General features: G+C 43.4%; 2 protein-coding genes across 4 annotated transcripts; one reads left to right on the forward strand and one right to left on the reverse strand.

The window, feature by feature from the left end:
• The first annotated feature begins 52,849 nt into the window (after positions 1–52,849).
• LOC110529268 (neuronal acetylcholine receptor subunit alpha-4) lies at positions 52,850–112,166 on the forward strand. Its single transcript, XM_036984590.1, has 10 exons — positions 52,850–53,767; positions 66,330–66,481; positions 78,736–78,780; positions 89,008–89,117; positions 96,542–96,743; positions 98,740–98,962; positions 105,703–106,071; positions 107,928–107,961; positions 108,262–108,331; positions 108,844–112,166. Exons 1-10 carry the CDS (start codon positions 53,692–53,694, stop codon positions 108,967–108,969), a joined length of 1,407 nt encoding a protein of 468 aa, XP_036840485.1. The 5' UTR covers positions 52,850–53,691; the 3' UTR covers positions 108,970–112,166.
• A 510-nt stretch (positions 112,167–112,676) lies between these two features.
• On the reverse strand, positions 112,677–190,828 carry LOC110529162 (protein-tyrosine kinase 2-beta). Of its 3 annotated transcripts, none has more exons than XM_036984587.1 (28): positions 190,701–190,828; positions 172,463–172,702; positions 168,520–168,698; positions 167,016–167,103; positions 164,278–164,357; positions 163,919–163,981; positions 159,846–159,900; positions 159,450–159,590; positions 158,766–158,840; positions 156,474–156,575; positions 155,539–155,656; positions 155,344–155,383; positions 152,767–152,804; positions 152,534–152,575; positions 149,545–149,642; positions 149,241–149,322; positions 146,167–146,267; positions 145,155–145,270; positions 144,909–145,009; positions 141,308–141,397; positions 140,322–140,526; positions 133,133–133,241; positions 132,782–132,964; positions 129,904–130,053; positions 122,717–122,741; positions 114,218–114,540; positions 114,038–114,118; positions 112,677–113,588 (listed from the first exon to the last, which is right to left on the reverse strand). In XM_036984587.1, the coding sequence occupies exons 2-28, from the start codon at positions 172,658–172,660 to the stop codon at positions 113,367–113,369; spliced, it is 3,105 nt and encodes a 1,034-aa protein (XP_036840482.1). In that variant the 5' UTR covers positions 172,661–172,702; positions 190,701–190,828; the 3' UTR covers positions 112,677–113,366. The 3 variants fall into 3 exon arrangements, with proteins under 3 accessions (XP_036840482.1, XP_036840483.1, XP_036840484.1); XM_036984588.1 differs by lacking the exon at positions 190,701–190,828 and adding an exon at positions 177,454–177,588; XM_036984589.1 differs by lacking the exons at positions 112,677–113,588; positions 114,038–114,118; positions 114,218–114,540 and adding exons at positions 119,271–120,240; positions 120,574–120,654; positions 120,754–121,058.
• Between the last annotated feature and the right edge of the window lie 51,672 nt (positions 190,829–242,500).

Raw genomic sequence — 242,500 nt, forward strand, 5'->3', positions numbered from 1 at the left:
AACAGCTCCTGTGTTCTACTTCATGTATGCTAATAGTAGTTTGCCATTCAGCCATCTTCCCATTAAAAATATGCTTGAAATGTTGAGGTTTTGGCTAGTGTGTTTTCAGTAACTCTCAGGAAGGATATGTAAAGTTATTATTGGAATAACAGTCACGTCTGAACTACAGTCCAATTCTATTGAGAGACACCACAGAACACAAACATTCCAAACTCTCCCTATTCCCTTTTCCATTCCGAACTATCCAGATTCTCTGTCCTATATCAAACTGTCAGGATTCTCTGTTCTATATCAAACTATCCAGATTCTCTGTTCTATATCAAATTATCCAGATTCTCTGTTCTATATCAAACTGTCAGGATTCTCTGTTCTATATCAAACTATCCAGATTCTCTGTTCTATATCAAATTATCCAGATTCTCTGTTCTATATCAAACTGTCAGGATTCTCTGTTCTATATCAAACTATCCAGATTCTCTGTACCTTATCAAATTATCCAGATTCTCTGTTCTATATCAAACTGTCAGGATTCTCTGTTCTATATCAAACTGTCAGGATTCTCTGTTCTATATCAAATTATCCAGATTCTCTGTTCTACATCAAACTGTCTGGATTCTCTGTTCTATATCAAACTGTCTGGATTCTCTGTTCTATATCAAACTGTCAGGATTCTCTGTTCTATATCAAACTATCCAGATTCTCTGTTCTATATCAAACTATCCGGATTCTCTGTTCTATATCAAACTGTCAGGATTCTCTGTTCTATATCAAACTGTCAGGATTCTCTGTTCTATATCAAACTGTCAGGATTCTCTGTTCTATATCAAACTGTCAGGATTCTCTGTTCTATATCAAACTGTCAGGATTCTCTGTTCTATATCAAATTGTCAGGATTCTGTTCTATATCAAATTATCCAGATTCTCTGTTCTATATCAAACTGTCAGGATTCTCTGTTCTATATCAAATTATCCAGATTCTCTGTCCTATATCAAACTGTCAGGATTCTCTGTTCTATATCAAACTGTCAGGATTCTCTGTTCTATATCAAACTGTCAGGATTCTCTGTTCTATATCAAACTATCCAGATTCTCTGTTCTATATCAAACTGTCAGGATTCTCTGTTCTATATCAAACTGTCAGGATTCTCTGTTCTATATCAAACTGTCTGGATTCTCTGTCCTATATCAAACTGTCAGGATTCTCTGTTCTATATCAAACTGTCAGGATTCTCTGTTCTATGTCAAACTGTCAGGATTCTCTGTTCTATATCAAACTGTCAGGATTCTCTGTTCCAATTCAGTGTTGCAGTGCTTATGCGTCTCTCAATGTAACATCTCTCCAGACAGCTACTCCTAATCTCTAGGAAACATCTCTATTGTCAATCAACCCAACGTTTGACACCTTCCTGCTGTCTGAGTGTCAGCTCAGCAATCATTCCGATATAGAGAGCTGAAAACATTCTGTCACACCCTCCTCTGTGTCCTTATGGAGCCATTACATCTTTCACTCCTTCGTCTCCATTTCTCCACTCCTCTTGTCACCTCTCTCCATCAGCTAAATCTGTCCTGATTTATTTATCGGACTAACAGTTAGTTGTTTTCAGTCATGAAAATGTAACACATTCAAGAACGTTGCTGTTGCTAGTTCCTTTACTTTTTGAACAATTTTTTGAACCTAGTTTAAAAAAAGCTAACGAGAATATGGTTCGACTGAGTCCATTGTACTTTGTTATCCTGCAAAGGGCCCTTCACCTGATATACGTATAGATTTATAGCAGTCAACGTATGTTCGAAACGCTACTTCAAGGACATTGGTACATTTCACACATGAGAGTGAACAATGGCCGTGTGTTTTGATGAGAATGATTTAAACTGAAATACATATCATAACACTGTCACTATGATTTATTACTGATTTTGACCTTTTCTTCTAGAAAAACAAACATTGATTTATGCCCATGTATGACCTGTGACCCTTGTTCTTTTACAAATAAAAAAAAAGGCACAAAAAAAGACTACATGCTTAAAACATCATAACACTGTCCATTAGACTGTATGGTGTCTTAAGCAAGGAAAGACAAAGAAAGACAGAAAGAAAGACAGAAAGACAGAAAGACAGAAAGACAGAAAGACAGAAAGACAGAAAGACAGAAAGAAAGAACGAAAGAACGAAAGAAAGAAAGAAAGAAATAACAAAAGAAAGAAAGAATGAAAGAAAGAAAGAGGGAGGGCGGGAGGTGTGAGTGAGAGTGTGATGTGATGCTGTACTGACAGGCAGCGGTGAGAACTCACAGACTTAATTAAAGTAATTTAAAATGTGGTGTCAGGCTGAAACAGGGTAATGGCGTAATGTATTGGCGACCATGTTGCCAATACATCCTTATTGATTTCTGCTGCTGAGCGAGTAAAAAGTATTCTCCCCTTCACTTACTGTGATGAGGATGAATTATGGAACTGCACAAAGCCTAGTACTGGGAGCCAAATCAAATCCTGCTGTAGACTGAATCCCAGTCTCCAGCTTGAGAAACCAATGCCTTAACCAATTGACCAAGAGGACATTTCTGAGGGGTTCTGAGGGGTTCTGAGGGGTTCTGAGGGGTTCTGAGGGGTTCTGTGGGGTTCTGAGGGGTTCTGAGGGGTTCTGAGGGGTTCTGTGGGGTTCTGAGGGGTTCTGAGGGGTTCTGTGGGGTTCTGTGGGGTTCTGTGGGGTTCTAAGCGGCACATTCTAGTGAATCTATTCATATGAGTTACACTAACAGAAACTTGGACACAAGCTACTATGGAGCATTCTTACTGAACTCTCCAATTCAGTCATTCACGCCTCAGTCGATGAGGCTGTTCTCAAAGACCGTCATCTCACTGTCTAAATGACAAAAAACAACCAGACTTTCAACGTGAACCCTGTCTCCATGATGGCAAGCAGCAGAATGACTGTAATTGCATCAGCTATACTGTACAATATCCACCCTTCAGAAACATACGTCACAAAACAATCTCTCCATTATCGTGGAGAGTTTTGGTTTCAGCTAGGCCGTATCTCACCACAGGGTTTCATCTAGGTCGTATCTCACCAATGGGTTTCAGCTAGGTCGTATCTCGCCACAGGGTTTCCGCTAGGTCGTATCTGACCACAGGGTTTCATCTAGGTCGTATCTCACCACGGTGTTTCCGCTAGGTCGTATCTCACCACAGGGTTTCATCTAGGTTGTATCTGACCACGGGGTTTCAGCTAGGTCGTATCTGACCACAGGGTTTCCGCTAGGTCGTATCTCACCACAGAGTTTCAGCTAGGTCGTATCTGACCACAGAGTTTCAGCTAGGTCGTATCTCGTTAAAAAGTGACATGTATTTTACATCAACATTTGTCACAAAGTGCCTTACAGAAACCAAACCTAAAACCCTAAAGAGCAAGCAATGCAGATATAGGAGTGACTGAGTGAGAGAGTGAACACATATATATGAGAAAGCCTGTCCCTTTAAGAGTGAATGATGAAATCACAGCTAGCTTGGGCCTGCAGTGTTCAATTCATTACCAAGTTCAGCTCACAATCTGCTGCTGTGTACATGTATTATTCTCTAACTATTTCACCACTTTATCAGTGTGTGTGAGTGCCAAACTGTAAGTACACCATTAGTTTCTCCAGGTTTACTGACACTGTTGTCAGTAGTTAATATCATATTTTTTTTCTGTCATTATTACAGCATTTGTGTATATCTCAATTTTTTTAATGTTAGCTCTGTTCGCTATATTGTCATTTTTTAGCTCTCTAGTCTTGTTGCAGCTAACTACCTGTATTTTCGTTTCAGTCCTTGTATTATTATAACAGATGAGAGCTGTATCTTGTTTTGTTATTGCTAAATCAATATGTGCCTTCCTAGAATTTATGTTTATTATTTCCAGACCACTACGTGTATAGATCACAGCTGCGTGACATGGCACAGAAATGTAAACCGTTGTTAATCTACAGTCAACACTAAAGAATCCTAAACTGAGAAATTGTCTCTCGCACTCTCTCTCTAATAATGTAGGAGTACAATATCCTTATCTCCGGCCTACTCAAACTAGTTTAATAATCTTCAACGTGGTCCTTCGGAGCCGGGATTGAGTAACCACCTAAAGACAACAACAACAACACATATGGATGCACCTGACCCATCCGTGCGGCCCCCGTAATCACAGAGAGAGACATCTCTCAGCGTGCCTGACCGATTATGCAGTTACAATATCTGCCTAACCAAGAACATCGCTCAGCCACAACACAGTATCATATCAGAGAGGAATGTGCTCAGTTTCAGATGTAGTACACACTCAGTGAGCCCTTTATATCCCGGGAGAGAAGAGGAGGAAGAGGATGAAGAGGATGAGGAGGAAGAGGAGGAAGCCGTTGGAGCTTGATGAGCCACCCCGTCAGTTTTAGGAAGATCATTGTGTGGATGGATGATCATGGATGATGGATGATCATGGATGATCAACACGTTTGACACCCAAGCCAGAGAGACGCTCAATGGTAACAGGAGTGAGCCAGTGAAGCAATAACTAGACAGTTGACCTGGCGGCGGGAAAGTTGCCATTGTATTTCTGAATGACATTACCGACAGGTAGCATATAACGTGAAAACAGTTGTGGTCTTGGAACGGAATTTTGAAGTACATCGAAATTTACCATCGATTTGTCGGAGGACAAACAATCGACAGAGACTAACTGATATCTTTCCCGACAGATCAGACCTAAACCAGGCAAGAACTTGTCTATTTATTGTATTTATTTATTTTATTTTATTTATTTTGCTCCTTTGCACCCCATTATTTTTATCTCTACATTGCACATTCTTCCACTGCAAATCTACCATTCCAGTGTTTTACTTGCTATATTGTATTTACTTTGCCACCATGGACTTTTTTTTCCCTTTACCTCCCTTATCTCACCTCATTTGCTCACATCGTACATAGACTTGTTTATACTGTATTATTGACTGTATGTTTGTTTTACTCCATGTGTAACTGTTGTTGTATGTGTTGAACTGCTTTGCTTTATCTTGGCCAGGTCGCAATTGTAAATGAGAACTTGTTCTCAACTTGCCTACCTGGTTAAACAATGGTGAAATAAAGTTGAAATAAAAAATAATTAAAATAAAGTTGACGGTTTCCGATCTCTCCAAAACACGGTGATGTCAAAAGGTTAGGTTAAGGAGCATGAGGACATGAGAGGACATGTGGAGAGCCTTGGTCTGGTCCCATTAAAAGGACATTTACCATTAGACACGGTTAAATGGGACACACTGAGCTGACTACACTGACTACGCTGGTGGCAGAGTCCAGCTGGCTGGCTAACAGCCTGCCGCCTGGCATGCACGCCATCTCATTGAAGTTAGAGGAGTTCGAGCCTTGTCTATGTTGATAGCTAAAATGAAAGAGGACAATTATCTACTGTTCTATCTTATGGGAGAGGCAGAAAAACCGTTTTCACCCAGTGATTGAGTTAGGCAAGTCTGCTGTAGTGCTCATCACCCCCATTAACTGGGAGAGGGCCAGAGATGTTGAAGTTATTTTCCGCTTGGTGACCTCTTGACTGTTTCGTCCTAACATCGTTGGTGCCGACGTGGATAACAATATCTCTATACTCTCTACACTCACCAGTTTTAGCCTTAGCACCAAAACTAAGACGTTGTTATAAATACAGAGTTTATTTAGACCTTTTATTAAAAGTAAAAAGCAACCTCTAAACAAATCATCAAATTTCCTATTTCCATAATTGGCATCTCTCTCTCTCTCTCTCTCTCTCTCTCTCTCTCTCTCTCTCTCTCTCTCTCTCTCTCTCTCTCTCTCTCTCTCTCTCTCTCTCTCTCTCTCTCTCTCTCTCTCTCTCTCTCTCTCTCTCTCTCTCTCTCTCTCTCTCTCTCTCTCTCTCTCTCTCTCTCTCTCTCTCTCTCTCTCTCTCTCTCTCTCTCTCTCTCTCTCTCTCTCTCTCTCTCTCTCTCTCTCTCTCTCTCTCTCTCTCTCTCTCTCTCTCTCTCTCTCTCTCTCTCTCTCTCTCTCTCTCTCTCTCTCTCTCTCTCTCTCTCTCTCTCTCTCTCTCTCTCTCAAAATCAAGTCTTTAGTGCACTCATACATTATATACACAAAAGTATGTGGACACCCTTTCAAATGAGTGGATTTGGCTATTTTCAGCCACACCGTTGCTGACAGGTGTAGAAAATCGAGGCCACAGCCATGCAATCTCCATAGTAACACATGGAGTAAACAAACATACAGTCAATAATAATACAGTAGAAAAACAAGTCAATATATGTGAGCAAATGAGGTGAGATAAGGGAGGTAAGGCAAGGCAATAAATAGGCCATGGTGGCGAAGTAATTACAATATAGCAATTAAACACTGGAATGGTAGATGTGCAGTAGATTAATGTGCAAAGTAGAAATAATAGGGTGCAAAGGAGCAAGATAAATACATAAATAAATACAGTAGGGGATGAGGTAGTTGGATGGGCTATTTACAGATGGGCTATGTACAGGTACAGTGATCTGTGAGCTGCTCTGACAGCTGGTGCTTAAAGCTAGTGAGGGAGATAAGTGTCACCAGTTTCAATGGTTTTTATAGTGCTTCCCAGTTATTGGCAGCAGAGAACTGGAAGGAAAGGCGGCCAAAGGAGGAATTGGCTTTGGGGGTGACCAGTGAGATATACCTGCTGGAGCGCGTGCTACAGGTGGGTGCTGCTATGGTGACCAGCGAGCTGAGATAAGGCGGGGCTTTACCTAGCAGGGACTTGTATATGACCTGGAGCCAATGGGTTTGGCGATGAGTATGACGCAAGGGCCAGTCAACAAGAGTGTACAGGTCGCAGTGGTGGGTAGTGTATGGGGCTTTGGTGACAAAACGGATTGCACTGTGATAGACTGCATCCAATTTTTTGAGTAGAGTGTTGGAGGCTATTTTGTAAATGACATCGGCGAAGATCGGTAGGATGGTCAGTATTACGAGGGTATGTTTAAGGGCATGAGGGAAGGATGCTTTGTTGAGAAATAGGAAGCCAATTCTAGATTTCATTTTGGATTGGAGATGTTTGATGTGAGTCTGGAAGGAGAGTTTGCTGTCTAACCAGATACCTAGGTATTATGTAGTTGTCCACATATTCTAGGTCAGAACCATCCAGAGTAGTGATGCTGGACGGGCGGGCAGGTACGGGCAACGATCAGTTGAAGAGCATGCATTTAGTTTTACTTGCATTTAAGAGAATTTGGAGGCCACGTAAGGAGAGTTGTATGGCATTAAAGCTTGTCTGGTGGGTAGTCAACACAGTGTCCAAAGAAGGGCCAGAAGTATACAGAATGGTGTCGTCTGTGTAGAGGTGGATCAGAGACTCACCAGCAGCAAGAGTGACATCATTGATGTATACAGAGAAGAGAGTCGGTCCAAGAATTTAACCCAAGAATTGAGACAGACCCTCCGATTTGACACACTGAACTCTATCGCAGAAGTAATTGGTGAACCAGGGGAGGCAATCGTTTGAGAAACCAAGGCTGTTGAGTCTGCCGATAAGGATGTGGTGATTGACAGAGTAGAAAGACTTGGCCAGGTGGATGAATACGGCTGTACAGTATTGTCTCTTACTGATGGTGGTTATGATATCGTTTAGTACCTTGAGCGTGACTGGGGTGCACCCATGACCAGCTCTGAAACCAGATTCCATAGCGGAGAAGGTACGATGAGATTCGAAATGGTCTGTAATCTGTTTGTTAACTAGGCTTTCGAAGACCTTAGAAAGGCAGGGTAGGATAGATATAGCAGTGTGTAGCAGTTTGGGTCAAAGGTGTCCCCCCCTTTGAAGAGGGGGATGACCGTGGCAGCTTTCCAATCTTTGGGAATCTCAGACGACACGAAAGAGAGGTTGAACAGGCTAGTAAAAGGGGTTGCAACAATTTCTGCAGATAATTTTAGAAAGAAAGGGTCCAGATTGTCTAGCACGGCTGATTTGTATGGGTCCAGATTGTGCAGCTCTTTCAGAACATCAGCTAACTGGATTTGGGAGAAGGAGAAATGGGGAAGCTTGGGCGAGATGCTGTGGGGGGTGCAGGGCTGTTGAACGGGGTAGGGGTAGCCAGGTGGAAAGCATGGCCAGCCGTAGAAAAATACTTATTGAAATTGTTAATTATAGTGGATTAATCGGTGGTGACAGTTTCCTATCCTCTGTGCAGTGGGCAACTGGGAGGAGGTGCTCTTATTCTCCATGGACTTTACAGTGCCCCAGAACTTTTTTAAGTTTGTGTTAGAGGAAGCAAATTTCTGCTTTTGCCTGTGCATATCACGGGACTGTTCAATGCTAATGCAGAACGGATGTTTTTGTGCTGGTCAGGTCTGGCGAGAACCAAGGGCTATCTGGTTCTAAATTTTCCGAATGGGACATACTTATTGGCACTTTAAAAAAAAAGTATAACCAGACATCCTCTACTGACGGGATGAGGTCAGGATACCCAGGCCAGGTCGATTAGAAAGGCCTGCTCGCTGAAGTGTTTAGCGAGCGTTTGACAGTGATGAGGGAAGGTCGTTTGACCGCATACCCATGCAGTCAATATTTTATTTTATTTTTTTATTTAACCAGGCAAGTCATTTAAGAACAAATTCTTATTTTCAATGACGGCCTAGGAACAGTGGGTTAACTGTCTGTTCAGATTTGTACCTTGTCAGCTCGGGGGTTTGAACTCGCAACCTTCCGGTTACTAGTCCAACGCTCTAACCACTAGGCCACCCTGCCGCCCCAATGAGGCAGTGATCGCTAAGATCTTGGTTGAACACAGCAGAGGTGTCTTTGGAGGGCAAGTTGCTTAGGATGATATCTATGAGGGTGCCAGTGTTTACGGCTTTGGGGTTGTACCTGGTAGGTTCATTGATAATTTGTGTGAGATTGAGGGCATCAAGCTTAGATCGTAGGATGCCCGGTGTGTTAAGCATGTTCCAGTTTAGGTCACCTAGTCGCATGAGCTCTGAAGATGGGGGGCAATCAGTTCACATATGGTGTCCAGAGCACAGCAAGCGGCAACGGTAAGATACTTGTTTCTAGAAAGGTGGATTTTTAACAGTAGAAGTTCAAATTGTTTTGGTACAGACCTGGATAGTAAGACAGAACTCTGCAGGCTCTCTCTCTCAGTTCCATCTTCTCTGAAAATGTTGTAGTTAGGGATGGAGATTTCAGGGTTTTTGGTGGTTTTTCTAAGCCAGGATTAGTAAGCGATACTATACACATTAAAAAGTGAAAATACTGTTATCATAAAGATACAACGCCAAGCTAGAAGTATCAGAACACTTAGAAAGGTAGTTCTAACCTTAAATATGACTGGGAGAAGTGTCAAGAATAAGAAAGCAATATATTCCATAGTACACTAGAACACAGCAAAGCATGAACAGTCCAATTGAGCAAAATGTCCACTAGATGACAGCAAATGGACCTATCACGACCCTACAGGAAGATCACGATCACGATTCACTAGCTCAATCTGTCCAACAATGTCACCAACTCACCAATCTTCTAAATCATACGTGTGGTACAAGGTTCTTTCTCTGATCCTTTTATTTGATAGAGACGATGTCTGTTTATACTGCAAGAGCTCTGATAGGTTGGAGTACGTCCTCCAGAAGTTGTCATAATTACTGTGTAAGTCTATTGAAGTGGGTGAGAACCAAGAGCCTCCTAGGTTTTGTATTGAAGTTAATGAACCCAGAGGAGGACGGAAGCTACCTGTCCTCCATCTACACCATGGTGCTACACTGCAGAGTGTTGTTCAGGCTACTGTAGACCTTCATTGCAAAACAGTGTTTTTTAATCAGTTACATGGTGATGGGATTATATTTAGTATAGTTTTATCTTATCTAAAAACTGTTCAAAATGTTACAATATTTTATGTTTCTTAAATTCACTGAGTAGGATTGTCCTCCCCTTCTTCCTCTGAGGAGCACAGATATTACACTAACACATTAAATAAACACTCCATAGAATCTCTATAGAATTGCTGGACTTGCAAGGTTTTTGCTTGAGGAAAATATTGTAGAATGGGAGCTGCCCCCCAGATCACCTGCCCCTCAGATCACCTGCCCCTCCAGCCCCCCAGATCCCCTGCGCCCCATATCACCTGCCCCCCAGATCTCCCTCCAGCCCCCCAGATCCAGCACATCCAGCCCCCCCAGAACCCCTGCCCTCCAGATCACCTGCCCCTCCAGCCCCCCAGATCCCCTACCCCCCAGAGACCCTGCCCTCCAGATACCCAGCCCCTGCCCCCCGGGTCTCCCTCCAGATCCCATGCCCCCCAGCCCCCTCATTGTGCTCATCATGCTGTTCCCCAGCCTCTTATTCCATCTATCCCATCCATGTCCACAGAGTACATAGTACAGAGTACAGCTTTGGCCTGGCCACCCGACTTCTTGTGACTCCCAAAACAGCATGAGGGAGCGTAATCATCACCTGGAACTAATTAGCATAACGCAACAGACAAATATCCCTAGAAAATATTCCTATTCATGAAAATCACAAATTAAATATATTGAGACACAGCTTAGCCTTTTGTTAATCACCCTGTCATCTCAGATTTTCAAAATATACTTTACAGCCAAAGCTAGACAAGCATTTATGTAAGTTTATCGATAGCGTATCATAGCATTATGCCCTGCTAGCAGCAGGAAAACTTGTCACGAAAATCAGAAAAGCAATCAAATTAAAATTGTTTACCTTTGATGAACTTCGAACGTTTTCACTCACGAGACTCCCAGGTAGATAGCCAAAGTTCATTTTTTCCCCAAATATTATTTTTGTAGGCGAAATAGCTCCGTTTGTTCTTCACATTTGGCTGAGATATCGCCCGGAAATTGCGGTCACGACAACGCCCGAAAAATATTCCAAATTAGCTCCATAATAATCGACAGAAACATGGCAAACATTGTTTAGAATCAATCCTCAAGGTGTTTTTCTAATATCTATTCGATAATATATCCGTCTGGACAATTGGTTTTTCAGTAGGACCGATTGGAGTAATGGCTATCTGTAACGGTTTTCTTTCGGTGAATGAGAGTCAGACCAAAATGCGGTGTGGCTATTGCGATCCGTGTTTAATGAAACAAAGTAAACACGAATCAAATACAAAACAATAAACGTAACACGAAAACCAAAACAGCCTAATACTGGTGCAAAGTAACACAGAGACAACACAGAGACACAAGGACAATCACCCACAAACACACAGTGAAACCCAGGCTACCTAAATATGGTTCCCAATCAGAGACAATGACTAACACCTGCCTCTGATTGAGAACCACATTAAGGCCAGACATAGAAATAGACAAACAAGACATCCAACATAGAATGCCAACCCAGCTCACGTCCTGACCAACACTAAAACAAGGAAAACACACACGAACGATGGTCTGAACGTGACACTACCTCTGTATTTTACGGGAGAGTCACCCTGGGAGCCATCATGTGACCACTTACGCAATGTAGCCGCCTACGGCTATTCTTCAACATAAATGCCGTAAAACTACGTCACAATGCTGTAGACACCTTGGGGAATACGTAGAAAGCGTAAGCTCGTTGATAGGAAATTCACAGCTCAATTTGGGGCACTTCCGGGATTGGATTTTTCTCAGGCTTTCGCCTGCAACATCAGTTCTGTTATACTCACAGACAACTCACAGACTTTACAGTTTTGGAAACGTTAGAGTGTTTTCTATCCAAAGCTGTCAATTATATGCATATTCTAGCATCTTGTCTTGACAAAATATCCCGTCTAAAACGGGAACGTTTTTTTTCCAAAAATTAAAATACTGCCCCTAGAGTCGCAACAGGTTTTAATGCTTCTGTATACTCTGTCTCTATCTCTCTCTCTCTCTCTCTCTCTCTCTCTGTCTCTGTCTCTCTCTATATGTCTCTCTCTCTCTCTGTCTCTCTCTCTCTCTCTCTCTCTGTCTCTGTCTCTGTCTCTGTCTCTGTCTCTCTCTCTCTCTCTGTCTCTCTCTCTCTCTGTCTCTCTGTCTCTGTCTCTCTCTTTATCTCTCTCTGTGTATTAGGTACAGGGTCTGCCCCCATCTCCATGTCATATTCCAGGTTAACCATAATGGCATTATGTTTCATCCCCCCCACCCCTGCCTTCACGTGGTCATATTTTGTGCTTTAACAGCTCATCTCCTTCTGAAAATTGAGCTCCGATTTCAAAGTAGCTCCTTTGAAAGATTTCACAGTACATTAGAGCGAGAGAGAGAGAGAGAGAGCGAGAAAGAGTGAGAGAAAGAGTGAGAGAGAGACACTGTATCCTATCCCATCAGCTTGTTTTTCTATCCAGGCCCAGTAATATGAGCGAACAGACAGAGGCAGCATTGTCCTGGACTGAGGCCTTGACGACATCATCATTCCATCTACCCCCCCCCCCCCCGCCCCCCAGTATATATGTCTTGCTCATCAGACAAAACATACAATTCTCTGCCAGTCCAAGGGTAACAATCCAAGGGTAACAATCCAAGGGTAACAATCCAAGGGTAACAGAGTGATTGACTTGCACAAAGAAAGGACTTGCACAAAAGAAAGCAACGGGAGCAAAAGTCCTTGTAGCATAGAATCTCTTTTTATGTTGTGGAGAAGTTGTTGTGGAGAAGTTGCGTTTTTCATTGCTGTTGCAGTTTGCAGTTTGAAGTTTAATCCTTGACATTATATAGTTATATCTATGGCGGAGCAGGAAGGAATCACTCCTTTAGGGTTGTTTTGGCTCTATACTCCTGCACTTTAGATTTAAAATGATACTATGACTATCAGGTGGAAGTGTAGACTGTCAGAATTAAATTGAGGGTGTTTTCATCCATATCGGGTGAACCATTTAAAAATTACATCACTTTTTGTACATATTCTCCCCCTTTTTAGAGACCAGAAGTATTGGGAGAAATTCACTTATACAGTGTTTTAATGTAGTAAAAAGTTACATATTTGTTCCCATATTCCTACCACGCAATGACTACATCAAGCTTGTGACTCTACACACTTGTTTTGGTTGTGTTTCAGAATATTTTTGTTCCCAATAGGAATGTATGTTAAATTATGTGTGGTGTCATTTTGGAGTCACTTTTATTGTACATTAAGAATAGAACATGTTTCTAAACACTACTATATGAATGTGGATGCTACACATGATTACGGATAATCCTGACTGAATCGTGAATAATGATGAGTGAGAAAATTACAGAAGCACAGATATCATACCCTAAGACATGCTAACCTCTCACCATTACCCTAACAGAGTTTAGCATTTTATATCATACCATCAGGACATGCTAACCTCTCACCATTACAATAAGAGAGGAGGTTAGCATTTTATATCATACCCCCAAGACATGCTAACCTCTCACCATTACAATAAGAGAGGAGGTTAGCATTTTATATCATACCCCCAAGACATGCTAACCTCTCACCACTACTCTAACAGAGGTCAGCATTTTATATCATACCCCCAAGACATGCTAACCTCTCACCATTACAATAACAGGGGTTAGCATTTTATATCATACCCCCAAGACATGCTAACCTCTCACCATTACAATAACAGGGGTTAGCATTTTATATCATACCCCCAAGACATGCTAACCTCTCACCATTACAATAACAGGGGTTAGCATTTTATATCATACCCCCAAGACATGCTAACCTCTCACCATTACAATAACAGGGGAGGTTAGCATGTTATATCATACCACCAAGACATGCTAACCTCTCACCATTACAATAACAGGGAGGTTAGCATTTCATATCATACCCCCAAGACATGCTAACCTCTCACCATTACATTAACAAGGGGGGGTAGCATTTCATATCATACCCCCAAGACATGCTAACCTCTCACCATTACATTAACAGGGGGGGGGGGGGGGGTTAGCATTTTATATAATACCCCCAAGACATGCTAACCTCTCACCACTACTCTAACAGAGGTTAGCATTTTCAGGGGGGGGGGGGGGGCTATGATATTTCTACGTCTCTAACTTTATCACTCTCAACGTAACCTCACAAAATGATTTGTATAAAACAGCTCTAGATCCAGCTATTTGTAAGCAGTTCAAAGAGCTTCCTTGACTTAATTATTATTATTGTTTAAATCTATAGTGTTTTATTTGCAACAAATAATCATTATGCTCACACACAGACATTTGGGGCAGTACCCCTTCCGTTGTTCAGTGTGTAGGTCGGTTCTCAACCCTGTGAATGCACACAGTCACTCTGTAAACCCTCCATGTCTCGGCTCCAGAAGCTCCAGGCATGACATCACTCACTCGAGGATTCATCCCGCTCTCTACAAGAATTGACAGTGGAATTTGCTACCGTTTCTCCCATCATATTTTGTATATTAGTGAGTGACTGTCGTGCTTAGATGTCCTGTCATTGGTGCTTTCTGTTACATTTCATCATCTAAGACGGCAGAGTCCCAAGTGGCTGCCTTTTCCCATGAATGGTGCATTACTTTTGACCAGACAAGACATTTACCTGAGGAACATTCCATTTTACAAGAGAACATGCAGGGCATGTAATTGCATTTTCTTTCATGGCTGAAACTCATAAACATGTATTTATGTGAAATCCCTAAAAAAAAATTAAAAGGCGTAGGTCATTTTATAGATGACCTAAAGCTCAGACCTAGATCATGTTTCACAGGAGGAGGATGAATCCCCATGACAACATGTACTCTGTTTACATAGGAAGCATTTATTGATGAATCCCCATGACAACATGTACTCTGTTTATATATAGTTGAGAGACTCTAAAATCAGGATTTATAACCCTCCTTGTACTGTAGGACTATAAACTCTGCAACATTAAAAACCCAATTGCATGTTTCTCCCGTGAATTTCTAGATAATTCCATACGCTTTTATTCCAGATGTCACATGAGAGCAAAAAAAGATGAAGAGAGAAATAAAACAAAGAAATTTAACCTTGAGCTCTAGTCAGTTCACTATAGGACCCTGACAAGACGGCTGAGATGAAGGTGATGAGAGGAGGGAGGCTCCTAAAGAAAGACAGGAAACAATGAGAGCCAGCGAGGGAGACCGAATGAGGAAGGGGCACGAGAGGGTACTCCGCAGCCAAATGACCAATCCAATCTCACTGATTTATTGTGTGTGTGTCTGTGTGTGTGTGTGTGTGTGTGTGTGTTTGATGCTTGATGCTTGGGCTTCAGTGTCAGGTGCAATGCAGTGGGACGGTATGAGCCACACTGACAGTGAACACTACAGATTCTATGAGCCACACTGACAGTGAACAATACAGGTTCTATGAGCCACACTGATAATCAACACTACAGGTTCTATGAGCCACACTTGTAATCAACACTACAGGTTCTATGAGCCACACTGACAGTGAACAATACAGGTTCTATGAGCCACACTGATAATCAACACTACAGGTTCTATGAGAAACCAGGGATGATAACAGTGGCCGACAATCTATATCTTTGCACCAAGTCATTTCTGAGGTGTTTTATGGTGTTTGGACTGTGTTGATCTGGTGCTGGTAACCACTACCCAATACAAAGGTATATGCTTCAAACAGTTTTTGCTGAAAGCTGTTGTCGTTGATTCAGATTTTTTTTTTCTCCGTTGTTGCTGCAGTGGTCCACTCTCCTCCTGTCCCAAAGTCAACGGGTTAGACCAGGGGAAGTCAGCATCCTCAAAGTCACGGGCTATGTTCCAAATGACACCCTATTCCCTACATAGTGCATTATGGGCCCTTGTCAAAAGTAGTATACTATATAGGGGACCGTTTGGGACAGTAATGCAGGGCTAGACCAGGGGAAGTCAGCATCGTCTCAGCTTGCTGCTCTGAGGTCAACCAAGGCCAGACAGAGGTAGAATACAAAAAGCTCAGTGTGGGTCATAGAGCCTGTACGGTTAATTGCCAGACAGAGGTACAGTACTGTAACAAGAGAGGAGACGAGGAGTCAGTCTGCCAACACAGGACTACTGTTGTGATTCATGGTCATAATTGAACTGCTGATTCACCCTGGGGTGTTCCACACCCAAACAATTATAGGGACCACCAGCGAAGGGATATACTTAAAATGCTGCAGACTCAATCAGAAGTTGCCTTCAAAAAGGCACGTTGCTGACAAAGAGCTACAAAGAGCGGAGGTGGCTGAATCCTGGCCCAGGCAGAGGTGGCTGAATCCTGGCCCAGGCAGAGGTGGATGAATCCTGGCCCAGGCGGAGGTGGCTGAATCCTGGCCCAGGCGGAGGTGGCTGAATCCTGGCCCAGGCGGAGGTAGCTGAACTGGCCTGAATCCTGGCCCAGGTGGAGGTGGCTGAACTGGCCTGAATCCTGGCCCAGGCAGAGGTGGCTGAACTGGCCTGAATCCTGGCCCAGGTGGAGGTGGCTGAACTGGCCTGAATCTTGGCCCAGGCGGAGGTGGCTGAATCCTGGCCTAGGCAGAGGTGGCTGAACTGGCCTGAATCCTGGCCCAGGTGGAGGTGGCTGAACTGGCCTGAATCCTGGCCCAGGCGGAGGTGGCTGAACTGGCCTGAATCCTGGCCCAGGCGGAGGTGGCTGAACTGGCCTGAATCCTGGCCCAGGCGGAGGTGGCTGAATCCTGGGCCAGGCGGAGGTGGCTGAACTGGACTGAATCCTGGCCCAGGCGTAGGTGGCTGAACTGGCCTGAATCCTGGCCCAGGCGGAGGTGGCTGAACTGCCCTGAATCCTGGCCCAGGCGGAGGTGGCTGAATCCTGGCCCAGGCGGAGGTGGCTGAACTGGCCTGAATCCCCGCCCAGGCGGAAGTGGCTGGACTGGCCTGAATCCTGGCCCAGGCGGAGGTGGCTGAACTGGCCTGAATCCTGGCCCAGGCGGAGGTGGCTGAACTGGCCTGAATCCTGGCCCAGGTGGAGGTGGCTGAACTGGCCTGAATCCTGGCCCAGGCGGAGGTGGCTGAACTGGCCTGGGCACAACAACAGAATGTTGGGTGTAACATTACCCTGGCAGCTTCTGATTAAGTTGAACAGCTCCATCACTGCTGATGTGATGAGATAGAAAAACTTTTCGGAATGGCCACATTTACACTGATGCAAAGACTACATTTATTAGTTTGGGGAATGGGAAAACAATGCTGAAACTCAGAACCTAATTTGCAGGGTTTCCTGCATTCTGCTTAGCTGGAACTTGGCACATTGGGAAAATACGCATTATGTACGCACTCATGGCACCATATCACTGAGAAGCACAGCCCCATGCAACAATAAAATCATGATATCACTGAGGGCCCCATGTAACAATACAATCATGATTTCACTGAGAGGCAGAGCCCCATGCAACAATACAATCATGATATCACTGAGGGCACCATACAACAATACAATTATGATATCCCTGAGAGCCCCATGCAACAATACAATCATGATATAACTGAGAAGCAGAGCCCCATGCAACAATACAATCATGATATCACTGAGAGCCCCATGCAACAATACAATCATGATATCACTGAGAACCCCATACAACAGTACAATCATGATATCACTGAGAAGCAGAGCCCCATACAACAATACAATCATGATATCCCTGAGAGCCCCATACAACAATACAATCATGATATCACTGAGAAGCAGAGCCCCATGCAACAATACAATCATGATATCACTGAGAGCCCCATGCAACAATACAATCATGATATCACTGAGAAGCAGAGCCCCATACAACAATACAATCATGATATCACTGAGAGCCCCATACAACAATACAATCATGATATCCCTGAGAGCCCCATGCAACAATACAATCATGATATCACTGAGAAGCAGAGCCCCATACAACAATACAATCATGATATCACTGAGAGCCCCATACAACAATACAATCATGATATCCCTGAGAGCCCCATACAACAATACAATCATGATATCACTGAGAAGCAGAGCCCCATACAACAATACAATCATGATATCACTGAGAAGCAGAGCCCCATACAACAATACAATCATGATATCACTGAGAAGCAGAGCCCAATGCAACAATAAAATCATGATATCACTGAGAAGCAGAGCCCCATGCAACAATACAATCATGATATCACTGAGGGCACCATACAACAATACAATTATGATATCCCTGAGAGCCCCATGCAACAATACAATCATGATATAACTGAGAAGCAGAGCCCCATGCAACAATACAATCATGATATCACTGAGAGCCCCATGCAACAATACAATCATGATATCAATGAGAACCCCATATAACAGTACAATCATGATATCACTGAGAAGCAGAGCCCCATACAACAATACAATCATGATATCCCTGAGAGCCCCATACAACAATACAATCATGATATCTGTAACGGCGTTCTTCGTTTGTAGAGAGAGAGGGCCGAAATGCAGCGTGGTGATTACTCATGTTCTTTAATCAATAATAGACGATACATGAAATAACTAAATGAATATGAAAACAACAAACGGAACGTGAAACCTAATACAGCCTATCTGGTGAACACTACACAAAGACAGGAACAATCACCCACCAACACACAGTGAAACCCAGGCTACCTAAATATGGTTCCCAATCAGAGACAATGACGAACACCTGCCTCTGATTGAGAACCATATCAGGCCGAACATAGAACTAGACCAAAACATAGAAAAACAAACATAGACTACCCACCCAACTCACGCCCTGACCATACTAAATAAATACAAAAACAACGGAAATAGAGGTCAGAACGTGACAGTACCCCCCCCCAAAGGTGCGGACTCCGGCCGCAAAACCTTGACCTATAGGGGAGGGTCTGGGTGGGCGTCTGTCCGCGGTGGCGGCTCTGGCGCGGGACGCGGACCCCACTTCGCCATTGTCCTAGTCCGCCTTATTGTCTGCCTCCGTGGCTTACTCACCCTGACCACCCCTCTCAATGACCCCACTGGACAGAGGGGCTGCTTGGGACAGAGGGGCAGCTGCTCGGGACAGAGGGGCAGCTGCTCGGGACAGAGGGGCAGCTGCCCGGGACAGAGGGACGGCAGCTGCTCGGGACAGAGGGACGGCAGCTCGGGACAGAGGGGCGGCAGCAGCTTGGGACAGAGGGGCGACAGCTGCTCTGGACAGAGGGGCAGCTGCTCGGGCGGCCCCTGGCTGACTGACGGCACTGGCGGCCCCTGGCTTACTGGCGGCACTGGCGGCCCCTGGCTTACTGGCGGCCCCTGGCTGACTGGCGGCCCCTGGCTTACTGGCGGCACTGGCGGCCCCTGGCTGACTGGCGGCACTGGCGGCCCCTGGCTGACTGGCGGCACTGGCGGCCCCTGGCTGACTGGCGGCACTGGCGGCCCCTGGCTGACTGGCGGCACTGGCGGCCCCTGGCTGACTGGCGGCACTGGCGGCCCCTGGCTGACTGGCGGCACTGGCGGCCCCTGGCTGACTGGCGGCACTGGCGGCCCCTGGCTGACGGGCGGCACTGGCGGCTCCTGGCAGACGGGCGGCACTGGCGGCGCTGGGCAGACGGGCGGCGTTGGCGGCGCTGGGCAGACGGGCGGCGTTGGCGGCGCTGGGCAGACGGGCGGCGTTGGCGGCGCTGGGCAGACGGGCGGCGTTGGCGGCGCTGGGCAGACGGGCGGCGTTGGCGGCGCTGGGCAGACGGGCGGCGTTGGCGGCGCTGGGCAGACGGGAAGCTCAGCTGGCGCTGGGCAGACGGGAAGCTCCGGCAACGCTGGAGAAAAGGAAGGCCCTGGTAGCGCCGGAGAGGCGGGAGACTCCGGCAGCGGCGCCGGACAGGCGGGAGGCTCCGGCAGCGGCGCCGGATTGGCGGGAGGCTCCGGCAGCGGCGCCGGACAGGCGGGAGGCTCCGGCAGCGGCGCCGGACAGGCGGGAGGCTCCGGCAGCGGCGCCGGACAGGCGGGAGGCTCCGGCAGCGGCGCCGGACAGGCGGGAGGCTCCGGCAGAGGCGCCGGACAGGCGGGAGGCTCCGGCAGAGGCGCCGGACAGGCGGGAGGCTCCTGCAGAGGCGCCGGACAGGCGGGAGGCTCCGGCAGATGCGCCGGACAGGCGGGAGGCTCCGGCAGCGGCGCCGGACAGGCGGGAGGCTCCGGCAGAGGCGCCGGACAGGCGGGAGGCTCCGGCAGAGGCGCCGGACAGGCGGGAGGCTCCGGCAGCGCTGGAGAGGAGGAAGGCTCTGGTAGCGCCGGAGAGGCGGGAGACTCCGGCAGCGCTGGAGAGGAGGAAGGCTCTGGACGGATGGGCCGGAGAGACAGCCTGGTACGGGGAGCTGCCACCGGAGGGCTGGGGTGTGGAGGTGGTGACGGATAGACCGGGCCGTGCAGGCGCACTGGAGCTCTTGAGCACCGAGCCTGCCCAACCTTACCCGGTTGAATGGTCCCGGTCGCCCTGCCAGTGCGGCGAGGTGGAATAGCCCGCACTGGGCTATGCAGGCGAACCGGGGACACCGTGCGCAAGGCTGGTGCCATGTAAGCCGGCCCAAGGAGACGCACTGGAGACCAGATGCGTAGAGCCGGCTTCATGGCACTTGGCTCGATGCCCACTCTAGCCCGGCCGATACGCGGAGCTGGAATGTACCGCACCGGGCTGTGCACCCGCACTGGGGACACCGTGCGCTCCACAGCATAACACGGTGCCTGCCCGGTCTCTCTAGCCCCCCGGTAACCACAGGGAGTTTGCGCAGGTCTCCTACCTGGCCTAGCCATACTCCCTGTTAGCCCCCCCCCAAGAAATTTTTGGGGCTGACTCCCGGGCTTCCATCCACGACGCCGCGCTGCCTCCTCATACCAGCGCCTCTCCGCTTTCGCCGCCTCCCGTTCTTCCTTGGGGCGGCGATATTCTCCTGGCTGAGCCCAAGGTCCTTTACCGTCTAATTCGTCCTCCCAACTAGTATACTCCATGCCATTGCTGTCCATAACGTCCTCCCTTCGCTGCTGCCTGTTAACACGCTGCTCGGTCCGGGTGTGGTGGGTGATTCTGTAACGGCGTTCTTCGTTTGTAGAGAGAGAGGGCCGAAATGCAGCGTGGTGATTACTCATGTTCTTTAATCAATAATAGACGATACATGAAATAACTAAATGAATATGAAAACAACAAACGGAACGTGAAACCTAATACAGCCTATCTGGTGAACACTACACAAAGACAGGAACAATCACCCACCAACACACAGTGAAACCCAGGCTACCTAAATATGGTTCCCAATCAGAGACAATGACGAACACCTGCCTCTGATTGAGAACCATATCAGGCCGAACATAGAACTAGACCAAAACATAGAAAAACAAACATAGACTACCCACCCAACTCACGCCCTGACCATACTAAATAAATACAAAAACAACGGAAATAGAGGTCAGAACGTGACAATATCACTGAGAGCCCCATACAACAATACAATCATGATATCACTGAGAAGCAGAGCCCCATACAGCAATACAATCATGATATCACTGAGAAGCAGAGCCCAATGCAACAATAAAATCATGATATCACTGAGAAGCAGAGCCCCATACAACAATACAATCATGATATCACTGAGAGCCCCATGCAACAATACAATCATGATATCACTGAGAGCCCCATGCAACAATACAATCATGATATCACTGAGAGCCCCATACAACAATACAATCATGATATCACTGAGAAGCAGAGCCCCATGCAACAATACAATCATGATATCACTGAGAGCCCCATGCAACAATACAATCATGATATCACTGAGAGCCCCGTGCAACAATACAATCATGATATCACCGAGGGCCCCATACAACAATACAATCATGATATCACTGAAAGCCCCATGCAACAATACAATCATGATATCACTGAGAGCCCCATGCAACAATACAATCATGATATCACTGAGAGCCCCGTGGAACAATACAATCATGATATCACTGAGAAGCAGAGCCCCATGCAACAATACAATCATGATATCACTGAGAAGCAGAGCCCCATGCAACAATACAATCATGATATCACTGAGAAGCAGAGCCCCGTGCAACAATACAATCATGACATCACTGAGGGCCCCATACAACAATACAATCATGATATCACTGAGAAGCAGAGCCCCATGCAACAATTCAATCATGAGATCACTGAGAGGAAGGAAGGAAGGAAAGAAGGAATACATAAATAAAGGAAGGAATTAAGGAAGGAAGGAATCACACACTCTATGCCACTGAATTAAGAACATAAAAATGCTGTCTATCAGACAATTAGGGGCATACCTGCTGAGTAATATGGCCGTGGTGGTTCTATTCTATAAAGACTAGATCGGTGGTGGTTCTATTCTATAAAGACTAGATCGGTGGTGGTTCTATTCTATGAAGACTAGATCGGTGGTGGTTCTATTCTGTAAAGACTAGATCAGTGGTGGTTCTATTCTATAAAGACTAGATTAGTGGTGGTTCTATTCTATAAAGACTAGATCGGTGGTGGTTCTATTCTATGAAGACTAGATCGGTGGTGGTTCTATTCTATGAAGACTAGATCGGTGGTGGTTCTATTCTATGAAGACTAGATCAGTGGTGGTTCTATTCTATGAAGACTAGATCGGTGGTGGTTCTATTCCATAAAGACTAGATCAGTGGTGGTTCTATTCTATAAAGACTAGATTGGGGGTGGTTCTATTCTGTAAAGACTAGATCAGTGGTGGTTTTATTCCATAAAGACTAGATTGGGGGTGGTTATATTCTGTAAAGACTAGATCATTGGTGGTTCTATTCCATAAAGACTAGATTGGGAGTGGTTCTATTCTGTAAAGACTAGATCATTGGTGGTGTAGACAGTATAAAGAACTGCTCTGTCACAGTGTGTTAAATCCTGCTCTCTTCATCTCGTCACAGGACCAAAACATTCCATGGGCATCACACGTGCCATCACCCCCATATTTAAAGTCAATGGAATGTTCCACATTCAATTCGGGACCATAAGCCACAGGTCTTTGTGTGTGTGGTTGTAAGTGGCGTGAATATCATTTGATTAAAGCTGACTGTTGAGGGCATCAAGGACATGCTTCTGCTTCCAGAACTCAGTACCATCCTGAGTGGATTCTGAATCTTTGATCTAAATTCCATTAGAGCCGGGTGCCTTAAGAAATATAACACAAAGGATATTTTACCATTCCTCACCGTTGGATTCCTTCCTGATACTACATCAAACCGGCTTGACATCCCCGACCCCGACCAGGGCTATTCTCTCCATGTCAACTACTCTCATCAACTGACACAGTCCAGTACTGATTAAAGACTGTCGTTTGTCAGAGGGCAGCTGAAGGCTTGGTTCTTACTTACCGTGGTCTGCCACCCATGACCTCTAGACTGCCCCAGATGGATTGGGACACAAGAGGGAAACCGCCTGAAGCCTGCTGTCTGTAACTACAGATGCTTTTAGATGCTGGGGAAGACATTTCCTCCTGTCAAACCATTTTTTTCCCACTTGAGTGTTGTTGTGGTTTTTTATATTTAATTGACGAGGACTGTACTGGACTTACGGTACCTGCTTTTTCAGCATCAAAATATAAAAATAAAAAAAAATTCTCATTCACCATCAATCTATTCTTCACACCCTGGGATCAAATCACATTCAAATTGAACACTTTGAATGTTAATCTTGAAGCAAATCTTCAAATCTTCATCTTGAAGCATGGACATATTCAGAACATTGTGATTGGCTACGTACTGTAATCTACTCTGCACAGCACATGCTCCTTACAACAATGTCTGTAACGTTCTCCTACAGGGAGGAACAAATGGGATCAAAGGTCATAATCAGGATAACAAAGGGTTTGTAAAGTTCTTCACCAAACACCTACTGTATGGAAGATAGATTAATATGTATAACTCATATAGTAAGGTACAGACTTAAATGCTGTTAACACAGTCTGTCTTAGTAATACAAGCCACTGAAGCTGTGGCCTGTTCACCCCGCTACCTGTTCACCCCGCTACACCGTACAGCTGCTTCAAAGCTGGGAGCCGAGAGACTGAGAAACAGCCTCCTATCTGCAGGCCATCAGACTGTTAAATGAGCGAGAGAGAGAGAGAGAGAGAGAGAGAGAGAGAGAGAGAGAGAGAGAGAGAGAGAGAGAGAGAGAGAGAGAGAGAGAGAGAGAGAGAGAGAGAGAGAGAGAGAGAGAGAGAGAGAGAGAGAGAGAGAGAGAGAGAGAGAGAGAGAGAGAGAGAGAGAGAGAGAGAGAGAGAGAGAGAGAGAGAGAGAGAGAGAGAGAGAGAGAGAGAGAGAGAGAGAGAGAGACCAAATTCATGAGAAGTTGAATGGATTAGAAAAAGCTATAAATGACAATCAAAATCCACTGGACTCCCCAATTACTGACCAGGAGCTCTATAAGAAACTAAACTATTACTGACCAGGAGCTCTATAAGACACTAAACTATTACTGACCAGGAGCTCTATAAGAAACTAAACTATTACTGACCAGGAGCTCTATAAGAAACTAAACTATTACTGACCAGGAGCTCTGTAAGAAACTAAACTATTACTGACCAGGAGCTCTATAAGAAACTAAACTATTACTGACCAGGAGCTCTATAAGAAACTAAACTATTACTGACCAGGAGCTCTATAAGACACTAAACTATTACTGACCAGGAGCTCTATAAGAAACTAAACTATTACTGACCAGGAGCTCTATAAGACACTAAACTATTACTGACCAGGAGCTCTATAAGAAACTAAACTACTACTGACCAGGAGCTCTATAAGACACTAAACTATTACTGACCAGGAGCTCTATAAGAAACTAAACTATTACTGACCAGGAGCTCTATAAGAAACTAAACTATTACTGACCAGGAGCTCTATAAGACACTAAACTATTACTGACCAGGAGCTCTATAAGAAACTAAACTATTACTGACCAGGAGCTCTATAAGACACTAAACTATTACTGACCAGGAGCTCTATAAGACACTAAACTATTACTGACCAGGAGCTCTATAAGAAACTAAACTATTACTGACCAGGAGCTCTATAAGACACTAAACTATTACTGACCAGGAGCTCTATAAGAAACAAAACTATTATTGACCAGGAGCTATATAAGAAACTAAACTATTACTGACCAGGAGCTCTATAAGAAACTAAACTATTACTGACCAGGAGCTCTATAAGAAACTAAAGTATTACTGACCAGGAGCTCTATAAGACACTAAACTATTACTGACCAGGAGCTCTATAAGAAACTAAACTATTACTGACCAGGAGCTCTATAAGAAACTAAACTATTACTGACCAGGAGCTCTATAAGAAACTAAACTATTACTGACCAGGAGCTCTATAAGAAACTAAACTATTACTGACCAGGAGCTCTATAAGAAACTAAACTATTACTGACCAGGAGCTCTATAAGAAACTAAACAATTACTGACCAGGAGCTCTATAAGAAACTAAACTATTACTGACCAGCAGCTCTATAAGAAACTAAACTATTACTGACCAGGAGCTCTATAAGAAACTAAACTATTACTGACCAGGAGCTCTATAAGAAACTAATCTATTACTGACCAGGAGCTCTATAAGAAACTAAACTATTACTGACCAGGAGCTCTATAAGAAACTAAACTATTACTGACCAGGAGCTCTATAAGAAACTAAACTATTACTGACCAGAAGCTCTATAAGAAACTAAACTATTACTGACCAGGAGCTCTATAAGACACTAAACAATTACTGACCAGGAGCTATATAAGAAACTAAACTATTACTGACCAGGAGCTCTATAAGAAACTAAACAATTACTGACCAGGAGCTCTATAAGAAACTAAACTATTACTGACCAGGAGCTCTATAAGAAACTAAACTATTACTGACCAGGAGCTCTATAAGAAACTAAACTATTACTGACCAGAAGCTCTATAAGAAACTAAACTATTACTGACCAGGAGCTCTATAAGACACTAAACAATTACTGACCAGGAGCTATATAAGAAACTAAACTATTACTGACCAGGAGCTCTATAAGAAACTAAACAATTACTGACCAGGAGCTCTATAAGAAACTAAACTATTACTGACCAGGAGCTCTATAAGAAACTAAACTATTACTGACCAGGAGCTCTATAAGAAACTAAACTATTACTGACCAGGAGCTCTATAAGACACTAAACTATTACTGACCAGGAGCTCTATAAGACACTAAACTATTACTGACCAGAAGCTCTATAAGAAACTAAACTATTACTGACAAGGAGCTCTATAAGAAACTAAACTATTACTGACCAGGAGCTCTATAAGAAACTAAACTATTACTGACCAGGAGCTCTATAAGAAACTTAACTATTACTGACCAGGAGCTCTATAAGAAACTAAACTATTACTGACCAAGAGCTCTATAAGACACTAAACTATTACTGACCAGGAGCTCTATAACAAACTTCAGGCTCTCAAATTTAAAAAGGCATGCGGACCTGATGGCATCCTAAATGAGATGCTCAAAGTCAATAGTGCAAAATTTAAATTGGCAATATTAAAACTGTTTAATTTGATCCTATGTGTAGCATATATTCTGGCAATACGTGTAGCATTAAAATTGTCAAGAAAATAACATAATTCTTAAACCAGGGGCGGGGCCTTCGCCAGGGTTGCAATCTGAGCCCTGGACTCTACAATATTTACATCAATGAATTGGCCACTATTCTAGAAAAATCCTCAGCCTCTGGTGTTCTTCTCCACAATTCAGAGGTTAAATGCCTACTCCTCGCAGATGACCTATGCCTGCTGTCACCCACAGCACATGGCCTACAGCAGACCCTGGACCTGCTAGAGCAGTACTGCCAGACCTGGGCCCTGGCAGTAAACCCCAAAACGACTAAAATAATGATTTTCCAGAGAAGACCCAGATCTCAGGGAATTAGACCAAAGATCTCAATTGGTACGAAATATATAGAGTACTGCACACACTACAATTACTGAGGTTAAATATATAGAGTACTGTACACACTATAATTACTTAGGTTTAAAAATAAGCTCAACTGGAATCCTTAATGAGGCAGTGAATGAACTGAGAGAGAAAGCATGCAGGGCATTCTTCACCATTTAAAAGCAAATTCAAATTGAAATACCTGTTAAAATTTGGCTAAAACTAATTTAATGTGTAATTGAACCAATTGCACTTTATGGCAGCGAGGTGTGGGGTCCACTTGCAAAACAAGATTTCACCCAATGGGTCAAACACCCCATTGAAACCCTGCATGCAGAGTTCTGTAAAATATTACCCAAATTTTTAAACCCTTATTCAAGGTTTCAAAGACCTCTCTGATGAGGATAGGCTACCCGTCCTGTTGGGGGAGGACGCAGAGAGCTGTGGGTTGGCAGCGCACTACATTGCTGCCTGCCATAAGTTGAGGGACGTTGTCTGACAGACCAATCAACCTGCACATGTACTCTACTGTATGCTTATTGTTATTGTTGAATGTATGGTTATTTTGACCCTTGGTTATTGTTGTTACTGTTGTCCCGTTGACAATTTTGATTCTCATTATTTTCATATTGTAAATATCCAAAGTAAGCTTTGGCAACATGTACATTGTTACGTCAAGCCAATAAATTGAATTGAATTGAATAGAGAAGAGCTCTACTTTGTGAATGTGAGTTGCGGCCCAGACTGGGTTCTATTAGGCCTTACTGGGAGGAATGGAGGGTGTGATGGGTAAAGAAGTGAGAGAATGTAAGAATGAAAGAACTCATCTATTACAGTGAAGATGCAGGGTAGAGAGAACCACGGCCCAGACTGGGTTCTATTAGGCCTTACTGGGAGGAATGGAGGGTGTGATGGGTAAAGAAGTGAGAGAATGTAAGATGCAGGGTAGAGAGAACCACAGCCCAAACTTGTGACAGTGGCAGAATACAGAAACATGTGCTTTAACCGAAAACCTGGCAGGTACACACAAACTGTGAGGGGACATTTTGTGTGTGTGTGTGTGTGTGTGTGTGTGTGTGTGTTTGTGTGTGTGTGTGTGTGTGTGTGTGTGTGTGTGTTTGTGTGTGTGTGTGTGTGTGTGTGTGTGTGTGTGTGTGTGTGTGTGTGTGTGTGTGTGTGTGTGTGTGTGTGTGTGTGCATTGAGAGTGCCCGTCCTGCTTTGTTAGATCCACTTAGGATACAATGGATTCGGAAATTATTCAGAAGCCTTCCCTTTTCCACCATTTTGGTGTTTCAGCCTTTATTTAAAAATGATTTAAATACATGTTTGTCCTCATCAATCAAAAACATTATGTTTTTTTTGCGTGTGTGTGTGCAAATTTATTACAAATAAAAAACAGAAAATACCTTATTTACATAAGTATTCAGACCCTTTGCTATGAGATTCGAAATTTAGCTCAGTTGGATCCTGTTTCCATTGATGTTTCTACAACTTGATTGGAGTCCACCTGTAGTAAATTCAATTGATTGGACATGATTTGGAAATAGCAGACACCTGTCTATATAAGGTCCCACAGTTGACAGTGCATGTCAGAGCAAACACCAAGCCATTAGGTTGAAGGAATTGTTCGTAGAGCTCTGGGACAGGATTGTGTCGAGGCACAGATCTGCGGAAGTGTACCAAAGAATTCTGCAGCATTGAAGGTACCCAAGAACACAGTCGCCTCCATCATTCTTAAATGGAAGAAGTTTGGAACCATAAAGACTCTTCCTAAAGCTGACCACCCTGTCAAACTGAGAAAACAGGGAAGAAGGTCCTTGTTCAGGAAGAACCCGATGGTCACTCTGACAGAGCTCCAAAGTTGCACTGGAAAACCATCTCTGCAACATTCCACCAATCAGGCCTTTATGGTAGAGTGGCCAGACGGAAGCCACTCTTCAGGAAAAGGCACATGACAGCCCACTTGGAGTTTTCCAAAAGGCACCTAATAGACTCTCAGGTCATGAGAAACAAGATTCTCTGGTCTGATGAAACCAAGATGGAACTCTTTGGCCAGAATTCCAAGCGTCACGTCTGGAGAAAACCTGGCACCATCCCTACGGTGAAGCATGGTGGTGGCAGCATCAGATGTTTTTCAGTGGCAAGGACGGGGAGACTTGTCAGGATCGAGGAAAAGATGAACGGAACAAAGTACAGAGAGATCCTTGGTGAAAACCTGCTCCAGAGCGCGCAGGACCTCAGTCGAGGGCGAAGGTTCACCTTCCAACAGGACAACAACCCTAAGCACACAGCCAAGAAAATGCAGGAGTGGCTTTGGGACAAGTCTCTGAATGTCCTTGAGTGGCCCAGCCAGAGCCCAGACTTGAACCCGATCGAACATCTCTAGAGAGACCTGAAAATAGCTGTGCAGTGACGCTTCCAAACTGAGAGGATTGAGAGGATCTTCAGAGAAGTATGTGAGAAGTATGTGAGAAGTATGTGAGAAGCAAACAGGTGTATCAAACTTGTACCCCAAAATACTCAAGGATGTAATCGCTGCCAAAGGTGCTGAGCAAGGGTCTTAATACTTACATTACCGTTGTCCAATTAAATAACATCAAATTGATCAGAAATACAGTGTAGACATTGTTAATGTTGTAAATGACTATTGTAGCTGGAAACGGCTGATTTTTAAATGGAATATCAACATAGACGTACAGAGGCTCATTATCAGCAACCATCACTCCTGTGTTCCAATGGCACGTTGTGTTAGCTAATTCAAGTTGATCATTTTCAAAGGCTAATTGATCATTAGAAAAGCCTTTTGCAATTATGTTAGCACAGCTGAAAACTGTTGTCCTGATTAAAGAAGCAATAAAACTGGCCTTCTTTAGACTAGTTGAGTATCTGGAGCATCAGCATTTGTGCGTTCGATTACAGGCTCAAAATTGCCAGAAACATAGACCTTTCATAACTCGCCAGTCTATTCTTCTTCTGAGAAATGAAGGCTATTCCATGTGAGAAATTTCCAAGAAACTGAAGATCTCGTACAGCGCTTTGTACTACTCCCTTCACAGAACAGTGGGAGGCCCCGGTGCACAACTGGGCAAGAGGACAAATACATTAGAGTGCCTAGTTTGATAAACAGACGCCTCACAAGTCATCAACTGGCAGTTTCATTACATAGTATCTGCAAAACACAAGTCTCAACGTCAAGAGTGAAGAGGCAACTAGGCGATGCTGGCCTTCTAGGCCAGCGCAATGCTGTGAAATGTAGAGACCAGAGAGAGAGCAACACTATGAAATGTAGAGACCTGGGAGAGAGAGAGTAACACTAGGAAATGTAGAGACCAGGGAGAGAGAGCAAAACTAGGAAATGTAGAGACCAGAGATACTAAAAGTAGGACATCTACAGACCAGAGAGAGAGAGAGAGAGAGAGAGAGCAACACTAGGAAATCTAGAGACAAGGCAGAGAGAGAAAGAGCAACATTAGTAAATCTAGAGACCAGAGAGAGAGAGAGATCAACACTAGGAAATCTAGAGACCAGAGAGAGAGAGCAACACAAGGAAGTCTAGAGACCAGAGAGAGAGAGCAACACTAGGAAATCTAGAGGCCAGAGAGAGAGAGCAACACTAGGAAATCTAGAGACCAGAGAGAGAGCAACACTAGGAAATCTAGAGACCAGAGAGATCAACACTAGGAAATCTTGAGACCAGAGAGAGCAACACTGTTAAATGTAGAGACCAAAGAGAGAGCAACACTATGGTATCTAGAGACCAGAGAGTGAGAGCAACACTAGGAAAACTAGAGACCAGAGAGAGGGAGCAACACTAGGAAATATAGAGACCAGATAGAGAGGACAACACTCGGGCATCTACAGACGAGAGAGAGAGAGAGCAACACTTTGAAATCTAGAGGCCAGAGAGAGCGATCAACACTAGAATATCTAGAGACCAGAGAGAGAGCAACATTGGGAAATCTAGAGAGCAGAGAGAATGAGAGCTAACATTGGGAAATCTAGAGAGCAGAGAGAGAGAGCAATGCTAGGAAATGTAGAGACCAGAGAGAGGGAGAGAGAGCAACACTAGGAAATGTAGAGACCAGAGAGAGAGAGCAACACTAGGAAATCTAGAGCAGAGTTAGAGATCAACACTAGGAAATCCAGAGACCAGATAGAGAGAGCAACCCTAGAAAATCTAGAGCAGAGTTAGAGATCAACACTAGGAAATCTAGAGACCAGAGAGCAGCTATGACCAGAGAGCAGCTATGACCAGAGAGCAGCTATGACCAGAGAGCAGCTATGACTAGAGAGCAGCTATGACAAGAGAGCAGCTATGACAGGAGAGCAGCTATGACCAGAGAGCAGCTATGACCAGAGAGCAGCTATGACACGAGATTAGCTATGACCAGAGAGCAGCTATGACCAGAGAGCACTTATGACCAGAGAGCAGCTATGACAGGAGAGCAGCTATGACCAGAGAGCAGCTATGACAGCAGAGCAGCTATGACAGGAGAGCAGCTATGACCAGAGAGCAGCTATGACAGGAGATTAGCTATGACCAGAGAGCAGCTATGACAGGAGAGCAGCTATGACAGGAGAGCAGCTATGACAGGAGAGCAGCTATGACAGGAGAGCAGCTATGACCAGAGAGCAGCTATGACAGGAGAGCAGCTATGACAGGAGAGCAGCTATGACCAGAGAGCAGCTATGACCAGAGAGCAGCTATGACAGGAGAGCAGCTATGACCAGAGAGCAGCTACGACAGGAGAGCAGTTATGACCAGAGAGCAGCTATGACAGGAGAGCAGCTATGACAGGAGAGCAGCTATGGCCAGAGAGCAGCTATGACCAGAGAGCAGCTGTGACCAGAGAGCAGCTATGACCAGAGAGCAGCTATGACAGGAGAGCAGCTATGACCAGAGAGCAGCTATGACCAGAGAGGAGCTATGACAGGAGAGCAGCTATGACAGGAGAGCAGCTATGACAGGAGAGCAGCTATGACCAGAGAGCAGCTATGACAGGAGAGCAGCTATGACAGGAGAGCAGCTATGACCAGAGAGCAGCTATGACAGGAGAGCAGCTATGACAGGAGAGCAGCTATGACCAGAGAGCAGCTAGGACCAGAGAGCAGCTATGACCAGAGAGCAGCTATGACAGGAGAGCAGCTATGACCAGAGAGCAGCTATGACCAGAGAGCAGCTATGACAGGAGAGCAGCTATGACCAGAGAGCAGCTATGACCAGAGAGCAGCTATGACAGGAGAGCAGCTATGACAGGAGAGCAGCTATGACAGGAGAGCAGCTATGACCAGAGAGCAGCTATGACAGGAGAGCAGCTATGACCAGAGAGCAGCTATGACAGGAGAGCAGCTATGACAGGAGAGCAGCTATGACCAGAGAGCAGCTATGACAGGAGAGCAGCTATGACAGGAGAGCAGCTATGACCAGAGATCAGCTATGACAGGAGAGCAGCTATGACAGGAGAGCAGCTATGACAGGAGAGCAACGCACTCTATGAAAGGCATCCAATTTTAAATTGTATTGAGGCTGTGTGTGTGAAGGTGGTGTGTGGTCAACACATTTAGGATGTGTCACAAATGGCATCATATTCTCTGTATAGTGCACTGCTTTGGATTAGATACCTGTCGGCCATGCTTGAAATATTGCACTATAAAGGGAATAGAGTGCCATTTGGGATTCAGATTTACAAGCCCCCTTTCCATTAAGGATGTGGTTTCATTTGTTGTTTTTGTCTTCAGTCATATTCCATATCAATCTAATTTAATCAACTCGCATTCTGTTCCACAGCAGGCCCATACATCTATGTTGAGAGGAAAACCTTTTAACAAACAGATGGACAGAACAGTCTGACTGAAGAGTCAACATCATCAAACAGATGGATAGAACAGTCTAACTAAAGAGTCAACCTCATCAAACAGATGGATAGAACAGTCTGACTGAAGAGTCAACATCATCAAACAGATGGATAGAACAGTCTAACTAAAGAGTCAACCTCATCAAACAGATGGACAGAACAGTCTGACTGAAGAGTCAACCTCATCAAACAGATGGACAGAACAGTCCAACTGAGGAGTCAACCTCATCAAACAGATGGATAGAACAGTCTGACTAAAGAGTCAACCTCATCAAACAGATGGATAGAACAGTCTGACTGAAGAGTCAACCTCATCAAACAGATGGACAGAACAGTCTGACTGAAGAGTCAACCTCATCAAACAGATGGACAGAACAGTCTGACTGAAGAGTGAACCTCATCAAACAGATGGACAGAACAGTCTGACTGAAGAGTCAACCTCATCAAACAGATGGACAGAACAGTCTGACTGAAGAGTCAACCTCATCAAACAGATGGACAGAACAGTCTGACTGAAGAGTCAACCTCATCAAACAGATGGACAGAACAGTCTGACTGAAGAGTCAACCTCATCAAACAGATGGACAGAACAGTCTGACTGAAGAGTCAACCTCATCAAACAGATGGACAGAACAGTCCGACTGGAGAGTCAACCTCATCAAACAGATGGACAGAACAGTCCGACTGGAGAGTCAACCTCATCAAACAGATGGACAGAACAGTCCGACTGAAGAGTCAACCTCATCAAACAGATGGACAGAACAGCCTGACTGAAGAGTCAACCTCATCAAACAGATGGACAGAACAGTCCGACTGGAGAGTCAACCTCATCAAACAGATGGACAGAACAGTCCGACTGAAGAGTCAACCTCATCAAACAGATGGACAGAACAGTCTGACTGAAGAGTCAACCTCATCAAACAGATGGACAGAACAGTCTGACTGAAGAGTCAACCTCATCAAACAGATGGACAGAACAGTCCGACTGGAGAGTCAACCTCATCAAACAGATGGACAGAACAGTCCGACTGGAGAGTCAACCTCATCAAACAGATGGACAGAACAGTCCGACTGAAGAGTCAACCTCATCAAACAGATGGACAGAACAGTCCGACTGAAGAGTCAACCTCATCAAACAGATGGACAGAACAGTCCGGCTGAAGAGTCAACCTCATCAAACAGATGGACAGAACAGTCCGACTGAAGAGTCAACCTCATCAAACAGATGGACAGAACAGTCCGACTGAAGAGTCAACCTCATCAAACAGATGGACAGAACAGTCCGACTGAAGAGTCAACCTCATCAAACAGATGGACAGAACAGTCTGACTGAAGAGTCAACCTCATCAAACAGATGGACAGAACAGTCTGACTGAAGAGTCAACCTCATCAAACAGATGGACAGAACAGTCTGACTGAAGAGTCAACCTCATCAAACAGATGGACAGAACAGTCTGACTGAAGAGTCAACCTCATCAAACAGATGGACAGAACAGTCTGACTGAAGAGTCAACCTCATCAAACAGATGGACAGAACAGTCTGACTGAAGAGTCAATCTCATCAAACAGATGGACAGAACAGTCTGACTGAAGAGTCAATCTCATCAAACAGATGGACAGAACAGTCTGACTGAAGAGTCAATCTCATCAAACAGATGGACAGAACAGTCCAACTGGAGAGTCAACCTCATCAAACAGATGGACAGAGCAGTCTGACTGAAGAGTCAACCTCATCAAACAGATAGACAGAACAGTCTGACTGAAGAGTCAACCTCATCAAACAGATGGACAGAACAGTATGACTGAAGAGTCAACCTCATCAAACAGATGGACAGAACAGTCCAACTGGAGAGTCAACCTCATCAAACAGATGGACAGAACAGTCTGACTGAAGAGTCAACCTCATCAAACAGATGGACAGAACAGTCTGACTGAAGAGTCAACCTCATCAAACAGATGGACAGAACAGTCTGACTGAAGAGTCAACCTCATCAAACAGATGGACAGAACAGTCTGACTGAAGAGTCAACCTCATCAAACAGATGGACAGAACAGTCTGACTGAAGAGTCAACCTCATCAAACAGATGGACAGAACAGTCTGACTGAAGAGTCAACCTCATCAAACAGATGGACAGAACAGTCTGACTGAAGAGTCAACCTCATCAAACAGATGGACAGAACAGTCTGACTGAAGAGTCAACCTCATCAAACAGATGGACAGAACAGTCCGACTGGAGAGTCAACCTCATCAAACAGATGGACAGAACAGTCCGACTGGAGAGTCAACCTCATCAAACAGATGGACAGAACAGTCCGACTGAAGAGTCAACCTCATCAAACAGATGGACAGAACAGCCTGACTGAAGAGTCAACCTCATCAAACAGATGGACAGAACAGTCTGACTGAAGAGTCAACCTCATCAAACAGATGGACAGAACAGTCTGACTGAAGAGTCAACCTCATCAAACAGATGGACAGAACAGTCTGACTGAAGAGTCAACCTCATCAAACAGATGGACAGAACAGTCCGACTGGAGAGTCAACCTCATCAAACAGATGGACAGAACAGTCCGACTGGAGAGTCAACCTCATCAAACAGATGGACAGAACAGTCCGACTGAAGAGTCAACCTCATCAAACAGATGGACAGAACAGTCCGACTGAAGAGTCAACCTCATCAATCAGATGGACAGAACAGTCCGGCTGAAGAGTCAACCTCATCAAACAGATGGACAGAACAGTCCGACTGAAGAGTCAACCTCATCAAACAGATGGACAGAACAGTCCGACTGAAGAGTCAACCTCATCAAACAGATGGACAGAACAGTCCGACTGAAGAGTCAACCTCATCAAACAGATGGACAGAACAGTCTGACTGAAGAGTCAACCTCATCAAACAGATGGACAGAACAGTCTGACTGAAGAGTCAACCTCATCAAACAGATGGACAGAACAGTCTGACTGAAGAGTCAACCTCATCAAACAGATGGACAGAACAGTCTGACTGAAGAGTCAACCTCATCAAACAGATGGACAGAACAGTCTGACTGAAGAGTCAACCTCATCAAACAGATGGACAGAACAGTCTGACTGAAGAGTCAATCTCATCAAACAGATGGACAGAACAGTCTGACTGAAGAGTCAATCTCATCAAACAGATGGACAGAACAGTCTGACTGAAGAGTCAATCTCATCAAACAGATGGACAGAACAGTCCAACTGGAGAGTCAACCTCATCAAACAGATGGACAGAGCAGTCTGACTGAAGAGTCAACCTCATCAAACAGATAGACAGAACAGTCTGACTGAAGAGTCAACCTCATCAAACAGATGGACAGAACAGTATGACTGAAGAGTCAACCTCATCAAACAGATGGACAGAACAGTCCAACTGGAGAGTCAACCTCATCAAACAGATGGACAGAACAGTCTGACTGAAGAGTCAACCTCATCAAACAGATGGACAGAACAGTCTGACTGAAGAGTCAACCTCATCAAACAGATGGACAGAACAGTCTGACTGAAGAGTCAACCTCATCAAACAGATGGACAGAACAGTCTGACTGAAGAGTCAATCTCATCAAACAGATGGACAGAACAGTCTGACTGAAGAGTCAATCTCATCAAACAGATGGACAGAACAGTCTGACTGAAGAGTCAATCTCATCAAACAGATGGACAGAACAGTCCAACTGGAGAGTCAACCTCATCAAACAGATGGACAGAGCAGTCTGACTGAAGAGTCAATCTCATCAAACAGATGGACAGAACAGTCTGACTGAAGAGTCAACCTCATCAAACAGATGGACAGAACAGTTTGACTGAAGAGTCAATCTCATCAAACAGTTTTCTGATGAAAACACATTCCTGAAAAGCTGCTGGTAGCCTAGCGGTTAAGAGCATTGAGCCAGTAACCGAAAGGTTGCTGGTTCGAATCCCTCAGCCTACTCTGTTCGAAGTGCCCTTGAGCAAGGCACTTAACCCTAATTGTTCCTGTAAGTCTCTCTGGATCAGAGAGCCTGTAAATGGTTGATGTATACACATAAACCTCATACATTATGTTACTAACGGCAAAATAATTACTTCACAAAGTGTGTCTAAATAATATATCAAGTATTGTACTGCTGTACTCAACACCGAGAACCGTAAGATGGCTTTGTTATATGCTTTTTTTTTAAATCGTTAAACTTCTGAATAAACTTTTAATCTTTTAATCTGATAGGTCTGTTAGTACAGCCTAATCTAATGACTTATTTAGTTTAGTTTTCGTTGAAAGTTGAAATGTTGACACAGTCGAGTCTGGGAGTCAAGCTCGGACTCTGATAACTTATAAGTTCCCCTGACTACATCCCAAATTGCACCCTATTCCCTATATATATATATATATATAGCTTTGGTCCAAAGGAGTTCACTATGTAATGAATAGGCTACGATTTGGGACTCATCCCTGTCCGAAAAGACTCCAGGAAGTTAATAAAGGAGCTAATTAGTTACGTAATTTCATCACAGCTTTGTATTATAGCCAACTTGCTCATATTACTCCAGATATATTTAATTATCTTATACACACAGCTAACAGAGGGGATGGTAAATTACATTGTGCCTGATAGGTAGAGACACTGTGTGTGTCCCAAATGTTTAGTCAGACATGAAAAGAAGAATGTAACCGATAAGGACCAACACACTACTACGTCCCAAATGACACAGTATTCACCCATTAATATGGTCTAAAGTAGTGCACTATGTAGGGAAAAGTGCCATTTGGGATGCAGAACTGAATAACATCTCTTCTACGCATCTGCATGTACACTATGGTATAGATACACTATGGTATAGATACACTATGGTATAGATACACTATGGAATAGATACACTATGGTATTGATACACTATGGTATAGACGCAATATGGTATAGACACACTATAGTATAGATACACTATGGTATAGTTACACTATGGTATTGATACACTATGGTATAGTTACACTATGGTATTGATACACTATGGTATAGACACACTATGGTATAGACACACTATGTCGATTAGGTCTGGCTCGTAGTCTGTTTTCCAATTTATCCCAAAGGTGTTCGATGAGGTTGAGGCCTGTCAAGTTCTTCCACACCAGTCTTGATAAACCATTTCCGTATGGACCTTGGAAACATAGAATCGTCTATAATGTCATTGTATGCTGTATCGTTATTTCCCTTCACTGGAACTAAGTGGCCCGAACCATGATAAACAGCTCCAGACCATTATTATAAACCTCCACCAAACTTTACAGTTGGCACTATGCATTGGGGCAGGTAGCGTTCGCCTGCCGTCTGCCAAACCCAGATTTATCCGACGGATTCATCACTCCAGAGAACGTGTTTCCCCCGCTCCAGAGTCCAATGGCGGCGAGTTTTACACCACTCCAGCCGACGCTTGGCATTGCACCTGGTGATCTTAGGCTGCTCGGCCATAAAAACCCATTTCATTAACTCCCGACGAATACTTCTTGACGTTGCTTCCAGAGGCAAGTTGGAACCGAAGACAGACGTTTTTTAAGTGCTACGTGCTTTAGCACTCGGCGTCCCGTTCTGTAAGCTTCTGTGGCCTACCACTTTGCGGCTGAGCCGATTTTTGCTCCTAGATGTTTCAACTTCACAATAACAGCACTTACAGTTGACCGGGGCAGCTCCAGTAAGGCAGAAATTTGACAAACTGAGGTGTTGGAAAGGTGGCATCCTATGACCGCGCCACGTTGAAAGTTACTGAGCTCTTCAGTAAGATAGTTCTACTGTCAATGTTTGTCTATGGAGATTGCATGGCTGTGTGCTCAATTTTATACACCTGTCAGCAACGGGTGTGGCTCATTTAAATTGATGTCCACATATTTTTGTAAATACAGTGCATTCGGAAAGAATTCAGACTTATTTACTTTTTCAAAATGTTGTTTCATTACAGCCTTATTCTAAAATTGATTAAATTGTTTTTTTCCCTCATCAATCTACACACAAAACCCCATAAAAACGGTTTTATTTTTATTTTAGCAAATTCGATGCAGTCAAAAACAAGATTTTCCTGTGTTTTATAAATATCATGATATATATTTCCACACTATGAGGTAAGCAGGGCCGGATCCAGGCATAATCAACATATGCAGTCACTTAAGGTCCCCGGCTGCTAGGGGGCCCCTGGCCCCAACATTAAAAATAAAAAAAATTGGGGGGGGGGGGACTCACTCGGGTTCTCAATTTAGTGTTAAGTGTAAGAATAGTAGAATACACCAGGTTCAATTTCGAAAATTTCAAAATGGCAGCTGAAATGTTTTGCTCCCCAAGCAAATCTTGCTTAGTCCCCTAAAACGCATGAGATTTTGTGAAAATGATGATAGTGCCCTTTTAGTTTGAGAGCTGTTTGAGCTGTGTTGGTGGGATGGAGCTTTGCCCTTTCCATGGTGACATCACCAAGTCGTAAATTAGTTAATAAACCAATAGGAGAGAGAGATCCCAACCTCTTTGCCAATAACATCAAGTTTTCAGTTGTCCTCTCCCGACTCAGACCACTCCCAGATAGTCCTAGCAAAATGGCTCTTTGCTAAGAATCTGTTTTTTGTTTGTTTATTTTTGAACATTTTAATTGAAAACAATCACAGTAAGGTCCTTTAATTGTTCGTGAGAAATTATTTGATATTGAGATAAAAATAAATTTACAAAATAAATAAACATCTGCATTGGACATTTGAAAGTTTATTTCTAGGATTCTCCCTTTTTGTTCAGAGGAAGCTACTCTGAAGACTTGAAGAGTTGTGTACTGTATGTGTGTTTGCATGCTGGATGATGTCATAGAGTAGACCTTTTTTAACAGCTTTTCAAGTGAGCCACCAACTGTAAGGGTTGATTCTGCAGGAGTGATAGAGTGATTGTCAGGTTTGTTAGCGTTTCATTGATTTACTGGCAAGCAGACAGCTGGCAATGGACTGATAGTCAGTGCACGAGTCCAAAGCGGCACAGTAGCCCAATGGGTTCTGGTCTAAAGTAGTGCACTACATAGGGAATCGGGTGCCATTTGGGATGCTTGCAGTGATTCAGACAATCAACTCCACACACCCAGAAGCCAACTCCACACACCTTCACACCCGCGTGCACACGGACACACACACGGACACACACACACACACACACACACACACACGCACACACGCACACACACACACACACACACACACACACACGCACACACACACACACACACACACACACACACACACACACACACACACACACACACACACACACACACACACACACACACACACACACACACACACACAGACACACACAGACTCTCTCTTCTGCTTTTTCCAGACCATACAGGCATCCCTGCCAAAAGCCTTCCTTACTAACCAGACAAACAGAGCTTTATAATGATAAAATAATGAACGGGTAATGATTCATTGAGACTCACTTGACAGAACCATGTGATCATCAGAATGGTATGTTCAATTAGCAGATAGATGAAGGTCTGAGACTGAAACGTAAAGTATCCGTACAAATATTGGAAACATCAATATTACTGGTGCTGAGACTCAAATCTGCACATTCACTGTAGAGCCTAGTTAGGTCACTAACACTGACCCTAGAGCAGGGATGGGCAACTCCAGCCCTCGGCGGCCTGAATGGTGTAACATGTTTGCCTCAACCCCAATCAAAATGTTTACATTTATTTACCTGGGGAAGTCAGTTAATAAATACAGATGTAAGTACACGGTAGAAACCATGTTAGTTAGACAAGAGTCAATACATCTCAATAACTACAGATCTGTCACACCCTGATCTGTTTCACCTGTCCTTGTGATTGTATTTACCAGTGTATTTATCTCTGTGTTTCCTGTCTCTCTGTGCCAGTGTATTTATCCCTGTGTTTCCTGTCTCTCTGTACCAGTGTATTTATCCCTGTGTTTCCTGTCTCTCTGTACCAGTGTATTTATCCCTGTGTTTCCTGTCTCTCTGTACCAGTGTATTTATCCCTGTGTTTCCTGTCTCTCTGTACCAGTGTATTTATCCCTGTGTTTCCTGTCTCTCTGTACCAGTGTATTTATCCCTGTGTTTCCTGTCTCTCTGTACCAGTGTATTTATCCCTGTGTTTCCTGTCTTTCTGTGCCAGTGTATTTATCCCTGTGTTTCCTGTCTCTCTGTACCAGTGTATTTATCTCTGTGTTTCCTGTCTCTCTGTACCAGTGTATTTATCCCTGTGTTTCCTGTCTCTCTGTACCAGTGTATTTATCCCTGTGTTTCCTGTCTCTCTGTACCAGTGTATGTATCCCTGTGTTTCCTGTCTCTCTGTACCAGTGTATTTATCTCTGTGTTTCCTGTCTCTCTGTACCAGTGTATTTATCTCTGTGTTTCCTGTCTCTCTGTACCAGTGTATTTATCCCTGTGTTTCCTGTCTCTCTGTACCAGTGTATTTATCTCTGTGTTTCCTGTCTCTCTGTACCAGTGTATTTACCTCTGTGTTTCCTGTCTCTCTGTACCAGTGTATTTATCCCTGTGTTTCCTGTCTCTCTGTACCAGTGTATTTATCTCTGTGTTTCCTGTCTCTCTGTACCAGTGTATTTATCTCTGTGTTTCCTGTCTCTCTGTACCAGTGTATTTATCCCTGTGTTTCCTGTCTCTCTGTGCCAGTTTGTCTTGTATGTTTCTCCAAGTCAACCAGAGTTTTTCCCGTTCTCCTGCTTTTTGCTATTCTCCTTTTTCTAGTCCTAGGTTTGACCCTTGCCTGTTTTCTGGACTCTGTATCCGCCTGCCTGACCATTCTGCCTGCCCCTGACCTCAAGCCTGCCTGCCCATTCTGCCTGCCCCTGACCTCAAGCCTGCCTGCCACTCTGTACCCGCCTGCCTGCCCATTCTGCCTGTCCCTGACCTCAAGCCTGCCTGCCCATTCTGCCTGCCCCTGACCTCAAGCCTGCCTGCCCATTCTGCCTGCCCTGACCTCAAGCCTGCCTGCCGATTCTGCCTGCCCCTGACCTCAAGCCTGCCTGCCACTCTGTACCTCCTGGACTCTGAACTGGTTTTGACCTTTTTGCCTGTCCACGACCATTCTCTTGCCTCCTCCTTTTTGATGAATAAACATTGTAAGACTCCAACCATCTGCCTCCTGTGTGTCTGCATCTGGGTCTCGCCTTGTGTCATGATAAGATGTAAGTACATGGGAGAAATCATGTTAGCTAGACATTAGTCAAACCATTTCTATAAATACAGAGGTAAATGGTGAGATAAACCAATCAGTTTTCTCTAATCAATTGATGTATTGATCAATCAGTCCATTTAAAAAGAAACTAATACACATCCACACACAAGAGCAGGCGTAGCGTAACAAGACCAAGGGTAAAACCCTCTTGAAGTCTACCCATCTTTACCATGTCATTTCGTGAGAATATACAAACAGCCATGTAGCCAGACAGAAACAGAGACATCCACATACTGTATTAGTGTGATCTAATCAACGGGAAAGACAGGAACCTCTACCGGCTCATTGATTAGTTTATACAGAGCTCTGTTAACAGTCACCTTAGCAACAACTGTTTTTCCTGGTACATTAATCGTTACCTTAGTGACTGACTCTCTGTTGTTGCCAGACGTCCACAACCCTACTGTGTCCTCAAACAGAACCAAGACGTGGCCTGGATCTGGGGCTTATTTACCATAAAAACCCTAATCAAGACGTCTCTGGGTTTTAATTACCGTAATAACCTAATAACCCCGGTGTGTCATTATTAGAACCGTGAGGTGGCATGTCTCTGCCTTATTATCTCCCGCCTCCTCTCTATTGCACTTTCTCCTTCCTTCCCCCTCCATCCGTCCTTCTCTCTTCCTCCCCTCTCTCCCTGCTAACCCAGTTTGTCTAGTCTCATTTTCTCCTGGTCAGAATCAAAGAGAAGTCCCCTGGTCTTACCTCCTCTGCTCCATTCCTACCTCCTTCTCTCCCTCCCTTCTCCCCCTTTCCGCTGACAGTGTCTATTTCTCTTGTCTCCATGCATGACAGAATTAAAGAGGAGTCCCTGGCGTGCCAGGGCCTCCTCCAGGACCTCCTCCAGGACCTCCTCCAGGGCCTCCCCCAGGGCCTCCTCCAGGACCTCCTCCAGGGCCTCCCCCAGGGCCTCCTCCAGGACCTCCTCCAGGACCTCCCCCAGGGCCTCCTCCAGGGCCTCCTCCAGGGCCTCCTCCTGGACCTTTCCTTGGCCTCCTCCAGGGCCTCCCCCAGGACCTCCTCCAGGACCTCCTCCAGGGCGTCCTCCAGGGCCTCCTCCAGAAAGCAGCAGACATTGCTGTGAGGTTGGATATTTCGTCTCAGAGCCTCCAACTCCAAAGATTCAAAACTTTATACATCTCTTGAGAGACTCTTGAAATAGCCTGTTCCATTGCTAATAAAGATAGCCTGGTCCCAGATCTGTTTGTGCTGGCTCGCCAACTCCTGATCATAGAAGTTGGCAGCACTAACAGCTCTGTGACCAGGCAACTAAAGCCGTGGTTCAATCAGATCAAGCGTTAACCGGCGATAGCCGACACCCACATAGCTGATGTCTTGACGTTGTCGGAGGTGTAACTAACTGCGTTGGAGCTGTCAAATCGGTGAGCAGTTGCTCTTGTGAAATTTGTCACCAATCCCACTCGAGTTAGAAGTTCAGAAAGATAAAGTGTAGCCTATGTAGAAATACTGACGCTAAAAACCTTGAAAATCATTCAACCAAATAATGCCTAATCGAGGTGTAGATTACATCTCACTTTCCAGTGTACAAACGTGTAAACAAGGCTGCATGGGATTGCTCTTAATGCGACTCCATGTAGCCAGTGGCAATGTCCGCTTTACGAATAAATTCCAGGAGCTGCTTGCGGATTTGACAGGTCTAACGCATTCCACCTCTGATACTGCCAAAATAACCACGATGTAGGGGTTGTTGGCTAGCGGGGATCTGATTGAATCTAGCCCTTAAGGAGACCTTCACCCTCCTTCCTCTCTCCCTCTGCCCTGCAGAAGCTGAAAAAGAGCAGATTTTAGTGTTCGGTCCAGCCACTAATGCCACCTTCAACATCCCCTGTCTCTCAACAAAACATACATATCTCCTGTCTGGAATTGGAGATCAGCAGGATTCTACTGCTCCGTGTGCTATAAGAACTGTGTCACGTTCTGACCTTTATTTCCTTTGTTTTGTCTTTATTTAGTATGGTCAGGGCGTGAGTTGGGGTGGGCAGTCTATGTGTGTTTTTCTATGTTGGGGTTTTGAGTTCAGCCTAGTATGGTTCTCAATCAGTGGCAGGTGTCGTTAGTTGTCTCTGATTGAGAATCATACTTAGGTAGCCTGGGTTTCACTTTTGAGTGGTGGGTGTTTGTTGCCACACGGTACTGTTTCGGTGTCGTTCATGTTCACGTTTATTGTTTTGTATTTTCATAGTGTTAAGTTTATATCTTAAAATAAATGTTATGGACACTTACCACGCTGCGCATTGGTCCTCCGATCCTTCTCACTACTCCTCCCCAGAAGAGGAGGAAGAAGACCGTTACAGACTGTACTAAACAGAAAACTCAACACTAATGTTCTTTCTGTTCCGTGTACTATAAGGACTGTACTAAACAGAAACCTTGACAGGAATTTTCTTTCTGTTCCGTGTACAATAAGGACTGTACTAAACAGAAAACTCAACACTAATTGTCTTTCTGTTCCGTGTACTACAGTGCCTTGCGAAAGTATTCGGCCCCCTTGAACTTTGCGACCTTTTGCCACATTTCAGGCTTCAAACATAAAGATATAAAACTGTATTTTTTTTTGTGAAGAATCAACAACAAGTGGGACACAATCATGAAGTGGAACGACATTTATTGGATATTTCAAACTTTTTTAACAAATCAAAAACTGAAAAATTGGGCGTGCAAAATTATTCAGCCCCCTTAAGTTAATACTTTGTAGCGCCACCTTTTGCTGCGATTACAGCTGTAAGTTGCTTGGGGTATGTCTCTATCAGTTTTGCACATCGAGAGACTGAACATTTTTCCCATTCCTCCTTGCAAAACAGCTCGAGCTCAGTGAGGTTGGATGGAGAGCATTTGTGAACAGCAGTTTTCAGTTCTTTCCACAGATTCTCGATTGGATTCAGGTCTGGACTTTGACTTGGCCATTCTAACACCTGGATATGTTTATTTTTGAACCATTCCATTGTAGATTTTGCTTTATGTTTTGGATCATTGTCTTGTTGGAAGACAAATCTCCGTCCCAGTCTCAGGTCTTTTGCAGACTCCATCAGGTTTTCTTCCAGAATGGTCCTGTATTTTGCTCCATCCATCTTCCCATCAATTTTAACCATCTTCCCTGTCCCTGCTGAAGAAAAGCAGGCCCAAACCATGATGCTGCAACCACCATGTTTGACAGTGGGGATGGTGTGTTCAGGGTGATGAGCTATGTTGCTTTTACGCCAAACATAACGTTTCGCATTGTTGCCAAAAAGTTCAATTTTTGGTTTCATCTGACCAGAGCACCTTCTTCCACATGTTTGGTGTGTCTCCCAGGTGGCTTGTGGCAAACTTTAAACGACACTTTTTATGGATATCTTTAAGAAATGGCTTTCTTCTTGCCACTCTTCCATAAATGCCAGATTTGTGCAATATACGACTGATTGTTGTCCTATGGACAGAGTCTCCCACCTCAGCTGTAGATCTCTGCAGTTCATCCAGAGTGATCATGGGCCTCTTGGCTGCATCTCTGATCAGTCTTCTCCTTGTATGAGCTGAAAGTTTAGAGGGATGGCCAGGTCTTGGTAGATTTGCAGTGGTCTGATACTCCTTCCATTTCAATATTATCGCTTGCACAGTGCTTCTTGGGATGTTTAAAGCTTGGGAAATCTTTTTGTATCCAAATCCGGCTTTAACCTTCTTCACAACAGTATCTCGGACCTGCCTGGTGTGTTCCTTGTTCTTCATGATGCTCTCTGTGCTTTTAACGGACCTCTGAGACTATCACAGTGCAGGTGCATTTATACAGAGACTTGATTACACACAGGTGGATTGTATTTATCATCATTAGTCATTTAGGTCAACATTGGATCATTCAGAGATCCTCACTGAACTTCTGGAGAGAGTTTGCTGCACTGAAAGTAAAGGGGCTGAATAATTTTGCACGCCCAATTTTTCAGTTTTTGATTTGTTAAAGTTTGAAATATCCAATAAATGTTGTTCCACTTGATGATGATTGTGTCCCACTTGTTGTTGATTCTTCACAAAAAAATACAGTATTATATCTTTATGTTTGAAGCCTGAAATGTGGCAAAAGGTCGCAAAGTTCAAGGGGGCCGAATACTTTCGCAAGGCACTGTATAAGGACTGTACTAAACAGAAACCTCGACAGGAATGTTCTTTCTGCTCTGTGTACTATAAGTGAACAGTGAGTGGGCTGACAGAGCTATGGAATAATTGGTACAGAATTTATCCAGATTTTTTTTTTGAACCACAGATTTTTTTCATGGTCAGTCACTGTACTGTGCTGTATTAGCTATCGTGTGACTAAACGTTATCATAGCCAAACGCATAATCATTTCATTTTTTACAACAATGTCAAAAATAGATTTGTTAGAAGTGCCTTGCAGTGTATAATTAATTATGTGATAATAAGTACTGTATTTCAAACCAGATTTTCCACCCAGTTTGCGATTATTCTTGGAACAAGTTTGATTTGTGTAACTGACACAAAATGTTTACGTCTCATGATTGTGATGCGTTAGCCAATTAGGCAAGGAGGATAACTCTGTGCCCGTCACAAATGGCACCCAATTCTCTACATAGTGCACCACTTTTGACCAAAGCCTTATGGTTACTGGTCAACAGTTGTGCACTATTAAAGGAATAGGGTGCTATTTGTGACACAAGCTCTGTTTCTGTCATAGTTGTTGGCAGCTCTGGCTAGCCAGAGTAATATGGTATGTCTGCAGTGGCAGGTTTATCATGGAAATCTTGGTGGGGCAAACTCACTATTTTATTTTTTGATTCATGCCAGCAAATCCACTAAACAATAATGGTGACAAACAGTGCCCACAAACTGTTAGGGCCTACATAAAACTGTCCCAACAGCAGAGCTTTCTTTTCAGCACCATGGAGTGAATCCTTACCACTGCTACACCTGGCTATCAGCAGAGCCTTGTCTGGCAGCGAAACAGTTCATTCAGCCTCATTTACTGCCTTTAAAAAAAACATAGCTGATATGGCTGACTTGCTTGAACAAATGCGGTTTCTACTGACAATTGAGATGTACAAACTATGGCATAAGGGGATGACAAGTGGATAAGAGGCAATCTGTCATTTTGATTAAGACATTAATGAGCAAGCTAGGACGGACGTCGTCAATATAACTATTTGTTCAGCACTTTTGAAATGTACAGCGACATCATTCAGAACGTGGGCCATTCTTACCGTGTTCTTCCTGGACACCAAGTCAGAACCATAGGATAAATAAAGGGGGCATATAGGCAGACAATGAAAGCTCCTACAATATTTAATGATGACATTTCTCTAAAACAGGCTATAGGCTACATGTGCACCACCAAGTCGGAATAGTAGGCTAAGTTATGAGGGGGAAAGGGACTAAATGACTACGGTGAGGTACATGGGCTACTAACAGCTTACTACGCAAAATACACTTAGTATTACTTTCTAAGCTACAGTATCTCACAGGCATTTTACATCATTTCTGCGGCAGCATACAATACAATTTTTGGACTCACCTTTTTGTACTATGATCACTTGAACAGGAAGGTGGCAGCGCGTTGCTTCCTTCTTGTGGGCAATGTCATGAAAACATCACTGCTCTAGAGGAGATCTGCATGGAGGAATGGGCCAAAATACCAGCAACAGTGTGTGAAGACTTACAGAAAACATTTGACCTCTGTCATTGCCAACAAAGGGTATGTAACAAAGTATTGAGATAAACTTTTGTTATTGACCAAATACTTATTTTCCACCATAATTTGCAAATAAATTCATAAAAAATCCTAAAATGTGATTTTCTGTTTTTTTTTCTCATTTTGTCTGTCATAGTTGAAGTGTACCTATGATGAAAATTACAGGCCTCTCTCATCTTTTTAAGTGGGAGAACTTGCACAATTGGCGGCTGACTAAATACTTTTTTGCCCCACTGTATCCCAAACAGGCAACATCTGCACCGAGCTAAAGGCTAGAGCTGCCGATTTCAAGGAGCTGGGCACTAATCCAGACATTTATAAGAAATCCCACAATGCCCTCAGACAAATTATCAAACAGGCAAAACGTCACTGCAGGACTAAGATTGAAACCTACTACACCGGATCTGACAGTCGTCGGATGTGGCAGGGCTTGAAAATGATTACGGACTACAAAGGGAAACCCAGACGTGAGCTGCCCAGTGATGCGAGCCTACCAGACGAGCTGAATTCCTTTATGCAAGCTTTGAGGCAAGCAACGCTGAAGCATGCTTGAGAGCACCAGCAGTTCTGGACGACTGTGTGATCACAGTCTCCATAGCTGATGTGAGCAAGACATTTAAATAGGTCAACATTCACAAAGCTGCGGGACCAGATGGATTACCAGGAAGTGTACTCAAAGCTTGCACGGACCAACTGGCAAGTGTCTTCACTGACATTTTCAACCTCTCCCTGACCGAGTCTGTAATACCTTCATGTTTCAAACAGACCACCATAGTCCCTGTTTCCAAGAAAGTGAAGGTAACCTGCCTAAATGATAACCGCCCCTTAGCACTCACGTCGGTAGCCATGAAGTGCTTTGAAAGGCTGGTCATGGCTCACATCAACACCATCATGCCGGAAACCCTAGAACCCTTCATATTCGCATACCACCCAAACAGATCCACAGGTGACACAATCTCAATCGCACTCTACACTGCCCTTTCCCACTTGGAAACAAAAGGGACACCGATGTGAAAATGCTTTTCATTGACTACAGCTCAGCGTTCAACACCATAGTGCCCACAAAGCTCATCACTAAGCTAAAGACCCTGGGACTAAATACTTCCCTCTGCAAATAGATCCTGGACTTTCTGACAGGCCGCCCCCCAGCTGGTAAGGGTAGGCAACAACATATCCACCACACTGATCCTCAACACTGGGGCCCCCCATGGGTGTTGCGTAGTCCCCTCCTGCGGTATGGTGCCAGGACAACAACTTCTCCCTCAATGTGAGCAAGACAAAGGATCTTATTGTGGACTACAGGAAAAGGAGGGCCGAACAGGCCCCCATTAACATCGACGGGCTGAAGAGTACAGGGGAGGAGGCCCTGGAGCAAGACAAAGGATCTTATCATGGACTACAGGAAAAGGAGGGCCGAATAGGCCCCCATTAACATCGACGGGCTGAAGAGTACAGGGGAGGAGGCCCTGGAGCAAGACAAAGGATCTTATCGTGGACTAGAGGAAAAGGAGGGCCGAACAGGCCCCCATAAACATCGACGGGCTGAAGAGTACAGGGGAGGAGGCCCTGGAGCAAGACAAAGGATCTCATCGTGGACTACAGGAAAAGGAGGGCCGAACAGGCGGGCTGAAGTGCAGCTGGTCGAGAGTTTCAAGTTCCGTGGTGTCCACATCAAGGTCCAAACACACCAAGACAGTTGTGAAGTTCCACTGGGATAATGTTGTGTATGGTTCCACTGGGATAATGTTGTGTATGGTTCCTGGGGGTAATGTTGTCTATGGTTCCACTGGGATAATGTTGTGTATGGTTCCCGGGGGTAATGTTGTCTATGGTTCCACTGGGATAATATTGTGTATGGTTCCCGGGGGTAATGCTGTCTATGGTTCCACTGGGATAATGCTGTGTATGGTTCCCGGGGGTAATGTTGTCTATGGTTCCACTGGGATAATATTGTGTATGGTTCCAGGGGGTAATGTGGTCTATGGTTCCGCTGGGGTAATGTGGTCTATGGTTCCACTGGGATAATGTTGTGTATGGTTCCACTGGGATAATGTTGTGTATGGTTCCAGGGGGTAATGTTGTCTGTGGTTCCACTGGGATAATGTTGTCTATGGTTCCACTGGGATAATGTTGTGTATGGTTCCAGGGGGGTAATGTCGTCTGTGGTTCCACTGGGATAATGTTTTGTATTTTTTACGTACGTCGTCGTAATGAGACCAAAGCGCAGCGTGGAAAGTGTACATCTTCTTCATTTAAAATGAAGACCAAAAAACAACAAAAAGGGCTATACAGCTACTGTGCAAAAACAAGATCCCACAAACTCAGGTGGAAAACAGGCTGCCTAAGTATGATTCCCAATCAGAGACAACGATAGACAGCTGCCTCTGACTGGGAACCATACCCGGCCAACAAAGAAATAGAAAACTAGAATGCCCACCCAAATCACACTCTGACCTAACCAAATAGAGAAATAAACAGGCTCTCTAAGTCCAGGGCGTGACAGCATGGTTCCACTGGGATAATGTTGTGTATGGTTCTAGGGGGATAATGTTGTGTATGGTTCCAGGGGGATAATGTTGTGTATGGTTCCATGGGGATAATGCTGTGTAATGTTGTGAGTTAAGAAAACATTATCGCAACATTATCCCAGTGGTTCCACTGGGACAATGTTGTGTATGGTTCCACTGGGATAATGTTGTGTATGGTTCCACTGGGATAATGTTGTGTATGGTTCCACTGGGATAATGTCTTTGTAACGATTGTCTTCAGGTGAAAGAGAGGAGAACCACAGTGCAGCATGATGAAAATACACATTTAAATGGGAATACTTAAACACTGAACAAAAAACAACAAACCGAAGAAAGGAACGAAGACGAAACAGTCCCGTAACGTGAACACTAAACACTGGAACACTGGAACAATCACCCACAAAATACCCACAGAATATGGCTGCCTAAATATGGTTCCCAATCAGAGACAACTATAGCTGCCTCTAATTGAGAACCAATCTAGGCAACCATAGACATACAAAAACACCTAGATAGGATACACCCCCATGAACATACAAAGCCCCTAGACAAGCATAAAACACATACACCACCCATGTCACACCCTGACTTAACCAAAATAACAAAGAAAACAAAGAATACTAAGGTCAGAGAGTGACAGTTATGGGAGAATGTTGTGTATGGTTCCAGGGGGTAATGTTGTCTATGGTTCCACTGGGATAATGTTGTCTATGGTTCCACTGGGATAATGTTGTCTATGGTTCCACTGGGATAATGTTGTGTATGGTTCCAGGGGATGATGTTGTGTATGGTTCCATGGAATAATGTTGTGTATGGTTCCACTGGGATGATGTTGTGTATGGTTCCAGGAGATGATGTTGTTTATGGTTCCAGGGGATAATGTGGTGTATGGTTCCTTTGGGATAATGTTGTGTATGGTTCCAGGGGATGATGTTGTGTATGGTTCCATGGAATAATGTTGTGTATGGTTCCACTGGGATGATGTTGTGTATGGTTCCAGGGGATAATGTTGTGTATGGTTCCAGGGGATAATGTTGTATATATTTCCAGGTGATGATGTTGTGTATGGTTCCAGGGGATAATGTTGTGTATTGTTCCAGGGGATAATGCTGTGTATTGTTCCAGGGGATAATGTCGTGTATGGTTCCAGGGGATGATGTTGTGTATGGTCCCAGGGGATAATGCTGTGTATTGTTCCAGGGGATAATGCTGGGTATTGTTCCAGAGGATAATGTTGTATATGGTTCCAGGGGATAATATTACGTATGGTTCCAGGGGATAATGCTGTGTATTGTTCCAGAGGATAATGTTGTATATGGTTCCAGGGGATAATGTTGTGTATGGTTCCACTGGGATAATGTTGCATATGGTTCCACTGGGATAATGTTGTGTATGGTTCCAGGGGAGAATGTTGTGTATGGTTCCAGGGGATAATGTTGTATATATTTCCAGGTGATGATGTTGTGTATGGTTCCAGGGGATAATGTTGTATATATTTCCAGGTGATAATGTTGTGTACTGTTCCAGGGGATAATGCTGTACATATTTCCAGGTGATGATGATGTTGTGTATGATTCCAGGGGCTGATGTTGTGTATGTTTCCGGTGGATGATGTTGTGTATGGTTCCAGGGGATGATGTTGTGTATTGTTCCAGGGGATAATGCTGTAAGAGAGTGATGGGACTTTGTATGGTTACAGTCGGAATGTGGTAAAGGAAACACAGAATTGTGACATGCAGGGGAGGCCAGTGTGTTTGTTACATTGACTCCATCCCTTCAATAGTTTAAAGGGACGACATGAGAATTAATCTCCTTCCTGTCCTGTTGAAGGGGTTAGAAACACACAGAGCCCTGTGGCTCTGGTCAAAAGTGATACACTATATAGGGAATAGCTCTGGTACACAGCTCTGGTCTGAGGTCAGTCACAGCAGTGATTTATCTAGGGAGGGGGAATTCTGAAATTATATATTAGTAATTCTGAAATTATATATTAGTAATTATGAAATTATAAAGTTCTAGTGTATCCATTAAGTATGTGTCTATACATTTGTTATATTTGTTTTGTTTAATCCAGCTGTGAAAATAAAGTATCTAAGACGATATGCACAATATATTCTATTTATTCACTTGCTCTGCCCTCTAGATGTCTCTTGCAGTAACAACTAACTCATAGCCATATGCACTTTTCTCAGCTGTGAGTCCACCCCTATACTATCAATCAACTAACTTATCCACTACATGTCAGCCCTTTTAAAGTTATTAGGTCTAGACGGGAGTAGACACAGTCAATCCGTGTTTTCCTCCCAGAGGAGCTCGTAGTTTGTCAAGGTCTAGACTTTACAATATATCATCACAACTGCCTGGCTCACCATGTACAACAACCTAATTGACTTCCATTTAAAATGTAGACAGTTGGGCGAAATTCTGCAATGAGATTTTAATTGCCTCCGGTTTAACACTATTTACTTGTTCTTTGATTGTAAGCACCTGTTTTATAAAAACACCATGGTGAGGCTTTATGGAGACAGTCGCGTTATAGTCCCTTCCCCCTTACCATATGATATACTAAGTCAGGGAAGGAGAGAGAGAGAGAGAGGGGAAAAGAGAGAGATGGTCGGGGGGTTAGACGCAGTCAGTCGGTGCCTCACATTTCCTCCCAGTAGAGTTCATGGTGAAACAGAAGAAAAAATCGCTTTAACTGGAAATGACAATGGAATTGAACTTCTGCATATGTACACTGTCATATCGACGTGAAAATGGGAAGTCCAAATATTTCGCTCTACTTAGAAATGTGTTTAAGTTTAAAAGCCGTGCGTAACTGTTTCCTGGATAATTGTCTCCTTCCATGAGTAAATCAAGCGAGCGTCGTGGTGAGAATATGAGCTATTGGTCTACTATCAAAGCATTATTTTTGTTAACCTCATGCCACGTAAAACCTTTAATAATATCGGGGAAAAAAAAGTCTCCAGTTATCTTAAATAAACTTTATAAAATAGGTGTTCATTTAACGAAGCGCCTCTTGTATTTCAGCACCATGAGAAGGACAGCGCTTCTTTTTTTCTTATTTACCTCCTAGCGCATTTGGATACAGCTGCTACACAGAACACGGCGGTGAGGACAGAGACATATCATTTCGGAAACTACAGCCTTAAAAGTGATTTAATCAAGTTTAATATATGTTCGTCTCTAAAAGGGTACAGCACAGCAGGTGAAGTAAACGTCACTCTCTCCCCGCCCATGAAGCGCCTGTATGAGATATCTGAAGTGAAGCAGGGCTTCCACTCGGGAAGATGACACAGGAGGAGAGGATCATCTCAAGAATTGACACGGAAGCCGATTTCTCACCACGTCCCCATAGTTTCAAGATTACCTTTCTGGAGAGGATATAATCAAATAAGAACATCAATGTTTTTTTTCCCCCCCGAGAAGAGCAGATCATTTTTTAGATTTTTTAAAGTAGAAAGAAGCTAGAAGCTTTGGCGAGAAGTAGAAAAGATAATTCACCAGGGTGAAATATGGAACGTGGATTATTCAACCACCTGTTCTCAGCGAGGACCGCTATGCTCTGTTGTTTCTTCTTATGTAAGTCAAGTAAGTTCGTTTTTATTATGTATTATTTTTGGCTAAGACTTACCTTCTGACGGTATGATAAGGTGAGTCTGAATACAATTTAAGAGAAACGGAGAATTCATGTCGTCGCTGTTCTTTACTTGAACCAAAGGTGTGAAATCATTGCTTGTACCCAAGCCTATAGCCTGATATTGCAGGCATGCCATTGTAAATGTATCCGTTTATTTATCAATCAATTCATTGTCAATATGACCGTTTATTGATGTTACCAAATTGCCTACCTACCACAACCGGTGCTCTCTCTCAGGGCAGTTGATGTATTCTTAAACCACTCGAACTATTTTGGATTTTCACACCTCTTCCATAATTTCCTGCTGTTTGGAATCTAAACTGACTCGGGCTCTTGTACTTCCAGTAGCCTCATTAAATGCCATTAGCACCACATTTCACACGTTTTTTCCCTCATTCATTCAATTGTTTTTATTTATATCGTTAAAGCTTTTACGGGCTACAGTTTAACACCTCCACATTACTCTACATGTGGCAGATAGGCTGCTGTGTCTTGTGACCTTCAAAGTGGAGGAGAAGAAAAGCTGTCAGCTGAATTCTTTCAAGAGCAACACCAAGGTGAGAATGCTGTTCATTGATTACAGCTCGGCATTCAACACCATAGTGGCCTGATCACCAACAATGATGAGACAGCCTATAGGGAGAAGGTCAGTGACCTAGAAGTGTGGTGCCATGACAACAGCCTCTCCCTCAACGTCAGCGAGACAAAGGAGCTGATTGTGGACTACAGGAAACGGATGGCCGAGCACACCCCCATTGATATTGACAGGGCTGCAGTGGAGCAGGTTGAGAGCTTCAAGTTCCTGTGTCCACACCACTAAGGAATTATCATGGTCCACACTCACCAACACAGTCGTGAAGAGGGCACGACAACGCCTCTTCTCCCTCAGAAGGCTGAAAAGATTTGCCCTCAGAGCTTTAAACGTTCTGCAGCTGACCGCAAGGCAATACAGAGGATAGTGCGTATGGCCTAGTACGTCACTGATAAATAGTTAGTCCTGGTAGCTATTTGTCTAACTATTTAACTATCTGCATGGAGTGTTTTTGACTCATCACATATGCTGCTGCTACTGTTTATTATCTATCATGTTGCCTAGTCACTTTACACCTGCCGTTAGGTTATACAGGGCCTTCAGAAACTATTCATACCCCTTGACTTATTCCACATTGTGTTACAGCCTGAATTCAAAATTGATGAAAACCATCTACACACAATACCCCATAATGACATCACAATACCCCATAATGACATCACAATACCCCATAATGACATCACAATACCCCATAATGACAAACTTAAAACATGTTTTTGAGAAATGTTTGCTAATTTATTTTGAATGAAATGAGAAAATGGCAAGTATCTCATTTGCATAAATATTCAACTTCCTGAGTCAATTCATGTTAGTATCACCTTAGGCAGATATTACAGCTGTGAGTCTTTCTGGGTAAGTCTCTAAGAGCTGTGAGTCTTTCTGGGTAAGTCTCGAAGAGCTGTGAGTCTTTCTGGGTAAGTCTCTAAGAGCTGTGAGTCTTTCTGGGTAAGTCTCTAAGAGCTGTGAGTCTTTCTGGGTAAGTCTCTGAGAGCTGTGAGTCTTTCTGGGTCAGTCTCTAAGAGCTGTGAGTCTTTCAGGGTCAGTCTCTAAGAGCTGTGAGTCTTTCTGGGTAAGTCTCTAAGAGCTGTGAGTCTTTCTGGGTCAGTCTCTAAGAGCTGTGAGTCTTTCTGGGTAAGTCTCTGAGAGCTATGAGTCTTTCTGGGTCAGTCTCTAAGAGCTGTGAGTCTTTCTGGGTAAGTCTCTAAGAGCTGTGAGTCTTTCTGGGTAAGTCTCTAAGAGCTGTGAGTCTTTCTGGGTAAGTCTCTGAGAGCTGTGAGTCTTTCTGGGTCAGTCTCTAAGAGCTGTGAGTCTTTCTGGGTCAGTCTCTAAGAGCTGTGAGTCTTTCTGGGTAAGTCTCTAAGAGCTGTGAGTCTTTCTGGGTCAGTCTCTAAGAGCTGTGAGTCTTTCTGGGTAAGTCTCTGAGAGCTATGAGTCTTTCTGGGTCAGTCTCTAAGAGCTGTGAGTCTTTCTGGGTAAGTCTCTAAGAGCTGTGAGTCTTTCTGGGTAAGTCTCTAAGAGCTGTAAGTCTTTCTGGGTAAGTCTCTAAGAGCTGCAAGTCTTTCTGGGTAAGTCTCTAAGAGCTGTGAGTCTTTCTGGGTCAGTCTCTAAGAGCTTTGCACTCCTGGATTGTACAATATTTGGCAATTATTAGATTTTTTTATTATTCAAGCTCTGTTAAATTGGTTGTTGATCATTGCTACAAACAGCCATTTTCATGTCTTGCCATAGATTTTCAAGCTGATGTAAATCAACACAGTAACTTGGCCACTCAGGAACATTCAATGTCATCTTGGTAGTCAACTTCAGTGTAGATTTGGCCTTGTGTTTTAGGTCATTGTCCTGCTGAAAGGTGAATCCCAGTGTCTGGTGGAAAGAAGACTGAACCAGGTTTTCATTTAGGATTTTGACAGTGCTTAGCTCTATTCCGTTTCAGTTTATCCTTAAAAGCTCCCTAGTCCTTGCTGATGACAAGCATACCTATAACATGATGGAGAGTTGTACAATGTGTTGTGTTGGATTTCCCCCAAAACATAATGCTCTCTATTCAGGAAAAACAGTTAATTTCTTTGCCACATGTTTTGCAGTTCTACTTTAGTTCCTTATTGCAAACAGGATGCATGTTTTGGAATATTAAAAAAATGTATATTTACAGGCTTCCTTCTTTTCACTCTGTCAATAAGGTTAGTATTGTGGAGTAACTACAATGTTGACGATCCATCCTCAGTTTTTTCTTATCACAGCCATTAAACTCTGTAACTGTTTTGGCCTTTATGGTGAATTCCCTGCGCTGTTACACCTTCCTCTCCAGCGACTGAAGAAGGACGCCTGTATGTTTGTAGTCACTGGGTGTATTGATACACCATCCCAAAGTGTAATTAATAACTTCATCATGTTCAAAGGGATATTCAATGTCTGTTTTTTTTTTGCCATCTATTAATAGGTAGATGGGTATTGGAGGCATTGGGAAAACCTCCCTTATCTTTGTGGTTGAATCTGCGTTTGATATTCACAGCTCGTCGGAGGGACCTTACAGATAATTGTAATGTGTTGGGGTACAGAGATGAGGTAGTCATTCAAAATATCATGTTAAACACTATTATTACACACAGACAGAGTCCATGCAACTTATTATGTGAAATTGTTAGTTTGCTACAACAAAAGGGGTTGAATACATATTGAAAACATAATTCCACTTGTACATTATGTGGTAATAGGTGTAGGCCAGTTAATCCATTTTAAATTCAAGCTGTAACACAACAAAATGTGGAAAAAGTCAAGGGGTGTGAATACTGTCTGAAGGCCCTGCATCTACCTCAATTACCTCGTGCTGCTGCACATCGACTCAGTACTGGCCGCAACCGGCCGCAACCGGGAGGCCTATGGGGTAGTGCACAATTGACCCAGCGTCGTCCGAGTTATGGGAAGGTTTGCCCGGCAGGGATGTTCTTGTCCCATCACGCACTAGCGACTCCTGTGGCAAGCTGGGCGCAATGCACGCTGACACGGTCGCCAGGTGAACGGTGTTTCCTCCGACTCATTGGTGCAGCTGGCTTCCGGGTTGGATGGGCATTGTGTCAAAAAGCAGTGCGGCTTGGCTGGGTTGTGTTTCGGGGGACCCACGGCTCTCGACCTTTGCCTCTCCCGAGTCCATACTGGAGTTGCAGCAACGAGACAAGACTGTAACTACCAATTGGATTCCCCCGAGAACTGGGGAGAAAAAAGGGTAAAAAAAAACGCGTTATAAAATTAAAAGAAAGCATTTCACTGTTAGTCTACACCTGTTGTTTTACGAAGCATGTGACAACTAAAATGTGATTACATTTGAAGAGCATATTTGGCCGGAAAAGTTGCTGACTCGTTCAGGCAGGGAGGCACTCTGGGATACTTTCTGAAACATCACACATGAACTGTCTGGCCCCTAGGCAGTAAACACCTTGAACTGTCCGGCCCCTGGTACTACACACCTTGAACTGTCCTGCCCCTGGTACTACAGACCTTGAACTGTCCGGCCCCTGATGCTACACACCTTGAACTCTCCAGGCCCTGATGCCACACACCTTGAACTCTCCAGGCCCTGATGCTACACACCTTGAACTCTCCGGGCCCTGATGCTACACAACTTGAACTCTCCGGGCCCTGATGCTACACAACTTGAACTGTCCGGGCCCTGATGCTACACAACTTGAACTGTCCGGGCCCTGATGCTACACACCTTGAACTGTCTGGGCCCTGATGCTACACAACTTGAACTGTCCGGGCCCTGATGCTACACACCTTGAACTGTCCGGGCCCTGATGCTACACAACTTGAACTCCCCGGGCCCTGATGCTACACAACTTGAACTGTCCGGGCCCTGGTACTACACAACTTACCAAGCTATTTGGGCAGTGTCCAAGATCCCAAAAGATCCAAGCCTGAGGAGGAATGGAGGTGTCATCTCTTCTCCTCTCTGGTCTCCATTGACAGGTGGCACTTTGATCTCCAGCGCTCGAGGGCTTTTTGTCAACCCCGTGCATCTTGTCTCCGCTAGTCTCTGCCTCGTGCTGGTCCTACTCCAGACCGGACGGACAAACGCGCAATCACAGCGGAGCTTCAAGTGTGCACGTAATTAAAGTGTGATGTGATGCAATGTGATTCACCAGAATCAGACCATTACTACTGCTACTACACCTTCATTATAGTAGACCAGGGATCATCGACTATCACTTCCAGTACTCCATAATAGTAGACCAGGGATCATCAACTATCACTTCCAGTACTCCATAATAGTAGACCAGGGATCATCAACTATAACTTCCAGTACTCCCTATTAGTAGACCAGGGATCATCAACTATAACTTCCAGTACTCCCTATTAGTAGACCAGGGATCATCAACTATAACTTCCAGTACTCCCTAATAGTAGACCAGGGATCGTCAACTATCACTTCCAGTACTCCATTATAGTAGACCAGGGATCGTCAACTATCACTTCCAGTACTCCATTATAGTAGACCAGGGATCGTCAACTATCACTTCCAGTACTCCATTATAGTAGACCAGGGATCGTCAACTAAGACTGCTGAACAGTTAATCAAGTGGTTACCCTGACAATTAACATTGACCCCCTTTTAATTACTTATGTATCTTGTTTTGCACTGACTCTTTATGCACACTGACTGGACTCTACCCACACACTGACTGACTGGACTCTACCCACACACTGACTGGACTCTACCCACACACTGACTGGACTCTACCCACACACTGACTGACTAGACTCTACCCACATACTGACTGGACTCTACCCACACTGACTGGACTCTACCCACACACTGACTGGACTCTACCCACCCACACTGACTGGACTCTACCCACACACTGACTGGACTCTACCCACCCACACTGACTGGACTCTACCCACACTGACTGGACTCTACCCACACACTGACTGGACTCTACCCACACTGACTGGACTCTACCCACACTGACTGGACTCTACCCACACTGACTGGACTCTACCCACACTGACTGGACTCTACCCACACACTGACTGGACTCTACCAACACACACTGACTGGACTCTACCCACACACTGACTGGACTCTACCCACCCACACTGACTGGACTCTACCCACACTGACTGGACTCTACCCACACACTGACTGGACTCTACCCACACTGACTGGACTCTACCCACACTGACTGGACTCTACCCACACTGACTGGACTCTACCCACACTGACTGGACTCTACCCACACACTGACTGGACTCTACCCACACACTGACTGGACTCTACCCACACTGACTGGACTCTACTCACACTGACTGGACTCTACCCACACACTGACTGGACTCTACCAACACACACTGACTGGACTCTACCCACACACTGACTGGACTCTACCCACACTGACTGGACTCTACCCACACTGACTGGACTCTACCCACACACTGACTGGACTCTACCCACACTGACTGGACTCTACCCACACACTGACTGGACTCTACCAACACACACTGACTGGACTCTACCCACACACTGACTGGACTCTACCCACACACTGACCGGACTCTACCCACACACTGACTGTACTCTACACACACACTGACTGGACTCTACCCACACTGACTGGACTCTACCCACACTGACTGGACTCTACCCACACTGACTGGACTCTACCCACACTGACTGGACTCTACCCACACACTGACTGGACTCTACCCACACACTGACTGGACTCTACCCACACACTGACTGGACTCTACCCACACTGACTGGACTCTACCCACACACTGACTGTACTCTACCCACCCACACTGACTGGACTCTACCCACACACTGACTGGACTCTACCCACACACTGACTGGACTCTACCCACACTGACTGGACTCTACCCACACTGACTGGACTCTACCCACACACTGACTGGACTCTACCCACACACTGACCGGACTCTACCCACACACTGGCTGTAATCGCTGCCAAAGGTGCTTCAACAAAGTACTGAGTAAAGGGTCTGAAAACTTACAGTATGTCAATGTCATTTCAGTTTTTTAGTTTTATAAATTTGCTAAAATTTTAAAAAAAATAATAGTGTTTTTGCTTTGCCATTATGGGGTATTGTGTGTAGATTGATGATGAAAAAAATGTTTTAATCAATTTCAGAATAAGGCTGTAATGTAACAAAATGGGTACACCTTGGATATTGATCTCAGTCCTGGTACTCCTTGGATATTGACCCAGTACTGGTACTCCTTGGGTATTGACTCAGTACTGGTACTCCTTGGATATTGACTCAGTACTGGTACTCCTTGTATATTGACTCAATACTGGTACTCCTTGTCTATTGACTCAGTCCTGGTACTCCTTGGATATTGACCCAGTACTGGTACTCCTTGGGTATTGACTCAGTACTGGTACTCCTTGGATATTGACTCAGTACTGGTACTCCTTGGGTATTGACCCAGTACTGGTACTCCTTGGATATTGACTCAGTCCTGGTACTCCTTGTATATTGACTCAGTCCTAGTACTCCTTGGATATTGACTCAATACTGGTACTCCTTGTCTATTGTCTCAGTCCTGGTACTCCTTGTATATTGACTCAGTCCTGGTACTCCTTGGATATTGACTCAGTACTGGTACTCCTTGGATATTGACCCAGTATTGGTACTCCTTGTATATTGACTCAGTCCTGGTACTCCTTGGATATTGACTCAGTACTGGTACTCCTTGGATATTGACTCAGTCATGGTACTCCTTGGATATTGACTCAGTCCTGGTACTCCTTGTGTATTGACTCAGTACTGGTACTTCTTGTCCTTTGACTGAGTCCTGGTACTCCTTGGATATTGACTCAATACTGGTACTCCTTGTATATTGACTCAATACTGGTACTCCTTGGGTATTGACTCAGTACTGGTACTCCTTGGATATTGACCCAGTACTGGTACTCCTTGGGTATTGACTCAGTACTGGTACTCCTTGGGTATTGACCCAGTACTGGTACTCCTTGGATATTGACTCAGTCCTGGTACTCCTTGTATATTGACTCAGTCCTGGTACTCCTTGGATATTGACTCAATACTGGTACTCCTTGTCTATTGTCTCAGTCCTGGTACTCCTTGTATATTGACTCAGTCCTGGTACTCCTTGGATATTGACTCAGTACTGGTACTCCTTGGATATTGACTCAGTCATGGTACTCCTTGGATATTGACTCAGTCCTGGTACTCCTTGGATATTGACTCAGTACTGGTACTTCTTGTCCTTTGACTGAGTCCTGGTACTCCTTGGATATTGACTCAGTCCTGGTACTCCTTGTATATTGACTCAATACTGGTACTCCTTGTATATTGACTCAGTACTGGTACTCCTTGTCCTTTGACTCAGTCCTGGTACTCCTTGTATATTGACTCAATACTGGTACTCCTTGGATTTTGAATCAATACTGGTACTCCTTGGGTATTGACTCAGTCCTGGTACTCCTTGGGTATTGACTCAGTCCTGGTACTCCTTGGATATTGACTCAGTCCTGGTAATCCTTGGGTATTGACCCAGTACTGGTACTCCTTGGATATTGAACTCAGTCCTGGTACTCCTTGGATATTGACTCAGTCCTGGTACTCCTTGGATATTGACTCAGTCCTGGTACTCCTTGGATATTGAACTCAGTACTGGTACTCCTTGTATATTGACTCAGTACTGGTACTCCTTGTATATTGAACTCAGTCCTGGTACTCCTTGGATATTGACCCAGTCCTGGTACTCCTTGGGTATTGACTCAGTCCTGGTACTCCTTGGATATTGAACTCAGTCCTGGTACTCCTTGGATATTGACTCAGTACTGGTACTCCTTGGACATTGACTCAGTACTGGTACTCCTTGGATATTGACTCAGTACTGGTACTCCTTGGATATTGACTCAGTACTGGTACTCCTTGTATATAGCCTTGTTATTGTGTTTATTGTGTTGCTATTTCATTTGTCTTAGTTTTTAATGCTGAACTGTCGGGAATGTGCTTGTAAGTAACCATTTCACTGTTCAGTCTACAACTGTTGTATTTGGTGCATGTGACCAATAACATTTGATTTGATTTAATATTGAGTTAACCCCCCACACACACACACTTTTTGTGCTCAGAACAGCCTCAGTTCGTCGGGACATGGACTCTACAAAGCACTCCACAGGGATGCTGACCCCTTAATGACTCCAATGATTGTGGACCATTCTGGATGAGCACAGGAAACTGTTTGCGCATGAAAAACCCAGCAGCATTGCAGTTCTTGACACAAACCGGTACACCTGGCACCTACTACCATACCCTGTTAAAAGGCACTTAAAACTTTTGTCTTGCCCATTCACCCTCTGAATGGCGCACCTACACACTCCATGTCTCAGTTTTCTCAAAGCTTAAAAATCCTTCTTTAACCCGTCTCCTCCCCTCCATCTACACTGATTGAAGTGGATTTAACGCCAAGGTGACATCGATAAGGGATCATAGCTTTCGTCCTAAAATGTATATATTTCTTGATTCCATTATTTTTCTTTTAGATGCGTGTGTGTGTGTGTTGTTAATTGTTAGATACTACTGCACTGTTGGAGCTAGGAAGACAAGCATTTAGTTAGATACTACTGCGCTGTTGGAGCTAGGAAGACAAGCATTTAGTTAGATACTACTGCACTGTTGGAGCTAGGAACACAAGCATTTAGTTAGATACTACTGCACTGTTGGAGCTAGGAAGACAAGCATTTAGTTAGATACTACTGCACTGTTGGAGCTAGGAACACAAGCATTTAGTTAGATACTACTGCACTGTTGGAGCTAGGAACACAAGCATTTAGTTAGATACTACTGCACTGTTGGAGCTAGGAAGACAAGCATTTAGTTAGATACTACTGCACTGTTGGAGCTAGGAACACAAGCATTTAGTTAGATACTACTGCACTGTTGGAGCTAGGAACACAAGCATTTAGTTAGATACTACTGCACTGTTGGAGCTAGGAACACAAGCATTTAGTTAGATACCACTGCACTGTTGGAGCTAGGAAGACAAGCATTTAGTTAGATACTACTGCACTGTTGGAGCTAGGAACACAAGCATTTAGTTAGATACTACTGCACTGTTGGAGCTAGGAAGACAAGCATTTCTCTACATGATTTGAAGGGGATCATATCTTTCACCTGGATTCACCTAGTCGGTCTATGTCATGGAAGGAGCAGGTGTTCTTAATGTTTTGTCCACTCAGTGTATGTCTAGCTCAGCTCGGGGGTGTCACTCAGTAAACTCAGTCAGGTGTTATGCCATAAGGCCATGTCAGTTCAGGAAGATATTTGTTCATATTCACTGAATTCACATTGAGTTGAATAGAGAACATTAAATGGTTTATGTTTTAGAGTCTGTGTCATCCTGAATGACAGCTTGCTGGCAGCTTAGTGTATGAGGTTGGACCCACAACCCCTTCTGACTGAGACGGATGGATTAACTCATAGCTCAGACACAAATGGAACCCTATTCCCTACATAGTGCATTACTTTAGACCAGAGCCCTATTCCCTATATAGTGCACTACTTTAGACCAGAGCACTATTCCCTATGTAGTGCACTAGTTTTGACCAGAGCCCTGTGGATAATAGCTCTACACTGGGAATAGGGTGCCATTGGGGAGGAGATCAATATATGTGTAATTGAATGATTACGTACACACACACACACACACACACACACACACACACACACACACACACAGAGAGAGAGAGAGAGAGAGAGAGAGAGAGAGAGAGAGAGAGATCCATCCATCCATTTGGTACAACAAGAATGTCATTCAGAGGGTGTGTTCGAGTGGTAATCCTAACTAAGCCGACTGTAGACGGAACTCGGGGAGTTGCATCTTGCAATAGCCAAAAGTAAGACCCTGTAGTGGTTTTCCAACAGAAAAGCTCTGATCGTAACTCAGAAACTCTGTTTCAGTCACTTCTTTGGCCACGGTTGCGTGGGTCAAACAAAAACACCCTAACGATTGGTTGATACATAGTTCCTCCCACAATGCAGCAGAGGACGGCATGGTACAGTGGGTGAGTATCTACTGCAGAGAGACCTGAAGGAGACTTCCTCAACACCTGCATGACCTTTTGATCACTTTATTATTAAAGTTCATGCAATCGACAAGTTGTCGCAAGTCGGACATTTTCTATACCCATAATGTAACAACGATGGTCTCCGACTTGACAAAAGTGATCCACTCGAACGCGCCCAGTGACTAGGCAATCAGGCTATATCATAATAAACAGAGTAGCAACAGCATCTGCAAAGTGTGTCTATGTGTCACGACTTCTGCCGAAGTCAGTTCCTCTCCTTGTTCGACGGTCGACGTCACCGGTCTTCTAGCCATCGCCGATCCAATTTTCATGTTCCATTTGTTTTGTCTTGTTTTCACACTCACCTGGATTCAATTCCCTAATTACATGTTGTATAAGTTCCCTCTGTTTCCACCCATGTCCTTGTCGGGAATTGTTTATTTGTACGTTCTTGTGCCATGTGTGACTGGTGCGCTATGGGTTTTGTACCCATGTGCTATGTGTTACTGGTTTTGTACCCATGTGCTATGTGTTACTGGTGCGCTATGGGTTTTGTACCCATGTGCTATGTGTGACTGGTTCACTACGGGTTTTGTACCCATGTGCTATGTGTGACTGGTGCGCTATGGGTTTTGTACCCATGTGCTATGTGTTACTGGTTTTGTACCCATGTGCTATGTGTGACTGGTGCGCTATGGGTTTTGTACCCATGTGCTATGTGTTACTGGTTTTGTACCCATGTGCTATGTGTGACTGGTGCGCTATGGGTTTTGTACCCATGTGCTATGTGTGACTGGTGCGCTATGGGTTTTGTACCCATGTGCTATGTGTTACTGGTTTTGTACCCATGTGCTATGTGTTACTGGTTTTGTACCCATGTGCTATGTGTGACTGGTGAGCTATGGGTTTTGTACCCATGTGCTATGTGTTACTGGTTTTGTACCCATGTGCTATGTGTTACTGGTTTTGTACCCATGTGCTATGTGTTACTGGTTTTGTACCCATGTGCTATGTGTTACTGGTTTTGTACCCATGTGCTATGTGTGACTGGTGAGCTATGGGTTTTGTACCCATGTGCTATGTGTGACTGGTGAGCTATGGGTTTTGTACCCATGTGCTATGTGTTACTGGTTCACTACGGGTTTTGTACCCATGTGCTTGTTGTTTTATATGCCGTTAGTTTTATATATTAAATTTGGCTATTCACCAAGTTCTGCTCTCCTGCGTTTGACCTCCCAGCCACCAGTTACGCACCCCTTACACTATGTGTGAGTGTGTGGCGTCACTCACTTTTAACAGAGGACAAAACTGAATAATTTTTTTTCTTCTGATAAATCTGCAGTTCCTCACGATAAAAGGACAGCGATTAATAAAGTTTGTTTTTAAAGTCAGTCTGTCAGCTCGTTCAAATCTGTCTCAGAGTTAATTTGATTAAAACCTTCAACGGAAGGTCTCACAACCATACAGCTGTACCAACAACTACAGTCAAGTCAAAGAGGGGACAATGGATTCATAAATGAGGAAGACCTACAAGTGGGGAGATTTCTCTCCTCTCTCTCATTTTTTTTACAGACACAGATTTAAAAAAAAAAATCTCATATCACTAATTTGCTGATCCATACCTGTCATATATTTGCTGTATTTGATAAACGGTATTGTCCTTCAACTTGTAGGATTTGAAATAAGAGTAGTCATATTACAAATCTGGCGGTATGAAATAGTTATTTTAGCTGTATACGCTATTCATTAGAAATAGAAAGAATACAGTGGGAAAAAACTCTTTAAAGCACAATACATCTGTACATAATTGTACCTGAGAAATGGTTTTGCTATAAAGAACTCTCTGACCCCCCCTGTTAGTTTTCTGTCATGAGAAGACCCACTCACATGCGGAGGACGAGCTCTTCAAGAAGCTCTTCATCGGGTACAACAAGTGGTCCAGACCCGTACCCAACATCTCAGACGTGGTCATCGTCAAGTTCGGACTCTCCATAGCACAGCTCATTGATGTGGTGAGTAGCGACTGACAGGACCTGTGGACAGAGGAAGAAAGGGACAGAGAAACAGAGAAACAGCAACAAACAGAAACAGAGAAACAGTAACAAACAGAAACAGTAACAAACAGAAACAGTAACAAACAGAAACAGTAACAAACAGAAACAGTAACAAACAATAACAAACAGAAACAGTAACAAACAGAAACAGTAACAAACAATAACAAACAGAAACAGTAACAAACAGAAACAGTAACAAACAGAAACAGTAACGAACAGAAATAGTAACAAATAGAAACAGTAACAAACAGAAACAGTAATAAACAGAAACAGTAACAAACAGAAACAGTAACAAACAGAAACAGTAACGAACAGAAATAGTAACGAACAGAAATAGTAACAAACAGAAACAGGGAAACAGTAACAAACAGAAACAGTAATAAACAGAAACAGTAACAAACAGAAACAGTAACAAACAGAAACAGTAACAAACAGAAACAGTAACGAACAGAAATAGTAACGAACAGAAATAGTAACAAACAGAAACAGGGAAACAGTAACAAACAGAAACAGTAATAAACAGAAACAGTAACAAACAGAAACAGTAACAAACAGAAACAGTAACAAACAGAAACAGGGAAACAGTAACAAACAGAAACAGTAACAAACACAAACAGTAACAAACAGAAACAGTAACAAATAGAAACAGTAACAAACAGAAACAGTAACGAACAGAAATAGTAACAAACAGAAACAGTAACAAACAGAAACAGGGAAACAGTAACAAACAGAAACAGTAACAAACAGAAACAGTAACAAACAGAAACAGTAACAAATAGAAACAGTAACAAACAGAAACAGTAACGAACAGAAATAGTAACAAACAGAAACAGTAACAAACAGAAACAGTAACAAATAGAAACAGTAACAAACAGAAACAGTAACGAACAGAAACAGTAACAAACAGAAATAGTAACAAACAGAAACAGAGAAACAGTAACAAACAGAAACAGAGAAACAGAGAAACAGAAACAAACAGAAACAGAGAAACAGAAACAAACCGAAACAGTAACAAACGGAAACAGCAACAAACAGAAACAGTAACAAACAGAAACAGCAACAAACAGAAACAGAAAACAGTAACAAACAGAAACAGTAATAAACAGAAACAGAGAAACAGTAACAAACAGAAACAGTAACAAACAGAAAAAGAGAAAGAGTAACAAACAGAAACAGCAACAAACAGAAACAGAGAAACAGTAACAAACAGAAACAGTAACAAACAGAAACAGTAACAAACAGAAAAAGAGAAAGAGTAACAAACAGAAACAGCAACAAACAGAAACAGAGAAACAGTAACAAACAGAAACAGTAACAAACAGAAACAGTAACAAACAGAAACAGTAACAAACAGAAACAGTAACAAACAGAAACAGAGAAACAGTAACAAACAGAAACAGTAACAAACAGAAACAGTAACAAACAGAAACAGTAACAAACAGAAACAGAGAAACAGAAACAGTAACAAACAGAAACAGTAACAAACAGAAACAGTAACAAACAGAAACAGAGAAACAGTAACAAACAGAAACAGTAACAAACAGAAACAGTAACAAACAGAAACAGTAACAAACAGAAACAGTAACAAACACAAACAGGGAAACAGTAACAAACAGAAACAGAGAAACAGAGAAACAGAAACAAACAGAAACAGGGAAACAGTAACAAACAGAAACAGTAATAAACAGAAACAGTAACAAACAGAAACAGTAACAAACAGAAACAGTAACAAACAGAAACAGTAACAAACAGAAACAGTAACAAATAGAAACAGTAACAAACAGAAACAGTAACGAACAGAAATAGTAACAAACAGAAACAGTAACAAACAGAAACAGTAACAAATAGAAACAGTAACAAACAGAAACAGTAACGAACAGAAACAGTAACAAACAGAAACAGTAACGAACAGAAATAGTAACAAACAGAAACAGTAACGAACAGAAACAGTAACAAACAGAAATAGTAACAAACAGAAACAGTAACAAACAATAACAAACAGAAACAGTAACAAACAGAAACAGTAACAAACAGAAACAGTAACGAACAGAAATAGTAACAAATAGAAACAGTAACAAACAGAAACAGTAATAAACAGAAACAGAAACAAACAGAAACAGTAACAAACAGAAACAGTAACGAACAGAAATAGTAACGAACAGAAATAGTAACAAACAGAAACAGGGAAACAGTAACAAACAGAAACAGTAATAAACAGAAACAGTAACAAACAGAAACAGTAACAAACAGAAACAGTAACAAACAGAAACAGAAACAGAGAAACAGTAATAAACAGAAACAGTAATAAACAGAAACAGTAACAAACAGAAACAGTAACAAACAGAAACAGTAACAAACAGAAACAGTAACGAACAGAAATAGTAACGAACAGAAATAGTAACAAACAGAAACAGGGAAACAGTAACAAACAGAAACAGTAATAAACAGAAACAGTAACAAACAGAAACAGTAACAAACAGAAAAAGTAACAAACAGAAACAGTAACGAACAGAAATAGTAACGAACAGAAATAGTAACAAACAGAAACAGGGAAACAGTAACAAACAGAAACAGTAATAAACAGAAACAGTAACAAACAGAAACAGTAACAAACAGAAACAGTAACAAACAGAAACAGTAACGAACAGAAATAGTAACGAACAGAAATAGTAACAAACAGAAACAGGGAAACAGTAACAAACAGAAACAGTAATAAACAGAAACAGTAACAAACAGAAACAGTAACAAACAGAAACAGTAACAAACAGAAACAGGGAAACAGTAACAAACAGAAACAGTAACAAACAGAAACAGTAACAAACAGAAACAGTAACAAATAGAAACAGTAACAAACAGAAACAGTAACGAACAGAAATAGTAACAAACAGAAACAGTAACAAACAGAAACAGGGAAACAGTAACAAACAGAAACAGTAACAAACAGAAACAGTAACAAACAGAAACAGTAACAAATAGAAACAGTAACAAACAGAAACAGTAACGAACAGAAATAGTAACAAACAGAAACAGTAACAAACAGAAACAGTAACAAATAGAAACAGTAACAAACAGAAACAGTAACGAACAGAAACAGTAACAAACAGAAATAGTAACAAACAGAAACAGAGAAACAGTAACAAACAGAAACAGAGAAACAGAGAAACAGAAACAAACAGAAACAGAGAAACAGAAACAAACCGAAACAGTAACAAACGGAAACAGCAACAAACAGAAACAGTAACAAACAGAAACAGCAACAAACAGAAACAGAAAACAGTAACAAACAGAAACAGTAATAAACAGAAACAGAGAAACAGTAACAAACAGAAACAGTAACAAACAGAAAAAGAGAAAGAGTAACAAACAGAAACAGCAACAAACAGAAACAGAGAAACAGTAACAAACAGAAACAGTAACAAACAGAAACAGTAACAAACAGAAAAAGAGAAAGAGTAACAAACAGAAACAGCAACAAACAGAAACAGAGAAACAGTAACAAACAGAAACAGTAACAAACAGAAACAGTAACAAACAGAAACAGTAACAAACAGAAACAGTAACAAACAGAAACAGAGAAACAGTAACAAACAGAAACAGTAACAAACAGAAACAGTAACAAACAGAAACAGTAACAAACAGAAACAGAGAAACAGAAACAGTAACAAACAGAAACAGTAACAAACAGAAACAGTAACAAACACAAACAGGGAAACAGTAACAAACAGAAACAGAGAAACAGAGAAACAGAAACAAACAGAAACAGGGAAACAGTAACAAACAGAAACAGTAATAAACAGAAACAGTAACAAACAGAAACAGTAACAAACAGAAACAGTAACAAACAGAAACAGTAACGAACAGAAATAGTAACGAACAGAAATAGTAACAAACAGAAACAGGGAAACAGTAACAAACAGAAACAGTAACAAACAGAAACAGTAACAAACAGAAACAGTAACAAATAGAAACAGTAACAAACAGAAACAGTAACGAACAGAAATAGTAAAAAACAGAAACAGTAACAAACAGAAACAGTAACAAATAGAAACAGTAACAAACAGAAACAGTAACGAACAGAAACAGTAACAAACAGAAATAGTAACAAACAGAAACAGAGAAACAGTAACAAACAGAAACAGAGAAACAGAGAAACAGAAACAAACAGAAACAGAGAAACAGAAACAAACCGAAACAGTAACAAACGGAAACAGCAACAAACAGAAACAGTAACAAACAGAAACAGCAACAAACAGAAACAGAAAACAGTAACAAACAGAAACAGTAATAAACAGAAACAGAGAAACAGTAACAAACAGAAACAGTAACAAACAGAAAAAGAGAAAGAGTAACAAACAGAAACAGCAACAAACAGAAACAGAGAAACAGTAACAAACAGAAACAGTAACAAACAGAAACAGTAACAAACAGAAAAAGAGAAAGAGTAACAAACAGAAACAGCAACAAACAGAAACAGAGAAACAGTAACAAACAGAAACAGTAACAAACAGAAACAGTAACAAACAGAAACAGTAACAAACAGAAACAGTAACAAACAGAAACAGAGAAACAGTAACAAACAGAAACAGTAACAAACAGAAACAGTAACAAACAGAAACAGTAACAAACAGAAACAGAGAAACAGAAACAGTAACAAACAGAAACAGTAACAAACAGAAACAGTAACAAACACAAACAGGGAAACAGTAACAAACAGAAACAGAGAAACAGAGAAACAGAAACAAACAGAAACAGGGAAACAGTAACAAACAGAAACAGTAATAAACAGAAACAGTAACAAACAGAAACAGTAACAAACAGAAACAGTAACAAACAGAAACAGTAACGAACAGAAATAGTAACGAACAGAAATAGTAACAAACAGAAACAGGGAAACAGTAACAAACAGAAACAGTAACAAACAGAAACAGTAACAAACAGAAACAGTAACAAATAGAAACAGTAACAAACAGAAACAGTAACGAACAGAAATAGTAAAAAACAGAAACAGTAACAAACAGAAACAGTAACAAATAGAAACAGTAACAAACAGAAACAGTAACGAACAGAAACAGTAACAAACAGAAATAGTAACAAACAGAAACAGAGAAACAGTAACAAACAGAAACAGAGAAACAGAGAAACAGAAACAAACAGAAACAGAGAAACAGAAACAAACCGAAACAGTAACAAACGGAAACAGCAACAAACAGAAACAGTAACAAACAGAAACAGCAACAAACAGAAACAGAAAACAGTAACAAACAGAAACAGTAATAAACAGAAACAGAGAAACAGTAACAAACAGAAACAGTAACAAACAGAAAAAGAGAAAGAGTAACAAACAGAAACAGCAACAAACAGAAACAGAGAAACAGTAACAAACAGAAACAGTAACAAACAGAAACAGTAACAAACAGAAAAAGAGAAAGAGTAACAAACAGAAACAGCAACAAACAGAAACAGAGAAACAGTAACAAACAGAAACAGTAACAAACAGAAACAGTAACAAACAGAAACAGTAACAAACAGAAACAGTAACAAACAGAAACAGAGAAACAGTAACAAACAGAAACAGTAACAAACAGAAACAGTAACAAACAGAAACAGTAACAAACAGAAACAGAGAAACAGAAACAGTAACAAACAGAAACAGTAACAAACAGAAACAGTAACAAACAGAAACAGAGAAACAGTAACAAACAGAAACAGTAACAAACAGAAACAGTAACAAACAGAAACAGTAACAAACAGAAACAGTAACAAACACAAACAGGGAAACAGTAACAAACAGAAACAGAGAAACAGAGAAACAGAAACAAACAGAAACAGGGAAACAGTAACAAACAGAAACAGTAATAAACAGAAACAGTAACAAACAGAAACAGTAACAAACAGAAACAGTAACAAACAGAAACAGTAACGAACAGAAATAGTAACGAACAGAAATAGTAACAAACAGAAACAGGGAAACAGTAACAAACAGAAACAGTAACAAACAGAAACAGTAACAAACAGAAACAGTAACAAATAGAAACAGTAACAAACAGAAACAGTAACGAACAGAAATAGTAACAAACAGAAACAGTAACAAACAGAAACAGTAACAAATAGAAACAGTAACAAACAGAAACAGTAACGAACAGAAACAGTAACAAACAGAAACAGTAACGAACAGAAATAGTAACAAACAGAAACAGTAACGAACAGAAACAGTAACAAACAGAAATAGTAACAAACAGAAACAGTAACAAACAATAACAAACAGAAACAGTAACAAACAGAAACAGTAACAAACAGAAACAGTAACGAACAGAAATAGTAACAAATAGAAACAGTAACAAACAGAAACAGTAATAAACAGAAACAGAAACAAACAGAAACAGTAACAAACAGAAACAGTAACGAACAGAAATAGTAACGAACAGAAATAGTAACAAACAGAAACAGGGAAACAGTAACAAACAGAAACAGTAATAAACAGAAACAGTAACAAACAGAAACAGTAACAAACAGAAACAGTAACAAACAGAAACAGAAACAGAGAAACAGTAATAAACAGAAACAGTAATAAACAGAAACAGTAACAAACAGAAACAGTAACAAACAGAAACAGTAACAAACAGAAACAGTAACGAACAGAAATAGTAACGAACAGAAATAGTAACAAACAGAAACAGGGAAACAGTAACAAACAGAAACAGTAATAAACAGAAACAGTAACAAACAGAAACAGTAACAAACAGAAACAGTAACAAACAGAAACAGTAACGAACAGAAATAGTAACGAACAGAAATAGTAACAAACAGAAACAGGGAAACAGTAACAAACAGAAACAGTAACAAACAGAAACAGTAACAAACAGAAACAGTAACAAATAGAAACAGTAACAAACAGAAACAGTAACGAACAGAAATAGTAACAAACAGAAACAGTAACAAACAGAAACAGTAACAAATAGAAACAGTAACAAACAGAAACAGTAACGAACAGAAACAGTAACAAACAGAAATAGTAACAAACAGAAACAGAGAAACAGTAACAAACAGAAACAGAGAAACAGAGAAACAGAAACAAACAGAAACAGAGAAACAGAAACAAACCGAAACAGTAACAAACAGAAACAGTAACAAACAGAAACAGTAACAAACAGAAACAGAGAAACAGTAACAAACAGAAACAGTAACAAACAGAAACAGTAACAAACAGAAACAGTAACAAACAGAAACAGAGAAACAGAAACAGTAACAAACAGAAACAGTAACAAACAGAAACAGTAACAAACAGAAACAGAGAAACAGTAACAAACAGAAACAGTAACAAACAGAAACAGTAACAAACAGAAACAGTAACAAACAGAAACAGTAACAAACACAAACAGGGAAACAGTAACAAACAGAAACAGAGAAACAGAGAAACAGAAACAAACAGAAACAGGGAAACAGTAACAAACAGAAACAGTAATAAACAGAAACAGTAACAAACAGAAACAGTAACAAACAGAAACAGTAACAAACAGAAACAGTAACGAACAGAAATAGTAACGAACAGAAATAGTAACAAACAGAAACAGGGAAACAGTAACAAACAGAAACAGTAACAAACAGAAACAGTAACAAACAGAAACAGTAACAAATAGAAACAGTAACAAACAGAAACAGTAACGAACAGAAATAGTAACAAACAGAAACAGTAACAAACAGAAACAGTAACAAATAGAAACAGTAACAAACAGAAACAGTAACGAACAGAAACAGTAAAAACAGAAACAGTAACGAACAGAAATAGTAACAAACAGAAACAGTAACGAACAGAAACAGTAACAAACAGAAATAGTAACAAACAGAAACAGTAACAAACAATAACAAACAGAAACAGTAACAAACAGAAACAGTAACAAACAGAAACAGTAACGAACAGAAATAGTAACAAATAGAAACAGTAACAAACAGAAACAGTAATAAACAGAAACAGAAACAAACAGAAACAGTAACAAACAGAAACAGTAACGAACAGAAATAGTAACGAACAGAAATAGTAACAAACAGAAACAGGGAAACAGTAACAAACAGAAACAGTAATAAACAGAAACAGTAACAAACAGAAACAGTAACAAACAGAAACAGTAACAAACAGAAACAGAAACAGAGAAACAGTAATAAACAGAAACAGTAATAAACAGAAACAGTAACAAACAGAAACAGTAACAAACAGAAACAGTAACAAACAGAAACAGTAACGAACAGAAATAGTAACGAACAGAAATAGTAACAAACAGAAACAGGGAAACAGTAACAAACAGAAACAGTAATAAACAGAAACAGTAACAAACAGAAACAGTAACAAACAGAAACAGTAACAAACAGAAACAGTAACGAACAGAAATAGTAACGAACAGAAATAGTAACAAACAGAAACAGGGAAACAGTAACAAACAGAAACAGTAACAAACAGAAACAGTAACAAACAGAAACAGTAACAAATAGAAACAGTAACAAACAGAAACAGTAACGAACAGAAATAGTAACAAACAGAAACAGTAACAAACAGAAACAGTAACAAATAGAAACAGTAACAAACAGAAACAGTAACGAACAGAAACAGTAACAAACAGAAATAGTAACAAACAGAAACAGAGAAACAGTAACAAACAGAAACAGAGAAACAGAGAAACAGAAACAAACAGAAACAGAGAAACAGAAACAAACCGAAACAGTAACAAACAGAAACAGCAACAAACAGAAACAGTAACAAACAGAAACAGCAACAAACAGAAACAGAGAAACAGTAACAAACAGAAACAGTAACAAACAGAAACAGAGAAACAGTAACAAACAGAAACAGCAACAAACAGAAACAGAGAAACAGTAACAAACAGAAACAGTAACAAACAGAAACAGAGAAACAGTTACAAACAGAAACAGTAACAAACAATAACAGTAACAAACAGAAACAGAGAAACAGAAACAGTAACAAACAGAAACAGTAACAAACAGAAACAGTAACAAACAGAAACAGAGAAACAGTAACAAACAGAAACAGTAACAAACAGAAACAGAGAAACAGTAACAAACAGAAACAGAGAAACAGTAACAAACAGAAACAGTAACAAACAGAAACAGTAACAAACAGAAACAGAGAAACAGTTACAAACAGAAACAGTAACAAACAGAAACAGTAACAAACACAAACAGTACCAAACAGTAACAAACAGAAACAAACAGAAACAAACAGAAACAAACAGTAACAATCAGAAACAGTAACGAACAGAAACAGTAACAAACAGAAATAGTAACAAACAGAAACAGTAACAAACAATAACAAACAGAAACAGTAACAAACAGAAACAGTACCAAACAGTAACAAACAGAAACAAACAGAAACAAACAGAAACAAACAGAAACAAACAGTAGCAAACAGAAACAAACAGTAACAAACAGAAACAGAAACAAACAGAAACAAACAGAAACAAACAGTAACAAACAGAAACAAACAGTAACAAACAGAAACAGTAACAAACAGAAACAGTGAAACAGTAACAAACATAAACAGTAATAAACAGAAACAGTAACAAACAGAAACAGTAACAAACAGAAACAAACAGAAACAAACAGAAACAGTAACAATCAGAAACAGAGAAACAGAAACAAACATAAACAGTAATAAACAGAAACAGTAACAAACAGAAACAGTAACAAACAGAAACAGTAACATACAGTAACAAACACAAACAGTAATAAACAGAAACAGTAACAAACAGAAACAATAACAAACAGAAACAGAGAAACAGTAACAAACAGAAACAGTAACAAACAGAAACAGTAACAAATAGAAACAGTAACAAACAGAAACAGTAACAAACAGAAACAGAAACAAACAGAAACAGTAACAAACAGAAACAGTAACAAACAGAAACAAACAGAAACAGTAACAAACAGAAACAGTAACAAACAGAAACAGTGAAACAGAAACAAACAGAAACAGAAACAAACAGAAACAGTAACAAAAAGAAACAGTAATGAACAGAAATAGTAACAAACAGAAACAGTAACGAACAGAAATAGTAACAAACAGAAACAGTAACAAACAGAAACAGTAACAAACAGAAACAGAAACAAACAGAAACAGTAACAAACAGAAACAGTGAAACAGAAACAGTAACAAACAGAAACAGTGAAACAGAAACAAACAGAAACAGTAACAAACAATAACAAACAGAAACAAACAGAAACAGTAACAAACAGAAACAAACAGAAACAGTAACAAACAGAAACAGTAACAAACAATAACAAACAGAAACAAACAGAAACAGTAACAAACAGAAACAAACAGAAACAGTAACAAACAGAAACAGTAACAAACAGAAACAGTGAAACAGAAACAGTAACAAACAGAAACAGTGAAACAGAAACAAACAGAAACAGTAACAAACAATAACAAACAGAAACAAACAGAAACAGTAACAAACAGAAACAAACAGAAACAGTAACAAACAGAAACAGTAACAAACAATAACAAACAGAAACAAACAGAAACAGTAACAAACAGAAACAAACAGAAACAGTAACAAACAGAAACAGTAACAAACAGAAACAGTGAAACAGAAACAGTAACAAACAGAAACAAACAGAAACAGTAACAAACAGAAACAAACAGAAACAGTAACAAACAGAAACAGTAACAAACAGAAACAATAACAAACAGAAACAGTAACAAACAGAAACAGTAACAAACAGAAACAGTAACAAACAGAAACAAACAGAAACAGTAACAAACAATAACAAACAGAAACAAACAGAAACAAACAGAAACAGTAACAAACAATAACAAACAGAAACAAACAGAAACAGTAACAAACAGAAACAGTAACAAACAGAAACAGTGAAACAGAAACAGTAACAAACAGAAACAAACAGAAACAGAAACAAACAGAAACAGTAACAAACAGAAACAGAGAAACAGAAACAGTAACAAACAGAAACAGTAACAAACAGAAACAGAAACAGAGAAACAGAAACAGTAACAAACAGAAACAGTAACAAACAGAAACAGTAACAAACAGAAACAGTAACAAACAGAAACAGAGAAACAGTAACAAACAGAAACAGTAACAAACAGAAACAGAGAAACAGAAACAAACAGAAACAGTAACAAACAATAACAAACAGAAACAAACAGAAACAGTAACAAACAGAAACAAACAGAAACAATAACAAACAGAAACAAACAGAAACAATAACAAACAGAAACAGTAACAAACAGAAACAGTAACAAACAGAAACAGAAACAGAGAAACAGAAACAGTAACAAACAGAAACAGTAACAAACAGAAACAGTAACAAACAGAAACAGTAACAAACAGAAACAGAGAAACAGTAACAAACAGAAACAGTAACAAACAGAAACAGAGAAACAGTAACAAACAGAAACAGAGAAACAGAAACAAACAGAAACAGTAACAAACAATAACAAACAGAAACAAACAGAAACAGTAACAAACAGAAACAAACAGAAACAGTAACAAACAGAAACAAACAGAAACAGTAACGTAAGAGAAGAAACAGGGAAACAGTGACGAACAGAAACAGATAACCGAGAACAAACCAGCATCCGTGTGGAAATATGTTGTCTTGTTGTCGATGCCCCTGTGAATTGAGGCTTTTCTGAGTGCAAAACGAGGTGCTACTCAATATTAGGGTACTGTTCCTAATGTTTTGACAACCTCCTGCACCTCATCACTTCAGGCAACTTTTAACTACCTTTCCTATTGGATCACGGTTTCTCCGTGAACACTGCAGCCCTTGAGACAGGGAGAGAGGGAGAGAGCGAGTGCAACTTCACATCCATCAGGAGATTAAAGCGAAATGCTGCTGGCTATGTTATGTCTCTTTCTTGAACGTCATGAGAACCTCTACTGTTACTTTCCTGTAGGGAAAGGGCTCTCCAAACCTGTTCCTGGAGAGATACTGTCCTGTAGTAGCTGTCCAGGAACAGGGTTGGAAAGCCCTGGTATAAACCTACAGGACAGCAGCTCTCCAGGAACAGGGTTGGAGAGCCCTGGTATAAACCTACAGGACAGTAGCTCTCCAGGAACAGGGTTGGAGAGCCCTGGTGTAAACCTACAGCATTTCCCTCTACCCGTGTATTTCTCTGTATTTCTCAGTCTTTTGCCTCCTCTGTTTTCCGTTTACCTTTTTTCTTTCCCTTTCTGCAGGACGAGAAGAATCAGATGATGACCACCAACGTCTGGCTGAAACAGGTGATTCGGTCCATTCAGTATATATAGCATGTGTGATTCAGTCCATTCAGTATATATAAGCATGTGTGATTCAGTCCATTCAGTATATATATCATGTGTGATTCAGTACATTCAGTATATATAGCATGTGTGATTCAGTCCATTCAGTATATATAAGCATGTGTGATTCAGTACATTCAGTATATATAACATGTGTGATTCAGTACATTCAGTATATATAGCATGTGTGATTCAGTACATTCAGTATATAGAGCATATGTGATTCAGTCCATTCAGTATATATAGCATGTTTGATTCAGTCCATTCAGTATATATAGCATGTTTGATTCAGTCAATTCAGTATATATAGAGCATGTGTGATTCAGTACATTCAGTTTATATAGCATGTGTGTGACTGAGGTGTTTCAGTACATTCAGTTTATATAGCATGTGTGTGACTGAGGTGTTTCAGTACATTCAGTTTATATAGCATGTGTGTGACTGAGGTGTTTCAGTACATTCAGTAGGTGTAATTTTTATTAGGATCCCCATTAGCTAACGCCGTAACGCTAGCTAATCTTCCTGGGGTCCAACACCAGTTAACAAGTTAACAAACAACCACAAATCAAGACTTCACAAACATTACAAGTAGACAATACAGACAATACAAGTAGGAGATGCTATGGTGACCAGCGAGCTGAGATAAGGGGGGACTTTACCTAGCAGGGTCTTGTAGATGACATGGAGCCAGTGGGTTTGGCGACGAGTATGAAGCGAGGGCCAGCCAACGAGAGCGTACAGGTCGCATTGGTGGGTAGTATATTTGGGGGTGACTAGAGAGATATACCTGCTGGAGCGTGTGCTACAGGTGAGAGATGCTATGGTGACCAGCGAGCTGAGATAAAAGGGGACTTTACCTAGCAGGGTCTTGTAGATGACATGGAGCCAGTGGGTTTGGCGACGAGTATGAAGCAAGGCCAGCCAACGAGAGTGTACAGGTCGCAATGGTGGCTCCATGTCATCTACAAGACCCTGCTAGGTAAAGTCCCCCCTTATCTCAGCTCGCTGGTCACCATAGCATCTCCCACCTGTAGCACACGCTCCAGCAGGTATATCTCTCTATTCACCCCCAAAACCAATTCTTTCTTTGGCCGCCTCTCCTTCCAGTTCTCTGCTGCCAATGACTGGAACGAACTACAAAAATCTCTGAAACTGGAAACACTTATCTCACTCACTAGCTTTAAGCACCAACTGTCAGAGTAGCTCACAGATTACTGTACATAGCCCACCTATAATTTACACAATTTTGAACATGAAAAGTTATTAATAAACAAATTAGGCACATTTGGGAAGTCTTGACACAACATTTTGAACAGAAATGCAATGGTTAATTGGATCAGTCTAAAACTTTGAACATACACTGCTGCCATCTAGTGGTCAAAATCTATATTGCACCAGGGCTGGAATAATACATTATGGTCTTTCTCTTGTATTTCAAAGATGATGGTACAAAAATAACAGTTGTTTTTTTCTTTGTATTATCTTTCACCAGATCTAATGTGTTATATTCTCCTACATTCCTTTCACATCTCCACAAACTTCAAAGTGTTTCCTTTCAAATGGTATCAAGAAAATGCATATCCTTGCTTCAGTTCCTGAGCTAAAGGCAGTTAGATTTGGATATGACATTTTAGGCGGAAATTGAAAAAAAAGGGGCGGATCCGTAAGAGATTTTTAATAACAATATTATCTATCTGTTCTGACCATGATAAAACTGCGTCCAACATGATGCCTAGTAGTTTCGTTTTTTTCACTTGCTCTATATGCGTTCTATTCATCGACAAATTCAAGCATATATCTTGAACCAAATACAATACACTTAGTTTTAGAAATGTTCAACACCAATTTGTTCATATCAACCCACTCAGACACCATTCTTAGTTCACTGCTCAGTACATCTGTTAGCTCATTAAATTCTGATGCTGCGCTATACATTGTAGTCATTAGCCTACATGACCACTCTTGCTTTCTTCATTACTGAAGGTGCATCATTAGTGAAGATAGAGTAGAGAAGAGGGCCTAGGCAACTTCCTTGAGGAACACCACAGTTTATATCTTTATTGTTTGAAAAGATGCCATTAAATAAAACGTTTTGCCTTCTCCTGGATTGATAGCTTTCCATCCATGGTAGTGCTGCAGACTTAAAACTATAACATTTGAGTTTACCTAGTAGCAGTTTATAATCAACTACATCAAAAGCAACACTGCACCAACTAACTTCCTGTCTTCCATACTCATTAACCAATCATCTGTCATTTGTGCTAAGGCCGTACTCGTAGGATGCCCTTCTTTGTATGCATGCTGGAAACCCGTTATCAGACCATTACATGAGAAATAATCCTAGATTTGTACAGATATAATTTACTTAACACAGGCAACAAGCTTATAGGACAACTATTAGGACCATTGAATGCAGATTTTTTTAATCCTTAGGTAGTGGAATAACCTTTGACTCCTTCCAGACTTCTGGGCCCACCCCATACATCAAGCACTTATTACAAATATGAGAGATTGGAGCTGATATTTGGTTAGCTGTAACTCTAAACAATTCGGCGTCAAGATTATCTGTACCAGGTGACTTGTCATCCGAAAGAAACAACAGCGTCCTTTCTACCTCTTCCCTTTCTACTTGATGAAATTCAAACCTGCATGGCCTCTCCTCCATGATCCAATCTTTTATAAGGTTATATCACATGGAGCCATCAGTTGGAATCATAGCATTCCTCAACTTGTCCACTTTGCCGGTAAAATATGAATTAAAGTAGTTTGCAATGTCATGTGGTTTCGTAATAAATTTACCATTTGATTCAGCAAAAGAGGCAGGCATGTTTGAATTCCTACCCATGATAGTGTTCAACGTTCTCCACAGTTTTTTCCCATCAGCCTTCACTTCATCAATTTTGCGCTGATAGAATTCCTCCTTCTTTCCTTTGTTTGTCATGGTCACAAGATTTCTTAATTTACAATAACTTTGCTTCGCAAAACAGATTGCCAGATTTATCTGCTATCTTTCTGACGTTATAACGTTGAATCGTTACATTTCTCAGCTCATCATCAATCCATGGGGGGCACCATTTGACCTCACAGTGCATTTTCTGAAAGGGGCGTGCTTATCAGCTGTACTCATCAATAACTTCTTAAAAGGGGCGTGTTTTTCAGCTATACTCATTAATAACTTCATAAAGGGGCGTGTTTATCAGCTATACTCATTAATAACTTCATAAACAAACTTAGTGGCATTTCAGGATCATCCTCACTACACACTTCTAACCATTGTGCATTCTTAATCTCATCCACAAATTTGTCCTGATTGAACCCTCTGTAGGACCTTGGGTAGGTTACCTGAGGGCCAGCCTTTGGTATTTTAGTATTCCTAGTGAGTGAGTCCTGATTGAACCCTCTGTAGGACCTGTGTTAGATTACCTTAGGGCCAGGTATTGTAGTGTTCCTAGTGAGTGAGTCCTGATTGAACCCTCTGTAGGACCTTGGGTAGGTTACCTGAGGGCCAGCCTTTGGTATTGTAGTGTTCCTAGTGAGTGAGTCCTGATTGAACCCTCTGTAGGACCTGTGGTAGATTACCTTAGCGCCAGCCTTTGGTATTGTAGTGTTCCTAGTGAGTGAGTCCTGATTGAACCCTCTGTAGGACCTGTGGTAGATTACCTTAGGGCCAGCCTTTGGTATTGTAGTGTTCCTAGTGAGTGAGTCCTGATTGAACCCTCTGTAGGACCTGTGGTAGATTACCTTAGGGCCAGCCTTTGGTATTGTAGTGTTCCTAGTGAGTGAGTCCTGATTGAACCCTCTATAGGACCTGCGGTAAATTACCTTAGGGCCAGCCTTTGGTATTGTAGTGTTCCTAGTGAGTGAGTCCTGATTGAACCCTCTATAGGAACTGTGGTAGATTACCTTAGAGCCAGCCTCTGGTATTGTAGGGTTCCTAGTGAGTGAGTCCTGATTGAACCCTCTATAGGACCTGTGGTAGATTACCTTAGGGCCAGGTATTGTAGTGTTCCTAGTGAGTGAGTCCTGATTGAACCCTCTATAGGACCTGTGGTAGATTACCTTAGGGCCAGGTATTTTAGTGTTCCTAGTGAGTGAGTCCTGATTGAACCCTCTATAGGACCTGTGGTAGATTACCTTAGGGCCAGGTATTGTAGTGTTCCTAGTGAGTGAGTCCTGATTGAACCCTCTATAGGACCTGTGGTAGATTACCTTAGAGCCAGGTATTGTAGTGTTCCTAGTGAGTGAGTCCTGATTGAACCCTCTATAGGACCTGTGGTAGATTACCTTAGGGCCAGCCTTTGGTATTGTAGTGTTCCTAGTGAGTGAGTCCTGATTGAACCCTCTATAGGACCTGTGGTAGATTACCTTAGGGCCAGCCTCTGGTATTGTAGTGTTCCTAGTGAGTGAGTCCTGATTGAACCCTCTATAGGACCTGTGGTAGATTACCTTAGGGCCAGGTATTTTAGTGTTCCTAGTGAGTGAGTCCTGATTGAACCCTCTATAGGACCGGTGGTAGATTACCTTAGAGCCTCTGGTATTTTAGTGTTCCTAGTGAGTGAGTCCTGATTGAACCCTCTATAGGACCTGTGGTAGATTACCTTAGGACCAGGTATTTTAGTGTTCCTAGTGAGTGAGTCCTGATTGAACCCTCAATAGGACCTGTGGTAGATTACCTTAGAGCCAGCTTCTGGTATTTTAGTGTTCCTAGTGAGTGAGTCCTGATTGAACCCTCTATAGGACCTGTGGTAGATTACCTTAGGGCCAGGTATTGTAGTGTTCCTAGTGAGTGAGTCCTGATTGAACCCTCTATAGGACCTGTGGTAGATTACCTTAGGACCAGCCTTTGGTATTGTAGTGTTCCTAGTGAGTGAGTCCTGATTGAACCCTCTGTAGGACCTGTGGTAGATTACCTTAGGGCCAGCCTTTGGTATTTTAGTATTCCTAGTGAGTGAGTCCTGATTGAACCCTCTATAGGACCTGTGGTAGATTACCTTAGGACCAGCCTTTGGTATTTTAGTGTTCCTAGTGAGTGAGTCCTGACTGAACCCTCTATAGGACCTGTGGTAGATTACCTTAGAGCCAGCCTTTGGTATTTTAGTATTCCTAGTGAGTGATTCCTGATTGAACCCTCTATAGGACCTGTGGTAGATTACCTTAGGACCAGCCTTTGGTATTTTAGTGTTCCTAGTGAGTGAGTCCTGATTGAACCCTCTATAGGACCTGTGGTAGATTACCTTAGGGCCAGCCTTTGGTATTGTAGTGTTCCTAGTGAGTGAGTCCTGATTGAACCCTCTATAGGACCTGTGGTAGATTACCTTAGGGTCAGCCTCTGGTATTTTAGTGTTCCTAGTGAGTGAGTCCTGATTGAACCCTCTATAGGACCTGTGGTAGATTACCTTAGGGCCAGGTATTGTAGTGTTCCTAGTGAGTGAGTCCTGATTGAACCCTCTATAGGACCTGTGGTAGATTACCTTAGGGCCAGCCTCTGGTATTGGAGTGTTCCTAGTGAGTGAGTCCTGATTGAACCCTCTATAGGACCTGTGGTAAATTACCTTAGGGCCTTTGGTATTTTAGTGTTCCTAGTGAGTTCAACCAGGTTATGATCACTGTAACCTGGTGCCACTGATACAGCTTTAGAACAACGTTCAGCCATGTTAGTAAAAATGTGATCGATACAAATTGATGATGTAATACCAGACCTATTAGTGAACATGTTCTAGTTGGTCAAAACTTGGGTCAGGTTGCATGGCAACTGAAATAATTTTCTTTCTCATTGGACAGTTGGTGTAAAAAAAATATTAAAAAAAAATCAGTATTCATATCTCCCCAAAATATATTTCCCTATTGTTAGATGATACCTTATCCAACATTTAGCAAATTACATCAAGATATTTCACATCAGCACTAGGTGGCCTATAGCAGCAATCAACTAGTATAGGTTTCAAATGTGATCAATGAAACTCCACCCGTAGCGCCTCTAATCCATTCAACATTCAACATCCTGACGTTGTTTTACTGGAATGTGATTCTGGATGTAAACTGCAACTCCTCCCCCATATCTATTTCTGTCCCAACTTGAACAAATTATATCTATGTATAGAGATCTCAGCATCCTCAAAGGAAGAGTTCAAGTGAGTCTCTGATATTGCCAATACATGAATATTGTTTGACTGCACTACACAGCCTATTTCATGAATTTTGTTCCTTTAAACTGCATATATTTTAAGGGAGCAACTAACAGACCTTTCTTTATGAGATGTATATGTCCAAACATGAATCAATAGTTGGAATCTGAGAGAGAGAATACTCAGTCTGTGTGTGTGTGTGGCTGGAATGACTTGTGTCTGTCGCTCCTCCTAACTCTATGGGAGGGAGGGTGAACAATCAGTTTGTTATACCTCAGGTATGCTATGTCACCTCGTTCTCTTGCAGCCTTCATAGCTGCTATTAGTTCCTTTCTTCTTTGACGGACTGAATCAGAGAAATCCTCATTGATGAAGATGAAGGACCCTTTAATCTCTTTTTAAGGCATTTGGCTTTTTCAAGGACTGCAAGCTTATTGAGGAACCTGAAGAATTTCACTACATTTGGCCTGAGTCTGGTTCCATTGGCACCAACATTGGCACCACCATTGGCACCACCATTGGCACCAACATTGGCACCACCATTGGCACCAACATTGGCACCACCATTGGCACCAACATTGGCACCACCAGTGCCCCCTGGTCCCTAGACCTGTGAGCACGTTCCAGCTCAACCTGTTGATCCAATTGTAGCTCCTCAGGAGACAGCTTTTGAACCTTGTCCTCTGATTCAGCCCATGTCTCACTTCGGCTCTCCTGGATACCATCTATTACAATATTATTTTATCCTCGATTGCCCATCCAGGTAATCAGCCTTCCCAGACATGTTCTGGAGGCCCTCCCTGACTGTGGTGATTTCATTCGGCCTTCCCAGACATGTTCTGGAGGCCCTCCCTGACTGTGGTGATTTCATTCGGCCTTCCCAGACATGTGCTGGAGGCCCTCCCTGACTGTGGTGATGTCATTCGGCCTTCCCAGACATGTTCTGGAGGCCCTCCCTGACTGTGGTGATTTCATTCTGCCTTCCCAGACATGTTCTGGAGGCCCTCCCTGACTGTGGTGATTTCATTCGGCCTTCCCAGACATGTTCTGGAGGCCCTCCCTGACTGTGGTGATTTCATTCGGCCTTCCCAGACATGTGCTGGAGGCCCTCCCTGACTGTGGTGATGTCATTCGGCCTTCCCAGACATGTTCTGGAGGCCCTCCCTGACTGTGGTGATTTCATTCTGACTTCCCAGACATGTTCTGGAGGCCCTCCCTGACTGTGGTGATTTCATTCGGCCTTCCCAGACATGTTCTGGAGGCCCTCCCTGACTGTGGTGATTTCATTCGGCCTTCCCAGACATGTGCTGGAGGCCCTCCCTGACTGTGGTGAAGTCATTCGGCCTTCCCAGACATGCTCTGGAGGCCCTCCCTGACTGTGGTGATTTCATTCGGCCTTCCCAGACATGTTGTGCAGGCCCTCCCTGACTGTGGGGATTTCATTCTGCCTTCCCAGACATGTTCTGGAGGCCCTGAATTCATTCCACATAGAGGAACCGTTTCTGGGAAGTGTATCCTGTGTGGTCTTCAACACATCCACATCCTTCTGTATGAACAGAAGGCTTGTTTTAATGTCTTGTACATCTTCAGTCAGGTCGTCCAGACGTTTGTTGGTCGACTCCATGGTCATTTGTAAGAAGCTTTTAAAGTTATTTTCCTGCTGAAGTAAAATTTCCTCATGGAAAACGTTCTGCTTCTGCAAGAGTTCACCTACCTGCCCAGCAGAGATGTGATCCTCATCTTTTTTTTCAGAGGCATGACAGTACTAATAGTAGGACGAGCCCGCTATTCACTCCGTGAAATGAGAGAAGCTGGCAGTAGAAAACTCTGGAAATCGGTAGTCCTAAAACCCGAGATAAATAGAAATGTGGTCCTAGCATCAAGGGCTAACCGGTTAGCATGCTTGGTGTCCAGCAGTAGTAGATCAGGTTGCCTAGCTTGATAGCTAGCAGCTAGGCTAGCTGCTTCGCCAATGTAGTACCACCTTGTTTGAGCAAAGGACCCCGGAACATATATCAGCGGTCCCAACGCTAACTGCGTCCCAGGATCCAGATATGAATAGGAAAACTACTGTAAACTTTTATTATCTAAGTAGGTAGTTTATTGTTAAAGTAAAACAAATCGAGTCTCTAGTCTTGTACTGCGCATGATGATGCAGAGTTTCCTCTAGGATTTTGCCTAGAGGACACCCTGCATATACAGTGGGGCAAAAACGTATTTAGTCAGCCACCAATTGTGCAAGTTCTCCCACTTAAAAAGATGAGAGAGGCCTGTACACTTCAACTATGACAGACAAAATGAGAAGAAAAAAAATCCAGAAAATCACGTTGTAGGATTTTTTATGAATTTATTTGCAAATTATGGTGGAAAATAAGTATTTGGTCACCTACAAACAAGCAAGAATTCTGGCTCTCACAGACCTGTAACTTCTTCTTTAAGAGGCTCCTCTGTCCTCCACTCGTTACCTGTATTAATGGCACCTGTTTGAACTTGTTATCAGTATAAAAGACACCTGTCCACAACCTCAAACAGTCACACTCCAAACTCCACTATGGCCAAGACCAAAGAGCTGTCAAAGGACACCAGAAACAAAATTGTAGACCTGCACCTACCTGGGAATACTGAATCTGCAATAGGTAAGCAGCTTGGTTTGAAGAAATCAACTGTGGGAGCAATTATTAGGAAATGGAAGACATACAAGACCACTGATAATCTCCCTTGATCTGGGGCTCCGTGCAAGATCTCACCCCGTGGGGTCAAAATGATCACAAGAACGGTGAGCAAAAATTCCAGAACCACACGGGGGGACCTAGTGAATGACCTGTAGAGAGCTGGGACCAAAGTAACAAAGCCTACCATCAGTAACACACTACGCCGCCAGGGACTCAAATCCTGCAGTGTCCCCCTGCTTAAGCCAGTACATGTCCAGGCCCGTCTGAAGTTTGCTAGAGAGCATTTGGATGATCCAGAAGAAGATTGGGAGAATGTCATATGGTCAGATGAAACCAAAATATAACTTTTTGGTAAAAACTCAACTCGTCGTGTTTGGAGGACAAAGAATGCTGAGTTGCATCCAAAGAACATCATACCTACTGTGAAGCATGGGGGTGGAAACATCATGCTTTGGGGCTGTTTATCTGCAAAGGGACCAGGACGACTGATCCTTGTAAAGTAAAGAATGAATGGGGCCATGTATCGTGAGATTTTGAGTGAAAACCTCCTTCCATCAGCAAGGGCATTGAAGATGAAACGTGGCTGGGTCTTTCAGCATGACAATGATCCCAAACACACCGCCTGGGCAACGAAGGAGTGGCTCGTAAGAAGCATTTCAAGGTCCTGGAGTGGCCTAGCCAGTCTCCAGATCTCAAACCCCATAGAAAATCTTTGGAGGGAGTTGAAAGTCCATGTTGCCCAGCAACAGCCCCAAAACATCACTGCTCTAGAGGAGATCTGCATGGAGGAATGGGCCAAAATACCAGCAATAGTGTGTGAAAACCTTGTGAAGACTTACATAAAACGTTTGACCTCTGTCATTGCCAACAAAGGGTATATAACAAAGTATTGAGATAAACTTTTGTTATTGACCAAATACTTATTTTCCACCATAATTTGCAAATAAATTCATTAAAAATCCTACAATGTGATTTTCTGGATTTTTTTCTCATTTTGTCTGTCATAGTTGAAGTGTACCTATGATGAAAATTACAGGCCTCTCTCATCTTTTTAAGTGGGAGAACTTGCACAATTGGTGGCTGACTAAATACTTTTTTGCCCCACTGTATGTAGCATGTGTGTGGCTGAGGTATTTTCAGTACATTCAGAATGTATACTGTAGCATGTGTGTGACTGAGGTGTTTTCAGTCCATTCAGAATATATACTGTAGCATGTTTGTGACTGAGGTGTTTCAGTACATTCAGTTTAAATACTGTAGCATGTGTGTGACTGAGGGGTTTTCAGTATGAATTACGGTAATTGGTTTGTTAACGGGTTAATAGGCTCTTTCTGATGAGACCTCGAGGACCTGAACAACCTCTCGTCTCCTTGTGTGTGTTCTCCTCTTAGGAGTGGAATGACTACAAGCTACGCTGGACGCCGTCTGACTACGACAACGTCACATCCATCAGAGTCCCGTCTGAACTCATCTGGGTCCCAGACATCGTCCTCTACAACAAGTGAGTGACAGCGAAACGGTTGTTTGTCCCGAAATGGTCGTCATTAACGTAAAAGCAAAGTAGAGTTCGGGAGACTCCACGTCTAGTCCTATTTCAACGGTTAAATGTCGCCATCTACTGGGTTCCTGAATCATAAGCTTAACATCATAAATGGTTGACATTTAACAGATGCTCTTATCCAGAGTGAATTACAGGCACAATTAGGGTGCAAGTGCCTTGCTCAAGGGCACATCAACAGATTTTTCAACTAGTTGGATTCATGGATTCTCACCGACAACCTTTCAGTTACTGGCCCAATGCTCTAAACCGCTGGGCCGTCGTTTTCTCAAAAGTAATTTCCCGCTACAATGAACTGACATCTGTGATCCCGTCTACATGTTATGGAGCATGCCACCACTAAGGATTTCATAGATGACAGGAGTCAATGTACCTGTTTCTGTTAGAGGGTTAATGATTTAACAGCAGCTGTAGGCCCAATCTTGATAAAGTTCTGATCTTAAACAGCCATCCCATCCCCAGTAATATACTGCCATGTTATCCTGATCCTAGAAATCCCCAGTAATATACTGCCATGCTATCCTGATCCTAGAAATCCCCAGTAATATACTGCCATGTTATCCTGATCCTAGCCATCCCCAGTAATATACTGCCATGTTATCCTGATACTAGCCATCCCCAGTAATATACTGCCATGTTATCCTGATCCTAGCCATCCCCAGTAATATACTGCCATGTTATCCTCCTCCTAGCCCTCCCCAGTAATATACTTCCATGTTATCCTGATAGACTTATCATTATGCTGCCATGTTATCCTGAACCTAGCCCTCCCCAGTAATATACTGCCATGTTATCCTGATCCTAGCCATCCCCAGTAATATACTGCCATGTTATCCTGATCCTAGCCATCCCCAGTAATATACTGCCATGTTATCCTCCTCCTAGCCCTCCCCAGTAATATACTGCCATGTTATCCTGATCCTAGCCCTCCCCAGTAATATACTGCCATGTTATCCTGATCCTAGCCCTCCCCAGTAATATACTGCCATGTTATCCTCCTGCTAGCCCTCCCCTGTAATATACTGCCATGTTATCCTGATCCTAGCCCTCCCCAGTAATATACTGCCATGTTATCCTGATCCTAGCCCTCCTAATAGTTTTCTCCTCATCTAAATGTATTCAACTTTCACGGCTGAATGTATCAGATTAAACTCCTAGTATTTAATGACTGGGTTTCACCTCATCAAGCTCTTCTGTATGATCACTATCAGTTAGTGAAATTAAAAAGGTGTGTGTCTGTGTGTGTGCGCGCACGCGTGTGAGAGATTTGAGGAAGATGTAATGATAGACGTATCATTATATCTCTAATCTACAGCTATTATCAGTGCGTATTAAAGCCATGATCAGGGATGTGTAGCTCTTCAGAAGAGGAGATAAATTACAGACTGCAATAGAGGAGATAAGTTCTGGAGATTGTTCCTGGAGGATCATAACTCTCTACCAAAACAATGGCTCTGAGTCATGTGTGTTTTGGTGTGTAAATAAACAAGTTGTGAGGTGCTGATAAGGTTCCTGTCATATTGAAATGTCAAATCCCAGCTAGCACATAACGTTCTGAGAACCTTATGTTTCTTAGAGCTTGGTGAGAGTGTGGTCGTCCTATGGTTATTTCACAAACAACCTTCCCGTCAATGTTCTGGGAATGGTGCAGGATAGGTGCTTGGCTTTGGAACATTCTCAGCACATTTAAGGAACTTGACAAAATAACTTTCTTTTCTTGGTATTTCATTATATTAACAGAACGTTTCCTAAATGTTCAATTTAACATTTAATTTCAATTTTGGTAATATTCTAGAAACGTTCTCCAACTGGTTTGGAATGGGAGTGTTCGGGTCCTACTAGCGAGACAACTTCCGGTAAAACTGAAGGGCGTGCAAGTGTCTTATATCTCATACATATAAGTGTCTTATATCGGATGAAAGCCTAAATTCTTGTTAATCTAATTGCTCTGTCCGATTTACTGTAGCTATTACAGCGAAAACCTGCCAAGCGATTGTTTGAGGATGGCACCCCACATCAAAATATTTTTCCACCATCACAGGTTTCATACATTCACAAATAACAATGAAATATTAATTTACTTTTTTGAAAATCTTCCTCTGATTTGTCATCCAAAGGGTCCCAACTATAACATGTAGTGTTGTTTTGTTAGATAAAATCCTTCTTTATATCCCAAAATGTCAGTTTGGTTGGCGCCCTCGATTTGAGCAATCCACTCGTTCAACTTGCAGAGATAGGAATCCGAACATCTACCCCTTAACTTTGTTTCAACAAGTCAAAATGCGGTTCTATTCACTCCTCAGATACTTTAAAATGTAATCAAACTATACAATTTCTTACGGAAAGAAGTATGTTCAATAGGAAACGCATTTTAGCAGGTGCGTAATGTCGTCATGTCACACACAAAAACGAATATCCAAGACTGTGTCCTTCTGCTAAAACAGATATTTCTTATTTGTTTTTGAAGTTACAAGCCTGAAACCTTGAACATAGACTGCTGACACCCTGTGGAAGCCATGGGAATTGCATCCAGGGAGCTCATTTTCAATATGACCGTACTCTTGCATTTCTAAGAAGATGGTCTCTCCAAAAAACTCCAGTTGGTTTTGCTTTGGATTTTCTCCTACCATTTTTATTGTGTTATATTCTCCTTCATTATTTCAACATTTCTACAAACTTCAAAGTGTTTTCTTTCCAGTGGTACCAATTATATGCATATCCTGGCCTCTGTGCCTGAGTAACAGGCAGTTTACTTTGGGCACATCATTCAGACAGGAAGTGGAGGAAAAAAGGGTCCTAGCCCTAAGAAGTTTAAGAATGTTAAGAAATAACGTACTCCTGTGGGAATATTATTAGGTCAGCATAACGTTTCATACAGGCTTCCTTATGGTTCTATTTAAATGTTCTCAAATTTTTATGAGAACGTTAAGAAAACTTTAGTAATCACATGTGTAAGTGTATGCCAAAGTAACCTTCACATAACCGATAATTTCCGTTCTCAGAACGTTAATAAAACCTCTCAGGGAACCTTTCAGATAACAAGAGTAAAACGTTCTCAGAACCTCCCTGGAGCATACTAAAACGTTCTCAGAGCCTCCCTGGAACCTAAGTAAATCGTTCTCAGAACCTCCCTGGAACCATAGTAAATCGTTCTCAGAACCTCCCTGCAACCTAAAAATGAGCTTTCCCTGAACAGAGGAAATGTTCAATTCTGCTCTCAAAACATGACAAAGACTCAGTTTTATCGGTCAGAAAATGTATGGCTTCATTCCCAGAACCAATTGGAAACCAAAAATGTATGTTCCACTACCCAAATATGCTAGCTGGTAAGTGGCCTTAACAATATTTTCAGGGAGCTAAATTTGCAAAAACTGGACTATTTACCAGATTGACAGAGTTATGTATTGCCTAACCCTGATAGTTTCAAGAATAATCTAAAAACGATTTTAATCATCGTTAGATTATTAATGTAAAGTCTACAACAATTCACAATGTCTAACACTGTACTGTACAACCATATAACTTTGTACAACAGGTTGGTCCAAACAAGTATTGTAATTTGTTGAGAAGCATGCATATATATATATACACAGTTGAAGTCAGAAGATTACATACACCTTATCCAAATACATTTAAACTCAGTTTTCACTTAATTGTCAATTCCTGACATTTAATCCTAATAAAAATTCTGTCTCAGGTCAGTTAGGATCAACACTTTATTTTAAGAATGTGACATGTCAGAATAATAGTAGAAATTTTTATTTATTTCAGTGTTTACTTCTTTCATCACTTTTCCAGTGGGTCAGAAGTTTACATACGCTCAATTAGTATTTGGTAGCATTGCTTTTAAATTGTTTAACTTGGGTCAAATGTTTTGGGTAGCCTTCCACAAGCTTCCCAAAATAAGTTGGGTGAATTTTGTCCCATTCCTCCTGACAGAGCTGGTGTAACTGAGTCAGGTTTGTAGGCCTCCTTGCTTTTTCAGTTCTGTCCACAAATGTTCTCTGTGATTGAGGTCAGGGCATTGAGATGGCCACTCCAGTACCTTGACTTTGTTGTCCTTAAGCCATTTTGCCACAACTTCGGAAGTATGCTTGGGGTCATTGTTCATTTGGAAGACCCAATTGCGACCAACTTTAACTTCCTGACTGATGTCTTTATATGTTGCTTCAATATATCCACATAATTTTTCTACCTCATAATGCCATCTATTTTGTGAAGTGCACCAGTCCCTCCTTCAGCAAAGCACCCCCACAACATGATGCTGCCACCCCCGTGCTTCACGGTTGGGATGGTGGTCTTCGACTTGCAAGCCTCCCCTTTTTTCCTCCAAACATAACGATGGTCATTATGGCCAAACAGTTCTATTTTTGTTTCAACAGACCAGAGGACATTTCTCCAAAAAGTATGAACTTTGTCCCCATGTGCCGTTTCTGGCTTTTTTTATGGCGGTTTTGGACCAGTGGCTTCTTCCTTGCTGAGCAGCCTTTCAGATTATGTTGATATAGGACTCGTTTCACTGTGGATATAGATACTTTTGTACCTGTTTCCTCCAGCATCTTCACAAGGTCCTTTGCTGTTGTTCTAGGAATTATTTGCACTTTTCGCACCAAGGTACATTCACCACCGCTGCGGGGTCCCATGGTGTTTATACTTGCATACTATTGTTTGTACAGATGAACGTGGTACCTTCAGGCATTTGTTAATTGCTCCCAAGGATGAACCAGACTTGTGGAGGTCTACAACTTTTTTTTCTGAGGTCTTGGCTGATTTATTTTGTATTTTTCCATGATGTCAAGCAAAGAAGCACTGAGTTTGAAGGTTGGCCTTGAAATACCTCCACAGGTACACCTCCAATTGACTCAAATTATGTCAATTAGCCCATCAGAAGCTTCTAAAGCCATGGAATCCTTATCTGGAATTTTCCAAGCTGTTTAAAGTCACAGTCACCTTAGTGCACGTAAACTTCTGACCCACTGGAATTGTGATACAGTGAATTATAAGTGAAATAATCTGTCTGTAAACAATTGTTGGAAAAAATACTTGTGTCATGCACAAAGTAGATGTCCTAACCGACTTGCCAAAACTATAGTTTGTTTACAAGAAATTTGTGGAGTGGTTGAAAAAACGAGTTTTAATGAAAGTGTACTTGTATGTAAACACCTAAGTGTATGTAAACTTCCGACTTCAACTGTATGCATATGACGCAAAAAATAGGCTACTTGTTTTGTATCTTAGAAATCACTGCGCACCTCATCAGCCCAACCAAGCAACTCATTAACTTGATCTCACTGTAAAAAGCGTCTAGACATTATCACCCATTGCTTAGCAGTAGGGGTTTTTAACAACGAGGTACCGACGGCAACAAAAGTTGTCATCTGCCTCTCCGACCGTCTGCCTCCGACCGTCTGCCTCTCCGACCATCTGCCTCTCCGACCGTCTGCCCCCTGACCGTCTGCCTCTCCGACCGTCTGCCTCTCCAACCGTCTCCGACCGTCTGTCTCTCCGACCGTCTGCCTCTCTGACCGTCTGCCTCTCCGACCATTGTTTGAAGTTTGAATAGCGCTCTCCCCCGGCCTATATTAACATGTCAGGACGACATATTGGCGAAACCTTATGCATCAGCATAATGTTTCTGGATATATAAAACGACTTGACAATAGAACAAAAGGAAATGCAGCTGGTTTCCTGTCTCTCCAGCTTCAGTTTGAAGTGATTGTGTTAGCTGTGTAGTTGGCTAACATTCACTAGAAAGAGCGTCACAGTGGGTGATATAAATAGTCAGTGTTATAATGACAATTTTCATTTATTTTTTACCTTTGTTTAACTAGGCAAGTCCATTAAGAACAAATTCTTATTTTCAATGACGTTTTTTTGGAACATTGGGTTAAAACCTCTTGGGGCTAGGGGGCAGAATTTTTACTTTTGGATAAATAGCGTGCCCAATTTCAACTTCCTGCTACTCATGCCAAGAATATAAGATATGCACATTATTCATATATTTGGATAGAAAACACTCTGAAGTTTCTAAAACTGTTTGAATCATGTCTGTGAGTATAACATAACTTATGTAGCAGGCAAAACCCAGAGGACTAACTGTTCAGATTTTGTTTTTGCCTCTCTCTGTTCCCTGACCTGTTATTGCCAAGGGATATTTCTTAGGTACCTGTTTTCAGTTCCTACCGCTTCCACTGGATGTCACCAGTCTTTGGAATTTGGTTGAGGTTATTCCTTTGTGCAATGAAGAAGTAGGCCAACTCGGAACTGGGGACACTTTTGTGAGTTGCGCAAGACGTGAAAAGTGGCGCTGGTTTGTTTTCTTTCCTGTATTGAACACAGATTTCCCCGTCTACAATTTGATCGATTATTAACGTTTAAAAATACCTAAAGTTGTATTACAAAAATAGTTTGAAATATTTTGGCAAAGTTTATAGGCAACTTTTGAAATATTTTGTAGTGATGTTGCATTTTTTGTAAGCTGTTTTTTTCTGGATAAAACACGCTTTATAAATGGACATTTTGGATATATATGGACGGAATTAATCGAACAAAAGGACCAATTGTGATGTTTATGGGACATATTGGAGTGCCAACAAAAGAAGCTCGTCAAAGGTATTGCATGTTTTATATTTTATTTCAGCGTTTTGTGTAGTGCCTGCAGGGTTGAAATATGCTAACTCCTTTGTTTACTGCTGGTGCTATCATTAGATAATAGCTTCTTATGCTTTCGTTGAAAAGCCTTTTTACAATCTGACATGTTGGCTGGATTCACAACGAGTGTAGCTTTAATTGAGTATCTTACATGTGTGATTTAATGAAAGTTAGAATTTTTATTTTATTTGAATCTGGCGCTCTGCATTTTCCCTGGCAATTGGCCAGTTGAGACATTTGCGTCCCGCCTATCCCTAACTAGTTTTAACTGCCTTGATCAGGGGCAGAACGACATATTTTTTTACCTTGTCAGCTCGGGGATTTTATCTTGCAACCTTTCGGTTACTAGTCCAACACTCTAACCACTAGGCTACCTGCCCGCCCAATAATGACCTTTTCTGTATATTTGGTCCGGCAGTAGGCTACAAGTATAGCCTGTAGTGTATATCTGCTTGATGAGCAAGATGATCGAGGCACTAAATTCAGCAGCACGGATAGCGCTAACACTTTCAGCAGAAGCACTAGCTGTGCCTTCCCACAGCAATCTGCCAGAACAAACGGTGCCAATCGAACTAACGACCTGAGGGTTTGGCTGGTAACGATGCCAATTATCTACGGTACAACAGCAACACAGCCGTGCAACAAAAACAAAAAAGGTATTTTAACACGCCCTCTCGTGTAAAAACCTCTGTTCTGCTCTCCTCTCCTCCCTCCAGTGCAGACGGTGAGTTCGCCGTGACCCACATGACCAAGGCCCACCTGTTCTACAATGGGAAGGTGCGCTGGGTTCCCCCGGCCATCTATAAGTCCTCCTGCTCTATAGACGTTACCTTCTTCCCCTTCGACCAGCAGAACTGTAAGATGAAGTTTGGCTCTTGGACCTACGACAAGGCTAAAATAGACCTGGAACGCTTCGAGGTATGGGATTGTATCAATCAAATCAAGCAAGCAATGTTGTACATGTGTTGTACAAGATGTGAATGACGTGGATAACGTGTGAATGCACAGTGTTTATTTGTTATACAGATCTTGAACCAGGCTACTGTATATGTTATTGCTAACTCCATTGCTGTCAGAAGCTAGTTTTCCATCCAACTCGCGACAGATTTTCATGTTAATTTTCTAGAATCGGCATAAAGAAAACAATTTTCCCCACCAGTGGTATTTCCATCAAACAGACTTGTCTGTTAAAATCCGTGGGTGATGATGTAGTGCACACAAAATGTACTTTTTCCATTTAAGTTTTCCAAGTGCCAAATAAACATTTAAAGTTCAATGTGTTTCCATCACATTTTATACGGACGACTTTGTCACAAAGAAACTGTTGCGTAAAATAGCAAATGTGAGCTTGATGAACTTCACAGTTTGGGGAAAGTGCATGGTGATGAGCTTGATGAACTTCATAGGGTGGGGAAAGTGCACGGTGATGAGCTTGATGAACTTCACAGGGTGGGGAAAGTGCACGGTGATGAGCTTGATGAACTTCACAGGGTGGGGAAAGTGCACGGTGATGAGCTTGATGAACTTCACAGGGTGGGGAAAGTGCACGGTGATGAGCTTGATGAACTTCACAGGGTGGGGAAAGTGCACGGTGATGAGCTTGATGAACTTCACAGGGTGGGGAAAGTGCACGGTGATGAGCTTGATGAACTTCACAGGGTGGGGAAAGTGCACGGTGATGAGCTTGATGAACTTCACAGGGTGGGGAAAGTGCACGGTGATGAGCTTGATGAACTTCACAGGGTGGGGAAAGTAAACGGTGATGAGCTTGATGCTCTTTTCCAATACAACTCGAGGGTCTTATTCTGGTGACGTGATCATCGATGCATGGCTGCCGATTGACAAATCTCGCTCTTTTGTCAACAATAATCTCATCATGCTGGATGTGCCGAGAGGCGGAAAAAGATCCCAATTGTCATACTTGAGTAAAAATAAAGATATCTTTAATAGATTAATTAATTAATACATTTTACTACTTCACTCAAGTGAAGTAACCGTCGCCTAGTAAAACATTACCTGAGTAAAAGTCTAAAAGTATTTGGTTTTAAATATTAAAAATGGCAAAAAGGGTCTGAATACTTTCCGAATGCAGTGTATGTAAGTAACAAAATTAAATGTAATTGCTAAAATACTTAAGAATCAAAGTAAAAGTATGAATCATTCCTTATATTTAGCAAACCAGACGATTTTACTGATAGCCAGGGACACACTCCAAGGCTCAGACATAATTTACAAATGAAGCATTTGTGTTTAGTGAGTTCACCACATCAGAGGCAGCAGGGATGACCAGGGATGTGCTCTTGATAAGTGCGTGAATTCTCACAATTCTCCTGTCCTGCTAAGCATTCAAAATGTAACTAGTACATTTGGGTGTAAGGGAAAATGTATTGAGTAAAAAGTACATAACATTTTCATTAGTTGTCAAAAATATAAATAGTAAACTACAAATACCCCCCGAAAAACTACTTAAGTAGCAAAATGTATTTTTATGTGCAATAAGTCATCACGCACAGCCTTTTATCCGCAACAAGTCAATTTGATGGAAACATATCATAGGCCAGGTCGCAATTGTAAATGAGAACTTTTTCTCAACTTGCCCACCTGGTTAAATAAAGGTGAAATAAAAATAAATAAATAAATGAATATAAATAAATCTGGTGGGGAAAACGCGCAGATTTGCATGAAAATCTGGCGCCAATTGAATGGAAACGTGGCTAGTGTCAAGCCACACAGAGAGTAGAATCACACTGGCACCAGACAAGTGTGACAAAGGAACACTTGAAGCTCATCTCCATCCCCTAGAACCCGACAGACCCGAACCACTATATTTATACAGTATGATATAAGTTTATAGATGTCTTGTGATGCCATATGAAGTCTTTGAAGAGTGGGACGGTTGATCTCTATCCCCTAGAACACTGTGGATCTGAACAACTACTGGGAGAGTGGAGAGTGGGCCATCATCAACGCAGTGGGAACCTACAACACCAAGAAGTACGACTGCTGTCATGAGATCTACCCTGATATCACCTACTTCTTCATCATCAGACGGCTGCCTCTCTTCTACACCATCAACCTGATCATCCCCTGTCTGCTCATCTCCTGTCTGACCGTCCTAGTCTTCTACCTCCCCTCAGGTAGGTCCTAGTCTTCTATCTTCCCTCAGGTAGTTCCTAGTCTTATATCTCCCCTCAGGTAGGTCATAGTCTTCTATCTCTCCTCAGGTAGTTCCTAGTCTTCTATCTCCCCTCAGGTAGGTCCTAGTCTTCTATCTCCCCTCAGGTAGATTCCTAGTCCCCCCCCAGGTAGGTCCTAGTCTTATATCTTCCCTCAGGTAGGTCCTAGTCTTCTACCTCCCCTCAGGTAGGTCCTAGTCTTCTATCTTCCCTCAGGTAGTTCCTAGTCTTCTACCTCCCCTCAGGTAGGTCCTAGTCTTCTATCTCCCCTCAGGTAGGTCCTAGTCTTCTATCTCCCCTCAGGTAGGTTCTAGTCTTCTATCTCCCCTCAGGTAGGTCCTAGTCTCATCTCAGGTATGGTCCTAGTCTCCCCTCAGGTAGGTCCTAGTCTCCCCTCAGGTAGGTCCTAGTCTCCCCTCAGGTAGGTCCTAGTCTCCCCTCAAGTAGGTCCTAGTCTCCCCTCAGGTAGGTCTTAGTCTCCCATCTCCCCTCAGGTAAGTAGATTAACAGAGAATGTCCGTAATGTTACCGGTGTAAAACGGTTGGCTAGTTAGAGGTGAAGCTAGTAGAGTTTCAATCGGTGACATCACTCACTCACTCAGAACTTGACGTATTTGTTGTTTTCCTTTTTGCTCTGCAAGAGCCACTGCCTTTTTGGAGCAATAACTAATGATGAGTTGTCGGTGACTGTTGTTCGATGTGTTCAGAGGGTCCCTGGTTCGAGCCCAGGTTTGGGCAAGAGAGACGGAAGCAATGCTTTTTAATTTTTTTTTAGCTAACGTCCCCATCTAGTGGAGGTTTTGGAACATCACAGGTTGATACAACTGAAAATAGTCCAGATTTCACACACATATTGTATATATACAGTGCCTTGCGAAAGTATTCGGCCCCCTTGAAATTTGCGACCTTTTGCCACATTTCAGGCTTCAAACATAAAGATATAAAACTGTATTTTTTTGTGAAGAATCAACAACAAGTGGGACACAATCATGAAGTGGAACAACATTTATTGGATATTTCAAACTTTTTTTTGCTGTAAGTCGCTTGGGGTATGTCTCTATCAGTTTTGCACATCGAGAGACTGAAATTTTTTCCCATTCCTCCTTGCAAAACAGCTCGAGCTCAGTGAGGTTGGATGGAGAGCATTTGTGAACAGCAGTTTTCTATGTGATAATGTCTAGCTGAAAATGTGGAGGTGAAGTCCAGGAAGGTCTTCACTTCTCCCTGGTTCTCCGCCTGACAACTCCACTTCCTGTTGTTGTCCTTCCTCTGGAGAATCGCAGTCAGAGTGATGTCACAGTCAGAGTGCTGTCACAGTCAGAGTGCTGTCACAGTCAGAGTGCTGTCACAGTCAGAGTGATGTCACAGTCAGAGTGATGTCACAGTCAGAGTGATGTCACAGTCAGTGTGCTGTCACAGTCAGAGTGATGTCACAGTCAGAGTGATGTCACAGTCAGAGTGCTGTCACAGTCAGAGTGCTGTCACAGTCAGTGGTCTTTGTGAGCTGGTATCCGGAGTCTCCCTGCAGCTCAGTACCTGTCTCATCCACCCAGCTCAGACTATCATATAAGAAACAGCTTCCAGTTCCAGCCCAGATGGTCTGAAAGCACCTTAAGGTCACTGGTCGATCAGGCCTCAAATCCCTGGGGGTGGACAACGACACTAAGACAGAAAATAATATATTTTAACTTAACTGTTAAAGATACATAAAATACATATATTAAAGGATTATTTGACTAAAAACCAACTGGGTTGAAACAGTGATATTCACTGGTAAGAAGATTCACATTCACAAAAGCAACCTCTCCATGTTGGGGTCCACCCTCGGTAAAGGTATTGTAGACACTGGTATTGTCCAGCATCCTCAGCTCAGCTCTGAACATGTCGAGAGCAGTCAGACTCTCAGCTCCTCTCTGAGGTTTCTGTTCTAACCTGTCCCTCCACCAACAAACTCAGTGATGGGCTTGTGGAGATCTCCAAAAACGCCATGCAATTGAGGAGCAGTTTGGTTAAACCATGTCCCAAACACGGCAAACTGACGTCGTTTCCCACATTGGAGTACAGAGAGTCACAACTGTCTCCTGGATAGAGAGAACACGTTTCTTAGGAGCAGTTTGGTTAAACCACGTTGACGTCGTTTCCCACATAATAGAGACGTATCTTAGAAAATGTCTCTTTTGTGCACATTGTAGTGGTTTGTTTTGGACAGTTACACGCTGAAATACAAATTCTGTGTTGAATAAATAAATACATACATCATTAAAACCATTTAATGCTGAACTTTAGGCAAATAAAACCAAGACAGGTGCTTATAGTGAACAATGAAACTCACCATATTTTGAGTTGAATGTGTGACTCAAATGTTGGAGTGGTTGTTTAAACGGCAGTCCAAGAAGCCCCTTTCCCCCATAGCAGGGTTTGAGACGTTGTTTAAACGGCAGTCCAAGAAGCCCCTTTCCCCCATAGCAGGGTTTGAGACGTTGTTTAAACGGCAGTCCAAGAAGCCCCTTTCCCCCATAGCAGGGTTTGAGACGTTGTTTAAACAGCAGTACAAGAAGCCCCTTTCCCCAATAGCAGGGTTTGAGACGTTGTTTAAACAGCAGTACAAGAAGCCCCTTTCCCCCATAGCAGGGTTTGAGACGTTGTTTTAACAGCAGTACAAGAAGCCCCTTTCCCCCATAGCAGGGTTTGAGACGTTGTTTAAATGACAGTACAGGAAGCCCCTTTCCCCCATAGCAGGGTTTGAGACGTTGTTTTAACAGCAGTACAAGAAGCCCCTTTCCCCCATAGCAGGGTTTGAGACGTTGTTTTAACAGCAGTCCAAGAAGCCCCTTTCCCCCATAGCAGGGTTTGAGACGTTGTTTTAACAGCAGTCCAAGAAGCCACTTTCCCCCATAGCAGGGTTTGAGACGTTGTTTTAACAGCAGTACAAGAAGCCCCTTTCCCCAATAGCAGGGTTTGAGACGTTGTTTTAACAGCAGTACAAGAAGCCCCTTTCCCCCATAGCAGGGTTTGAGACGTTGTTTTAACAGCAGTACAAGAAGCCCCTTTCCCCCATAGCAGGGTTTGAGACGTTGTTTTAACAGCAGTACAAGAAGCCACTTTCCCCCATAGCAGGGTTTGAGACGTTGTTTTAACAGCAGTACAAGAAGCCACTTTCCCCCGTAGCAGGGTTTGAGACGTTGTTTTAACAGCAGTACAAGAAGCCCCTTTCCCCCATAGCAGGGTTTGAGACGTTGTTTTAACAGCAGTACAAGAAGCCACTTTCCCCCATAGCAGGGTTTGAGACGTTGTTTTAACAGCAGTACAAGAAGCCCCTTTCCCCCATAGCAGGGTTTGAGACGTTGTTTTAACAGCAGTACAAGAAGCCACTTTCCCCCATAGCAGGGTTTGAGACGTTGTTTTAACAGCAGTACAAGAAGCCCCTTTCCCCCATACTAGGGTTTGAGACGTTGTTTTAACGGCAGTACAAGAAGCCACTTTCCCCCATAGCAGGGTTTGAGACGTTGTTTTAACGGCAGTACAAGAAGCCCCTTTCCCCCATAGCAGGGTTTGAGACGTTGTTTAAATGACAGTACAATGTATGTATGATCTCTGTGTCTGTCTGTATGATCTCTGTGCAGGACATTGGGGACATTTTATTGAATTCAATCACTTTTTGCCAGAATCCTTTTTTATTTACAGTTTAAGTCTGAAGTTTACATACACCTTAACTTAATACAGTTAAACTCCGTTTTTCACAATCCCTGTCTTAGGTCAGTTAAGCACCACTTTATTTTAAGAATGTGAAATGTCAGAATAATAGTAGAAAAAAATATTTATTTCAGGTTTTATTTCTTTCATCACATTCCCAGTGGGTCAGAAGTTTACATACACTCAATTAGAATTTGGTAGCATTGCCATTAAATTGTTTACTTGGGTCAAACGTTTCGGGTAGCCTTCCACAAGCTTCCCAAAATAAGTTGGGTGAATTTTGGCCCATTCCTCCTGACAGAGTGTCACGATCATCGTAAGAAGCGGACCAAAGCGCAGCGTGGTGTGAATGCATCATTGACGAAAACACGAAGTAAACTGAACAAAACAATACATGAACAACGACCGTGAAGCTATATACGAAATGTGCTGACACAAACAACTAACATAGACAATCACCCACAACCCACAATGACAAATTGGTTCCCAATCAGAGACAATGACTAACACCTGCCTCTGATTGAGAACCGTATCAGGCCAGACACAGAAACAGACAAACTAGACATACAACATAGAATGCCCACTCAGATCACACCCTGACCAAACAAAACATAGAAACATACAAAGCAAACTATGGTCAGGGCGTGACACAGAGCTGGTGTAACTGAGTCAGGTTTGTAAGGCCTCCTTGTTCGCACACGCTTTTTCAGTTCTGCCCACAAATTTTCTATAGGATTGAGGTCAGGGCTTTGTGATGGCCACTCAAATACCTTGACTTGGTTGTCCTTAAGCCATTTTGCTACAACTTTGGAAGTATGCTTGGGGTCATTGTCCATTAGGAAGACCCATTTACGACCAAGCATTAACTTCCTGACTGATGTCTTGAGATGTTCCTTCAATATATCCACATCATTTTTCTACCTCATGATGCCATCTATTTTGTGAAGTTTTAATGACTCCAACCTAAGTGTACGTAAACTTCCGACTTCACCTGTATACATCAGGTGGTTGAATTATGTTGAATATCATATTTGATAAGTCATAGTTAATTTGAACTTGTTTCAATGTTGACAGTAAAATGTTATATTTGAATCAATTTCATTGTTGCAATTTCAGGCCTTCGACTTAAATAAAGACATACCTACCTATATTGAAATAAAATGTGAAGCCACAGTCAAACGATTGCTGCCTGAACAGTGACTCCTACTGGTATATGAAGGCTAATGTATTTCACTGAGAACTTGTCTACTGTACCATCCAGATGCCTACCTCTATGTACCCTGTTCAGCTTTGGAAACAAGCTGCGTTTGTTTATTCTGAGCTGTCATGTCAACACCTATGGATACTGATGCGCGTCCATACTCCTTTGCGTTGACCAATAGACTACCCGAATAAGGTTGACAGGTTAAAAGTAACTCCTCCTACTTTTCTTAAACAAGCTGTATGTGAAAGTAAATTAGGAGTGGGGTTGGGTTTATGTTGGCTACATTGACATCTGATTTATCCAAAGGACACCATAATTTCAACGTGAAGCTAAGTTTACTATCATTCATTCATGACTGATCTTTTGAAGTTTAGAAGTAGTTACCATTAGCCCTATAAATACGATGCCAAATTCATGATATTGATATTAAACCTTAACATTTGGATATTGTCTTTTATAAATATGATATTCATCATTTATATGGATGAGATCATTTCCAAATGTAAATGTCTCTTTTATTGATTTCACAAATTTTCCATTCTATTTATAAGGCTAAGTTGCCAAAAGTCATGTCTTTTCAATGGTAGCAAACCTTTCTGTTTAGTTAATACCCCTGGTAAAGGCAGTCTTTTCCATGGTAACAAACCTTTCTGTTTAGTTAATACCCCTGGTAAAGGCAGTCTTTTCCATGGTAACAAACCTTTCTGTTTAGTTAATACCCCTGGTAAAGGCAGTCTTTTCCATGGTAACAAACCTTTCTGTTTAGTTAATACCCCTGGTAAAGGCAGTCTTTTCCATGGTAACAAACCTTTCTGTTTAGTTAATACCCCTGGTAAAGGCAGTCTTTTCCATGGTAACAAACCTTTCTGTTTAGTTAATACCCCTGGTAAAGGCAGTCTTTTCCATGGTAACAAACCTTTCTGTTTAGTTAATACCCCTGGTAAAGGCAGTCTTTTCCATGGTAACAAACCTTTCTGTTTAGTTAATACCCCTGGTAAAGGCAGTCTTTTCCATGGTAACAAACCTTTCTGTTTAATTAATACCCCTGGTAAAGGCAGTCTTTTCCATGGTAACAAACCTTTCTGTTTAGTTAATACCCCTGGTAAAGGCAGTCTTTTCCATGGTAACAAACCTTTCTGTTTAGTTAATACCCCTGGTAAAGGCAGTCTTTTCCATGGTAACAAACCTTTCTGTTTAGTTAATACCCCTGGTAAAGGCAGTCTTTTCCATGGTAACAAACCTTTCTGTTTAATTAATACCCCTGGTAAAGGCAGTCTTTTCCATGGTAACAAACCTTTCTGTTTAGTTAATACCCCTGGTAAAGGCAGTCTTTTCCATGGTAACAAACCTTTCTGTTTAGTTAATACCCCTGGTAAAGGCAGTCTTTTCCATGGTAACACAACTGTTCTGTTAAGTTGCAAAATACACAAAACAAAGGTTTTTTCTTCTACTTAAATGTGTGAAAAGCCTAATCCTTTACTGTAAATTGATATTTTGTGGTTAAACTGAAATACCACTTATGATAATTTCTCTCTCTGCCCAACATTAGAAAAACAGAAGTGTTCTATACTGGTGTGTGTGTGTGTGTGTGCGTGCGTGCGTGTGTGTGTGTGTGTGTGTGTGTGTGTGTGTGTGTGTGTGTGTGTGTGTGTGTGTGTGTGTGTGTGTGTGTGTGTGTGTGTGTGTGTGTGTGTGTTTTGGGGGGGGGTTGGATTGGTAGCAAAAATACACATTTCCATTTCCTGCAAGATAGTAAGTAAAGTCTGTTTGTTTCTTCTTCTCCTCTTTCTCCTCGTTGTTTCAGACTGTGGGGAGAAGATCACTCTGTGTATCTCCGTCCTCCTCTCCCTCACCGTCTTCCTGCTCCTCATCACGGAGATCATCCCTTCCACCTCCCTGGTCATCCCTCTGATTGGAGAGTATCTCCTCTTCACCATGATCTTCGTCACTCTCTCCATCGTCATCACCGTGTTTGTCCTCAACGTCCACCACCGCTCCCCGGGGACCCATAAGATGCCTCGGTGGGTCCACTCTGTCTTCCTGGACCTGATCCCCAGGTGGCTGTTCATGAGGCGACCCGCGCCGGACGGACGGAGACGCAGGTTGTTGATGCTCCAGCAGGGGGCAGCGGTGGCACGGTACCAGGGACGGACCATCAACCCCAGACCAGCAGGTTAGGTGCTGATAATGATGAGGACCACATGGGAAATAAGTCCCTAGTCTCTGTTTGCATCCCAAATGGCACCATGTTCCCTATATGCTTCCCTGACCAGGACAAATGGCACCATGTTCCCTATATGCTTCCCTGACCAGGACAAATGGCACCATAGTCCTTCTATACTGCCCTGACCAGGACAAATGGCACCATGTTTCCTCTATACTGCCCTGACCAGTACAAATGGCACCATATTCCTTCTATACTGCCCTGACCAGGAAAAATGGCACCATGTTTCCTCTATACTGCCCTGACCAGTACAAATGGCACCATATTCCTTCTATACTGCCCTGACCAGGACAAATAGCACCATATTCCTTCTATACTGCCCTGACCAGGACAAATGGCACCATGTTCCCTATATACTGCCCTGACCAGGACGTACCACCAACACCACTACCAGACTACCAGATGAGTTTCTTTACATTTTTAACCAGAAAGTCCCATTGAAGTCAGATAACCTTTTTCCTAGGTGAGACCTGAGGCCAAATCCACAAAGAGCCTCTTTAGTCATAAGAGTCCCACCTAGTGGACAGATATTTAGGAGACCTCATGAGCTGTCCTCACCAGTTCAGAGTTGAGGCCTAATTCATAGTATATGCCTAAGTACTTATAAACACTAGGATAATAAATAATCACATATTTTTCTTTAAATTATTTCATGAACCTAAATCCTGTTATTTCAAGTTGTCCCTTTGGAGCACATGCTGAAGCGATTTAGAGTAGATGAACGGGGCCGGATAAAGAATTCACAGGCCGCAGGGCTTTGTTTTTTTCAGAACAGCTTCAGTTCTTCGGTTCACGGACTCTGCAAGGTGTTGAAAGCGTTCCACAGGGATGCTGGCCCATGTTGACTCAACAAGGTGTTGAAAGCGTTCCACAGGGATGCTGGCCCATGTTGACTCAACAAGGTGTTGAAAGCGTTCCACAGGGATGCTGGCCCATGTTGACTCCGATGCTTCTCACAGTTGTGTCTAGTTGGCTGGACGTCTTTTGGGCATTTGATCATTTTTGACACATGAAACCGTTGCAGAAATCGTTGCAGTTCATGACACAAAGCGTTGCGCCTGGTACCTACTACCATACCCTGTTTAAAGGCACTTCAATCTTTTGTCAAAGGATTCTCAGACCATGAGATCCAAAATTCTCTGGTCTGATGAAACCAAGATTGAACTCTTAATGCCAAGCGTCACGTCTGGAGGAAACCTGGCTCCATCTCTACGGTGAAGCATGGCGGTGGCGGCAGCATCAACCGTGTGGGGATGTTTTTCAGCGTCATGAACTGGTAGACTAGTCAGGATCAAGGGAAAGACGAGTGGAGAAAAGTACAAAGAGATCCTTGATGAAAACCTGCTCCAGAGCACTCAGGACCTGAGACTGGGGTGAAGGTTCACCTTCCAACAGGACAACGACCCTAAGCAACACAGCCAAGGCAACGCAGGAGTGGCTTCGGGACAAGTTTCTGAATGTCCTTGAGTGGCCCAGCCAGAGCCCGGACTTGAACCCGATCGAACATCTCTGGAGAGACCTGAAAATAACTGTGTAACCCCATCCAACCTAACAGAGCTTGAGTTTTTCTTATGTTTTATGATGTTCATATGTTTTTAATCTATATATATATATGTTGTATTTACTCCCATAGAAGAGACAACTCTTTGGGGCCCTTCCCAGACCCATATTAATCCCAGTCTTCCACTAACAACCACTCTCAGTGAACATGTCTTTAAAGTCCAAGACTAGAACATCTGCGTCCTGAATATCAGCCCTATATGTATTTCAAATTTCTCAAATTTCTTTTCCCTTCTTTCTCCCAGGCCTTCCTCCCTTCCTCAGCACCTCAGCCAGCTGGCTCCGGGACGGAGGAGGGACAACGGAGGACCTCCAAAGACGGACCCTTTGTTATGAGGACCTTGAGCTGGGGGAGCTGACGTCTTACTTCTCCTTCCGTCCTCCGTCACCCAGACCTCCGGGCTCCACCCCTCCGCCCCAGCAGAACCATCCACACCCAGGGGCAGGGCAGCCTCATAACCGCCTGGATGGAGGGGTTGAAGGAGGAGGAGGTGGGGTGAATAGAAGGGTTAACCCCACCCAGCGACCGGCTAACTTGGTGTCAGACTCTAGAGAGATAGAGTTCCCTCTGTCTCCCAGCGTGATACGTGCTCTGGAGGGACTGCACTATATCGCAGACCACCTGAGGGCAGAGGACGCAGACTTCAGTGTGAGTATTTATGTTATACAGATCCTTTGTATTCCACTAAAAGGATCTTTCCATTTCTGAAATGCCAAGTATCTACAATGACTACCCAGAAAACCATTTGGCAGTGACGGTACACCGGTATACTGGTTATGACAGGCATACAGCAACACAGATGAACGAGGTAGCATTTGTAGCTCTAATATTGCACATAGCCTCTATTTTTTGTTGTTGTAGAACATTCAATTACAATGATTGTTCAACTTAAACCATCATGTTCATTGCACTCAATCCAACTAAAAGTGTTATCATTCATTCATATGTCTCTCTCGCTCATCTCTCTCTCTCTCTCTCTCATCTCTCTTTCTCTCTCTCATCTCTCTCATCGCTCATCTCTCTCTCTCTCTTTCTTTCTCTCATCGCTCTTTCTCTCTCTCATCTCTCTCTCTCTTTCTCATCTCTCTCTCTCTTTCTCATCTCTCTCTCTCTCTCATCTCTCTTTCTCTCACATCTCTCTCATCTCTCTCTCCATCCAGGTGAAGGAAGATTGGAAGTACGTTGCCATGGTGATCGACCGTATCTTCCTGTGGATGTTTATCATTGTGTGTCTCCTAGGAACCATTGGACTCTTCCTCCCTCCCTGGCTGGCTGGCATGATATAGGACCTGGACTCTTCCTCGCTCCCTGGCTGGCAGGCATGAAATAGGACCTGGACTCTTCCTTCCTACCTGGCCAGCATGATATAGGACCTGGACACTTCCTTCCTACCTGGCCAGCATGATATAGGACCTGGAAGCTTCCTTCCTTCCTACCTGGCCAGCATGATATAGGACCTGGACACTTCCTTCCTACCTGGCTGGCCAGCATGATATAGGACCTAGACTCTTCATCCCTCCCTGGCTAGCCAGCATGATATAGGACCCGGACACTTCCTCCCTCCCTGGCTGGCCAGCATGATATAGGACCAGTACTCTTCCTCCTTCCCTGGCTGGCCAGCATGATATAGGACCTGGACTCTTCCTTCCATCCCTGGCTGGCTGCATGATATAGGCCCTGGACTCTTCCTCCCTCCCTGGTTGGCCAGCATGATATAGGACCTGGACTCTTCCTCCCTCCCTGGCTGGCCAGCATGATATAGGACCTGGACTCTTCCTTCCTACCTGGCTGGCCAGCATGATATAGGACCTGGACACTTCCTTCCTACCTGGCTGGCCAGCATGATATAGGACCTAGACTCTTCCTCCCTCCCTGGCTGGCCTGCATGATATTGGACCTGGACTCTTCCTTCCTACCTGGCCAGTATGATATATGACCTGGACTCTTCCTTCCTACCTGGCCAGCATGATATAGGACCTGGACACTTCCTTCCTACCTGGCCAGCATGATATATGACCTGGACTCTTCCTTCCTACCTGGCCAGCATGATATAGGACCTGGACACTTCCTTCCTGCCTGGCTGGCCAGCATGATATAGGACCTGGACTCTTCCACCCTCACTGGCTGGCCAGCATGATATAGGCCCTGGACTCTTCCTTCCTACCTGGCTGGCCAGAATGATATAGGACCTAGACTCTTCCTCCCTCCCTGGCTGGCCTGCATGATATAGGACCTGGACTCTTCCTTCCTACCTGGCCAGCATAATATAGGACCTAGACACTTCCTCCCTGGCTGGCCAGCATGATATAGGACCTGGACACTTCCTCCCTGGCTGGCCAGCATGATATAGGACCTAGACACTTCCTCCCTGGCTGGCCAGCATGATATAGGATCTGAACACTTCCTTCCTACCTGGCTGGCCAGCATGATATAGGACCTGGACACGTCCTTCCTACCTGGCTGGCCAGCATGATATAGGACCTGGACTCTTCCTTCCTCCCTCCCTGGCTGGCCAGCATGACATAGGACCAGTACTCTTCCTCCCTCCCTGGCTGGCCAGCATGATATAGGACCTGGACTCTTCCTCCCTCCCTGGCTGGCTGGCATGATATAGGCCCTGGACTCTTCCTTCCTACCTGGCTGGCCAGCATGATATAGGACCTAGACTCTTCCTCCCTCCCTGGCTGGCCAGCATAATATAGGACCTGGATTCTTCCTTCCTACCTGGCCAGCATAATATAGGACCTAGACACTTCCTCCCTGGCTGGCCAGCATGATATAGGACCTGGACACTTCCTCCCTGGCTGGCCAGCATGATATAGGACCTAGACACTTCCTCCCTGGCTGGCCAGCATGATATAGGACCTGGATACTTCCTTCTTACCTGGCTGGCCAGCATGATATAGGACCTAGACACTTCCTCCCTGGCTGGCCAGCATGATATAGGATCTGGAAACTTCCTCCCTCCCTGGCTGGCCAGCATGATATAGGACCTGGACACGTCCTCGCTCCCTGGCTGGCCAGCATGATATAGGACCTGGACTCTTCCTTCCTACCTGGCCAGCATGATATAGGACCTGGACTCTTCCTCCCTGGCTGGCCAGCATGATATAGGACCTGGACTGTTCCTCTACCTGGCCAGCATGATATGGGACCTGGACTCTTCCTTCCTACCTGGCTGGCCAGCATGATATAGGACCTAGACTCTTCCTCCCTCCCTGGCTGGCCTGCATGATATAGGACCTGGATTCGTCCTTCCTACCTGGCCAGCATAATATAGGACCTAGACACTTCCTCCCTGGCTGGCCAGCATGATATAGGACCTGGACACTTCCTCCCTGGCTGGCCAGCATGATATAGGACCTAGACACTTCCTCCCTGGCTGGCCAGCATGATATAGGACCTGGATACTTCCTTCCTACCTGGCTGGCCAGCATGATATAGGACCTAGACACTTCCTCCCTCCCTGGCCAGCATGATATAGGATCTGGAAACTTCCTCCCTCCCTGGCTGGCCAGCATGATATAGGACCTGGACACGTCCTCCCTCCCTGGCTGGCCAGCATGATATAGGACCTGGACTCTTCCTCTACCTGGCCAGCATGATATGGGACCTGGACTCTTCCTTCCTACCTGGCTGGCCAGCATGATTTAGGACCGGGGGTCTGGGCCTGAGATCTACCATGCCTGGCCGGCATGATTTAGCATCTGGGGTCTGGGCCTGAGATCTACCATTCCTGGCACAGGACTGGCTGGCATCACCTAGGGCCAGTAGACGTAACCTCTACCTTCTGCCCCCGGAGCAGGCTGGCACAGTGGTACTAGCACTACGACAACGGTGTGCAGTAACTTCAACCACTAGGTTGTTTTTTTTGCAAAAATAATGGTTTTGGGAAGATGATTAACTGTTACGAAACATCGTATCCAAGCAGGCAGAGGACCGTCGGGCACAGTAACAGTGCAAACGAGCTCTCTAGTGGAAGCTTTCTGTTCCACATAGGAATAAACACAACTGAGGAAGTAACTAGGTGAATGACTGGCACTACCAATGTACTGCTTCATAACAATATCAAACACATGCTGTTGTGGTAATAAATACTGTATAAACATAAAACGCATGTTTTGGGAATTTGGGAGTCGATAGGAAAAGAAAATGTCAGATTTTAGTAACTGATGTAACGTTTGCACCAAGAGTACTGATTGAAGTCTTTACATTGGCCTAACGTACGAAAATGGGAACATCCTCCAAAAAAAAACACCAACAAATGTTTGTTAATAACATTTACGACACAAATGATAATTTTTGTAACGTTGGGACTATAAATATTCTATCGGCACAAAACTTAGTTCTGAGATATTGAGTATTAAAGTTTTCACAGCCTTGATCTCAGAATTGTTTTGATGTGAATTCTTCTTTCATACCCCAGTAAGGTCATGACCTTAAAGGTAGCACAAGTACAGAGTATCAAAAATCCTGGGACATTTGTAAAACAGTTTTATTAGGGGGAGGGGGGGGGGGGGGGGGTGCAATCACAGGTAGATAGAACCTTATGGCTCCAAAATGTCAATCTGGGTTCAATCTAATACACATCTAAGTTTTAAAGAAGACTATAGCTATTTGAATACATAAATGATAGATGAATACCCTATTTAGATCAAATAGAGTCAGAACACCTTTCATAAAATGTATTACGATCATCAGAGTACTTATTGTCATCACCGAACAGTGTGTTGTTTTGTTGCTTGCGTTCCATTATTGTTGGCTGGACTAGCCTAGACCATACTTAGGAGGGAGATGGTAAAGACGTGTTCTGATTGGTTCGCCTGTATTGGTTCATGCTTGTGATTGGATTGCAGATAGCGTCATGTTCAAATGGCTTTATGCAGATGTCATTTTCCAGTTTTTCATTTTTTTCCCACTTAACATTAACTTTTAAAAAAAGTATAATTTCACAGATATATGAATTACCATCTAAAGATCAATTATATGTAACTAATTCCTTCTTGACTAAAGATGTATAGTCCCCAAGGACTTGTTTTGTCACAGTGTCTGACATGTTTATTTAAGATCGGTCCATTGTCTCTATCCATGATGATACAGATGAATACAAGATAGGGGGGGGGGGGGGGGGAACATTGAAGGGTGCAGGATATTCAAATATTTTCAAAACTGGCATTTTCGTAACTTTCCTAAATTCTCTATCATAGCACAGAAAACATACTTTTAATTATATATTTTAAAAAATACAATACTGTTAGTTAAATTTAATATACTACAAACCTGATGTAAAAACAGAAAGGTAATGGGTATTATATATATTTGGTCAAACTCTTAGTCTAGAAACAAATATTCCACATTCCATGAAACAACACATATGCAAATTAATACATCTATTGATCTGGCCAGTAATACTAGAAACATGTGAAAATAACCTAGAAGTAAATTAACCTGGATACCTAAATAGATGGAGAAACTATTTAAAATAACCGATACAATTCAAGACACGAGATGATACAGAAATCTTTTCTGGTAGTTTGAATTCTGACACACTTAATTCAACTTAAAATGAAACCTTGACCACTGTACTCCCAAGTCCATCCATTCAGTCGCAACATACTTGGCTCTGTTCCGTCCTCCAGTTTAAAAAACAAAAGATGTGGGTGTCCTGTGGGTATTTACCCCACTATGGGGTCTCCGGTTTGGGCTTGGCCAGGTTGGCCCTGACCCTGGCCTGGTCCACAGCATCCAGAAGGTTCTTCCCATCCATGGCCAGGTTGTGTGCTGCAGTCAGCATCTGTTTCTTACACTCTTCCTTCAGAGAGGTGATGGCGTTCTGCTGGGCCAGACGCATCTTACTGATCAACTCTGACATGTCGTTGTTCAACAGCTTCTGGGTCCCCTCGATCTGACCAGGGGGAGGAGAGAAGGGAGAGAGGGAGTGGGGAAGAGGAGACAGGGAATAGTTAGTCAACTATGACATGTCGTTGTTCAACAGCTTCTGGGTCCCCTCGATCTGACCAGGGGGAAAGAGGGGGAGGAGAGAAGGGAGAGAGGGAGTGGGGAAGAGGAGACAGGGAATAGTTAGTCAACTATGACATGTCGTTGTTCAACAGCTTCTGGGTCCCCTCGATCTGACCAGGGGGAAAGAGGGGGAGGAGAGAAGGGAGAGAGGGAGTGGGGAAGAGGAGATAGGGAATAATTCGTCAACTCTGACATGTCATTGTTCAAATTGACCAGGGGGACATATGAGAGAGGAGGAGAGGAGAGGACAGAAGAGTGGATGAGAGATATTATACGACAGTCTAGACGCTGGTCTGTTTTCTGCTTAATAATATGATATATAATTACTCTTACCTCTGTCCTAATGGACTTATGGAGGGTCGGCAGAATATCATCCACACTGCGTATCAGACTCCTTAAGGTCAGCCCTACAGACTGGAGAGAGAGAAGACCGTTGACCTTCATAATGCAGCTGTATATATAGCTTATTACTACTATCATACAGTGTTTGAAGTCAGCAGCTCCATGTCTTACCTTGATGACGGTGATGTACTCCTCCGGCTGTAGTGTGTTCACATCGTTCTTCAGCTGCACCACCACCTGGACCAGCTCCATGACCGCCTGGTACACCTTATCATCTGAACGGTCTAGCTCTGCAGTGGGGCGGGCCTGGGCTGTAGGGACGACCTGGGTTGTAGGGCCGGCCTGGGTCGTAGGGGCGGCCTGGGTCGTAGGGGCAGCCTGGGTCGTAGGGGCAGCCTGGGTCGTAGGGGCGGCCTGGGTCGTAGGGGTGGCCTGGGCTTTAGGGGCGGCCTGGGCTTTTGGGCCGGTGAGATGCAGGGGCTTGTCTGGCGGGGCTGGTTTTCAGAGTGGAGAGTAGGATGAGAGAACAAGAATAAAAGGGGAGAGGGGATGAGAGAACAGGAATGAAAGGGGAGAGGGGATGAGAGAACAGGAATAAAAGGGGAGAGAGGATGAGAGAACAGGAATAAAAGGGGAGAGGGGATGAGAGAACAGGAATAAAAGTGGAGAGGGGATGAGAGAACAAGAATAAAAGGGGAGAGGGGATGAGAGAACAGGAATAAAGGGGAGAGAGGATGAGAGAACAGGAATGAAAGGGGAGAGGGGATGAGAGAACAGGAATAAAAGGGGAGAGGGGATGAGAGAACAAGAATGAAAGGGGATGAGAGAACAGGAATAAAAGGGGAGAGGGGATGAGAGAACAGGAATAAAAGGGGAGAGGGGATGAGAGAACAGGAATAAAAGGGGAGAGGGGATGATAGAACAGGAATGAAAGGGGAGAGTGGATGAGAGAACAGGAATGAAAGGGGAGAGGGGATGAGAGAACAGGAATGAAAGGGGAGAGGGGATGCGAGAACAGGAATGAAAGGGGAGAGGGGATGAGAGTACTGATTGAAGTCTTTACATTGGCCTAACGTACGAAAATGGGAACATCCTCCAAAAAAAAACACCAAAAAATGTTTGTTAATAACATTTACGACACAAATTATAATTTTTGTAACGTTGGGACTATAAATATTCTATCGGCACAAAACTTAGTTCTGAGATATTGAGTATTAAAGTTTTCACAGCCTTGATCTCAGAATTGTTTTGATGTGAATTCTTTCATAACCCAGTAAGACCTTAAAGGTAGCACAAGTACAGAGTATCAAAAATCCTGAGACATTTGTAAAACTGTAACGGTTTTCTTTATGAGAAGGAGAGTCGGACCAAAATGCAGCGTGTAGATTGCGATCCATGTTTTAATGAACAAACGTAAAACACGAATCAATGCAAACACCACAAAATAAAGAACGTGATGAACGTAACGAAAACCTAAAACAGCCTATCTGGTGAAAAACACAGACAGGAACAATCACCCACAAACACACAGTGAAACCCAGGCTACCTAAATATGGTTCCCAATCAGAGACAATGACTAACACCTGCCTCTGATTGAGAACCATATCAGGCCAGACATAGAAATAGACAAACAAGACATCCAACATAGAATGCCCACCCAGTTCACGTCCTGACCAACACTAAAACAAGGAAAACACACACAAACGATGGTCAGAACGTGACAGTACCCCCCCTCCAAGGTGCGGACTCCGGACGCACAACTTAAACCTATGGGGGAGGGTGTGGGTGGGCATCTGTCCGCGGTGGCGGCTCTGGCGCTGGACGTGGACCCCACTCCATAACAGTTTTAGTCCACCTCCTTAGCGTCCCTAGATAGGTTACCCTCCTTAAAGACCGCTCGGGACAGAGGGGCAGCTCGGGACAGAGGTAGCTCGGGACTGATGGGTAGCTCAGCACTGAGAGGAAGCTCAGCACTGAGAGGAAGCTCAGGCAGGTGGTTGGATCCGGCAGATCCTGGTCGACTGGCGGATCTGGAAGAGTCTGGTCGACTGGCGGATCTGGAAGAGTCTGGTCGACTGGCGGATCTGGAAGAGTCTGGTCGACTGGCGGATCTGGAAGAGTCTGGTCGACTGGCGGATCTGGAAGAGTCTGGTCGACTGGCGGATCTGGAAGAGTCTGGTCGACTGGCAGATCTGGAAGAGTCTGGTCGACTGGCAGATCTGGAAGAGTCTGGTCGACTGGCAGATCTGGAAGAGTCTGGTCGACTGGCAGATCTGGAAGAGTCTGGTCGACTGGCAGATCTGGAAGAGTCTGGTCGACTGGCAGATCTGGAAGAGTCTGGTCGACTGGCAGATCTGGCTGCTCCATGCTGACTGGCAGCTCTGGCTGCTCCATGCTGACTGGCAGCTCCATGCTGACTGGCAGCTCCATGCTGACTGGCAGCTCTGGCTGCTCCATGCTGACTGGCTGCTCTGGCTGCTCCATGCTGACTGGCTGCTCCATGCTGACTGGCGGCCCTGGCTGCTCCATGCTGACTGGCTGCTCCATGCTGACTGGCGGCCCTGGCTGCTCCATGCTGACTGGCGGCCCTGGCTGCTCCATGCTGACTGGCGGCCCTGGCTGCTCCATGCTGACTGGCGGCCCTGGCTGCTCCATGCTGACTGGCGGCCCTGGCTGCTCCATGCTGACTGGCGGCCCTGGCTGCTCCATGCTGACTGGCGGCCCTGGCTGCTTCATGCAGACTGGCGGCCCTGGCTGCTCCATGCAGACTGGCGGCCCTGGCTGCTCCATGCAGACTGGCAGCTCTGGCGGCTCCTTGCAGACTGGCAGCTCTGGCGGCTCCTTGCAGACTGGCAGCTCTGGCGGCTCCTTGCAGACTGGCAGCTCTGGCGGCTCCTTGCAGACTGGCAGCTCTGGCGGCTCCTTGCAGACTGGCAGCTCTGGCGGCTCCTTGCAGACTGGCAGCTCTGGCGGCTCCTTGCAGACTGGCAGCTCTGGCGGCTCCTTGCAGACTGGCAGCTCTGGCGGCTCCTTGCAGACTGGCAGCTCTGGCGGCTCCTTGCAGACTGGCAGCTCTGGCGGCTCCTTGCAGACTGGCAGCTTTGGCGGCATCCTGCAGAAAGGCAGCTCTGGCGGCTCCTTGCAGACTGGCAGCTCCTTGCAGACTGGCAGCTCCTTGCAGACTGGCAGCTCCTTGCAGACTGGCAGCTCCTTGCAGACTGGCAGCTCCTTGCAGACTGGCAGCTCCTTGCAGACTGGCAGCTCTATGCAGACTGGCAGCTCCATGCAGACTGGCAGCTCCTTGCAGACTGGCAGTTCTGAACAGGCGGGAGACTCCGGCAGCGCTGTAGAGAAGGAAGGCTCTAACAGCGCTAAACAGGCGGGAGACTCCGACAGCGCTGGAGAGGAGGAAGGCTCTGGCAGCGCTGGACAGGCGAGGCGCACTGTAGGCCTGATGCGTGGTGCTGGCACTGGTGGTACTGGGCCGAGGACACGCACAGGAAGCCTGGTGCGGGGAGCTGCTACCGGAGGGCTGGGGTGTGGAGGTGGTACTGGAAAAACCGGACCGTGCAGGTGCACTGGAGCTCTTGAGCACCGAGCCTGCCCAACCTTACCTGGTTGAATGCTCACGGTCGCCCTGCCAGTGCGGCGAGGTGGAATAGCCCGCACTGGGCTATGCAGGCGAACCGGAGACACCGAGCGCAAGGCTGGTGCCATGTAAGCCGGCCCAAGGAGACGCACTGGGGACCAGCTGCGTAGAGCCGGCTTCATGGCATTAGGCTCGACGCTCAATCTAGCCCGGCCGACACGCGGAGCTGGAATATACCGCACCGGGCTATGCACCCGCACTGGAGACACCGTGCGCACCACTGCATAACACGGTGCCTGTCCGGTCTCTCTAGCCCCCCGGTAAGCACAGGGAGTCTGCCCAGGTCTCCTACCTGGCGTAGCCATACTCCCTGTTAGCCCCCCCCCCAAGAAATGTTTGGGGCTGCCTCTCAGGCTTCCATCCGCTACGTCGTGCTGCCTCCTCATATCTGCGCCTCTCCGCTTTCGCCGCCTCCAGTTCTTCTTTGGGGCGGCGATATTCTCCTGGCTGAGCCCAGGGTCCTCTTCCTTCTAATTCGTCCTCCCATGTCCATACCTCCTCTTTGGGCTGCTCCTGTTGCCTCTTCTCCTGCTGCACCTTTGGGCGGCTACACTCCCCTGGTTTAGCCCAGGGTCCTCTCCCGTCGAGGATTTCCTCCCATGTCCAGAAATCCTTATTGCGCGTCTCCTCGCGCTGCTCCTGCCTGTTGACACGCTGCTTGGTCCTTTTGTGGTGGGTGATTCTGTAACGAGTTTCGTCTTCATACGAAGGAGAGTCGGACCAAAATGCAGCGTGTAGATTGCGATCCATGTTTTAATGAACAAACGTAAAACACGAATCAATGCAAACACCACAAAATAAAGAACGTGATGAACGTAACGAAAACCTAAAACAGCCTATCTGGTGAAAAACACATAGACAGGAACAATCACCCACAAACACACAGTGAAACCCAGGCTACCTAAATATGGTTCCCAATCAGAGACAATGACTAACACCTGCCTCTGATTGAGAACCATATCAGGCCAGACATAGAAATAGACAAACAAGACATCCAACATAGAATGCCCACCCAGTTCACGTCCTGACCAACACTAAAACAAGGAAAACACACACAAACGATGGTCAGAACGTGACAAAAACAGTTTTATTAGGGGGGGGGGGGGTGCAATCACAGGTAGATAGAACCTTATGGCTCCAAAATGTCAATCTGGGTTCAATCTAATACACATCTAAGTTGTAAAGAAGACTATAGCTATTTGAATACATAAATGATAGATGAATACCCTATTTAGATCAAATAGAGTCAGAACACCTTTCATAAAATGTATTACGATCATCAGAGTACTTATTGTCATCACCGAACAGTGTGTTGTTTTGTTGCTTGCGTTCCATTATTGTTGGCTGGACTAGCCTAGACCATACTTAGGAGGGAGATGGTAAAGACGTGTTCTGATTGGTTCGCCTGTATTGGTTCATGCTTGTGATTGGATTGCAGATAGCGTCATGTTCAAATGGCTTTATGCAGATATAATTTTCCAGTTTTTCATTTTTTTCCCACTTAACATTAACTTTAAAAAAAAGTATAATTTCACAGATATATGAATTACCATCTAAAGATCAATTATATGTAACTAATTCCTTCTTGACTAAAGATGTATAGTCCCCAAGGACTTGTTTTGTCACAGTGTCTGACATGTTTATTTAAGATCGGTCCATTGTCTCTATCCATGATGATACAGATGAATACAAGATAGGGGGGGGGGGGGGAAACATTGAAGGGTGCAGGATATTCAAATATTTTCAAAACTGGCATTTTCGTAACTTTCCTAAATTCTCTATCATAGCACAGAAAACATACTTTTACCTATATATATATATATATATATATATATATTTTTTTTTTTAAATACAATACTGTCAGTTAAATGTAATATACTAACCTGATGTAAAAACAGAAAGGTAATGGGTATTATATCTATTTGGTCAAACTCTTAGTCTAGAAACAAATATTACACATTCCATGAAACAACACATATGCAAATTAATACATCTATTGATCTGGCCAGTAATACTAGAAACATGTGAAAATAACCTAGAAGTAATTTAACCTGGATACCTAAACAGATAGAGAAACTATTTAAAATAACCGATACAATTCAAGACACGAGATGATACAGAAATCACAACACCAATTGCAAAAAAAAATCAGGAAAGTCATCTTTTCTGATAGTTTGAATTCTGACACACTTAATTCAACTTAAAATGAAACCTTGACCACTGTACTCCCGAGTCCATCCATTCAGTCGCAACATACTTGGCTCTGTTCCGTCCTCCAGTTTAAAAAACAAAAGATGTGGGGGGCCTGTGGGTATTTACCCCACTATGGGGTCTCCGGTTTGGGCTTGGCCAGGTTGGCCCTGACCCTGGCCTGGTCCACAGCATCCAGAAGGTTCTTCCCATCCATGGCCAGGTTGTGTGCTGCAGTCAGCATCTGTTTCTTACACTCTTCCTTCAGAGAGGTGATGGCGTTCTGCTGGGCCAGACGCATCTTACTGATCAACTCTGACATGTCGTTGTTCAACAGCTTCTGGGTCCCCTCGATCTGACCAGGGGGAGGAGAGAAGGGAGAGAGGGAGTGGGGAAGAGGAGACAGGGAATAGTTAGTCAACTATGACATGTCGTTGTTCAACAGCTTCTGGGTCCCCTCGATCTGACCAGGGGGAAAGAGGGGGAGGAGAGAAGGGAGAGAGGGAGTGGGGAAGAGGAGATAGGGAATAATTTGTCAACTCTGACATGTCATTGTTCAAATTGACCAGGGGGACATATGAGAGAGGAGGAGAGGAGAGGACAGAAGAGTGGATGAGATAGATATTATACGACAGTCTAGACGCTGGTCTGTTTTCTGCTTAATAATATGATATATAATTACTCTTACCTCTGTCCTAATGGACTTATGGAGGGTCGGCAGAATATCATCCACACTGCGTATCAGACTCCTTAAGGTCAGCCCTACAGACTGGAGAGAGAGAAGACCGTTGACCTTCATAATGCAGCTGTATATATAGCTTATTACTACTATCATACAGTGTTTGAAGTCAGCAGCTCCATGTCTTACCTTGATGACGGTGATGTACTCCTCCGGCTGTAGTGTGTTCACATCGTTCTTCAGCTGCACCACCACCTGGACCAGCTCCATGACCGCCTGGTACACCTTATCATCTGAACGGTCTAGCTCTGCAGTGGGGCGGGCCTGGGCTGTAGGGACGACCTGGGCTGTAGGGCCGGCCTGGGTCGTAGGGGCGGCCTGGGTCGTAGGGGCGGCCTGGGTCGTAGGGGCGGCCTGGGCTGTAGGGGCGGCCTGGGCTGTAGGGGCGGCCTGGGCTTTTGGGCCGGTGAGATGCAGGGGCTTGTCTGGGGGGGCTGGTTTTCAGAGTGGAGAGTAGGATGAGAGAACAAGAATAAAAGGGGAGGGGATGAGAGAACAAGAATAAAAGGGGAGGGGATGAGAGAACAGGAATGAAAGGGGAGAGGGGATGAGAGAACAGGAATGAAAGGGGAGAGGGGATGAGATAACAGGAATAAAAGGGGAGAAGGGATGAGAGAACAGGAATGAAAGGGGAGAGGGGATGAGAGAACAGGAATAAAAGGGGAGAGGGGATGAGAGAACAGGAATAAAAGGGGAGAGGGGATGAGAGAACAGGAATAAAAGGGGAGAGGGGATGAGAGAACAGGAATAAAAGGGGAGAGTGGATGAGAGAGCAGGAATGAAAGGGGAGAGTGGATGAGAGAGCAGGAATGAAAGGGGAGGGGATGAGAGAGCAAGAATAAAAGGGGAGGGGATGAGAGAACAAGAATAAAAGGGGAGAGGGGATGAGAGAACAGGAATAAGAGGGGAGAGGGGATGAGAGAACAGGAATAAAAGGGGAGAGAGGATGAGAGAACAGGAATGAAAGGGGAGAGGGGATGAGAGAACAGGAATGAAAGGGGAGAGGGGATGAGAGAACAGGAATAAAAGGGGAGAGGGGATGAGAGAACAGGAATGAAAGGGGAGAGGGGATGAGAGAACAGGAGTGAAAGGGAGAGGGGATGAGAGAACAGGAATAGAAGGGGAGAGGGGATGAGAGAACAGGAATGAAAGGGGAGAGGGGATGAGAGAACAGGAATAAAAGGGGAGAGGGGATGAGAGAACAAGAATGAAAGGGCATGAGAGAACAGGAATGAAAGGGGAGAGTGGATGAGAGAACAGGAATAAAAGGGGAGAGGGGATGAGAGAACAGGAATAAAAGGGGAGAGGGGATGAGAGAACAGGAATGAAAGGGGAGAGTGGATGAGAGAACAGGAATGAAAGGGGAGAGGGGATGAGAGAAGAGGAATAAGAGGGGATGAGAGAACAGCAATAAAAGGGGAGAGGGGATGAGATAACAGGAATAAAAGGGCAGCGGATGAGAGAGCAAGAATAAAAGGAGAGGGGATGAGAGAGCAAGAATAAAAGGAGAGGGGATGAGAGAACAGGGATGAAAGGGGAGAGGGGATGAGAGAACAGGAATGAAAGTGGAGAGGGGATGAGAGAACAGGAATGAAAGGGGAGAGAGGATGAGAGAACAGGAATGAAAGGGGAGAGGGGATGAGAGAACAGGAATAAAAGGGGAGAGGGGATGAGAGAACAGGAATAAAAGGGGAGAGGGAATGAGAGAACAAGAATGAAAGGGGATGAGAGAACAGGAATGAAAGGGGATGAGAGAACAGGAATGAAAGGGGAGAGTGGATGAGAGAACAGGAATAAAAGGGGAGAGGGGATGAGAGAACAGGAATGAAAGGGGAGAGGGGATGAGAGAACAGGAATGAAAGGGGAGAGGGGATGAGAGAACAGGAATAAAAGGGGAGAGTGGATGAGAGAACAGGAATGAAAGGGGAGAGTGGATGACAGAACAGGAATGAAAGGGAAGAGGGGATGAGAGAACAGGAATAAGAGGGGATGAGAGAAGGAGAGAAGCTAAAAGCTGTGTCTTTTAGACATACACTTGATACCGCCAGATATTCTATTTCTAGGATATTCTTAGTCAAGGTTCATCACTCACCATGTTCAGTCTCTGGTTCTGGTAACTGCAGACAGAGAGAAAAATAAGATTATAGGACAATGACTATATTGACCTGATAAAGAAAGATGGCACCGCAGTGGATAGTGGCCAATTCTGCTATTTTTTGTCTTTTGTTTCATGCTGATCGTAACTTTTTTTTTGCATAATGTCTCTGTCATCATTTCCTAATGACCAAAACATTGCTGTTCCGATGTCCAGAAGCTATCAGTAAACTCAATTTGGATGAAAATGTCTACATCGACAAGTCAGGAGCTCTGGATGTTCTGCTTACTCAGGACCCAGGCCCTAATCGCCGGGACTCGAAAGAGGAAGCGGCTGCTGGCAGGCGAGGCGGCATCCTGACGAGACTACGTCGGCGAGCAAATAGACCGCCATTTCCCTCTGTTCTATTGGCGAACGTTCAGTCACTGGAGAAAAAACTGGATGAGCTCCTTTCGAGACTATCCTATCAACCTTTAAAAAAAAAACTGTAACTCTCTTATGTAATTTCTATGAGTCGTGCCTGAACGAGGATATGGATAACATACATCTTGTTGGGTTTTCTACGCAGAGTCAAGACTTGGACGGCAGACTCGAGTACGATGAGGGGAAGAGCTGGTGTGTGATCTCTAATGTTATTAAGGAAGTCTCAAGTTTTTGGCTCGCCTGTATTAGAATACCTGATGACAAACTGTAGACCACACTATCTGCCAAGAGAGTTTATCTATATTTTTTTTGTAGCAGTCTATTTACCACCACAAACCGATGTGGGTACTAAGACCGCTCTCAACGAGGTGTAAAGGGCCATAAGCAAACAAGAACATTCACATCCAGAGGCAGTGTTTCTAGTGGTCAGGGATTTTAATGCAGGGAAAATGTCATCTGTTTTACCAACTCTGACCAAAACAGCGTGTCACCTATGAAACATGTCACCTATGAAACATGTCACCTGTGAAATATGACACCTGTGAAACTAGAGGCGACAAAACACTAGATCACTTTTACTACACACACAGAAACACATGCAAGGCCCTCCCTTGCCATCCCTTGCCATCCCTTTGACAAATCAGATCATGGCCCTATCATCCTACTTCCTGCTTACAAGCAAAAAACTCAAACAGGAAGTATCAGTGACATGCTCAATACACAAGTGGTCTGATGAAGCGGATACTAAACTACAGGACTGTTTTGCTAGCAAAGACTGGAATATGTTCCAGGATTCATCCGATGGCATTGAGGAGTACACCACATCAGTTACCGGCTTCATAAATAAGTGCATCGATGACGACGTCGTCCCCACAGTGACCGTACGTACATACCCCAACCAGAAGCCATGGATTACAGGCAACATCCACACTGAGCTAAAGGCTAAAGCTGCAGGACTCTAACCTGAAGTTAGAGTGATGTTAGTGGACTACAGGAAAAAGAGGACTTGAGCTTGACGATTATAAGAAATCCTGCTACGACCTCCGATGCGCCATCAAACAGGCAAAGAGTCAATACAGGACTAAGATCAAATCTTATTACGTCGCCTCTGATGCTCAGTGGATGTGGCAGGGCTTGGAAACTATCACGTATTACAAAGGGAAGCCCAGCCGCGAGCTGCCAAGCAACGCAGGCCTACCAGATTAGTTAAATGTCTTCAATGCTCATTTCGAGGCAAACAACACTGAACCATCCATGAGAGTACCAGCTGTTCCAAACGACTGTTCTGGAACTGTTGTGTGATCTTGCTGTCCATAGCCAATGTAAGACCTTAAAAAAGGTTAACATGCGTAAAGGCCAAGAGGCCAGACGGAATACCAGAATGCGTACTCAGACTCTTTACTCTTTTTAACCTATCCCTGATTGAGTCTGTAATACCAACTTGTTTCAAGCTGACCACCATGCCCAAGAACACCAAGGTAACCTGTCTAAATGACTATCGCCCCGTAGCACTCACATCTATAGACATAAAATGCTTTGAAAGGCTGGTCATGGCTCATATCAACACCATCATCCCAAAAGCCCTAAACCCACTTCCAATTTACATACCGCCCCAACAAATCCACAGAGAATGGAATCTCTATTGCACTCCACACTGCCCTCACCCACGTGGAGAAAAGAAACACCTATGTAAGAATGCTGTTCATTGACTACAGCTCAGCATTCAACACCATAGTCCCCTCCAAGCTCATCACCAAGCTCAAGACCCTGGGACTGAACACCTCCCTATGCAACTGGATCCTGGACTTTCTGCCGGGCCACCACCAGGCATATAACACATCCCCCACGCTGACCATCAACACGGCGGCCCATCAGCGGTGGTGCTTAGTCCCCTCCTGTACTCACTGTTCACCCACGACTGCATGGCCGAACACGACTCCAACACCATCATCAAGTTTGCTGATGACATGATGATGGGAGGACTGATCTCGATAAGGCTATAGGGAGGTGGTCAGAGACTTGGCAGTGTGACACCAGGATGAGATTTATTTTTAATATGGACCCGTTCCGAACGGGTCCACCCATTACGAAAAGGTCTGTGGAAAAACAGACCCAAACAGACCCATGCCGGTTCAGATCTGAGAGACCCGTTCTGACCTGAGAGACCCGTTCTGACCTGAGAGACCCGTTCAGATCTGAGAGACCCATTCAGATCTTAGAGACCCGTTCAGATCTGAGAGACCCGTTCTGATCTTAGAAACCCGTTCAGAACTGAGAAACCGTTCAGATCTGAGCGACCCGTTCTGATCAGAGAGACCCGTTCTGATCAGAGAGACCTGTTCAGCCCTGAGAGACCCGTTCAAATCTGAGAGACCCGTTCTGACCAGAGAGACCCGTTCAGCTCTGAGAGACCCGTTCTGATCAGAGAGACCCGTTCAGCTCTGAGAGACCCGTTCAGATCTGAGCGACCCGTTCTGATCAGAGAGACCCGTTCTGATCAGAGAGACCCGTTCAGCTCTGAGAGACCCGTTCTGACCAGAGAGACCCGTTCTGACCAGAGAGACCCGTTCTGACCAGAGAGACCCGTTCTGACCAGAGAGACCCGTTCAGATCAGAGAGACCCGTTCTGATCAGAGAGACCTGTTCAGATCAGAGAGACCCGTTCTGATCAGAGAGACCTGTTCAGCTTCGAGAGTCAAAAGGGAAGAGAAAGAAACCTCTGACTGGGTGCTGCAGCTCCGTCAATAAACACGCGATATTGGCCAAATGATTCACCTCAGGGTTCAACTGTCTGAGATTTAAGCACAAATGCATCAAGGCATTGCATGAATATAGGCCGGTAGACCTAGGCATCCGCTGTATGCTATTAATATTAAACACATTTAAAGTAAGAGAAGCTTAGGCCTAGCCCTAGAGAAACCGTGACAACGACAGAACCTTTATTTAACCAGGCAAGAACAAATTATTTTTTACAATGACAGCCTACCGGGGAACCGTAGGAACGGTAGGTTAACTGCCTTGTTCAGGGGGCAGAACAACAGATTTTGACCTTGTTCTCGACACACATTTATTTTCCCTTGTCATACTGGGTACTACTGCTATACCGAGACCAAATTAGAAGGAGGCTAATAGCTACAGCACATCAATCAAAATATGATTTATTTTGCTATTACCCTAATAAAGTTAAGTCATTGTTTATAGAGAAAATACCAACAGTTGATCACAGCGCATTCGGAAAGTATTCAGCCTTGTTCCACATTTTGTTACGTTACAGCCTTATTCTAAAATCGCTTCAATACATGTTTTCCTCATCAATTTATATAAAATACCCCCAAAGCCCCAAATACCCCATAACGACTAAGCCCCAAATACCCCATAATGACAAAGCCCCAAATACCCCATAACGACAAAGCCCCAAATACCCCATAACGACAAAGCCCCAAATACCCCATAACGACTAAGCCCCAAATACCCCATAACGACAAAGCCCCAAATACCCCATAACGACAAAGCCCCAAATACCCCATAACGACTAAGCCCCAAATACCCCATAACGACTAAGCCCCAAATACCCCATAACGACTAAGCCCCAAATACCCCATAACGACTAAGCCCCAAATACCCCATAACGACAAAACGAAAACTAGTTTCAGAAATACTTTATTTGCATAAGTATTCAGAACCTTTTGCTATGAGACTCGAAATGGAGCTCAGGTGCATCCTGTTTTCGATTGATCATCTTTGAGATGTTTCTACAACTTGATTGGAGTCCACCTGTGGTAAATTCAATTGATTGGACATGATTTTGAAAAGGCACACACCTGTCTATATAAGGTCTCACAGTTGACAGTGCATGTCAGAGCAAAAATCAAGCCTAGAGGTCGAAGGGGCAAAGGTTGACCTCTCAACAGGACAACGACCCTAAGCACAAAGCCAAGACAATGCTGGAGTGGCTTCGGGACAAGTCTCTGAATGTCTTTGAGTGGCCCAGCTAGAGCTCGAATTTGAACCCGATCCAACATCTCTGGAGAGACCTGAAAATAACTGTGCTGCAACTCTCCCCATCCAACCTGACAGAGCTTGAGAGGATCTGCAGAGAAGAATGGGAGTAACTCCCCAAATACAGGTGTGCCAAGCTTGTAGCATCCTAACCAAGAAGACTAAATGCTGTAATCGCTGCCAAAAGTGCTTCAACAAAGTACTGATTAAAATGTCTGAATATTTATGTAAATGTGATATCAGTTTTTTATTTGTAATACATTTGCAAGAATTTCAAAAAATCAGTTTTTGCTTCGTCATTATGGGGTATTGTGATGTCATTATGGGGTATTGTGATGTCATTATGGGGTATTGTGATGTCATTATGGGGTATTGTGATGCCATTATGGGGTATTGTGATGCCATTATGGGGTATTGTGATGTCATTATGGGGTATTTTGTGTAGATTGATGAGAAAAGTATTTAATCAATTTTAGAATAAGGCTGTAACGTAACAAAATGTAGAAAAAGTCAAGAGGTTTGAATATTTCCCGAAGGCACTGTATCTACCTCAATTACCTCGTACCCCTGCACGTTGACTCAGTACTGGATCTTCCTGGTACTCCCTGTTATAGCATGGCAGTGTAGCCTAGTGGTTAGAGCGTTGGGCCAGTAACCGAAAGGTTGCTTGATCGAATCCTCTGAGCTGACAAGGTAAAAATCTGTCGTTCTGCCCCCTGAACAAGGAAGTTAACCCACTGTTCCTAGGCTGTCACTGTAAATAAGAATTTCACTTGCAACTTTAAAAAATAGCCATGTTTTTTTTCTTCTTGTGATTCGTTATTCACTGGGTTTTATTTTATTCCTCGTGTCACTATTTCTTTGTTATTTGTAAAAAAGAATTATCTTTCTCTTTGCATTGTTGGAAAGGTAAGCATTTCACTGACAGTCAACACCTGTTGTTTACGAAACGTGACAAATAACATTTGATTCAAATGTTTTGATAATCATACCACTGTATACAGCTACACTACAGTTTAAACATTCTGTAATTTCACAGTACAGTAAAGTAAGTCATGAATTCGTTAAAAAAAAATCATTGTGAACTCAAGTAAATGGATCAAACCGCAACTAAAACAATAGAAAATGATAATACAGTAAACTGTACGTGCAGATATAATGCTTTATAAGCATCTATTAGCCATTATTATAACGTCTTATAATAAACAGTAACGTATGTTACATATACCAGTGGGTTGGTGGGGCCCTCCTGTCCCATGGGGCCCTGTAAAGAAACATGTAGGTTCCGATTCATTCGACACAATATCAACACCGACCCACAACTGGCCACGGACCCCATGGTCCTCACATGGACCGTCAATTTACAGAACACAGAGAGTTATAGGGTTATATATATATATATATATATATATATATATATATATGAGTTATAGTTACTAGGAATACGGGATGATTGTTAGGATTACCGGGTGATTGTTAGGATGGACTAGGGGGTGGTTGTTAGGAGTACCGGGTGATTGTTACGATGGAGTAGGGGATGGTTGTTAGGGTGGAATACAGGATGGTTGTTAGGACTACCAGGTGATTGTTACGATGGAGTAGGGGATGGTTGTTAGGACTACCGGGTGATTGTTAGGATGGACTAGGGGGTGGTTGTTAGGACTACCGGGTGATTGTTAGGATGGAGTAGGGGATGGTTGTTAGGACTACCAGGTGATTGTTACGATGGAGTAGGGGATGGTTGTTAGGACTACCGGGTGATTGTTAGGATGGACTAGGGGGTGGTTGTTAGGACTACCGGGTGATTGTTAGGATGGAGTAGGGGATGGTTGTTAGGACTACCAGGTGATTGTTAGGATGGACTAGGGGGTGGTTGTTAGGATTACCGGATGGTTGTTAGGATGGACTAAGGGATGGTTGTTAGGACTACCGGGTGATTGTTAGGATGGAGTAGGAGATGGTTGTTAGGGTGGAATACAGGATGGTTGTTAGGACTACCGGGTGGTTGTTAGGACTACCGGGTGATTGTTAGGATGGACTAGGGGGTGGTTGTTAGGACTACCGGGTGATTGTTAGGATGGAGTAGGGGATGGTTGTTAGGACTACCAGGTGATTGTTAGGATGGACTAAGGGGTGGTTGTTAGGATTACCAGATGGTTGTTAGGATGGACTAAGGGATGGTTGTTAGGACTACCGGGTGATTGTTAGGATGGAGTAGGAGATGGTTGTTAGGGTGGAATACAGGATGGTTGTTAGGACTACCGGGTGGTTGTTAGGACTACCGGGTGATTGTTAGGATGGACTAGGGGGTGGTTGTTAGGACTACAAGATGGCTGTTAGGGTGAATATAGGATGGTTGTTAGGGTGGAATACAGGATGGTTGGTAGGATGGACTAAAGGTTGCTTGTTGTAAGATGGTTGTAAGAGTGGAACACAGGATGGTTGTTAGGACTACGAGATGGTTGTTGTTAGGACTACGGAGTGGTTGTTAGGACTACAAGATTGTTGTTAGGACTATGGGACAGTTATTAGGACTATGGGACAGTTATTAGGACTATGGATTTACTGTTAGGGCTGCAGGATTGTTGTTAGGACTCCGGGACTATTGTTAGGACTAGGGGATGGTGGTCAGGGCATTCTAAGGGTTGGTTGTTAGGACAGACCAGGAGATGGTTGCTAGTGTGTATAGGGGGCCGGTCCTTAGGTTGGAAATGGGGCTGGTTAAGGTGGACTAGGTCTAAGGTCGGAGGTATATTTCCCACCAGGAGTCTCTCCTCCTTGGTCAGCCACTTGTTGTCCTCCATCATCTGTTGTTTCTGATGTCTCATCGTCTCCTGCATACGCTCTCTCTCCATCTGCCACAACCGCTGGGCGTCCTCCTTACTGGACGGCTCCACCATCAACTCTCCCTCCTGGTGGAAGGGAGGGACACACACACACACACACACACACACACACAGTACAGAGCAAGTAATACAGTAGCCTTGCTTGTTGGGCTTATAGCAATAACACAAGGCTTTAAAGGGCAAGGACATATGACTGGGACAGTCCTCAAGACTACAACTAGATAACTGGTCTAAAAGGAAGGAAACTAGAACTGGATAACTAGTCTAGATGGAAGGAAACTAGAACTGGATAACTAGTCTAGATGGAAGGAAACTAGAACTAGATGACTAGTCTAAAAGGAAGGAAACTAGAACTAGACAACTAGTCTAAAATGAAGGAAACTAGAACTAGTTAACTTCATTGGACTGGGGGGCAGCATTTTCACGTTCGGATGAAAAGCGTGCCCAGAGTAAACTGCCTGCTACTCAGTCCCAGGTGCTAATATATGCATATTATTAGTAGTATTGGATAGACAACACTCTGAAGTTTCTAAAACTGTTTGAATGATGTCTGTGAGTATAACAGAACTCATTTGGTAGGTGAAAACCTGAGAAAAATCCAACCAGGAAGTGGGAAATCTGAGGGTTGTAGTTTTTCAACTCATTGCCTTGCGAATACACAGTGTCTATTGGGTCATATTGCACTTCCTAATGCTTACACTAGATGTCAACCGTCTTTAGAGCCTTGTTTGATGCTTCTACTGTGAAGTGGGGATGAATGAGAGGGGATTGAGTCAGAGGAATGCAGAGAGGCATGAGCTGACCACGTGCTTCACGTGAGAGTTACCTTGCTTTCCATTGCATTTCTACAGACAAAGGAATTCTCCGGTTTGAACATTATTGAAGATTTATGATAAAAACATCCTAAAGATTGATTCTAAACTTCGTTTGACATGTTTCTACGGACTGTAACGTAACTTTGACTTTTCGTCTGCACCTAGTGATTGTGCGTCATGAATTTGGATTACTGGGCTAAACGCGTGTACAAAAAGGAGGTATTTGGACATAAATGATGGACTTTATCGAACAAATCAAACATTTATTGTGGAACTGGGATTCCTGGGAGTGCATTCTTATGAAGATCCTCAAAGGTAAGTGAATATTTATGATGCTATTTCTGACTTCTGTTGACTAAACAACATGGCGGATATCTATTTGGGTTGTTTTGGAAACTTGAACTAGATAACTAGTCTAAAAGGAAGGAAACTAGAACTAGTTAACTAGTCTAAAAGGAATGAAACTAGAACTAGTTAACTAGTCTAGAAGGAAGGAGACTATAACAGTCAGACCCTGATCTGTTTCACCTGTCCTTGTGATTGTCTCCACCCCCTCCAGGTCTTATTTTCCCCAGTGTATTTATCCCTGTGTTTCCTGTCTCTCTGTACCAGTGTATTTATCCCTGTGTTTCCTGTCTCTCTGTGCCAGTGTATTTATCCCTGTGTTTCATGTCTCTCTGTACCAGTGTATTTATCTCTGTGTTTCCTGTCTCTCTGTATCAGTGTATTTATCCCTGTGTTTCCTGTCTCTCTGTACCAGTGTATTTATCTCTGTGTTTCCTGTCTCTCTGTACCAGTGTATTTATCTCTGTGTTTCCTGTCTCTCTGTACCAGTGTATTTATCTCTGTGTTTCCTGTCTCTCTGTACCAGTGTATGTATCTCTGTGTTTCCCGTCTCTCTGTACCAGTGTATTTATCTCTGTGTTTCCTGTCTCTCTGTACCAGTGTATGTATCTCTGTGTTTCCTGTCTCTCTGTACCAGTGTATGTATCCCTGTGTTTCCTGTCTCTCTGTACCAGTGTATGTATCTTTGTGTTTCCTGTCTCTCTGTACCAGTGTATTTATCTCTGTGTTTCCTGTCTCTCTGTACCAGTGTATGTATCTCTGTGTTTCCTGTCTCTCTGTACCAGTGTATGTATCTCTGTGTTTCCTGTCTCTCTGTACCAGTGTATTTATCCCTGTGTTTCCTGTCTCTCTGTACCAGTGTATTTATCTCTGTGTTTCCTGTCTCTCTGTACCAGTGTATTTATCCCTGTGTTTCCTGTCTCTCTCTGCCAGTTTGTCTTGTATGTTTCCAAGTCAACCAGCGTTTTTCCCGTTCTCCTGCTTTTTGCATTCTCCTTTTTCCAGTCCTCCCGGTTTTGACCCTTGCCTGTTTCTCGACTCTGTACCCGCCTGCCTGACCATTCTGCCTGCCTTGACCACGAGCCTGTCTGCCACCCTGGACTCTGATCTGGTTTTGACCTTTTTGTCTGTCCAAGACCATTCTCTTGCCTACCCCTTTGGATTAATAAATATTGTAAGACTCCAACCATCTGCCTCCTGTGTCTGCATTTGGGTCTCGCATTGTGCCGTGATAATAACTAACTAGATATCTAGTCTGAAAGGAAGGAAACTAGAACTAGATAACTAGAGTCTAGAAGGAAGTCGACTAGAGCTAGATAACTAGAGTCTAGAAGGATGTAGACTAGATAACTAGTCTAGAAGGAAGTAGACTAGAACTAGATAACTAGTCTAGAATGAAGTAGAATAGCACTAGATAACTAGTCTACAAGGAAGTAGACTAGCACTAGATAACTAGTCTAGAAGGAAGTACACTAGCACTAGATAACTAGTCTACAAGGAAGTAGACTAGACCTAGATAACTAGTCTAGAAAGAAGTAGACTAGCACTAGATAACTAGTCTACAGGGAAGTAGACTAGCACTAGATAACTAGAGTCTAGAAGGAAGTAGACTAGACCTAGATAACTCGTCTCACCCCCATGCTGCGTCGTCGTGGAGATATCACGGGAACCACCAAGCTGTTGCTCATGGAGTCGACAGGAGAGGTGTAGTCACAGGGACTGGCCAGGTCTGGAGAGCTGGCACAAAGGGCCTCATTCAGCTGAATGTGCAGGCCGATACCATTTCCAAAACGACCCCCAGGTTTCATCCTGCAGGGCTGGAGACAGGGGCAGAATCGATGACGAGCGGTTAGTAACTTATATGCAAATGCTAACAACGCTATGACAGAAAGACATTGATGCAGAAGGTGTGTGTGTGCGGGGGGGGGGGGGGGGGGGGGGGGGGGGGGGGGGGGGGTCATCTAGAAGATACTGTAAGATACTACCTTAGGAGGAGGTTCGTTGAAGTTGATCTTGGCGTCAAAGAACTTGGTGGAGCGTTGTCTGTCTCTCTCTCTCTCTACCTCCTGCTCCTTCTCCATCCGATGGACGTCACTGTCCCAGATCACAGAGACAGTTTAGTAGGTGGCATGTTAGGCACTTGGAAGACAAGGGACAAATAGTTTGCAACAATGAGACCCTGGATTCCATTCCAGTCAGATTCCAGTGTTACATCAGGCTTGACATTGAAATGATCTGACACATCTGCTGTAATTTTAGAACCAGCGACAGCACTACGAGTTGTCTGATTGGCTAGATTGTCGCTTTACTTTCACTTGAGGACCAATCAAGGTAGAGTTTGTTTACCATACGGTGTCCAAACACCTAACAGGGTGGCTGCTGTATTCCTTTTGATGTCTGTGTGTCCAGGGATCTCATCTCAAGAACTAGAAACACAAACTCTCTCGATCATACCGAGCCATGTTAACATCTCAACAATAACTACAACTTGCTGAGTCATGTCAACAACTCACCATTAACTACAACTCAGGCTAGAGTAACTGATCTTGATGACAGATTTGATCAATGTAAAGTTATTAAAGATGATCGATCTAAAATCTCAAACTATTGAAGGACTTTTTTCTGTGCCGAAAGACTCCTTTCGTTTTATTGACACTGGTGCTGGCTCCGTCCAGTCCTCAAGCATTGGGCAACTGAGATATATATTGTTATGCTTTTCTTGTTGATCTCTCTCTCTTGATCTCTGGTAATGTGGGACCAAACCCTTGGCCGGTAGATACCATGCAATCTCTACCGACTCTCTATGATTTAAAAACACAGAGCAGATTTTGGCCCCTTGCATGTTGTCAGATGTCTATTTCCAAAAATAGACATGATTATAATAATGGGCCAAAACGACAAAATGCAGACGTAATGGTTTTATCAGAAACTTGACGAAATAAATCTGTGTCAAATAACTTGCTTTCTATTGATGGGTACACATTTTATTTAATGGATAATCTGCTAGGTGGTTACTATCTAAAGTCCCCAGGACATTCACAGTATTAGGCAAGACTGCCTTCTCTTCTTGTGAACCAGACACATGGAAAAATCTACAATCCATGCTTCATCTAGATGTGTTAGTGCCTCTGAATGGAATAGTCTACAATCCATGCTTCATCTAGACATGTTAGTGCCTCTGAATGGAATAGTCTACAATCCATGCTTCATCTAGATGTGTTAGTGCCTCTGAATGGAATAGTCTACAATCCATGCTTCATCTAGATGCGTTAGTGCCTCTGAATGGAATCCATGCTTCATCTAGATGTGTTAGTGCCTCTGAATGGAATAGTCTACAATCCATGCTTCATCTAGATGTGTTAGTGCTACAGAATGGAATAGTCTACAATCCATGGTTCATCTAGATATGTTAGTGCTACTGAATGGAATAGTCTACAACCCATGCTTCATCTAGATATGTTGGTGCTACAGAATGGAATAGTCTACAATCCCTGCTTCATCTAGACATGTTAGTGCCTCTGAATGGAATAGTCTACAATCCATGCTTCATCTAGATATGTTAGTGCTACTGAATGGAATAGTCTACAATCCATGCTTCATCTAGACATGTTAGTGCCTCTGAATGGAATAGTCTACAATCCATGCTTCATCTAGATATGTTAGTGCCTCTGAATGGAATAGTCTACAATCCCTGCTTCATCTAGACATGTTAGTGCCTCTGAATGGATTTAAAATATAGATGGGAGGCTCTGTTACAGAGGAGTGTAAATGCTTTTTTAGTCTGTTGTATTGTTGTATGTTTTAATTCTGTAATGTTTTGATTGTTGCTGCCTTCTTGGCCAGGTCTCCCTTGAAAAAGAGACTCTGGGTCTCAATGGGCTTTTCCTGGTTAAAAAAAGTTAAATAAATAAAAAATATTGTAGATGTAATATGATCAATGTAAAGTTATTGAAGACTTAACTTGATCAATCTAAGAACCACGGAGAAAGTTGATTACACGTTAATGAAATTGCGAAGGAAAATAGATTGCTCTTGAATCTATGTTAACCAGAAGGACGGCAGGATGTTGGTATTCATTTGGTATTAATCGTTTCATCTTACTATCCAAATGCATTGTATGCAGCCGGCTATACACTGGTATCCCCCTGTGGAGCGGTTTGTACCTAAAACATTCCCCATTCAGGCTGCAAAGATGTTGATTTCCTCCTTAACTCTATTTAATTGCCAGACGGTGGAAAGAAACTGAGGCAATATGCATACTTTCTTTATGAAACACTATGTTCCACCACCATGCTACACTACTTCCTGATGTTGCACCCTGCTGCAACCTGATTGGCTGAACGCTATACGCAACAACCGGGACTATCATTCCTAGGCATCGGTCACTTTAGCATGGTAATGGACATTTCGATTCCGCTTCTTACACCAGATCTTGACAAGCTGCTCACTAAGCACAGCAAGGGCGGTTGGACTGTTCTGCTGTTCTGCTATTCCAGGAACGTGCAACCGAAGAGAGATACCATGAGTGGACACAGAATATCGACTGAGATGGATCCTGAGGGAAATTTGGCTTACAAGTAAACGTCTTGAGTGTTCTTTATGAATAATGTGTCTCAGAAGATTCTGTCCGTGAATGAAGCAACCGGAAAAAACATGAAAGACAGAGTTAATGAGTTCTTGAGGTCACCGAGAAAGTCTGGCCTGCTCTCACTTATCTAAGGAATTAGTTTGGACATGGCCTGCTCTCAATTAACTAAGGAATTAGTCTGGACATGGCCTGCTCTCCCTTAACTAAGGAATTAGTCTGGACATGGCCTGCTCTCCCTTAACTAAGGAATTAGTCTGGACATGGCCTGCTCTCCCTTAACTAAGGAATTAGTCTGGACATGGCCTGCTCTCACTTATTTAAGGAATTAGTCTGGACATGGCCTGCTCTCACTTATCTAAGGAATTAGTCTGGACATGGCCTGCTCTCACTTATCTAAGGAATTAGTCTGGACATGGCCTGCTCTCACTTATCTAAGGAATTAGTCTGGACATGGCCTGCTCTCACTTATCTAAGGAATTAGTCTGGACATGGCCTGCTCTCAATTAACTAAGGAATTAGTCTGGACATGGCCTGCTCTCCCTTATCTAAGGAATTAGTTTGGACATGGCCTGCTCTCCCTTATCTAAGGAATTAGTCTGGACATGGCCTGCTCTCACTTATCTAAGGAATTAGTCTGGACATGGCCTGCTCTCACTTATCTAAGGAATTAGTCTGGACATGGCCTGCTCTCACTTATCTAAGGCATTAGTCTGGACATGGCCTGCTCTCACTTATCTAAGGAATTAGTCTGGACATGGCCTGCTCTCACTTATCTAAGGAATTAGTCTGGACATGGCCTGCTCTCCCTTAACTAAGGAATGAGTCTGGACATGGCCTGCTCTCCCTTAACTAAGGAATTAGTCTGGACATGGCCTGCTCTCCCTTAACTAATGAATGAGTCTGGACATGGCCTGCTCTCCCTTAACTAAGGAATTAGTCTGGACATGGCCTGCTCTCCCTTAACTAAGGAATTAGTCTGGACATGGCCTGCTCTCCCTTAACTAAGGAATTAGTCTGGACATGGCCTGCTCTCCCTTAACTAAGGAATTAGTCTGGACATGGCCTGCTCTCCCTTATCTAAGGAATTAGTCTGGACATGGCCTGCTCTCACTTATCTAAGGAATTAGTCTGGACATGGCCTGCTCTCACTTATCTAAGGAATTAGTCTGGACATGGCCTGCTCTCACTTATCTAAGGAATTAGTCTGGACATGGCCTGCTCTCCCTTAACTAAGGAATTAGTCTGGACATGGCCTGCTCTCCCTTAACTAAGGAATTAGTCTGGACATGGCCTGCTCTCCCTTAACTAAGGAATTAGTCTGGACATGGCCTGCTCTCCCTTAACTAAGGAATTAGTCTGGACATGGCCTGCTCTCCCTTAACTAAGGAATTAGTCTGGACATGGCCTGCTCTCCCTTAACTAAGGAATTAGTCTGGACATGGCCTGCTCTCCCTTATCTAAGGAGTTAGTCTGGACATGGCCTGCTCTCCCTTATCTAAGGAATTAGTCTGGACATGGCCTGCTCTCACTTATCTAAGGAATTAGTCTGGTCATGGCCTGCTCTCACTTATCTAAGGAATTAGTCTGGTCATGGCCTGCTCTCCCTTATCTAAGGAATTAGTCTGGACATGGCCTGCTCTCCCTTAACTAAGGAATTAGTCTGGACATGGCCTGCTCTCACTTATCTAAGGAATTAGTCTGGTCATGGCCTGCTCTCACTTATCTAAGGAATTAGTCTGGACATGGCCTGCTCTCACTTATCTAAGGAATTAGTCTGGTCATGGCCTGCTCTCACTTATCTAAGGAATTAGTCTGGACATGGCCTGCTCTCCCTTATCTAAGGAATTAGTCTGGACATGGCCTGCTCTCCCTTATCTAAGGAATTAGTCTGGACATGGCCTGCTCTCCCTTATCTAAGGTATTAGTCTGGACATGGCCTGCTCTCCCTTAACTAAGGAATTAGTCTGGACATGGCCTGCTCTCCCTTATCTAAGGAATTAGTCTGGACATGGCCTGCTCTCCCTTAACTAAGGAATTAGTCTGGACATGGCCTGCTCTCCCTTATCTAAGGAATTAGTCTGGACATGGCCTGCTCTCCCTTAACTAAGGAATTAGTCTGGACATGGCCTGCTCTCCCTTAACTAAGGAATTAGTCTAGACATGGCCTGCTCTCCCTTATCTAAGGAATTAGTCTGGACATGGCCTGCTCTCCCTTAACTAAGGAATTAGTCTGGACATGGCCTGCTCTCCCTTATCTAAGGAATTAGTCTAGACATGGCCTGCTCTCCCTTATCTAAGGAATTAGTCTGGACATGGCCTGCTCTCCCTTAACTAAGGAATTAGTCTGGACATGGCCTGCTCTCCCTTAACTAAGGAATTAGTCTGGACATGGCCTGCTCTCCCTTATTTAAGGAATTAGTCTGGACATGGCCTGCTCTCCCTTAACTAAGGAATTAGTCTGGACATGGCCTGCTCTCCCTTAACTAAGGAATTAGTCTGGACATGGCCTGCTCTCCCTAATCTAAGGAATTAGTCTGGACATGGCCTGCTCTCCCTAATCTAAGGAATTAGTCTGGACATGGCCTGCTCTCCCTAATCTAAGGAATTAGTCTGGACATGGCCTGCTCTCCCTTAACTAAGGCATTAGTTATGCAGTATTTACATTATAACATGGCATCAGAAGTGATATCAGTGATATCTGACTAAGATTATAACATGGTATCAGAAGTGATACCTGTGATATCTGACTAAGATTATAACATGGTATCAGAAGTGATATCAGTGATATCTGACTAAGATTATAAAATGGTATCAGAAGTGATATCTGTGATATCTGACTAAGATTATAACATGGTATCAGAAGTGATATCAGTGATATCTGACTAAGATTATAACATGGCATCAGAAGTGATATCAGTGATATCTGACTAAGATTATAACATGGCATCAGAAGTGATATCAGTGATATCTGACTAAGATTATAGCATGGCATCAGAAGTGATATCAGTGATATCTGACTAAGATTATAACATGGCATCAGAAGTGATATCAGTGATATCTGACTGAGATTATAACATGGCATCAGAAGTGATATCAGTGATATCTGACTAAGATTATAACATGGCATCAGAAGTGATATCAGTGATATCTGACTAAGATTATAACATGGTATCAGAAGTGATATCAGTGATATCTGACTAAGATTATAACATGGCATCAGAAGTGATATCAGTGATATCTGACTAAGATTATAACATGGCATCAGAAGTGATATCAGTGATATCTGACTAAGATTATAACATGGTATCAGAAGTGATATCAGTGATATCTGACTAAGATTATAACATGGTATCAGAAGTGATATCATTGATATCTGACTAAGATTATAACATGGTATCAGAAGTGATATCAGTGATATCTGACTAAGATTATAACATGGTATCTGAAGTGATATCTGACTAAGATTATAACATAGTATCAGAAGTGATATCAGTGATATCTGACTAAGATTATAACATGGTATCAGAAGTGATATCAGTGATATCTGACTAAGATTATAACATGGTATCTGAAGTGATATCTGACTAAGATTATAACATAGTATCAGAAGTGATGTCAGTGATATCTGACTAAGATTATAACATGGTATCAGAAGTGATATCAGTGATATCTGACTAAGATTATAACATGGTATCAGAAGTGATATCAGTGATATCTGACTAAGATTATAACATGGTATCTGAAGTGATATCTGACTAAGATTATAACATAGTATCAGAAGTGATATCAGTGATATCTGACTAAGAATATAACATGGTATCAGAAGTGATATCAGTGATATCTGACTAAGATTATAACATGGTATCAGAAGTGATATCAGTGATATCTCACTGAGATTATAACATGGTATCAGAAGTGATACCTGTGATATCTGACTAATATTATAACATGGTATCAGAAGTGCTTCAATCTCGTCAAATATAAAACAGGTGAGCTTATTTCAGAGAAATTAATAATGTCCATTGAGTTGTTGGAGTTTAGAGTCATGAAAAGTACTTAACAGCTAACAGCTCTCTCATGTCTCTTCGTTGAGTAGCCGGAGCGGAGCCGTTGCCATGGATACTCAGGCTCAGAGCCACCATGAGCAGAGCGCATGCAGAGCGAGCAGAGCACAGGGAGCGTGTGACAGACCGAGAGGAGCAGCTAATTGGATTTACTAACGGAGGAAGTCACTTCTGGTTTCGGGTAGAAGCAATTGGGCCTGGGTAGTTATACGGTCTGAACGTCACGGCCATAGGTAGGAATCAGACTTAAAATGAATGTCTATGCAGGGCTCTTAACCCTACCCTTTTCAAGTTCTCTCTTTGTGGCTCTCAGATCTATATAAGGTCATGTGAGTATTGTACGTGATGTTTACCAAAAAGAGGTTCTCAGATCTATGAAAGGTCATGTGAGTATTGTCCATTCAAGTATCCAGGCCAGGGTAGGATCTATTCTTGACGACTTTCTTGGGTGAAGTAAGAATCACGAAAAACTCAAGACTATTCCAAATACTTTACGGGACATTTGTAGGTAGATTACAGTACCTTATCTTGACAACCAGCTCAGTGAAGGAGGGTCTGTCGCGGGGGTCGTAGGACCAGCAGCGGGTCATGAGGGAGTAGAGGGCAGGAGGGCAGTTGTCAGATTTGGGTAGTCGGATGCCCTGCTCCAGCTGGTTAATGATGTCACGGTTCTCCAACCAGAAGAAAGGCTGCTGCCCCTGGCTCAGGATCTCCCAAATACACACGGCTAGGGGCGGTGGAGAGAGAGAGGGAGTTACACAGATACATACCGCTATGGCGAGAGAGACAGAGAGGAGTGATAGTCAAATAGCCTTGCTATTGAGAAAGGCCGCCGTAGGCAGACCTGGCTCTCAAGAGAAGACAGGCTATGTGCTCTCTGCCCACAAAATGAGGTGCAAGCTGAGCTGCACTTCCTAACCTCCTGCCCAATGTATGACCATATTAGAGAGACATATTTCCCTCAGATTACACAGATCCACAAAGAATTCGAAAAACAAACCACATTTTGATAAACTCCCATATCTACTGGGTGAAATACCACGGTGTGCCATCACAGCAGCAAGATTTGTAAGGGCAACCAGTGAAGAACAAACACCATTGTAAATACAACCCATATTTATGTTTATTTATTTTCCCTTTTGTACTTGAACCATTTGTACATTGTTACAACATTGTATATATATATATAATATAAAATTTTTAATGTCTTTATTGTTTTGAAACTTCTGTATGTGTAATGTTTACTGTTAATTTTTACTGTTTACTTCACTTTTGTATATTATTTACCTCACTTGCTTTGGCAATGTTAACACATGTTTCCCATGCCAATAAAGCCCCTTGAATTGAATTGAGACAGAGAGAGGGAGATAAAAAAGAGAGAGAGAGCAAGAGAGAGAGAGAGATAGCGAGAGCAAGAGAGAGAGATATGCAGGCACACAGAAATGACCACCCCCCCCCCCCCCCCCCCCCCCCCCCCCCCCCCAAAAAAAAAATGAAGACAGACTTACCGAACATCCAAACATCGCTAGCCGTGGTGAATCGCCTGAAGTTGATGGATTCTGGAGCCATCCATTTGATAGGTAATCGAGTCACAGAGGCTGTGGAAACGATTCAGAAAGATGACAGTAATGTTTGTATATATTTAGAAATGAAACACTATTTAAGATGTTATTACTTCGTGTACGATGGAAACGCGTCTTCTGCTTTTTCCCCAACCACTCTGATCTACAGAGCCTGAGGGGCGGCAGGTAGTCTAGTGGTTAGAGCGTGGAGGAGGCAGGTAGTCTAGTGGTTAGAGTGTAGAGGAGGCAGGTAGCCTAGTGGTTAGAGTGTAGAGGAGGCAGGTAGACTAGTGGTTAGAGTGTAGAGGTGGCAGGTAGCCTAGTGGTTAGAGCGTAGAGGCGGCAGGTAGCCTAGTGGTTAGAGTGTAGAGGAGGCAGGTAGTCTAGTGGTTAGAGTGTAGAGGTGGCAGGTAGTCAAGTGGTTAGAGTGTAGAGGCTGCAGGTAGCCTAGTGGTTAGAGTGTAGAGGAGGCAGGTAGCCTATTGGTTAGAGTGTAGAGGCGGCAGGTAGCCTAGTGGTTAGAGTGTAGAGGCGGCAGGTAGTCTAGTGGTTAGAGTGTAGAGGTGGCAGGTAGTCTAGTGGTTAGAGTGTAGAGGAGGCAGGTAGCCTAGTGGTTAGAGTGTAGAGGCGGCAGGTAGCCTAGTGGTTAGAATGTAGAGGTGGCAGGTAGTGTAGTGGTTAGAGTGTAGAGGAGGCAGGTAGTCTAGTGGTTAGAGTGTAGAGGTGGCAGGTAGTCTAGTGGTTAGAGTGTAGAGGAGGCAGGTAGCCTAGTGGTTAGAGTGTAGAGGAGGCAGGTAGTCTAGTGGTTAGAGTGTAGGGGAGGCAGGTAGCCTAGTGGTTAGAGTGTAGAGGAGGCAGGTAGCCTAGTGGTTAGAGTGTAGGGGAGGCAGGTAGTCTAGTGGTTAGAGTGGAGGGGCGGCAGGTAGCCTAGTGGTTAGAGTGTAGAGGTGGCAGGTAGTCTAGTGGTTAGAGTGTGGAGGAGGCAGGTAGCCTAGTGGTTAGAGTGTGGAGGAGGCAGGTAGCCTAGTGGTTAGAGTGTAGAGGAGGCAGGTAGTCTAGTGGTTAGAGTGTAGAGGTGGCAGGTAGTCTAGTGGTTAGAGTGTAGAGGCGGCAGGTAGCCTAGTGGTTAGAGCGTGGAGGAGGCAGGTAGCCTAGTGGTTAGAGTGCAGGGGAGGCAGGTAGTCTAGTGGTTAGAGTGTAGAGGTGGCAGGTAGTCTAGTGGTTAGAGTGTAGAGGCGGCAGGTAGCCTAGTGGTTAGAGTGTGGAGGAGGCAGGTAGCCTAGTGGTTAGAGTGGAGGGGCGGCAGGTAGCCTAGTGGTTAGAGTGTAGAGGTGGCAGGTAGTCTAGTGGTTAGAGTGTGGAGGAGGCAGGTAGTCTAGTGGTTAGAGTGTAGGGGAGGCAGGTAGTCTAGTGGTTAGAGCGTAGAGGCGGCAGGTAGCCTAGTGGTTAGAGTGTAGAGGTGGCAGGTAGCCTAGTGGTTAGAGTGTAGGGGAGGCAGGTAGTCTAGTGGTTAGAGTGTAGAGGTGGCAGGTAGCCTAGTGGTTAGAGTGTGGAGGAGGCAGGTAGTCTAGTGGTTAGAGTGTAGAGGAGGCAGGTAGTCTAGTGGTTAGAGCGTAGAGGCGGCAGGTAGCCTAGTGGTTATAGTGTAGAGGTTGCAGGTAGTCTAGTGGTTAGAGTGTAGAGGTGGCAGGTAGCCTAGTGGTTAGAGTGTGGAGGAGGCAGGTAGCCTAGTGGTTAGAGTGTGGAGGCGGCAGGTAGCCTAGTGGTTAGAGTGTGGAGGAGGCAGGTAGTCTAGTGGTTAGAGCGTAGAGGAGGCAGGTAGCCTAGTGGTTAGAGCGTAGAGGCGGCAGGTAGCCTAGTGGTTAGAGTGTGGAGGAGGCAGGTAGCCTAGTGGTTAGAGTGTGGAGGCGGCAGGTAGCCTAGTGGTTAGAGTGTGGAGGAGGCAGGTAGTCTAGTGGTTAGAGCGTAGAGGCGGCAGGTAGACTAGTGGTTAGAGTGTAGAGGAGGCAGGTAGCCTAGTGGTTAGAGCGTAGAGGCGGCAGGTAGCCTAGTGGTTAGAGCGTAGAGGAGGCAGGTAGCCTAGTGGTTAGAGTGTGGAGGCGGCAGGTAGCCTAGTGGTTAGAGTGTGGAGGAGGCAGGTAGTCTAGTGGTTAGAGCGTAGAGGCGGCAGGTAGACTAGTGGTTAGAGTGTAGAGGTGGCAGGTAGCCTAGTGGTTAGAGTGTAGAGGTGGCAGGTAGTCTAGTGGTTAGAGCGTAGAGGAGGCAGGTAGCCTAGTGGTTAGAGTGTAGAGGCGGCAGGTAGACTAGTGGTTAGAGTGTAGAGGTGGCAGGTAGCCTAGTGGTTAGAGTGTAGAGGTGGCAGGTAGTCTAGTGGTTAGAGCGTAGAGGAGGCAGGTAGCCTAGTGGTTAGAGTGTAGAGGCGGCAGGTAGACTAGTGGTTAGAGTGTGGAGGCGGCAGGTAGCCTAGTGTTTAGAGTGTGGAGGCGGCAGGTAGTCTAGTGGTTAGAGCGTAGAGGCGGCAGGTAGACTAGTGGTTAGAGTGTAGAGGTGGCAGGTAGCCTAGTGGTTAGAGTGTAGAGGTGGCAGGTAGTCTAGTGGTTAGAGCGTAGAGGAGGCAGGTAGCCTAGTGGTTAGAGTGTAGAGGCGGCAGGTAGACTAGTGGTTAGAGTGTAGAGGTGGCAGGTAGCCTAGTGGTTAGAGTGTAGAGGCGGCAGGTAGCCTAGTGGTTAGAGCGTAGAGGCGGCAGGTAGCCTAGTGGTTAGAGCGTAGAGGCGGCAGGTAGCCTAGTGGTTAGAGCGTGGAGGCGGCAGGTAGCCTAGTGGTTAGAGCGTTGGACAAGTAACCGAAAGGTTGCAAGCTCGAATCCCCGAGCTGACAAGGTAAAAATCTGTTGTTCTGCCCCTGAACAAGGCAGTTATAACCCACTGTTCCTAGACCGTCATTGAAATTAAGAATTTGTTCTTAACTGACTTGCCAAGTTAAATTAAATAATAAATAAATGCACACAAAAACACAGGAGAGTCTGGATGTTAACTGCAGCTCTGATATTCCATTTATATATTCTTAATTACATTCCGTTACTTTAGATTTGTGTGTATTGTTGGGAAATTGAATCCCAGAGCCGACAAGGTAAAAATCTGTCGTTCTGCCCCTGAACAAGGCAGTTAACCCACTGTTCCTAGGCTGTCACTGTTGGAGCTAGAAACACAAGCATTTTGCTACACACGCAATTAACATCTGCTAAACACGTGCATATGACCAATAGAATTTGATTTGGTTTGCTTTGATTAGAGCTGGATGAAACCGTTTTTTTTGCATGGACATTTCCATTGAGTGCTTCCACCATTTTGAAATAGTCAACTTGGTGGGATGGCCTGTGTGTGGTTAAGGAAGGATCATTTGATTCCATCCAACTCATCGAAGTAGTAGAAGAAGAAATGGACTACTTCGAAATGGAGGTGGCGCTACCCATGAGCCCATGATGGGACAGCTTCACAGAACAGTTGTGTACCTCTATGGAGCACACCGATCACCGACCACTCCATACCTTTGTAATACTCTTCATCCTCAATGTATCTCGACAGGCCAAAGTCTCCCAGCTTAACACAGTCTGCTGTGGCCACCAGGACGTTCCTCACCGCTATGTCTCTGTTGGGACACAGTAAACGGGTTAGTTGAACTGGTCCAATAACAACACAGGGTTTTTGTTGTTCCTGCTATGTCTCTGTTGGGTGTCAAGATGGCTGTCCTACCTGTGCACCATGTTGAATCCCTCTAGTCTAGGTAGACCTACCTGTGCACCATGTTGATTCCCTCTAGGTAGACTAGAGCTTTGCAGATCTGCAGGCTGAAGAGAACTAGCGTTATGTTCGTGAGTTTGTTCTTGTTCTCTGTCAGGTAGTTCTTAAGCTGAAAAACAAAAACAGAATTATGGGATGGCAGACGGCAAGTAGCCTAGAGAGGAGGAACCCACCTCCTATTTGAGAAGGACCGGTCACACAAATGTCCTCGTGGCAAAGGTCGGCATGGATACTGACATTTATCGGCGTAGTAACAAATTACCTTGCGACCCCAAAACTGTTCAAACCCCTCTTGTTGGAGGAGAGAAAATGTTGCAGTTTAAAGCTAATTTCCTGCAATTCTACATGTTGCAATGGGGGGGGGGGGGGGGGGGGGGGGGTCGAAGTCTCCTATTCACTGAATTTGGCCATGATAACTACAACATGTAGGTAGCTGGTTAGCCTGCTAGTTTAACAACTGGACATTTCTGACAGGTTATAAACAGGTTATAAACAGGTTATAAACAGGTTATAAACAGCTCTTTAAAGGTCTGTCAGTGAATGACATAAGAGGAAAACTGCCCATGCACAACCGAATTTCAAAATTACACCATATTATTATTACAACCGAATTTCAAAATTACACCATATTATTATTACAAGCGAATTTCAAAATTACACCATATTATTATTACAAGCGAATTTCAAAATTACACCATATTATTATTACAACCGAATTTCAAAATTACACCATATTATTATTACAACCGAATTTCAAAATTACACCATACTATTATTACAACCGAATTTCAAAATTACACCATATTATTATTACAACCGAATTTCAAAATTACACCATACTATTATTACAACCGAATTTCAAAATTACACCATATTATTATTACAACCGAATTTCAAAATTACACCATATTATTATTACAACTGAATGAACCAATAAGTAAAGTTTATAGTAAACTCTCCCTGTATGACATCGTCCTCGTGTAACCTGGCTGTCGGGTCTCTCACCTCTCCATACTGGTAGAGCTCCATCACGATCCAGACAGGGTTCGCCTCTATGACACCGATCAGACTGACGATGTGGGGGTGGTTCAGGTTCTTCATGATCACTGGAGAATAGACAAGTTTAACAATTCAACTTTTTCTTCAATTTTCATATGAAAGCTACTTACGACAGTGAGACATACTCAATTATTAAAGTCCCAATCCCATAAAAAAATTGATTTGACTAGTACCAGTGATAAATATATATATATATTGACACTAGATGGTTGGAATAATATTGTGAAATTGTGAAAATGATGATAGCATCCTTTTAGTGTAAGAGCAGTTGGAGAGGACCGGCTGACATTTCAGCCTGTTTTGAAGGGGAAACGCCTCACCAGTTGGTAAAGATGGCGCCGAAGAACATGGCTGAGGTGTTACATTCTCCCAACCAATTGTGCAATTTTTTATATATTTTTTTATTGCGTTTTGTGAAACTTATTTTTTTTTAACTTATTGTGTACATAATGTTGCTGCTCCGTCGTCTCTTATGACCCGAAAATAACTTTGCAACGTCAGAAAAGCGATTCCTCACCTCGGACTGGAAGAAACGTTTTCCTTTAACGAGTCGGACAAAAAAGGAAATCAGATCCAAGGCTTTTGCATGAAGAAAAGATGCCGTAAAAGGGGCCGCAGATCGGGCATCCTTCTGAGAATCCGGAGGCGAGTAAGGGAAACTCCCACTGCCTTCCATCCTTCTGAGAATCCGGAGGCGAGTAAGGTAAACTCCCACTGCTCTCCGTTTTTTCTAGCAACGTGCAATCATTGGAAAATAATATTGATGACCTTACGAATAAGATTATCCAACGGCACATTAAACACTGTAACATCTTATGTTTCACCGAGACGTGTCTGAACGACGATACAGACAATATAGAACTAGCGGGATTTTCCATGCACCGGCAGAACAGAGACACTACCTCTATTAAGACGAGGGGTGGGGGTGTGTGTCTATTTGTCAATAACAGCTGTCTAATATTAATAGAAGTCTCAAGGTGTTGCTCACCTGACATAGAGTAGCTTATGATAAGCTGCAGACCATACTATCTACCAAGAAAGTTCTCATCAGAATGAAGCTGACTGCTCTCAACCAACTCTTTATGAGGCCATATGCAGAAACAGACACTAGTCTATCTCCTGTTTCTGTAGTGAGACAGCTTGATGTACCAGGACACCCCCTGGACAGGACACTAGTCTATCTCCTGTTACTGTAGTGAGGCAGCTTGATGTACAGGACACACCCTGGACAGGACACTAGTCTATCTCCTGTTACTGTAGTGAGACAGCTTGATATACAGGACACCCCCTGGACAGGACACTAGTCTGTCTCCTGTTTCTGTAGTGAGGCAGCTTGTTGTACAGGACACCCCCTGGACAGGACACTAGTCTATCTCCTGTTACTGTAGCATGAGGCAGCTTGATGTACAGGACACCCCCTGGACAGGACACTAGTTTATCTCCTGTTTCTGTAGTGAGACAGCTTGATGTACAGGACACCCCCTGGACAGGACACTAGTCCATCTCCTGTTTCTGTAGTGAGACAGCTTGATGTACAGTACACCCCCTGGACAGGACACTAGTCTATCTCCTGTTTCTGTAGTGAGACAGCTTGATGTAGCAGTACACCCTCTGGACAGGATGCAGGGCCTTACCCCCAGTCTATCTCAATGCTGAGTGCCAAACGGAGACTAAATCGGGTCCCATTTTTTGTATTTGGTACACTCTTAGGAAAAAAAGGGTGCTATCTAGAACCTAAAAGGATTCTTTGGCTGTCCCCATCAGAGAACCCTTTGAAGAACCCTTTCGGTTCCAGGTAGAACCATATTGGGTTCCATGTAGAACCCCTGTCCCCAGAGAGTTCGACATGGAACCCAAAAGAGTTCTTCTACCTGGAACCCAAAATGGTTCTACCTGGAACCAAAAAGGGTTCTCCTATGGGGGATGGTCAAAGAACCCTTTTGGAATCCGTTTTTTCTAAGAGTGTTTGACTCTCAACCTTCCAATCAATCTGAGGTTTGAACTCTCAACCTTCCAATCAATCTGAGGTTTGAACTCTCAACCTTCCAATCAATCTGAGGTTTGAACTCTCAACCTTCCAATCAATCTGAGGTTTGAACTCTCAACCTTCCAATCAATCTGAGGTTTGAACTCTCAACCTTCCAATCAATCTAAGGTTTGAACTCTCAACCTTCCAATCAAACTGAGGTTTGAACTCTCAACCTTCCAATCAATCTGAGGTTTGAACTCTCAACCTTCCAATCAATCTGAGGTTTGAACTCTCAACCTTCCAATCAAACTGAGGTTTGAACTCTCAACCTTCCAATCAATCTGAGGTTTGAACTCTCAACCTTCCAATCAATCTGAGGTTTGAACTCTCAACCTTCCAATCAAACTGAGGTTTGAACTCTCAACCTTCCAATCAAACTGAGGTTTGAACTCTCAACCTTCCAATCAAACTGAGGTTTGAACTCTCAACCTTCCAATCAAACTGAGGTTTGAACTCTCAACCTTCCAATCAAACTGAGGTTTGAAATCTCAACCTTCCAATCAAACTGAGGTTTGAAATCTCAACCTTCCAATCAAACTGAGGTTTGAACTCTCAACCTTCCAATCAAACTGAGGGTTGAACTCTCAACCTTCCAATCAATCTGAGGTTTGAACTCTCAACCTTCCAATCAAACTGAGGTTTGAAATCTCAACCTTCCAATCAAACTGAGGTTTGAAATCTCAACCAATCAAACTGAGGTTTGAAATCTCAACCTTCCAATCAAACTGAGGTTTGAAATCTCAACCTTCCAATCAAACTGAGGGTTGAACTCACAACCTTCCAATCAATCTGAGGTTTGAACTCTCAACCTTCCAATCAAACTGAGGTTTGAACTCTCAACCTTCCAATCAAACTGAGGTTTGAACTCTCAACCTTCCAATCAAACTGAGGTTTGAAATCTCAACCTTCCAATCTCAGTGCAACCATTCTAACTACAAGACCAGTGAGTTGGAGAAGTGACGAAGAAGTGTGATCGGTATTTGATGTGTACCTGCTTCACTCATGAACTTCTCCATGACGTCAGGTGAACAGTCTTTACAGGTCTTCACCGCCACGCTTAGCCTCTCCCCATTCTGGTTCAGAAACAGTCACACACACACACACACACACACACACACACACACACACACACACACACACACACACACACACACACACACACACACACACACACACACACACACACACACACACACACACACACACACATTAGTGAGATAAATATTTTGTCTAGTTAGGAACATTTGAGGTGTTATAACTGACTGTACGAGTAGGGTGTCGGGAGATATACTTGCCGATTTTTTGTACATTCCTTCATAGACCTCCCCGAAAAACCCCTCGCCAAGGATCCGTCCCAGAACAATGTCATGTCTGTCAATTCCATACTTCACCACTGGAACCAAGTATACAACAACACAATGAGTAGCTGCCATGGAATTAGACTATAGAAAATGTAATACAGAACACAGAACATAGAGTACAGAACATAGAATACAGAGCATAGAACCTAGAGTATAAAACCTAGAGTTATAGAACATATAACATAGAACCTAGAGTAAAGAGGATAGAATACAGAACATAGAGAACAGAACATAAAATATAGAACCTAGAATATAGAACCTAGAGTATAGAAAATAGATCAGAAAATATAGAACAGAGTATAGAACATAGAGTATAGAGAACATAGAGTAAAAAACCTAGAGTTACAGAGTATAGAACAGAATACAGAACACAGAAAACAGAACACAGAATATAGAGCATAGCATAGAGAATATAGAACATAATGTAGAGAACGTAGAGTATAGCACATAGAACATAGAGTATGGAACATAGAGCACATACAGTTGAAGTTGGAAGTTCACATACACCTTAGCCAAATACAATTAAACACAGTTTTTCCACAATTCCTGACATTTAATCCTAGTACAAAATCCCTGTTTTAGGTCAGTTAGAATCACCACTTGATTTTAAGAATGCGAAATGTCAGAATAATAGTAGAGAGAATGATTTATTTCAGCTTTTGTTTCTTTCATCACATTCCCAGTGGGTCAGAAGTTTACATACACTCAATTAGTATTTGGTAGCATTGCCTTTAAATTGTTTAACTTGGGTCAAACGTTTCAGGTAGCCTTCCACAAGCTACCCACATTACGTTGGGTGAATTTTGGCCCATTCCCCCTGACAGAGCTGGTGTAACTAAGTCAGGTTTGTAGGCCTCCTTGCTCACACATGCTTTTTCAGTTCTGCCCACAAATGTTCTATAGGATTGAGGTCAGGGCTTTGTGATGGCCACTCCAATACCTTGACTTTGTTGTCCTTAAGCCATTTTGCCTCAACTTTGGAAGTACGCTTGGGGTCCTTGTCCATTTGGAAGACCCATTTGCAACCAGGCTTTAACTTCTTGGCTAATGTCTTTGGATGTTGCTTCAATAAGTCCACATAATTTTCCGTCCTCTTGATGCCATCTATTTTGTGAAGTGCACCAGTCCCTCCTGCAGCAAAGCACCCCCAGAACATGATGCTGCCACCCCCGTGCTTCATGGTTGGGATGGTGTTCTTCGGCTTGCAAGCCTCCGCCTTTTTCCTCCAAACATAACGATGGTCATTATGGCCAAACAGTTCTATTTGTGTTTCATCAGACCAAAGAACATTTCTCCAAAAAGTACGATCTTTGTCCCCATGTGCAGTTGCAAACCGTAGTCTGGCTTTTTTATGGAGGTTTTGAAGCAGTGGCTTCTTCCTTGCTGAGCGACCTTTCAGGTTATGTCGATGTAAGACTCGTTTTACTGTGGATATATTTATACTTTTGTTCCCGTTTCCTCCAGCATCTTCACAAGGTCCTTTGCTGTTGTTCTGGGATTGTTTTGCACGTTTGCAGCAAAGTATGTTCATCTCTAGGAGACAGAACTTGTCTCCTTCCTGAGCGGTATGACGGCTGCGTGGTCCCATGGTGTTTATACTTGCGTACTGTTGTTTGTATAGATGAACGTGGTACCTTCAGGCATTTGGGAATTGCTCCCAAGGATGAACCAGATTTGTGGAGCTCTACAATTTATTTTCAGAGGTCTTGGCTGATTTCCTTAGATTTTCCCATGATGTCAAACAAAGAGGCACTGAGTTTGAAAGTAGGCCTTGAAATACATCCACAGGTACACCTCCAATTGACTCAAATTATGTCAATTAGCCTATCAGAAGCTTCTAAAACCATGACATCATTGTCTGGAATTTTCCAAGCTGTTTAAAGGCACAGTCAACTTAGTGCATGTAAACTTCTGACCAACTGGAATTGTGATACAGTGAATTATTAGTGAAATAATCTGTCTGTAAACAATTGTTGGAAAAATGACTTGTGTCAAGCACAAAGTAGATGTCCTAACCAACTTGCCAAAACTATACTTTGTTAACAAGAAATGTGTGGAGTGGTTGAAAAACGTTTTTTCATGACTCCAACCTAAGTGTCTGTAAACTTCCAACTTCAACTGTAGAATATAGAGTATAGAACATAGAGTATAGAATATAGAGTTTATAACATAGAGTATAGAACATAGAGTATAGAACATAGAGTATATAACATAGAGTATAGAATATAGAGTACAGATAACGTAGAGTATAGAGCATAGAGTAAAGAGAACATAGAGTATAGATAACGTAGAGCATAGAGTAAAGAGAACATAGAGTATAGAACATAGAGTATAGAACATAGAGTATAGAATATAGAGTTTATAACATAGAGTATAGAACATAGAGTATAGAACATAGAGTATAGAACATAGAATACAGAACATAGAGTATAGAACATAGAGTATAGAATATAGAGTTTAGAACATAGAGTATAGAACATAGAGTATAGAACATAGAATACAGAACATAGAGTATAGAACATAGAGTATAGAACATAAAGTATAGAACATAGAGTATAGAACACAGAGTATAGAACATAGAGTATAGAACATAGAATACAGAACATAGAGTATAGAACATAGAGTATAGAATATAGAGTTTAGAACATAGAGTATAGAACATAGAATACAGAACATAGAGTATAGAACATAGAGTATAGAACATAAAGTATATAACATAGAGTATAGAACACAGAGTATAGAACACAGAGTATAGAACATAGAGTATAGAACATAGAGTATAGAACATAAAGTATAGAACATAGAGTATAGAACATAGAGTATAGAACATAGAGTATCGACAGTAAAAGTCTACATCAGGCTCCTTAGATACTATGCTATAAGTGTCTTCCATCCTGATAAAGAGTACAGAGTCTCGACTTACCAGACTTTGGTCGTTCGTCAATCTCAGCGTAGATGTCAGATCCTGAACGATGGACAATATTTGATGATGTCAGTTTGTGTTAAAAACAGATGGGTCAACTTGAAAACATACAGTGTAGCCCTGCCCCTACAGTACTAGTTTTCAAACAATTCAAAACAGTCACTGTAATGCACAAACGATTCATAATATTAGTAAAACAAAGATGAAGTCAGTCGTAGTAGATGAAAACTCACCCATGCTATATCTGAAGGAGTCCGTGTTCTCCGTTTGACTACAGGGTGGGAGGAGAGACAGCCAGAGGAGGAGAGGAGAGGATCATCAATCCTGGGTTTGAGGTAGCTCCTCAATACACCAGGCACACTGTTACAGTAACATTGCCTGTCTCTGTTATACATCTATCTGACAGCACCATGTCTAGTAACACTGCCTGTCTCTGACAGCATCATGTCCAGTAACACTGCCAGTCTCTGACAGCATCATGTCTAGTAACACTGCCTGTCTCTGTGATACATCCATATGACAGCATCATGTCCAGTAACACTGCCTGTCTCTATGATACATCTATCTGACAGCATCATGTCTAGTAACACTGCCTGTCTCTGTGATACATCTATCTGACAGCATCATGTCCAGTAACACTGCCTGTCTCTGTGATACATCTATCTGACAGCATCATGTCTAGTAACACTGCCTGTCTCTGTGATGCATCTATCTGACAGCATCATGTCTAGTAACACTGCCTGTCTCTGTGATACATCTATCTGACAGCATCATGTCTAGTAACACTGCCTGTCTCTATGATACATCTATCTGACAGCATCATGTCCATTAACACTGCCTGTCTCTATGATACATCTATCTGACAGCATCATGTCAAGTAACACTGCCTGTCTCTGTGATACATCTATCTGACAGCATCATGTCCAGTAACACTGCCTGTCTCTGTGATACATCTATCTGACAGCATCTTGTCCAGTAAAACTGCCTGTCTCTGACAGCATCATGTCCAGTAACACTGCCTGTCTCTGACAGCATCATGTCTAGTAACACTGTCTGTCTCTGTGATACATCTATCTGACAACATCATGTCTAGTAACACTGCCTGTCTCTGTGATACATCTATCTGACAGCATCATGTCTAGTAACACTGCCTGTCTCTGTGATACATCTATCTGACAGCATCATGTCCAGTAACACTGCCTGTCTCTGTGATACATCTATCTGACAGCATCATGTCTAGTAACACTGCCTGTCTCTGTGATACATCTATCTGACAGCATCATGTCTAGTAACACTGCCTGTCTCTATGATACATCTATCTGACAGCATCATGTCCATTAACACTGCCTGTCTCTATGATACATCTATCTGACAGCATCATGTCAAGTAACACTGCCTGTCTCTGTGATACATCTATCTGACAGCATCATGTCCAGTAACACTGCCTGTCTCTGTGATACATCTATCTGACAGCATCTTGTCCAGTAAAACTGCCTGTCTCTGACAGCATCATGTCCAGTAACACTGCCTGTCTCTGACAGCATCATGTCTAGTAACACTGCCTGTCTCTGTGATACATCTATCTGACAACATCATGTCTAGTAACACTGCCTGTCTCTGTGATACATCTATCTGACAGCATCATGTCTAGTAACACTGCCTGTCTCTATGATACATCTATCTGACAGCATCATGTCCAGTAACACTGCCTGTCTCTGTGATACATCTATCTGACAGCATCATGTCTAGTAACACTGCCTGTCTCTGTGATACATCTATCTGACAGCATCATGTCTAGTAACACTGCCTGTCTCTATGATACATCTATCTGACAGCATCATGTCCATTAACACTGCCTGTCTCTATGATACATCTATCTGACAGCATCATGTCAAGTAACACTGCCTGTCTCTATTATACATCTATCTGACAGCATCATGTCAAGTAACACTGTCTGTCTCTGTGATACATCTATCTGACAGCATCTTGTCCAGTAAAACTGCCTGTCTCTGACAGCATCATGTCCAGTAACACTGCCTGTCTCTGACAGCATCATGTCCAGTAACACTGCCTGTCTCTGACAGCATCATGTCCAGTAACACTGCCTGTCTCTGACAGCATCATGTCCAGTAACACTGCCTGTCTATCTGACAGCATCATGTCCAGTAACACTGCCTGTCTCTGACAGCATCATGTCCAGTAACACTGCCTGTCTCTGACAGCATCATGTCCAGTAACACTGCCTGTCTCTGACAGCATCATGTCCAGTAACACTGCCTGTCTCTGACAGCATCATGTCCAGTAACACTGCCTGTCTCTGACAGCATCATGTCCAGTAACACTGCCTGTCTATCTGACAGCATCATGTCCAGTAACACTGCCTGTCTCTGACAGCATCATGTCCAGTAACACTGCCTGTCTCTGACAGCATCATGTCCAGTAACACTGCCTGTCTCTGACAGCATCATGTCCAGTAACACTGCCTGTCTCTGTGATACATCCCATGTTTCAACAAGTACTAAATATTCCTGTTTTGTTTCAGCAAAATGACTTGTTATGGAAATTACATAAAAGAAGAGGACTGGCCACCCCACATAGCCTGGTTCCTCTCTAGGTTTCTTCCTAGGTTTTGGCCTTTCTAGGGAGTTTTTGCATTGCACCTGCATTGCTTGCTGTTAGGGGTTTTAGGCTGGGTTTCTGTACAGCACTTTGAGATATCAGCTGATGTACGAAGGGCTATATAAATACATTTGATTTGATTTGAAGCCCAAAATATTAAGCCTTGTTCAAGAGAAAGTGAATCCACTCACTTCGTGGGAAGGTCTGGCAGGGAACTTCGTAAATTGGCATCTGTGGGGTCACATAAGAAGTCACATTGGTTCAGTAGACTTACGAGGGATGAGAAAATCGAATTAGACCGTTGTGATGCACTCTTTCAGTGTATCCCCCTTAGTGTTTCTCCTACCATAAAATTCACAGGGCCGGGACTACCTGATCCCCCTTACCTTTGTTTGGTCTAGCGATGAACGACTCGTCAGTGGCGTGCTCAGAGCGACAGTAACCGTCAATAAGGTCCACCATATTTTCTGCCATCGCAAACTTAGTCACGTTGATAGACAGAGGCTGACGAAGAAGATACCAACCATTCACGTTAATGACAATAACTGCAATTACAATCACATTACAAACACTATACAAAGATTATAATGTCATAGGGGTGATAGACTGATAGGCTTTCAGGGCAAAATATTTATTTAAGATGCAGGCTTTTAACTCAACGATCACATCAATCAAAATGTTTTGTAAAAACAAAGACTTATGGACACAGCTCTCTAGTCAGAATTCAGAGCCTGTATTCATAATTTCTCTAGTTAGAATTCAGAGCCTGTATTCATAATGTCTCTAGTTAGAATTCAGAGCCTGCATTCATTATGTCTCTAGTTAGAATTCAGAGCTTGTATTCATTGTGTCTCTAGTCAGAATTCAGAGCCTGTATTCATTATGTCTCTAGTCAGAATTCAGAGCCTGTATTCATTATGTCTCTAGTCAGAATTCAGAGCCTGTATTCATTATGTCTCTAGTCAGAATTCAGAGCCTGTATTCATTATGTCTCTAGTCAGAATTCAGAGCCTGTATTCATAATGTCTCAGAATAGTTGTGCTGATCTAGGATCAGGTTCCCCCCTGTCCATACAACCTTTTTCATTGTGATCTAGGATCAGGTTCCCCCCTGTCCATATAACCTTATTCATCTAAAAGGCAACACTGTTCCTATATCAGCAGTCCTACTCCGAGTCTCTTTGTGAATGTTGGCCCAGGCCTCACTACCTTGTTTTACGTGACTGACTCGGTCCATGTTCTGATTGAGCAAATTAAATTAATTAATTATAATTAATAAAATTAAACTAACACACGTTTTCTTTATCTATTTTAATGTGTACCTGTCTGGCTCCGTCTATGTCCAGGTTGAGGAGGGCTTTGCCGTCACTCTGAGATGAACACTTGATGCTCTTGATCTGTTTGAAATCCGCTAGACACACAGGCTGGTGGGGATAAGAGAGACACAATTAAATGATACACTTATCAGCCACAGGTGTAGGGTAAAGGTTGACACGGGAACAGGACTCCCGGGGACAGGACTCCCGGGCGACAGGACTACCGGGGACAGGATTCCCGGGCGACAGGACTACCGGGGACAGGACTCCCGGTGGACAGGACTCCCGGGGACAGGACTCCCGGGGACAGGACTCCAGAGTGGCGCAGCAAACTAAGGCACTGCATTGCAGTGCTAGAGGTGGCCCTACAGACACTAGTTCGATCCCGGGCTGTATCACCAGCTGTGATCAGGAGTCCCATAGGGCGGAGCACAATTGGCCCAGCGTCGTCCGGGTTAAGGGAAGGTTTGGCCGGTGGGACCTACTAGGCTCATTGCGCTCTAGCGATGCCTTGTGGTGCAGAGCCTGCAGGCTGACCTCGTCAGTCAGTCGAACAGTGTTTCCTCCGACACATTGGTGCGTTTGGCTTCCAGGTTATTAAGCGTGCGGATGTTAAAGAAGAGTGGTTTGGCGGGTCATGTTTCGGAGGACGCACGACTCAACCTTTGCCTCCAGAGACCATTGAGGAGTTGCAGTGATGAGACAATTATGAAATTGGGGAGAAAAAGGGTGGTGAAATAAATAAATCAACTATTGGGGGTCCTGTGGGATTCTGGTTCTAGGGATCAAGTTTGGGACAGGACAGAATGGACAGTACAGGACTAGTTATAAACATAGTTTTTTTGTGTGTTTTTGGGGGTGAATATGTAATGTGTAGAAGATTTTATTTAAAAACTGAATAGGCCTAATATAGTTTACTTAATATTAATAAATTAGTTCATGTAATTTCACCCCTCCTCTTCCATCAGCTCACTCTCACGCCTCGCTCCAGTTACAGCCATGTCCACAGCGCAATCACTACTTTACCTCAGATGCCAACGTACAGTCAGTGAATGAATGAATCCTTCAAGAGATGAATTGAGTTCAACCGACTCTGGGTAAGTGGAAGGGTTGTCTTCATTGCCAAACTCTGATAATGTGGTTGTTATCAGCTGTGTGCAGGGCAGGATACTGTCTGGTGAGCGCCGAACAGTAGCCAAACAGAGCAGTTGCTATGGCGAGATTATTTTTTGCATTTGTGATTTCTGTGTATAAAATTAGCACGGGACGGGGAGTAATTTCACAGGGACAGAACAGGAAAGTTCAGTCGTTATAGAACAGTTGCCGAAACAGGACAGTACGGGAAAAGATTTGACAGGACAAGACAGGACAGGAATGGGTTTTCACTCCCGTGTCAACCTCTACACTTTTAGACAAAAAAAGGTTTCCTAAAGGGTTCTTCGGCTGTCCCCGTAGGAGAACCCTTTTTGGTTCCAGGTAGAACTCTTTTGGGTTCCATGTAGAACCCTCTGTGGAAAGGGTATTACATGGAACTCAAAAGGGTTCTACCTGGAATCAAAAGAGTTCTACAGAAGGGTTCTTCAAAGGGTTCTCCTATGGGGATAGCTGAAGAGCAGTTTTGGTTCTAGTTAGCACCTTTTTTCTAAGAGTGTAGTGCAGGGTGAAGTCACATTTACATTTTAAGTAATTTAGCAGACGCTCTTATCCAGAGCGACTTACAATTAGTGCATTCCTCTTCAGCTAGGTGAGACATATCACAATAGTAGCAAGTACATTTCCCCCACAATGCTCAGTAGACGCTGACCTTGGTTCAGTTTAGCATTTTCCATACTAATGGTTAATCTATCACTCGGGGGAAACTTCACCCCGGACCCCTCACAGGCTGGGGATGGGGCATGAAGAACAGGAGAATATCGGCCAGAAATCATTCACGACAATGCAATGCAAATGAACAAATAGCAAGATATATAGCATCCTGCTTACCGCTGAGTCTTTATGGCTGGGTTGGTGAATGCCCTGCATGCTTACCGCTGAGTCTATATGGGTGGGTTGGTGAATGCCCTGCATGCTTACCGCTGAGTCTATATGGCTGGGTTGGTGAATGCCCTGCATGCTTACCGCTGAGTCTATATGGGTGGGTTGGTGAATGCCCTGCATGCTTACCGCTGAGTCTGTATGGGTGGGTTGGTGAATGCCCTGCATGCTTACCGCTGAGTCTTTATGGGTGGGTTGGTGAATGCCCTGCATGCTTACCGCTGAGTCTATATGGGTGGGTTGGTGAATGCCCTGCATGCTTACCGCTGAGTCTTTATGGGTGCGTTGGCGAATGCCCCTGGCTCCAATCACCAGCTCTACTGACAGACTCCAACCTTGCTGTGGACAAACAGTGTGGTTGCAACATAACTTTCATGTCTTGACAAACTTCAGACTCATACAATATTTTCTGTGAAGTGAGCCGTGAGAAAAGGAAAACCCAGAGCATGTCTAATTGTAGATTATTTTATCATTTGTGGTGCAGTGATCCAAAAGTATGATCAGGAAAATGAGATGATAGGTTTTTAATGCGTACTGACAGTACCTCACTCAGGTATTTACTGCGTACTGACAGGACCTCACTCAAGTATTTACTGTGTACTGACAGGACCTCACTAAGGTATTTACTGCGTACTGACAGGACCTCACTCAGGTATTTACTGTGTACTGACAGGACCTCACTCAGGTATTTACTGCGTACTGACAGGACCTCACTCAGGTATTTACTGTGTACTGACAGGACCTCATACTGACAGGACCTCACTCAGATATTTACTGTGTCCTGACAGGACCTCACTCAGATATTTACTGTGCCCTGACAGGACCTCACTCAGGTATTTACTGTGTACTGACAGGACCTCACTCAGGTATTTACTGTGTACCGACTGCAAATACCTGAGTGCGGCCCTTCCTAATTGTATTGTTTGTAACGCCAACAGCAACACGAACCACCAGTTCGCAGGGGTAGACCTCCTCGTCAACGTTGATGAATTCCGTGAGCGTTTTGAAGAAGCGAACCATACACTCCTCCTCCTTCAGAGTAGCGTACTGCTGGAAGGTCTGGGTGATCAGCTTCCGAAGAGGACGAGACTGGGACAGAACATCACAACATTAGACAACATTTTCATAACCCTATTTGATGTCAAATAGTAAACAGCGCGGTAAACGACACTGCCAGCATAGAAATGATCAGAAATTAACAGAAATTATCAGAAATTAACAGAAATTAACAGAAATTCTCTTTGCTGACATAATAGTTACAGCTAGGCTCATTATTAAAAATGTTGTAGAAACTTCCAATAATATGTTGAACGATCATGTGGAAATCAAAATTTATAAATGTACCTTCATGCGGTCAATGAGCTCCTGTGGGAAGAACAGGTTCAGCCCCACGTCCTTCCTTCATTGGTCAAAATAAATCACATTCAGAGAGACCAGTTAGAATAAAACCAACCAATCAAACCAACCAATCAAACCAACGTGATATAAATGTTAGGTAAAAAACCAACCAATCAAACCAATGTGATAGAAAAGTTAGGTAAAAAACCAACCAATCAAACCAACGTGATAGAAAAGTTAGGTAAAAAATCAACCAATCAAACCAACATGATAGAAAAGGTAGGTAAAAAACCAACCAATCAAACCAACGTGATAGAAAAGTTAGGTAAAAAACCAACCAATCAAACCAACGTGATAGAAAAGTTAGGTAAAAAACCAACCAATCAAACCAACGTGATAGAAAAGTTAGGTAAAAAACCAACCAATCAAACCAACGTGATAGAAAAGTTAGGTAAAAAACCAACCAATCAAACCAATGTGATAGAAAAGTTAGGTAAAAAACCAACCAATCAAACCAACGTGATAGAAAAGTTAGGTAAAAAACCAACCAATCAAACCAATGTGATAGAAAAGTTAGGTAAAAAACCAACCAATCAAACCAACGTGACAGAAAAGTTAGGTAAAAAACCAACCAATCAAACCAATGTGATAGAAAAGTTAGGTAATAAACCAACCAATCAAACCAACGTGACAGAAAAGTTAGGTAAAAAACCAACCAATCAAACCAACGTGATAGAAAAGTTAGGTAAAAAACCAACCAATCAAACCAATGTGATAAAAAAGTTAGGTAATAAACCAACCAATCAAACCAACGTGATAGAAAAGTTAGGTAAAAAACCAACCAATCAAACCAACGTGATAGAAAAGTTAGGTAAAAAACCAACCAATCAAACCAACGTGATAGAAAAGTTAGGTAAAAAACCAACCAATCAAACCAATGTGATAGAAAAGTTAGGTAAAAAACCAACCAATCAAACCAACGTGATAGAAAAGTTAGGTAAAAAACCAACCAATCAAACCAATGTGATAGAAAAGTTAGGTAAAAAACCAACCAATCAAACCAACGTGACAGAAAAGTTAGGTAAAAAACCAACCAATCAAACCAACGTGATAGAAAAGTTAGGTAAAAAACCAACCAATCAAACCAATGTGATAGAAAAGTTAGGTAAAAAACCAACCAATCAAACCAACGTGATAGAAAAGTTAGGTAAAAAACCAACCAATCAAACCAATGTGATAGAAAAGTTAGGTAATAAACCAACCAATCAAACCAACGTGACAGAAAAGTTAGGTAAAAAACCAACCAATCAAACCAACGTGATAGAAAAGTTAGGTAAAAAACCAACCAATCAAACCAATGTGATAAAAAAGTTAGGTAATAAACCAACCAATCAAACCAACGTGATAGAAAAGTTAGGTAAAAAACCAACCAATCAAACCAACGTGATAGAAAAGTTAGGTAAAAAACCAACCAATCAAACCAACGTGATAGAAAAGTTAGGTAAAAAACCAACCAATCAAACCAACGTGATAGAAAAGTTAGGTAAAAAACCAACCAATCAAACCAATGTGATAGAAAAGTTAGGTAAAAAACCAACCAATCAAACCAACGTGACAGAAAAGTTAGGTAAAAAACCAACCAATCAAACCAATGTGATAGAAAAGTTAGGTAATAAACCAACCAATCAAACCAACGTGACAGAAAAGTTAGGTAAAAAAACCAACCAATCAAACCAACGTGATAGAAAAGTTAGGTAAAAAAACAACCAATCAAACCAATGTGATAAAAAAGTTAGGTAATAAACCAACCAATCAAACCAACGTGACAGAAAAGTTAGGTAAAAAACAAACCAATCAAACCAACGTGATAGAAAAGTTAGGTAAAAAACCAACCAATCAAACCAATGTGATAGAAAAGTTAGGTAATAAACCAACCAATCAAACCAACGTGATAGAAAAGGTAGGTAAAAAACCAACCAATCAAACCAACGTGATAGAAAAGTTAGGTAAAAAACCAACCAATCAAACCAACGTGACAAAAAAGTTAGGTAAAAAACCAACCAATCAAACCAATGTGATAGAAAAGTTAGGTAATAAACCAACCAATCAAACCAACGTGACAGAAAAGTTAGGTAAAAAACCAACCAATCAAACCAACGTGATAGAAAAGTTAGGTAAAAAACCAACCAATCAAACCAATGTGATAGAAAAGTTAGGTAATAAACCAACCAATCAAACCAATGTGATAGAAAAGTTAGGTAAAAAATCAACCAATCAAACCAACGTGATAGAAAAGTTAGGTAATAAACCAACCAATCAAACCAACGTGATAGAAAAGTTAGGTAAAAAACCAACCAATCAAACCAATGTGATAGAAAAGGCAGGTAAAAAACCAACCAATCAAACCAACGTGATAGAAAAGGTAGGTAAAAAACCAACCAATCAAACCAACGTGATAGAAAAGGCAGGTAAAAAACCAACCAATCAAACCAACGTGATAGAAAAGTTAGGTAAAAAAACCAACCAATCAAACCAACGTGATAGAAAAGGTAGGTAAAAAAATCAACCAATCAAACCAACGTGATAGAAAAGGCAGGTAAAAAACCAACCAATCAAACCAACGTGATAGAAATGTTAGGTAAAAAAATCAACCAATCAAACCAACGTGATAGAAAAGTTAGGTAAAAAATCAACCAATCAAACCAACGTGATAGAAAAGTTAGGTAAAAAAACCAACCAATCAAACCAACGTGATAGAAAAGGTAGGTAAAAAACCAACCAATCAAACCAACGTGATAGAAAAGTTAGGTAATAAACCAACCAATCAAACCAACGTGATAGAAAAGTTAGGTAAAAAAACCAACCAATCAAACCAACGTGATAGAAAAGGCAGGTAAAAAACCAACCAATCAAACCAACGTGATAGAAAAGTTAGGTAAAAAAACCAACCAATCAAACCAACGTGATAGAAAAGGCAGGTAAAAAACCAACCAATCAAACCAACGTGATAGAAAAGGTAGGTAAAAAACCAACCAATCAAACCAACGTGATAGAAAAGTTAGGTAAAAAAACAACCAATCAAACCAACGTGACAGAAAAGTTAGGTAAAAAAACCAACCAATCAAACCAACGTGATAGAAAAGTTAGGTAAAAAAACCAACCAATCAAACCAACGTGATAGAAAAGGCAGGTAAAAAACCAACCAATCAAACCAACGTGATAGAAAAGGTAGGTAAAAAACCAACCAATCAAACCAACGTGATAGAAAAGTTAGGTAAAAAAACCAACCAATCAAACCAACGTGATAGAAAAGTTAGGTAATAAACCAACCAATCAAACCAACGTGATAGAAAAGGTAGGTAAAAAACCAACCAATCAAACCAACGTGATAGAAAAGGCAGGTAAAAAAACAACCAATCAAACCAACGTGATAGAAAAGGCAGGTAAAAAACCAACCAATCAAACCAACGTGATAGAAAAGTTAGGTAAAAAAACCAACCAATCAAACCAACGTGATAGAAAAGGCAGGTAAAAAACCAACCAATCAAACCAACGTGATAGAAAAGGTAGGTAAAAAACCTACCAATCAAACCAACGTGATAGAAAAGTTAGGTAAAAAAACAACCAATCAAACCAACGTGATAGAAAAGTTAGGTAATAAACCAACCAATCAAACCAACGTGATAGAAAAGGTAGGTAAAAAACCAACCAATCAAACCAACGTGATAGAAAAGGCAGGTAAAAAACCAACCAATCAAACCAACGTGATAGAAAAGGTAGGCAAAAAACCAACCAATCAAACCAACGTGATAGAAAAGTTAGGTAAAATATCAACCAATCAAACCAATGTGATAGAAAAGTTAGGTAAAAAAACAACCAATCAAACCAACGTGATAGAAAAGGTAGGTAAAAAACCAACCAATCAAACCAACGTGATAGAAAAGTTAGGTAAAAAAACCAACCAATCAAACCAACGTGACAGAAAAGTTAGGTAAAAAAACAACCAATCAAACCAACGTGATAGAAAAGGTAGGTAAATGAAGGTTGCTACCAACAAACGTATAAATGTAAGTACTTACTCTAGTAACTCAAAGTTGGACTTCTTCTCCAAACCTTTAGCGTTCATGTCTTTATAAAACCTCCTGAGGACCAAGCAGAAAAACACCGTTTTATTTTTAACCGACTCAGTGATGTTTCCCGGCTTTTAAATGATTCATATATTTTTAAAGATCCTATTAAAATGTTCTGTATGGTGGAGGAAAAGCTTATAAGCGTTTCACTGTAATCGTTTACACCCATTGTATTCTGTCATGTGACAAATAAACGTGAATTTGAATTGATTTGGAACAACGTGACATACAAGGCTCTACTACGGACAAACCCACTGTGACGTGGATGACGTCTACACATTAACAAGAGGATACATAAGGAAACTCACCTGATCTCCAGACAGCCCAGCTGCAGGGCCATCCCATCACTGACCTTACTGGCATGGTACTGCATGTAGTCACTACGCACCTAACACAGACCCAAGATGGCATAGAGAGACCACATGTACTGTTGTTAACGGGTTAGAGTTAGTTACGCTGCATTTCATCTTTGACCTTACTGGCATGGTACTGCATGTAATCAGCACGCACCTAACACAGGCAATATCGAGAGAACACGTTCATTGTTATCTACATGTAGTCACTATACACCTAACACAGGCAATATCGAGAGAACATGTTCATTGTTATCTACATGTAGTCACTATACACCTAACACAGGAAATATCGAGAGAACATGTTCATTGTTATCTACATGTAGTCACTATACACCTAACACAGGCAATATCGAGAGAACACGTAATTAACTGTTGAAGTCACTCAGCCTGGTCTCATAGTCTAGACGTAGTATAGTACATGTAAATCCGGGACACTCAAATTAGTATGGTATGTTATGTTTGCTGTTAATATATAAAGACAGATGGTTACTTAAGGCTTAAACCAAAGTAGGGTGGTTGGTTGGGTTAGATGGGTGGGCGTATAACGTGAACGTCTAGCAACCCAAAAGGTCCCATCAGGGACAACTTTATATAATTAGCAATTTTTCAACTACTTACTACTTTCTAGCTACTTTGCAACCACTTAGCATGTCAGCTAACCCTTCCCCTAACTATAACCTTAACCTTTCAATCTAACTCCTTAACTTAGGAGTTAGATTAAACCTAGCTAAACCTAGCTAATGTTAGCCAGCTAGCTAACATTAGCCACCTAGCTAAAATTCATAACATATCCATTTTTGCTAATTCTTTAACATATAATAGAAAGTGTAAGTTGTAACGTATCATATGAAATGGGTGACGGACATTCACAAATGAAAACATACCATACGTAGCATGTAATATTAAACCGAGTGAATCGGATTTACTTACACAATGGTAAGAAGTGCTCTGAGACTAGGTTGTGTAACTATGCATCTACAGTATTACCACAAGTTCAATACAACAGACAACAGAAAACAGTGAATTATCGCAGACGACGAAGTTCTGGAAATTAGTCATGTGTTCTCTACGTAGTCAGAGTATTAATGTGTTCTCTACATAGTCAGAGTGGTAATGTGTTCTCTACATAGTCAGAGTATTAATGTGTTCTCTACATAGTCAGAGTATTAATGTGGTCTCTACATAGTCAGAGTATTAATGTGGTCTCTACATAGTCATAGTATGAATGTGTTCTCTACATAGTCAGAGTGGTAATGTGTTATCTACATAGGCAGAGTATTAATGTGGTCTCTACATAGTCGGAGTATTAATGCGTTCTCTACATAGGGTATTAATGTGTTCTCTACATAGTCAGAGTACTAATGTGTTCTCTACATAGTCAGAGTATTAATGTGTTCTCTACATAGTCAGAGTGGTAATGTGTTATCTACATAGTCAGAGTATTAATGTGTTCTCTACATAGAGTACTAATGTGTTCTCTACATAGTCAGATTATTAATGTGTTCTCTACATAGTCAGAGTGGTAATGTGTTCTCTACATAGTCAGAGTATTAATGTGTTCTCTACATAGAGTATTAATGTGTTCTCTACATAGTCAGAGTGGTAATGTGTTCTCTACATAGTCAGAGTATTAATGTGTGCTCTACATAGAGTATTAATGTGTTCTCTACATAGTCAGAGTACTAATGTGTTCTCAACATATTCAGAGTATTAATGTGTTCTCTACATAGTCAGAGTGGTAATGTGTTCTCTACATAGTCAGAGTATTAATGTGTTCTCTACATAGGGTATTAATGTGTTCTCTACATAGTCAGAGTGGTAATGTGTTCTCTACATAGTCAGAGTATTAATGTGTTCTCTACATAGAGTATTAATGTGTTCTCTACATAGTCAGAGTGGTAATGTGTTCTCTACATAGTCAGAGTATTAATGTGTTCTCTACATAGTCAGAGTGGTAATGTGTTCTCTACATAGTCAGAGTGGTAATGTGTTCTCTACATAGTCAGAGTGGTAATGTGTTCTCTACATAGTCAGAGTATTAATGTGTTCTCTACATAGTCAGAGTATTAATGGGTTCTCTACATAGTCAGAGTATTAATGTGTTCTCTACATAGAGTACTAATGTGTTCTCTACATAGTCAGATTATGAATGTGTTCTCTACATAGAGTACTAATGTGTTCTCTACATAGTCAGAATATTAATGTGTTCTCTACATAGTCAGAGTAATAATGTGTTCTCTACATAGAGTACTAACTAATGTGTTCTCTACATAGAGTACTAATGTGGTCTCTACATAGTCAGAATATTACTGTGTTCTCTACATAGTCAGAGTACTAATGTGTTCTCTACATAGAGCACTAATGTGTTCTCTACATAGAGTACTAATGTGTTCTCTACATAGAGTATTAATGTGTTCTCTACATAGAGTATTAATGTGTTCTCTACATAGTCAGAGTAGTAATGTGTTCTCTACTTAGTCAGAGTAGTAATGTGTTCTCTACATAGTCAGAGTAGTAATGTGTTCTCTACATAGTCAGAGTATTAATGTGTTCTCTACATAGAGCACTAATGTGTTCTCTACATAGTCAGAGTATTAATGTGTTCTCTACATAGAGTACTAATGTGTTCTCTATATAGAGTACTAATGTGTTCTCTACATAGTCAGAGTACTGCTTGCTGCCTACTGTACCTGTTGATAGAAATACAGCAGTGTAGTACTGTCTTCTTTAAACTTTTCCAGGAAGTTGACTGGAATGTAGCGGACTCTCAGGTCATACCTGTGGAGAGATGAAAATAACCATACTTCAGAGTAGCAGTCTTCAACTGATGAACGTACCTCTGCTTTAGAGTAGCAGTATTTAACTGATGAACGTACCCATATTTTAGACTAGGAGTCTACAACTGATGAACAATCCATATTTTAGACTAGGAGTCTACAACTGATGAGCGTACCCATATTTTAGACTAGAAGTCTACAACTGATGAACTACCCATATTTTAGACTAGGAGTCTACAACTGATGAGCGTACCCATATTTTAGACTAGGAGTCTACAACTGATGAACTACCCATATTTTAGAGTAGAAATTCTTCAACCTTTTCTTGGTCAGGGACCCGGTCCCAGGCGAACCCAAAGCACCACCCCAACACTGTATATTTTACAGTGGAGGTTGAAGCAGAAACAAACTCCTTTGTCTGCGACTCTTTCGTCTCGTGGCTCCATGAAGAAACTTCCTTTAAACTCATTTAAACAAGGCTGTCGTACATTGGTTCACTTATGCCCTGAAATAAATGTGTTCATATGAGCAGGAATATTGTATATACATTTGTTCATATGGGCAGAATATTGGAAGGCCAAACCGGAAACCCATGGTCCTCATTATACATTAGCAAAAATAAATAATTGCATGTATTGTGTTGTCATCAGGTGAATGATAAGGGCAAGGAGAAATAATTAACATACGTCTCCCCTTCTCCACCTCCTCAATCCGTGTCCCACTCCTCCTCCTCCTCCCTGTCCCACTCCTCCTCCATCCCTGTCCCACTCCTCCTCCACCCTGTCCCACTCCTCCTCTGCCACCCCTGTCCCACTCCTCCTCCTCCACCCTGTCCCACTCCTCCTCCCTGTCCCACTCCTCCTCCAGCCCTGTCCCACTCCTCCTCCAGCCCTGTCCCACTCCTCCTCCAGCCCTGTCCCACTCCTCCACTCTGTCCCACTCCTCCCCCCTGTCCCACTCCTCCTCCAGCCCTGTCCCACTCCTCCTCCAGCCCTGTCCCACTCCTCCTCCTCCACCCTGTCCCACTCCTCCTCCTCCACCCCTGTCCCACTCCTCCTCCTCCTCCCCTGTCCCACTCCTCCTCCACCCCTGTCCCACTCCTCCTCCACCCTGTCCCACTCCTCCTCCTCCTCCTCCACCCTGTCCCACTCCTCCTCCTCCACCCTGTCCCACTCCTCCACCCTGTCCCACTCCTCCTCCCTGTCCCACTCCTCCTCCAGCCCTGTCCCACTCCTCCTCCTCCACCCTGTCCCACTCCTCCTCCTCCATCCCTGTCCCACTCCTCCTCCTCCTCCACCCCTGTCCCACTCCTCCTCCATCCCTGTCCCACTCCTCCATCCACCCCGGCCCACTCCTCCATCCACCCCTGTCCCACTCGTCCTCCACCCCTGTCCCATCCCTCCACCCCTCCTCTCACCTCCACTCTGCCTCCACGTGATGACTCTCATAGCGTTGCTCCACCTCCCCCACGGTCAGGTCTGGATGGAGCCAGTGGAGCTCGTCTGACTTGAGGTGCTTCAGCAGCAGACCATAGCAGCCTTTATACTGGATGTTAGGTCCCAGTCTACCACTGGTCAGGATAGACTGGACTATAGCCTGGGGGAGAGAGACCAGTATGAAGATAGTCACAGTTATTAAAATGATACCACTGGTCAGGATAGACTGTACTATAGCCTGGAGGAGAGAGACCAGTCTGGAGACCGTCACAGTTAAAAGGATACCACTGGTCAGGATAGACTGGACTATAGCCTGGAGGAGAGAGACCAGTCTGGAGACCGTCACAGTTAAAAGGATACCACTGGTCAGGATAGACTGGACTATAGCCTGGAGGAGAGAGACCAGTCTGAAGACCGTCACAGTTAAAAGGATACCACTGGTCAGGATAGACTGGACTATAGCCTGGAGGAGAGAGACCAGTCTGGAGACCGTCACAGTTAAAAGGATACCACTGGTCAGGATAGACTGGACTATAGCCTGGAGGAGAGAGACCAGTCTGGAGACCGTCACAGTTAAAAGGATACCACTGGTCAGGATAGACTGGACTATAGCCTGGAGGAGAGAGACCAGTCTGGAGACCGTCACAGTTAAAAGGATACCACTGGTCAGGATAGACTGGACTATAGCCTGGAGGAGAGAGACCAGTCTGGAGACCGTCACAGTTAAAAGGATACCACTGGTCAGGATAGACTGGACTATAGCCTGGAGGAGAGAGACCAGTCTGAAGACCGTCACAGTTAAAAGGATACCACTGGTCAGGATAGACTGGACTATAGCCTGGAGGAGAGAGACCAGTCTGGAGACCGTCACAGTTAAAAGGATACCACTGGTCAGGACAGACTGGATGTTACAAACCCCTTTGGCATTGCAGTCTAGGGGGGGGGGGGGGATGAAAACGAGACCCGTAACATATCTCATACAAATCATAACAGTGAAAAGGAACAGTGAGAGCTAATAACATCAGACAACCCAACTTTACCGTCAAACACTGGGGTTTATTGTTCAAACACACGCTAATGAGGGGGGGAAAAGGGGCTGAGCAAGAAGGCCTACAAACCTGACTCAGTTACACCAGCTCCGGGGGGGAGGGGCTGAGCAAGGAGGCCTACAAACCTGACTCAGTTACACCAGCTCCGGGGTGGGAGGGGCTGAGCAAGGAGGCCTACAAACCTGACTCAGTTATACCAGCTCCGGGGGGGGGGGGGGAGGGGCTGAGCAAGGAGGCCTACAAACCTGACTCAGTTACACCAGCTCTGGGGGGGGAGGGCTCAGCAAGGAGGCCTACAAACCTGACTCAGTTACACCAGCTCCGGGGGGGAGGGGCTGAGCAAGGAGGCCTACAAACCTGACTCAGTTACACCAGCTCCGGGAGGGGAGGGGCTGAGCAAGGAGGCCTACAAACCTGACTCAGTTACACCAGCTCCGGGGGGAAGGGGCTGAGCAAGGAGGCCTACAAACCTGACTCAGTTACACCAGCTCCGGGGGGAGGGGCTGAGCAAGGAGGCCTACAAACCTGACCCAGTTACACCAGCTCCGGGGGGGGGAGGGGCTGAGCAAGGAGGCCTACAAACCTGACTCAGTTACACCAGCTCCGGGGGGAAGGGGCTGAGCAAGGAGGCCTACAAACCTGACTCAGTTACACCAGCTCCGGGAGGGGAGGGGCTGAGCAAGGAGGCCTACAAACCTGACTCAGTTACACCAGCTCCGGGAGGGGAGGGGCTGAGCAAGGAGGCCTACAAACCTGACTCAGTTACACCAGCTCCGGGGGGAAGGGGCTGAGCAAGGAGGCCTACAAACCTGACTCAGTTACACCAGCTCCGGGGGGGAGGGGCTGAGCAAGGAGGCCTACAAACCTGACTCAGTTACACCAGCTCCGGGGGGAGGGGCTGAGCAAGGAGGCCTACAAACCTGACCCAGTTACACCAGCTCCGGGGGGGGGGGGGGGGGGCTGAGCAAGGAGGCCTACAAACCTGACTCAGTTACACCAGCTCCGGGGGGGGGGGAGGGGCTGAGCAAGGAGGCCTACAAACCTGACTCAGTTACACCAGCTCCGGGGGGGGGGGGCTGAGCAAGGAGGCCTACAAACCTGACTCAGTTACACCATCTCCGGAGGGGAGGGGCTGAGCAAGGAGGCCTACAAACCTGACTCAGTTACACCAGCTCCGGGAGGGGAGGGGCTGAGCAAGGACGCCTACGGGTAATGTATGCCCATGGGCGACTGAGCTTGGTATCTATAGACTATAACTAAGAAACTAAGTGACGTCTGTGTAGAATTGACGATAAATAAATTATATGTCTTATTTCAAACAACTGCAGTTCAAATATCCATTTCCAACTCCCAAGGGGTTGTCCACACCATGAGCAGAAGCATACTTCCTTTCCTACAACAGATCCTCAATCAATGCATCCATCCTATCAATCAAAATGTCAATCAATCAACTCATCAACCAATAAATAAATCAATCAATCACCTGTATTTATGTATATTACATGAATGGATGTGTATCAAATGTATTTATGTACATCAAATGTATTTATGTACATCAAACGTATTTATGTGTATCAAATGTATTTATGTATATCAAATATATTTATGTATATTACATGTATTTATGTACATCAAATGTATTTATGTACATCAAATGTATTTATGTATATGGAATGTATGTATATATATATAAAATGTATATTACATGTATTTATATATATCAAATGTATTTATATACATAAAATGTATATTACATGTATTTATGTATATCAAATGTATATTACATGTATTTATGTACATCAAACGTATTCATGTGTATCAAATGTATTTATGTATAGTACATGTATTTATGTATATTACATGTATTTATGTGTTTCAAATGTATTTATGTACATTACATGTATTTATGTACATCAAATGTATTTATGTGTATCAAATGTATATTACATGTATTTATGTACATCAAACGTATTCATGTGTATCAAATGTATTTATGTATAGTACATGTATTTATGTATATTACATGTATTTATGTACATCAAATGTATTTATGTACATCAAATGTATTTATGTATATGGAATGTATGTATATATATATAAAATGTATATTACATGTATTTATATATATCAAATGTATTTATATACTTAAAATGTATATTACATGTATTTATGTATATCAAATGTATATTACATGTATTTATGTGTATCAAATGTATATTACATGTATTTATGTGTATCAAATGTTTTATGTACATCAAATGTATTTATGTACATCAAACGTATTTATGTACATCAAATGAATTTATGTATATTACATGTATTTATGTATATCAAATGTATTTATGTATATCAATTGTATTTATGTACATCAAACGTATTTATGTACATCAAATGAATTTATGTATATTACATGTATTTATGTATATCACATGTATTTATGTGTATCAAATGTATTTATGTACATCAAATGTATTTATGTACATCAAATGTATTTATGTATATTACATGTATTTATGTATATCACATGTATTTATGTGTATCAAATGTATTTATGTACATCAAATGTATTTATGTATATTACATGTATTTATGTATATCACATGTATTTATGTGTATCACATGTATTTATGTGTATCAAATGTATTTATGTACATCAAATGTATTTATGTATATTACATGTATTTATGTATATCACATGTATTTATGTGTATCAAATGTATTTATGTGTATCAAATGTATTTATGTACATCAAACGTATTTATGTACATCAAATGTATTTATGTATATCACATGTATTTATGTATATTACATGTATTTATGTGTATCAAATGTTTTATGTATATATATAACAGCTGGTCAAAGTGTAGTTAATCACCCTGATCTTCCAGGAGCTGTCACACTTGACCAGTTTGAAGTTTTTCCCCAGGGTGTTGTTGGTGGAAAAACAGACTTTGAGGATCTTGGTGGGTCCCCCCTCCCCGCTGAAGGGGCTCTGTTGTGGGCCGTCGTTGTGGCCGGGGCTGGGTAGCCTCCAGGACAGGGTGGTAGTGTCTCCCTGCATCACCTCGTACATTCTCACGGTAGAGAGAATGATAACGTCATACTGATGTCACACCTGGGGAGAGGGCGAGAGAGGGAGAGGGAGAGTGAAAGAGGAGGGGGGAGAGATAGAGGGATGGGGGGAGATAGAGGGAAAGAGGAGGGGGGAGAGAGAGAAAGAGGAGGGGGGAGAGAGAGAGGGAGAGAGAAAGAGAAGGGGTAGAGAGAGAAAGAGGAGGGGGGAGAGACAAAGAGGACGGGGGAGAGAGAGAAAGAGGGGGGAGAGAGAGAAAGAGGAGGGGGAGAGAAAGAGGAGGGGGAGGGAGAGGGAGAGAGAAAGAGGGGGAGAGAGAGAAAGAGGAGTAGGAGAGAGAGAAAGAGGGGGGAGAGAGAGAAAGAGGAGGGGGAGAGAAAGAGGAGGGGGAGGGAGAGGGAGAGAGAAAGAGGGGGAGAGAGAGAAAGAGGAGTAGGAGAGAGAGAAAGAGGAGGGGGAGAGAGAGAAAGAGGAGGGGGAGAGAGAGAAAGAGGAGGGAGAGAGAAAGAGGGGGGAGAGAGAGAGGGACAGGGGGGGGGTGTTATTGCCATCATCCCTAGTTTGAGACAGAGAGGGTGGTCAGTCAGAAAGATACCAGGTAACTTTCCCACTCTGGATCAATCCAGTCAAAACCCAGAACTTCAGTTCAGCCGTGACATGATTTATATAGTAATAATGCTATGCGGTGTACTGTAGTGTCAGATGTGGTTGTGACTCACTTTACAGTTGATTTACAGATGTGATCTACTGATATAGCCCAACATTCCTGTCTTTCACTTCATGTGAAGGCCTGTATTAGTCACAAGGTAAGCTCGCAGCGGCACGGCGTGTAGGCCCTACACACACCACGTTCAGTATCTATTCTACTGTAGCAGAGAACATAGTGCTATGTAGAACCATTTGTCTCAGTAGTAAAACACTCTGACAAAATGGTTCCCGATAGAACCCTTTCAGGTGAGATATAAAAAAATAAACTTTTTGGTTACTAATCGAGTAGCAACCTTTCAGAGGTTATAACAGTGGGGAGAACAAGTATTTGATACACTGCCGATTTTGCAGGTTTTCCTATTTACAAAGCATGTAGAGGTCTGTAAATGTTTATCATAGGTACACTTCAACTGTGAGAGACGGAATCTAAAACAAAAATCCAGAAAATCACATTGTATGATTTTTAAGTTAATTCATTTGCATCTTATTGCATGACATAAGTATTTGATACATCAGAAAAGCAGAACTTAATATTTGGTACAGAAACCTTTGTTTGCAATTACAGAGATCATATGTTTCCTGTTGTTCTTGGCCAGGTTTGCACACACTGCAGCAGGGATTTTGGCCCACTCCTCCAAACAGACCTTCTCCAGATCCTTCAGGTTTCGGGGCTGTCTCTGGGCAATACGGACTTTCAGCTCCCTCCAAAGATTTTCTATTGGTTTCAGGTCTGGAGACTGGCTAGGCCACTCCAGGACCTTGAGATGCTTCTTACGGAGCCACTCCTTAGTTGCCCTGGCTGTGTGTTTCAGGTAGTTGCCATTCTGGAAGACCCAGCCACGACCCATCTTCAATGCTCTTACTGAGGGAAGGATGTTGTTGGCCAAGATCTCGCGATACATGGCCCCATCCATCCTCCTCTCAATATGGTGCAGTCATCCTGTCCCCTTTGCAGAAAAGCATCCCCAAAGAATGATGTTTCCACCTCAATGCTTCACAGTTGGGATGGTGTTCTTGGGGTTGTACTCATCCTTCTTCTTCCTCCAAACACGGCGAGTGGAGTTTAGACCAAAAAGCTATATATTTGTCTCATCAGACCACATGACCTTCTCCCATTCCTCCTCTGGATCATCCAGATGGTCATTGGCAAACTTCAGACGGGCCTTGACATGCGCTGGTTTGAGCAGGGGGACCTTGCGTGTGCTGCAGGATTTTATTCCATGTTACTAATGGTTTTCTTTGAGACTGTGGTCCCAGCTCTCTTCAGGTCATTGACCAGGTCCTGCCATGTAGTTCTGGGCTGATCCCTCACCTTCCTCATGATCATTGATGCCCCACGAGGAGAGATCTTGCATGGAGCCCCAGACAGAAGGTGATTGACCGTCATCTTGAACTTCTTCCATTTTCGAATAATTGCGCCAACAGTTGTTGCCTTCTCACCAAGCTGCTTGCTTATTGTCCTGTAGCCCATCCCAGCCTTGTGCAGGTCTACAATTATATCCCTGATGTCCTTACACAGCTCTCTGGTCTTGGCCATTGTGGAGAGGTTGGAGTCTGTTTGATTGAGTGTGTGGACAGGTGTCTTTTATACAGGTAACGAGTTCAAACAGGTGCAGTTAATACAGGCAATGAGTGGAGAACAGGAGGGCTTCTTAAAGAAAAACTAACAGGTCTTTGAGAGACGGAATTCTTACTGGTTGGTAGGTGATCAAATACTTATGTCATGCAATAAAATGCAAATTCATTACTTAACAATCATACAATGTGATGTTCTGGATTTTTGTTTTAGATTACGTCTCTCACAGTTGAAGTGTACCTATGATAAAAATTACAGACCTCTACATGCTTTGTAAGTAGGAAAACCTGCAAAATCGGCAGTGGATCAAATACTTGTTCTCCCCACTGTATGTGGAACCAGAGGTTATATGTGGAACAAGAGGTTCTATGTAGAACAATAGGTTTTATGTGGAACCAGAGGTTCTATGTGGAACAAGAGGTTCTATTTAGAACAATAGGTTTTATGTGGAACCAGAGGTTCTATGTGGAACCAGAGGTTCTATTTAGAACAATAGGTTTTATGTGGAACCAGAGGTTCTATGTGGAACCAGAGGTTCTATATGGAGAGGTTCTATGTGGAACCAAAAAGGGTTCAATATGATCTGAAAAGAGGGTTCTCCTACTGGTGACATATGGTTGTATATGGCACTCTTAGTTTCTGAGCTCGTTCTGTATAAAAAAAGCAAAAAACATTCTTGGTTGATTTTCTTCAGAAATAATTTGGAAATATAAAGGTAACAAACAACATTGAACGACATTTCGAACCCCTGAAGTGTTGAACCTAAAGCCGTGCTTGACATAAACCAATGACAGTAACAACATGAACTTGTTTGACCACAAAGCTGTAAAGGATAAACACCAGAGAAATCCCCAGACCTTTAACAAGGCACTAGGAGTGAGAACAAAAAAGGAGTCTGTTTTCTTAGCTCTCTCAATAGTATGTTAAGCAACAAGCATACTTCACCCAGCTTCATTTTATGTGTGTTCTAAGGAATGGGGGGGACGGGGGGGGGGGGGGGTCAACACAGTAGAGAATTGTGATATTATTTTTGACGATATTTTATCGATTCAATGACTTTCTATGGAGAACACAAATGTTGTTAGGTAGTTAATGTTAGTTAGCGCTAGTCGGATGTACCTGCGCCAAAACTCTGAATTCTCTCCTTCTATAGCTTGGCCTGAATCTTATTTTCCAATGGTACCTCTCCTCCCACAAACAGAACCTCTACATTCTATATGTTCCTGCCACAAACAGAACCTCTATATTCTAGATATTCCTGCCACAAAGAGAACCTCTATATTCTATATGTTCTTGCCACAAACAGAACCTCTATATTCTAGATTTCCCTGCCACAAAGATAACCTCTATATTCTATATGTTCCTCCCACAAACAGAACCTCTATATTCTATATGTTCCTCCCACAAACATAACCTCTATATTCTATATGTTCCTGCCACAAACATAACCTCTATATTCTAGATGTTCCTGCCAAAAACATAACCTCTATATTCTAGATGTTCCTGCCACAAACAGAACCTCTATATTCTATATGTTCCTCCCACAAACAGAACCTCTATATTCTAAATTCAAGGCAAAAGAAACAGCTGCACATCTGAAAAATTAGGAATTTCCAAACTACCTGACTGATTAACTGACTAGCTGGCTGACTGACTGACTGACTGAATGGCTGACTGGCTGACTGGCTGACTGGCTGAATGACTAACTGACTGGCTGGCTGACTGACTGGCTGACTGACTAACTGACTGGCTGACTGGCTGACTGAATGACTAACTGACTGGCTGACTGGCAGACTGGCTGACTGGCTGACTGAATGACTAACTGACTGGCTGACTGACTGACTGACTAACTGACTGACTGGTTGACTGGTTGACTGGTTGACTGGCTGACTAACTAACTGACTGACTGACTGACTGACTAACTGACTGACTGACTGCCTGATTGACTAACTGACTAACTGACTGACTGACTGGTTGACTGGCAGACTGACTGACTGACTGTAAGTGTAAGTCAAAAGGAAAGTCAAACATATGCAAACAAAAGTACTCTCCAATAGTAGTAAGTAAAGCCCTACTTCTCTCACTTACAGTAGTAGTAAGGAAAGCCCTACTTCTCTCACTTACAGGAGTAGTAAGTAAAGCCCTACTTCACTCACTTACAGGAGTAGTAAGTAAAGCCCTACTTCTCTCACTTACAGTAGTAGTAAGTAAAGCCCTACTTCTCTCACTTACAGTAGTAGTAAGTAAAGCCCTACTTCTCTCACTTACAGTAGTAGTAAGTAAAGCCCTACTTCTCTCACTAACAGGAGTAGTAAGTAAAACCCTACTTCTCTCACTAGTAGTAGTAAATAAAGCCCTACTTCTCTCACTTATCTCACATTGAAGCATAAGAACCAGTAAGCACATTGTCAACATCTGCAGCTAACATACCTGGACGGGGCCTGGTCAATACACCTCACCAGAAAAACACCCCTATTATTGCTTGTTGTCGCAACTACACAGTACGCACCTTAGTATATCTTCCCATGTTAACATCTCTGTTATGTTATCGCTCCATAACTGAGGAACTGGTTTATGTCTGTCTGTCTGTTAAGTCTGTGGTGTCGTTGTGCAGAGCAGAGCTGGGTGTGTCTCTGGCTTTGTGTTCTCAGAGCTTCAGCTGTTGTTGGAGAGGGGTGCTGTTTTGTTAGCCTGAGGCTCTGAATTCCTCAACTAGGGCCCCGTGCATGTCTCTCACTCTGTGTGTGTGTGTGTGTGTGTGTGTGAGTGTGTGATGAGCCTGGGAGACACTCCCCACACTGTTGCTAAAAGCTAGCACCACCACCTGGGTGTGTGGGAAGGAGGGTTGGAGGGAGGGAGGTATGGAGGGAGGGAGAGAGGTATGGAGGGAGGTATGGAGGGAGAGAGGGAGGGTCTAGACGGGGCCGATATCTACATTCCTAATGCTCATGTGAGAGCTGAGATACATATTTAGGAATGGGTGAAAGCAGTGATAACTCAGCATTTCCCGTTCAATCATTTTCATGGAATTGTTCATGTTTCAGAGCGTTTCGATAATGAATAATTCTGTGAACGCAGAAAGATCAACATGGTCAGTTGCTAATAAAGTTGATCAGTTTGGGATGTTTTCTTTTTACAAAAGGAAAGCAGAGGTGCGTTTCCTGTCTTGCGTAACGGCACACCGTTCTCTATTAGTAGTTGAACTGGGGAAAAGTTGGGAACTTCTTAGTGTTTTCTTTCCGGAAATTAGACATGCAACTGTTGATGAAGCAAAAAATCCTTATAATAATTTTGGGGGGGTACTATCAGCCTCTCAAAATATCCCACATAGCTGCATTTGGGTTTTTGTGTTACGGTGCGTGAATGAGGACCCAAAAGCGAATCAACTTAAACAGAGCTTCTTTAATTAACAAACATAGGTAGGCTCAGATGGACCGGCAGATTCCGACAGGACAGGACAAGGTTACAGCAAACATGACGGCAGTCTGGTTCAGGCATGAATGACACAAACAAACAAGAATCCGACAAGGACAGGAGCAGAAACAGAGAGAGATATAGGGACCTAATCAGAGGGAAAAAGGGAACAGGTGGGGAACGGGGTGAATGGGTAGTTAGAGGAGACAAGGGACAGCTGGGGGAAAGCGGGGGAGAAAAGGTAACCTAACACGACCAGCAGAGGGAGACAGGGTGAAGGGAAAGGACAGAGACAAGACAACATGACAGTACATGACAGTACCCCCCCACTCACCGAGCGCCTCCTGGCGCACTCGAGGAGGAAACCTGGCGGCAACGGAGGAAATCATCAATCAGCGCACGGTCCAGCACGTCCCGAGAGGGAACCCAACTCCTCTCCTCAGGACCGTACCCCTCCCAGTCAACTAGGTACTGATGACCACGGCCCCGAGGACGCATGTCCAAGATTTTACGGACCCTGTAGATAGGTGCGCCCTCGACAAGGATGGGGGGGGGGGGGGGGAAGACGAGCGGGGGCGCGAAGAACGGGCTTAACACAGGAGACATGGAAGACCGGGTGGACGCGACGAAGATATCGCGGAAGAAGAAGTCGCACTGCGACAGGATTAATGACCTGAGAGATACGGAATGGACCAATGAACCGCGGGGTCAACTTGCGAGAAGCCGTCTTAAGGGGAAGGTTCTGAGTGGAGAGCCAAACTCTCTGACCGCGACAATATCTAGGGCTCTTCGTTCTACGCTTATTAGCAGCTCTCACAGTCTGCGCCCTATAACGGCAAAGTGCAGACCTGACCCTCTTCCAGGTGCGCTCGCAACGTTGGACAAAAGCCTGAGCGGAGGGGACGCTGGACTCGGCGAACTGAGATGAGAACAACGGAGGCTGGTACCCGAGGCTACTCTGAAAAGGAGATAGCCCGGTCGCAGACGAAGGAAGCGAGTTGTGGGCGTATTCTGCCCAGGGGAGCTGTTCTGACCAAGACGCAGGGTTGCGAAAAGAAAGACTGCGTAAGATGCGACCAATAGTCTGATTGGCCCGTTCTGCTTGACCGTTAGACTGGGGGTGAAAGCCGGAAGAGAGACTGACGGAAGCCCCAATCAAACGGCAAAACTCCCTCCAAAATTGAGACGTGAATTGCGGACCTCTGTCCGAAACGACGTCTGACGGAAGGCCATGAATTCTGAAAACATTCTCGATGATGATTTGTGCCGTCTCTTTAGCAGAAGGAAGCTTAGCAAGGGGAATGAAATGAGCCGCCTTAGAGAACCTATCGACAACCGTAAGAATAACAGTCTTCCCCGCTGACGAAGGCAGTCCGGTGACAAAATCTAAGGCGATGTGAGACCACGGTCGAGAGGGAATAGGAAGCGGCCTGAGACGGCCGGCAGGAGGAGAGTTACCGGACTTAGTCTGCGCGCAGACCGAACAAGCAGCCACGAAACGACGCGTGTCATGCTCCCGGGTGGGCCACCAGAAACGCTGGCGAATGGAAGCAAGCGTACCCCGAACGCCAGGGTGGCCGGCTAACTTGGCAGAGTGAGCCCACTGAAGAACGGCCAGACGAGTAGGAACGGGAACGAAAAGAAGGTTCCTAGGACAAGCGCGCGGCGACGGAGTTTGAGTGAGTGCTTGCTTTACCTGCCTCTCAATTCCCCAGACAGTCAACCCGACAACACGCCCCTCAGGGAGAATCCCCTCGGGGTCAGTGGAGGCTACTGAAGAACTGAAGAGACGAGACAAAGCATCAGGCTTGGTGTTCTTAGAGCCCGGACGATAAGAAATCACGAACTCGAAACGAGCGAAAAACAGCGCCCAACGCGCCTGACGCGCATTAAGTCGTTTGGCAGAACGGATGTACTCAAGGTTCCTATGGTCAGTCCAAACGACAAAAGGAACGGTCGCCCCCTCCAACCACTGTCGCCATTCGCCTAGGGCTAACCGGATGGCGAGCAGTTCGCGGTTACCCACATCATAGTTACGTTCCGACGGCGACAGGCGATGAGAAAAATACACGCATGGGTGGACCTTGTCGTCAGAGAGGGAGCGCTGAGAAAGGATGGCTCCCACTCCCACCTCTGACGCGTCAACCTCGACAACGAACTGTCTAGAGACGTCAGGTGTAACAAGGATAGGAGCGGATGTAAAACGATTCTTGAGGAGATCAAAAGCTCCCTGGGCGGAAACGGACCACTTAAAGCACGTCTTGACAGAAGTAAGGGCTGTGAGAGGAGCTGCCACCTGACCGAAATTACGGATGAAACGACGATAGAAGTTCGCGAAGCCGAGAAAGCGCTGCAGCTCGACGCGTGACTTAGGGACGGGCCAATCAATGACAGCTTGGACCTTAGCGGGATCCATCTTAATGCCTTCAGCGGAAATAACAGAACCGAGAAATGTGACGGAGGGGGCATGAAAAGTGCACTTCTCAGCCTTCACAAAAAGACAATTCTCTAAAAGGCGCTGGAGGACACGTCGAACGTGCTGAACATGAATCTGGAGTGACGGTGAAAAAATCAGGATATCGTCAAGGTAAACGAAAACAAAGATGTTCAGCATGTCTCTCAGGACATCATTGACTAATGCCTGAAAGACAGCTGGAGCGTTAGCGAGGCCGAAAGGAAGAACCCGGTATTCAAAGTGCCCTAACGGAGTGTTAAACGCCGTCTTCCACTCGTCCCCCTCCCTGATGCGCACGAGATGGTAAGCGTTACGAAGGTCCAACTTAGTGAAAAACCTGGCTCCCTGCAGGATCTCGAAGGCTGAAGACATAAGAGGAAGCGGATAACGATTCTTCACTGTTATGTCATTCAGCCCTCGATAATCTATGCAGGGGCGCAGAGACCCGTCCTTCTTCTTGACAAAAAAAAAACCCCGCTCCGGCGGGAGAGGAGGAGGGGACTATGGTACCGGCGTCAAGAGCTACAGACAAATAATCTTCGAGAGCCTTACGTTCGGGAGCCGACAGAGAGTATAGTCTACCCCGGGGGGGGGTGGTTCCCGGAAGGAGATCAATACTACAATCATACGACCGGTGTGGAGGAAGAGAGGTGGCCCTGGACCGACTGAACACCGTGCGCAGATCGTGATATTCCTCCGGCACCCCTGTCAAATCACCAGGCTCCTCCTGTGAAGAAGAGACAGAGGAAACAGGAGGGATAGCAGACATTAAACATTTCACATGACAAGAGACGTTCCAGGAGAGGATAGAATTACTAGACCAATTAATGGAAGGATTATGACAAACTAGCCAGGGATGGCCCAAAACAACAGGTGTAAAAGGTGAACGAAAAATTAAAAAAGAAATGGTTTCACTATGATTACCAGAAACAGTGAGGGTTAAAGGTAGCGTCTCACGCTGAATCCTGGGGAGAGGACTACCATCCAGGGCGAACAAGGCCGTGGGCTCCTTTAACTGTCTGAGAGGAATGTCATGTTCCCGAGCCCAGGTCTCGTCCATAAAACAGCCCTCCGCCCCAGAGTCTATTAAGGCACTGCAGGAAGCTGACGAACCGGTCCAGCGTAGATGGACCGACAAGGTAGTGCAGGATCTTGAAGGAGAGACAGGAGTAGTAGCGCTCACCAGTAGCCCTCCGCTTACTGACGAGCTCTGGCCTTTTACTGGACATGAAGTGACAAAATGACCAGCGGAACCGCAATAGAGACAGAGGCGGTTGGTGATTCTCCGTTCCCTCTCCTTAGTCGAGATGCGGATACCTCCCAGCTGCATGGGCTCAGCACCCGAGCCGGCAGAGGAAGATGGTAGTGATGCGGAGAGGGAGGCGACGGAGAGCGCGAGCTCCTTTCCACGAGCTCGGTGACGAAGATCAACCCGTCGCTCAATGCGAATAGCGAGTTCAATCAAGGAATCCACGCTGGAAGGAACCTCCCGGGAGAGAATCTCATCCTTTACCTCTGCGCGGAAACCCTCCAGAAGACGAGCGAGCAAGGCCGGCTCGTTCCAGCCACTGGAGACAGCAAGAGTGCGAAACTCAATAGAGTAGTCTGTTATGGATCGATTGCCTTGACATAGGGAAGACAGGGCCCTGGAAGCCTCCTCCCCAAAAACAGATCGATCAAAAACCCGTATCATCTCCTCCTTAAAGTCTTGATACTGGTTAGTACACTCAGCCCTTGCCTCCCAGATTGCCGTGCCCCACTCACGAGCCCGTCCAATAAGGAGAGATATGACGTAGGCGACACGAGCAGTGCTCCTGGAGTAAGTGTTGGGCTGGAGAGAAAACACAATATCACACTGGGTGAGGAACGAGCGGCATTCAGTGGGCTCCCCAGAGTAACACGGCGGGTTATTGATTCTGGGCTCCGGAGATTCGAAAGCCCTGGAAGTGGCCGGTGGATCGAGGCGGAGATGGTGAACCTGTTCTGTGAGGTTGGAGACTTGGGTGGCCAGGGTCTCAACGGCATGTCGAGCAGCAGACAATTCCTGCTTGTGTCTGCCTAGCATCGCTCCCTGGATCTCGACGGCTGAGTGGAGAGGATCCGAAGTCGCTGGGTCCATTCTTGGTCGGATTCTTCTGTTACGGTGCGTGAATGAGGACCCAAAAGCGAATCAACTTAAACAGAGCTTCTTTAATTACCAAACATAGGTAGGCTCAGATGGACCGGCAGATTCCGACAGGACAGGACAAGGTTACAGCAAACATGACGGCAGTCTGGTTCAGGCATGAATGACACAAACAAACAAGAATCCGACAAGGACAGGAGCAGAAACAGAGAGAGATATAGGGACCTAATCAGAGGGAAAAAGGGAACAGGTGGGGAACGGGGTGAATGGGTAGTTAGAGGAGACAAGGGACAGCTGGGGGAAAGCGGGGGAGAAAAGGTAACCTAACACGACCAGCAGAGGGAGACAGGGTGAAGGGAAAGGACAGAGACAAGACAACATGACAGTACATGACATTTTGACTATAATATCGCATGGTACAGCAAACAACAGCCTGTCAGCCCATCATACAAGTTGTCGTGAATCTCTGTACTTGTTGATACAACCTCTCTCAGCATTGTGTAACATTGGGTAACAGTGAGTAACATTGGGTAACAGTGGGAAACATTGGGAAACATTGGGAAACATTGGGAAACATTGGGAAACATTGGGTAACATTGGGTAACAGTGGGTAACATTGATACAACCCCTCTCAGCATTGGGTAACATTGGGTAACAGTGGGTAACATTTGGGTAACATTTGGGTAACATTGGGAAACATTGGGTAACATTGGGTAACAGTGGGTAACAGTGGGGAACATTGGGGAACAGTGGGGAACAGTGGGTAACAGTGGGTAACAATGGGTAACAATGGGTAACAGTGGGTAACACTGAGTAACAGTGGGTAACAGTGGGTAACAGTGGGTAACAATGGGAAACAGTGGGTAACATTGGGTAACAGTGGGTAACAGTGGGTAACATTGGGTAACAGTGGGTAACAGTGGGTAACAATGGGAAACAGTGGGTAACAGTGGGTAACAGTGGGTAACATTGGGTAACATTGGGTAACATTGGGTAACATTGGGGTAACAGTGGGTAACATTGGGTAACATTGGGTAACATTGGGTAACAGTGGGTAACAGCGGGTAACACTGTGTAACAGTGGGTAACAGTGGGTAACATGGGGTAACAGTGGGTAACAATGGGAAACAGTGGGTAACAGTGGGTAACAGTGGGTAACATTGGGTAACATTGGGTAACATTGGGTAACATTGGGGTAACAGTGGGTAACATTGGGTAACATTGGGTAACATTGGGTAACAGTGGGTAACAGCGGGTAACACTGTGTAACAGTGGGTAACACTGTGTAACAGTGGGTAACAGTGGGTAACATTGGGGTAACAGTGGGTAACAGTGGGTAACAGTGGGTAACATCAATACAACCAAAACCCTAGTGTTGTAAGCGTCATGCTCTACCAACTGAGCCACACGAGACCCAATCTATTGTCAGTTAACATGCCTGTATTACTAGCAGACGTACAGTAACAGGATCTCTGATGCTGGTTAGATTGAGCTACAGCAACAGATAATCAATTGAGCTGGGAGACATCTCACACACATACGCACACACACACACACACACCTGTCCTGCCCCTTCTTCTGACACACACACACACACACACACACACACACACACACACACTGACACCGTCGTGCCAGCACGTTAGTTGTTATGGAAACAAGGCTCTCATGAGAGATCTTATCAGCCTGTGAGATACCGTAACTATTTCAACACAGACACAGACACCACACACTCTTAGAACAAAAAGGTTCTATCTAGAACCTTAAAGGCTTCTTCGGCTGTCCTCATAGGAGAACCTTTTAATAAAGAACAATTTTCGGTTCCAGGTAGAACCATTTCGGTTCCAGATAGAACCCCTTTCAGTTCCATGTAGAACCTTTTTCGCAGAGGGCTCTACATGGAACCCAAACAAGTTCTACCTGGAACCCAAACAGGCTTATACCTGGAAGTATTGAACTATATAGGCGATGGATTCAATCAATCATCTGTATTCAATCAATCATTTTCAATCGATCACCAAAGAAAGCAAAGGTAACTGAACTAAATGACTATTGGCACCTAGCACTCACTTCTATCATTATGAAGTGCTTCTAGAGGCTAGTTAAAAACCTCTTTAGGATAGGGGACGGTTGCGTCCCACTTGGGCAATAAACAGGGAAAATGCAGCGTGGCAAATAAAAAAAAATGATATAAAATCAAACCTTCATTAAATAACACATGTAAGACACTCAATTAAAGCTACACTTCGTTGTGAATCCAGCCAACAAAGTAATTATCTGATGATAGCACAACAGTAAACAAAGAGGGTAGCATATTTCAACCCTGCAGGCGCTACACAAAACGTTGAAATAAAATATAAATCATGCCTTACCTTTGACGAGCTTCTTCTGTTGGCACTCCAATATGTCCCATAAACATCACAATTAGTCCCTTTGTTCAATTAATTCCGTCCATATATATCCAAAATGTCATTTTATTTGACGTGTTTGATCCAGAAAAAAAAAAAACAGTTTCCAAAAAATACCTGACACCCTAGACCCACTGCAATTTGCTTACCGCCCCAATAGATCCACAGACGATGAAATCACCATCGCACTGCAAACTGCCCTATCCCACCTGGACAAGAGGAATACCTACATCAAAATGCTGGTCATTGACTTCAGCAGAGCATTCAAAATCATAGCACCCTCCAAGCTCATTAAGCTTGGGGCCCTGGGACTGAACCCCGCCCTGTGCAACTGGGTCCTGGACTTCCTGATGGGCCACCCCCAGATGGTGAAGGTAGGAAACAACACCTCCACTATGCTGATCCTCAACACAGGGGCCCCACAAGGGTCCCCTCTTGTACTCTCTGTTCACCCATGATCACGTGGCCACACACACCTCCAAATCAATCAAGTTTTCAGATGACACAACAGTATTGGTCTTGGCCCCTAAGACCCTCAGAAACTTTTACAGTGTGGGGGGTACTGTGCTGCTGGAGGGACTGGTGCACTTCACAAAATAGATGGCATCATGAGGGAGGAAAATTTGGTGGATATATTGAAGCAACATCTCAAGACATCAGTCAGGAAGTTAAAGCTTGGTCCAATGATGGCGAGCTTTACACCACTCCAGCTGACGCTTGGCATTGTGCATGGTGATCTTTGGCTTGTGTGCAGCTGCTTGGCCATGGAAACCCATTTCATGAAGCTCCCGACGAACAGTTATTGTGCTGACGTTGCTTCCAGAGGCAGTTTGGAATTTGTTAGTGAATGTCACAACTGAGGACAGACAATTTTTACACGCTAAGTCTCGGTGGTCCCGTTCTGGGAGCTTGGCCTACCACTTTGTGGCTGAGCCGTTGTTGCTCCTAGACATTTCCACTTCACAAAAACAGTTCTTACAGTTTGCTGTGGAAGCTCTAGCAGGGCAGAAATTTGACAAACTTGACTTGTTGAAAAGGTGGCATCCTATGACAGTGCCACGTTGAAAGTCACTGAGCTCTTCATTAAGGCCATTCTACTGACAATGTGTCGCTATGGAGATTGCATGGCTGTATGCTGAATTTTTATACACCTGTCAGCAGAGGGTGTGGCTGAAATAGCCAAATCCACTCAGTTGAAGGGGTGTCCACATACTGTACTATACACTGTATATACAGTGTATAACAAACAGAGTAGCAGCAGTGTGTGTGTGTGTGTGTGTGTGTGTGTGTGTGTGTGTGTGTGTGTGTGTGTGTGTGTGTGTGTGTGTGTGTGTGTGTGTGTGTGTGTATATATAGAGTTTTTGAGTGTGCATAAAGTCAGTGTAAAAACATTTAATGAAATTAAAAGGGTCCATGCAGCCATTTGGTTAGCCATTTGGTTAGCCGTTTAGTTAGCTATTTAGTTAGCTATTGGGTTAGCTATTGGGTTAGCTATTGGGTTAGCCATTTGGTTAGCCGTTTAGTTAGCCCTTTAGTTAGTTATTTAGTTAGCTATTTGGTTAGCCATTTAGTTAGCCATTTAGTTAGCCCTTTAGTTAGCCATTTAGTTAGTTATTTAGTTAGCTATTTGGTTAGCCATTTAGTTAGCCATTTAGTTAGCTATTTGGTTAGCTATTAGGTTAGCTATTTGGTTAGCCATTTAGGTAGCTATTTAGTTAGCCATTTGGTTAGCTATTTGATTAGCCATTTGGTAAGCTATTTAGTTAGCTATTTAGTTGGCTATTTAGCAGTCGTATGGCTTGGGGATAGAATCTGTTCGGGATCCAAAAGGGGTTTTAATAGAGGTCCTGGATGGCAGGGATCTCGGCCCCAGTGATGCACCTGGGTTGTCCGCACCCTCTGTATCGCCATGTGATCGGTGCAGTGGACACACCAAGCGGTGATGCAGCCAGTCAATATGCTTGTCAATGGTGCAGCTGTAGAACTTTTTGAGGATTTGAGGGCCCGTATGCTGTCGCGCCATCTTCATGACTGTTTGAATGTGTGTGGACCATTTTTATGTCTTTAGCAAATTGGATACTGTCATACTTCGAGATGGCCACTGGTCTTACAGTTTGGGATATTTTGTTGTGATTTGGTGAGGGAGGATAAATTATCTGGGGAGAAAGGTTAGGTTATAATTGTCTTGTAATTATTCCTGTGCTATCAATCTGTGGAATCCATGTAGCAAAATAGAATGTAAGATCGCAAGACTTGGGGGATGGTTGTACGAGGTTAAGGTCGTAGTAGATTAGAGGAATCTAGGTTAAGGTCATAGTAAAATAGAGTAATCTAGGTTAAGGTCATAGTAAAATAAAGGAATCTAGGTAAAGGTCATAGTAGAATAGAGGAATCTAGGTTAATGTCATAGTAGAATAGAGGAATCTAGGTTAAGGTCATAGTGGAATAGAGGAATCTAGGTTAAGGTCATAGTGGAATAGAGGAATCTAGGTTAAGGTCATAGTAGAATAGAGGAATCTAGGTTAAGGTCATAGTAGAATAGAGGAATCTAGGTTAAGTTCATAGTGGAATAGAGTAATCTAGGTTAAGGTCATAGTAGAATAGAGGAATCTAGGTTAAGTTCATAGTGGAATAGAGTAATCTAGGTTAAGTTCATAGTGGAATAGAGTAATCTAGGTTAAGGTCATAGTAGATTTGAGGAATTTGAATAGAAATTCCTCAACATGTCTACTGCATGTCTGTTGACACACAACAGGGAAGCATCTACAGGTGGAATATCCAAAATGTCGCCCACGTGAATTGTGTGTGTGTGTGTGTGTGTGTGTGTGTGTGTGTGTGTGTGTGTGTGTGTGTGTGTGTGTGTGTGTGTGTGTGTGTGTGTGTGTGTACTGCTTCTTTTCTTACAGTATAAAGAGTTGTATATTAATATATAATGTTAATATATTGTATTATACAGTAGTAGTGTACAGGAAACAGTCATTACTCAAACAGGGGGATATGTCAAGAATCTCTGTAATTAATATAGTATCGTATAGGAAACAGTCATTACTCAAACAGGGGGATATGTCAAGAATCTCTGTAATTAATATAGTATCGTACAGGAAACAGTCATTACTCAAACAGGGGGATATGTCAAGAATCTCTGTAATTAATATAGTATCGTACAGGAAACAGTCATTACTCAAACAGGGGGATATGTCAAGAATCTCTGTAATTAATATAGTATCGTACAGGAAACAGTCATTACTCAAACAGGGGGATATGTCAAGAATCTCTGTAATTAATATAGTATCGTACAGGAAACAGTCATTACTCAAACAGGGGGATATGTCAAGAATCTCTGTAATTAATATAGTATCGTACAGGAAACAGTCATTACTCAAACAGGGGGATATGTCAAGAATCTCTGTAATTAATATAGTATCGTATAGGAAACAGTCATTACTCAAACAGGGGGATATGTCAAGAATCTCTGTAATTAATATAGTATCGTACAGGAAACAGTCATTACTCAAACAGGGGGATATGTCAAGAATCTCTGTAATTAATATAGTATCGTACAGGAAACAGTCATTACTCAAACAGGGGGATGTGTCAAGTCTTGTCTGTCTCTGTAATTAATATCAGTCATTCAGGACAGGAGCTGTCTCCTTTATTACGCAATACGCATTTCTATGTATCATCACTAGTAATGTTCAATCAGCCATTGACAGAAATACCATGGGTTTGACATATTTTTTAATGAAATGCTCCCATAATATTTCATTCAAGGCATTACACACCTTCTTCTAATCCATAAAATCTGTTTAACAAACTGAAAAACCAATGTCTGAAAACTGACACTACGTTTGACAGATCAGGTGACCTCCGAGGCCACAAATGATTTGGAGTTGGAATAGTTGATTTGGAGTTGATAGAGCTGATTTGGAGTTGATAGAGCTGATTTGGAGTTGGAATAGTTGATTTGGAGTTGATAGAGCTGATTTGGAGTTGATAGAGCTGATTTGGAGTCGATAGAGCTGATTTGGAGTTGATAGAGCTGATTTGGAGTTGCAATAGTTGATTTGGAGTTGATAGAGCTGATTTGGAGTTGATAGAGCTGATTTGGAGTTGATAGAGCTGATTTGGAGTTGCAATAGTTGATTTGGAGTTGATAGAGCTGATTTGGAGTTGATAGGATTTATTTGATGTTGGTAGAGTTGATTTGATGCTGATAAGGTTGATTTGGAGTTGGCAGAGTTGATTTGGAGTTGATAGGATTGATTTGGAGTTGATAGGGTTGATTTGGCGTTGATAGGATGAGTTGGAGTTGGCAGAGTTGATTTGAAGTTGGTAGGCTTGAGTTGGAGTTGATAGGGTTGAGTTGGAGTTGGCAGAGTTGATAGGGTTGAGTTGGAGTAGGTAGGGTTTATAGGGTTGAGTTGGAGTTGGAGGGTTGAGTTGGAGTAGGTAGGGTTGAGTTGGAGTTGGTAGGAACGATTTGGAGTTGATAGGGTTGAGTTGGAGTTGGAGGGTTGAGTTGGAGTAGGTAGGGTTGAGTTGGAGTTGGAGGGTTGAGTTGGAGTAGGTAGGGTTGAGTTGGAGTTGGTAGGAATGATTTGGAGTTGATAGGGTTGAGTTGGAGTTGGAGGGTTGAGTTGGAGTAGGTAGGGTTGAGTTGGAGTTGGTAGGGTTGATAGGGTTGAGTTGGAGTTGAAAGGGTTGAGTTGGAGTAGGTAGGGTTGAGTTGGAGTTGGTAGGGTTGATAGGGTTGAGTTGGAGTAGGTAGGGTTGAGTTGGAGTAGGTAGGGTTGAGTTGGAGTTGAAAGGGTTGAGTTGGAGTTGAAAGGGTTGAGTTGGAGTAGGTAGGGTTGAGTTGGAGTTGGTAGGGTTGATAGGGTTGAGTTGGAGTAGGTAGGGTTGAGTTGGAGTAGGTAGGGTTGAGTTGGAGTAGGTAGGGTTGCATACTGCGGAGTCATAACCCCAGGTGCTGGAATGCGCGCAAACAATATTCACCTGAACAGACTTGCAGTGATAATGGAGATTCTTCCAACTCAACTCAGGTAGCAAATGCAATGCTTTCATATGTCTGCACTGGTAAAAGCACTCATACCGTCAAGAAATGTCAATCACCTTACTCATATGTTCTATCCTCAGGCTTCATGTTTATATTATAACTCATATGATGGTATAATTTTGACCGACTTCAAACGACCCACTAATAGTTTAGTTTCGAGTAAAACGTAAACAATAATTGATAACTCCAACCGCTTTGACCGGAGGTAACCGTCTGCTACGCCTCCCAACACCGGAATCTGAGTTTACACATCTGACATTTAAAAAACACATTGAAGTTATTAGATTTTGCGTCTCACCTAGTTGAAGGACATGTTCCTCCACGAGCATCTGCACAGAAATGTTCTATGGTTATTTCTAATAGATTGGTTCCTAGTCCTGACTGACTCTGGCTCCAACAGTATGTGGAACAGGTATTTACTTGAGCCAAGCCACTCCCTTGCCTTGGTAGGTAGGTCACTTCCTTATTTCTGTAGCGTGGACCTCTCTCTCTCTCTCTCTGTCAATGTCTTTTGTGTTTTAGGAAAATAAAGGATATTATGTTGTAATCAGCTGTGCAGTTTTTATTTTTTTATAACCCATAGACATATTGGTGTCGGTCTATGTTTGCTGTAGGACTACAGTATATTGTCTTTGCTGTAGTAAACATGCAAAAGCTATTTCAAAGTACTGGGATAATATATAGATCCAAATGTTTCCAGTGTGTTTTCCATTGAAAGGATTGTTTTTTCTATTTATTTAATATTTTTTTTACCTTGATTTAAGGCAAGTCAGTTAAGAACAAATTCTTATTTACAATGACGGCCTACCAAAAGGGCAAAAGGCCTCCTGCGGGGACGGGGGCCTGGGATTATTTTTTTTATTTTTTTTAAATATAGGACAAAACGCACATCACAACAAGAGAGAAAACACAACACGACATAAAGAGAGACCTAAGACAACAACATAGCAAGGCAGCAACACATGACAACACAGCATGGTAGCAACACAGCATGGTAGCAACACAACATGGCAACAACATGGTAGCAACACAACATGACAACAACACAGCAAAGGGTAGCAACACAGCATGGTAGCAACACAGCAAAGGGTAGCAACACAGCATGGTAGCAACACAACATGGTAGCAACACAACATGGTAGCAACACAGCATGGTAGCAACACAGCATGGTAGCAACACAATATGGTAGCAACACAACATGGTAGCAACACAGCATGGTAGCAGCACAGAATGGTAGCAACACAACATGACAACAACATGGTAGCAACACAACCTGGCAGCAGCACACCATGGTAGCAACACAACCTGGCAGCAGCACAACATGGTAGCAGCACAACAACATGGTACAAACATTATAGGGCACAGACAACAACACAAAGGGCAAGAAGGTAGAGACAACAATACATCACGCAAAGCAGCCACAACTGTCAGAAAGAGTGTCCATGACTGAGTCTTTGAATGAAGAGATTGAGATACATGGTATATAAAGTCCACATTTCCATTTACCTCAAACGATCCATAACGCACAATAAGAATAATATGTAATCCTTCTACAAGACAAAGGGTTGACTGATTTGGGAGGCATCTTTTTTTCTATAGGCTAATGATATTATTTCCACAGCCAGATATCCACCCTGGAGTTTTCAAATAACAAATATATTGACCAGTAGAGGGCAGTATAGATCTAAACACACCACTGGCCTCCGCTGCCATCTCAGACACTACCTACCTTAGTTCAAAACTTGCCCTTTAGAGTCTGTATTAAAATCTCTTTAGAGGCTGTATTAAAAGCCCTTTAGAGGCTGTATGAAAAGCCCTTTAGAGGCTGTATTAAAAGCCCTTTAGAGGCTGTATTAAAAGCCCTTTAGAGGCTGTATTAAAAGCCCTTTAGAGGCTGTATTAAAATCTCTTTAGAAGATGTATTAAAATCCATTTAGAGGTTGTATTAAAAGCCCTTTAGAATCTGTATTAAAAGCCCTTTAGAGGCTGTGTTAAAATCTCTTTAGAGGATTTATGGGATGGGACGCTTGCGTGTCGGGTCGACGTAAGAGGTTAAAATCCATTTAGAGGTTGTATTAAAATCCCTTTAGTATCTGTATGAAAAGCCCTTTAGAGGGTTATTGAAAGCCCTTTCGAGGCTGTATTAAAAGCCCTTTAGAGGCTGTATTAAAAGCCCTTTGGAGGCTGTATTAAAAGCCCTTTAGAGGCTGTATTAAAAGCCCTTTAGAGCCTGTATGAAAAGCCCTTTAAAGGATGTATTAAAAGCCCTAAAGAAGCTGTATTAAAAGCCCTTTAGAGGGTTATTAAAAGCCATTTAGAGGCTGTATTAAAAGCCCTTTAGAGGAGGTATGAAAAGCCCTTTAGAGGCTGTGTGAAAACAGTTTAGAGTCTGTATTAAAAGCCCTTTAGAGGCTGTACTAAAGGGGACCACTATCCATAGACAGGAACACATCTCAATGTTGGTGCAGTGCTACAGCACCAACACCAACACACTGGCTAGATGAACAACACAGAACTACAGCACCAACACCAACACACTGGCTAGATGAACAACACAGAACTACAGCACCAACACACTGGCTAGATGAACGACACAGAACTACAGCACCAACACCAACACACTGGCTTAATGAACTACACAGAACTACAGCACCAACACACTGGCTAGATGAACGATACAGAACTACAGCACCAACACATTGGCTAGATGAACGATACAGAACTACAGCACCAACACACTGGCTAGATGAACAACACAGAACTACAGCACCAACACCAACACACTGGCTAGATGAACAACACAGAACTACAGCACCAACACACTGGCTAGATGAACAACACAGAACTACAGCACCAACACCAACACACTGGCTAGATGAACAACACAGAACTACAGCACCAACACCAACACACTGGCTGGATGAACGACACAGAACTACAGCACCAACACCAACACACTGGCTAGATGAACGACACAGAACTACAGCACCAACACCAACACACTGGCTAGATGAACAACACAGAACTACAGCACCAACACCAACACACTGGCTAGATGAACAACACAGAACTACAGCACCAACACACTGGCTAGATGAACAACACAGAACTACAGCACCAACACCAACACACTGGCTAGATGAACAACACAGAACTACAGCACCAACACACTGGCTAGATGAACAACACAGAACTACAGCACCAACACCAACACACTGGCTGGATGAACGACACAGAACTACAGCACCAACACCAACACACTGGCTAGATGAACAACACAGAACTACAGCACCAACACCAACACACTGGCTAGATGAACAACACAGAACTACAGCACCAACACCAACACACTGGCTAGATGAACAACACAGAACTACAGCACCAACACACTGGCTAGATGAACGACACAGAACTACAGCACCAACACCAACACACTGGCTAGATGAACAACACAGAACTACAGCACCAACACCAACACACTGGCTAGATGAACAACACAGAACTACAGCACCAACACCAACACACTGGCTGGATGAACGACACAGAACTACAGCACCAACACCAACACACTGGCTAGATGAACAACACAGAACTACAGCACCAACACCAACACACTGGCTAGATGAACAACACAGAACTACAGCACCAACACCAACACACTGGCTAGATGAACAACACAGAACTACAGCACCAACACACTGGCTAGATGAACGACACAGAACTACAGCACCAACACCAACACACTGGCTAGATGAACAACACAGAACTACAGCACCAACACCAACACACTGGCTAGATGAACAACACAGAACTACAGCACCAACACACTGGCTAGATGAACGACACATAACTACAGCACCAACACCAACACATTGGCTAGATGAACAACACAGAACTACAGCACCAACACACTGGCTAGATAAACAACACATAACTACAGCACCAACACCAACACACTGGCTAGGTGAACGACACAGAACTACAGCACCAACACACTGGCTAGATGAACGACACATAACTACAGCACCAACACACTGGCTAGATGAACAACACATAACTACAGCACCAACACCAACACACTGGCTAGATGAACGAAACAGAACTACAGCATTACACTACACACTGGCTAGATGAACAGCACAGAACTACAGCACCAACACCAACACACTGGCTAGATGAACTACGTAGAACTACAGCACAACACACTGGCTAGATGAACGAAACAGAACTACAGCATTACACTACACACTGGCTAGATGAACAACACAGAACTACAGCACCAACACCAACACACTGGATAGATGAACAACACAGAACTACAGCACCAACACACTGGCTAGATGAACAACACAGAACTACAGCACCAACACACTGGCTAGATGAACGATACAGAACTACAGCACCAACATACTGGCTAGATGAACAGCACAGAACTACAGCACCAACACCAACACACTGGCTAGATGAACAACACAGAACTACAGCACCAACACCAACACACTGGCTAGATGAACGACGCAGAACTAGAGCACCAACACCAACACACTGGCTAGATGAACAACACAGAACTACAGCACCAACACACTGGCTAGATGAACGACACAGAACTACAGCACCAACACCAACACACTGGCTAGATGAACAACACAGAACTACAGCACCAACACCAACACACTGGCTAGATGAACAACACAGAACTACAGCACCAACACACTTGCTAGATGAACGACACATAACTACAGCACCAACACCAACACATTGGCTAGATGAACAACACAGAACTACAGCACCAACACACTGGCTAGATAAACAACACATAACTACAGCACCAACACCAACACACTGGCTAGGTGAACGACACAGAACTACAGCACCAACACACTGGCTAGATGAACGACACATAACTACAGCACCAACACCAACACACTGGCTAGATGAACAACACATAACTACAGCACCAACACCAACACACTGGCTAGATGAACGAAACAGAACTACAGCATTACACTACACACTGGCTAGATGAACAGCACAGAACTACAGCACCAACACCAACACACTGGCTAGATGAACTACGTAGAACTACAGCACAACACACTGGCTAGATGAACGAAACAGAATTACAGCATTACACTACACACTGGCTAGATTAACAACACAGAACTACAGCACCAACACCAACACACTGGATAGATGAACAACACAGAACTACAGCACCAACACACTGGCTAGATGAACAACACAGAACTACAGCACCAACACACTGGCTAGATGAACGATACAGAACTACAGCACCAACACACTGGCTAGATGAACGACGCAGAACTAGAGCACCAACACCAACACACTGGCTAGATGAACAACACAGAACGACAGCACCAACACCAACACACTGGCTAGATGAACGACACAGAACTACAGCACCAACACCAACACACTGGCTAGATGAACGACACAGAACTACAGCACCAACACCAACACCAACACACTGGCTATATGAACAACACAGAACTACAGCACCAACACCAACACACTGGCTAGATGAACAACACATAACTACAGCACCAACACCAACACACTGGATAGATGAACAACACAGAACTACAGCACCAACACACTGGCTAGATGAACAACACAGAACTACAGCACCAACACACTGGCTAGATGAACGATACAGAACTACAGCACCAACATACTGGCTAGATGAACAGCACAGAACTACAGCACCAACACCAACACACTGGCTAGATGAACAACACAGAACTACAGCACCAACACCAACACACTGGCTAGATGAACGACGCAGAACTAGAGCACCAACACCAACACACTGGCTAGATGAACAACACAGAACTACAGCACCAACACACTGGCTAGATGAACGACACATAACTACAGCACCAACACCAACACATTGGCTAGATGAACAACACAGAACTACAGCACCAACACACTGGCTAGATGAACGACACAGAACTACAGCACCAACACCAACACACTGGCTAGATGAACAACACAGAACTACAGCACCAACACCAACACACTGGCTAGATGAACAACACAGAACTACAGCACCAACACACTGGCTAGATGAACGACACATAACTACAGCACCAACACCAACACATTGGCTAGATGAACAACACAGAACTACAGCACCAACACCAACACACTGGCTAGATGAACAACACAGAACTACAGCACCAACACACTGGCTAGATGAACGACACAGAACTACAGCACCAACACCAACACATTGGCTAGATGAACAACACAGAACTACAGCACCAACACACTGGCTAGATGAACGACACATAACTACAGCACCAACACCAACACATTGGCTAGATGAACAACACAGAACTACAGCACCAACACCAACACACTGGCTAGATGAACAACACAAAACTACAGCACCAACACACTGGCTAGATGAACGACACATAACTACAGCACCAACACCAACACACTGGCTAGATGAACAACACAGAACTACAGCACCAACACCAACACACTGGCTAGATGAACAACACAGAACTACAGCACCAACACCAACACACTGGCTGGATGAACGACACAGAACTACAGCACCAACACCAACACACTGGCTAGATGAACAACACAGAACTACAGCACCAACACCAACACACTGGCTAGATGAACAACACAGAACTACAGCACCAACACCAACACACTGGCTAGATGAACAACACAGAACGACAGCACCAACACACTGGCTAGATGAACGACACAGAACTACAGCACCAACACCAACACACTGGCTGGATGAACAACACAGAACTACAGCACCAACACCAACACACTGGCTAGATGAACAACACAGAACTACAGCACCAACACACTGGCTAGATGAACAACACAGAACTACAGCACCAACACCAACACACTGGCTAGATGAACAACACAGAACTACAGCACCAACACACCGGCTAGATGAACAACACAGAACTACAGCACCAACACCAACACACTGGCTAGATGAACGAAACAGAACTACAGCACCAACACCAACACACTGGCTAGATGAACGAAACAGAACTACAGCATTACACTACACACTGGCTAGATGAACAACACAGAACTACAGCACCAACACCAACACACTGGCTAGATGAACAACACAGAACTACAGCACCAACACACTGGTTAGATGAACAACACAGAACTACAGCACCAACACACTGGCTAGATGAACGATACAGAACTACAGCACCAACATACTGGCTAGATGAACAACACAGAACTACAGCACCAACACCAACACACTGGCTAGATGAACAACACAGAACTACAGCACCAACACCAACACACTGGCTAGATGAACGACGCAGAACTAGAGCACCAACACCAACACACTGGCTAGATGAACAACACAGAACGACAGCACCAACACCAACACACTGGCTAGATGAACGACACAGAACTACAGCACCAACACCAACACACTGGCTAGATGAACGACACAGAACTACAGCACCAACACCAACACCAACACACTGGCTAGATGAACGACACAGAACTACATTACCAACACACTGGCTAGATGAACAACACAGAACTACAGCACCAACACACTGGCTATATGAACAACACAGAACTACAGCACCAACACACTGGCTAGATGAATGACCCAGAACTACAGCACCAACACCAACACACTGGCTAGATGAACAACACCGAACTACAGCACCAACACCAACACACTGGCTAGATGAACAACACAGAACTACAGCACCAACACCAACACACTGGCTAGATGAACAACACAGAACTACAGCACCAACACCAACACACTGCCTAGATGAACGACGCAGAACTACAGCACCAACACCAACACACTGGCTAGATTAGCGACACAGATCTACAGCACCAACACCAACACACTGGCTAGATGAACGACACAGAACTACAGCACCAACACCAACACACTGGCTAGATGAACAACACAGAACTACATCATTACACCAACACACTGGCTAGATGAACTACACAGAACTACAGCACTACACACTGGCTAGATGAACAACACAGAACTACAGCACCAACACCAACACTGGTCAGCAATGGGGGCAATAGCAAACACCACAATTTCATCTGCATACAGATGTTGTTTTCTGTGTTTTTTTTGTGTTTTTTTTTACAGATTAACATATATTGTTAATGTAAATATTGAAAAGAACTGGACCAAGAATTAATCCCTGTGGGACACCCATTGTTATGTCCAGAAAACCTGATTTAACACCAACAGTAAATACACACTGTGTTCTATCCTTTAAATCCTTTTCAAACCAGCTACATTGAAGCTTCTGAATTAAGTAATGAGTAAAAGGCTCTAGACCGGGTCACTAAAAAAAAAAAAACTCACAGTATTTCTTCTTCAAACATTTAATTAAGAACATAATTTAAAACCATACGAAGTAGCAGAGATGATCCTATGACCTGGTCTGAAACCTGATTGGTGTACATTTAGAACGCATTTTGTAATGAATCTAAGTTGAGTATTTTAACCAAGGGTTCTAGAATTGTTGCTAGGCAAGAGAGTTTGGACATGGGGGCGATCATTATTTAGGTCACACGGGTCACCGTCTTTTTGTGAAGGGTGGAGTATATGGGCCGCATTCCAAACCCTGGGGATGGTACCAGAAATAGATTCTGCAATCAGAGAAGCAGAAAGCTGCAGCATGAAAGGATCAAGCCCCAGTGGATTTTTTTTATTATTTTTTTTACATCAATCTTGCGCAAGGCGTCTAGCACATCACAAGTAGAAAGTGGTTGAAATAAAAAATAAAGATTCACTAGAAGTTGACCGACCTTCCAGTGAGCCAACTAGAGTCTGAATGAGGGGCTGGCAGTCAACTGACTGGTAAACCAGGGTCAATTAAACCACAGTTTATTTCAAATGAAAAACGTTTTTTCTCAGTAATGAGGTCAGAGTCTGGCACAACTTGCTTAGGCAGGGAAAGGGGGGAATTTCCACGCTTCAGTGCTTGAAACTGTTTTCCAAAATGTAGACGGATCACCAGCAGAGTGTTCAGTGACCACAGACCCCACCCTCAAGGAAACTCCCAGAAGGCTTTGGGTGTAAAGGTGAAAACACGGAATGCTTTGATCTAACATAGCTCCAATGCACCCTCCCTATCCCTCTCTCTACCCCACCACTACCCCCTCTCTCTACCCCACCACTACCCCTCCTAGCCTGACCCTACCCCCTCTCTCTTTACCCCACCACTACCCCTACTAACCTGACCTTACCCCCCCCTTTCTCTACCCCACCACTACCCCTCCTAACCTGACCTTACTCCCTCTCTCTCTCTACCCCACCACTACCCTTCCTAACCTGACCTTACTCCCTCTCTCTACCCCACCACTACCCCTCCTAACCTGACCCTACCCCCCCTCTCTCTACCCCACCACTACCCTTCCTAACCTGACCCTTACCCCCTCTCTCTACCCCACCACTACCCCTCCAAACCTGACCCTACCCCCCCTCTCTCTACCCCACCACTACCCCTCCTAACCTGACCCTTACCCCCTCTCTCTACCCCACCACTACCCCTCCAAACCTGACCCTACCCCCCCTCTCTCTACCCCACCACTACCCTTCCTAACCTGAACCTTCCGTTCTCTCTTCTCTTAATGATTGCTAAAAATATGCCTTTCCTTGATGGTCTCTGAGTCTACAAAAGAGAGTCCACATTCCAACAACATCATTGACCTCTTTATTTTCCAGGGGTCGAACCAATGTTGATTGTTGTGACATCATTGTTCTGCTATTCCACAATGGTTTTAGCAGCGGTAGTAGTCAGTTTGCTCACCCCTGACCTCTAACCTCTACCCTGTGGAAAATATTGGACACCTGCAGTACTAAAGTAAAGGCCATGAGGCTGAGAGAAACCAGTGGGAACTCCTGTGGGTCCTACGATGTGGAGTGGAGAGGAGGAAGAGGAGAGGGGGAAGAGGGGAGTAGAAAGAGGGGAGTAGAAAGAGGAGAGGAGGAAGAGGAGAGCAGGAAGAGGAGAGCAGGAAGAGGGGGGAGGAAGAGGAAAGTAGGAAGAGGAGCGTAGGAAGAGGGTGGAGGAAGAGGAGAGCAGGAAGAGGAGAGCAGGAAGAGGGGGGAGGAAGAGGAGAGTAGGAAGAAAAGAGGAGGAATAGAGTAGGAAGAGGGTGGAGGAAGAGGAAAGTAGGAAGAGAAGAGTAGGAAGAGGGAAAGAAGGAAGAGGAGAGTAGGATGAGGGGGGAGGAAGAGGAGAGTAGGAAGAGGAGGGAGGAAGAGGAGAGTAGGAAGAGGAGAGTAGGAAGAGGGGGAGGAAGAGGAGAGTAGAAAGAGGAGAGTAGGAAGAGGGGGAGGAAGAGGAGAGTAGAAAGAGGAGAGTAGGAAGAGGGGGAGGAAGAGGAGAGTAGAAAGAGGAGAGTAGGAAGAGGAGGGAGGAAGAGGAGAGTAGAAAGAGGGGGGAGGAAGAGGAGAGTAGGAAGAGGAGGGAGGAAGAGGAGAGTAGGAAAAGGGGGGAGGAAGAGGAGAGTAGAAAGAGGAGGAGGAAGAGGAGAGGAGGAAGAGGGTGGAGGAAGAGGAAAGTAGGAAGAGGAGGAGGAAGAGGAGAGGAGGAAGAGGAGGAGGAAGAGGAGAGGAGGAAGAGGAGAGTAGGAAGAGGAGGAGGAAGAGGAAAGTAGGAAGAGGAGAGTAGGAAGAGGGGGGTTGAAGAGGAGAGTAGGAAGAGGAGAGTAGGAAGAGGGGGAGGATGGGGAAGGTAGGAAAAGGGGGGAGGATAGGGAGAGTAGGAAGAGGAAGAGGAAGAGGAGAGGAGGAAGAGGGTGGAGGAAGAGGAAAGTAGGAAGAGGAGGAGGAAGAGGAGAGGAGGAAGAGGAGGAGGAAGAGGAGAGGAGGAAGAGGAGAGGAGGAAGAGGAGGAGGAAGAGGAGAGGAGGAAGAGGAGGAGGAAGAGGAGAGGAGGAAGAGGATGAGGAAGAGGAGAGGAGGAAGAGGGTGGAGGAAGAGGAAAGTAGGAAGAGGGGGGAGGAAGAGGAGAGTAGAAAGAGGGGGGAGGAAGAGGAGAGTAGGAAGAGGAGGGAGGAAGAGGAGAATAGGAAGAGGAGAGTAGGAAGAGGGGGGTTGAAGAGGAGAGTAGGAAGAGGAGAGTAGGAAGAGGGGAAGGTAGGAAAAGGGGGGAGGATAGGGAGAGTAGGAAGAGGAGGAGGAAGAGGAGAGGAGGAAGAGGGTGGAGGAAGAGGAAAGTAGGAAGAGGAGAGTAGGAAGAGGAGAGGAGGAAGAGGGGGAGGATGGGGAAGGTAGGAAAAGGGGGGAGGATAGGGAGAGTAGGAAGAGGAGGAGGAAGAGGAGAGGAGGAAGAGGAGGAGGAAGAGGAGAGGAGGAAGAGGGTGGAGGAAGAGGAAAGTAGGAAGAGGGGGGAGGAAGAGGAGAGTAGAAAGAGGGGGGGGGAAGAGGAGAGTAGGAAGAGGAGGGAGGAAGAGGAGAATAGGAAGAGGAGAGTAGGAAGAGGGGGGTTGAAGAGGAGAGTAGGAAGAGGAGAGTAGGAAGAGGGGGAGGATGGCGAAGGTAGGAAAAGGGGGGAGGATAGGGAGAGTAGGAAGAGGAGGAGGAAGATGAGAGGAGGAAGAGGGTGGAGGAAGAGGAAAGTAGGAAGAGGAGAGTAGGAAGAGGGGGGTTGAAGAGGAGAGTAGGAAGAGGAGAGTAGGAAGAGGGGGAGGATGGGGAAGGTAGGAAAAGGGGGGAGGATAGGGAGAGTAGGAAGAGGAGGAGGAAGAGGAGAGGAGGAAGAGGAGGAGGAAGAGGAGATGAGGAAGAGGGTGGAGGAAGAGGAAAGTAGGAAGAGGGGGGAGGAAGAGGAGAGTAGAAAGAGGGGGGAGGAAGAGGAGAGTAGGAAGAGGAGGGAGGAAGAGGAGAATAGGAAGAGGAGAGTAGGAAGAGGGGGGTTGAAGAGGAGAGTAGGAAGAGGAGAGTAGGAAGAGGGGGAGGATGGGGAAGGTAGGAAAAGGGGGGAGGATAGGGAGAGTAGGAAGAGGAGGAGGAAGAGGAGAGGAGGAAGAGGGTGGAGGAAGAGGAAAGTAGGAAGAGGAGAGTAGGAAGAGGAGAGTAGGAAGAGGGGGAGGAAGAGGAGAGTAGAAAGAGGAGAGTAGGAAGAGGGGGAGGAAGAGGAGAGTAGAAAGAGGAGAGTAGGAAGAGGAGGGAGGAAGAGGAGAGTAGAAAGAGGAGAGTAGGAAGAGGGGGAGGAAGAGGAGAGTAGAAAGAGGAGAGTAGGAAGAGGAGGAGGAAGAGGAGAGGAGGAAGAGGGTGGAGGAAGAGGAAAGTAGGAAGAGGAGAGTAGGAAGAGGAGGGAGGAAGAGGAGAGTAGGAAGAGGAGAGTAGGAAGAGGGGGAGGAAGAGGAGAGTAGAAAGAGGGGGGAGGAAGAGGAGAGTAGGAAGAGGAGGGAGGAAGAGGAGAGTAGGAAGAGGAGAGTAGGAAAAGGGGGGAGGATAGGGAGAGTAGGAAAAGGGGGAGGATAGGGAGAGTAGGAAGAGGAGGAGGATGAGGAGAGTAGGAAGAGGGTGGAGGAAGAGGAAAGTAGGAAGAGGAGAGGAGGAAGAGGGGAGTAGAAAGAGGAGAGGAGGAAGTGGGGAGTAGAAAGAGGAGAGGAGGAAGAGGAAAGTAGGAAGAGGAGAGGAGGAAGAGGAAAGTAGGAAGAGGAGAGGAGGAAGAGGAAAGTAGGAAGAGGAGAGTAGGAAAAGGTGGGAGGAAAAGGAGAGTAGGAAGTGGTGGGAGGAAGAGGAAAGTAGGAAGCGGAGCGTAGGAAGAGGTGGGAGGAAAAGGAGAGTAGGAAGTGGTGGGAGGAAGAGGAAAGTAGGAAGCGGAGCGTAGGAAGAGGTGGGAGGAAGAGGAGAGTAGGAAGAGGCGGGAGGAAGAGGAAAGTATTATACAGACCTGGCCTGTAGAATGGCCTGTATTATAATAGATCTGGCCTTTATTATAATAGATCTGGCCTGTATTATAATAGATCTGTCCTGTATTATAATAGACCTGGCCTGTATTATAATAGATCTGGCCTGTATTATAATAGACCCAGTATTATAATAGACCTGGCCTGTATTATAATAGACCTATCCAGTATTATAATAGACCTGGCCTGTATTATAATAGACCCAGTATTATAATAGACCCAGTATTATAATAGACCTGTCCTGTATTATAATAGACCTGGCCTGATTTATAATAGACCCAGTATTATAATAGACCCAGTATTATAATAGACCCAGTATTATAAGAGACCCAGTATTATAATAGACCCAGTATTATAATAGACCTGTCCTGTATTATAATAGACCTGGACTGATTTATAATAGACCTGGCCTGATTTATAATAGACCTTGCCTGATTTATAATAGACCTGGCCTGTATTATAATAGACCTGGCCTGTATTATAATAGACCTGTCCTGATTTATAATAGACCTGGCCTGTATTATAATAGACCTGTCCTGTATTATAATAGACCTGTCCTTTTTTTAAACATCCTGAAGTTCATACATCATCTCTGCAAATTAGATTATTAGACCTGGCATGAATCCTATAAGGCATATATATATCCTGTGTGTGTGTGTGTGTGTGTGTGTGTGTGTGTGTGTGTGTGTGTGTGTGTGTGTGTGTGTGTGTGTGTGTGTGTGTGTGTGTGTGTGTGTGTGTGTGTGTGTGTGTGTGTGTGTGTGTGTATAGATATATGGGTGGTTGTGTGGCCCAACCATCAGGGACATAGACCATTCAGCTGTTGAGTGTGGGTACAAATCCCACACTGGGACACAGTGTTGATAAACAATAGATTAGATTAAAACCATGAAGTGTGAGGGTATCATCCCCTGGGGGAATACTGTATGACGTGTGAGCTGGAGGAACGGAATGAGAAAGGAATGTGTAAGAGTGTGTAAGAATGATCTGGATCAAATACCAGAACCACCTACAGTCTGTTGAACTGGATCAAACACCAGAACCATCTTCTGTCTGTTGAACTGGATCAAACATCAGAACCATTTACAGTCTGTTGAGCTGGATCAAACACCAGAACCATCTACAGTCTGTTGAACTGGATCAAACACCAGAACCATCTTCTGTCTGTTGAACTGGATCAAACACCAGAACCATCTACAGTCTGTTGAACTGGATCAAACACCAGAACCATCTACAGTCTGCTGTCTGTTGAACTGGATCAAACACCAGAACCATCTTCTGTCTGTTGAACTGGATCAAACATCAGAACCATTTACAGTCTGTTGAGCTGGATCAAACACCAGAACCATCTAAATATCTACTGTCTGTTGAACTGGATCAAACATCAGAACCATCTACAGTCTGCTGTCTGTTGAACTGGATCAAACACCAGAACCATCTTCTGTCTGTTGAACTGGATCAAACACCAGAACCATCTTCTGTCTGTTGAACTGGATCAAACATCAGAACCATCTACAGTCTGTTGAACTGGATCAAACACCAGAACCATCTTCTGTCTGTTGAACTGGATCAAACATCAGAACCATCTACAGTCTGTTGAACTGGATCAAACACCAGAACCATCTTCTGTCTGTTGAACTGGATCAAACACCAGAACCATCTACAGTCTGTTGAACTGGATCAAACACCAGAACCATCTACAGTCTGCTGTCTGTTGAACTGGATCAAACACCAGAACCATCTTCTGTTTGTTGAACTGGATCAAACACCAGAACCATCTACAGTCCCTTGAACTGGATCAAACACCAGAACCATCTACAGTCCCTTGAACTGGATCAAACACCAGAACCATCTTCTGTCTGTTGAACTGGAAATAAAGTTTTTGTAGGATCATAAATGAAAACATTTGGTCAGCAAGTAGTAAATTGCCAGATGAAAGACATCAAAATGCCCCAACATCAATCAGTCACAGAAATCAACACCATTGCAGTCATGAGATATTACATATAATTTCAAGCTGTCCTTCTGAGTCTGTAACAAAGACATGTGAATCAATATGCTCCGAATGGCTCAGATATTCAGATGAAAGACACACACACAAGCAGCCTGACCGGCAGAAGAAATCACAATAAGATGCAGGGGGAGGGGTATAGAGAGGGGTAATGATGTCATCTCTTGTGGCTCAGATGATAAGCGTGTGCATGTGTGTGTGTGTGTGGATAAACTAAGCTGGGTTTGAGATAATGGGGACATTTCAGGAGAGATGATGTCATTTTTCCACCTCTCTCTCTCTCTCTCTCTCTCTCTCTCCCCCTCTCTCTCTCTCTCTCTCTCTCTCTCTCTCTCTCTCTCTCTCTCTCTCTCCCTCCCTCCCTCCCTCCCTCCCTCCCCGCCCCCCACACCTCCTTCCCTCTCTTCCTTCCATCCTTAATCCCCTCCCTCCCTCTGGTGCAGGTGACTCTTTGGTCTAGCTCTTTGAATCCAAAATGCAAGGGTTGAGTTGGCTTCTGAATAGCCAAAGAGCTTAGCGTGTGAGCTACAGCCTGGGATGTATGGGGCTTCTTATACTGTGAGGGGGGAGGGGGGGGTAGTTCTTCTATCCTTGGGGGGGATTGGGCCGTGATCGGCGGTCCCACAGGGTAGCTCACAATTGGCCCAATGTCATCCGGGTTAGGTACTGGTAGGCCAAGATTGTATATAATAATTTGTTCTTAACTGACTTGCCTTGTTAAATAAAGGTTAAATAAAGGTTAAATTAAACAATTTAAAAATACAACTTCAGTGGTCCTCTATCAAAATATTTCTGGGACTTTACAGCCCTAAGAGGTCCTCTATCAAAATATTTCTGGGACTTTACAGCCCTCAGAGGTCCTCTATCAAAATATTTCTGGGACTTTACAGCCCTCAGAGGTCCTCTATCAAATATTTCTGGGACTTTACAGACCTCAGAGGTCCTCTATCAAAATATTTCTGGGTCTTTACAGCCCTCAGAGGTCCTCTATCAACATTTTTCTGGGACTTTAAAGCCCTCAGAGTTCCTCTATCAAAATATTTCTGGGACTTTACAGCCCTCAGAGGTCCTCTATCAAAATATTTCTGGGACTTTACAGCCCTCAGAGGTCCTCTATCAAAATATTTCTGGGACTTTACAGACCTCAGAGGTCCTCTATCAAAATATTTCTGGGACTTTACAGCCCTCAGAGGTCCTCTATCAAAATATTTCTGGGACTTTCCAGGCCTCAGAGATCCTCTATCAAACTATTTCTGGGACTTTCCAGGCCTCAGAGGTCCTCTATCAAAATATTTCTGGGACTTTACAGCCCTCAGAGGTCCTCTATCAAAATATTTCTGGGACTTTACAGCCCTCAGAGGTCCTCTATCAACATTTTTCTGGGACTTTAAAGCCCTCAGAGTTCCTCTATCAAAATATTTCTGGGACTTTACAGACCTCAGAGGTCCTCTATCAAAATATTTCTGGGACTTTACAGACCTCAGAGGTCCTCTATCAAAATATTTCTGGGACTTTACAGACCTCAGAGGTCCTCTATCAAAATATTTCTGGGACTTTACAGCCCTCAGAGGTCCTCTATCAAAATATTTCTGGGACTTTCCAGGCCTCAGAGATCCTCTATCAAACTATTTCTGGGACTTTCCAGGCCTCAGAGGTCCTCTATCAAAATATTTCTGGGACTTTACAGCCCTCAGAGGTCCTCTATCAAAATATTTCTGGGACTTTACAGCCCTCAGAGGTCCTCTATCAAAATATTTCTGGGACTTTACAGCCCTCAGGGGTCCTCTATCAAAATATTTCTGGGACTTTACAGCCCTCAGAGGTCCTCTATCAAAATATTTCTGGGACTTTTACAGCCCTCAGAGGTCCTCTATCAAAATATTTCTGGGACTTTACAGCCCTCAGAGGTCCTCTATCAAAATATTTATGGGACTTTACAGCCCTCAGAGGTCCTCTATCAAAATATTTCTGGGACTTTTACAGCCCTCAGAGGTCCTCTATCAAAATATTTCTGGGACTTTTACAGCCCTCAGAGGTCCTCTATCAAAATATTTCTGGGACTTTACAGCCCTCAGAGGTCCTCTATCAAAATATTTCTGGGACTTTACAGCCCTCAGAGGTCCTCTATCAAAATATTTCTGGGACTTTTACAGCCCTCAGAGGTCCTCTATCAAAATATTTCTGGGACTTTACAGCCCTCAGAGGTCCTCTATCAAACTATTTCTGGGACTTTACAGCCCTCAGAGGTCCTCTATCAAAATATTTCTGGGACTTTACAGCCCTCAGAGGTCCTCTATCAAAATATTTCTGGGACTTTACAGCCCTCAGAGGTCCTCTATCAAAATATTTATGGGACTTTACAGCCCTCAGAGGTCCTCTATCAAAATATTTCTGGGACTTTTACAGCCCTCAGAGGTCCTCTATCAAAATATTTCTGGGACTTTTACAGCCCTCAGAGGTCCTCTATCAAAATATTTCTGGGACTTTACAGCCCTCAGAGGTCCTCTATCAAAATATTTCTGGGACTTTACAGCCCTCAGAGGTCCTCTATCAAACTATTTCTGGGACTTTACAGCCCTCAGAGGTCCTCTATCAAAATATTTCTGGGACTTTACAGACCTCAGAGGTCCTCTATCAAACTATTTCTGGGACTTTCCAGGCCTCAGAGGTCCTCTATCAAAATATTTCTGGGACTTTACAGCCCTCAGAGGTCCTCTATCAAAATATTTCTGGGACTTTACAGCCCTCAGAGGTCCTGTATCAAAATATTTATGGGACTTTACAGCCCTCAGAGGTCCTCTATCAACATTTTTCTGGGACTTTACAGCCCTCAGAGGTCCTCTATCAAAATATTTCTGGGACTTTACAGCCCTCAGAGGTCCTCTATCAAAATATTTCTGGGACTTTACAGCCCTCAGAGGTCCTCTATCAAAATATTTCTGGGACTTTACAGACCTCAGAGGTCCTCTATCAAAATATTTCTGGGACTTTACAGACCTCAGAGGTCCTCTATCAAAATATTTCTGGGACTTTACAGACCTCAGAGGTCCTCTATCAAAATATTTCTGGGACTTTACAGCCCTCAGAGGTCCTCTATCAAAATATTTCTGGGACTTTCCAGGCCTCAGAGATCCTCTATCAAACTATTTCTGGGACTTTCCAGGCCTCAGAGGTCCTCTATCAAAATATTTCTGGGACTTTACAGCCCTCAGAGGTCCTCTATCAAAATATTTCTGGGACTTTACAGCCCTCAGAGGTCCTCTATCAAAATATTTCTGGGACTTTACAGCCCTCAGGGGTCCTCTATCAAAATATTTCTGGGACTTTACAGCCCTCAGAGGTCCTCTATCAAAATATTTCTGGGACTTTTACAGCCCTCAGAGGTCCTCTATCAAAATATTTCTGGGACTTTACAGCCCTCAGAGGTCCTCTATCAAAATATTTATGGGACTTTACAGCCCTCAGAGGTCCTCTATCAAAATATTTCTGGGACTTTTACAGCCCTCAGAGGTCCTCTATCAAAATATTTCTGGGACTTTTACAGCCCTCAGAGGTCCTCTATCAAAATATTTCTGGGACTTTACAGCCCTCAGAGGTCCTCTATCAAAATATTTCTGGGACTTTACAGCCCTCAGAGGTCCTCTATCAAAATATTTCTGGGACTTTTACAGCCCTCAGAGGTCCTCTATCAAAATATTTCTGGGACTTTACAGCCCTCAGAGGTCCTCTATCAAACTATTTCTGGGACTTTACAGCCCTCAGAGGTCCTCTATCAAAATATTTCTGGGACTTTACAGCCCTCAGAGGTCCTCTATCAAAATATTTCTGGGACTTTACAGCCCTCAGAGGTCCTCTATCAAAATATTTATGGGACTTTACAGCCCTCAGAGGTCCTCTATCAAAATATTTCTGGGACTTTTACAGCCCTCAGAGGTCCTCTATCAAAATATTTCTGGGACTTTTACAGCCCTCAGAGGTCCTCTATCAAAATATTTCTGGGACTTTACAGCCCTCAGAGGTCCTCTATCAAAATATTTCTGGGACTTTACAGCCCTCAGAGGTCCTCTATCAAACTATTTCTGGGACTTTACAGCCCTCAGAGGTCCTCTATCAAAATATTTCTGGGACTTTACAGACCTCAGAGGTCCTCTATCAAACTATTTCTGGGACTTTCCAGGCCTCAGAGGTCCTCTATCAAAATATTTCTGGGACTTTACAGCCCTCAGAGGTCCTCTATCAAAATATTTCTGGGACTTTACAGCCCTCAGAGGTCCTCTATCAAAATATTTATGGGACTTTACAGCCCTCAGAGGTCCTCTATCAACATATTTCTGGGACTTTACAGCCCTCAGAGGTCCTCTATCAAAATATTTCTGGGACTTTTACAGCCCTCAGAGGTCCTCTATCAAAATATTTATGGGACTTTACAGCCCTCAGAGGTCCTCTATCAAAATATTTCTGGGACTTTTACAGCCCTCAGAGGTCCTCTATCAAAATATTTCTGGGACTTTTACAGCCCTCAGAGGTCCTCTATCAAAATATTTCTGGGACTTTACAGCCCTCAGAGGTCCTCTATCAAAATATTTCTGGGACTTTACAGCCCTCAGAGGTCCTCTATCAAAATATTTCTGGGACTTTTACAGCCCTCAGAGGTCCTCTATCAAAATATTTCTGGGACTTTACAGCCCTCAGAGGTCCTCTATCAAACTATTTCTGGGACTTTACAGCCCTCAGAGGTCCTCTATCAAAATATTTCTGGGACTTTACAGCCCTCAGAGGTCCTCTATCAAAATATTTCTGGGACTTTACAGCCCTCAGAGGTCCTCTATCAAAATATTTATGGGACTTTACAGCCCTCAGAGGTCCTCTATCAAAATATTTCTGGGACTTTTACAGCCCTCAGAGGTCCTCTATCAAAATATTTCTGGGACTTTACAGCCCTCAGAGGTCCTCTATCAAACTATTTCTGGGACTTTACAGCCCTCAGAGGTCCTCTATCAAAATATTTCTGGGACTTTACAGCCCTCAGAGGTCCTCTATCAAAATATTTCTGGGACTTTACAGCCCTCAGAGGTCCTCTATCAAAATATTTATGGGACTTTACAGCCCTCAGAGGTCCTCTATCAAAATATTTCTGGGACTTTTACAGCCCTCAGAGGTCCTCTATCAAAATATTTCTGGGACTTTTACAGCCCTCAGAGGTCCTCTATCAAAATATTTCTGGGACTTTACAGCCCTCAGAGGTCCTCTATCAAAATATTTCTGGGACTTTACAGCCCTCAGAGGTCCTCTATCAAACTATTTCTGGGACTTTACAGCCCTCAGAGGTCCTCTATCAAAATATTTCTGGGACTTTACAGACCTCAGAGGTCCTCTATCAAACTATTTCTGGGACTTTCCAGGCCTCAGAGATCCTCTATCAAAATATTTCTGGGACTTTACAGCCCTCAGAGGTCCTCTATCAAAATATTTCTGGGACTTTACAGCCCTCAGAGGTCCTCTATCAAAATATTTATGGGACTTTACAGCCCTCAGAGGTCCTCTATCAACATATTTCTGGGACTTTACAGCCCTCAGAGGTCCTCTATCAACATATTTCTGGGACTTTACAGCCCTCAGAGGTCCTCTATCAAAATATTTCTGGGACTTTTACAGCCCTCAGAGGTCCTCTATCAAAATATTTATGGGACTTTACAGCCCTCAGAGGTCCTCTATCAAAATATTTCTGGGACTTTTACAGCCCTCAGAGGTCCTCTATCAAAATATTTCTGGGACTTTTACAGCCCTCAGAGGTCCTCTATCAAAATATTTCTGGGACTTTACAGCCCTCAGAGGTCCTCTATCAAAATATTTCTGGGACTTTACAGCCCTCAGAGGTCCTCTATCAAAATATTTCTGGGACTTTTACAGCCCTCAGAGGTCCTCTATCAAAATATTTCTGGGACTTTACAGCCCTCAGAGGTCCTCTATCAAACTATTTCTGGGACTTTACAGCCCTCAGAGGTCCTCTATCAAAATATTTCTGGGACTTTACAGCCCTCAGAGGTCCTCTATCAAAATATTTCTGGGACTTTACAGCCCTCAGAGGTCCTCTATCAAAATATTTATGGGACTTTACAGCCCTCAGAGGTCCTCTATCAAAATATTTCTGGGACTTTTACAGCCCTCAGAGGTCCTCTATCAAAATATTTCTGGGACTTTACAGCCCTCAGAGGTCCTCTATCAAACTATTTCTGGGACTTTACAGCCCTCAGAGGTCCTCTATCAAAATATTTCTGGGACTTTACAGCCCTCAGAGGTCCTCTATCAAAATATTTCTGGGACTTTACAGCCCTCAGAGGTCCTCTATCAAAATATTTATGGGACTTTACAGCCCTCAGAGGTCCTCTATCAAAATATTTCTGGGACTTTTACAGCCCTCAGAGGTCCTCTATCAAAATATTTCTGGGACTTTTACAGCCCTCAGAGGTCCTCTATCAAAATATTTCTGGGACTTTACAGCCCTCAGAGGTCCTCTATCAAAATATTTCTGGGACTTTACAGCCCTCAGAGGTCCTCTATCAAACTATTTCTGGGACTTTACAGCCCTCAGAGGTCCTCTATCAAAATATTTCTGGGACTTTACAGACCTCAGAGGTCCTCTATCAAACTATTTCTGGGACTTTCCAGGCCTCAGAGATCCTCTATCAAAATATTTCTGGGACTTTACAGCCCTCAGAGGTCCTCTATCAAAATATTTCTGGGACTTTACAGCCCTCAGAGGTCCTCTATCAAAATATTTATGGGACTTTACAGCCCTCAGAGGTCCTCTATCAACATATTTCTGGGACTTTACAGCCCTCAGAGGTCCTCTATCAAAATATTTCTGGGACTTTTACAGCCCTCAGAGGTCCTCTATCAAAATATTTATGGGACTTTACAGCCCTCAGAGGTCCTCTATCAAAATATTTCTGGGACTTTACAGACCTCAGAGGTCCTCTATCAAACTATTTCTGGGACTTTCCAGGCCTCAGAGGTCCTCTATCAAAATATTTCTGGGACTTTACAGCCCTCAGAGGTCCTCTATCAAAATATTTCTGGGACTTTACAGCCCTCAGAGGTCCTCTATCAAAATATTTATGGGACTTTACAGCCCTCAGAGGTCCTCTATCAACATATTTCTGGGACTTTACAGCCCTCAGAGGTCCTCTATCAACATATTTCTGGGACTTTACAGCCCTCAGAGGTCCTCTATCAAAATATTTCTGGGACTTTTACAGCCCTCAGAGGTCCTCTATCAAAATATTTATGGGACTTTACAGCCCTCAGAGGTCCTCTATCAAAATATTTCTGGGACTTTTACAGCCCTCAGAGGTCCTCTATCAAAATATTTCTGGGACTTTTACAGCCCTCAGAGGTCCTCTATCAAAATATTTCTGGGACTTTACAGCCCTCAGAGGTCCTCTATCAAAATATTTCTGGGACTTTACAGCCCTCAGAGGTCCTCTATCAAAATATTTCTGGGACTTTTACAGCCCTCAGAGGTCCTCTATCAAAATATTTCTGGGACTTTACAGCCCTCAGAGGTCCTCTATCAAACTATTTCTGGGACTTTACAGCCCTCAGAGGTCCTCTATCAAAATATTTCTGGGACTTTACAGCCCTCAGAGGTCCTCTATCAAAATATTTCTGGGACTTTACAGCCCTCAGAGGTCCTCTATCAAAATATTTATGGGACTTTACAGCCCTCAGAGGTCCTCTATCAAAATATTTCTGGGACTTTTACAGCCCTCAGAGGTCCTCTATCAAAATATTTCTGGGACTTTACAGCCCTCAGAGGTCCTCTATCAAACTATTTCTGGGACTTTACAGCCCTCAGAGGTCCTCTATCAAAATATTTCTGGGACTTTACAGCCCTCAGAGGTCCTCTATCAAAATATTTCTGGGACTTTACAGCCCTCAGAGGTCCTCTATCAAAATATTTATGGGACTTTACAGCCCTCAGAGGTCCTCTATCAAAATATTTCTGGGACTTTTACAGCCCTCAGAGGTCCTCTATCAAAATATTTCTGGGACTTTTACAGCCCTCAGAGGTCCTCTATCAAAATATTTCTGGGACTTTACAGCCCTCAGAGGTCCTCTATCAAAATATTTCTGGGACTTTACAGCCCTCAGAGGTCCTCTATCAAACTATTTCTGGGACTTTACAGCCCTCAGAGGTCCTCTATCAAAATATTTCTGGGACTTTACAGACCTCAGAGGTCCTCTATCAAACTATTTCTGGGACTTTCCAGGCCTCAGAGATCCTCTATCAAAATATTTCTGGGACTTTACAGCCCTCAGAGGTCCTCTATCAAAATATTTCTGGGACTTTACAGCCCTCAGAGGTCCTCTATCAAAATATTTATGGGACTTTACAGCCCTCAGAGGTCCTCTATCAACATATTTCTGGGACTTTACAGCCCTCAGAGGTCCTCTATCAAAATATTTCTGGGACTTTTACAGCCCTCAGAGGTCCTCTATCAAAATATTTATGGGACTTTACAGCCCTCAGAGGTCCTCTATCAAAATATTTCTGGGACTTTACAGACCTCAGAGGTCCTCTATCAAACTATTTCTGGGACTTTCCAGGCCTCAGAGGTCCTCTATCAAAATATTTCTGGGACTTTACAGCCCTCAGAGGTCCTCTATCAAAATATTTCTGGGACTTTACAGCCCTCAGAGGTCCTCTATCAAAATATTTATGGGACTTTACAGCCCTCAGAGGTCCTCTATCAACATATTTCTGGGACTTTACAGCCCTCAGAGGTCCTCTATCAAAATATTTCTGGGACTTTTACAGCCCTCAGAGGTCCTCTATCAAAATATTTCTGGGACTTTACAGCCCTCAGAGGTCCTCTATCAAAATATTTATGGGACTTTACAGCCCTCAGAGGTCCTCTATCAAAATATTTCTGGGACTTTTACAGCCCTCAGAGGTCCTCTATCAAAATATTTCTGGGACTTTTACAGCCCTCAGAGGTCCTCTATCAAAATATTTCTGGGACTTTACAGCCCTCAGAGGTCCTCTATCAAAATATTTCTGGGACTTTACAGCCCTCAGAGGTCCTCTATCAAAATATTTCTGGGACTTTTACAGCCCTCAGAGGTCCTCTATCAAAATATTTCTGGGACTTTACAGCCCTCAGAGGTCCTCTATCAAAATATTTCTGGGACTTTACAGACCTCAGAGGTCCTCTATCAAAATATTTCTGGGACTTTACAGCCCTCAGAGGTCCTCTATCAATTTTTTTCTGGGACTTTAAAGCCCTCAGAGTTCCTCTATCAAAATATTTCTGGGACTTTCCAGGCCTCAGAGGTCCTCTATCAAACTATTTCTGGGACTTTCCAGGCCTCAGAGGTCCTCTATCAAAATATTTCTGGGACTTTACAGCCCTCAGAGGTCCTCTATCAAAATATTTCTGGGACTTTCCAGGCCTCAGAGGTCCTCTATCAAACTATTTCTGGGACTTTCCAGGCCTCAGAGGTCCTCTATCAAAATATTTCTGGGACTTTACAGCCCTCAGAGGTCCTCTATCAAAATATTTCTGGGACTTTACAGCCCTCAGAGGTCCTCTATCAAAATATTTATGGGACTTTACAGCCCTCAGAGGTCCTCTATCAAAATATTTATGGGACTTTACAGACCTCAGAGGTCCTCTATCAAAATATTTCTGGGACTTTTACAGCCCTCAGAGGTCCTCTATCAAAATATTTCTGGGACTTTACAGCCCTCAGAGGTCCTCTATCAAAATATTTCTGGGACTTTACAGCCCTCAGAGGTCCTCTGTCAAACTATTTATGGGACTTTACAGCCCTCAGAGGTCCTCTATCAAAATATTTATGGGACTTTACAGCCCTCAGAGGTCCTCTATCAAAATATTTATGGGACTTTACAGACCTCAGAGGTCCTCTATCAAAATATTTCTGGGACTTTTACAGCCCTCAGAGGTCCTCTATCAAAATATTTCTGGGACTTTACAGCCCTCAGAGGTCCTCTATCAAAACGTTTTCAACCAAGCAGCTGCTGTCTCTGATACTGTTTTCTCTTTGTTTATTTTGACAGTTCCGTTCTCATTGTGGCTGTGAAGAGTGCTTCGCCTCAGAGGATTATGTATCCAGTGCCAAACAAAACACACAGATTCAGATGCAAATGACGAGAATTAAGATGTCAATATCTTATGATTCATATGTTGTAATACAAACCCCACATGGCTCATATCAAACTGAATAGCTAATATATTTAGGAGTATGTCAACCACATTACATGTTGTCATTAGACTTACCACCAGAACCATCCCTTTCTCTTTGCCCCAGAAGTGCTGATATCAAATTGAAGGTAGTTCTAGTACTGTACATGATATATATCTCCTATTGAGAGTAATTATAGTACTGTACAGCATATATATCTCCTATTGAGAGTAATTCTAGTACTGTACAGCATATATCTCCTATTGAGGGTAACTATAGTACTGTACAATATATATATCCTATTGTTTTTCAGTATCCTGTTTCTTAAGTTACTTTTCTTAAATTGCTTGCAAGTGTTGTGTTTTTATTGCGTTGCAATTGTAAATATTGTGAATTTCTATAATTATGTGCATAGCAGTTTGCAGGTGGGGGTGATGCAACTTCTTCAACAGGTGGGTGGAAAAATTTTCCCAGACGGCCATATCGGTCAGCTAATAAAATCAAATATAATCATATTTCATTGGTAACATACACGTGTTTAGTAGATGTTATTGCGGGTGTAGTGAAGATGTCCTGGAGGGTAGGTAGTTTTGGTATTTTGGTATTTTATTAGGATCCCCAGTAGCTGTTCCAAAAGCAGTAGCTACTCTTCCTGGGGTCCACACAAAACACAGAACACAAAACACAAAACACAGAACACAAAACACAGAACACAGAACACAGAACACAGAACACAGAACACAGAACACAGAACACAGAACACAGAACACAAAACACAAAACACAGAACACAGAACACAAAACACAAAACACAAAACACAAAACACAAAACACAGAACACAGAACACAAAACACAAAACACAAAACACAAAACACAGAACACAGAACACAGAACACAGAACACAAAACACAAAACACAAAACACAGAACACAGAACACAGAACACAGAACACAGAACACAGAACACAGAACACAAAACACAAAACACAAAACACAGAACACAAAACACAGAACACAAAACACAAAACACAAAACACAAAACACAAAACACAGAAAACAAAACACAGAACACGAAACACAAAACACGAAACACGAAACACGAAACACGAAACACGAAACACAACACGAAACACGAAACACGAAACACGAAACACGAAACACGAAACACAACACGAAACACGAAACACGAAACACGAAACACGAAACACAACACACGAAACACGAAACACGAAACACAAAACACAAAACACAAAACACAAAACACAGAACACAGAACACAGAACATGACATAATACAGAACATTACAGTTTTTTTGGATTGCTTACACACTAAAATTAAAAGTAGTACACTATTAGCAAAACCTTACACTCAAGAAGCAAAACATCAGCCCATATTTGCACAACTATAAGCACATTGTCAACCTCACACTTGTTGCAAAACTCTACACACAGTGATTTGCAAAACACTAAACACACTTAACATACATTACACACAAAAATCTATCATGAAGTCACATCTTTGCAATACCAAAGCACTGACTGTCAAATTACCACACCGTCCAACCAATTGGTTCAACACAGTCATCAGGTGTGCAAACACTCGTTTACTTAATTGTAGACACACCAATCAGGTGTATAAGCACTATAAAAAGCTGCAGGTGAGTTCCTCGGTCTTCAAGCACAATGGAAAGAGTCAGAGAAAGAGTAAGACGACGAGGAGGAGGAGGAGGAGGACGACAACGAGGAGGAGGAAGGGGAGGAAGAGGAAGACAAGAAGGTGCTCAAAGAGGACCGAATCTGACAAATGAGATCCGCGCAACACTGGTTGATCACGTTGTCAACCACGGCCTGACGCTGAGGGAGGCTGGACTGCGAGTACAGCCAAATCTAAGCCGATATACAGTGGCAAGTGTGATGAGAACATTTCGACTGGAAAATAGGTATTGTAAAAATATCATCATATCAAAAACATCTGCACGGTTTCAGTAACTGCTTACAGTACTGTATTCTATGCACTATCAGCACTTCTGTTACCTTTTCCTGTGAAATTACTGTACTATTGTACACTGTTTTTTTTTCTACATAGGATTGAGGGTCGGGGACGACAAGGGGGAAGGCCTCCTATGTTCACAGAACAGCAAGAGAGGGAGATAGTAAACATGGTTTTGGCCAACAATGCTATAACACTCAAGCAGCTCCAAGCTAACATTGTCAATAACCACACCATTTTCAACGATATCCATCAGGTCTCAACATCAACACTGGCACGCATCCTAAAAAAAAAACATATTCAAATGAAGCAAATTTATCGAGTGCCTTTCGAGCGCAATTCCGAAAGGGTGAAACAACTGCGGCATGATTATGCAGAGGTATGTATTCACTTTAGCAGTGTGATCTTGCATACTGTCTCATAATCTTTTACTGTACTGTAATATGTATACTAGATCTACACTGAACTACACAATTTTGCCCGACACTGTTTTTCAGAGAGTTTTACGAATGGATGGAGAGGAGATCCAGCATGAGTTCATTTACGTAGATGAGGCTGGGTTCAACCTGACGAGAACACGAAGGAGGGGAAGAAACATCATTGGCCACAGGGCTATAGTCAATGTCCCAGGGCAACGTGGGGGTAATATAACACTCTGTGCAGCCATTACACAGAATGGGGTCCTCCACCGCCATGCCCATATGGGCCCTTACAACACAGCACTCATACTTACATTCTTGGACCAATTGCACAACATAACAGCAGCAAATCAAATCAATCATATGCAATACATTGTTGTCTGGGACAATGTGTCTTTCCACCGCTCTGCTCTGGTTCAGAACTGGTTTCAGCAACATCCACATTTCACCCTCCTATATCTTCCACCATACTCTCCATTCCTCAACCCTATAGAAGAGTTTTTCTCGGCATGGCGGTGGAAGGTATATGATCTCCGTCTCCAGGCTGAGGTACCCCTCATCCAAGCCATGGAGGAGGCCTGTGACCAGATGGAGGTAGCAGCAATGCAAGGATGGATTCGTCATTCAAGACGTTTCTTCCCAAGGTGTCTTGCTAATGACAACATTGCCTGCGATGTTGATGAAATTCTCTGGCCAGATCCAGCTAGGCGAAGAGACAATGTCTAGTTATTTATTTTTTTAAACTTACAATACGTAAAGTGACGTTTGGTTACAGTACTATGAATCTCCATGTCAACATTTTGGGCGTGTTGAGAAATAAATGAGTTTCTTCAGTCTGCAACATTGGTCTTGAGTGGTGTTTGGTGAATTTACATTATATTTGTACTTTGTTGATAGTAGCCTACTCTAATCATAGGGAAGTAGAAGTGCTAAAAGTGTTTTAGGTTTATCACAGCAGAGTGTAACTCGTGTAAACAGAGTCTAGTAATGTGAAACGTGTGTGTTTCATATGGTAACAAAGTGTGGTTTTTAAAAAGAAGTGTATAGTTTTTACAAGAGTGTTTAATTTTGCAAAGGATCTGTAGTGTTTTGCTAATTGGGTGTGTGGTTGTGCTAATTGTGTGTAGTGTTTTGAAAACATGGGCCCTGTTTTGAAAATCGTGCTTAAGCAATCAAAAAAAACTGTAATAGACAAGAACAGCTCAAGGACAGAACTACATACAGCTGAAGTTGGAAGTTTAAATACACTTATGTTGGAGTCATTAAAACTAGTTTTTCAACTCTCCACAAATGTCTTATTAACAAACTATAGTTTTGGCAAGTCGGTTAGGGCATCTACTTTGTGCATGACACAAGTCATTTTTCCAACAATTGTTTACAGATTATTTCAGTTATAATTCACTGTATCACAATTCCAGTGGGTCAGAAGTTTACATACAGTAAGTTGACTGTGCCTTTAAATAGCTTGGAAAATTCCAGAAAATGATGTCATGGCTTTAGAAACTTCTGATAGGCTAATTGACATCATTTGAGTCAATTGGAGGTGTACCTGTGGATTTATTTCAAGACCTACCTTCAAACTCAGTGCCTCTTTGCTTGGCATCATGGGAAAATCAAAAGAAATCAGCCAAGACCTCAGAGAAAAAATTATAAACCTTCACAAGTCTGGTTCATCCTTGGGAGCAATTCCCAAATACCTGAAGGTACCACATTCATCTGTACAAACAATAGTATGCAAGTATAAACACCATGGGACCACGCAGCCGTCATACCGCTCAGGAAGGAGACACGTTCTGTCTCCTAGAGATGAACGTACTTTGGTGGGAAAAGTGCAATTCAATTCCAGAACAACAGCAAAGGACCTTGTGAAGATGCTGGAGGAAACAGGTTCAAAAGTATCTACAGTATATCCACAGTACAACGAGTCCATAACCTGAAAGGCCGCTCAGCAGGAAGAAGCGACTGCTCCAAAACCACCATAAAAAATGCCAGACTACATTTTGCAACTGCACATGAGGACAAAGATCATACTTTTTAGAGAAATGTCCTGTTTGGTCATAACGACGATCGCTATGTTTGGAGGACAAAGGGGAGGCTTGCAAGCCGAAGAAAACCATCCCAACCATGAAGCACGGGGGTTGCAGCATCATGTTGTGGGGTTGCTTTGCTGCAGGAGGGACTGGTGCACTTCACAAAATAGATGGCATCATGAGGTAGGACAATGATGTGGATATATTAAAGGAACATCTCAAGACATCCTGGGATGTCTATCTGTAGTTTCACTCTAAAGCCCAGGCGGTACAGTCCTGGGATGTCTATCTGTAGTTTCACTCTAAAGCCCAGGCGGTACAGTCCTGGGATGTCTATCTGTAGTTTCACTCTAAAGCCCAGGCGGTACAGTCCTGGGATGTCTATCTGTAGTTTCACTCTAAAGCCCAGGCGGTACAGTCCTGGGATGTCTATCTGTAGTTTCACTCTAAAGCCCAGGCGGTACAGTCCTGGGATGTCTATCTGTAGTTTCACTCTAAATCCCAGGCGGTACAGTCCTGGGATGTCTATCTGTAGTTTCACTCTAAAGCCCAGGCGGTACAGTCCTGGGATGACCCCGCTGCCTGTGACTACTGGACTATCACTTTTTGCTAACACATAAGTGCACACACCCACACACGTGCACACACACACACACACACACACGTGCACTAACCCACGCACGTGCACACACCCACACACGTGCACACACCCAAACACGTGCACACACCAACACACGTGCACACACCCACCCAAACACGTGCACACACCCACACACGTGCACACACCCACCCACACACACACACACACACACACACACACACAGCTCAAGCTGTATCTGAACAAAATTACCCTCCGAAACCAGAAGCAGGTGTAAAACCATCTGATTATCATATATGTAATATCTCTCCCCACCACACATTGAACACATGCAAACAATACATATTATCACACTTCACAAAGTCACAGGGCACGCGGCTTTGCTTCACACCTCAAAAAAGGAGAACTTAAAACAGAACGTACAGTACATTCTGGTTGAATGTTCTTGACTGTTTCCACATTTTGTTGCGTTACAGGCTGAATTTTAAATGGATTTCAATTTAGATATTTTGTCACTGGCCTGCACACAATAATGTGGATTTGTTTATTTATTTATTTTACAAATTAATACAAAATGAAAAGGTGAAATGTCTTGAGTCAATTAGAATTCAACCCCTTTGCATTAATTAGTTCAGGAGTAAAAATGTGCTTAACAAGTCACATAATAAGTAGCATGGACTCACTCTGTGTAATTATGGTGTTTAACATGATTTTTGAATGACTACCTCATCTCTGTACACCACACATTCAATTACTGTAAGGTCCCCCAGTCGAGTAGTGAATTTCAAACACAGATTCAACCACAAAGACCAGGGAGGTTTTCCAATGCCTCACAAAGAAGGGTGCCTATTGGTAGATGGGTAAAAAAATCAGACATTGAATATCCCATTGAGTATTGGGTGAAGTTATTAATTGCACTTTGGATGGAGCATCAATACACCCAGTCACTACAAAGATACAGGCATCTTTCCGCTCAGGTATTTCACTATGAGGGAAAAGGAAAGGGGATACCAAGTCAGTTTACTATTATATATTATATTATATATTATATTACTATTATATATATATATTTTTAATATTGCAGATTGTTGCTTCCATCAATGTCAGTGTTTGCATAATTTCAAATTAGGAGAATCTCTTATAAAATGGGTTAATGTATACAGTTGAAGCCAAATAAATTTAAACTCAGTTTTTCACAATTCTTGACGTTTAATTAATTAGTACAAATTCCCTGTTTTAGGTCAGTTAGGATCACCACTTTATTTTACGAATGTGAAATGTCAGAATAATAGCTGAGAGAATGATTTATTTCAGGTTTTATTTCTTTCATCACATTCCCAGTGGGTCAAAAGTTTACATACACTCAATTAGAATTTGGTAGCATTGCCTTTACATTGTTTAACTTGGGTCAAATGTTTCGGGTAGCCTTCCACAAGCTTCCCACAATAAGTTTGGTGAATTTTGGCCCATTCCTCCTGACAGAGCTGGTGTAACTGAGTCAGGTTTGTAGAAAATGAGAAAAAAATAATCCAGAAAATCACTTTGTAGGATTTTTAATAAATATATTTGCAAATTATGGTGGAAAATAAGTATTTGGTCACCTACAAACAAGCAAGATTTCTGGCTCTCACAGACCTGTAACTTCTTCTTTAAGAGGCTCCTCTGTCCTCCACTCATTACCTGTATTAATGGCACCTGTTTGAACTTGTTATCAGTATAAAAGACACCTGTCCACAACCTCAAACAGTCACACTCCAAACTCCACTATGGCCAAGACCAAAGAGCTGTTAAAGGACACCAGAAACAAAATTGTAGACCTGCACCAGGCTGGGAAGACTGAATCTGCAATAGGTAGGCAGCTTGGTTTGAAGAAATCAACTGTGGGAGCAATTATTAGGAAATGGAAGACATACAAGACCACTGATAATCTCCCTCGATCTGGGGCTCCACGCAAGATCTCACCCCGTGGGGTCAAAATGATCACAAGAACTGTGAGCAAAAATCCCAGAACCACACGGGGGGACCTAGTGAATGACCTGCAGAGAGCTGGGACCAAAGTAACAAAGCCTACCATCAGTAACACACTACGCCGCCAGGGACTCAAATCCTGCAGTGCCAGACGTGTCCCCCTGCTTAAGCCAGTACATGTCCAGGCCCATCTGAAGTTTGCTAGAGAGCATTTGGATGATCCAGAAGAAGATTGGGAGAATGTCATATGGTCAGACGAAACCAAAATATAACTTTTTGGTAAAAACTCAACTTGTCGTGTTTGGAGGACAAAGAATGCTGAGTTGCGTCCAAAGAACACCATACCTACTGTGAAGCATGGGGGTGGAAACATCATGCTTTGGGGCTGTTTTTCTGCAAAGGGACCAGGACGACTGATCCGTGTAAAGGAAAGAATGAATGGGGCCATGTATCGTGAGATTTTGAGTGAAAACCTCCTTCCATCAGCAAGGGCATTGAAGATGAAACGTGGCTGGGTCTTTCAGCATGACAATGATCCCAAACACATCGCCCGGGCAACGAAGGAGTGGCTTCGTAAGAAGCGTTTCAAGGTTCTGGAGTGGCCTAGCAAGTCTCCAAATCTCAACCCTATAGAAAATCTTTGGAGGGAGTTGAAAGTCCGTGTTGCCCAGCAACAGCCCCAAAACATCACTGCTCTAGAGGAGATCTGCATGGAGGAATGGGCCAAAATACCAGCAACAGTGTGTGAAAACCTTGAAGACTTACAGAAAACGTTTGACCTCTGTCATTGCCAACAAAGGGTATATAACAAAGTATTGAGATAAACTTTTGTTATTGACCAAATGCTTATTTTCCACCATCATTTGCAAATAAATTCATTAAAAATCCTACAATGAGATTTTCTAGATTTTTTTTTCTCATTTTGTCTGTCATAGTTGAAGTGTACCTATGATGAAAATTACAGGCCTCTCTCATCTTTTTAAGTGGGAGAACTTGCACAATTGGTGGCTGACTAAATACTTTTCCCCCCTTTTTCCCCCTTTTTCCCTGTACTTGTCACTCAATTCAGTACTTCCTGGTTCCATGTTTCAAACAGTGATTTCAGTTATATTAAAACCATGAAAATCACAAAATATTTGCCTTGATATACTGTATACCTTATATACAGTGGGGAGAACAAGTATTTGATACACTGCCGATTTTGCAGGGTTTCCTACTTACAAAGCATGTAGAGGTCTGTAAATGTTTATCATAGGTACACTTCAACTGTGAGAGACGGAATCTAAAACAAAAATCCAGAAAATCACATTGTATGATTTTTAAGTTAATTCATTTGCATTTTATTGCATGACATAAGTATTTGATACATCAGAAAAGCAGAACTTAATATTTGGTACACAAACCTTTGTTTGCAATTACAGAGATCATCATTTCCTGTAGTTCAGGAAGTATTTTGGCCCACTCCTCCCTACAGACCTTCTCCAGATCCTTCAGGTTTCGGGGCTGTCGCTGGGCAATATGGACTTTCAGCTCCCTCCAAAGATGTTCTATTGGGTGCAGGTCTGGAGACTGGCTAGGCCACTCCAGGACCTTGAGATGCTTCTTACGGAGCCACTCCTTAATTGCCCTGGCTGTGTGTTTCGGGTCGTTGTCATGCTGGAAGACCCAGCCACGACCCATCTTCAATGCTCTTACTGAGGGAAGGAGGATGTTTGCCAAGATCTCGCGATACATGGCTCCATCCATCCTCCCCTCAATACGATGCAGTCGTCCTGTCCCCTATGCAGAAAAGCATCCCCAAAGAATGATGTTTCCACCTCCATGCTTCACGGTTGGGATGGTGTTCTTGGGGTTGTACTCATTCTTCTTCTTCCTCCAAACACGGCGAGTGGAGTTTAGACCAAAAAGCTCTATTTTTGCTCTCATCAGTCAACATGACCTTCTCCCATTCCTCCTCTGAATCATCCAGATGGTTATTGGCAAACTTCAGATGGGCCTGGACATGCGCTGGCTTGAGCAGGGGGACCTTGCGTGCGCTGCAGGATTTTAATCCATGACGGCGTAGTGTGTTACTAATGGTTTTCTTTGAGACTGTGGTCCCAGGTCTCTTAAGGTCAATGACCAGGTCCTGCAGTGTAGTTCTGGGCTGATCCCTCACCTTCCTCATGATCATTGATGCCCCACGAGGTGAGATCTTGCATGGAGCCCCAGACCGAGGATGATTGACCGTCATCTTGAACTTCTTCCATTTTCTAATAATTGCGCCAACAGTTGTTGCCTTCTCACCAAGCTGCTTGCCTATTGTCCTGTAGCCCATTCCAGCCTTGTGCAGGTCTACAATTTTATCCCTGATGTCCTTACACAGCTCTCTGGTCTTGGCCATTGTGGAGAGGTTGGAGTCTGTTTGATTGAGTGTGTGGGCAGGTGTCTTTTATACAGGTAACGAGTTCAAACAGGTGCAGTTAATACAGGCAATGAGTGGAGAACAGGAGGGCTTCTGAAAGAAAAACTAACAGGTCTGTGAGAGCTGGAATTCTTACTGGTTGGTAGGTGATCAAATACTTATGTCATGCAATAAAATGCAAATGAATTACTTAATTAATCCTCTCCTCCTCTCCCTCTCCCTGGACCTATGATACAAATTACAGACCTCTACATGCTTTGTAAGTAGGAAAACCTGCAAAATCTGCAGTGGATCAAATACCCACTGTACGTTCTGGAGGTATAGACTATATTATGAATACCCTTAGTGGTTCTGGAGGTATAGACTATATTATGAATACCCTTAGTTGTTCTAGAGGTATAGACTATATTATGAATACCCTTAGTTGTTCTGGAGGTATAGACTATATTATGAATACCCTTAGTGGCTCTGGAGGTATAGACTATATTATGAATACCCTTAGTGGTTCTGGAGGTATAGACTATATTATGAATACCCTTAGTGGTTCTGGAGGTATAGACTATATTATGAATACCCTTAGTTGTTCTAGAGGTATAGACTATATTATGAATACCCTTAGTTGTTCTAGAGGTATAGACTATATTATGAATACCCTTAGTTGTTCTAGAGGTATAGACTATATTATGAATACCCTTAGTGGTTCTGGAGGTATAGACTATATTATGAATACCCTTAGTTGTTCTAGAGGTATAGACTATATTATGAATACCCTTAGTTGTTCTAGAGGTATAGACTATATTATGAATACCCTTAGTTGTTCTAGAGGTATAGACTATATTATGAATACCCTTAGTTGTTCTAGAGGTATAGACTATATTATGAATACCCTTAGTGGTTCTAGAGGTATAGACTATATTATGAATACCCTTAGTGGTTCTGGAGGTATAGACTATATTATGAATACCCTTAGTGGTTCTGGAGGTATACACTATATTATGAATACCCTTAGTTGTTCTGGAGGTATAGACTATATTATGAATACCCTTAGTTGTTCCAGAGGTATAGACATGTATAATTCATACCGTCAGTGGTTCTGGAGGTATAGACTATATTATGAATACCCTTAGTTGTTCTAGAGGTATAGACTATATTATGAATACCCTTAGTGGTTCTGGAGGTATAGACTATATTATGAATACCCTTAGTGGTTCTGGAGGTATAGACTATATTATGAATACCCTTAGTGGTTCTGGAGGTATAGACTATATTATGAATACCCTTAGTGGTTCTGGAGGTATAGACTATATTATGAATACCCTTAGTGGTTCTGGAGGTATAGACTATATTATGAATACCCTTAGTGGTTCTGGAGGTATAGACTATATTATGAATACCCTTAGTTGTTCTGGAGGTATAGACATGTATAATTCATACCATCAGTGGTTCTGGAGGTATAGACTATATTATGAATACCCTTAGTGGTTCTGGAGGTATAGACTATATTATGAATACCCTTAGTGGTTCTGGAGGTATAGACTATATTATGAATACCCTTAGTGGTTCTGGAGGTATAGACTATATTATGAATACCCTTAGTGGTTCTGGAGGTATAGACTATATTATGAATACCCTTAGTGGTTCTGGAGGTATAGACTATATTATGAATACCCTTAGTTGTTCTAGAGGTATAGACTATATTATGAATACCCTTAGTTGTTCTAGAGGTATAGACTATATTATGAATACCCTTAGTTGTTCTAGAGGTATAGACTATATTATGAATACCCTTAGTTGTTCTAGAGGTATAGACATGTATAATTCATACCATCAGTGGTTCTGGAGGTATAGACTATATTATGAATTCCCTTAGTTGTTCTAGAGGTATAGACATGTATAATTCATACCATCAGTGGTTTTGGAGGTATAGACTATATTATGAATACCCTTAGTTGTTCTGGAGGTATAGACTATATTATGAATACCCTTAGTTGTTCTAGAGGTATAGACTATATTATGAATACCCTTAGTTGTTCTGGAGGTATAGACTATATTATGAATACCCTTAGTTGTTCTGGAGGTATAGACTATATTATGAATACCCTTAGTTGTTCTAGAGGTATAGACATGTATAATTCATACCATCAGTGGTTCTGGAGGTATAGACTATATTATGAATACCCTTAGTGGTTCTGGAGGTATAGACTATATTATGAATACCCTTAGTGGTTCTAGAGGTATAGACTATATTATGAATACCCTTAGTTGTTCTAGAGGTATAGACTATATTATGAATACCCTTAGTGGTTCTGGAGGTATAGACTATATTATGAATACCCTTAGTTGTTCTGGAGGTATAGACTATATTATGAATACCCTTAGTTGTTCTGGAGGTATAGACTATATTATGAATACCCTTAGTTGTTCTAGAGGTATAGACTATATTATGAATACCCTTAGTGGTTCTAGAGGTATAGACTATATTATGAATACCCTTAGTTGTTCTAGAGGTATAGACTATATTATGAATACCCTTAGTTGTTCTAGAGGTATAGACTATATTATGAATACCCTTAGTTGTTCTGGAGGTATAGACTATATTATGAATACCCTTAGTTGTTCTAGAGGTATAGACTATATTATGAATACCCTTAGTTGTTCTAGAGGTATAGACTATATTATGAATACCCTTAGTTGTTCTAGAGGTATAGACATGTATAATTCATACCATCAGTGGTTTTGGAGGTATAGACATGTCTCCTCTCCTCTCCTCTCCTCTCCTCTACTCTACTCTCCTCTCCTCACCTCTTCTCTCCCTTCCTACCTCTCCTCTCCTCTCCCCTCTCCTTTTCCCTTTCCTACCCATGTCCTCCTCTCCTCCTCCCTTTCCCTCTCCCTCTCCTCCCCCCTCTTTCTCTCCCTCTCACCCACTCCTCCCCCTCTCCAGTGTGTTAATGATGTACAGGTGTCTCCTCTGGGTTAGGAGTCCCAAGGGGGTGATCATGGGGGCAGCCAGGGGATGACATCACCTAACCCTGCATGACCGGGGGACTGACGTGTGTGTGTGTGTGTGTGTGTGTGTGTGTTGTGTGTGTGTGTGTGTGTGTGTGTGTGTGTGTGTGTGTGTGTGTGTGTGTGTGTGTGTGTGTGTGTGTGTGTGTGTGTGTGTTTGTGTGCGTGTGTGGTGTTGATCCTGATGTCATTGTTTGTCTCAGGGGTCCTGTCCACCCACACATCTCAGATGAAAAGAGTGGAGAAAGTTTTGGAAGCTATTTCTGTCCGGCTACATGTCTCTCCCCTGACAGGACACTGAACAAACACACACTTCCTTTGCTAATTCAGGACCGGGCTTTCCATAACCACCATTAGGTCCAAAATGGCACACTTTTCCCTATTTAGTGCATTATGGGCCCTGGTCAAAAGTAGTGCTCTGTATAGGGAATAGGATCTCATTTGTGACACAGAACATGTATCTAATGTCAAAGGCTTGTCTTGTGAATCTCCTTTGAAAGTGCTTCCTTTTAGTTCAGGAAAACCAACCCTTAATCATGTCTGAAAGTGCCAACCCTTAATCATGTCTGAAAGTGCCAACCCTTTATAATGTCTGAAAGTGCCAACCCATACCATCCACAACCCAACCACACCCCTAATACACGACCCATACCACCCACAACCCAACCACACCCCCAATACAAGACCCATACCACCCACAACCCAACCACACCCCGAACACAATACCCATACCACCCACAACCCAACCACACCCCTAATACAATACCCATACCACCCACAACCCAACCACACCCCTAATACAAGACCCATACCACCCACAACCCAACCACACCCCTAATACAAGACCCATACCACCCACAACCCAACCACACCCCTAATACAAGACTCACACCACCCACAGACCAACCACACCCCGAATACAAGACCCATACCACCCACAACCCAACCACACCCCTAATACAAGACTCACACCACCCACAGACCAACCACACCCCTAATACAATACCCATACCACCCACAAATCAAATCAAATCAAATGTATTTATATAGCCCTTCGTACATCAGCTGATATCTCAAAGTGCTGTACAGAAACCTAGCCTAAAACCCCAAACAGCAAGCAATGCAGGTGTAGAAGCACGGTGGCTAGGAAAAACTCCCTAGAAAGGCCAAAACCTAGGAAGAAACCTAGAGAGGAACCAGGCTATGTGGGGTGGCCAGTCCTCTTCTGGCTGTGCAGGGTGGAGATTATAACAGAACATGGTCAAGATGTTCAAATGTTCATAAACGACCAGCATGGTCGAATAATAATAAGGCAGAACAGTTGAAACTGGAGCAGCAGCACAGTCAGGTGGACTGGGGACAGCAAGGAATCATCATGTCAGGTATTCCTGGGGCATGGTCCTAGGGCTCAGGTCCTCCGAGAGAGAGAAAGAAAGAGAGAATTAGAGAGAGCATATGTGGGATGGCCAGTCCTCTTCTGGCTGTGCCGGGTGGAGATTATAACAGAACATGGCCAAGATGTTCAAATGTTCATAAATGACCAGCATGGTAGAATAATAATAAGGCAGAACAGTTTAAACTGGAGCAGCAGCACGATCAGGTGGACTGGGGACAGCAAGGAGTCATCATGTCAGGTATTCCTGGGGCATGGTCCTAGGGCTCAGGTCCTCCGAGAGAGAGAAAGAAAGAGAGAATTAGAGAGAGCATATGTGGGATGGCCAGTCACAGACCAAACACACCCCATAATACAAGACCCATACCATCCACAACCCAACCACACCCCTAATACAAGACACACCCCTAATACAAGACCCATACCACCCACAACCCAACCACACCCCTAATACAAGACCCATACCACCCACAAGCCAACCCAACCACACCACTAATACAAGTCCCATAACACCCACAACCCAACCACACCCCGAATACAAGACCCATACCACCCACAACCCAACCACACCCCTAATACAAGACCCATACCACCCACAACCCAACCACACCCCAAATACAAGACCCATACCACCCACAACCCAACCACACCCCTAATACACTACCCAACCATCTACAACCCAACCACACCCCTAATACAAGACCCATACCACCCACAACCCAACCACACCCCTAATACAAGACCCATACCACCCACAGACCAACCACACCCCTAATACAAGACCCATACCACCCACAACCCAACCACACCCCTAATACAATACCCATACCACCCACAACCCAACCACACCCCTAATACAAAACCCATACTACCCACAGACCAACCACACCCCTAATACAAGACCCATACCACCCACAACCCAACCACACCCCTAATACAAGACCCATACCACCCACAGACCAACCACACCCCTAATACAATACCCATACCACCCACAACCCAACCACACCCCTAATACAAGGCTCATACCACCTACAGCCCAACCACACCCCTAATACAATACCCATACCACCCACAACCCAACCACACCCCTAATACAAGGCCCATACCACCCCACAGACCAACCGCACCCCTAATACAAGACCCATACCACCCATTCTAACTGAATGTACTATATAGATTCTCTGAAGATGACCAAGAGGCTAGGATCTGTGGTTGACATAGAAACAAGGTGCTATCTAGAACCTAGAAGGGTTCTTTGGCTGTTCCCATAGGAGAACCCTTTGAAGTACCCTTTTTGGTTCCACCCTTTGAAGAACCCTTTCAACAGAGGGTTCTACGTGGAACTCAAAAGAGTTCTACCTGGAACCAAAAAGGGTTCTCCTTTGGGGACTGACATAAGAACCCTTGTGGAACCATTTTTTTCTAAGAGTGTATAGATGCCATTACGTTTAGATAAGAGAAACGGTCAGAACTCTTATCGGTCCATTTATGGAAAACATCATGTATAAATACCTGTGGTAAACAAGTTACTTCACATTCAGTTTCCAAACACACCACAACCCTGAGGAAACAGAAACGACACTTAAAACCACATCCCCATTGTTAGAACGGGAGCAATGAGTTAGCCTAACTAACTTTTGATAAACAACCAGAAATAACTTTTGAAAAACAACCAGAAATAACTTTTGATAAACAACCAGAAATAACTGTTGTTTTACTGGTTGTTGAGTCAAAATAAAAAAGAAAACGTTATTTCATAGTATTTAGGCAAGATCATTCTGTTTTATAGTATTACCCCTCAGCTTTGTGACAGAACGGTGATGTCACTCTCCAGGCTCTCTGATACTAACCCTGCCTGTGAGAGGTCACACAACTAATAGGTCAAAGGTCTATCTATGCATATTTACCTGACCACCCAAATCTCCTTAATACTGTCACCGAGCTGAGCCTCTGGACATATGGATGTACAGATACCATAAAGACCGTAGAGGCGAGGTCATCTGTGCCATAGAATGACAACTCTGGCACACGGCCATGTGACTCCCAAACTGCACCACTATAACACACTAATCTGACATATGGCTTTCGCCTGCAATATCAGTTCTGTTATACTCACAGACAATATTTTTTACAGTTTTGGAAACTTTAGAGTGGGTATCCTAAGCTGTCAATTATATGCATATTCTAGCCTCTTGTCCTGACAAAATAGCCTGTTTACTTTGGGAACGTTATTTTTCCAAAAATGAAAATACTGCCCCCTAGTCACAAGAGGTTTGGTCATACCAAGCATTGTTTAGTTATTTGATTTTGAATTTTAAGACCCTTCAAGGTATCAAAAAATGGCATTACTGCTATTTAGCCTATAGAAACTAACATATTAACTGCAACAGATAGTAGCCCCTAAATTAACTTTGTACTGAAGTGTCAGCCCTATATCTGAGAGATAGCAGATGTTCTGAAAGAGCTGCAAAACCTGGACCCGTACAAATCAACTGGGCTTGACAATCTGGACCCTCTATTTCTGAAACTATCCTCCGCCATTGTCACAAACCCTTTTACCAGCCTGTTCAACTCATCTTTCATATCGTCTGAGATCCCAAAGGATTGGAAAGCTGCCGCAGTCATCCCCCTCTTCAAAGGGGGAGACACCCTGGACCCAAACTGTTACAGACCCATATCCATCCTGCCCTGCCTATCTAAGGTCTTCGAAAGCCAAGTCAACAAACAGGTCACTGACCATCTCGAATCCCACCGTACCTTCTCCGCTGTGCAATCTGGTTTCCGAGCCGGTCACGGGTGCACATCAGCCACGCTCAAGGTACTAAACGATATAATAACCGCCATCGATAAAAGACAGTACTGTGCAGCCGACTTCATCGACCTTGCCAAGGCTTTCGACTCTGTCAATCACCATATTCTTATCGGCAGACTCAGTAGCCTCGGTTTTTCTGATGACTGCCTTGCCTGCTTCACCAACTACTTTGCAGACAGAGTTCATTGTGTCAAATCGAAGGGCATGCTGTCCGGTTCTCTGGCAGTCTCTATGGGGGTGCCACAGGGTTCAATTCTCGGGCGGACTCTTTTCTCTGTATATATCAAAGATGTTGCTCTTGCTGCGGGCGATTCCCTGATCCACCTCTACGCAGACGACACCATTCTGTATACTTCCGGCCCGTCCTTGGACACTGTGCTATCTAACCTCCAAACGAGCTTCATTGCCATACAACACTCCTTCCGTGGCCTCCAACTGCTCTTAAACGCTAGTAAAACCAAATGCATGCTTTTCAACCGTTCGCTGCCTGCACCCGCACGCCCGACTAGCATCACCACCCTGGATGGTGTGGACATCTATAAGTACCTAGGTGTCTGGCTAGACTGTAAACTCTCCTTCCAGACTCATATCAAACATCTCCAATCTAAAATCAAATCTAGAGTCAGCTTTCTATTCCGCAACAAAGCCTCCTTCACTCACGCCGCCAAACTTACCCTAGTAAAACTGACTATCCTACCGATCCTCGACTTCGGCGATGTCATCTACAATATAGCTTCCAACACTCTACTCAGCAAACTGGATGCAGTTTATCACACAGTGCCATCCGTTTTGTTACTAAAGAACCTTATACCACCCACCACTGCGACCTGTATGCTCTAGTCGGCTGGCCCTCGCTACATATTCGTCGCCAGACCCACTGGCTCCAGGTCATCTAGAAGTCCATGCTAGGTAAAGCTCCGCCTTATCTCAGTTCCCTGGTCACGATGGCAACACCCACCCGTAGCACGCACTCCAGCAGGTGTATCTCACGGATCATCCCTAAAGTCAACACCTCATTTGGCCGCCTTTCGTTCCAGTTCTCTGCTGCCTGTGACTGGAACGAATTGCAAAAATCGCTGAAGTTGGAGACTTTTATCTCCCTCACCAACTTCAAACATCTGCTATCTGAGCAGCTAACCGATCGCTGCAGCTGTACATAGTCTATCGGTAAATAGCAAAATTGTAATTATTCGCCTACCTCCTCATGCCTTTTGCACACAATGTATATAGACTCTCTTTTTTTTCTACTGTGTAATTGACTTGTTAATTGTTTACTCCATGTGTAACTCTGTGTTGTCTGTTCACACTGCTATGCTTTATCTTGGCCAGGTCGCAGTTGCAAATGAGAACTTGTTCTCAACTAGCCTACCTGGTTAAATAAAGGTGAAATAAAAAAATAAAAAATAAACTTGAACCTTCTAAAAGTGTCATGGTGGCTACTAGAAACCTCTAAAAGTGTCAACATGGTTACTAGAACCCTCTAAAAGTGTCATGGTGGCTACTAGAACCCTCTAAAAGTGTCATGGTGGCTACTAGAAACCTCTAAAAGTGTCAACATGGTTACTAGAACCCTCTAAAAGTGTCATGGTGGCTACTAGAACCCTCTAAAAGTGTCATGGTGGCCACTAGAACCATCTGAAAATGTCACCATGGCTACTATAACCCTCTAAATGTGTCATGGTGGCTACTAGAACACTCTAAAAAATGTCATGGTGGCTTCTGGAACCCTCTAAAAGTGTCAACATGGCTACTAGTGTCACGGCCGTCGTTGGAAGGAGACCAAGGTGCAGCGTGGTGAGCTTACATTTTATTTTATTTAAAAATGTCGCCAACAAAACAACAAACGAAAGAAACAACCATGAAGCTTACAGGGCTAAAGTGCCACAAACAAAGTTAACTTCCCACCAAGAAAGGAGAGAAAAAGGGCTGCCTAAGTATGATTCCCAATCAGAGACAACGATAGACAGCTGTCCCTGATTGAGAACCATACCCAGACAAAACATAGAAATACCAAATCATAGATAAACAAAACATAGAATGCCCACCCCAAATCACACCCTGACCAAACCAAATAGAGACATTAAAAGGCTCTAAGGTCAGGACGTGACAACTAGAACCCTCTAAAAGTGTCATGGTGGCTACTAGAACCCTCTAAAAGTGTCATGATGGCTACTAGAACCCTCTAAAGTGTCATGGTGGCTACTAGAACCCCCTCAAAGTGTCATGATGGCTACTAGAACCCTCTAAAAGTGTCATGGTGGCTACTAGAACCCCCTCAAAGTGTCATGATGGCTACTAGAACCCTCTAAAAGTGTCATGATGGCTACTAGAACCCCCTCAAAGTGTCATGGTGGCTACTAGAACCCTCAAAATGTCATGGTGGTTATACTGTAGCTGGGGAGAGGGGGGAGAGAGGGGGGGAGGTTAGTTAGAAATTTGTGGTTACAATACACTACAGGGAACTTCAAGAAGTTGGTTTTTAAAAGGACTACCTAGCGAACGAGATATAGTTCCTAAGAATGATGTTATGGTTGAAAATGACACAAACTGTACGCTGAAAAACATATGTGTTTTCTTTGCAAGTCTCAAGTTCCCTGTAGTGGAAGGATTTGGAGGAGATTGAACAGAATAGTAGTGATAATGGAGAGATAATCAGAATGAAGAGGTTTCCCAGAAACATTAGGCCTAAGAGCCACAGTATCTATACTGAACAAAAATATAAACTCAACAAACATGCAACGATTTCAAGGATTTTGCTGAGTTACAGTTCAGCAAATCAGTCAATTGAAAGAAATTATTTAGGGCCTAATCTATGGATTTCACTGAGAATACAGACATATTGGTTACAGATAACGTTCGTTATCATGCTGAAACCTGAGGTGAGGACGGCCGATGAACGGCACGACAACGGGCCACAGGATGTCGTCACGGTATCTCCGTGCATTCAAATTGCAATTGATAAAATGCAACTGTGTTTGTTGTCCGTAGCTTATGCCTGCCCCATACCATAACCCCACCACCACCGTGGGGCATTCTGTTCACAACAATGACATCCGCAAACCGTTCACCCACACAACGCCATACACGTGGTCTGCGATTGCGAGGCCGGGTTGGACGTACTGCCAAAATCTCTAAAACGACATAACTTCAGTCAGCACATTCCCTCAAAACTTGAGAAATCTGACAAAAAGTCCCATGACAAAACACAACACAATGTCACAGATGTCAGCTTCTTGATATGCCACACCTGTCAGGTGTATGGATTATCTTGACAAAGAAGAAATGCTAACGAACAGGGATGTAAACAAAATTGTGCACAGAATTCGAGAGAAATAAGCTGTTTTGTGTGTATGGAACATTTCTGGGATCTTTTATTTCAACTCATCAAACACGGGACCAACACTTTACATGTTGCGTTTGTATTTTTGTTCAGTGTATTTAATGAACGGATGACTCACTGTAAAATAGTTTTAGATAGATACTGTATGTTCCCGGGGGTATTTTCTTCCTTTAGTTCTTCTTACCAGAAGCTAGTTTAAATGTTGGGCTCAAATGTTCAACCTCAATATGCTTTAGCAGGGGATTTCAACTCTGACCCTACAAGGTCCGGAGCCTGCTGGTTTTCTGTTCTACCTGATAATTAATTGTACCCACCTGGTATTCCAGGTCTAAATCTGTCCCTAGTAGGAGGGGAATAACCCACCTGGTGTCCCAGGTCTTAATCAGTGCCTGATTAGAGGGGAATCACCCACCTGGTGTCCTAGGGCTAAATCAGACCCTGACTAGAGGGGAATCACCCACCTGGTGTCCCAGGTCTAAACCAGTCCCTGATTAGAGGGGAATCACCCATCTGGTGTCCCAGGTCTAAATCAGACCCTGGTAGGAGGGGAATCACCCACCTGGTGTCCCAGGTCTAAATCAGACCCTGGTAGGAGGGGAATCACCCACCTGGTGTCCCAGGTCTAAATTAGGCCCTGATTAGAGGGGAATCACCCACCTGGTGCCCCAGGTCTAAATCAGGCCCTGATTAGAGGGGAATCACCCACCTGGTGCCCCAGGTCTAAATCAGACCCTGATTGGAGGGGAATCACCCACCTGGTGTCCCAGGTCTAAATCAGACCCTGGTAGGAGGGGATTCACCCACCTGGTGTCCCAGGTCTAAATCAGACCCTGGTAGGAGGGGAACTAAGGAAAAAAGACAGTGAAACTGGTTTCCAAGTCCAGATTTGAGTTTGTGGTTTACATAGGACAGGACACAACACAAGGTAATAGTCATGTACTGTATTTCTTCAATTCACATGCTCTCATTTAAATAGCATGGCCTTTACATGGTGTCACAAACACATACTGAGAGAAAGTTCCCCTGAAACTCTGACAGGAAGTGAGCTCATCTATTCTGCCGACTAACTCTACAGAGACACACACACACACACACACAGACTCGCTCCGCCGACGCTGCTCAACACATGACATCACTGTTCCGTTCGCCTCCCCGCAACATGCAGTGTGTGTGTGTGTGTGTGTGTGTGTGTACTGTGTGTGTGTGTGCTCTTGAGATCCGCTAGCCCTCGTGATGATGTGATCTCTAAGGGAGCACACCAACTCTTCCACATACTATCCACTCTCTATACAGCAGGGTTGAACTAAAATAGACTCTAACTACCCGGCCCAATAGAATGGAAGATGATATTAACATGGGATTTGTTTATTTTTTGCAACATATTATTTTTCAAGCTTTCAGCAGTCGGCTGTTGTTTCTTTGTCTGAGGCTCAATCTCCGCTATTCTCCCACGATGGTTTTCAGCTTCACAGAGAGGGTTCCCCTCCAGCCATATCCTGGTTGTCAAACCACAGGACGCTGCAATAGATTTATTCTCCTGATCTCTTAGCATTGATGGCTGTCATATTGTCGCTGTCCACTGTACTACCTGGTTAGATAAGACTCTACACTGTACTACCTGGTTAGATAGGACTCTACACTGTACTACCTGGTTAGATAGGACTCTACACTGTACTACCTGGTTAGATAGGACTCAACACTGTACTACCTGGTTAGATGAGACTCTACACTGTGCTACCTGTTTAGATAAGACTCTACACTGTACTACCTGGTTAGATAAGACTCTACACTGTACTACCTGGTTAGATAAGACTCTACACTGTACTACCTTGTTAGATAGGACTCTACACTGTACTACCTGGTTAGATAAGACTCAACACTATACTACCTGGTTAGATAGGACTCTACACTGTACTACCTGGTTAGATAGGACTCTACACTGTACTACCTTATTAGATAAGACTCTACACTGTACTACCTGGTTAGATAAGACTCTACACTGTACTACCTGGTTAGATAAGACTCTACACTGTACTACCTGGTCAGATAAGACTCTACACTGTACTACCTTGTTAGATAGGACTCTGCACTGTACTACCTGGTTAGATAAGACTCAACACTATACTACCTGGTTAGATAGGACTCTACACTGTACTACCTGGTTAGATAGGACTCTACACTGTACTACCTGGTTAGATAGGACTCTACACTGTACTACCTGGTTAGATAGGACTCTACACTGTACTACCTGGTTAGATAGGACTCTACACTGTACTACCTGGTTAGATAAGACTATACTACCTGGTTAGATAAGACTCTACACTGTACTACCTGGTTAGATAGGACTCTACACTGTACTACCTGGTTAGATAGGACTCTACACTGTACTACCTGGTTAGATAAGACTCAACACTGTACTACCTGGTTAGATAGGACTCTACACTGTACTACCTGGTTAGATAAGACTCTACACTGTACTACCTGGTTAGATAGGACTCTACACTGTACTACCTGGTTAGATAGGACTCTACACTGTACTACCTGGTTAGATAGGACTCTACACTGTACTACCTGGTTAGATGGGACTCTACACTGTACTACCTGGTTAGATAGGACTCTACACTGTGCTACCTGGTTAGATAGGACTCTACACTGTACTACCTGGTTAGATAAGACTATACTACCTGGTTAGATAAGACTCTACACTGTACTACCTGGTTAGATAAGACTATACTACCTGGTTAGATAAGACTCTACACTGTACTACCTGGTTAGATAGGACTCTACACTGTACTACCTGGTTAGATAGGACTCTACACTGTACTACCTGGTTAGATAGGACTCTACACTGTACTACCTGGTTAGATAGGACTCTACACTGTACTACCTGGTTAGATAGGACTCTACACTGTACTACCTGGTTAGATAGGACTCTACACTGTACTACCTGGTTAGATAGGACTCTACACTGTGCTACCTGGTTAGATAGGACTCTACACTGTACTACCTGGTTAGATAAGACTATACTACCTGGTTAGATAAGACTCTACACTGTACTACCTGGTTAGATAGGACTCTACACTGTACTACCTGGTTAGATAAGACTCTACACTGTACTACCTGGTTAGATAGGACTCTACACTGTACTACCTGGTTAGATAGGACTCTACACTGTACTACCTGGTTAGATAGGACTCTACACTGTACTACCTGGTTAGATAGGACTCTACACTGTACTACCTTGTTAGATAGGACTCTACACTGTACTACCTGGTTAGATAGGACTCTACACTATACTACCTGGTACAGTGTGTTACATTTTTAACTAGGCCTTGGAGGGGATCCGTCACAATTAAAGACAGGAAACCTCTTCATTAATAATGGATTGTAGTTTTCAGACGCACTTAAGACAGATTCTCAACACGGCTCATTAAAGCATCATGTGTTATGCAGCTGCTTAGGACATGAGAGAGTTGAGAGAGTTTGAATGTTTTATTTATTTAACCTTTATTTAACTATGCAAGTCAGTTGCCTAATGGCCTAATGTGGCCAAACCCTAACCCGGACGACGCTGGGCCAATTGTGCGCCGCCCTATGGGACTCCCAATCACGGACGGTTGTGATACAGCCTGAAATCGAACCAGGGTCTGTAGTGACACCTCTAGCACTGAGATGCAGTGACTTAGACCCTTCCACCACTCGAGAATCCCAAGAGTTGAGAGAGCTGAGAGAGTTGAGAGAGCTGAGAAGGCTGAGAGAGCTGAGAGGGTTGAGAAGGTTGAGAGGGCTGAGAGAGTTGAGAGAGTTGAGAGAGCTGAGAGTGATGAGAAGGTTGAGAGAGCTGAGAAGGCTGAGAGAGCTGAGAGAGCTGAGAGGGCTGAGAAAGCTGAGAGAGCTGAGAGGGTTGAGAAGGTTGAGAAGGCTGAGAGAGCTGAGAAGGTTGAGAAGGCTGAGAAAGCTGAGAGAGCTGAGAAGGCTGAGTGAGTTGAAAAGGTTGAGGAGGCTGAGAGAGCTGAGAGAGCTGAGAAGGCTGAGAAGACTGAGAGAGCTGAGAAGGCTGAGAGAGCTGAGAAGGCTGAGAAGTCTGAGAGAGCTGAGAAGGCTGAGAGAGCTGAGAGAGCTGAGAAGGCTGAGAAGGCTGAGAGAGCTAAGAGAGCTGAGAGAGCTGAGAGAGCTGAGAAGGTTGAGAAGGCTGAGAGAGCTGAGAAGGTTGAGAAGGCTGAGAGAGCTGAGAGAGTTGAGAGAGCTGAGAAGGCTGAGAAGGCTGAGAGAGCTGAGAGAGTTGAGAGAGCTAAGAGAGCTGAGAAGGCTGTCTCCTCTCCTCCTGCCTTGACTTTCTCTCCTGATATGTTCTTTATTCCTCATAATGACATGAAGACCTGATTTAAATCAACAGTGGCTCACCTCATAGTTTATGTTGTTGTTGAGGATAGGAGGGGATTTTCACAGAGGCTTTGATGGCTGTTTTTTAAGCTATACTTGGATGGGTCTCAGCTATATTTGGAGTAGTGATTCCCACCCAACAACCCATAGTGGAATCTGCTCCCACAATTAGGTTACTGTGAGTTGGGCCACTGGAATGTTTTGGGTCATCTGAAAAGGCAGGCGATCAGGGCCTTCCACAGCTACTGTGACTTCATCAGAATGTGTGGCAGATCCTTTGTAAAGCAGGTGGTCCTTGCCACAGGTGTGTCCGTCCGCCTAGATGCCTGCCTAAAACTAGCCACAGGTTTGTCTGTCTGGCTGCTTGACTGGAATTGTGCCCAGTGACCGCAGGGCGTTAAAAGGGTGTCAAGGTCCTGAAACCAGGAACAAACCAACCACAAACATCTGCTAGCCTGACGACTGGCTGACCTGGAACAATGTGAATGTGCAGCAGTGGCATTTCTGTCGGTTTAGGTACTGTTCACTCAACAGTAGAGACCAGCCCTCGGGAGGGGGGAGAGGGAGAGAGGGAGAGGGAGAGAGGGAGAGGGAGAGAGGGAGAGAGAGAAAGAGAGAGGGGGAGAGAGAGAGGGAGAGAGAGGGAGAGAGAGAGAGGGAGAGAGAGAGAGAGAGAGAGAGAGAGAGAGAGAGGTGGGGTGGAGGAGAGAGAGAGAGAGACAGAGAGAGACAGAGAGAGACACAGAGAGAGACACAGAGAGAGAGAGAGAGAGAGAGAGAGAGAGAGAGAGAGAGAGAGAAAAAGCCAATCAAAGAAAGAATACAACTAAAATAATTTGGGGCTCAGTCATGCACCTTCCTGTAATTGAAATAGTCTGTAAAATGTGATCACTGAGGCATGTAATTGTGACAGTACTAACAGGCTGCCTGTTCTAGCACTGTTTGCTGCGTCTGAAAACCAGAAATGTCTTTGCTCTGGGGAACAGAATCAAGTTAAGCACCTTCTCAGCAGCAAGTAGCCTTTAAGGCGTGAAATGTGTAAAACATTAAAAATAATGTACCATAGTAGGCTAGAGTGCTGTTTTTATTGAGTCGCTAGAGAATACCTCACTGTACTGTATATGACAGGACTGGATAATTATTCATAGACCCTTCATAGACCCATGTCTGTAAATACTATACTCACAGCCTGGTTTCTGTCTGTCTGTCTGTCTGTCTGTCTGTCTGTCTGTCTGTCTGTCTGTCTGTCTGTCTGTCTGTCTGTCTGTCTGTTGAGTTGGGTGAATTTTGGCCCATTCCTCCTGACAAAGCTGGTTTAACTGAGTCAGGTTTGTAGGCCTCCTTGCTCGCACACGCTTTTCCAGTTCTGCCTACACCTTTTCTATAGGATTGATGTCAGGGCTTTGTGATGGCTACTCCAATACCTTGACTTTGTTGTCCTTAACCTTTCTAGCGCAGGGGTTCCGCTAGACAACATTCCGCTGAAAAGGCAGCACGCGAAATTCAAAAATATTTTTGGGAAATATGTAGCTTTCACACATTAACAAGTCCAATACAGCAAATGAAAGATAAACATCTTGTTAATCTACCCATCGTGTCCGATTTCAAAAATGCTTTTCACAACATATGATTATGTTAGGTCATAGCCAAGTCAAAGAAACACACAGCCATTTTCCCAACCAAAGATAGGGGTCACAAAAAGCAGAAATAGAGATCAAATGAATCACTAACCTTTGATGATCTTCATCAGATGACACTCATAAGACATCATGTTACACAATACATGTATGTTTTGTTCGATGATGTGCATATTTATGTCCAAAAATCTCAGTTTACATTGGCGCCTTACGTGCAGTAATGTTTTGATTCCAAAACATCCGGTGATTTTGCAGAAATACTCATAATAAACATTGATAAAAGATACAACTGACTTCTCCTTAATGCAACCGCTGTGTCAGATTTTTTAAAAACGGAAAAAGCATAATCTGAGAACGGTGCTCAGAGCCCAATCCAGCCAGACAAATTTCTGCCATTTTGGAGTCAACAGAAGTTAGAAATAACACTATAAATATTCACTTACCTTTGATGATCTTCATCAGAAGGCACTCCCAGGAATCCCAGTTCGACAATAAATTACTGATTTGTTCCATAAAGTTCCATAAAGTCTATCATTTATGTCCAAATAACCACAAGTTGTTAACGTGTTCAGCACACTAATTCATCTTCATGAGATGCAAGCACTTCGTCCAGACAAAAACTCGAAAAGTTCCGTTACAGGTCGTAGAAACAAGTCAAACGATGTATAGGATCAATCGTTAGGATTTTTTAACATAAAACATCCTTAATGTTCCAAGAGGAGAATTCCTATGTCTGAAGAGAATTTCTATACACTTGAACGAGAGATAACTCTGTCAGGAGCGCGCGTCACGAGCCTGAGACACTCTGCCAGACCACTGACTCAAACAGGTCTCATGAGCCCCTCCTTTATAGTAGAATCCTCATTCAAGTTTCTAAAGACGGTTGACATCTAGTGGAAGCCTTAGGAAGTGCAACTTCATCCATAACCCACTGTGTATTTGGT

Source organism: Oncorhynchus mykiss, chromosome 8 (assembly GCF_013265735.2).
Source record: "Oncorhynchus mykiss isolate Arlee chromosome 8, USDA_OmykA_1.1, whole genome shotgun sequence".
NCBI classification, from domain to species: Eukaryota; Metazoa; Chordata; class Actinopteri; order Salmoniformes; family Salmonidae; genus Oncorhynchus; species Oncorhynchus mykiss.

Coding starts and splice junctions, on each gene's coding strand:
- LOC110529268 (XM_036984590.1), top strand. CDS start 53,692: ATGGAACGTGGATTATTCAACCACCTGTTCTCAGCGAGGACCGCTATG. Junction 89,118..96,541: donor GACATCGTCCTCTACAACAA/GTGAGTGACAGC, acceptor TCCTCCCTCCAG/TGCAGACGGTGAGTTCGCCG. Junction 107,962..108,261: donor CTCAGCACCTCAGCCAGCTG/GCTCCGGGACGG, acceptor TCTGTCTCCCAG/CGTGATACGTGCTCTGGAGG.
- LOC110529162 (XM_036984587.1), bottom strand. CDS start 172,660: ATGTACGAGGTGATGCAGGGAGACACTACCACCCTGTCCTGGAGGCTA. Junction 167,104..168,519: donor CACGTGGAGGCAGAGTGGAG/GTGAGAGGAGGG, acceptor ATCTCTCCACAG/GTATGACCTGAGAGTCCGCT. Junction 114,541..122,716: donor AGAACCAGAGACTGAACATG/GTGAGTGATGAA, acceptor TCTGAAAACCAG/CCCCGCCAGACAAGCCCCTG.